A 288,358-nucleotide genomic window follows, 5' to 3' on the forward strand; every position below is an offset into this window, starting at 1 on the left:
TGAGTGGAGCTGCGAGGATTTATGGTGTGATGAGCATGTGAAGTCTGTATAGAATTTCCCCACAGGCACAGGAGTGGACATAGAGGAAAAAAATCTAGGCAGGTTCTAGACTCTTGATGCTCAAAGGATGGTCCTTGGACCATCAGCGCTGGCATCACCTGTAAGCTTATCAGAAATGCAGAATATCGGACCCTAAACCAGACCTACTAAATTGGAATCTGCTTTTCAACAAGATTACAAAAAATCTTGTTATGTGCATTAAAGTTTTGGAAGTATTTCCCGAGAAACATGCTAGGTTAAAACTCAGATTTGTAGAGTGGCACAGTGGCATAGCAGTAAAAACATGGGCACAGAAGCTAGCATGCCTACCTCCAAATTCTGTCTCCACTACCTACAGTCTGAACCAGACAACTTTCTTAACCTCTTGGAGACTCAGTTTTCTCATCTGTAAAATGGGAATGATAATAGCACCCTATCAGACAGTTGACTGAACTAACAATTGTAGAATGCTCAGACTGGCAATAGCTCTTAAGTGCCATGTGAGCGTTGTTTAAATGCATTTTTTTTTAAAAAGCTGTGTTTCCATACACAAAAATAAACTCCAAATGGATTAAAGACCTAGATATAAGACCAGACATTATAAAACTCTTAGAGGAAAATATAGGCCAAATACTCTCTGACATAAACGACAGCAACATCTCAGATCCACCTCTCAGAGTATTGACAACAAAACCAAAAATAAACAAATGGGACCTAATCAAACTTCAAAGTTTCTGCACAGCAAAGGAAACCCTAAACAAAACAAAAAGACAACCCACAGAATGGGAGAAAATCTTTGCAAGAATCGACTCAAAAGGAATTAATTTCCAAGATTTATAAACACCTTCTGCAGCTCCATACCAAAAAAACAAACGAGCCTATCAAAAAATGGGCAGAAGATCTAAACAGACAGTTCTCCAAAGAAGACATACAGATGGCCAAGAAGCACATGAAAAGATGTTCAACATCACTCATTATTAGAGAAATGCAAATCAAAACCACTCTGAGGTAATACCTTACACCAGCCAGAATGGCCATCATCCAAAAGTCTACAAACAATAAATGCTGGAGAGGGTGCGGAGAAAAAGGAACACTAGTACACTGTTGGTGGGATTGTAAATTGGTGCAACCACTGTGGAAAGCAGTATGGAGATTCCTCAGAAAACTAAACATAGAACTACCATTTGATCCAGCAATCCCACTCCTGGGCATCTACCCAGAGAAAACTATGACTGGCAAAGACACATGTACTCCAATGTTCATTGAAGCACTATTTACAATAGTCAAAACATGGAAACAACCTAAATGTCCATTGACAGAGGAGTGGATCCAGAAGATGTGGTACATATACACAATGGAATATTACTCAGCCATTAAAAGGAACAAAATACCAGCATTTTTTGCAACATGGATGGACCTAGAAACTATCATGCTAAATGAAGTCAGCCATACAATGAGACACCAACATCAAAAGCTTTCACTGACATGTAGAATCTGAAAAAAGGACAGACGGAACTTCTTTGCAGAACAGATGCTGACTCACAGACATTGAAAAACTTATGGTCTCTGGAGGAGACAGTTTGGGGGGTAGGGGAATGTGCTTGAGCTGTGGGATGGAAATCCTGTGAAATCAGATTGTTATGATCATTATATAACTATAGATGTGATAAATTCATTTGAGTAATAAAAAATAAAAATAAAACATTCACAGATTTTATTAAGCATTTAAAAAAAATAAAAAAGCTGTGTTACATAATCAGAAAGTTCTAGAACTTCTTTAAATAGTAAATTTATGGACTGATTACCAAGGCCTGCTTGACGAGTTTCTCCACACTCTCACTGCTACAGAGGTCCCTAAGTAATTGCAAGGGACTGGTTTCAGGACCCCTCGCAGACACCAAAGTCTCTGGATGCTCAAGTCCCTTCTAGAAATAGATAGTCAGCCCTCTGTACCCACCCGCTCTGTGCCTGTGGACACAGAGGGTTGACTCACTTCCTTACTCCCTCCTCTAGGCTGCCTCTGAGCCCTACCTTTCCTTCCACCCTGTGCTCACTGCTCTGCAACCTAGCTCTTTGTTTATTGCTTTGTCTTTGCCGCTAGACTCTGAGCCTGTGGAACAAGGACTGCATCCTAGTTTTTCTGGTATCCCAGCCTCCAGAGTCTGGCACAAGTAGCTAATCAACAAATGCTTTTTTTTTTTTTTCATTTAAAAAAGTTTTTTTGAAATATAGTTGATTTATGAAGTTTGTGATGATTTCTGCTATACAACAAAGTGATTCAGTTATACATGTACACACATTCATTCTTTTTCCAGAGTCTTTTCCCACACAGACTATCACATAATATCGGATAGAGCTCCCTGTGCTATGCAGCAGGTTCCTGTTGGCCAGTCATTCCACACACCACAGTGTGCATATGCTTTTAAAGTGAATGAATGGATGTTTGACTGATGACCTTTTCGCCATCTCTCTTCAAGGCCCAGATGTTTGTTTTTGCCTCATGCATTTTTCTCTTCCTGTCATTTTAACATCATCAATTGATATTTATGGAGAACCCATTATATGCAGCTGTATGTATTTCCTGGTTTATGAGATACATTTTTGCAGTATTTATATTATATTTGAAAGCAGTGCCTGATAGTCCTGATAATGCAAAACCCAGAAGGTTTTCTAGAACATGGTTAGTCCAAGGAAGACTTTTGGCTCTAAGCAAGTTTGGCTCCTATATCCTTCACGCATAGCAGCATGAGACTTCATCTAGTCTCAGCCCCTTAGACACACATTACAGCGTGTATTGTGCACCTGGCTATTTAGGCTTAATTAAGGCATATGACCCTACTGTGAATATTCAACAAAATACTAGCAAACCAAATCCAGCAAATATAAAAATGATTATATACCATGAGCAATTGGGGTTTATTCCAGGAGCACGAGGTTGCTTTAACATCAGAAAATCAACTAATGTGTCATATTAACAGTTATTGTATTCTATTAATAGTTATTCTAAGACAAAAACTACACATCATCTCAATAGTCTCAGAAAAAAATAACTGACAAAATCTTCCCCGCTTTCATGATAAAAACTCTCATAAGGAGTTCTCCTGTGGGGCAGTGGGTTAAGGACCTGGTGTTGTCACGACAGTGGTGTGGGTCTCTGCTGTGGCATAGGTTTGATCTCTGGCCCAGGAACTTCCACATGCCGTGGGCAGGGCCAAAAAAATCCCCACAAAACAAAACAACAAAAAAACCCTTGCCATAACACTCACCAAATTAGGAACAGAAGGAAACTTCCTCAAACTGATAAATATGCCAAAAACTGTAAATAAGATTGATACTAAATTATGCAAGACAATGCTTTACCCTTAAGATTGGGACTCAGGCAAAGATGTCCACTCTATCACTTCTATTTAAAGTCACACTGGAGGGCTTTGAGGCAGGGGGAATGGGAGTGATCTAATGGGTGTAAAGTTTCTTTTTGAGATGATAAGAATGTTCTCAACTTCGATGATGGTGATGGCTACACATCTAAAAACCACTGAACTGGAGTTCCCATTGTGGCTCAGCAATAACGAACCCAAATGGTATCCAAGAGGATGCGGGTTTGATCCTTGGCCTCCCTCAGTGGGCTAAGGATCCAGTGTTGCTGCGAGCCGTAGTGTAGGTTGCAGATGTGGCTTGGATCCTGCATTGCTGTGGCTGTGGTGTAGGCGGGCAGCTATAGCTCCTATTTGATCCCTAGCCTTAGAACTTCCATATACTGCGGGTGCAGCTCTAAAAAGAAAAAAAAAAATTGAACCGTACACCTTACCCAGGCAAACTTTATGTTATGTACATCATATTTCAATATAAGGGTTAAAAAGTCATTACACTACATAATGACATAGGATAAATATTACAATAACAGCTAACATTTTCCTAAGCACTGAATGTGTCCTGGGCAGTGTAGGAAGCCATTTAAATACATTATCTCCACAATCACAAAAGAGGTCAGTGTTGCTATTATATCTTACAGAGTTTTACAGATAGGGAAAGTGAGGCTTAGAAAGTTTAAGCAATCTGCCAGGGTTGCACAGCTGCAAGTGGCAGAGCTGGGGTTTGGTTCTAAATAGTATCAGACTCTGATGTACAGGGGGAGTAAAAGGAAAGAACCTTCAAAATTTTACTGTTATGGGACACATGCCCTGATCATTCAATATTTATGCCATTGCAATTCTGTGGACTCATAGGAACCGCTTGAAGTGGGGGACTAGCTTGGAAGAGGGGGCTCAGCTGAGCTATAAATGGTGCCAAAAGGGGCCTGAGCTGAAACTCAGACTCTGGCACCGGGGGCTCATGCATGCTTCCACTCACCCTACTGCAATGAGAACAACAGCCTACCCCAATAATCGTCAGTACATACGTGCACAAAAGTAGGACCCCTCTCTTCCTTTATCTTGGGGGGACAGCCCAGAGGTGGAGAGGTAGCATGACATCCTACTTCCCAGAAGTGACCTAGCCCCTGGAGAGTGAGCACCTGAGAAGAAGGGATGGGACTACAGCAGGTGAAAGGGACCATGGAACGAGGTTTTCCCTCAGGTTACTAAGAGATGGGAGACTCAGCGGGCACGAAATCACCCCATCCTCTGCCTTCTTCTTCCCCAGAGGCAAAGGGGATGTTTTTCACCCTCACATACACTCTCTGGCTTCCCTTTTGTGAGTTTTCAGTGTTTTCAGGGCTCTTAACATTTCTTTAAATGTGTTTAAAAATACTGAATTAGAAAGTGAAAATAGGTAGTACAGGGTGAGAAATCTGAGTCCCGCCCGCAAAGTTAAATGAGAACGAACCACCAAAGGAGCTAGGACTTAACTACTGGCCCCCAAGGGCCCTGAATCCACTTCTTTTGAAAATTCCTATTACTATATTCTAATTAAAACAGTAAGACAACTTGTTTTTTCCATAAATTTGATCCTCAGTTGCACTTACCTGTTGATTTCAGAGCCATTTCTCCATCATTTTCACTCTGGGAAAAGTCCAAATAAACTTCAGGATTTGAAAATAGCTATTTATGAGACATCTGAAAGAGAAAACAAAGTTCAAAGTTCAGATTAACTTTTTTTTTTTTTCTTGCTTTTTAGGGCCGCAGTTGTGGCACATGGAGGTTCCCTACAGCTGCCGGCCTCCGCCAAGCCACAGCAACCGCAGCTCCGAGCTGCATCTGTGACCTACACCACAGCTCACAGAAACACCACAGCTCATGGCAACACTGGATCCTTAACCCACTGAGCGAGGCCTGGGATTGAACCCGAAACCTCATGGTTCCTAGTCAGATTCATTTCCACCTCACCATGATGGGAACTCCCAGATTAACTTTTAAATAAATCTAAGAAATAGGTGCATGGAGTCTTGAACATATCTTTTGTAAGAGGTAGGGAGTCGCAGACACGAATGACATAAAACTGTGACTGTGCAGAAAATCACCTCTACCAGGTACTGAGGACTGGCTCTCTGTTAGGTGACGTAGAGCAGGCTCATGGGGAAGCCAAGGAATCTTGAGCTCAGGGTCCTTCACTTTCATGGGATCCCTTGCAGGGCCCCTGAAAGGGCTCTAGCAATTTTATGCTCTTAACTTTACATTCTTTTGAGGAGAGTAATTTTTTTTTTTTAAACTGAGAGCTGGTTCTTTTATTTATTTTTATTTTTGTCTCTTCTAGGGCTGCTCCCATGGCATATGGAGGTTCCCAGTCTAGGTGTCTAATCGGAGCTGTTGCTGCTGGCCCACACCACAGCCACAGCAACGCCAGATCCGAGCCACGTCTGTAACCTACACCACAGCTCATGGCAAAGCTGGATCCTTAACCCACTGAGCGAGGCCAGGGATTGAACCTGCAACCCCACGGTTCCTAGTCAGATTCGTTAATCACTGAGCCATGACGGGAATTCCATTTTTTAATTAATTTTTTTTTTTTTTAGCTTCTTTTAGGGCCACACCTGCATCACACAGAAGTTCCCAGGCTACGGGTCAAATCGGAACTGTAGCTGCTGGCCTACACCATGGCCATAGCAACACCAGATCCAAGCTGCATCTGCAGTCTACATCACAACTCATGGCAACACCAGATCCCTAAACCAATGAGCAAGGCCAGGGATTGAACCCGAGTCGTCATGGATACTCCGTTTTTTAACTTTTAAATTGAAGCATAGTTGATTTACAATGTTGCATTAATTTCTGCTGTAAAGTGATTCAGTTATGCATAAGTATACATTCTTTTTTATATTCTTTTCCATTGTGGTTCATCACAGGATACTGAATATAGTTCCCTGTGCAATACGGTAGGACCTTGTTGTTTATCCATCCTACATATACTAGTTTATATCTGCTAATCCCAAACTCCTAATCTGTACCTCCCCCACTCCTTCTTCCTTGGCAACCACAGTCTATTCTTGGCAACACAGTCTGTAAGTGTGTTTTCATTTAATATATAGGTTCATTTGTGCCATGTTTTAGATTCCACATATGCATGTTATCATGTGGTATTTGTCTTTTTCTCACTTGATTCACTTACTATTATAATCTCTAAGTGCAGGCATGTTCCTGCAAATGGTATTATTCCATTCTTTTTTATGGCCAAGTAGTATTCCATTGTATACACATCCCACATCTTCTTTATCCATTCATTTATTGATGGATATATATGTTGCTTTCATGTCCTGGCCACTGTGAATAGTACTGTTATGAACATAGAGGAATCTCTTTGAATTATAGATTTTTTCTGGACATGCCCAGGAGTGGGATTGCTGGATTGTATGGCAACTCTATATTTAGTTTTTTGAGGACTTCCATGCCATTTTCCATAGTGGTTGCACCAACTTGAGGAGAGTAATTTTACTGAAGTATAACATTACATAAGGAAGAGTGGACAATTGTGCCTCGTTCTTCCTGAAGAGCAGGCCCCACTCTCAGATTGTGTAAGTTTCAGCCTTAAGACACCTGCATCAGCCTCTGCTTGACCTTGTTTCTAGAAAGAGGTCCTTTCCCTCTTCCTCTTTCTCATCCCAATTGTGGAAGCAGGTTTTGCTACCTAAAGCCTTCCTGAGCTCTCAGTGGTTTTTGGCATCCTGTTTGCACATTGGTAAAGACATAAATGACATGACAGTGGTTTCCTCAGGCTGGGATAATGTACTCAAATTCTCAACATTAAATTTAAAAGGTGTTAATAAAATTTCTAGCATTTGAATTTTAAAATAAAAGGTACAGGAGAGAGGAAACTTGGCTGGAGTATCATTTGCATGTCATACTGTGTGCTAGAATCCTATTTCAGGAGTGTTGAATCATAATTTTCAGAAAGATAAAATCTCAAAGACAAAATACTTGTCAAATATTTTATTTAACTCAATTCAAATCCAGTTAAAATGAGACTTTGACTTACAGAGATTTATGTTCTCTGCCAGACAAACTTCACTGGCATTGCCATGAACAGGAATCATTTGCATTGCTGTGGGCAAACAACCTTTGCATTGTTATCGATTTCCTCTAACTTTAATTCTGTCCCTGCAGATTTATAAAATAGCCTTGTCAATCAAAGGCAATCAAAATTGCTTGCCCCAGGATTTCCTGCTGTGGTGCAGTGGAACTGAATTTGACTAGTAACTCTGAGGTTGAGGGTTCGATCCCTGGCCTCGCTCAGCGGGTTGGGGATCTGGTGTTGCCATGAGCTGTGGTGTAGGTGGGAGATACGGCTCGGATCCCACGTTGCTGTGGCTGTGGTGTAGGCTGGCAGCTGTAGCTCCCACTTGACCCCTGGCCTGAGAATCTCCATATGACACTGGTGGAAAAACAAGACAAAACAAAACAAAAACCCCCAAAAGTGCTCATGGAATTAGATCAGCCCAGAAGGTCTGGTCACAATGCCCCAAGCTCCACTGAAATGACACCAGAAATCACTTTGGCCCATTTCCAGTACTTGGACCATCTCTCCCACATGAGAGCTATTATCAAAGAGGAGGATGCTTAGCAGAGGGCAACCATGAAAGCAGAAGCTCTTTTTGGGGGGGTAGGGGGCGCTGCGTCTGTGGCATGAGGTAGTTCCTGGAATCAAACTCATGTCACAGCAGCGACCCGAGCCACAGCAGTGAGAGAGCAGAAGCTGCTGAAATCATCTACTATGTGGACAAATGATGGCACAGGAGATATTTTCAGCCTGGCAAACAAAAAGACACACTGTCGACAGTGATTCAAGTTATGAAATACTGAAGAACTGTCATGAAGCCAAGGGTTACCCTTATTCTGTGTCATTCTGGAGGATGGAAGGAGGGTAAAGGAAAAACAAACCAAAAGGAAGTTACCTCGGAGCACATCTCACTTTAGTATATGAAAGACCTGTTCAGAAATGAAAGCGCTGATTTGTGGATTCCCTGCCATTGGCAATGTTCAAGCAGAGTTTATATAATTTTCCATGGGATTTTGTGGAGGGGATCATTACATTTTTAAGACGTTTGGTCTAGGGTAGTGGTGTGCTATGGAAATATAATGCAGCTTATGTATAACTGTAAATTTTCTTACAGGTGGGTTAAAATTTTTTAAAAAACTGATTAGATTGATTTTAACAACATACTTTGTTTAACCTGGTATTTCCAGGTCATCATGACTTCACCATGTAATTAGTATACAAATATTCATGAAATCTTTTGTGGTGTTTCTTTTTTTGCACTATATCTGAAAATCATTGTGAATTTTATACTTACTGGCACATCTCATTTTGGATTAGCCATATTTCAAATGCTTAATGGCAACCTGCAATTATCTTATTTGACAGCATTAGGTCTAAAACCACTGGTTCTCAAACTTTAGCCTGGAGGACTTGTTAGAACATGATGGCTGGTTCACCCATTGAGTTTCTTTCTTTTTTTAATATCTTTTTTAAAAATTAGAGAATAGTTGATTTATAGCACTTTGGCAATTTCTGCTATACAGCAAAGTGACCCAGTTTTATATATATATATATATATATATACACACATATATACACATTCTTTTTCTCATATTATCCTCCATCATAGTCTATCCCCAGAGACTGGATATAGTTCCAGTTCCCTGTGCTGTATAGTAAGACCTCATTGCTTATTCATTCTAAATGTAATAGTTTGCATGACTGGGTGAGTGTGGAGTCCAGAAATGTGCATTTCTAACAATTTCTTAGGAGAAGCTGATACTGGACCACACTTTAAAAATCACTGGTTTAACCAAACCTAAGATCTTTACACATAAGGTGAAAAATGGTTCTCTTGACAATGGATTGGGATTTTCAGTATTTGTCATATATTTTTGTGAGATGATGGTGTTTGTTCAGTGAAGTTCATACTTTCAGGGTTGACTCTAAATGATTCTTCCTTTCTCAGGCTTTGTTAACGTTTCCTCTGTTACATCATTACCTCATTCCTGAGCACTTAGTTTTTTATTCTCATTTGTCTTTCAACAGACATTTATAGATTTCACTGAGAATATGTAAACATTAACATAAGAATAAGTGGAAAGTGGAGTTTCAGATTCTTGTATTCTTATAAAAGGAATTCAGTGATGGGACACGATTTCTCACTGTGTTAGACCCCAGAGGCCTAAAGAGCCCTGTTTTTCTTTTGTAACACACCCATGGGCTATAGAACCTAAGCATTTAACTAAACCTTTCTTGAAACTATAGATTTTTAAAGCTATATCATACATTTTCAAAACATTAATTATATAACATGTGGTTCTTATAATTTTTTCCTAAAATTACATCTTTTAATCTCCAAGAGGAGTATTCTTAATTTTATTATTCCAGAAAATGGCAACCACATTTATATCTAATTCATTGATACCACATCATTTCTCAACTGGAATGTATCCAGACATCTCCTTGGGAACTTCAGCAAGAGTTTTACCCATTGGTGCTTATCCAAGGGCTTACCCATCCCTATCCATAAGGAGTTCCTTTTTCAACTTATGCTATCAAAACCCACATTTCTTGCACAAGCTTTTTGGCTTGGCCCCTTAAAAGTTATTAGTTACTAATACCAAAGCAGTTTATGAAAAGGATAAAAAATAAAGGGAGTTGCATTTCAGTGTATGTGAAAAGGAGACAAGTCTGGGTACTCTTGGTAGCCAAGAAGACAAAAGTTTCTTCTCAGTAGATACAAATAAACACAGACCTTTATAGAGAAACAAAAGTTTCTTTTCCTTTAGGACATTCTGGAACATAACAGGGCCATGTTCTCACCGTCATCACAAATACACAAGGTTTCCATCAACTCCAAATATAAATGTGCTTGGATGTGTTCGCTGGTCAGGAACACCAGGTCCCCATCAGGCTTCTGTTTTAGAGGGAAACTCATCCAAGCTGGGGCAATTCCCAAGAAGGACAAAAATCAGTGATTTTAAAAGGCAGAGTGTAGAGACGTTCTAAACATAAATTAAATTTTTATGAAGCTTTCCATAAAAGGGAACTGATTCAGATGTATAGCGGCTCAGAGACAGCATGTCAGAATGGGACTTTGACCTTCAAAGTATGTAGCGTATGAAACAATATGCTTCAGTTATTTTTGCCGGGAAATGTTTCAAATCATTCTCTGTAGACCCAGGATTTTTATTTAGAGTCAAATTATGGAGTTCTAAAACATTTGTTCTCAGTTATTTTTAAAATGATTAAAATCTGGTCATGTGAATTAGTCAACAAGTATTTATTTTGACTACCTGCCTCTTACTAGATCTTGAGAATTCCAAGAGGAATAAAGTGTAGCCACTGTCTTTTGAGAGCTTATACCCACATGCTAGAGAAAGAAATATAAGCAATGACTACAGGGCAAATGCTTCAAAAAGAGTATCTGCGGAATTCCCATTGTGGTTCAGTGGTAATGAACCTGGCTAGTAAACAAGAGGATTCAGGTTAGATTTTTTGCTCAGTGAGTTAAGGATCCGGCATCGCCATGAGCTGTGGTGTAGGTCACAGACACGGCTCAGATCTGGCATTGCTGTGGCTGTGATGCAGGCCGACAGCTGCCGCTCCAATTTGACCCCTAGCTTGGGAACTTCCATATGCTGTGGCTGCAGACCTAAAAAGCAAAAACAAAAGCAAAGGAAAAAGAAGAACATCTGCTTTTGCAAAATGTGGGAGATGAGGAAGGCTACATAGGGAGAAAGAGCTTGAGCAGAGTTTTATAGATGGAGAGGGGCTATGGAGGACCAAGGAGGGGAATGGAAATATGAGCAAGAGTGTTTTCCATTTTGGGTGGACGAAACAGCACGTTCAATATGAAATACATGGTGTATCTGGGGGCTGGGAAGCATCTGTTGTTCTAGGAATTATGGAAGAGGTCACCTCTACCCATCTGAGACAGATTCTGTGTGGAGCACATGCACGGGAGTTATAAGAGCACAGAACAGTCAAGATAGAGAGTCTAGAGGGGGGATGGCTAATAGGCAATGCAGGAGTCAGGGAGAGAAACAGCGAGGTCTAATTAGCTAACATCCTGATGCTATGTTGTACACATCAGTAGGGTTCTAATACATTTTGAAGGTCAAATGCCTTCCTGAAAAACAGATTTTAGCTTGTCAGCAATTGGTCAGCAGGTATTTGCTGGTTGTCCAACGTGGTTTCTTGAGTCACAACACTCTAGAAGTAACAGAAGCCATACCAACTTTAAGCTAGCAGACACGTGCATCTCCCAATTTCACTGCTTATTGTTTCTGACATGTTGGGAAAGTTACCTAAATTCTCAGAGCCTCAGTTTCCTTATCTGTCCAATAGTGATAAAACTTACATCACAGAGTTGTCATGAGGATTAAATGAGTAAATAAATCAAATAGTATTTGATTCATACTTGGTGCCCAAACCATCACTGCCCGTGACCTGACTCCTTCCCCTGCTTTGGTGTGAAGTGTGGTTTTCTCATGTCTGCTTGTAGGCTTAACAGTGATTGGATTTATTTAAATAACATGTGGAATTTTTGGCATCTTTGGGAAAACTGGAGCTACTTGTGGGCTGGTTTAGTTGAGGCTGGCTCCAGCCCAGTCATGCTTAGCCTTGTTATATATTGATATTACTTGGTGGAGCTTCTAAAAATGATGATTCTTGGTACCTCCATACTGTTCTCCATAGTGGCTGTACCAGCTTACATTCCCACCACCAGTGCAGGAGGGTTCCCTTTTCTCCACACCCTCTCCAGCACTTGTTATTTGTGGACTTATTAATGATGGCCATTCTTACTGGTGTGAGGTGATATCTCATGGTTGTTTTGATTTGCATTTCTCTAATAATCAGGGATGTTGAGCATTTTTAATCATGTGCTTGTTGGCCATCTGTATATCTTCCTTGGAGAAATGTCTATTTAGGTCTTTTGCCCATTCTTCCATTGGGTTGTTGGCTTTTTTGCTGTTGAGTTGTGTGAGTTGCTTGTATCTTCTAGAGATTAAGCCCTTGTCAGTTGCACTGAGAGCTATGTCTAGATACTTACTGTGCAGCACGACAATGGGAGAAAAAATTATGTATACATGTTTGTGTAACTGGGTCCCCATGCTGTACAGTGGAAAAAAAAAATGATTCTTGGTTCTCACCCTCTCTCACAGCTTAGAACCAATGCTGTTAATTCATTTAGAAGAATTCTTATGAAGATCCACCAAATTTGGACCCACCGTCTTACTTTTTCATGCAGAATATAGTCACTACTCTCAGACACTCCAAATTGAGGCTCAGAAAGGTGCACCTTCACAATGCATGTTTAGTCTGCAGAATCATGTCGCTACTTTAGAAGTGCATGTATGTCAGCATATGACTGTTCCCAATACCTTTCACTTATGTCCAGGTTATTTTCTTTTCTCTATCACAAAATGAGCCGAGATTTTTTTTTTCCTGGTAGAAATAATCTGCTAAGATTATTTAATTTCATTTACTTGGGACAGCTTTAAGAATTGGTCTACATTAGAAGACTTCTTTATAGTAGGACAAGACTCTGCTCTGTCAAACAAGAGGTTGTTAGAAAAACAGATGGTGAAAGTGCTAGTCATTACTGGCAGTGTTTGGATTTTTCATTGTGATCTAGGAAAAGCGGAATAATTCTACCAGTTGTGAGGGAGCTCCCACGCAGCTACTATCAAGAGAATCCAAGAAAGTGTGTTGTCATAGAGAAACTTGGAAACCCAGAGAACATCAATTAGAAGAGAAAAGAGAACCTGGCCAGAGTCCCAGGTTGGGAATCCTGAACTGAAGGGAAATGCCCAAAGACTCCATGGAGAGTGGAAAGAATGTCAAGCATCAAAAAGAGACCCAAGACTTGGTTCTGGTCTTGTCTTTCCATCAACTAAGGACGTAAACTTGGGGGAAGCACATGACCTCTCAGAATGCTGCCTTCAAAATTAAGGGAACTTCAAGACCTCTGCTGTCAGGAAAAGGAGTGAAAGGCATTTGAATTGGGCAAAATAGATTCTTGGGTGTTCTTTCGGTGGGAATCTGAGTGTTGTCCAAGGGACTCCCCCGAGGAGAGTGATTATTTGGGGCTATAAGCCTTTGATCATCTTTGATTTTGCAACTCTGTAGAGATAGGAAGGGCACCTTAAAGGCATTAGTTTATAAATTCATTGAGCTGCCACTGTAGGCTGGGAACCTACTAGATCCTAGCAATGCAAAGATAGATGAGATAAGTTTCCAGTAGTTTCTAACCTAGAAGAGACACATACACTCACTGATACTACATCTTCTTTTCCCTGGGCCCCTACCATCTCCCCCATCCTCAAGTTCAGGAATAGAAAATGGGTCAAAGAAGGAACATTATGTAAAAAGGTATGATGGGCATGAAAAGAATCTTCAGTATTTTGTAGTTAAATATATAAATATATAAATGTGTGTATGTTTGGGTTCATTATAGAGATTGAATTTAACAGGGTAGATGTTAAGATTTGGTCGGCTTTTTAAGGGCCTTGTAGTCCACCCTAAGGGAAGTGGATTTTATATACTGTACGGGGCAGGAAGTCCGTAGGGATTTTAAAACAGGAAAAAGAGAGGATATTACCTTCTGATACGTAATAGAGGAGAAAGAAGGGAGACACAGTTATCGAGGGGGAAGCAGACAGATTTTTGAACAATGCAGTAGCTGTGAGGCTGACAAGGAAGGCAGGGGTTGAGAGACGTGTTTTGAAATGGAGTGAACAGGACTGAATTAGAGGAATAATGGAGTTTGTGAGAAGGAAAGTACTGCAGATTGATTCTAAGCTTTCTACCTGGAATTAATGGTGGCTTCCCTGGTTGCAATAAGGAACAAAAGAAAAGTGAGGTGTGAGAGCAGTTAGGGTGAGTTGGAAATGAATTTAGTTTCAGACGTGGTTTGGGAAGCAACTTAACAATCATGACTGTGAAGCTAATTTACATTTGTGTCATTATTTACAATTTTCTAGAACCTTCACATGCATTAACTTTGGTCTTAAATTGTGAGTTGATATTGTTAGAGTATAATACTTTTGCCTTTCACTCAGAAGAGAATGCTGCTTTTGTCAACATCATTAATATATGAACGTGAATGAAGCAAGGTGTTTGTGCTTCTTTCTACACTGAACACACACAAAGTTGCCCTTATATAAAATGGTTTAGTATCTGCACATAACCTACACACATTCTACTTCAAACCTTCTCCTGCATACTTCAAACCATCTCTAAATTACTTGCAATACTTAATACAATGCAAATGCTATCTAAATAGTTATTGGTGCATGGCAAATACCAGTTTTGCTTGTTGGAACTTTCTGGAATTTTTTTTTTTGCCCAGGAGTATTTTTTGATCTGTAGTAGGTTGACTGTATTGACAGGATGCCTGAAAGAACCTTGGGATTGGGTGTTTGTTTGTGTTCTTCTTCTTCTTCTCCTTTTTTTTTTTTTCTTTTTAGAGTCATGCCCATGGCATATGGAGGTTTCCAGGCTAGGGGTCAAATCAGAGCTGTAGCTGCCAGCCTACACCATAGCCATAGCAACAAGGAAACCAAATTTTGTCTGCAATCTACACCACAGCTCACAGCAACGCCAGATCCTTAACCCACTGAGCAAGGCCAGGGGTTGAACTGGGTCCTCATGGATAGTAGTTAGATTCGTTTACACTGAGTCATGATGGGAACTGCTGGTGTTTCCTTGAGGGTGGTGACTTAGGCTTTCGAAAGTGCACAAGAAGGAGGAGAGAAAGTGTGCCAAAAGCACATCTCAAACCATCTTCTTGCCTTCCTCCCACGATCTGAGCTTCTCTTGTGAACTTGTAACATCACCTGCTATCTGTGAGATCACTGGTTAAAGAGGCTCATGGATAACTAGTCCAGAAAACATGTGGGGTCTGAAACCAAACTTTCTTGAAGTCAAATACTTAGAGCCACTTGCTCTTTAGCAGAATATTCTATTTTTAACTGTGTCTCAAAGGGATATGGTCAAGTTCATGAGTATGCAATACATTTGAAATCCTTACATGATGGGCTGTTCCATATTGGTTCATGTACTTCGAACAATCTCACAAATGTGCAAATCATAAACACAGTTGCTGAATATGAATACAGTAATAATAATAACAGCAACACGCATAACATTCAAACTAAAGATGTCAATAATCAAATTATCTCAGAGATAAAGTGACCTAAAAAAATATCCAGGTCACATGCGTCAAATGTCAGTTTCTTATATTTATAACAATTACATTATTTGCGTGCTTATTCATGGCAGGTAGAGTCAGTTTTGCTATAATGTGATACGTACGTTCCTAAAAAACACTGTGCAATGCAAAATTGGCAAGAATAGCACAGGGCTTCTGGGAAAAAAATGGGATTAAGGCCACAATGCCCAAACCCTTCATCAGTGACACATTTAAAAAAACCCAAAGGAACCGAATAAAATGGCAGCAGTTTTTTAACACATGTTCAAAGGTTAAGAAATGCATAAATGCTAAAATAAGTGTGGCATTTTAACACGGAAAAGACCTGATGTTTGCCTGTGGAAGTGTTTGCAGCTTGTGACTTATTGCGAAAAGGTGGAAGGAGAATCACCTGAAATCTGATGGAGAGTTGAACCGTTAGATGTAGCTGCGATGTGGGAGGTGTGCGCCTGTGTGCGCATGTGCACTCCCTCCATGACTCAGTTCAACGGAATGCAGTTTTTTTCTGCTTCCATCTCGTGTTTTTCACAGAAAACTGTGGCCTGAGCAAACAGGGAAGTCTTGGTGTGCTCAAAGTGTTCCTTGATATATCAATTGCATCGGAACAAATTTGCATTTTCACAACAAGCATTCTAGTAGAACTGACTGTTCTAGTTCAAATGCCTTATCTATATGAACTTAGGTAATCTCACTCCTTTTGGTTTGGTACTATTGTTTTCCTCATTTTTTAAAAGTTTCATTGAAGTATAGTTGATTTACAGTGTTGGGGTCATTTCAACTGTACAACAAAGTGATTTAGTTATACACAGACACGCATCCATCCTCTTTCAGATTCTTTTCCGTATAGGTGGTTTGGTACTATTACTGTCCTCATTTTACTGATGAGGAAATGGAGGCAAAGAAAGCTTAAATGACTTGATTAAGATCAATACTAATTAAGCAACAAAGCCATTCCACTGTACCACCTGCCAACGTAGCACATTATGCAAGAGATAATAATCCATTTTATAAGATGAGTTTCCATCAGACATTTGAAGTGGACCACTTGTAATAATTCTTAATATCCAGTAATTATTGTGTCTCATTTAAATCTCTCATGCTGTCACTGTAGGCTATTTTTGTTACCTCCTTTGTCAAGGTCAGGAATATCAAGCTACTATGCTGTGTGTTTCTGCTCCTTAAATAATTAAGGCCCAGCTGGAACTAGTGCAGTCGGTCTTGTTTAGTGCCTAGTGTGTACCCAGCACCACGCCAGCCTCTCTCTTCCATCACTGAAAATTATGCTAAAAGTGATAGTCAGTGAAGCCTAATCAATGGGGTTCCCATCAGAGTAAGCATGCTGTGCTCCACTGGCAGTAGGAATGATTATTGCTTTGTGTGTTTCATTAGTGTCCCTGGTTCCTCCTCATTACACAACTCTTTATAAAATAGAAATATTTAATATAAAACATCTTGAAGGCTTTCTGTTTGTGAGGAGCAGCATGTGAGATGGTTAAGGAGCACTTAATTCATAGCCCATTCAGAGCTGGTTGCAGATATAAATGGATGACTCACTAATGACACTTTGAATGGGATCTGGTACAAGAGTGGCTACAACCTTATACTCTCAGGTGAGAGGTGGAAAGAGGTACGAAAGAGGCGGTTGGCTCTGGAACTGGTTAGATCTGGTTAATTCCTGCACTTGTTAGCTGTGTGAGTATAGGGAAAAGCACTTCATTCTCTGAGTTTCAGTTTCTTCATCTTGAAAAAATACCTTTTGTCATTTCATTATGAATGAATGGGTGAAATCACATGATTCACATAGTATATAATAGGTCATGAGCCCATCGGTAGCCAATGAGAGAGGACCCTGCAGTCCATCAAGAGACATCAAATCCTGGGATATCAGTCAGAGCAGGACAAGCCTGAGGTTGAAGCAGGGGCTAAGCCCAGCAGAAGGACAGAGAGGGGAGGGGTCAGAGGAACAACAGGGATGAATGCATAGCTGCAGGACAGGGCTGATTTAGGAGCCAATCTCTTAAACATGGGATTCCAGCCACAGATTCCCTTGTCTACACCTAGGCAGAATCTTAAAGTTATACACTGAATGCACAACACAAAGAGTGAACCCTATCGGGATTGGCCTATGCACACTGAGGTGTATGGAATGATTGGCCAAGGGAACCTGCTATACAGCACAGAGAACTCTACCCGATATTCTGTGATCATCTATGTGGGAAAAGAATCTGAAAGAGAATGGATGTGTGTACATATATAACTGAATCGTTCTGTTGTACAGCAGAAACTATCACAACCTTGTAAATCACCTATACTTCAACAAAAAAAAAATTTTTTTTTTTTTGGTCTTTTCATTAGCATTTCTAGGGCCGCTTCTTCGGCATATGGAGGTTCCCAAGCTAGGGGTCTAATTGGAGCTGTAGCCACCGGCCTACACCAGAGCCACAGCAACTCGGGATCCGAGCTGCATCTGCAACCTACACCACAGCTCACGGCAATGCCAGATCCTTAACCCACTGAGCAAGGCCAGGGATTGAACCCGAAACCTCATAGTTCCTAGTCGGATTCGTTAACCACTGAGCCATGTCGGGAACTTCAACAAAATTTTTAAAAACGAAAAAAAGAGTGAAGCCTAATGTAAGCTACGGACTTTAGTTAATAATATCATATCGTTATTATTGGCTCATCAATGGGAACAAATGTACCACATGAATGTAAGATGCTAATAACAGGGGAAACTGGGCTGAAGTAAGGGGTAGGTGGCAACTGTCTGTACTTTCTGCTTAATTGTTTTAGAAAGAAAAATCTCTCAGAAAATAAAGTCTATCCATTTAAAAAAGTTTTAGTTTAGTTTTGTATGGCTCTTTCCCCAAATTTCCTTTCTTAGCTTCCTTGACCCTTTATTTATTTATTTATTTTTTGTCTTTTGTCCTTTTAGGGCCACACCTGTGGCATATGGAGGTACCTAGGCTAGGGGTTGAATCAGAGCTGTAGCCTCCAGCCTACACCACAGCCATGGCAACATGGGATTTGAGCCACGTCTTCAACCTACACCACAGCTCATGGCAATACCAGATCCTTAACCCCCTGAGCGAGGCCAGGGATCGCACCCGAAACCTCATGGTTCCTAGTTGGACTCATTTCTGCTGCACCACGAAGGGAATTCCAACCCTTGCATTTTTGACCCTCCTGACCCACCTGCCAAGATGGTCCAACATACCTCCCAGTTGGCCCAGAGGCTGGAGTGTGCATTTAAATTGCTTCCTGGTTCTCAGCTGTTCTATGACCCACATTCTCCTGGTTGTGGAGACAGAGTGCATTGGCTGAGCTCACCAACTCTGCAGACAGTCAGTTTGGCAGTTCTGAGCACAGATTCTAGAGAGACACACACCTCAGGTCACTGCCCACCTCTGTCTGTGGTCACAGACAAGCCTGAGTGCTCCTTTTTTCATCTGAATGTGAGATGATATTACTGAAGCTCCTATGAGACTTAAAGGAAACAATCTATGGGGAATGCTTGGCATCGTATCTGCTACACAGTAGCTGCTTGTTTCAGTTATTTATGCTGCATAATAAACCACCCCAAAGCTTAGTGACCTAAACGACAATTTATGATTTCTCACAATTCTGTGCATCAGGAAAGAAGGCAGGACTCAGATGGACAATTTCTCTGCTCCATGTGCTGTCAGCTGAGGACACTCACCTGGGTGGCTATGCTGGGCTGGAAGGTCTCACTCATCTGTGCCTCTGGGCTCTTTAACGTGTTGTCACGAGGCTAGCTGGGCTTCCTCATAGAAATGGCAGGCTCAGCGGAATAGAATTTCTCACATGATGATGACTGGTTCCTAAGAGCAAAGGAAGAATTGGCCAGCCTTCTTAGAGGCTAACCCCAAACTGGCCCAGGGTCACTCGATCACAGTCTACTGGACAAAGCAAGTCCTCCCAGTCAGCCCTGATTCAAGGGAAGGGGGAACAGCCTTCCCTCTCATGTACCTACAGGCGGGCAGGAATTCTAGCAGCCATATTCGGAGACAAGTGCATGCTCACATATTATTTTCCTGTGAACTGGCTTGCTGTTTTGCACAACAGGCATAGTTGCATCTCCTACAGCCAACAGCATGCTGTAAGGCAGAGTGCGGCCTCCTGGTGGCTGTGGAAACTGAAGTGTGACCAGTGGCCAACAGGCTACTCTAACTTGGCCTTGGCATTGTCCTTTAATATCAGGAGAGCTCAACATATTTTCAGCATTGAAATTGCGTAATTTCAGCAGAAACTGGTACAACATTGTAAATCAACTATACGTTAATAAAAAATCAACTAAACTAACAGTATGTACTCCTCTATCATTTACTCTGAATCTTATTTCATGAGATTATTTAGACACTTCAAAAAAAATCACGAAAACAGAGACATGTTATTTAAAGGTGTCATTTTTCACCTTGACAAACACTACAGAAAACCTTCTGTCAACCTCACAGTCAAAGAAAAGAAACTTGATCAGAAAGGGAACTCGAGCTGGCTTCTCTATTTGAGTTTTGGCTCTTTGTTTTTCCTTTTCACTGGAATGTCTTTCTTACCCTACTTCCTCCTTTCTTCTGTGAGCAAAAGAACACTCCTTTACCTTTTAAGATGCAGCTCACATGTCACTTCCTTTAGGAAGCCCCTCTCAACATACCTGCCACCAAGTAAACTTGAACAATTCCTGTTCATGGCCCCACTGCACACTGAAAGTGTCCCCTTAGTGATCATAACTTTATGGCACTAATATATTGATAAAGGCGAGTCAGGCAGCAAAGGGGGGCTGATTTCCTAAGTCCTACCATGACGGGGTAGAGAGGGGAATAAGGTGAAAGTCTTGCCTTCCAGGAGCTCAGTGTCTATCAGAGGAGGTCGTGAAACACACACTTCTTCTTTTTTTTTTTTTTTTTTTGTCTTTTTGCCATTTCTTGGGCCGCTCCTGCGGCATATGGAGGTTCCCAGGCTAGGGGTCTAATTGGAGCGGAGCTGCCAGCCTACACCAGAGCCACAGCAACATGGGATCCGAGCCGCGTCTACGACCCACACCACAGCTCATGGCAACGCCGGATTGTTAACCCACTGAGCAAGGCCAGAGATCGAACCCGCAACCTCATGGTTCCTAGTCGGATTTGTTAACCACTGCGCCACGATGGGAACTCCGAAACACATACTTCTAACACCATCTTCACTTCAGGGCTAGAGATGTGCACAGGTTCATTATGAAGACACTGTGACCACTTGAGGAGGGAGTTTTATTTCGCAGACTATTACAATGGCTTCCTGAAGAAGGTTCTGCTTTGCTATAAAAATAGATTTTACAGTGTGGTGTAGGGCATGATTGGCCAACAGGGACCTGCTGTATAGTATAGGGAACTCTGCCAATAATCTCTGATAAACTATAAGGGAAAACAATCTGAAAAAGAATAGCTATCTATATATATGTCTGCTGAATCACTTTGCTATACAGCAGAAATGATCGCAACATTGCAAATCAACTCTACTTCAATAAGACTTAAATAGATTTTGGAGCCATCAATGTAAGGATCTTGGACATCTCAAATTCAGCCTCTTTCATTCTGGTGTGGAAGGAGGCATTGGGACCCGGGTATAACTGGTGTGATCCCAGAGGAGTGAAGAGAGCTATGGCCAGGTCTGCTAGAGGAGATGGCGGTGTCCTACTGACAAGGGCCTTCACACTGTGTGGTGAGGTTGCGAGGATTCCAGTCAAGGCCAGGGCTTCTAAGAAGTTTGCAAGGGAGAGATGAGGGCACTGCTTTATTTATTTTTCCTTCATTTTTTAAAGCTTTATTGAAATGTAGTTGATTTGCAATGTTGTGACAATTTCTGCTGTACAACGAAGTGATTCAGTTAGACATATACACATATCCATTCTTTTTCAGATTCTTTTCCCATATAGGTCATCACAGAACATTGGGTAGAGTTCCCTGTGCTGCACAGCAGGTCCCAACTGACCACCTATTCCATATATAATAGTGTGCACATGCCAATCATAAGGGCACGGTTTTAGGCTAATTTCCTCATAGACCAGAGGGATATTTTTACTCGGAATAAAAAGTCAGATGCAAAAAAGTATTTGAGCAAATGAAGATTACCCTTGAACTGAACTTTACTTGATGGACTACTGTAACAGTCAGCTTTTGCTAGGTTATGCTGCTATAACAAACATCCCTGAAATCTCGGCATCTCATCAAACAAAGGTTTATTTCTCACTGACATTACATGTTGACTTCAAGGTAGCTGTGGCTCTGATCTGTGGACATTCTTCATTCCAGGATCCAGAATGACTAAAGCAGTGGTGCCTTTCTTGGACTGGGTCATTTTTTGGGCGTGGAAGGACAAATACGGGGGTAGAACCACACAAATTCCTAAAGCTTCTATCAGGAAGTGGTGTGGGCATTTCTACTCATGTTTACTTGGTCAAAGCAGAGAGGTACAACCTCACAGAGAGGGGCAGCAAATGATAAGAACAATAACACAACCTACCACAGCCACACGGAACACTAGGACTAAAAGCTGATGGTTCGGAAGACAAGAGACCAAGAAGAGGTCAAGCAGAGTAGGTTGATGTACACAACTTGAAGCAGGTAAAGTATGAGATTAACCAGTTGAAGAAAGAAATATGAAAGAAAGAGCCAGAACTTCTTGCCTTAAAAATAAATCTTGAAACTTTCAGAGATCAAAATGTGTGTAATGAGGAACAATCTGATGTCTTTACTGACAAAACAAAAATCAGACCAACAAAGAAGAGAACCCCGAAGCACACATTTTTTTTTTTGAGTAACATGGGTGGGTTTGGCAGGTCACAGAAGGCACTTAGAGGAGAAAATGGATCTGCAATGGCACTTCCACGATTCAGCTCCTGAGGGCAATGCTATTTCCTCACTCATTGCCTGCCAAAATTTCTACTCATCTTTTTGGGTTTGCCTCAAATGGCATCTTTTCACAGAAACCTTCCTCAATCATCCCCATGTGTATCAATCACATCTTCCTTAGATGTGATGATACTTGTATCTCTATTTAACATATTGCCCTTCTTATAGTTAATTGTTTCTCCCCCCCACCCCAACAGAACTGTGAATTCCTTGAGGGCATTCCATTTTGGGGTCTCCCATGGAACCTAGGGTAGAGCAGTGCCCACAAATGCCCACAATTCACATTCACAATGCTGATGTTCAGAAATTGATGATCTGGTTAGAAGCCACGTGGCATGCACACGTTAGTTCCATCCTTGAGGTGTTCCCAGCCCCTCAGGTGCACACAAGAAGGAGGTAATGATTGTCCATCACAGCTCTAGGGCCCAAACTCACCAATACAGTAAGAAAGCCTTGGGAAAGTATGCAAAGAGAGAGAAAAGCCTGAGAGGAGGGAGTTGTGTAAACATGGGGTGCTGTGAAGAAACCTTAGTATCTGGTTCCTGTGCTGTCTAGATTAGTTTGTTCCTTTTAGGTATTTCTCTTTCTCTTTCCTCAGTGTTAAATTATAAATAGTTATATAGGTCTTAGTTTTCATAAATTGTTCTAGGATGTGGTTTGACCTCAGTTATGCAAACACTAAAAGCGTGCAATAGGAAGTTAATTTAAGGAATCAAATATGATCTTAGGTTGAAATGTATTAAAATTATACAGAGGGATCTGTGGAGTACTTATGTGCATAATACAGAGCGTGAATATTTTTAGATTCTCCAATATTAGATTTAGGTGGGCTTGTTCTATTTTGTAAATCAAAGAATTGGCCTGTATCTTTGATCTGTGTGTTTAGGTTTTCTGGTGACAGCTACCTGATAATAACTAGAAATAGAAATTCCATCTTTAGTGATAATACAGTACAGGGATCTGAGAAGAGAAGGTCTTAAGGTGCTGTTAATTAGCAGAAATCTGAAGCACACAGTCTCAAAGCAATTAAGGCTGTTAATTGAATATTTAGATGCACAGTAGAATGGCTCGTATGTCGCTGGGCAGGGAATCCTAGGCTTGCAGATTGCAGTTACACTACACACCGGATGTTGAAAAATTAAAAAAAAAAACGAATGTGGGTAAACATATGTTTGTCTAGCAGTTAACTGCATTTATTAATGGGGATACATTGTGGGCTATGGGCAAAATTGTATATTAGCTGCAAAATTCAATATTAATGATTCAACCTTTCAGCCTGTCTGTTGCAAATGCAACACAGCATTTACTCGTGGAAAACTGAGCTTTTCCATGTGATTTTGCTGTCCTCCGGTTTGGGAAACATCTCTATAATTCAGGCGATCCTCTAAATGAAATTGGTGGTCACAAAGTGCTTGCAATTTACCATCTCTGCAGGTTTGCGGGCAGAGGGTCATGGGTATTGCTGATGAGCTCAGGGTCCCAAAGTGATTTTGTTATCAAGATCCCTCCTGCATTTGATTAATGGGAGAACATATTTCTAAAAAGAAACTTGATTAAATATTTCAGGACTCTCGGAATTCCCCTTGTGGCTCAGCAAAAACCAATCTGACTAGCATCCATGAGGATCCAGGTTCGATCCCCTGCCTCCCTCAGTGGGTTAAAGGATCCAGCTTTGCCGTGAGCTGTGGTGCAGGTCACAGACGTGGCTCATATCTGGCATTGCTGTGGCTGTGGTGTACGCAGGCGGCTACAGCTCCAATTCAGCCCTTAGCCCAGGAACCTCTGCATGCCTTGGGTGTGGCCCCAAAAAGCAAAAAAAAAAAAAAAAAAAGGTCTTTTTTAGAACTCTGGTGGAAAGTCGTTAAAATCTGGGCAGTGCTTATTATTTTTAAAGGCTATACCTTGAGGGGGCACCTCTGCTTCTGTCAATCCCAGGTTTACAGAGGCGCAGAGGAGGGAGGGTGTCCACTAAAGAACACCAAAGGACAGTGAGTGAAGAAGGAATTTAGTTTCCCTCAAACTGTGGCTTAGTCCTCTGAACGGTGGACTTTCTGGTCTCTGTGTTAAGGGGAAATAGAAATTACAAGGATGCCCGAAATCCTCAAAGCTAAAACTGACCAATAGTTTTGCCTATTTTGCTAAACATTCCAGAAAGTGGCAGAATTGAGTTTCCCCTCCCCCTTTCAGTCCCTATTAATTTGGGGGGAGAAATTCATAATAGCTTGTGAAGTGGCTTTTGAAAAAAAATGGGGGGGGCTGAGCAGGCAGTAAAAGCGAGGGGCTCGGAACCTAAAAACCTGCTCAGTGAGCAGCTCCATCCTTATGTGAGGAATGAAACGTTCGTAAGGATGCTATCATTTAGGAACCTGCTATTCGAACTGCTAACATTCTGATGCGTGTACAGAGCTCATTAAAAACAAGTCTTAAGGTCCAAATCTGAGCTTATTATACACATACACCTTGTAAAAGTGTGGGTTAACCTGCCTAGGGTTATTGGCTAGAGCTTTTAAAAGACCTTGGATCAAGAGGTTAAAGTCATTAACACGGGACCGAGAAGCATAGTGAAGAGGGAACGCTTTGGATCAGCAAAGTTCCTGTTTGTGATGCAATGTGTGCGTTTCACTATTTACTCGATTTCACCAGGCGACTGGGAGCTGTGTACACAGCAAGCTGCTCCCGCAGCAGCACCCCCGATTTAAAAACCAAACACCCTTTCTTTATTGCCTTTCACTCTTGCCTTCCATTTTCTTTTAAAATGAAAACATTTTCCTAAATTACTTTTCCAGATTAAAACATTTTTTTTTCTTAAACGTTTTTAGGAACTATAAGTTTCCTGGAAAATATTCCATATTCCTTTCTACTGTCCTCTAAGGTTGAGTGAAAAAGTAAAATGTTCAATAATGAAGACGAGGAGAGGGAAATTTTGTTATGTACGAGGTGTCCCAAACCTCTCTTTTATCCGGGGCAAAATAATTTCTCTCCTCCCCGACCCCCTCCTTTCTTTGCGGTTGTTTCTGGAGTAAGGACGACAATAAATAAGGGGAGGAAACCCCTGGCCTAGCCCCTGAGCACAGGGGTTCTGAGGGCAGACCCGGGGCTTCTAGAAGGAAGGCACGGCGGGCGAGTGTGAGAGGGTGGGGAGGCGACCTGGCGTTAAAGGCAGTGGGGTGTGCGTGTGTGTGTATGTGTGTGTGTGTGTGCTAAAGGCAGTGGGTGGGTGGGTATGTCTGTGTGGTGTGGGGGGGTTCGCCCTGGCGCCCCGGGCTTTTTCCTGCCGCCCGCAGGGCCCCGGGCCGGAGCGCAGGGGGCGGTCCCTCCCGTGCCAGCCACGCCCCGGCCGGGTTTATAACTCGCCTGCTCCCGCTCCGGGCGCCGCGGCTTCTCTCCGAACTGCAGGGTCTCGGGCCGTGTTCCCAGCGCCGAGGCTCGCCGATTCCCGCCTCACGCCGCCCGCGCTTGCCCGCGCGCTCCCACCCACGCCGCCCTTGACCGAACGCGCCCCCACTCGTTCCCGCGCGCATACCCTCGCCCGCGCGCCCCCCACGCGCCCCTACTCGCGCTCCGGGAGCGCTCGCCCTGCAAAGGCGCGGGCACCGAGGGCGAGAGCGCCGAGGGGACCCACGGCCTCCCCATGGCTGACCTGAGCTTCATCGAAGATTCCGTCGCCTTCCCGGAGAAGGAGGAGGATGAGGAGGAGGAGGAAGAGGAGGGTGTGGAGTGGGGCTACGAGGAAGGTAACCGGCCGCGCGTCCGGAGGCTGGTCCCGCGGGATCCTGGCGGCGCTGGCGCGTCCCCCTTCCCACGTGGGTCCTCGAGGTTTTCCCACGGCCCTGGCCCGTTTCGGGGCAGCGGGCGCTGTGCCCGCCGCCTGCGTTCGCGCCGCGGAGCCTGGCCTTTCTGCCAGGCAGCGGTTGGCACCTGCCGCCGTCCGGAGGGCGAGCCTGAAGGCTGCGGCGGTGACATTTCTGTCCGGGGAGTAGCCGAGAAAAGCAGCATTACTTTGTGCTCAACATCTTGAGAGTACGGCGTTAGTGAAACTCTTAAGTTTTTTGCTTTGCCGACGCTTCGGTGGAAAGTATTTTGGCCACTGCTCTTTCGAGGATGCTAACACAGCTCAACTCTCTATGAACAAATACTAAGTTTCAAGCTGAATCAATGGGCCTGGCGAGAAGGGGGCTGGCCTTTTAATAAAATGTTTAGTTTCCTGAATGTATCCCTGGAGATGTAGGGCTTCTAATAGAGCTGACTACTGGTGCTAATGTTGGCTACATATGCTGAGACAAACGTAGTTTATAACTTTAAATAGAAAAATAAGGGAAGAGTATTAGGACTATCGCATGATATATGGGTATGTGTATCTATGCATATGCCCACTTCAAAATACTGTTTGCATTTCTGATAAGAAGTGTTTATTCCCTAGCATCAGATTTATGGTTTTTGGTTCTCACCAAGTATGCTGAGAGTTACAGGAATTTCCCACACTGCACATAATTAAACTAATGAACAGAAGAAATTTTTGTGGTATAATTTTTTTCCCTAACCACTGAAAGATGATCTAAATTTCCTGGAGCCATAAATTAGCACATCTATGTGGACGAATAGAACAGTTAGTCCAGGACTTTGCATGTGGTGTTTGATAACATCATATCGTTTAAAATATGAAGGCAAAAATTCACACACATTATTATTACAGCATTTAATCTGTAAAGAGACAGTAGTTATAACCTTAATAATGGGAAGGATCATAAACCTTGTTTAAATTAGTTTTTCCATGTTAAATTTTGCTGTAACTTATTTTTTAAAAATCGGTTCTAAATTTGCTTCATTTTGTCCTCAGGTGTTGAGTGGGGGTTGGTGTTTCCTGATGCTAATGGGGAGTATCAGTCTCCCATTAACTTGAACTCAAGAGAAGCTAGATACGACCCTTCCCTGCTGGATGTCCGCCTCTCCCCAAATTATGTAGTCTGCCGAGACTGTGAGGTCACCAACGATGGACATACCATTCAGGTTATCCTGAAGTCAAAATCAGGTATCCTAGATGTTTTTGCTTGCTCCTTAAACTAGAAATCATTGCTAAGCTCTTTAGCTTGTATGACCTTAAAGGTAGAACTAACCTAGCTCTGTTATCAGGATATCTTTATATATTATAAAATGCATTTTTTTTTTTATCTTTTTAGGGCTGCACCTTCAGCATATGGAGGTTCCCAGACTAGGGGTTGAATCAGAGCTGTAGCCGTAGGCTTATGTCACAGCCATAGCAACATGGGATCTGAGCCGTGTCTTCGACCTACACTGCAGCTCACAGCAAGGCTGGATCCTTAACCCACTGAGTGAGGCCAGGGATTGAACCTGCATCCTAATGGATATTAGTCAGATTTGTTTCCGATGAGCCACGACAGGCACTCCATACAGTGCATTTTGAAGGAATTATTTCCTGAAACATTTTTGGGGGGCCACACCCTCAGCATGCGGAAGTTCCCAGGCCAAGGGTCAAACCCACACCACAGCAGAAACCCAAGCCACAGCACCGATAATGCAGGATCCTTAACCTACTAGGTCACCAGGGAACTCATTTAAAAATATTTTATTTTTCTTGAGAAATTTTTGAAAGGATGAAAGGATGGAATTAGGAAGGTGTCAGTTTCGTTGTTCCATGTAATATGATGTTAATTGGAATAACCTTAGTTGGTCAAATCCCAACTCTATGGAATTTGAGAAAAAGTGTATGTAGGTATACAGATCTGTATTTTGTCCTAAATTGATTAGCTTAAATCATTTAGATAATTATAATTCTCTATTTTACTGCTTTGTAAAACAAAAGATTAGGATTTATTAACATGATCTGGCATTCAAGATAGACTTTTCAAATTAATTTATTTTATTAATATGACAAGACTTTTAACTAATAGCAGTGAACAGCGTCCTCTAAACTCAGCAAGAGGTTTAAATGGCAAACAAGGCTCTCACTTCTATTTATTTTTTAGTTCACTTCCTCCCCTCTGAATCTTTTGAGATAGATCTGAAATTTTTTTAAGAAAAGCTTTTGGGTAATTGCCAAGGATACTGGTTTTTGGCTTAAATGTAGAGGAGAAGAGAGCAGAATATTTTTAACTTAGCATTAATATCTTGCTTTCCACAGTAAATAATAACTTCGTTTCCTTCTTGGGAGGAATATAAAATTAAGGGAACGTTGAAATACTAGGAAGCGTTTAAACAGAGACCAACTATACTCACCTCAATTCTGAATCAATAAATTTGATATTTCAAGCCATAAAATCTTTAGATTTATTATTACGTCGGGCAGGTATTGATTTCCAACTATGGATTTTTTGATGACTATTCCTGGCTTTGCTTTAGAATTTCTGAAGCATTCATAGATTCACGTACACTTCCCTCCAGCTCTGAGTTTAATCAAGGGATGGACACCTCACCAAAACAGACTCTAGATGTTATATGGATGAAGCCAAAGGGACAGCTTTTGATGTACATTTGAGCTTAAAATCAGAATTTTTTCTTGGGGGGATGGTTATCTATGATGGAACATTAGTATATGGTAAAATTATTGCATGCTGACTGTCCTGACATAAAAAAATATTTTAAGGTAATATTGGTGTTACAATGTAAGGTACATTAATCTGTTGACATGCCTTTGTGCTTCTGGAAGTAAAACGTTTATATATCTGTGCAACTAACGGTTTCACGTCAATCCCCATGGTGATTGAGTGTTGGTTTGCATACAAATGGTTGAGATGGTTCTTGAGGATTCACTTTAGGGAGAACCTAGTCCTTTGTAGGATCCGTGTGACATGGTGAGTGTTATAAAATATCACCAGAGCTCAGAGGAATAATCAGGTCCAAATGCTGTCCATTAAGACAGTGGTTGTCCCTTCCTTGTTGAAGGTCAGATTTACATAATCACATTGAGTTTAACATTTTCTTCTGGTACCTTCTCAAACATTCACCATTTTCCTTGTCCCCCTATGGCACACCGAACAGAGATGATCAAGCAATGTTTCGCCTCTCTAACCACAGGCTCCATGCCTGACAGCCAAGGAAGAGAGCTTTCTGCCTTTCTGTCTGGGCCTAACTTGATGCACAGGCTCCAGACCCCTCACTCCCGCCTCCTCGGAGACCTTGCTCCTGGCGATATCTGACTCCTTTCCACCACTCTAATTATTTTGTCATTGTTTCGTCCTCTTCAATATTTCTCCAAACTTAAAAAAAAAAAAAAAGGAACCAAAACCAAACAAACAAAAAAAACAACAACCCATGTCTGGACCAGTTTATTTATGTATTTTCTAGCCTATGTAAGTTTTTCAAAGGATTGCTCTGCAAGCCCTGAACACCCTGTTATGCATTCATTTAGTTCAAACTTTATCTTTATCACAATAGAATTTAACTGTAATTTAAAGAGCAGATTAGTACCATATTTCTCTCTGCCCCTGGGTATACCCACCCCTCCTCATCTCAAGTTGTTTGCCCTGGTAACGACCACTTTCAACTCTGAGCTGTTTCTCCTGCTGTCACTCTCACAGGTTTTATTAGCACCTTTATACTGTCCTGCTTTGATAGTTAGGGTATCTATGAACTCCCTACAATGGAAGACGAGGATTGCTTAATACCCTTCCCCATCAGGGGTCCCCCCCCTTGCATTGTCCCTGTATACTTAAATTACAATTGATATTTAAATTAGCTCAGAGTTTTTATTATTATGACTCTGTAACTATGCTTCCAACTGAGACTATATTCTGTTTCCTTTATTGAATAACGTGAGGTCCCCCCCTCCCCCGGAGTTAGTGTATTTTTGTTTGTTTGGTGTTTTGTTTATCTGTCATGGTTTCGTTTCCAAGCTCTTTGAGGTAGGCAGGCAGAACTTCTCCAGGACATTCAGAAGTCCTTCCTTTCCCTCTGCAGACCCCTCTGGGCTGGGCTCTCATTGCCTGCACCTGCCTGGGCCTCAGGTCTAGGAAGTCCCTCAGCTTTCTTTGTGTCCGGTTCTGTGTTTCCTGGATGCTATGACATTCTCTTTTGAGGTTTTCCCCTCATTTCAGGGAGTTTTTGGTGTAGTCCCTCCTCTCGTTCATCTTCCAGTAACTTGCTGAAAAGAAGGGCTTGTGAGAGTAAATGTTTGGCTGCCTTGTGTGTCTCTGTGTTGTGTATGTGGTGGACCCTTTCAATTGGGATAATTGTCTTTTATTTCTTAGAAATTTTCTCACATTGTTGCATTGATAACTTTTCTGTTTTATTCCGTTTTTTTCCCCCTTTTTCTATAATTCCTCTTTTTCAAGTCTTTTTCTTCCACTTTCTGGTCGATTTCCTCAATTTATCTCTTTCTATTAAACTTTTAATCTCTGTTCTTATATTTTTTAATTTCTAAAACATTGTGTTTATTCTATGAGTTAAAAATTAAAAAAAAAAAATGCAGCCACCCGTATTTCTTTCATGAACATGGGATCTTTCTCCATTCTTTCCTGTATTGCTTTTTCTCTGTTCCCGATGTGCCTCTTTTATTCTGGGATCCTTCGCCTTGATTTGGTTCCTCTCTTTTGTGTTCTTCTCTAACATCCAGCCGTCTGGAGTTCTTGCTGTGGCACACTGGGTTAGGAAAGAGACTGCAGCGCTGCAGAGGCAAGGGTTCGATCCCTGGCCTGGGAACTTCTATATGTCCCAGGTGTGACCCCCCCAAAAAAAAGTGTCCAGTGATCTTTGGCTCTTTGTTCCTATTTAGGAATGGGTCTAAAAATCAGATTAGAGGATCTATGCATGGGCAGGGATTGCGGTCTGGGGGACGTCTCAGCCGGGTAATTAGGTAGGACCAGGCTGTGTTGCCCGAGGAGCCTTTGTAGGTTCATGGGTTTCTCTGGGGGAAGCGGTGTGTGTGATGGTCTCACCTGTTGACCGCAGGTGAGAGTGTAACCAGTGGTACATCTGTTACAGGTGATGAACCCACATTGACACGCATCATCGCCTAAAGTCCATAGTTTACACTAGGCTTCACACTCGGTGTTTTACATTCCATGGGCTTGAACAAATGTTTAAGGACATGCGTCTGCCATTGTAATATCACGCACAATGGTTTCACACCCCTAAAAGAGCTCTCTGCTCCTTCTCTTCATCCTTCCCTCTCCCCAACCCTTGGCCATCAGTAATCTTTATGCTGTCTCCATAGTTTTGCATTTTTCATAATGTCCTACAGTGGGAATCATACATTTTATCGTCTTGCACTTGCTTCTTTCACAGCGTAATAATGAACTTACGTTTCCTTGGATGCTCTTTCTTTAAAGAACAAAAAACATACAAACAAAAAACCATAGGGAGTTCCCATTGTGGTGTAGTGGAAACAAATCAGACTAGTATCCGTGAGGATGTGGGTTTGATCTCTAGCCTTGCTCAGTGGGTTAAGGATCCAGCGTTGCCATGAGTTGTGGTGTAGGTTGCAGACGTGGCTTGGATCCCACGTTGCTGTGGGGTGCGCATGTGTAGGCCGGCAGCTGTACCTCCGATTCAACTTCTAGCTTGGGAACTTCCTTATGGTGTGGGTGCGGCTCTAAAAAGCCAAAAACAAAAAAACAAAAAAAAATCATAGAATAAGCACAATTAAAATTTTTTTCTTTGTTTATATTAAAAAATAATACTGAATTTCTAAGAGCTACAACAGTTGTCTAATTTAAATGCTTCCACTTATTAAATTAAAGCTTTTAACATAATCATATACAGTTCCTACATATAATAACCCCTTCGTGGGTTTTAAATTTGAGGCATTTCATGAACACAGGCCCTTCTCCCCTCGGCCCCCTGCTGGAAGTTCCCAAACCAAGGTCATGACCTTCTCAATTCATGATCAAACAGCCACTTTAAAATTCTTAAAATACTTTAACTCTGCTGTGTTGGCAGTGGAATTTTTGGACACTCTCTCTCCTGCTGATCTCTATGACATGCCACCTCTTGATGTTTCTTTTTAATTTTGACTGCCGTTTCTCTGCCAGTTCTTCATTCCCTGTTAGCCTTAAGTGATGGGCTTTCTCCTCCACCCTCTTTTCTTCCTGTGATGCAGTCACTGTAGAAGAGTCCACTCATGCAAACTGTGTGCTACTGTGTTCAGTGTTCTGACTTGCAATAAGGCAGTAAATGGATTTAGGAAAGGGGCTGAACTATAGGTCCCCTGAGTGGGACAGGCTCCCATCTCAGATCCTCTGGCAGGTGGCTGGGCGGCCTCAACTTCAACAGCTCAGGAAGGGAAATTCATTCCTCCCGGAGGAAATCTATTCTGCTTTTGAATAATTCCCCACTTCCAGAAGTTCTGTGATGACCCTCATCGTTTGTATTTTGGGATTCTGGACCTACACAGAACAAATATAATTGTACCTTCACAGGGCATTCTTTAAAACATTGACTACCATCATCATACTGTGAAGTTGCCATCTTTCCTTGCAGACATAGTTCGTTCCTTCAACTATTCTTTATGTGATAACCTTCCATTCATTAATACATATTTATGGATCATTTACTACAGGAATTACAGATTTACTTGTCTGTGAGAGCCAGGCGAGTACTAAAAATGAGGGCAACCGGGAGACCCAAACTTGAATTTCTATATGATTATATTTATTATTAACTAACTTTGGGAGACTCAAAATACCTGGACAGTTGCCTTCATCTGCTTCTCCCAGTTTCCCTGGCCTCTTCTCCCTCCTGTTGATGTTACTGCTACCCTCCCAACCTGATGATATTTGTTCTTTAATGCAAAAGAAAGCTGTAGGTTAAAAGCTAAGGACTGTTTGAAAAATATTGATGGTTGCTTTTAAGACTTAAAATGTTAAGAACTAATTCATACAGTATGAATATATCTGAGATTCCTTAAAAGTTAAACTTTAGGTTATAAAATCTTTAAACCTATTGAGAATGAACTTTGGGGGATGGATCAGGGACCATTGGCATTGGTGTCCCTAATGTTGGAATTGTGGCTCCTGGTCTCACTGCCTTTGCCTGGCTGTGTCAGGGCTTTCTCAGCAATTGGGCTTGCCCTCTGCTGGCCCACTATCCATGCAGACCTAGGAGTAACATTTTTTTTTTTTGTCTTTTTGCTATTTCTTTGGGCCACTCCCGCGGCATATGGAGGTTCCCAGGCTAGGGGTCGAATCGGAGCTGTAGCCACCAGCCTACGCCAGAGCCACAGCAACGCGGGATCCGAGCCGCATCTGCAACCTACGCCACAGCTCATGGCAACGCCGGATCCTTAACCCACTGAGCAAGGGCAGGGAACGAACCCGCAACCTCGTGGTTCCTAGTCGGATTCGTTAACCACTGCGCCACGACGGGAACTCCAGGAGTAACATTTTAAAATGCTAAAGTATTAATCCCCCGCTTAAAAGCTAAATGATGATTTGCCCCACGATAAACTCCAGCCCCTCGGCATGAGCTGCCATCCCTCCTAATGTTCACATCTTGAGGTCCTGCCATTGGCAACTGGGTGCCTCTGACTTTTCTCCTGGGGCACCATCAGGCTGTTTCACATCCCTGAGCCTTTCCCAGCCCCTTCTCTCTGCTAGGAGTGGACATTCTTGCTTCTTCTCTTGGCTTACTCTTCAAGACTCTGCTTAGCTCCCATCTTTTCTGGAAAGTCTTCCTTGCCCGTCTGCCTGGCTTCCTTCCTTCCTTCCTTCATTCTTTCTTTCGCTGCACCTGTGGCACATGGAGGTTCCCAGACCAGGGGTCAAATGAGAGCTGCAGCTGTCAGCCTACAACACAGCCACAGCAACGCCAGAGCTGAGCAACATTTGTGACCTACACCGCAGCTTCAAGCAACACAAGATCCTTAAACCACTGAATGAAGCCAGGGATAAACCCACATTCTCATGGATACTCGTTGGGTTCTTAACCAGCTGAGCTACAAGGGGACCTCTTTCCTTGCCTTTCTGAAGCCCCTTGGTTTGGGCTTGGCTATTACATTAAGTTCTTTGAGCACTGAGAATGGCTTGCCAGTGCCAAGCCCATAGCCTTCTTTTATATACTCAGTGGTCAGCACAGGGCTGGGCGTGGACTTTATCTCACAACGAGTGTGTTGAACACAAAGGAGATGAGGGGGAATAAGCCTTTGAACTATCTGGCAAATCTCTTTTCAGCAAAGGATCACAGAAGCTTAGATGGACTGAGGTAAGTAAATCTATGTCATATCTTGATGGGATTCTCAAATTTTGCAGAAGCTTCTGAAAGGAGCTCTCTTATGCCTATGAGCATTAAGGCCACGCTTGTTAAGACAAAAAAACAAGAAAGAAAACGGAGGTAGCAATGGCATCAGTGTACACTGTGTCCTTCTAACGAGTTCGTTATGCTAAGGAAACGCGGCATATCATCAGTGAGTTTCATGTTGTTTCACTGTTTTTTTTTCATTTTTGAAAGTTTTATTGACCTATAGTTGATTTACAGTGTTGTGATATTTCTGCTGTACTACAAAGTGATGCAGTTATACATGTGTGTTTCGTCATGATTTTATTGGACACAATGATACCACAAAAAATAAACCTGCCACATAGTGACAAAATAGCACTCAGCAAGAGTTGCTATTCATAAATGTAGAAAAAAGTGTTCCCCTTTTGGTGTGACCAGTTTTCCCATAAAAAGTAAACGGTCAAAAGGGAGAATAATGTCTAGAGAGGATGTTGCCAAATGGGTAAAACAGAGCTGCTGTTTATTTGTTGTCTGTAAACACAATCATTCTTGGGGGATGAGTGGGTAATGCTGCTACCTGGCACCTCATAAAATTCTGAATTCAGGAATTTGTCATTTTTTTATGGCTTTGCACAGCCTTGCAATTTCAGTGTGGTTTAACTTTGGATTATTCATCTGCAGCAACAGTGAAAGGTACCAAAGTCAATTCCTGGCTGAAAGCTGCCCTTTTGTCACCTCTCCTTGGGGACCAGGGCTGTGCATAGTGCTTCCCTTCTTTGTGTTCATCTTCAGCCCAGTGGAATGTAAGGCCCTGAGGATCTGGCTTCATTATAATTTTCTGGAACATAATAACCATGGAAGAACCAGAGATCACAGCAACAATCTGATCTTCATGAATGTATGAATTTACTTTCATCCCAAGAGAACATAAAATCCAGGGGGCTGGTGATAAGTCTGTTTTGTCAACATCAGTGTATCTTAAGCACTTAATATGGTACCTGCTACAATGTAGATGATCAAAAAATATTGGTCGAAATATTTTTCAAGGGAACCGCTGTGGGCCTGGAACGTCTCCCCAATAAGACACATGTCTGTGCACTTTGAATTTCCAGAGCATTTAAAAATATCAGCTCTAGGAGTTCCTGTTGTGGTGCAGCAGAAACAATTTTATTTTTTAAAAAATTACAGTTGATTTACAATGTTCTGTCACTTTCTGCTGTTCTTTATGAATTATAGTTTGGTCCAAATATATGCCCAGGAGTGGGATTGCTGGATCATGTGGTAGTTCTGTATTTAGTTTTCTGAGGAACCTCCATACTGTTTTCCAAAGTAGTTGTACCAACTTATATTCCCAACCAACAGTGTAGGAGGGTTCCTGGGAAGGATTTTTTTAATGCTCTGTCCCATCTCGTATATGCTTCATTCCACAATACTCCCCTTTCTTTTTCCTCAGCTGTGTGGAGCTAAGCCTTGTCCAAGGCAATTTTCTGCTTTCTTTTAACATTAGCATGTTAGAGACACCCTAGCTCCCACCCTGGAAGCCTCAGGTCGGCTTGTAGATGCACAGGGTGAGGGGTCTTCTCACTCCTGATGGTGCAGGCAGGGATGCAGTGTGAGGCCTTTCCCACTGACTCTTTTTGGTTGCGGGGGCACACTGGGTGGACCCCATGCTTCCTTCCCAGTTTTTCTTAAGACTGCCATTGGACGGCCAAGGGAAGGGAAAGCATTTTGAGGTTATTTAGAAGCTGTTGCCCCCCTGGTTGAGAAAAAAACACTTTGGACCTTCTTCAAGGCACAGTATGATGGTTATTGAAGAAGAAGCAGTGAGCTTGCATGGCGGTTCTGGAGACCAGTGACCCCTTTTTATCCACATATTTCTTTCTTTTTTTTTTTTTGAATTGTTCTGGCAAACAGAATGAGATTGTAAAACTCAGCTGAGGGAGTGCAGTTTAAAAATCTAGGTTTAGGAGTTTCTATTGTGGCTCAGCGGGTTAAGAATCTGACTAGTATCCATGAGGATGCAGGTTTGATCCCTGGCCTCGCTCAGTGGGTTAAGGATCCGGTGTTGCTGTGAGCTGTGGAGTAGGTAACAGATGTGGCTTAGATCTGGTGTTGCTGTGGCTGTGGTGTAGGCTGGCTGCTGTAGCTCCGAATAGACCCTTTGCCTGGGAACCTCCATATGCCATGGGTGTGGCCTTAAAAATGCCAAAAAAAAGGAAAAGAAAAAATTCTTCTCCATGATGGTTTATCATAGCATAGTAAACCTAGTTCCCTGTTTTTGCAGGGACCTGTCTTTGCTCTTCTTTCTGATTTATGCCATCTGGCTGCAGGATAGAAACCTTGATGGAAGCAACTTTATTTATTCATTTATTTTTTGCTTTTTAGGGCCACACCCTCGGCACATGGAAGTTCCCAGGCTAGGGGTCCAATCAAAGGTGCCTGCCGGCCTACACCACAGCCATAGCAACGCAAGATCCAAGCCATGTCTGCGACCTACACCACAGCTCACGCCAGATGCCTGACCCACTGAGCAAGGCCAGGGATTGAACCTGCATCCTCATGGATACTAGTCAGATTCGTTTCCACCGAGCCACCACAGGAACTCCCAGCTTTATATTCTTTTGGGGACACGTTATTAGGTGAAGAACCAGAGAAGGAAGGAAATATGGCTGTACCAGGTCCCCTTGTCCTCCTTGAGTTCAGAGGGAGGAGGGGCAGCAGAGCCATTCATCACTGTGATACTCAGGTTGGCCACTGTTGCTTCCTTTACACCGACAACCGGCGTGTGAACACTGACTTCTTTCAGAAAGACCACGTCTGGGGTAGGGGATGACTTTTCTCAGCTCCTTCACTGAAAATAACCAATAATTCTTTCCTGACACCATTTAGAATGAACCTTTTTTTTTTTTTCAAATAGGAAAAGTGCCAAGAACTTTGATTTGTGTCAAAATTGGCCTTTTGTAATACATTTTATTTCAAGTTTTTCCATATGCTATCAGGGAGTGTTTAATGAATGGAAGTTTTTTCTTGTTTCAAGACAAGATGTATTTTTCATAATCCTTCATAGTGCCCTTATTTGGGACAAAGGTCTGGGTTATATCCAGAAATGAGACATAGAGACAGGGACTCATCAACTAAACGTACTCTTTTAAGTATTGTTAATATTCCATCACAATTTCATTTCATTTGTGTTGATGTGACACAGGATGATAGATTGCTTTTTTGTTTTAAATATGTGATTTCATTGTTGAAAAATCCTGTTGGCTTAATAATCATTCTCTTTGTAGATAACTTGGTTAGCTGACACCTGTTCTCTGAATTGAAAGCCTGCTCATATAAATGGATTATTTGAAAACAAGGCTTAATTTATTGATAGGTCTGCAGTGAATTATTGGCCAGTCTGAGACTCAGACCATTATTCTAGTCCCTGATCAATGCTAAACTTAAGTCTCAGAGAGTATGGTTATTGTATGTGTTTCCTCTGTCTATGCGTATGCCTAAAATACACGGAAAGTTAACAAATACATATCATTCCTAAGTATTCCCGAGTTTTTGAACTTCTGTGATATCAAGATGACAATATAAATTCATCTCAAAGTTGAGACACACTTCTCATCTTGGCTATATGAACTTAATCTATGGAGCTCATGAGACCTTTTTGGCAAAAAATGTCCTCACTGTTTATAATGCTGTGTTGATGAATGTGTTTGAGGTGTAATTAGATACATTTTATTTTCTTTTTTTCCAGTTCTTTCAGGAGGTCCACTGCCTCAAGGACATGAATTTGAACTGTACGAAGTTAGATTTCATTGGGGAAGAGAAAACCAGCGTGGTTCTGAGCACACAGTAAATTTCAAAGCTTTCCCCATGGAGGTAAGAAGAACAAATCAGCTTATAAAACTCTTGTTGTTCATGTACAAAGCATTCAGTGATTTACTGAAGATGGTTTAGTTTTGTGTGTGTGTGTGTGGGGGGGTTATAAGCAATTTTTTTTATGCAGAAAATATTCTTTATGAAACTAATGGACAAAGACACAGAAACAATTTAACACTTGATTCAAAATGTATTACATTAAATATGACATTTACCCTATATTTTATGTTTATCATACAAAGAAGAAATTATGAAAGCATACATAGAATATTTGCAGAGTTATAGAGATATAAAGGTCATAAAATCACTAGTAAACTAATGTAGCCATTAATATGCTGATACACCTTTATTTCAGTACTCACACATTTGTTAATAAAGTTGAAAAATTGAATTTATGTTATGTGTATTAAGTTTCTATTTTCATTATCCCAAAATATTCTTCAAAGATCACCATTTAAATAACTGCATAAGATACTGTTACCAGAATGTGTCATAATGTATTTATCCATTCTCTTTCTTTTTGACCATATTTGTTATTTACAACTATTATAACTCAAATGACAAGAAATGAAAATGGTTCAGTTTAAAAGTAGCTCTTGAATTTTATCAATTTATGTAAAATAAAAAAGTGCTCAATGAAATGTAAGCTTGGGCGGCAAATGAAGCTTTCCATCAGCCTCACTGGGCTTGGAGAGTGCCCTTGTGCAGTTGGTTATACAGGTAAAATACGCTAGTGTTTCTTCCTGGTGTTATTACTGTTGTAAACGTTCTGCTGCTTCTGCAAATTCTGTAGGTCACTTTTGTAGATGCTCTGATGGTAAGCTGAAAACAAATGACTTTTGGAGAAACTTCAACAGTAATTAAAAGTCTAGTTTAGCTCTGATTTAAAATTGGTCGGTGGGGAGTTTCTGTTGTTGTGCAGCGGAAACGAACCTGACTAGTGTCCATGAGGATGTGGGTTCGATCTGTGGCCTCACTCAGTGGGTTGGGGATACGGCGTTGCCTTGAGCTATGGTGTAGGTCACAGATGTGGCTCAGATCCTGTGTTGCTGTGGCTGTGGTGTAGGCCGGCAGCTGTAGCTCTGATTCAACCCCTAGCCTGGGAACTTCATATGCTATGGGTGTGGCCCTAAAAAGCCAAAAAAAAAAAAAATTTTTGATAGATAGGTTTTATTCACCCCAAGCAATTGGAGAAAGAGAAAGTTAGAAATTTTTAGAGGCAGTCTTTTGTCTGAAGAATTTCCTCACTGCTTAGTCAGCTCCTACTCTTTCTTCCATGTCTAGTTGAAAGATCATTTCTTCCATGGGACTTTTTCTGAGTTCCTTCCTAAGCAGATCTAATTTCTCCCTCTTCTGTGCTCCCAGTGTCCTTGACAGGTTGCTGCTGTGGCGTTGAGCTCACAGCTTGTGAATCTTCATTGATTGTGGGTTCCTGTTATGAGGTGTTAATGACCCCGCAGTTCATGTGTGGAAACCTGCATCCTGTGATATTATTAGGAGGTGGGGCCTTTGGGAGGTGATTGGGGTTAGATGAGATTATGAGGCTGCCGCCCCTGTGAATGGGATTAGTGTCCTCATAAGGGTCCCACAGAAGCAGAGCAGAGCCCGGGAGCTTGCTTCTCCCTGCTCTCTGCCATGTGAGGACATGAGAGACCATCACATAAGAGCCAGGAAGTGGGTCTCTGTCAGACACCAGATCTTGGACTTCCCAGCCTCCAGAACTATGAGAAATACGTTCTATTGTTTAAGGCCCTGGTCTATGGTTATTTGTTATAGTGGCGCCATCTAAGAAGATATCAGCTCCTGAAGAAAAAGTATCCTTCTCACTTTCCTGTTACTCCCAACATGGGGTGTGATGTGGGTACTTCAGAGACAGTCCATGCTGGTGAAATTGATGGAATGTCTCTGTTGGTCCAGGCCTTATTCATATTTATTTCTCTAAGGACCCGCAGTTCTCTCGGGAATATAGCTCATCAATGGCAGGTAACAGTCTATTTGGGGGGCTGCCGAAATGCCAGTCTTCCTTCTCTGTCATTTCCAACTGCACATATTTAAGTATGAAATTGCTCCTGATGAGGTACTGCATCTAGACCTGCCTTATAAAGACTGGAAATCACTATTGTTGAATTAATTAATTAATTTTTAAAATTTAAAGTACAGTTGATTTATGGTGTTGTGCCAGTTCTCTACAGCAAAGTAGCAAAGTGACTCAGTTATACATACATATGTATAACACATTCTTTTGTACTTTTATTTTTATCTTAAAGATTTTATTTTATTTTTATTCTTTTCCATCATGGTCTATCCCAGGAAATTGGATATGGTACCCTGTGCTACGCAGTAGGATACTACTATTTAATTTATATAAATTTGTAATATCTACCTTAAAGAATGAAGCCAGAGAAAGTATTTCTCAATGTTACTTTAATAATAATTTGAACATTTCTTTTGAAAGCTCAAAATGGCCTTTCATTAAAAAACTCAAGTCTTAAAATAGAAATATTACTTTGATTTTACTTTTTTATTTTTTATTTATTTTTTCTTTTTTAGGGTCGCACTCGTGGCATATGGAGGTTCCCAGGCTAGGGGTCTAATCAGAGCTGTTGCTGCTGGCCTAAGCCACAGCCATAGCAACGCCAGATCCAAGTCACATCTGTGACTTATACCACAGCTCACAGCAATGCCGCATCCTTAACCCACTGAGCAAGGCCAGGGATCGAACCTGAAACCTCATGGTTCCTGGCGGATTCATTTCTGATGCACCATGATGGGAACTCCTATTTTTTTATTTTTAAAATTTTTAAAAAAATGGAAATATTGTTAAATGTTTTCAGGATGGAAGGGGAAGAAAACCCAGTTGCAGTATGATGACCAGTATATGTGGTGTGAGATAGGACAGTGAGAGAAGACAGCTTCTTTAAAGGCTTGATGGGCAGCGTCGAGTCTTCCAGTGTTACCTTCCCAGGTGCTTTTTTTCTCAGTGCCTACAGACACGTTCTCACTTCCAGTGCCTTCCAGCAACTCTGCCCTGTTTCTGTGTCAGCTCTGGCTGTGGCCTTGTCCTTCCCAGTGTGAGCAGGAAGAGGTCACACCAGAACAGGTCAAAGAGGAGAGAGGGCACACAATGATCCCAAATAATTAAGCCTGCTGGGAAGTAGAGAGCAGAGGAAGGACAGAAACACACTGGGCTGTCAGGGCCTCAGCTCTGCCCTCTTCCTTGGGTGTGAAAAGCTTTTTCCGTCTCAACCAACCTTCAAATGCATACTCTTGTAATCCAAAATTTAGGAAGAGATGGGAGTGGTTGGTTGAGCAGCAACTTCCAGATGGGGACTCTGTGGCTTTTCTTGTGACATAGAATGTACAGCCTGGGGCAAGTTGAATCATTTCAGGTGAGTGTATGATTCACTCTGCAGTGGAGTAGAATTTCCAGGCCAAATGTTCAAACTGGTCCTGCTACTTGTTTTTTGTTGAAGTTTTAACTGCTCTGGTCCATTAAGCCCAGCCTCATGGATTATGTTGAGTGGAGATTAAATTCTGGTCATGAGGCTTTGTTTCTGCAGAAATATATTTATATCTAGGAAGATGGGATTACTGATGATAATTGTCCCCAAACAGGTGATGAATAACATTTAAATTCTTTGTTATCCCAGATTACCTCTGATCCAGTGCTAGAGAAACTACTTGTGTCAGTCCTCAGACGTTTAGTGCTGGATCCTAGTGAGTGAATAAATGATGTGGGTTAGTGGAAGAAGGAGGTATCTGCTGGCCAGTGCGTTTTGTTTTGTTTTAACAGAGGCTGTGAATAGTGTGCTGGGTTTTTAGGGGGAGAGAGCTCATCTGGTGTGGTGAAAAAAAGGAGAGAGAAACTTCACTAGAACGTTTCAGGAGGGAATAGGATGGCTAATGCGGAGATAGGTAGATAACTTGTCGCCATTCCCATGTCCTAAACTGCCATCAGCGTCCACTCGGAACACAAGGACATGGCCAATGAGACAGTGGAGAGTGAGGGGACTGCATACTGTCATGGGTACATGATTTAATAAATAATTTTTTAGGACCCTTGCAGCAGCATAGATGGACCTAGAGATTATCAGTGCCAGTAAGTATTGCTAGTGGAGTAAGTCAAAGACAAATATATGATATCACTTATATATGAAATCTTAAAAAAAAATGATACAAGTGAACTTATATACAAAACAGAATAGACCCATGGACATAGACAACAAACTCATGGTTACCAAAGAAGACGGTGAGGGGATAAATTAGGAGTTTGAGATTAACAGATTCATACTACTGTATAGAAAATAGATAACCGGAAGTTCCCATTGTGGCTCAATGGTAACGAACCCAACTAGTATCTATGAGGATGTGGGTTCAATCCCCAGCCTCACTCAGTGGGTTAAGGATCCAGTGTTGCCATGAGCTGTGGTGTAGGTCACAGACATGGCACAGATCCCCCATTACTGTGGCTGTGGTATAGGCCTGCAGCTGCAGCTCCAATTCAGCTCTAGCCTGGGAACTTCCATATGCTGCAGGTGTGGCCCTAAAAAGCAAAAAGATAACCAAAAAGGACCTACTGCATAGCACAGGAAACTATATTCAATATTTTTAATAACCTATAATAGGAAAGACTCTGAAAAAAATATATGAATCACTTTGCTGTCCAACTGAAATTAACATAACAATGTAAATCAACTATAGTTCAATGAAAAGATTAGCTTTAATCTTTAAGCTTTAATCTAAATGACATATTTATACATATTTCCTTTTTTTTGGACTTCACTTAAACTTAAATAGATGGTTTATTAAACAAACACTGTAAACAAGTATTTACCATGTCTGTTACATATAATGCAGAAATGACTTTTAACAGCTATTCATCAAGCTCCCCCCTTCTAAAAATTATAAATACAGGTATAAAACAATCCTGTTTTATATATATTTTTAATATTCTTAGTAGTCAGAACCCATATTACTTCAAAAATTAACACAGTTTCGTGACATTAAACAATTTAAACTGCAGCTCTGTGCTCAACAAGATGGCTAAAGTACGTCATTTCTACTTTCCTTGCTTGAGATTTGTGGTTTTCAGAAACATACATGCTTGCACGGCTACCTGACATCTCTCCCCATGCTTTTCACCTTGTAAATCTGAATTCTATTATGAATACTCCCAGGATCTGCTTAAATGATGGCACCTTAACAAGAGAAGAAGCAAATTGTGCTGCATTTTTCTTCCTATTACCTGAAAGCATAATGGGTTTGTATATATTAACTATATTCCTGCAAATGTCTGGGTAACGTCTACCAGCTGGAATTCTTTACTTAATGTGTGGATACTTTGCATTGCGATGTTTAATCAAGACAGCGAATATAAGCAGAAGGTTGTTGATTTAAGACAAGTATGGGATTCAGTCACATTAACTCCTCTGAGTTTGCCCTTCTGGTGGCTGCAGAAGCTTCATATTTTCTTTGGAGGGTCATTAGACCTCTTAGCTCTTGAAGTACAACTTCAGTGCTGTATGAATTTTGTGATTTTACCCACAGTGGGGTCCTTTGTGCATCTGCCATCTCACTGGAATTAGTTATTCCATTCATACTAATTTTTTATAAATCTGATTAATGGAGCAACCTCCAGGCATGTAGGTTCAAAATCAGCTTGTGGGCTGTGTATTCTGTTTTCATCGTTTTGTTTGTGAAAACTGTCATCATCTTTGCTGCTTCAAGGTAGCCTAACTCTGTATAAGTCCTGCTAAATTATGATTAACCTTTACACATGAATCGCTGCTTTCATACTTCCATAGGACACTATGTCCCAGGCATTTAGATTTTATGCCAGAGCAGTAAAATTTATTGATTTAGTTATTATTATTGTTATTTTTTTGCAGTGCACTCTTGGCATATGGAGGTTCCCAGGCTAGGGGTCGAATTGGAGCTACAGCTGTTGCCCTACACCACAGCCACAGCAACTCAGGATCCGAGCTGTGTCTGTGACCTACACCACAACTCACGGCAATGCCAGATCCTTAACCCACTGAGCGAGGCCAGGGATTGAACCCACAACCTCATGGTTCCTAGTCGGATTCCTTTCCACCGTGCCACAATGGGAATTCCAAGGAGCAGTAAAATTTAAAAGGAAACAACTAGAGGATGGGGAGACCAACAGCATGGCCAAGTTTTACCTTTTTCAGCTAACATTACTCTCTGCTGTCTCCATCATTTTGGAAAGAGAGGATCTTTAATAGCTTGATGCGGGAAGGCCATGGTTTCAGAATAAACACAGGCCTGTACATTGAATAGAGTCAGCTTTTAAAAAAATCCCTATGTTCTTTCTGTTTTTCTCATTTCGCTTCCAGTGGATGATAGTTGTGTCAGGATGGGCACCGATTTTGCCCACAGCCCACCAGGATATCCTGGACGGCAGGTTTGACTTTCTTGCCCTTTGGGCCCGAAAGTTTACAATTTGAGAGTGAATTATCAGGACAGAGGCAGAGCATATTGTAGAGCAGACTCTTATCTTGATGTTGTATTTAAAAATCATTTCTTGCTCTGTGTACTCTGAACGGGCTCAGTGATAACTGAGCCACATACCAGCTGTTCATGGAAAGCTGATTGCATTAGGTGAAGTTCTGTCTTGTAGACAAGGAGTCTCAAATTGTGTAGAGTCCAGATCTTAGGGGCAAAGTAGGCCAACAAAACATCATGAAGAGTGAATCTCATAATAAAGGGCCCATCCTGAATGTTATACCCTGTCCACCCACCAGTGTCCCAGGTCTCCAGATATCCTACATTCTTCTTTTCTTTCTTTCCTTTTTTAAAAAAAGTATAGTTGATTTACAATATTGTGCCAATTTCTGCTGTACAGCAAAGTGACCCAGTCATACCTATATATACATTCTTTTTCTCATAATATCTTCCATCATGTTCTATCCCAAGAGATTGGACATAGTTCTCTGTGCTATACAGCAGGACCCCATTGCCCATCCATTCAAAATGTAATAGTTTGCATTTATTAATCCCAAACTCCCAGTCCATCCCACTCTCTCCCCCTTCCCCTCCACTTTGGCAACCACAAGTCTGTTCTCCATGTCTGTGTGTCTGTTTCTGTTCTGTAGATAGGTTCATTTATGCCATATTTTAGATTCCACATATATATGATATCATACGGTATTTGTCTTTCTGACTTCACTTATTATGAGAATCTCTGGTTGCATCCATGTTGCTGTAAATGGCATTATTTCATTCTTTTTTATGGCTGATTAGTATTCCATTGTGTATATGTACCACATCTTCTTAATCCGTTCATCTGTTGGTGGACATTTAGGTTGTTCCTATGTCTTGGCTATTGTGAATAGTGCTGCCATGAACACAAGGGTGCATGTGTCTTTCTGAATCTTCTTTTCTTTTTAGGCAGATACTAATGTCTACCATTTAAGTGTTCTTTTAGTGAAAAAGACCTGGCCTTTTGGGTGGCTGCTCCCAAGACGTTTGCATACTCATTTGACAGCAAGATGTTTATTTTTATTCATTTGTTTTACTACTCTGAGGAGACACCAGAACAAGGATGCCTGGCTAATAGTGAAATGATCTTTTCAAGTTATTTCCACGGGCATCCTAGGTTGAACTTCAAGTTTGTGACCCTCTTCCAAAATAGAGGCTTCCATTGACTTTCCAAGACTTCAGTCACTTGGAACATGAGGATTGGATACATAAGGGGGTATAATTAAATACTTTATTTTTTAAAAGGAACTTTAGAGAGCACCCAAACAAGTTATATCAAACTAACTCCCCACACTCCTGTCTAACCTAGGAGAAATCTGAAGCTCCAAAACGTTAAGGGTCACAGAGGACCTTGTAGGAAAGCATAATGTGTGGCCAGGGTGAAGGAGTAGTGCTTTGGTTAACTAAATATTCCAATTAAGAGTTATCCTTGACTGTTGGTCTTTTCTCTAGTGGTTTAGATTGAAAGAGAGAAACCCAGGCCTTGCCTTCTCTGGGACCTCTGCTGGCAGGAACTTTTCTGTCTGCTTGCACCCAACCCACTGCTAGTCCCACCCCGATCAGAGGTGGTGTGTTTCAACCTCGCTTGAGGGGGGGGGTTTGGTGCAGCTGTGCCATCATGCGTGCCCTGGCCTCGGAGGCTGTGTAGACAGAACTCAGTGGCTTTGTGATGGTGCCAGGGTGTGGGGTCTTGGAGGTGGAACTTTGCTGACCCCTGAGACCTGGGGTGGGCGTAATGGACCATCTCATTCCCCTTAATGCCCCCCCAACCCCCATGCCTCACTCTGCTGAGATGCTCACCAAGATCTGGAGAGGAAGCAACTAGTTCAGGGTCCCACACCTAGGAAATGACAGAGGACACGCAAGACCTGTGAACTGGCTTCTGCTCCCAGGAATGATCTTTTTCTTCCCCCCACCTTCCAGAGCCAGTTCTTACCAGGAAAAGCAACTTGAGGTCCTAGAGATTATCATATTAAGCAAAATAAATCAGAAAGACAAATATCATGTGAAATCACTTATCTGTGGAATCTAAAATATGACACGAATTTATTTATTTCTCTTTTTGTTTTTTAGGGCTATACCCGTGTCATATGGAAATTTCCAGGCTAGGGGTTGAATCAGAGCTACAGCTGCCAGCCTACACAACAACAACACAGAATCCGAGCTGCATCTTTGACCTATACCACAGCTTATGGCAATACTGGATACTTAACTTACTGAGTGAGGCCAAGGATTGAACCCGCATCCTCATGGATCCTAGTTGGGTTCGTTAACCGCTGGGCCACGAAGGGAACTCCCACAGATGAACTGATTTATAAAACAGAAACAGACTCACAGACATAGAAAACAAACCTGTGGTTACCAAAGGGGAAAGGAGGAGGAGGGATAAATTAGGAGTTTGGGATTAACAGATACACACTACTGTATATAAGATAGATAACCAGCAAGGACCTACTGTATAGCACAGGCAGCTATACTCAATATCTTGCAATAACCTGTATTGGGAAAGGATCTGGAAAAGAATAAATATATACATATAACTGAATCACTTTGCGGTCCACTGGAAACTAACACAACATTGTACATTAGCTATACTTCAATAAAAAAAGTAACTCGTTTGAGATTTTATTTGCAATAGTATTTAATACTGTGGATTGAGGATGCTTTATGGGAAAAAAAAGAGAATCTTGCCATGAAGAGAAGTTGAGGATGACACACTAGAGGAAACAATTTGAGTTGGTTCAGCTTCTCTGGGAAGTTCTATCATTTTGACCAGAAAAAGGACACTACTTATAATGATTCTTATCTATAATGATCCCAGAATCTTCCATTAGACTAGCAGATTGAGCCTGAGGAATAAGCAGGTTGAAGGAATGAGAGCCTGGTGTAATGGCCTCTTCAGTGGTCCTAGTTTCGGGAATGCCCTCTGACACCTGGGTTAAGAAAAATAAAGACAAATTTGATGTTTCCTGAATCCTAATGAACACTTGCCTTTTTATTCCGTAAAAATCATGGCTTCTGCTTTGATTCAGCATGTTTATTTTTTTTTTTTTCATTTATTAAAATGTATTTAGCGCAGAAACCTCTGGGTTTACTGAGTAGAAAATAAATTAGTGTTGAGCAAACAAATGTTCTTTTAGTGGGACTGCATGATGTGGCAATCTGCTGTTTCCTCTTAGAAATAGAATTGTATGAGGCTGACTTGACCTTTAAATAGTCACTTTGAACCTGCCTTCAGTTTTATCTTTGTATATATCTTATAGATCATTCATTGTCATTGTCTGAAGATGTGTGAGTGTTCTTTTTGGCAAACCGACGGAAAGAAGCGATTATAGTGTAGCTGATTTTTACTATGTATGTAGGCAAATTTGTGCAAAATGAAAAATTAGTTTCTAAAAATGAATATGATATATAATTAATTTATGGATGGTTATAGACTTGCATGTAGAAAATATTTTAAATTGAGTTCCAACAGATCTAAATCCTACAGTAAAATACATCTTCTCTTAATAGGCCTTCCAATAAACAATAGACTCAGGTATAAATCCGTAGTTCATAACCAAGTGGTCGTCTTTAACTCATTTCCATCCATTCTTCCATTTGTCCATCTGTCTCTTCATCCATCTGTTCATCCATCTAATCAACAAGTATTTCTTGGGAACCAAACTGTTCAGGCCCTGGGCTAAGTGATGGTGCTAGCAGTGAGGGTGCTAGACTACTCATGGGGATTTTATTACATGGGAGTGGGGTGTGTTTGAATGCAGTGTATGTAATTTCTCTCCTCCCCCATTTTTTTCTAAACTGATGAGTGTTTCTCTGCCACTGAAAAGGGCCTCATCTCCTCTATTCTGTCTGTATTGTATGCAAACTCCAGCTATTAGAAGCTATTGGGGATAGATTTAGGAAACATTTATTAGAAAGCAGATATGCTCTTTGAGATGTAAATGACTGTTCCCCAGTTGAAATGCTTATCAGCTGTGCCAGGTACAGCCCTGTTCCAGGTGACCCTAGGCTAGAGGAACTAGGATCACAGCTCCCGGGTCAGGGAGAGGCAGAGGAGTGTTTTCATGGTGGGGAAGCGTTGGGAAAGGTCTGGGTTCTGGGAAGCAGCTGGGAACAGGGCACCTGTGCTGCAGCCTGGATTAACGGTGGGCTCACGTGGGAGGGAGTCAGGATGGGGTAGTAGGAGTTTGGGCTTGGAAGTCAGAAAACCAGGACTGAAACCCAAGCTCGGCAACCTTGGGCAAGCCAGTAAACCTCTGCGAACCCGCACTTCCTATCTATAAATGGGGCTATAAACTAGGAGGCTGGCAGGCAACTGTGAGTGTGTCTGTCCTCTGTTAGGAGGAGATGGGGGAGGTCAACAGGGTGATTGTGGCTGTGATGATGCAAATCTTGGGAAAATATCCTGAGGGGGAAACCAAAAGCTTTTGCTGGTTCCTACAAATAAGAAATGCAGAGAAGAAGAACGGAGGAAAAAGTTCGAAGTCTTTTTTTCTCTTTAAAACCCCTACTCTCCTTTCGTTGAATACATTATTCAATACGTTGTCTATAACATTGTCTATAAGTTTAGTCAGTATGACATTTCCTGGCCATTTTTCCTGACACGTTTCTATGATTGCTATGTGTACGCCGTAGACTTTATATTGTCAGCTTATTTTGTAGTGACAGTCAAGTAAATATTCCCTGCGTCAGATAGTTGAGTAACAGTATGATTAACACTTCTAATTGAATAGAAGGATATTAAAGAGATTTTTAACTTCATAAGACCTTTTAACCAATATGAAAACTATATACAGTTTGGTTGTTTTTGCTTTTTATTTTTTGGATTTAAGAGTGATAGGATAAGATGGCACAGTGGAGCTAGTAAGAGAGTTTTGCCCTAGCCAGTGCTTTGCTGTTCTTGAACACATTTTTTTTTTCTCTTAACTTCAACAAAAAAATCACTGTGAAATCCTAGAACAGTGTGGAATTCCCATGAATCCTATGGGAAATTGGACTTTTTAGTGTTGTGGTTCCCTAGGGGGCAGCCTGATGGGTGAGGTAGATTATTACATGGGGAGGGCTGACACTGACAGCACTAACAGCCTAAACCCCTAGCCAAAACCCAAGTTGGGACTCCAACTCCCGGTTTTTGAATTAGAATCACTCACCCAGTGTCTGGACTTACTGAGGTGCAGGTTCTCTGGTGCAGAAGGAATTAAGCGAGAGACAAGGTGATAGGCAAGACACAGATTTAAGAGAGGATGCTTACAAGCGGGCAGGCAAGGACGCTCTGCCCTGAGGATGAGGTGGGCTGCACTTTTATCACCTAAGGGGAGTGGGGCTGGGAAACGACTGCCTCTTCCTTTTTGTGAGTAGTAGCTCCTCCTTGGTATCCAGTATTCAAATCAGCGGAAGGGTGGGCCTTAAACTCGTGCCCTTGGTCTGAACCTGAATGCAGGTCTCACCCCATCTCCCACTCAGTGACCTGAGGCAAATCTCCACTAGTCAGGCAAGCCTGCCTCGTTCTCAGGGCTTTTCCTGAGTGATCTCCCAAAGTTCGCTAGGTTTCCGTGTCTTCTATGGTCCCTTATTAGGACCTCCTACAACTACCTGTGCCTCCTCCATCCCGATCAGGGCCACGTTCTGATTCTGCTTCCCTGTGGTATTTGCTGTCGGACTTGGGTGTGGTTGTTTCACCTCAATTCCGTAACTGGTAAATAAGGATAATGCACTTGCTCCCACCCTTAGGAACTTATGGAGAAGCTGTAAAAATGGTATAATATTGGAAACACCATTCACTGAGAACAGTGGTAGGAAGTACCGCTACAGATTACAAAATCGGGTATTCACTTAAAGTGGTTTCTAGAAGCATTTTAAGGGCATAATTAGTTGTGGTAGTTGCAGATGTTTAACTTGGGACATTACAGTGTTTTTTTTTTTTTTTAAGAAACCTTGAAATTAGTAGAAAAAAGAAATCTAGACTTTAAACTGTTGAATATAAACATTAAGTATAAAAGGAAGGTATTTGGAATTGTAAGACCTGACAAATGAAAGGTGGACTTAAGAAAAATCAATTAATGTTTTCACTGGAGGACCTTAGGGCAAGTACCTTCTCTAAACACAGCGTAACAAGTCACTTAGAGCTCTGCATGAGAGAGTTTATTCAGTGGAGCCAATTTATTTGGCTTCAGAGTTAATGTAGCTCCTCTGACTATTTCTTGGTGGGTCTATGCCTCGGGGACATCTCCAGGGAGATCCCAGAAAGAGATGGCTTCTCCCCAGCCTGAGCTCAGAACACAGAGGAGAGAGGCAACTTTAGAGTCATCAGATAGTGGAGAAGAAAGCATCGCCTCTGCCGTGGTTAAAAGACGTTGGCGTCACAGCTTAGTGTGAGGAAGAAAGGGTCACCAGCTCAGGTACAGGCAGTGGGGAGGTGGGGGCAGGGTGAGGGGGAGAGGGATGAGGAGGTGGGGGTGGGGTGAGATGTTCCAGGTCTGGTTTATTAGCCTGCTGTCTTAGGGTAGCTCAAATTTCAAAAGAGGGATAAGGAAAAAGAAGGAGTTGGTAGAAGGAGTGGAGAGGAAGGCCACATTTGTTTGGGGGAAGATCCCTCTTTATGGGAACACGGAACAGGGAAGAGGCGTTTCCAGTTCCTAAGACTAACTCTTCAGAATTCTCCCACGTCCCCTTTGGAGCTCTGTGGCTCAGCGCGTTAGCAAGAGCCCAGCGGCATCTGGGACTCAGTGAAGGAAACCCTGTTTCCTTTCACTGCAGGTTTGTTCATTTTAACCGTCTGGGACCACATCCCCTTTTGCCTGCAGCTCCATTGACCCTGAGATAGTCGCACTGTTTCACTTTACAGGAGGAGTTGGGGGCTTGGAGGGAGCAAGGATTCTGGAGCATGTGGAGCATTTATTTAGTTTTTTCTAATTTATTTGGGTGGGTTTGGGTCCAATTCACCATCTTTGCTTGGCCCAGTTGTTTAAACCACATGTAAAACGAAGGGCAGTTTATGGATGTTTCGCTTATCAAAACTTGTGATCCGGGTCCAGGGATTAAATCATTAATCCTGTTCCGGATTGTATGGCACTGGAAATATTTTACAACAGTTTTTAAACACACAGGTCACTTATCCACCTTGTTACGGAAGAACAAATATTACAGATTTTTATCAGTGGGCATTGTTCTTAACTTATCAGCCCTGACATGCTTTAACTGTGTTCCCAGCCTTGCTGTTTTGTAACTGATCTAGAGCTTGAGCATATTCAGGAGCTTGACTGCAGTCAGTGGCTTGGGTTATAGTGGGGTAAAGGCTCTAGTGACGTCTGCTACCTTCTCTCAGCTGAGCTGGGTGGACTGCTTTGTCTCTTGAGAAAGTATAAAGAAAGGTATTACTAATTTTTGAGTCTGTGAGGCGAGATGGTGACGTGACCTATGGCATTCAGTCAGCAAGCATTGGTTAAATGTCTGTATTTAGGGCCAAGCTCTGTCAGAAATATAAAAGGTAAGAAAACAGCGTTTTTGTTTTGGTTTTTGGTTTTTTTTTAAGGGCTGCCCTCACAGCATATGGAAGTTCCCAGGCTAGGGGTCGAATCAGAGCTGCAGCTGCCGGCCTAAACCACAGCCACAGCAACGGGGGATATGAGCTGTGTCTTTGACCTACACCACAGCTCATGGCAACACCAGATTCTTAACCCACTGAGTGAGGACAGGGATCAAACCTGCAACCTCATGGATACTAGTTGGGCTCCTTACGGCTGAGCCATAACGGGAACTCCCAGCGTTTGTTGTTAATGAGTCTGTCGCCTGGAAGAGGTAGAATAGATAGAAGAGTTAGATAGGTAGATAGATAAAAAGGTGGATAGATAGAAAGAGGTGAAAAGATAACAGTGTACGATTCCATGACAGTGGAAAACAATTCACGACACCTGTAAGAAGCACCTGCTATGTGTTCATTGCTGTGGTTAGTGCTGATGTAGGATAATGAATAAGAAATAATCAAGGTCTAGAAGAAGTTCACATTCCCAACAGAATGTGGCCTATTAAAGATGACTGTTATATGTGAAAATAGCTTTGAGGGGTGAAATATAAACGGGGACACACATTGTGGAATAACGGATGTTTGCTGAGCTGGGAAAAATCTTGGATGGGGTGGATGTTGGGGTTGGACTTTGATGACTGGGTAGGTGTTTGCTGGATAAAATTGATGGCAGATGGGAAGAGAAGAAGTGGATGTGGAAGATGTAGGAGAGGAGCTGGGGACAGAGCTTGAGTGATTAGAAAGGCCAGTGTGATGGCAAGAAATGGAACTTGAGTAATGGAAAGAGTGATGGACATTTAATAGGAAAAAAGGGAGTCAGAAAGTGAAGGACCATGGTGGGAGAAGCTAATTAATTTGGATTAGTAAATGATATTGGTGGAGTTCTCTGGTGGCTCAGTGGGTTAAGGATCTATCATTGTCACTGCTGTGGCTTTGGTTACTGCTGTGGCATGGATTTGATCCCTGGCCTGAGAACTTCCACATGCCATAGGTGTGGCCAAAAAAACTCCCACAGATATTGTTTTAACAAGTACTGCTTTACCTGTTATTGTCTATAGTGCTTTTCATCCCAGCCCACTTTTTTTTCCTTTTTTTTTTTGGCTGCTCCTATGGCATGTGGAAGTTCCAGGGGCCAGGAATGGAACCCACACTGCAGCAGTAACCAGAGCCACAGCAGTGACAATGCTGGATCCTTAACCAACTGAGCTACCAGGGAACTCCCAGCACACTTTCAAATCAGATAAAGGATAATAATAATCGTGGTCACAGTTCTTTGCAAAGTTATAAAGATGTCTTTGCTATAGGAGGCGGAGGAGAAAAATGTTTGAAGCTGTACTAAACCCGTAATTTGAGTCTTAATTACAGCTAATATTTCTTTCTTCAATAAGGGAAGAGTGAATTACATGAAAGATTGCTGGATTTTAATTTTTATTTATTGTTAATTGGAATTGATTTGTGTTCTCAAGGGAAAAATTTTCAGCTCTGGAATGTTTCATTTCTGAGATCTCTTTAGGCTAATGGTCTGACTTTATTGATCTTCACAGGGTAATATGTATTTCTGCCTGGGTTTCCTAGGCAACACCCAGCAGAACTGCTGCATTTTGGTGGTTTTGAGGGGCTCTTTTTCTCTCAATGTCTGTGCTCCTTGGAATTGCTACACAGTTTGGTTGTCAGTGGATCTTCCTGGAGTCTTTCTCAGGGAGTCACCCTTCCCTGGTGTTATTTTTCAACACAGATGTGCATAGCTTGTCAGTGCACCTAAAGGCTCTCTTAAGTTTCTGTATTTTGAAAATTAAAGAGGAGGGGGTTCCCATTGTGGCGCAGTGGTTAACGAATCGGACTAGGAACCATGAGATTGTGGGTTTGATCCCTGGCCTTGCTCAGTGGGTTAAAGATCCAGTGTTGCCGTGATCTGTGGTGTAGGTCGCAGACACGGCTCAGATCCTGAGTTACTGTGGCTCTGGTATAGGCCGGTGGCTATGGCTCTGATTAGACCCCTAGCCTGGGAACCTCCATATGCCTAGGGAGCGGCCCAAGAAATGTTAAAAAGACAAAAAAATAAAAAAAATTTAAAAAAGTAAAAATTAAAGAGGAGTTCCCTGTTGTGCTCAGCTGGTTAAGAACCCTACATAGTGTCTGTGAGGATGCGGCTTCGATCCCTGGCCTCACTCAGTAGGTTAAGGATCCAGCATCACCACAAGCTTTGGCGTAGGTTGCAGATGCAGCTTGGATCCGGCGTTGCTGTGTCTGTGGTGTGGGCCTGCAGCTGCAGCTTTGATTCAACCCCTTGCCTGGGAACTTCCATATGCCGCAGGTGTTGACTGTGAAGTGATAAATAAATAGATAAATAAAATTGAAGTAGCAGAAATAGAAAAGACGTTGACTGTGAAAGTGGCAACAAATGAAGATGCATCAGATTACATGGATATTTGTATTTGCCGATATCTCAGTTTTAATGGAGACTTCATTTTGAATTTTGTGTGAAGACCGGGTTTGTGCAAAAGCAGCACAGGATTTTATTTCATATCATGAGAACGTGTCATATTGGCATTACTGACACAGGTAAGCTGAAAGCCTCTGGAGAACTGGACTCTTTGTTCTTGATTCTAGTTAAATTTAAGCCCTTTTTGTAGGAAGAATTATCCTTGGTTGTTTGAGTCTAGTGTCAGAAACGTGCAGGTAACCTCTCTTATTGAATAAATATTGAGTCCTGTGGGTTAAAGCGTTGAGAGAACGGAGTGGCTCTGCCTTTCTCTCCCTGACCTTCTTTTCTAGGGCTTGGGAAGGTAGTAGGTGCAAAATTGGGCTGAGCATCCGCGACCATCTTTTTTTGGAATAATATTCAGTAAGCATGTACATAGTATGATGCTTGTCAGAAAAGAATGGAGGTTTTTACTGGGAGGCTTGGGATCTCTGGATGTTATTAAATGACATGAGGATGCCAGGAGGAAGAGGGAATTGGAGGGGAGATGTCAAGGTCAGCAGATTGGTTGAGATTTTTATGTAATTCAACTGAACAATAAATTCTAGGGATTTTCACGTTTGGAAGTTGGTTTTGGCTTCCAATCGAATTTCAGTTCCTGGCATGTAGGGCGCCTTAAATATCAACAAGCGAGTGAAAGAGTAGGTGGGAAAGTTCAAGGCATGATACCAGGTGCTGGGGGTATAAATAGGACAGAGATATCCTTCTCCCCACTGGGGGCTTTGACCTTGCCCCCCTCTGTGTCTGGAATGTTCTCTCCCCGCCCCCCCATAGTCACATGGCTGCTCTTTGAGCACCTTTGGAGTCTCTATTCAGATGTCGCATAATCACTGAGGCTAAACCTGCTTGCTGTCCACGTCCTCCTCTAATTTGTTTTTCTCTATAGCATTTGACAGTAAATAATAATAAATATATGCAGCTTCTACACCTATGCTCTGTGTACATAAACATATACATTATTTTAGCTGGAATTTAAGGGATCTGGAAATTAAGTAGCTAGAGATGAATTCAGAAGGACAGGTTGAGGACAAAGAGCAGAGGCTCTTGACTGTGAGGTTGCCATCGAGATGCTTTTCCTTGGGCAGATGTATCACATTTATGGGGTTTATCACTCAGAGCAGTGGGGAGCACTGGTATGCACTTCACAGATATGAATTTTTCGTTCATTCACCAAATATTTACGGAGCACCTACTATGTATGTTTTAGGCAGCTTTAGGTCTTGGGGACCTACCAATGACAAAATGTAAAATTACTTCCCTTCTAGTGAAATGTAATCAGAAGAGGTGATTCCCTATAGGAAATAGTTTTAAAATCCAGGTGAGATGTTCCGGTGACGTCAACTGGTTTGATGGCCTTGACAAGAAAAAGACGGGCGTGTTAGGATGTGGGGAGAGATGCTTCAGAGCTTTGTTGGGAGGTCAGGAGAGAAACGGGGGCTGTGATTTGTCTAAGATGTGAACCTCAGTCACTGGCAGGACAGTGGAGCTCTTAAAGAAAAACTCTAGAAAGGCGCTCTGTGTTGGTGGCAAGCAGTGGTGTATCTGTTGCTGTGTTTTGGATTTGACAGTTGCTCTTCATTTAAGTGGAAACACCCAGGAAGAAGCTGGAAATGCAGATCTGTAACTCAGAAGGGAGGTCACAGCCCAGGATTCATTACAGCAGTTGATATTATTTACTTATGTATCCATTTAAATCTGGCTCTAGGTAATCGAGTTAATGTAAGAATACATGGGATCTTTATCCAGTGTCATGGGAACCATCTGCAATTTTAATTTGGTGTCCTGTTACTGCCACTTATTGGTAGCACAGGAAAATGTAATATTCCTGAGGAAGCCTAATCACTTCACCACAGGGAAATTATATCCCTGATCCTAGGGAGTGGCTATTTTACACCCTTAGTTTACATATTCTGATTGTAGCTACAATAATAGCATATGTTGTCCTTATCCACATTAATAATTAATCCACTTTTGAAACTTACTCTACTACTCACCTTAGTAATAAACAAATAAAATTGACTGCTTATTATTAAGAAATATTAATGTGAATGTAAGAGCTTTAGGATTAGATTTCTACTTCAAAAATCACCTTAGCTGGTGATAAGTTTTATGCGCGTTGATAATTGGCTTCCATTCTTTGTGTTTTTATTTTTCAAGGTGTTAAAAAATGATAAAATAGAAAATGCCTCAGGATATTTCTCTGAAAATCTCTATATCAGAGCAAAAAGCTCAATCCATTTCTGTCTCCTCTTCGATATAACTTACTTTCAACAGCTATTACATTTTGTCTACCGAAGCCCACATTTGGATTGTAATGAAAATTTTCTTTTATTTATGACATTATTTAGGCTATGCATACATAGAAAATATTTGATGTAAGTGAGGAAAGGCACTCTCAGCAGCCCACTTTCCTTTCCTAGGAGTGCCTTGGTTTCAGGCGAGCCATGGAAGACACAACTAAGAAATAGTAGGATGGAGTTCCTGTCATGGCACAGTGGAAACGAATCCAACTAGGAACCATGAGGTCACGGGTTCTATCCCTGGCCTTGCTCAGTGGGTTAAGGATCTGGTGTTGCTGTGAGTTATGGTGTAGGTCACAGACTCGGCTTGGATCTGGCGTTGCTGTGGCTGTGGTGTAGGCCGGCAGCTGTAGCTCCAATTTGACCCCTAGCCTGGGAACCTTCATATGCCGTGGGTGTGACCCTAAAAAAAAGACAAAAGACAAAAGACAAAAAAACCCCCAAAAAACCCTCTCCCAAAACGGAGCGTTTTCCTACCACATTTCAAGAAGTCCCAAAGGGCAGGTCCAGGGCTCCAGGGTTGGTCCAGCTGCTCAACCATGTTTCCAAAGGCCAGTTTCCTAAGCCATTTCGGCATTTTGACTTTTTTTTTCTCTGTGATTTTTTTTCATGATTGCAAAACACCTCGAAACATCAGAGCCTCATGAATTAATGCCTAAAGGTTGTAAGAGGAGAAAAAACTTTATTCGCTTGCATGTGATGGGCTAGAACTTCAAGAAGTTACCCATTTAAAGTGTACAAGCCAATGGCTTTTTTGATTTATAGCATTTTGCAACCATCATCATATTCTAATTTTAGGACGCTTGTGTCGCCTCAAAGAAACAATCACTCCTCATCTCCTCTCCCCTAGGCAACCCCTCATCTGCTTTCTGTCTCTATAGATTTTCCTGTTTTGGACATTTCATATCAGTGGAATCATGCAATATGTGCTCTGTTGTGACTGCCTTCTTTCCCTGAACATAGTTTTTAAAGTTCATTTATCCATGTCGTAACCTGTATAAGTACTTCATTACTTCCCTTTATTTCTGGAGAATTTTCCATTGTATGGATGTACCACGTTTGTTTATCTGTTTGTCAGTTGATGGATATTTGATTTATTTCCACTCTTTGGCTATTATGAAAATGTGGCTATGAACATTTGTATGTAAGTTTTTGTGTGGACATACGTTTTCATTTCTCTTGGGGCATATGTACGTAGGTGTGGAATTGCTGGGTCATATGGAGCCCTTTGTTTACCATTTTGGGAATTGCTAATTTGTTTTCCAGTGTGGCTGCACCATTTTTCAATCCTACTGGCAGTGTATGAGGTTTCCAGTTTTCCATATCCTGGCCAACGCTTGTTTGCCTTTTTGATCGTAGCCATTCTAGTGGGTTTGAAGTGGTCTCTCATTGTGGTTTTGATTTGCGTTTCCCTGGTGATTAATCATGTTGCACATCTTTTTATGTGCTCATTAGCCATACACATAGCCTTTGTTCATTTAAAAAATTAGGGTTATGTGTCTTATTATCGAATTGTATGAACCCATCATAGAAAAGGAGTTCACACGATTCAATAATAAGACACTTTCTTCATATTGTTGGTTGATGTTCCAAAGTTTTTGATTTGGATGAAGTCTAATTTATCAGTTTTCTTCTCTTATTGGCTGTGTTTTCCCTACCATTTCTATTACGGTAAAATTCTTTCCTTTCTCTTTTTTTTTTTTTTTTTTTTGGGGGCTGCACCCACAGCATATGGAAGTTCCCAGGCTGGGGGTCGAATCAGAGCTGCAGCTGCTGGCCTGCACCACAGCCACAGCACCTCAGGATCCGAGCTGTGTCTGCAACCCACACCACAGCTCATGGCAATGCCGGATCCTTAAGCCACTGAGTGAGGCTGGGGATTGAATCCATGTCCTCATGGATACTAGTTGGGTTTGTTACCGCTGAGCCATGAGGGAAACTCCCAAAATAATTTTTATAGCCAAATAACATATCTGCAGAAAAGTAACCAAATCACAGTTGTACAGTTTGTTGCATTTTCACAAAATGAAGAAACCTTTGAAGCCAGCATGCAGATTAATAAACAGAACGTGGAGTTCCCGTCGTGGCCCAGTGGTTAACGAATCCGACTAGGAACCATGAGGTTGCGAGTTCAGTCCCTGCGCTTGCTCAGAGGGTTGATGATCGGGCGTTGCCGTGAGCTGTGGTGTAGGTTGCAGACGTGGCTCGGATCCCGCGTTGCTGTGGCTCTGGCGTAGGCCAGTGGCTACAGCTCCGATTCGACCCCTAGCCTGGGAACCTCCATATGCCGCGGGGGTGGCCCAAGAAATAGCAAAAAACAAACAAACAAACAAAAACAAACAAACAAAAAAGACAAAAAAAAATAAACAGAACGTAACCACTATCCTATCTGGCTCCTCTAAGGTTAACTGTGATCTTGACTTCTAACACCATGGATAAATTTTACCTGTTTTGGGATTTTATATGAATTGAGTCATACAGTGTATGTTATTTTGTGTCCGACTCTTTTTCTTGAGCATTGTGTTTAGAGATTCATCTACATGGTGCTGTGTACTTTACGTTTGGTTATTTTCCTATTTAGCATTTTCCATAATGTGCTTTCCTAATGTTGATAGACATTTGGGTAGCATTCAGATCTGATCTGTTAAAAATGTAAAAAAAAAAAAAAGAAAAAAGAAAAAAGATCTGATCTGTTAGAACAGAGCTTCTCTGAATATCCTAGCGTTTTGGTGAACATATACTTAGGAGCGTAGCCTGGGTTATAGGATGGGTCTAGTTCAGTTCTAGCAGATACTGTCAGGTAGTTATTAACCCTAGTGGTTGCAGTAATCCATGCTCTTACTCTTTTTTGAGCCTCTTTTTAGGAACTAGCAAACCTCCCGGAAGTCTTCCTCACCCCCGCCTCCAGCAGAAGTCCCCTCAAGGGTCATTGGCCAGAATGTCTGTGGTTTGCAGGTTCCTGAAACATCTTTTCAAGGCAAAGGAGGAGGCTGTAATGTCTTAGCTTGGGCAGGATCCTCCCCTTGGGGCTGAGGAGGGGTCCAGCCTTCCCACAAGTGTCTGGCCTCCTGCTGTGTAAATGCCATTGGGTTTCTGCTTGCCTGGAGGAAAGGGGAGGGGAGTGAATGAGATGCTGATGTCAGCTGGGTCTTCTGAGAGAAGGAACAACCAGTTGAACCTGTTAGTTGCCTATTTGAAAAAGTGGCCTTTTGCGCCACAAGACATCACTTCTGGAATTATTCTGAAAAAGAATCTACCAGGCCTTTTAGTTTCAGGGTAGCTAGATAGAGTAAGTGCTAATTATTTTCTACAGTGATTATATTTTTCTCCCTTTAATTTGTGTTTTTATACTATTACGTTTTCAGTAGGCTGCCCTTATCCACTGAATGTCCGCCTTTGTACATTCCTGCTGGTCCTTCTGTGTAGACTCGTCACAACGCCTGACTGAAAATGGGCTGTAAAGTGCTCACGTAAAAAGTTTTCCCATTTTCCCAGAGAAACATGGTTTTATTGAGCATTTTATTGCTGTTAAAGGCTTAATAGGAAGTTAATTAAGATATCTAATACTGTATATTATATGAAAGCAAAGATAATAAAACAACTGTATACCTCTAGAATAATTTTATTTCAATTATTTTATTTCTTCTTTTTTTCAAGTTTTATTGGAGTATAGTTGACAGAATATTGTATTAGTTTCAGGTGTACAGCAAATTATATTAACTCTAACTTTGAAAATTGGTTTTGAAATGTCTTTTTTTTCTTCTTCTTAGGGCTACTCCTGTGGCATATGGAAGTTCCCAGGCTAGGGGTCGAATCGAAGGTACATCTAGGGCCTACACCACAGCTGTGGCAACGCAAGATCCGAGCCAGATCTGTGATCCTTGATGCAGCTTGCAGCAGTGCTGGATCCTTAACCCACTGGGTTAGGCCAGGGATTGAACCTGCCTCCTCATGGAGACTGTATCAGGTTCTTAACCTGCTGGGCCACAATGGGAACTCCCTCTATAATAATTTTATTTATTTATTTATTATTATTTAGCCTTTTTGCCTTTTCTAGGGCCGCACCCGCAGCATATGGGGGTTCCCAGGCTAGGGGTTGAGTCGGAGCTCTAGCCGCCAGCCTACACCAGAGCCACAGCAACTTGGGATCTGAGCTGTGTCTGTGACCTACACCACAGCTCGTGGCAACGCCGGATCCTTAACCCACTGAGCAAGGCCAGGGATCAAACCCGAAACCTCATGGTTCCTAGTCGGATTCGTTAATCACTGAGCCACGACGGGAACTCCCTATAATAATTTTAGATAGCAAATTATCTTCATGTTATGATGGTGTAGAGCAAGAAAGGCTCATACTTTTCTAAGGGGTCTATCTCAACGAGTGCATATGCACGTTAAGAATAGGGTTTTGTTCATTCATATATTTCATTTCTCTAAAACACATGCTATCTGTAATAAAAGCTGTTGGAAAACAACAACTTTGCTTCTGTTGTTTGACTTTACATGGGATTTTGGAGAGCAGTTAGGATGGCCAAGATGATAAAGGCTTTGAGTAGTGGAGTGTATGTCCTGGTGACACAATGGTAATTCTCAGACCAGGGAATCAGGACTCTGTAAATCAGAGACTTGGGCTGGTCCTGGAGAGGCGGACCTAGGGGCAGGCAGGGGCAGAAACTAAGTCCTCATTTCCTAATCGGTCTTCCCTTACCTGCCCTCGGAAGGTTGAAAGCACTTCAGCATTGATGATTATACAGTTTCGATTATGTTCAATGTGTAATTATCGTGCTATAGAAATGCTTTTTCATCTGTGTCAGTAGGAGCTGTACAGAATTGCAGTGCCTCGCCACATAAACGGAGGTGAAGTTTCCGATCCGAATTGTACTTTTTCTGGTTCACACCCATTGATGTCTTTCCTGTTCCTAGTTGACCTTTTTTTTTTTTACCCGTTCTGTTTTTGTATGAGTTCCACCTCAATGGAAATTGCTACTTTCCTTTATCACGGCATTGCAAAGAAACTTGGATTCCGTGTTTTAAGTCATTAGTAAGCTGAAATCCAGTTTTCTAGAATGTCCTTGAAAAAGATTTGATTCAGATTTGGTTCCCCATAGCGCTGCTCCCGAGTCTGACACAGGAAAGTCTAACACAGAGCTCTGGGAAGCACGGTCCCCTTCAATGAGCATTGAGAAGTGATGTGGCTTATGGCGAGTTGGCTAAAGAATGGTTCTTTGTACAACTGTCTTGAGCAACAAGTGAGTTGGATTAATTTGTTATGATTTTAAAGTAAATAATAAAACTTAGGTAAATAAGGAAGCACCTGGTGGGAAGAGCATGGATGTCGAACGTTACAGAGCTTTTGGCCTGTAAGGTTAAGGCAGGCTTCCTCTGTCCTCATCTAGTTGTAAGTGGGACTACTCCATTCCACGGGGAAAGGTGTTAGGGAAATTCTGTTACATATGTCTCCATGCGTATGTTGAGTTTAAAAACAAAATGCACAGCGTGAAAGTTGAGAGTTAAGTTTTACTTGGGGCAAAATTAGGATGTAAGCCTGGAACCCAGACAGCGTCTCAGATAACCCTGAGAAACTGCTCTGAGGAGGCGAGGGGGAAAGCTAGGATATATGTGTTTTTGCAGCGGTGGGAAGGTAGTAGAAACAAAAGATTTACAGAGAACCAGTTTTATAGATAAAGATTTATGGAAAACCCATTTTTCTGGGAAGATGTAAAGGTCTGGGCTTATTGGAATCCCTGGGCCAGTCTCCTCTGTTTCTTTCCTGAGTTCCCACAGGGCTCAGTGGCCCACCCTTGGGAGTGGCTGTTTTCACAGATGACCGTGACATCTATGGTTTTGGCCACTTAACTGCAGCCCAGGAGGCAGTATTTCAGAGCGACCTGAAATACAGCCCCAAAGAGGAAAGGGGGACCGTCAAGATACAAGTCCTGAAGGGGAAGACAGAGGGGACTGCAGTCAGGCACTCATTTTACAAAGTTTGCTGCTGGTCTTATGAAGGTTGCTGCTAATCACAGACATCAGTCATCCTTGATGGATTTTAGTGTTTTTTTCCTAGATATGAGGAGATGCAAGTGTTGGGCTCATAAAATCTTCTCCTAAAAATATCTATCTGAAGACCTGTTCTTCCAGTTTTCCCAGTGCATGGAGTGCCTCACTCCTGGTCTCCACCCTGAGCTCTGCTCCGGGGTGCCTCGGGTCGGCAGTTGCAGTGGCTCATGCTTTACTCCATGGAGAGGCTGATGGCAAGGGCCAGACTTCAGTTCACCTATACATTTATTTGGGTAGCCTGTCAGAGTTCGCTCTTCTCACAATAATTCGAAGATGCAGGGTGTTTATATTGCTGGAAAATTTTATGTCCCTCACATTATCTCATAGCCATGGAGTGAATGCAGGATTCCTTTTATGCAATCCTCAGGGAATTGTGGGGACAGCGTTAATGCATATGAAAAAGCCATCTAGGTGCCAGGCATATGCCATGTCTTATTTAATCATTAAAACTTCCCTTAGAGGTAGATGTTATGTCTGTTTTTCAGCTGAATAATCAGGTCAAGAGGCATTAAATAAGATGCCCAAGGTTACATTGGTAGTGGCTGAGACCGGGACCAACTACCATTGTTTTCCCCCTGTAGTGTGTGCCTCTCATATTTCTAATAAAGTGGTCTTGAGTTTTGCTTTAGATCATTGCCATTCAAAAAGCGAAAGCTTCTGAGTGTGTTGTGTTCACAGACAAATACCTTTTCAGGTACCTTGAGGATTAAAATGGGTTTTCTTGGACATTTGCAGATAAATGCACTTTATTATACATTGTAATATTTTGAATATGTAATTGGAGTCAAAAAATATTATTCCTGAAAATTAGGTTACTAGGCAGTGTCCTAGGTCTATAAAGTTGGAGGATGAAAACTGACAGTGCTATTTCACAGAGAAATGAAATAGTGTTGAATTTTAAATCCAATTAAAATTGCTTTATATGCTTTCTTACCACTAAAAAGAACTTATTACTATAGTTTTTATTACCAGCTTACCAGAAACAGTTAATACATAATAAACCAAAATTTCCACACTTTTAAGGATTATAGAAAGACATTTTCTTTTAGCGCATATTGTGTGTTAAGGAGTTTGGACTGTACTCTGTGGACAGTAAGACGCCTTGGAGGAACTTTCCCAGGAGGACGACAAGATATAACTGTAAGATGGATTTTTCAATGAATTTGAGAAGCCAGCTTTGGAGGCATGGACCTAGTTCAGAGCCCTGGGCCATAATTCCAGTGGATGATGGATAGCTAAACTAAGGAATTGCTCATGGGAATAAGCCAAGTGAATGGACTGGGAAGAGAGTAAGGAGGTTGCAAACATCAGGATGTAGTTCTTGGTTATTTGTAAGGGAAGAGGAGGATGGAAGAGGCTTCTGGATGGAGTCCATTAACAGAGCTAGGAGCAAAGAGAGACAGAGTCTGAGGGTGGTGGAGGGACTTCAGTTGTGAAATGCTAGCTAGGAAATAATTCCGGAAAGAGCTTAGTAAAAAGATCTAGACTCGGGACAGGGATTTTGGTCCAAGATGCTGACTCTGGAACCATGGACATCTAGGAGACCATTGCAGACAATGGAGTGGATACAGTCACCCAGCAAGAATATGCTCAGTGAGACTAGAAGAGGTGAGCGGATGGAGCCCCAAGAGAAGCAGCACTCGGGGTGTCAGGGGAGGAGGCCCATGGAGGAGCCTGGGATGAAATGGGTATCAAAGGAGAGGGAACCTGCAGAGTGTGATGCTCAGAACCCATGGGAGGGGGCGATTTGAGAAGAAAAGGTGGGAGGGTGTCCCCAGATGCTGAGAGCAGTCATGTCAGCCCAAGCCAGAGGTAAGTTAGAGGAAGGTTCTGGTGACCTTGGGGAGAGCAGTTTCACCAAAGTGATCTGATGAGCATTGCATTTCAGTGGATTGTGGAGGAAAGGGGCAGGGAGGAGGTGGTGATGGGGGCTATAGAGACTTTTTTTTTAATTAGGTCTTGTCTGTTCTTCTCTCTCAAGCTGCTTTAGATGTAAAGTTAGCTTGTTTATTTGGGCTTTTTCTTGTTTCCTGAGGTGGGCTTGTATTGCTATAAACTTTCCTCTTAGAACGGCTTTTGCTGCATCCCATAGGTTTTGGAGTGTTGTATCTTTGTTGTCATTTGCTGCTAGGTATTTTTTAATTTCCTCTTTGATTTCTTCAGTGATCCATTGGTTGTTTAGTAGCATGTTATTGAGTCTCCACGTGTTTGTGTTTTTTGTAGTTTTTTCCTTGTTGTTGATTTCTAGGCGTATAGCATTGTGGTCAGAAAAGACGCTTGATATGATTTCAGTTTTCTTAAAGTTACTGAGGTTGGATTTGTAGCCCAGGATGTGATCAATTTTAGAGAATGTTCCATGTGCACTTGAGAAGAATGTATGTTCTGTTGCTTTTGGATGAAATGTCCAATAAATATTTATTAAGTCCATCTGGTTTAATGCTTCATTCAGGGCCTGTGTTTTCTTATTGATTTTCTGTCTTGTTGATCTGTCCATTGCTGTAAGTGGGGTGTTAAAGTCCCCCACTATGACTGTGTTATTGTCAATTTCTCCTTTTAAGGTTGTTAGCAGTTGCCTTACATATGGTGGTGAACCTGTGTTGGGTGCGTAGATATTTAAAATTGTTATATCATCTTCTTGGATTGATCCTTTGATCATTATATAATGTCCTTCTTTGTCCCTTAAAATATTCTTCATTTTAAAGTCTATTTTGTCTGATACGAGTATTGCTACTCCAGCTTTCTTTTGATCCCCATTTGCATGAAATATTTTCTTCCATCCTCTCACTTTCAATTTGTATGTGTCCCTAGAAGTGAAGTGGGTCTCTTGAAGACAGCATATATATGGGTCTTGTTTTTGTATACATTTAGCCAGTCTATGTCTTTTGGCTGGGGCATTTAGTCCATTCACATTTAAGGTAATTATTGATATGTATGTTCTTATTGCCATTTTATTAATTACTTTGGATTTGTTTTTGCTGCTCTCTTTTCCTTTCCTTCTTCTCTTGTTCTTTTCTGCCTATAGAAGTTCCTTTAGTATTTGTTGTAAGGCTGGTTTAGCATTGCTGAATTCTCTTAGCTTTTACGTATCTGTGAAGGTTTTGATTTCTCCTTCAAATCTGAACGAGAGCCTTGCTGGGTAGAGTAATCTTGGTTGGAGGTTTTTTCCTTTCATCACGTTGAGTATATCATGCCACTCCCTTCTGGCCTGCAGAGTTTCTGTTGAAAAATCTGCCCATAACCTTATTGGGGTTCCTTGTATGTTACTTGTTTCTTTTCCCTAGCTGCTTTCAAGATTTTCTCTTTGTCTTTAATTTTGGTCAGTTTGATTAGTGTGTGTCTCGGGGTGTTCCTCCTTGGGTTTATTTTATATGGTACTCGTTGTGCTTCCTGGATTTTAGTGAGTGATTCCTTCCCCATGTTAGGGAAGTTTTCGGCTATTATCTCTTGGAATATTTTTTCTGTCTCCTTCTCTCTCTCTTATCCTTCTGGCACCCCTATAATACGGATGTTGGTGCGTTTCACGTTGTCCCAGAGTTCTCTTCATTTGTTTTCAATCTTTTTTCTCTTTTCTGTTCTGCATCCGTAATTTCCACTAATCTGTCCTCCACCTCGCTTATTCGTTCTTCTGCCTCCTGTATTCTGCTGTTAGCTGCTTCTAGTGAGTTTTTTATTTCAGTTATTGTATTTTGCATCTCTTCTTGTTTAAGTTTTATATCTTGTATCTCTTTGGTCAGTGTTTCCTGTAAGTTATCCATCTTTGCCTCCAGTTTATTTCCAATGTCTTGCATCATCTTCAGCATCAACAGTCTAAAGTCTTTTTCCTGGAGGCTGAGAATCTCCTTATGGCTTAGCTGTTTTTCTGGGGTGTTTCCTTTCTCCCTCATCTGAGTTATAGTCCTCTGTCTTTTAATTTTTATAGGTTTTTGGTGTGGTGACCTTTTTACAGATAATAGAGTTGTAGCCTCTCTTACTTCTGATGTCTGCCCCCCTGTGGCTGAAGTCAGTATCTATAGAGACGTTTTTGAAGAAGTCAGCTGTGAAGAGAAAGTACTAGGAAGGGATGTGAGGTCAAGGAAGTGGGTTTTTTTTTTTTTAAGATGAGAAAAATCTGCACTTATTTAAATGATGACAAGAAGGAGCTAATAGAGAGGGAGGCATTCGGCCAAAGCACATCCCACGTTCTCTTGGAGAGATGGGAAGAAGGGAGCAGAGGCAGATGTTGACCCAACCATCACTTTGGGAGGAAGGAGGGGAGGGAGGAGAGAGGGCGGCCGGATGTCCTGGTGGGAAGCAGAGACAGTTCCTTTCTGATGGTTTTATTTGCATTTCCAGGTGGAGACTTTGGTGTTTGAATATTAACGAAGTTCATGAGGGGCTGCCAACTGGTGGCCTTTGTGGCAGGATTTAGGGCTGGATCTCACCGGCACCATATTTTTTAAATTGGAGAATTTAAGCACATTTTGGCAGGGCTCCGATTTCCCGTTGTCACAGCTCCTCCCTCCCCACTTTGTCCCATCTTTCCCTCATTTATCAGCCTCCTTCCTGGAGGTGTTTGAACTAGTGACTGACTTGGGTGATCTGGCTTTCTGTAACGGAAAGCATTTATTAATGATAACTATTATTTATAGTTACTGTTAAACCTTAAGAAAATAAATAGCCAAGTTCAGGAAGCATAATGAGAAAGTAGCCAAATGGAAGGTAGATGAGCACACCTTCGTTTTCAAAGACTGAGCTGTTTAAATACAACCCTGCCAATCTTTCCCTTGGCACCTGCTTCTCTCCTCTGATTGGCTCCACCCAGCCCTTACCTGGTACTGACCAGCAGCTTTCCAGATAAGATCTCTTGTCCTTGTGATGGCTTTACACGTAGGTGGTCTGATCTCTCTTTTCCAGCTGAGACTCCGAGGGTAATTTTCCCAGGAGCTCGTGGCAAGAGAGAGAGCGTTCAAGTTCATTCACACTTGGGTGTGTACTTGGCACTGAGTACTGTTGGTGTTTGGCACGTCCTGGCTGGATTCTAGCCATTTCTTGGGCAGTAAATTCTCCGTTCCTCTTCTCCAGTTTTTCTTGTCTCCACAGAGAATGTTGTTTGCCCCTCCTCCACACGTCTGTGAACAGTCATGCTGTGAGTTCTGCCCTGATTAGTCTTTTACCTTCCCTCTTTGCAGGAGAGAGCTGACATTGAGATGATGGAGCCAGACCACCTGGACCAGGTACTGGCTCTGTCACTTGTCAGCAGTGCAACCCTGGGCAGTCTAGTTCCCTCTCTGTGCCTCTGTTCCCTTCTCATGAAGATGCAATGTTGGAGGCAGTTATAGCATATACCGTCATAAAGATGCTAGGGAGGGCTGGGCGAGGTGACGTTTGTAAGGAAGAGTGCCTGGCAGGGCAGGTAACACCAGCATTCATTATATACGTACACATACCCAAAGCATCCTCTGTCACTTGGGCAATGTGAACCCTTTCCTCTCATCTTTTTCTTGTGTTGAACTATCCACTTTATGTTTTTATTTCTTTACACTCTGGATTCTTTTATAAAACTGCTTGAGGTCTTTGTATTTCCAGTGTTGAAAGCAGTGCCTGCTAAAACCTTAGACATTATCGATGCTCAGTCAATGTTTTGATACATGTCGTAATTATTTTGGAACTCTCTTGTCAAATGTGGTTCTCATTTAGGGGCAGAGGGGATGGAATAACAGATGCAATCTCTAGATGACTTACACTGTCTAAAACCAAAGCCCTTGGGCAGTCTCGTTACTGTCATTATTTTATAAAATGACAAATGAAATATAGAGAATTTAAGTTACAGTAACTTAATTGCAGCCGTAAACCATAATTCAGATTTTCTTTTTCAGAAAACAAGACAGAAGCTATTTCTTGGAAAACCAAGAAGCCAGTGTTGATGAATCAGTTATAATTGTTTCTGAACCACCATTAAATTAAAGTATTTAAGAATGGTGTATTTTTTCCTGTGAGTCCTATGAGTGCTGCAGCGAGATTGTCCATCCTTCCATTGTGAGTTTCTTAAAGGAAGCATCATTTTTTTGGGAAAAGAGTCCTAATTGCATGATGATGCCCCTTTCCTAAGAGGACAGTGAAATCACAGTGTGGAAATCAGCATTTAAAGAGAAAATCATTCTGCTTTGTGTAAATCTTTTCATAAATTACATAGGACTAGTGACTTTTTTTTTTTTTTGGTCTTTTATTGCTATTTCTTGGGCCTCTCCTGCGGCATATGGAGGTTCCCAGGCTAGGGGTCGAATTGGAGATGTAGCTGCCAGCCTAAGCCAGAGCCACAGCAACGCGGGACCCGAGCCGCGTCTGCAACCTACACCACAGCTCACGGCAACGCCGGATCATTAACCCACTGAGCAAGGGCAGGGTCCGAACCCGCAACCTCATGATTCCTAGTCGGATTCGTTAACCACTGCGCCACGACGGGAACTCCCATTAGTGATTTTTTGAATTGAGGGTTTTGAACCCTAAGAATATATACACACCTTTTGATATTAATGTAGTCAGAGATAAAGTTGCTCTGAAATGATCCAACACTGTCTCCTGTTTCTCTTTTCCACTGTAAGAAAGTGCGTAATGAAGTTTAGGCACATGTAACAAGTAGGTGACAGTTAGAGATAGAATTTCAAATAATTTATTTTCCTTTCCATGCTTTACAGCCCTTTGTCACTATTATATCTGTCTACACCTTGAATGTCCTTCTCCGAAGAATAGCGGCATAATGTATTGACAGTGACACCGCACAGTGCAGCAGCACCTGGAAATCATATACACTAAATCTCAATTTATCTGCAGATGGATGGCTGCTCCGTATAATTAGGCGCGGATCTGGAGCAAGAGGGTGCTTCCTTTATTTTCCAGTTCTTCAAAGCTTCCGTTTTGTTACCCAGACTTTTCCCTTCCAGTCTCCTTTTTGTTGTAAAAATTCCAATACTTATCATCTTCCTTTCAGCCCTCAGTCTCATAAGCATGGTTGAGACATTAAATTTTCTCCCCCCTCCTCTTCTCATTTCTTGGCCTGCGTGCTGAACGAGAATGGATATTTTGGGTGTGGTAGGGCACGGGTGAGGTGAGCATCTCGGCTTCTGAAACTCAAAACCTAGTGGGAGACCTGCTATACCTCGCCACGCTTGAATTCCTTTGGGACCCAGGAAAGCAATGAAGCGAAGTCAGCACACAGAAACCAGGACCCGCTCTTGGCGACTCCTCCCATGTGACCTCTCGCTGCATGGTGGCTGAGCTCAGAGGAAGGGTCTTGAGGACTAGAGTTGGCAGAAGAATCGTCTTCAGGTTCCATCACATCTGATGTCATAGGTATATTGGATATTTATAATGTTTCAAAGTTTATGGCAGCCCGTGATTTTTTTTTCAGGTTTTAATTTTGCTCATTAAAACAGTAGATTAAAAGAACACTACACGTGAAGGGTGAATTTGGCTTAAGCTCAGGAATACTGATTTTTCTTATTAAAAATAATCTCTCAGCACTCCCTTCAGCGACTTTTGATTCCTGTTTGCTGCGTCTCGCTGCCCAGCATTTTGGATGAGCTGGCCCTGCCCTGCTCCACTTGTTCATCCTGATGCCTTCCATTCTGCCCTGGTCCTTTCATTGCACTGCACCTGCCTCCTCAGTCATCTTAAAGAAATCAATCCAGAGTCTCTTTCTGGCCTTGTTTTCTTTCTTTTTCTTTTGATAGCTATTGTAGCTTTGTCGGGGTAGAGCCTTGGCATCACTGACTACATGTCCTTCTAGAAAGCCTTTTCTCTTTTGTCCTAACAGGACTTTGGGGTTTTCTGGGTTCCTCCTGCATGTCTGATAGCCCCTGTTTCTCATCTCACCCTTTACCAAAGTGCAGTCCTCGCCCTTCCTTTGATCTCTTTTGAGACTTGTTCCCCAGGTCAGCTGACCTTAGAAAGCCTTTGCTCTGGGTATCTGGGGATGTCTGCGATCTGCTTCTCAAGGCAGTTCTGGTTCTGCATCTCTTCCTGATGGGAACCAGTTAGACCGTAACGATGTAACCTTCCCTGGACCCATGCTGCTCTTGGTTGGTGGTTTAGGGTGGAAACCCCAGTGATCCCTTCCCTTCATGTCTGTTGGTTCAAGTTATCTGTGTCTCCATCACCAGCCTGTCTGCCTTTCAGATGCCTGTCAAGGCCTAGGAGAGTCAGTAGAATCTGAGTTAAGTGGCAGGACCGTGGGGAACAGCATTCCCAGTAAGGGCAACAGAGACAGAATGGGGAGGGTTTGTGAGGGGTCAGGGGTCACACTTGATGTGAGTGTTTGGGGGATAGTTAGGATGGGGAAAGATGGGGTTGGATAAATTTAATAATCTGTAAAGGAAGTTAGAGATTTTAAACAGCAAAATGGGAGTGGTGTTAGGGCTTGGTTGAGTTTTTTTTTTTTTTTTTTTTTGTCTTTTTGCCTAGAAAATAGGGCCGCTCCTGCGGCATATAGAGATTCCCAGGCCAGGGATCCAATTGGAGCTGTAGCTGCCGGCCTACACCAGAGCCACAGCAATGCAGGATCTGAGCTGCATCTGCAACCTACACCACAGCTCACGGCAACATGGGATCCTTAAACCACTGAGCAAGACCAGGGATCAAACCTGCAACCGCATGGTTCCTAGTCGGATTCGTTGACCATTGCGCCACGATAGGAACTCCAAGATTTTTTGTTTTTTTGTTTTTTTGTTTTTTGTCTTTTTGCCTTTTATCTAGGGCCGCTCCTGCGGCACATGGAGGTTCCCAGGCTAGGGGTTGAATTGAAGCTGTAGCCGCCGGCCTAGGCCAGAGCCACAGCAACTCAGGATCCGAGCCCTGTCTGCAACCTACACCACAGCTCACGGCAATGCCGTATCCTTAACCCATCGATCAAGGCCAGGGATTGAACCCGCAACCTCGTGGTTGCTAGTCAGATTCGTTAACCACTGAGCCACGATGGGAACTCCTGGTTGAGCTTTGATATGGAAATGATTAGGGTCAGGAAAGCCTTGGCGAGTTAGAGATAAAGGGGTGGGGGTGGGGCCAAGCCTTCAAGCCTGGGGGCTCGAGGGCCCCATGGAGAAAACAGTGAGAGGGTGCCTTGAAAGGGAGTGGATGTCAATTTTGGGAGTACTCAGCTTGAGGTGACATAAAGCCATTTCAAAGGAAATGTCCATTAAGCATTTGAAGATAGGGGCACAGACAGTGTGAGTGCAGGGCTGGGGAGAGAAACGTGTGAGCCATAATTGCCTTTTCAGTTTTTACTGCTTTTTCCATTCCTCGTGATTCATTCTTTTGTGCTTTAATGCTGTCGGGTTATTTATGTTAATAATAAACCTCATTTATCTTGAAGATAGCTTTCAGTTGGCCTGCCACCAAATCTTCAAACTTATTTTTCTCAGTGACAAATAAATGATTATAAGGCTACGGCTTGTCACAGTTTTATAACTTTGGACAAATTTATCTATTGCTGTGAGTTAAGTACATTAAGATAAACGTGTCACAGGTACTAATGGCATTGCGCCATAATCAATGGCAGGTCATGTGACTTTGTGAGCCCTTTAGCAAAAGCTCAAAGATTTTCTGTACAACTGTAAAAGGATGCTTTACAGTTGTTTATCCTAGGGTCAGTTTTTTTTTTTGTTTGTTTTGTTTTTTAAGTAAGGAGTGAGGGGTGAGGGTCATGATGCTGATTGAGTAGTAATGGAACTTGGCTTTTTTATTCCTTTGTATGTCATGTGCATTGTTCACACATGAGGCCAGGAGCCGGGAGGCCTTGGTGGTTGGGGAGGGTGGGGTGGGGGAGGTACAGTAAGAGGTGAGGAAAAGCTCAGCTTTAGCTGTGATAGAAAGCCACAGTTTCTACTCTGACATCCTACGTTGCGAGGAGGACACGACCTTTTGCTTCTTTTTCGTCTTCTTTGTTTTCCTTCTCTTTCTTGGCTGCCCTATGGCCCATGTTGTTCCTGGGCCAGGGATCAGATCCAAGCTGCAGTTGTGACCTAAGCTGAAGCTACTGCTATGCTGGGTCTTTAACCCACTGTACTGGGCCAGGGATGGAACCTGCGTCCCAGAGCTGCAGAGACACCGCTGATCCCGTTGCACCACAGCAGGAACTCCACCTTTTGCTTCTTGAGGACGAGTCACTGAAGGGCGTGGGGCAGATGCCCCTTATTTGGGTTGAGGAAGAGTCCTTGTCCCCCTGTTTTTCAGCTGCTGTTATTGGCAGTCTTGGTAGCAGTCTGGGTTCCAGTTGCCAAGAGGCAGCCCTCTGCCACCTGCTGTCCTGTGTGTTTACAGCAAAGAAGGTCCAGGCCCCAGAAGGCCTTCGTGAGGCCGAGTCCTGCCTGTGGTCAGCAGAGGAGTGAGGTGACCGAGTGGAGAGGGACCCTCTGAGTCTAGGCAGCAGACCGTCTAACCATGACTCCATCTAACCTGTATCTTCCTTAGAAACGAGCGGCGTTGATGATCTTGGGCTTCCCTGTCCGTGGCCAGCACCCTGCTTCTCTGCCTCTGTAGGTTACGTATAGCCAATGCTAGGGATGGGAAATGTGATAGGAACAGAGCAGTCAAGAGCACAGGGGGGGACAGAGAAAGGCGTGAAGAAGCCGAGCTTTAAGATGGAGCTCTCCGTGCGTTACAGGGAGATGGATGTTCTGAGAGGCGGTGGCTTGTGAAGTTCGCAGCTCTGAGGAGTTGAAACAAACATCTAGGGCTTGTGCCTCCCAGCTCAGAGGTCTTTTATGAGAGCAGTGGCTCTAAGAAGTTAGCACTAGAACTGCAAAAAGGCAATGGTCCTGCCTCTCCATTTTGCCCTCCGCTGCTGACCAGAGCCACCCCAGGGCGCGTCTACACTCTCTTTAAAACGAGTCTTCCAAGGTCGTCTCAATGGATAACCATCTGTGTGGACCTTTCCTAAGCTTCCTTTGGACCCATGGGCTGCGTCATCATTTTCTAAACCATATCCTCAGTATCACATGCCTTTCCATTCGCATCCATCTGACCCCAAATTATGGAGCACATATCCTCAGTGTGTGGAAATTTATTCATAAATTAACTCATGCGCTCATGTTATCCTATATAATTTATTTTGTAGAAAATAAATATGGCGCCTTCCATGCTACACACAGGAAACTTGAAATAAAAAGGCATTGGGTAAAAGTAAATATAAGCAGAAGTTCTATTATCTTCTTTCTGTGGATTATTTTGTCCCCCTTCCCCTTTGCCAGAGGAGCCGCATTTAGTCTTAGAAGAATAAATTTCAGGCATTGTCCTGTAGTTTTTAGAGTGCTTTGTCTTCATTTCTGTTGCTTCTAGTCTTGTCCAGATTTAAAGCTCCATTCATCGCCACTCTTTCTTTCTTGTCACACACATTCTGGAGAAACAGAGTATATACATTCCGGGAGAGAGAGGAGTTAAGGTTTATTTTAAGGACCTGGCTTATGTGATTGTAGGAACTGGAAAAGCTGAAGTCTGCAGGGTAGGTCAAAGGCTGGAAGGGCAGGTAGAATTTTTCTGTTTTGTTCTGGAAGTAGAATTCCTTCTCCTTCAACTGTTTGGACGAGGCCCACCCACCTTATGGAGGGTAGTCTGTTCTGCTCAGTTGACTGATTTAAATGCTGTCACAGCTAAAAAAAATAACTTCATGGCAACATCTTGACTGGTGGTTGGCCCACAGCTGGGTGCCATTGCCTAGTCATGTTGACACGCAGAATTAAGCATCCTACATCCTTATCATAATTTTCCATTGGAGCTTTTGTGGTAGCCACCTAGCTCATCTTCCCGCCTCCCATGCCACACACTTCCATCCATCCCCCTACTGCTGAAAGGACCTTTGAAGGAAAGGCGTCGGTGTGGGGGAGTTTGATTGATTGTAAGCACTGTAAGTAATAAATATATTCACTGCAATAATATATTGCTTTAGCATGTCCCCAGGCACAGTTATGGTAAAATTTAACCTCTGTGCTATCTGAACCCCTCTCACTTTCCAGCCCCATGTCTCCTGTCACTGCCAGTCTTAGGTACCCATAGTTACTCCCAACGTACCCTCAGTTCTTCACGGCCACTGAGGATTTTCCTATCTCTGTGGCTTTGCTTCATGAAACAGCACCAATGCTCATATAAGGCAGAATGTTCAATGAGAGGAATAAAGAAGAGGTTGTGGGAGATGGTAAGTGGATGTGAATCCTTCAAGCTTTTCATATCTGGAAAAACATCATTAAGCTGGGGAGAGAGGACGGAAGGGTAGATGGTGTGACGGGCTGAACTGTGTCTCCCTCAGCCCCCACTTCATATGTTGAAGTCTTAGCTCCTAATACAGCAGAATGTGCTTGGGTTTGGGGATAGGATTTTTACCAAGGGGATTTGGGCTAAAATGACTTGACTAGGGCAGGCCCTTGTCCCATAGGACTGGCGTCCTTTATAAGAAGAGGAAATTAGAATGCAGACATGTGCAGGGGGACAACCACGTGAGGACACAGGGAGAAGGGGGGCATCTACAAGCCAAGGAGAGGGGCTTTGGAAGAAACCACCCCCTGACCCTGTGATTTCAGACTTCACATCTCCAGAGCTTTGAGAAAATCGGTTTCTGTGGTTGAAACCCCCTTGTCTGCAGCACTTGGTTACGGCGGCAGGTGAATACCGGGGAAGTGAGGCAGGGCTCAGGAAACACAGGGTGATTTAAAGCCAAGAGGCAGCAAAAACATAGAGTGTGTTACAGGCTGCGGATTGAGCATCAGAGTCTGTACTACTGGGTTACAGCTAGTTTCCAGAACGTGTTGGAAATTTGCCTGGTACTTGAATTAACCATCCTTGAGGAGTGTGGAAAGGGGATCCCTGATGATGTTTTGTTTGGTCTTAGCAGAGAAAGCACCTCCAAGAGAGGGGGGTTTCTCAGTGGGTACTGGGCCAGGGCTTTGCTTTTAAAGTTTTGGGTCCTTGCACACCGTGAGGGGAAAATCTCTTTTGTTCCTGTACTGCCACCAAGTCTCACGTGGTTATTTAAGACCCAGATGATAGAATGAACAACAGGTGGTGGAGATGCTCTTGCTACTTTCGTTTTGTGTGGTTGTGCTAGTCACACAAGGGTCACGGTGATCCTCTGTTACCCTTTGTAGCCTGGGTTGGTGGAAGTGCCAGCATTTCCCTTAATTTTCTTTTCTTTAAAAAAAAAATAGTTTGTAGGAGTTCCCTTGTGGCTCAGTAGATTAAGGATCTGGCATTGCCACTGCTGTGGCTTGAGAACTTCCACATGCCATGAGTGTGGTGAAAAACAAAACAAAACAAAAGGTTGTATTTTTGAGAACAGTTTTAGCTTTACAGGAAAATTACATAAGTAAGACAGAAAATTTGCATCTAACCCACACTGAATTTCCCGTTATTAACACCTTATGTTAGTAGGGTACATTTGTTCTAATTAGTGGACTCATCTCAATATGCCAAATCCCTACTTTTTTCAGTTTCCTTAGTTTTCGTCTAATGTCCTTTTTCTGTTCCAAGATCTCACCTATGACACCATGTTAAGTTTTCATGTTTCCCAGGCCCCCCTTGGCTGTGACATTTTCTCAGGCTTTCTTTGTTTTTGATGACCTTGAGAGTTTTGAGAAGTATCGGTCAGGAATTTTGTAGACTCTTCCTCTACTGAGGTTTGTCTGATGTTTTCTTCATGGTTAGATGGGATTAGGATGAGGAAGACCACATGGATAAAAGGTCATTTTCATCACATCTTGTCCAGGGTGCTTACATCGACTTGTCTTGATGACTGTCGACTTTGGACTTGATCACCTGGCTCAGGCTGTGTTGCCCATATTTTTCCACAGGGAGGTTCTCTTCTATACTGTACTTTTTGGAACAAAATCACCATGTGTGGCACACTCTTAGGTGTGGGGACCCTCAAGTTTTTAAACAAAAAAACATGTTAAGTAGTTTTTAGAGAGTAGGTGTGAGTGATGGTGTTGCTGAAGTATGGGAAGTGGCAAAAACAAAACCCCCCAAAAGAAAACCATAATTTGAAAATATACATGCACCCCAATGTTAATAGCTGCACTGTTTACAATAGCCAAGACATGGAAGAAGCCTAAATACCCATCAACAGAGAAATGTATAAAGAAGGTGTGGTCTGTATATGCAATGGAATATTACTCAGCCACAAAAAAGAAAGAAAGAATGCCATTTGCAGTAACATGGATGGGCCTAGAAACTATCATACTGAGAGAAGTTAGTTGGAAAGTGAAAGCCAAATATATGATATCACCTATATGTGGAATCTTAAAAAAAAAAAAAGGATGAAAAGGATACAAATGAACGTATTTGCAGAATAAAAACAGACACAGACTTTGAAAAACGTATGGTTACCAAAGGGTGGGGAGGTGGGGAGGATGGACTGTGGGTTTGGGATTGGCATCGGCACAGTGGGGTATATGGAATGATGGGCCAACAGGGACTTGCTGTATAGCGCAGAGAACTCTACCCAGTATACTGTGATCATCTGTATGGGAAAAGAATCTGAGAGAGAATGGATGTGTGTACATGTATAACTGAATCACTTTGTCGTACAACAGAAATGATCACAACATTTTAAATTAACTGTAATTCAATAAAACTTAAAAAAGAATCTAGATAACAAATAGACATACAGATAATGCAATAAAAATAAGCATCATAGGAGGGGGAAAAAAAAAAAACACCCAATACCCAGCCCCTAAACATGCTTATTTGTTTTGTTTCAGAAAAAAATACTCCATACTGTCACAAGAGAAGTAAGAAAAATGTTGATTTGAACTTTGTAATTTGTCAAATAAAAATAGTTTTCAACCTTGGGCTTTTTTTGTTGATTTAATTAAGACAGTCAGTTCTTATCTGTACCACCGTAGGCTTATCTGTACCACTGGGACGCCAAAGCTATTGTTGCAGCCAGAAAAGGAAAGATTAAATTGGTGTGTCTTTCATTATTAATTGAAGGTTATAGAACATTGCTTTCTTGAAAGGCACTCCCTTGACAGGTACACTTACTGGGCAATCAGAGTCCCTGTGGGCTTTTCATAGCTTGACCTGTCCTGAGCTACTGTTTCTAGTATGGGCAGACCGCCTCATTACTTCCCTCTAGTGGTCAGCTTTAAAATCTTGAATCCTAGTGGGACAAATTCAGCAGTAGAAACTTGCAATTCAGGGCAATCCTCATGCTAACTTTCCTTAATATTTTAATACGGATGCTAAAGTGACATGGTGATTGAATTTTAGTGTGTCTTTTTTTTTGGAGTAGAACTAATTTTTAAATGAGACAGTGTTTTAAGGCAGTAAGTAATAACTTGATTAAAAGCAAAAGTGATGAAGATCAGGATTCCAGGTAGAAGGTTTACCTAGCTACTGAAATACAAAAAACCTCCATGGCTATTTGATTTTAACCAGGGAACTGAATTTGGCTTCTTGCAAGTGTTTTATCAGCACTATAGGAGCAGGTGCATATTCTAGATAAACTTGAAAACTACAGAGCTTTATGGGGCTAAGAGTGAGAGAGTCCTTTAGAGCACTGCTTGTCACCCCTTCACTAATATAAATTTTATCTCCGGTGCAGGAAATGGCCTTCTTTCAGAGGTCTACAACAGCATTCATTATTTTACCATGCTTTAAAAAGATGCAGTGCTTTTTATGTATGCTATCTCTGCATAGTCTGAGAGAGTTGCAGTAATTTACAGAACTTGAGACTGGCTTTGTATTAGTCTTGATGGAAATACTGGCACAGTCCTTGAGTGTGAGGGTACTAATCCTTTGAATGAGTTTCTTGTGTTGGTGTCCAGACCGGAGTTTTGTTTCATTGAGAACCAGAGGGGATGGCTTTAAAGGAAAGGCAACTAAAGCAATGTGGAATCTGCGAGTCCTCTTAGAGGTCCCTGACTAGGACTAAAGCAGAAGCTGAGGGGCAACAATCCACTAAGCCTTGCTTCTGTACAGAAATAAGAAGGAAGGAATTTGTACAGAGAACGGGTATTAAATCAGTCATCTGCTTGTGTCCATTTGTGATATTCTTGTTGCTTATGCTACCGTGTATAGACATGGTCAAGGAGAAGTTGATACATCTTTGTTTTCCTGGAGAGAAGTACTTTAAGTAATGAGGTGACCTGTCTACTGTTGTTCTCCCAGCTCCACCTGATCCACTGGAACTCCACCTTGTTTGGCAGTATTGATGAGGCTGTGGGGAAGCCCCATGGAATCGCCATCATTGCTTTGTTCGTTCAGGTAAATGGTCTCCTGCTGTGACTGTTAGATTGTTAAATATTTCTAATTCATTTTGCAGAGATGCTTATTTCTAATTCATTTTGCAGAAAAGTTTTTTTTTTTTTGTTCTCTCTCCCTTTTACTACTGAGAGGTGACACTAAACACATTTACAGAGAACACTGATATTTTAAAAATAGAAGACTTGATCTCTGCAGGGGTAGAAAATGGTTTATTGGCTTATTAGAAATTTTCTTCAGTGTAGCATTCAGGGTCTTTGGAGAAATGAGTTAGAAAATGCCTCCTGAAGGCAGAGTTCATTTTATTAATGAAAAAGAATTTCAGAAAATGTATTTGGACCCTGCCTTACTACAAAAATCTCAGAAAAATCAATACTATAATCATGTTGTAGATTCTTCTAGCTATTTGTTATTAATAATTTTCACCCTAAGATGATTTGAAGTGTCATATAGGGAACACTGAGAAAATAAGACTGGCAAAGATAAAGTCTGTATAAAGTTTGGATTTGAGCTCTTTGGTGGGCAAAGAATATTTATAAATTTAGTGAACCATACAAAAGGGGACCATATGCTTTCAAAGGTCAACTTTTAACTTAGTTCCTAAGGTGAATCTTTTAAGTTTTGTCTTAGCAGCTACTTGATGCTTGTTCTGAGACAGAAACACTGGACATTTTAGGCTTCCCTCTCCCGCCTCTTACAGAAGAGAAACCATGGGTCAGAGAGTCCAAGTCATTGTTTACAGTCACACAGGGATGTAATGTCACCAGTCAGGACCAGAAGCCATGGCCCACTCTGTGGTTCTAGCCTACCTTTGGATAGCCTGGTGGCCCTTAAACATTTAATTTTCCAGAGAGAGTTGAGGAAGAGGTGCTTCAAATCCTGTTTTTTGGGTGGCATGTATTTCAGTAGTATTAACTACAACAATTTCCCGTTATAAATACGTCTAAGGTATTTCTCTGTTGATGTTTAAAAGTAGAGTTCCAGTTTTAGCCTTTTAATATTTTGAAATCCATGTCTTTAAAGGATGACACATGTCATAGAATTTGAAAGCAAACCATTGCATTTTAAACCAAATCTTCTCAGTGTTTATTTCATGGCTTTTTTTCACAGGCAGGGCCCTATATTCTTTCTCTCTCTATATATTTTTAGCCTCACCCACAGCATATGGAAATTCCAGGGCCAGGGATTGAACGTGAACCACAGCAGTGACGATACCAATTCTTAACCTGCTCAACCACCACAGAACTCCTCCTTCTGTTTCACAAGTGCACTATGTAATAGAGTGGAATCACAAAATATTGATGAAAAAACATTTGAGTTATACTGTAAATACATTTTTATAATCGTTAGTATGCTAAAATAATAACCATCAAAGTCCACTTTTTGTAACCTTAAAAAGTTAACAGGGCATCCAAATTTGACAACACAAGGCAGTAGAAGTAGAAGGCAATGTCTCGTTATTTTAAAAAAAGAATAAAAATAAGAATACAATACAAGGTAGAATGCAAATAACCAAATAGTCATGTATTGAAGAGAAGGGAACATGTTAGTTTCATCTTTGGAACTGACACTCAATAAATACTTGTGAAAAGAGTGATATGCGGTAACCTGATGTTTTCACAGACTGCTTCTTAGCCTCTAACAGGTGACTTGCAGTGAGGGAGCCCTGGGTTGGAAGCCAGGCCTCCTGGGTCAACATCACTGTTTCCTGGAACAAGCTCATTACTGGAGGCCAGCAAATGAGAGCTTGAGAGCTTGCAGACTGGTTCTGACTTTCCAGTAGAAGGAAGGTGCAGGTTACTGATGTGAAAATGCCTTTCTCAGGAGAGAGTAGAGTTACAGAAACTATGAGAACAGAGTTCATAGAGGAGGGAAGGCTGATCAGGCGTGCCGGGCAGGGCAGAGGGTCTTGCACTTGGGCCAGAGGGCCGGGCACATTGGAGCGAGGGAGTCTGAGAGGTGAGGATGGACTTCCCTTTCGAGAAGCTTGACTGAAAGACAGGTGGGGTAAGAGCTAGTGGAGGTATACACAGCGAGCTTCAGCGTGTTTCATTTTGAGATCTAGATGGTGCTGTATTTTCATCCTGAACAAAAAGAGCTAGTGCAGATGTTGCTTAAAAATATCAACAAGATCTGCAGCAACATGGATGGAACTAGAGATTCTCACACTAAATGAAGTAAATCAGAAAGAAAGACAGATACCATATGATATCATTTATATGGGGAATCTAAAATATGGCACAGATGAACCTATCTACAGACTGAAAAAAAACTAACAGACGTGGGCAACAGACTTGTGGTTGCCAAGGGGGAGAGAGAAGGGGGAGGGGGCAGGATAGACTGGGAGTTTGGGGTTAATAGATGCAAACTGTTGCATTAAGAATGGATACACGATGAGGTCCTGCTGTATAACACAGGGAACTATGTCCAATCACTTGTGATGAAACATGATTGAAAGATAATATGAGAAGGAGCGTGTGTATAAATGTAAAAAAGAAGAAATATAGGCAAGAAAGGGGATAAATGATCTAGAAAGGTCCCAAAAGAGGAGGATGGGTGCGGATGAGAGTTTGTGTGGATGGACTAACCTTAGACAGGAGAGGTCCCACCCTTTCTCTGAAATGGGGACCCAGGAGGAAAGGGTGGGCACAAATGGCACAAATTTGTAGGTGAAGAAAGCCAGGAAATTCGGAGAGTTCAGGCCTGATGACCTTTATTATCTCTGAGACATGCAGAACAAAATTATTTATAGAGCAAAGGAAACGTGGGTGTGGGGCTGGGTTTGAAATAGCACCGGAGGGAAGGACCGTGGACCTGGCCGTCAGTGCGGGGACCCGCTGGACATTGGCCATCACGGATGGTACAACAGATCGTGGGCTATTCTCTGTCCGGCGAGAGGCGTAGAGAGTTCTAGCAACTTGTGGCATGACTCCGTGGCAGAGCAGGTGATTTAGGAGAACAGAGGGGTCAAAGAATGGAGAGGCATTGACGAGATGTCATTTGGGGCAGGCAGGAAGGGAAAGAGACAAGCCAGGAGCAGCCGGAGAGGCTGGGTTTCTGGTGATCAGCAAGTGGGAAGAGGGAAAAGAGGAGCAAGCTGGATGGAAGGGCAGTTACGGGTGGGGCAGGGGGTGGCCTTTGGAGATGGAGTTTTCAGAGTGAGAGTAAATCCAGGGTGTGTCCTCAGGATTGGGTTGCGGAGGTGGGGCGGAGCTGAGGGGCAAGGACAGGCCAGGGAGACCGAGGAGTGAGAGCTAGGCAGGGGGGGCAGGTCACGCACGTGGATCTTGAAGTTCTTCGGCATGACAGTAGCAGGACTTGAACATTGGGAATGACTGGAAGGTCAGAAAGTGACAAGTAGAGCAGGAGAGCCCCAGGGGAGGGCGTCCACTCAGAGGAGGGTGGCCTTGTGCTGGGGCGCAGATTGCCCCTCAAGGTGGCCTTGAGCAGACCCAAGCGGTTCACAGAGACCAGGAGGCGGTGGGAGAGCTTCTCAGAGCTGTGGAGTCGTCCTCTTCCGAAGGGCATGGTGCGAAATGAGGGAAGATTGGAGTTAGGAGCGGGGAGATGCAGGGCTGTGCAGCCCTGAGCTTCCAGGAGAGGTGGCTGACCATGTGGCTGGCATTTGGGGCAGTGGTGAAAGATGGCCAGGGAGAGATGGAAGAGGTTACCTGGCTCCTGGCTGACTCTTGGCCCCAGGTTTCATTGTCACCAGGATGGCTGTAGGCTTTTAGGGGCTGGGGTGTGCAGAGTATCATCTGTAGTTTCTTGTTGGTGGCTGTAACCTCTTCATACACAAATTTGACCGAGAAGGAAAGGAAAGAAACTGAGCGATAAATAGCTGGAGTGGGTTGCAAACTATAAAGTTCTTCCCATATTGCACCTTTATAGCTAGAAGGAGCCAGTGATAGTTATTGAGTGATAGTTTATGTAAAACCTGTATTTGAAGCCATGTAGCATTTTGACTAAGAGGGATACAGGCGCTATTCACTGGATTATGATCCACCATGCTTTGTTCCAAGGTTTTTCTTCGATCAAGTCTTTTTCTTCAACTTTGTCACTTTTATCCACCCCACTGTGAATGTGAGGAAGCTGAAGAACATGGAGGTTAGGTAAACCGGCTTAAGGCTAAAAAGTGAGTCAGGGTCAGAACCCAACATCCAAGGCGAGCGACTTTGCTCCTGGACCACTGCATCCTTTGGCCTTTGACTGCGTCCAGATGTGGAGTTATGCTCTGACCAGAGATGCCTTAGGTGTGAACAGACCCCACCTGTGGGTGGAGGCATCCAGGTGCTACAACATGGTCAAACCAATACAACAGAGGGGTCCGTTTCCCCTGACGATCCGGTGAAAACGTCGGCCTGCAGGTCCAGGCTTTTGCACTCAGGAGTGTGTTTCCCTAAGATATATATGTTTTTAAACTTCAGGTAATTCATTTTCTGTTCTTTGAGCCTGTCTCAGGAATGGCAGACACTTGGCAAATGAAGTCTTGATTACTTTGAACCTATTGGCTTGTCTTAGGTTATGTAAGTTTCTTGCCACACCTCTTCCCTCTGATGCCCTTTCACATCTGCCTTTTCACCTTGCACAATTCCCAGTTGGCTCACGTGGAAAGAAACAGGGAACGTGAACACAGGGACAGCTTTTCTAGCTCCTTGTAGGTCATGCTCCAAAAATTTATGTGGGAGAGAAAAAAAATACAGTGATGGTTCATCTGAGGTTATAAATTGTCTCTGCTGTGACTGCTCTGCCTGCCATGATCACGGCCTAATTGCTGAAACTTGGCTGCAAGGTGGAACTCTGATTGTACTTAGAATTTTTAAAATTAGAGTCAATATTCTTTTTAAAGTCTCGAATTCCTTGGAACGTTTTATACACTAAAAATATGTAATGATAGATAATGCTTTAAAATAGGGAAAGTTACAAATGGCATATTCTTTATTTATTTAAGAATAAAAAGCTGGTTATAGAACTATGTCCAGTGGTAATCAAGAACATGTCCTGGGTGGAGTTCCTGTTGTGGCTCAGTGGTTAATGAACCCGACTAGTACCCATGAGGACATGGGTTCGATCCCTGACCTTGCCCAATGGGTTAAGGATCCGGCGTTGCCTTGAACTGTGGTGTAGGCCCCCAGAATGGCTCAGATCCCCTGTTGCTGTGGCTGTGGCATAGACTGGCAGCTGTAGCTCTGATTCGAACCCTAGCTTGGGTACCTCTGTATGCTATGGGTGTGGCCCTAAAAAGCAGAAAAAAAAAAAAAAAGGGGATGGGGAGGGTCCTGAGTTTGATGACTTTAACTATGAAATCACATGCTCATTTTTCTGAGTTAAATTTTTTCAGTGTGGTATTTCCAGATCATCTTTATGGCGATGACCTAGAAATACCAAAGGCAGAAATGGAAGGCTTTGGGCATGTGGTCAGTAAATTTAATTCAGAAATAGCCTCAAAATGTTTATATGGCAGTATTATATGAGTTGATATGTATATAGCACAGTGCTTGAAATCTCTGCCTGGCCAGGTGAATTTAGAATGGATTCTTGGAAATGTCCAGGAACATAGCTAGTACTTCCTTGTGCTGACTTCGGTTACAACTTTAGATGGTCTCTAATAGATGTTGACCTGGCAAGAGGACATTCAGGTGAACTTGAACTTCACTTCTGTTGGTTATTTTAAGCAAGAGCTACATATTTAAAAGCTTTATGGCTATGATTTATGCTTTATACCTTTCAGATAGGAAAAGAACACGTAGGCCTGAAGGCTGTGACTGAAATCCTCCAAGATATTCAATATAAGGTAAGTCATTATTTAAAAGAAAGTAAAAATGCTGGTTGTGTAAGAGGTTTCCAAGGTTTCTAGTCTGTCCTCAGGCTGGAAGATTCTGTAAAAGGACTCACAGACCAGCCATTAATCTTCTGCTTATGGATACAGATCAAAAGTCAGCATAGTAAGAGTTCCCACTGGAGCACCGTGGGTTAAGAATCCAACTGCAGTGGTGCAGGTTGCTGTATAGGCACGGGTTCGATCCCCATCCTGGCACAGTGGATTAAAGTATCTGGTGTTTCTGTAGCTGCAGCTCAGGTTCAGTCCCTGGCCTGGGAACTTCCATGTGCCACAGAGGCAGCCATAAAAAAAAAACACACACACACACACACACCTCAGCACAGTGGAAAGGTGGAGGGGGGCACACTTCCAGAGAAACTGGGCACAAGCTTCCAGGCCCTGTTCCCTGTGAGTTGCGTGGGGACCCAGCTGATTCTTCCTCGGTGTCCATGGATTTTACTATGGGTCAGTCATGCCAGCTGCCAGCAGGTAGTGCCTGAGTGACCAACCTTGGCTACTCTGTCTCTAGCCCTCCAGCCTCATCCTCAACAAAACCAGGCTTTCACCATAAATCACATCGTGGGGACGAATTTCTCTGGTCCAAGTGGTACAGTCTGGCCCAAGGCCTCAGGCCTGCAGAACCACCCTAATTAGGCAGCATAGCCCAAGGGCTCAGAGATTACCTCACAGGAGTCAGCCTGGGGCCAGGCTTCAAGACAGGCCTTCTTTGGGTGGTTGTGCAAGGTTTGAGCCCAGGCCTGCTGAGTTAACCCTTTCTGCCCATTGGTTAAAGGAAAGAAGTGTAAATGAAACAAAAATCGGGGTGACTGCCCTTCAAATTTTTTTATGTAGAAAGAAAGACAGGTACACATAAACCATAAGATAATATGTCCCAGGGAAGGTGCCCTAGATTGATTTGACCCCATGGTGACTGGGCGTAGCATTGCTGGGGAACCACTGCTGGTGCTATGTACACAGTGCAGTGCCCAGCACCAGGCCTGCTCATCCTGAGCCAGCAGCATCTGAGTGGCCTTGCGGGGGAAGCTCACTGTGAGGCTGCTGGAGAATCCAGCACAGGAACACAAAGAGCCCAGGCCTGTCCTAACATCCGTTGGGGAACCACGTCCTACCAGCTCTCCACTCTCTGGCTCAAGCTCACTCTCTAGAACCAAGCAAGCCTCTCTACAGAAGATGTCCTGAGCGGGCTCCGAGTGGATCTGGCTCCCCAGGGAAAGCACAGACTGAGCGAAGACTGGTCAAAAGGGGACAAATCTTTGTTGACATTTGTCTAATAGAAATGGGTGGAGAAATTTTCCCTTATTGCTTCAGCTAATGGGACAGGTGTCTTTATGGAATATGGGAGGATGAGGGAGGCGGGTAAACTGGGTTCTTAAATGTGTCCAGCAGTGCCTAGGAGTTGGAAGAGACTAAGAGGTTGGGCATTAACCCTCCCATTATGTCTGCGTTAATAGAGTCATAAGAGGCATCTGGCTGCCTGTCAGGCCTGACTCTTTAAATGGGACTGTTTAAAATAGTGATCAGTAGGAGTTCCCATTGTAGCTCAACAGGTTAAGAACCCAACTAGTATCCACGAGGATGCAGGTTCGATCCCTGGCCCCTCTCATGGGTTAAAGATCTGGCATTGCTGCAAGCTGTCACAAATGCAGCTTGGATCTAGAGTGGCTGTGGCTGTGGCTGTGGCTGATTCAGCCCCTAGCCTGGGAACTTCCATATGCTGCAGGTGGTGCCCTAAAAAGAAAGAAAGAAAAATTAGTGATCAGAAAGGTGAATTGGTGAATGATGGCACAAATATTTTTTGAAATTTAAATCTCGTTCTGATAAATGTGTATGGAAATTCGACCTTTTCATTTGACTGGCAGTTCTTCCCTGGAGCAGGAGAGCATCTAGGATGGATCTTAGAGCTGAGTTACCACATCCAAATGGGGCACAATGAGAACTCGGAGGCAGCTTGTCATACAAGCAGGTTGGGAACAGAGATCACAGAACCAGGAGGAAAGTCATCTCAAAAGACTTCCTGAACGAGGGCCCGCGTCTCTGGTCTGGAGGTGCCAGGAGCAGGAAAGGTAGCTGACTTGGGACAGATGGACACTGGACAGTTTGAAGTTTCACACTGGGGATTCTAGGGAAAATTGAGAGGTGGTCATAAAGACAGTGCTACAGACTGAGAGCAGGAGTATCTTACTGGAACCAGCGGCCCCTGATGCTCCAGTGAGACGACACATGGACACATTCTCAAATCTATGGGGTCTGCTGGTGCCAGTCAGGAAAGACTGCAGCCTGGATTTTTAGTGCTAATGACTTTTTTTTTGTTCTAAAACTTAGAGATTTTATGTTAACGTGGGGGCACATTGTTTTCTTTTTCAGGGGAAGTCCAAAACAATACCCTGCTTTAATCCTAACACTTTATTACCAGGTAAGCGTTCATCTGGCTGCGTAAGATGAATTTGAACTGTGAAGATGACTGCTTTGTTACCCTCAGGATATATACAGCTATATCTTATTAGCTAATAAAGTGTCTCTACTATTGATATTCTCTGTATCTGGCACCAATTTCAGATTGCTCTAAACCTGGCAGTAAACCTTTTGAGATAATAAATACTTTGCCACTAGCTCCATTGTGTTGTGTTTGTATTTTCAAAAGTGTTTCCTTTGTACTTTCATTTGTGCAAGTGATGACCTCTGTGTAAAGCACGAGTATAATAACTTAACCTTGATGTGCATCTAAGATTGGCCAGCGAAGTTCTTATTAATCTCTGGCATGAAGTAAACTTTATATCTAATTTTAAAAGATAACCTCTTTGCAGTCATGCTCTTTAGCTCTTATTCTAAATATTTAGGTATGTCCGAACAGGTAAGAGGTATGTACAAAATACTCAGAGTATAATTTTTAGATAGAGGTTGTTTTGGATAAAATTATGATCTTCACACTTCTCTGCTTAAATTATGTGAAAACTGTTAGCGTTCCAAACGAAACCAAATGCATTATATCTTCTCCTTTTTACATTTAATTGCTCTACAATGAACCAGTTTTTGCCATATGTTGACTATTTGCCCATCATGTTTAATCACAAATTCCTCTCACGGAGAGCTAAAAGGTTTCATAAGAGTGATTTCTTTTATTCTATTATAATATGATTTTAATGTTTCGCTGTTGAGGAAGAATATAGAGGTAGTTAGACCAGAATGGTTTTACACGTAGATTCTTTTTTTTTTGTCTCTTGTTTTTATTTAAAAAATTAGACATAGGATTTAGCATTCTTAAAAGACCCAAAGGCTTTAATTATCACACCCAGGAAGAATTTACACAAACTCTCACTTTAAATTCCAGAAGTTACAGATTATTGAGTTGTTGTTCTTGTTGCATTTTACAGGGATATTTATTTTAACTCAACTTTTTCAAAGATCATTTAAATACACAGACTCTGAAACCAGACTGCTTTGGTTAGCCCAGTGGTCTTGGGCATATAACATAACCCTCTGTGAGTCAGTTTCCCCATCAGAGAAATGGGGCTAATAAAAGGACCGATCTCACTAATTAATGTAAAATGTTTAGAAGAGCATTTCACATGTAGTAAACATTCAGTAAATATTAGGTACAATCAGTCAGGTAAATCCTCCAATAAGGTTAAAAAAACCCCCAAAACTGTGGATATACTTCTCCTCAAGTGAGCAAACTTGATATATAAAATATACATCAAATGTGTATATATATCACATAGTATATCAAGTTTATGTATATTCCGTTTGTATAGTCATAGTTAAACATGTATATAATTCATTGATAGAAATCACTGTAAATAATAGAGCATTAACCATGTTTTCTACTGATTATTTTCTCCGTATGATCAGTTTAAAAATACATATGCGAGGCTCTAGTTTAAAAATTGCATCAGCCTGTTATTTGGACAGTTTGTAATTTTGAGAATTGTTGGAATCTTCAAAATTTTTCTCAATTACCTTGCCTTCCCATGACATCCCCTGTGGTTGGTTTGCACAGATCCTCTGCTGCGGGATTACTGGGTTTATGAAGGCTCCCTCACTATCCCGCCTTGCAGTGAAGGTGTGACCTGGATATTATTCCGATACCCTTTGACGATATCCCAGCTACAGGTGAGTGCAGTGTGTTCTTCCAGAGGAAGGTCAAAATGTCATTTCTGGGAAGGGGCAGCATCTTCTTATGCTCAGGCTCCCTTTGGGTCAGTTAGAGCAGTCACACCTTTTCAGATGAAAGTCCAGTGCCTTGAACCAGTGAAAGCAATTTGAAAGGTCAAGGATGAACAAAACCCAGTAAATAGCCAATAATACCCAATCTGTGGTGTTAGAAGTCAGTTTTTATAGAGTAAATAGAAGTCACTGAAATAGTCAGACTTCTGATTCATCTAGTTTTTCCTTTATATGGATTTTCCCAGGCATTGGAGAGGAGAATTGGAGGTAAAGTGAGAATGCCAGTTATTTCTGCAAGCCACACTCAAGCTTTGTAATAGTTCTTCCTTGGTTTACATAGGAAGGTTCTGTATGCAGAGGGTGAGGGAGAATTTCTGGAATGCCCTGGAAAGTTCTGGATTTGCCTTACATGTGGGCCTGTAGCCAGCAGGAAGGGGTGTGAAAGAACTCAAGGGGGATTTTTTTTTTTCTTTTCCCTTATGGTTTATTACTAGATATTGAATATAGTTCCCTGTGCTATGCAGTAGGACCTTGTTTATCCTTCTATATGTAACAGTTTGTATCTGCTAGTTCCAAACTTCCAATCCAACCCTCTTGTGCCCTCCCCACTCCAAAAAAAAAAGTCCCACAAGTCTATTCTCTATGTCTGTGAGTCTGCAGGTGGTGCACAATCTTAGATTCCCAAGGCACTGAGTTTTAATGTACAATATGTTTTATGATGCTGGAGATACATTTCCTGGCCTTTAAGTGTCATTGACTCTGTTAATACACAGTATTTACTGGATATAATAACAATCTATGTCGTAGTCCTATTTTTTTTTTTTTTTAATCCTTGACGTGGGCTAATGTTAACATGTGAAATCACTCCTTTGAGACTGAGCTGGTAATTTATTATTTCATGCATTGATTCATTTGGTGATTACTTGACATTTAGTATGTATAAGATTCCATAGTAGGCATTGATGGTGGAGAACAAATAAGACGTAGCCCTGACCTCCTAGAATTCACCATGCGGGGGGGAAGGCAATAGGTTCACATTTAAAACCCAATAATTTCATGAGGACAGTGCCTTGGTATGGCATGCGCAGCCTGGGATCACATAGGAAAGGCACCTGGATGAGATTCAGCCATCTGGTGGACCTTTCCCAACCAGGCAAAGGGATGTGGCATGGGCGTTTGTGGGCATTGCCAGCAAGGGGATAAATGTCTGCAGAGGCAGGAGGCAAGAGAAAGCACAGTGCCTTTGGGGATGCCCACTGCCAGTGTAAACAGCAGTGACATGAGACGAAGCTGGAGAAGGGTGGCACGGGTCTGACCTGCAGCAAAGGGCTTTGGTGCTGTGCTGGGGAGGGTGACAGCAAGGAGCCACTGGAATGTAGTGAGAAAGAAAGAAGCGTGACCAAAACGGTGCAGAGATGTGCTAAGATTGTGGCAGAGGCATGAGAGGAAGGTAATGGCTTTGGAAATAACAAAGAAGTAGAATCAGTAGAATTTGGTGACTGATGACCTAGAGGGGAACCTCGGGGAGGGAGGACCCACACATTGCCCCTGGGATTTTGTCTTGGGTCACTGGTGAATGTAAGATGCTGCTCTTCATCATAACACGGAATAAAGAAGGAAGAACAGGCTTTATGGAGAAGGCTGTGAGTTGATGGTTATAAATGTTGAGAGTTTGAGATGCCTTAGAGACATTCAAGAAAGGGGTCTAAGATACAGGTGGTAGCTGAAGAGCAGGTCCTACAGGAAGAGATAAGTGATGTAGAGAACCGGGCCGGGGCAGCTGGGGACAGGTGTGAGTAGGAAGAGATGTCCCCAGGGAGTGGCTTGGGGAGAGGGGGAGGGGGAGGAGTCAGGAGGTCCGTGTGATGTCTGGAAGCGAAGGGAGTTGTGGGCTTCAAGGAGGGAGCAGAGTGAAGAGTGCCAGATTCTGCACACACGGAGGCAAGGACTGAAAGCTGTTGGTTGGCATCGGCCACAAGGAGAGGTGTCACCCTGGCAGACGAAGTGGACACAGCACACAGGGCCTATAGTCACCTTTCTTCAGCTGTTTAGGGGTAATTTTTAAAAACGGATCAGATCTTTTAGCGAGAAATAAAAATTTTTCTCTATAACCACAATAAATGTATATTTATTGCAAGTCAGTTAGAATTAACCTTGCTGAGTCACCGGAGAGAAAATTCTCAATTACACTTAGAAGTCCACTAAAGATCCCCTTGCTAGCACAGTATTGGGAGTATTAACGTTGGACTCTATTGTGGATGTTAGCGGATAGCCTGTAAATGTGAGCTAGGAGGTTTTACTTCCAAGTTGACCAGTATGTTATGTTCAAATCAAGAGACAAATCATCATGCCTTTCAATCCTGTGTGCTTCAAGGGGAACGTTGCTTTGCATTGTCCCTCCAAGTAAGGCCAGTGACAAAGTCTAACCCTGACTCACTCGGTCATGCTCCTCAATGATTGGGAAGTAAGCCATGTCTTCCTCAAGGGGAGCCAGAGGAATGTGTACTGGAAGGAGGAATCCCAACTTCTCTTGAAAACAGATGACTTTCCAGTTAGCTGTTACTTTTCAAGGAAAAAGATGTAGGTGCTATTGGTCCAGAGGACAGGAATATGAAATGGACACACATACACACACATTAAAATGCAACTTAGAGTGATTTAGAAAACAATTTAATTTTAGGAGGATATAAATCATTATGTCCTGACTGGAATGTTTCAGTGTTGCTGCTCATCTAATTTCAGAGAAAGCAGAGCAAAACATAGGTCCAGAGAAGGCAGTAAGAACAAGAGGGACCAAAAGCAGAGGATGTACTACCAGAATCAAAAACCAAGAAAAAGTGAGGAGCCTTATTTTATTGCGCTTTTAAAGGAGCAGAGAAACATAGAGACAGAGGCAGAAAGAGAGAGAGGATTGATACAGAAACATAGAGACAGAGGCAGAGAGAGAGGATTGATACAGAACATAAGGGAAGAGCAAGTGGCAGGTGGAGTCGCTACAAAACTGATCATGGTGAGAAATGGCAAACGGAGAAAGTATCCTCTTCTAGGGGCAACATATGTAATTAAGCTGCCCTGTATTATTATGGAAACAATTGGTATCGTGAAATGCATCATCTGTCACAGGATAATAACGTCTGCACTTACAGCTTAATTAAGGAGAAAGTGTCCATCATAATGCTTTCCTACCAAATGCACAGCAGCGCCGGTCAAGGAGGAATCTTCGGCTGAAGCCTGGTGTTGACAGCCAAGCGTCTCGTGGGGCATTTGCATCTCCCCAAACGCTAGGAATTCTGGCGTCTGGGAGGAGGAGCCCCTGATAGGTTGACTTTTTCATGTTGTTCTCGGTACCACAGCATGTGCTATAGGGGAAAAAGCCCACACACCATGGGATGGATTTGGATGAGTGTTGTTCAAAACATTTTACAAAGAGAGCTGTAACCATTAAATTGGTGAAATATAAAACAATGGTCTAAGCATTAGGAAGCTGAAGTAAAAAGCATTTTTTTACACACACGCATATATGCACACACAGAGAAATGATTGATCGGTAAGCTTTACTCTCCTTTTCCTGCTTTTTTTTTCCTCTCCCCTCTTTTTTTTTTTTTTTTGCAGTTTCCTCTTACGCATCTGTTTCTAGTTCTTAACTTACCTACTTCTCAAATTAGATGTGTCTATCTTTGTTGATTCTCTTTCAAGTAACACTAGTGAAACGAAGGAATATGGATGTTTGTCTTGGTTTTCGCCGTGTGGATATACGCCTGTTAGAACTTGGAAAACCCAGTTTTAGTTTGGTCTCCATCCAGTCTGGCCTCCACTGCATCCTTCCCCATATTCCGGACTTCCTCTGGACTGGAAAGTGGACTCTTCCTGCCCCGGCAGCCCAGTTCCAGGCATGGCGTGTGTGTGGCCGGTGGGGCTGGGAGCCCGTCTGGTCCTGGGCAGCTGAGGGGGCCTGACCACATCCAGGACTGGACAGCAGGCTTTCTTTCTGCTCCACGTGGGCTCTGAGTGGCCGTCAACTCTGAAGACCACGATGCTGCAGGACCCCAGCACGGTCATGTCTGAAAATGAGTCCAAGGGATTTGTAGCATGTGTTGTGCATTTTCTTCTGTCTCCATGCTTCTCAAGTTTGAGTGTGCCACAGCACCCTCTCCTGGAGGGCGTGTTAACACATGGACTGCGGGGCCCCACCCTAGAGTCTCGGATTCCGTGGGTCTGGGTCCTTGTTCCAGGAAACTCACTTTGAGAACCACTGTTGCCCATCCACCTGCATTTACCTCCCTGTCCAATTGGGGTGAGGACTCTCACACCAGAATGCTGACCTTCTTAAGGCTGGTGGGATGGGCGGCACTAGACCAGCCCTGTCTAATGGATACATGATGTGAGCCTTCTTTGTGAGATGGAACTGTCTGGTAGCCACAGTAGAAAAGGCAGAATAAGCAGGTGGAATTTCTTCGGCAGTCTATTTTAACCCAGTGAATCGAAAATACCATTTTAACATGTAATCAATATAAAAGTTCATGGGTGAGACTCCTCACATTCTGTTCTCCTACGAAGTCTGACTTTCAGTGGTGAATTAATTCAGTATTTCCATACATCTCAGTTCAGACCAGCCTCATTTCAAAATGCCTGTGGCCACACGGGGCTGGCTGGTGGCTACTATATTGGGCAGTGTAACTCGAGGGTTTTTCTCTCTCTCCTGGAAGACACTCCCTGTTCCTTTCTTAACAGTGTGTTCTTTGGGAGTTCCCTGGTAGCTCAGCAGGTTCAGGATCTGGCATTGTCATAGCTGTGGCTCGAATCACTGCTCTGCCACGTGAACTTTTGCATGCTGGCCTGGGAACTTTTGCATGCTGTAGGTGCAGCCAGAAAAAAAAAAAAAAAAAAAAAGGAAGAAAGAAAGAAAGAAAATGCATTGTTCTTAAGGGTCTCGTAAAAAGATTTTTGTGTATTTCTTCTGTGTCTTGCATGATATCAAGCACTTGCCGTGAGGTCACAGGCTCCATTGTCTCTTGTCCTGGAGTTAGTTTCCTTCTCTGTGGCTCCTGTAACCATCCTAATGATGGGAAGACAGCGACAGAGACCAGGGCTGGGAATTGGGGAAAGAGGAAAGTTTACATCATTCTTCTTGGGGAAAGAATGTTCTTTTCTCTAAGACCTTGCTCCAAAAAAAAAAAAAAATTAGATCTAATTAAGGGGTGATCATTGACAGAATGAGGCTTTGGTTTAGGAATGGGAGGTCAGGAAGAGAGCAATGCTGTTAGAAAGAAAGATAATGCGATAGGAGAAAATGAAACAAAAATAGCAAGGCTGCAGTCCATGAAAAGTGGAGAGATGTACGCATGTACATACAATCCCCTTAATATATACACATGTATAGACTGTTTTAAGTGCAGTTTGCCTTCTTCCTTCATTGCTACCATGAGGAATTATATTCCTTTGATTCATGTACAATCATTGGCTGGTGATAAAAGAAGATGAGGACTCCAAACTTTCATGTGTTATTTTGCTCTTTCAACATGAGAACACATGAGATGCAAGTCAAAATAAGTCTATAAGTGGATGTGCATGGGACCTCAGGAACTGCTAAAAAAAAATGAGTGCTGAACCTCAGACCCTGGAACTTAGCCCTTTATTTATTTATTTATTTTTGTATTCAATAAGTTTTATTTTCCCACTGTACAGCAAGGGGGTCAGGTTATCCTTACATGTATACATTACAATTACATTTTTCCCCCAGCCTTTCTTCTGTTGCAACATGATTATCTAGACAAAGTTCTCAATGCTATTCAGCAGGAACTTAGCCCTTTAAAGGCAGTCATGAAGAAAGCCATTTGAATGCTGAACTTTGGACAGTCTGGTTCTTGTATCAGTGAGAGCTGGAATCAACGTCTTAGAGCAGCTGGAGCGCCGTCCGGGTTCGGGGAACAGTGGCTGCTTAGTTCTGCTACCTTCACAAGAGGAGGATTTGTCTCGGAAGAGTGGGGTCTCTGTCCTCCCATCTCTCTTTTAAATTGGCTGAAAACAAATACCGTGTGTAAGTAGAGTAGCATTAAAAGTCGATGAAACCATACGTCCTCCCGTCTGTGATAATGATAGTCTCTATGGCCCTGACATTTGAATTTGGCTGAGGACTTTTATCCCGGAATATTATTCTGTTCATTTCTCATCATCTCTCGTTTCAGCGTGGGCCAGCGAGGGGCACGCTTGAAACCATTTGAAGTGACTAAAGGGTTCAGGGGGGGTGACTTCAGAAAAATTGGCATTTCTGAGAGATGTGTTTTTCCCTCGATCTCTGTTGATGTTTGAAGTCTTCAAAGCATTGCTCTGATCAGAGAAAAACATTTCTTGTGAAATAGTTCTCTCCAAGAAGGCAGTGATTTGAGACTGGCTGGCTGTTGATTCAGATCTTCTCTTTGAGAAGCAGTTGTTTTCACAGAATGTGCTTTAGGCTGAGGCCTGGGGCTTGAAAGATTTATCTTCAGTTCAGAATACGTAAATATAAAGTTAACCTAGCTTTAAAATAAGCTTCAAAGTCAATAAAAAAAAGTAGAAGTGTTTCTTGAACTATGTTGAGGCTGTGAAGTTTCTAGTCCCCAGTGCTGATCAGCGACCCTGTCTGTGATTTATAGATCCTGGCTGTAAACTGCAGCTCTTACATATGATTTCATGTTATGGGAATAGGAGGAGAGGGGACCTTTTGTTTTCTCAGTGAACTGTTTTATTATTTTCAGTCTACTTTTTGCATATAAAATTGTAGCTGGATAATTATCTCAAAGTGCTGAAGGTTTGAGTTCAAAAGAAGTTGTATGATTATTTATTTATTTATTTATTTTGTCTTTTTTGCCATTTCTTGGGCCGCTGCCGCGGCATATGGAGGTTCCCAGGCTAGGGGTCTAATAGGAGCTGTACGCCACCAGCCTACGCCAGAGCCACAGCAACGCGGGATCCAGGCTGAGTCTGCAACCTACACCACAGCTCACGGCAACGCCAGATCGTTAACCCACTGAGTAAGGCCAGGGATCGAACCCGTAACCTCATGGTTCCTAGTCGGATTCGTTAACCACTGCTCCACGACGGGAACTCCTGTATGATTATTTATTGAGCATCTCCCAAGTACTTGGCATGAAGCGGAGTGATTTTCATGAATGATCTCATTTGCTTCTTACACCAGCTCTGAGAAGACTCTCATCCTCATCTCCATTATACACAGGTGGAAACTGAGCTGAAAAAGGTGGAGTGGTTTGGTGGTTTGGGTCTTAGGACAAGAATCAGCCTCTGGATGCAGTCTTACGGCCTTTACCTTCATCGTCTTGTTTTTGAAAAAGCATAGACTCCTCTAACAAAGCAGCCTCCTTCCAGTCCTGTCTGAGGGAAAATCAAGAAAAATGCATCCCACGGATAATCACAGGGAATTCTCATGGAGCCTTGACTCCAGATGTTTTCCTGATGCAACAAACAAACCATAGGTGCAGCCCCTCTTCCCCACTCTGAGACCCTAAGAAGCCCCCTTGAAAAGCCGCTGTGTAGATCAAACAGCTAATGGTTTATCTGACTGGTGCTTCTTTATAATCACAGCATATAGATGTTATTTAAAAACAAAACAACAAAACAGGAAAATTCTAGTTGGATCAGACTTAGCTCGTTTAGGGAAATCAAGCCATCTTTGAAGGTATGGAAAAACAAGACGCTAGAGGTCAGATTCTAACCCGGGTTCTACTCTAATGAGCTATTTAATTTTCCCCCAGCTCTGTTTCCTGACATGTATATGAGTGGATTGAATTAGAATCTTATGAGATTTGGAGTCAGGGAACCTCTTCTTAGGGAAATGCACAGATAAGTGTTTACACATCATTCAGGAGTTCCATGAGGCCTCTAAAGTCTAGGGGTTTCTAGACATTTATTAGAACTTCTGAATTGGTCAATCTTCTGTGTTTTTCTCATCTCCTGATTGGACAAAGTCTATGGCTGTGCTGTATGAACCTTTGTAGAGAGAAGCCTCTGATTTACAGATGAGAACTTTTGGTTGATGCTGTTCACATCACATTTGCTCAACAGCCTGGGATATATGATAGTCAAATCCACTGATTTGACTAGAATTTCTGAAGTGGGATGGGATGAGAGCAGGTGGACTTGGAATTGTCAGACTTAGATACTCTGGAAGCTTTCTTAACCCACCTGGCCTCAGTTTCTCCTTTTGTGTAAGAAATGAAGACTGTCTGTGTCATGTGATTTCATGTGGCATTTAAATGAAATAACAGACTGTGATTTAACAGATAAATCAACTGCTGGATGGGAACGAGCCTGCCGAATGCACATCTCCTGTTTGCTCTTTGATTAAATACTTTCCAGAGGGACATGCAGGGAGGCTGTGGCTTCTTAGGAGGTACAGACCTGGCAAGTCAGAGGAACGGCAGTGAGGCTCATGGGAAGCGTCCCTCGGGACTGTGGAACCCCTGTGTCTGTGATGGGAAACTGGGATCTGGGGAGGCCATGTGAGAAAGGGAGATGAACTTGAAAATCAGTGCTGGAGATCCTGTTGTGGCTCAGTGGTTAGCAAACCCAACTAGCATCCATGAGGACCCACGTTTGATCCCTGGCCTGGCTCAGTGGGTCAAGAATCTGGCGTTGCAGTGAGCTGTGGTGTAGGTTGCTGCCGTGGCTCGGATCCCGCATTGCTGTGGCTGTAGTGTAGGCCGGCGGCTACAGCTCTGATTGGACCCCTAGCCTGGGAACCTCCATATGCTACAGGTGCAGCCCTAAAAAGACAAAAAGACTGTAAAAAAAGAGAAGAAAATCAGTGTTGCTAAGGGAGGGAAATGGGCTTGGACTTCTGGAAAATCAGAGATGTTCTTCGTACGTGTGCCAGCAAAGTCTTTTGATGAAAAAAACTCCATCTAATAAACTGAACATCTAATCCATGTAAACATAGAGTAACATCAGAATTTGTTAATTAAAGTTCTACTTAGGAAGCATTTTAGAACCGTTCTTCATTTGTTCACTCTTCCTTGTTATGTTATAGTCAGGTATAAAAGCCTTTTGAGGAGCCGTATGTCATTTTTGCCTGAGCACATCAGACAGGTTTTGATGGCTTGGGTTGTCTGGAGACCTTCACATCTTTGCTGCTGTTGTCATCCCAACTCTTGCAGAATTTTGTCTAATGTCTTAGGTCTGGAAGAATTAAGTCCGTTTTCCCCTTTTTGAAGTTTAATTTTAATTTTCTCTTTTAAAATTCTTGTAATATAGGAGTTCCCGTTGTGGCTCAGCAGGTTAGGAACCTGACTGGTATCCATAAGGATGTAGTTTTGATCCATGGCCTTGCTCAGTGGGTTAAGGATCCGGTGTTGCCGCAAGCTGTGGCATAGGTCACAGATGAGGTTTGGGTCTGGCATTGCTATGGCTGTGGCATAGGCTGGCAGCTGTAGCTCTGATTCGATCCCTAGCATGGGAATTTCCATATGCTATAGGTGTGGCCCTAAAAAGAAAAAAAAAATTCTTGTTACGTGTGCATATTTTAAGTCACTTGGGAAACCCCAGTCTTGTTCATGCCTTACTAATAAATGACTAATTTATTTTGTTTGCTTGCATTTTCAGATTGAAGAATTTCGAAGGCTGAGAACACACGTGAAGGGGGCAGAGCTTGTGGAAGGCTGTGATGGGATTTTGGGAGACAACTTTAGACCCACTCAGCCACTCAGCGACAGAGTCATTAGAGCTGCATTTCAATAGCCAACGACAGTGGACCCGGTGTGTCTCCATCCGGGTATGTGTGGATTAAGTAAGGAAAATGAGGCACATGACTAAGCTTGTCACACCAAAGCCACACTGATGATCCTAATAACTTAGCAATATGAGGACCACACTTCATTATTTTATTTTATTTTATTTTATTTTATTTTATCTTATTTTATTTTATTTTATTTTATTTTATTTTATTCTTGTTTGAAGGCTTCACACGAGACATATGGAGGTTCCCAGGCGAGGGGTCAAATCGGAGCTGTAGCTGCCAGCCTTTGCCACAGCTACAGCAACGCGGGATCCGAGCCCAGTCTGCAACCTGCACCACAGCTCACGGCAATGCCAGATCCTTAACCCACCCAGTGAGGCCAGGGGTCGAACCTGCATCCTCATGGATCCAAGTTGGGTTCATTAACCGCTGAGCCACGAAGGGAGCCCCCACACTTCATTTTGATTTTGGGCACACTCTCAAGCCCCATGGATTATAAGTCAGGTGGTTTGTAAAAAGTCCATGCCGGGTTGGAAAAAAAAAAAAAATCTGCAATCCTTATGTTTTCCCAGCAGAGTGGCCTTTCATTCCAAGTTTTGCTTTAATACCAGCTTTCATAAGGGAAGGTGCCCCAGGCAGGGAAACAGTAACAGTCGGGTCCCTCTTTGGTACTGTATATGTTGTCGCCTCCTTGAAACTGCAGCTGTTGCTTCCTGAGGACTGAGGAGGAGGAAGGAAGGGGCTTCAAAGCCGCACTGCTGTATCTGTCCTTTTTTTTTTTTTTTTTTTTTTAAGTTTTGTTTAAGTATTGTTGATTTCCAAGCTTGTGATAATTTCTGCTGTGCGATGAAGTGATTTGGTCATGCACGTACACGCATCCATTCTCTTGCAGACTCTTTTCCTGCACAGATTATCACAGAGTGTTGGGCAGTTCCCTGTGCTGTCCTGCAGGACAGAGCTTTGGCTGGTTAGTGGACCAAAGGACATAGGAGCTCTCATCCCTGCAGGTACTGCAGAGGAAGGAGGAGTCACAGAGGAAAAGGAACGTCTGGCCTCAAGGAGCTCACGGTCTCCTGAGCCAGACAGCTGACGTGGGCATTTTAAAGTGTGGTCACTTTGCCCGCATGTTTCCCTATCAGTTTTCCTTGCCCCTCGGTTATTCCTGCACTCATGCACCCAGGACTTCAGCGGATCTGTCTCCCTCCTTCCGGGAATGCACTCTGCTCCCCGAGCCCCTCACCCTTTCTTTTGCCTGTTGACGTCTTAGCTGCCCTACAGGCTCGACTCACCCACTGCCCCCAGCATGAATTCTGTGCTTGTCCCTTAAACTGTACCTTTCGTTTTACGTTTTTCTTCCCTTTAGCTGTTTGTGTATTTCTTATTTTCTCTGTTGGATTTAAAGCTTCTGAAGGGTTGAGACATGTTGCTGACTCCATCATGACACCTAACACTTGGAGTCTTGGATGTCTTCAGCAAAATTAGAAATTCCTTAGAACTTAAGGCATGTCCCCATCAGCCAGCCATCCTCCAATCGTTCATTCATTCTCAGTTTCTGCATTAGCCGGTACAGTTCCTCTCTCCCTTCTTCTCACTTTGGAGATGATAAGGGCCAGGCAAAGTCACCTTTGGTAGGAACGAGAAGGAGCTTTGAATCACTCATATAAGGTAACAATGGAGAAAATCCCAGCATGCTTTTAAGCTGAGCCTTATAAAGGATAAGCTAAAGAATTAAAGTAATGTGCAGTCAGAAGTAATTACTGTGCACCTGCTGTGTGTTTGGTTCTGCAGATACAGACATGGGGCGACCAGAAGTGGGCTCTGCCCTCCTAAAAGCCAGAGCCTGACAATGAAAAACAGCACTTCAAAAATAAACACAAACTGTAATAAAGTCCCTGAGTGAAAAGAACAAAAAAAAATGGAGTGAAGGAGATTTTAGATAGAAAGAACGGCTTTTTTTTTTTTTTTTGGTGTTTTGTCTTTTTAGGGCCGCACCCACAGCATATGGAGGTTCCCAGGCTAGGAGTCCAGTTGGAGCTGTAGCCTAGCCTACACCACAGACACAGCAACGCCGGATCTGAGCCTTGTCTGCGATCTACACCACAGCTCATGGCAACGCTGGATCCTTAATCCACTGAGCGAGGCCAGGGGTCGAACCTACGTCCTCATGGATACTTGCTGGGTTCGTTAACTATTGAGCCACGACAGGAACTCCAGAGAGAATATCTTTTGCACAGACCCTAAGGGGCCTGTGGAGGTGGTAAGAATTTGATGCATTGAGGTACCTGCAAGAAGCCCTGTGAGTCTGGGGTATGGAGATGAAAGGGGAAAGCTGGGCAGGGCCCATGTCTTAGGGGGACCTTGTCAGCCACACTGAGACATCTTTGTTTCATTGTCAATGTGTTGAGACCCTCAGGGTTCTCAGTGGGGGTGGCCTGACCCATGTATCTTCTCAGTAGATCGTAGTGGCTGGAGAATGAATGGATTGGATTATTATGGGCCAGGCTACCCACAAGTCCTCTGGGTAGCCAAGGTGGAAACTGGGATGTGAGCAGTGCAAATGGAGAGAAGTTAGCATATGTGAAAGAGTCTGTGGACGTGATAGCTAGTGATAAACTGGATGAAGGTGGAGGGAGGTGGAAATATCACAGAAACCTTCTGGGGTTTGGGGCTTTGGAAATGGCGTGGCTAGAGCGCCACTGAGTGACCCAGGAAAGGAGGAGGCGGGCGGCTCTGTCTGAGATGGAGAGAGAGAGGGGCATGAGAGAGGCTTGTCATTTGCCGTAGGGAGCTGTGATGAAGGAAGCTGGAGTGTGGAGATGAGAAAAGAGCTCTGAACAGAATGTGTGGGTCGTGGGCATAGACAATGTAATGTTCTAATGCTGCGTAGGGATACCTTGAGGCTCCGTAATGTCTTATGTGATGCTTGATGACAAATTAGCCAAAGCACCAAGAAGTGAGGTCATTTGCTCAATGGAATAGCAGAACTGGAGGTGGGACCCAGACAGTCTGCCTGGCAGAGCCCTTTGTCATAGGCACAGTGGGACAGAGGTCGGGAGCATCCCCTTGCTGGCGATCAGGAAGGTAGGACAATGAGGGATGCGGCCGCAGCAGGTGGAAGCCGAGTGTGAAGGCAGGAGGTGGGGTTACCTCGTGATAGCTGCTCTCGCCAGGCACGGCGGGGAGGGGAGCACGGGGCTGTGGCAACAGAGGGGATGGGATTGAAGGTTTTCTTTTTTCAGTTGAGATGTAATTGACATATAATATTGTGTAAGTTTAAAGATGTATGTGTGTTGATTTGAGCCACTGTTACATTACAGTATGGTTCCCACCCTAGCATTGACTAACACTTCCACCATGACACATATATATCATTTCGTTTTTGTGGGTTTTTTTTGGTATGTGTTGAGAATGAGAATTTCTTTTAAAACGCAAGAAGTACTAGAACATTTCAGTCTGTCAGGGTGAATGAGCTAGTGGATGGCAGGGGCTGAAGATGCTGTTTCTCGGAGGGACTGATCCTGGCATCGAAGCTTCTGAAAAGCTGCACAGCGATGGGATCCTAAGCCCACGTGGAGACTGACTTCTGTCACAAGATTCGACACTTTCTGTCCTACAGTAGGAAGGAAGGAGGTGGTGGTTTATAGACTGCGCTCCATGACTCCCTTTACTCTTTAAGGAAGAGTGGGGTAGAGGTTGAAAGAGGTGAGGGCAGAGGGGAAGGTGGGCGTTGGAGCCCTGAGGGTGGAGCGTCAGATGGCAGCAGGACCCGCAAGGAGGGCAGGCGGTGAGGTGCAGAGAGGTTTGGTGAACACGGATGCATGGATTTCATGTGGGTTTGGTCTACTCTCTATAACACCAGTAACTATAATTGATAGTTTTTATAAAACAAGATTATTGGCTTGAAGTTTTGATCCATGTCTGACCCTGCACCAGAGTTGCCTTTCTCTAAATATCTAGATAACCACACCCACACACACTTAGATGTTTATGAGAAGGTTACATATATTTCAGGTACTTCGTATTCATTATATGATAGGAACATAAAGTGTAATTTTCGAAGTTTTCAATTAATTACAGTTTAGGCATTTCAAGAAAGAGGATGGATTTATGTCCTTGTCTTGGTAGCTGAGATTACTTAAAGGGGGTCATTTCCCCCCAAATTCCTAAGATTGGTGCAGAAATTCTTTCAAAAGCGACTTCAATTCTGACTTTATCCTTTTATGAATACATTTTTGATCCTTTTATCTTGAAATGTGTAATACAAATCTAGTCATACTTCTACATAAAAATTATATTGGGAAATCAGACTTATGGATGTGTGCTTTTTATTTGATATTTAATAATGCCCTAAGGCAGGTAATTCAAATTTTTATTAAAGTGAAATGATTTGACGGTCAGACTTTGAATTTAATGCATGAATGTTTCATTTAAGCTCTTGGAACTGAAAAGAAAAAAAAACTTTTTTCTGATAGTTCTCTAAAAAATGTTCAAAATAATTCAGATTTATTTTAGCTATGTTTTACTAAAATAACTTTAGTTTTTGGACTTAAAATGACATTTTTTTGCATGACATGTCTAGACATCTGGAGGGCTTTGATAACCAAGACTTATTATTCCCATGAATAATCTGTGACTTTTAATATTACCATTTAAGAAGTATGAGCTGTGCTTTTGTACTTGTTTAAAGAGTTAGCATATACCTCACTCAGGTGCAGGGCTGGCTCAGATTTCTGGGAGCCCATTTACCTCTTGACTTTCTGTATGATGTTAGGAGAACCAATCTTAGGAATAGCAAAGCAAAACTAAGACCAGGCGTTACATCCAGTTTCCTCGCTGCCCTTGGTATCATGACATTGGTACTAGTCTTCCAATGGAACGATTATTTGCCCGTTTGTTTCATTAAATATTATCCAATTAAAAAACTATTCTGATTGTTCAGAGACTTGCCTGTTTTCCCTGTGACTCAAATACTATTAAACCGCTCACGTGTGTACAATGACTATAATTCATTATAGTTATTTATTTTCTATAAGAACCAATGCCATAGAGCTCTTTGAATAATCCCCTTTTGACCTCTTAAAAGGGGAAAATATAAGTGTACCCCAAGTAGACTAGAAAAAAAAAAGAAAAAAGAAGGGTTATTAAACGAGTGTCTCTGAATGTCAAGATTGCCCTCAGTTTTGGGCAAAGACCCTTTCTGGGTCTTTGAAGTCATGGACTGTAATGGACTCCTTCTTGTGTATACTTTTGCAATTAATAATGTTGCCTTAGCTTTAATAATGCGTAGCTAGCCTCAGATTCGTACCAGTTTTCTTTTATAACCTAACAGAGTTGTAGGTGAGGAAAGGCTCAGGCATTACAGAAAAGGAGAGGCTGTGCAGGAAAGGGGTAATGTCAGCTGTGAATGACCAAGTAGGTAAAAGCTATAATCCTCCCAGGATAAATGGAAAGCTCAGAGCCACATTTTTCAGTCAATAGAGCTTGGACTCTCCTCAGTCTAATAATTTAATATGATGCACAGCATTAGGGTGGGAAATGAAAGCTCGATGGATATAGCTGTTTTCTATTTACTGTATCATATAGAATTTCCTGAAAGTGGAATGGATTTCTTAAAGGATTTCAAAATGATTTAAGGAAAAGGGCAAAGTACCAAGGGTGCTCAACCCATCTCTTATGTTGTGGTTGTGTAATATAAAAATTATTATTAACCTAAGAATGAAAACTATCAAAGCTGTATAGACATTTCTTCAATTACTAAAGAAGGAAGAAAATCCCTGCTTCCATATCTTTTTTCTTTTTTATGTATTAGAAATCTTAATCATTTAATGAATAAAAAGTCCTGAATGATCCCCCCTCCATGAATTCAAACAAAATTATGTTTGGGAGGAAGAGAACATTTTCCAGTCATGGGCCAGCTTGTATGTTGAACATTAATATATTATGATATCTTAAATAGAATAGATTTCAGGATTTTGAACTTCACATATTTTCCAAAAGAATATCACTGAGACCAGGTTATCTCATCTAAACATGTTGTATTATGTCTTTTTCCTCATGGATGCCCATTTTTGACAATTTCCTCAAATCAATTTTTGAATTTTATTTTTCCAGCTTGGGATTTATTAAGAAAATATTATTCATAAAGAAGGATCCCTTTCAGTCCCTCTTCATTTACTGCTGGTCCTTTTTAGGTTCTCTTTTCCATGATGAGGTTCACAGAGTCTTAGGGAAACACGGATGGCAGAACTAAGGAGCTGTGACAGCCCAGTGCCAAGGGACCTTCCCGGAGGCGATTTGCTGTTGGAGTCGTCATGGCTCCGCCTGGGGGGTCTGCTCCCTTTTGTAGGTGAATCATCTGCACCCACAGCCTCCCTTACCACCCAGTGCAGGAGACCCTCTCATTTAAATGCCCACATCAGGTCCCTCTATGAAGTTGTAGCATTGGGTGCCTGTTTGCATGACTTTGCTTTTGGGTGTGTCCGAGTCATCTCAGACTCTGTGTAGAAAAGACTGAATTTATGATCTTCCTTCACAGACTTGACTGTGACTCCCAGTTTTCTTAGAAATTCAAGTCATATTGGACATTCCTCCCCCTCCTCTCCCCTCGCATTTCCAGTTTAGCATCCAGGTTTGCAGATGGGCCTGCAGAGAGCTCCCATATCCATCTCTGCATCTCCAGCTCGGCCATCCCAGCCCATAAAGTCAGCATCAGCTCTCACCTGGGTAGTTGCAGGAACATCCCGCCTCTCTTCTACTTAGGATTGTAGAAGAAAGATTCATAAAAGTAAAAGACATGGATGACACAGAGCCCTCAAACGTATGTGACAACTCTGATTGCTTGGTGTGAGCTGCGAGAGTGTTGAGAAGGATTCTGCATCCACAGCTGAGTCCAGTGGCAGGAGTGACATGACTCATTGGGGAACCTCTGTCACTGGGGCCGGGGGTGGTATTTAGCCTCTTACTCCCATCTACCGTGGAGGGTTGGATTATTGGTATCTGATTTAAAATGTCTCCACCATGAAGGTGCTGAGTCTTTTGCAAATGGGCTTTGGAAAATGTACCTGCATTAGATCTACTACTAGTAGGTAGCTGGATGATAGCAGTTATTAAGGAAATATGGAAACCTGGTGAAAAGACCAGATTCTCCAGTCTACCTTGTTTTTAATATTTTCATTTGTTATAGTTAAGGTCCTGATGATTATATAGCAAATAACTTTCATAGGGCAAAACCTAGGAACTCTGAAATCTCAGCATAGGAATGAAATGGCATAAGTGTGACAGAAGGGTTATGGCATGATAGTGTGGAGGAACTTAGCTGCTCCAGACCCTCTGTCAGGGATGGAAGCCATCTCTCGAAGAAGGGACAGGGGTTCGTTAAAGAAGCAACCATGTAAAGGAAAGGTAGATACTGACATCTCCCTCCCCCTCACCCCCCCAGACAAAGATGAGAAACAGTGTATTTTAAAATATTTAAAAAATATGCCATACTGAAAAATTGTCCCTTTAACTATATACACCTTGGAGATATATATTTTTTTGTCTTTTTAGGGCTGCACTGGCAGCATTTGAAAGTTTTCAGGCTAGGGGTCGAACCGGAGCTTCAGCCGCCAGCCTACACCACAGCAATAGCAACGTGGGATCTGAGTCGCATCTGTGACCTACACCATAGCTCATGGCAACACCAGAGCATTAACTCACTGAGCCGGGTCAGAGATCAAACCCGCGCCCTCATGGATACTAGTTGAGTTCATTTCCACTGAGCTGCAATGGAAACTCCATGTCCTGCAGGTATTTTTATGTTAGCATCCAAAGCTAAAACCGTCTAGATGGTGCCCAATATCTTGGACAGAATCCAAAATGTTTGTTGGCTAATATGAAGATTTCTCTGATAAAAAAATTTGCCACCGTGTAACACCATTCTTAAGATAAATTCATTGTTAAAACAATAAAACAACACTGGTTTTGGAGGGGTCTGTTTTCTACAGTGCTTCCTTAAACTCCTGCAGAATTTCTGAATTTGAGTGATCAGTAGCTCACAGGGGTCTTGAGGGCTTGTCTGCAAAGACCTCTTAGAAGCACAGAGTTGAAGTGGATCTCAAAATTCTACTTAATTGAGTCTTCTGCTGAAAAGGTCTCAACTGAAATATTACATATGGTTGCTCCTCCTATCTAGAAACAAACAAGCCAAGAAACAAGTTTTAGGAGATAATTACTTCAGAGGTTTCTTTTTTTTTACTCTTGCATAATGCAAAAGGAAAAAAAAATCTTGTGAAATACTCTCCCAGTAAAATATTAGCTAAATTGGAACACCATTTTGGTGGTGATATTTTTTATGGTTTGCTATAAATGAATATTTTTGATTAATGGAATCAGTTGTATTCCAAGTATTCCAAGATTTATGGCTTTCTTGTGTTTGCAGCATGTGAGAGTTCCCATAACCTTGATGGTACAAACTCATGTAATTTCTCACAGAAATGAATGTTCATGTTGATTTTAGTATGGGTACAACCAACGATTCTCTAACGGCATCTTTTCTTTAAAGAATGATTATATTTAGTGGGTCCCAGCAATGAAATCACTGTAATGAGGAATAAAAGATTGTAAATAAGAATAACAATGTTATTAATCATCTAAATTAGTCATTTATGGCACATTTCTGTACCTGAAATATTTCCATAGGAAATAGTGCTAAAATTCACATTTACTTATAATTAGACATAATACAAACCTTCTCTCATTATAACAGTTGCCCAAATCCCAATTCAACTTCATTTCATTGACTTTGATTTCTGGACTGAAAGCATTAAGCTTGAAACCAGTGAAAAATGTTCATTCAATTAAGAAGTAATTAGATTCTCAATCACCCTTACCACACACTAGGGATGAGGGAAGAAGGGAGAAAAATGTGACTCATTGTAGTGTGTAAAACAGTTTTGTTAATTAGTTTAGTGCTAATTGAGATTGAGAAAGTGTCAAAGTATCATAACATAGGTTTGCTTCTGAATTATTTTATTTTGTCTTTTTAGGGCCACACTCTCGGCACATGGAGGTTCCCAGCCTAGGGGTCGAATCAGAGCTGTAGCCACCAGCCTACACCACAGCCACAGCAACGTGGGATCCGAGCTGCGTCCATGACCTACACCACAGCTCATGGCCACTGAGCAAGGCCAGGAATCGAACCTTCATCCTCATGGACACTGGTCGGATTCATTTCCGCTGAGCCACAATGGGAACTCCTGCTTCTGAATAACTTCGAAAGCTAAGTGTGATGTTTGCTGGTACTTTGATGCAGAGCCATGTAGGAAACACCAAGCACTGTCATGTGTCCTAAAGTTTTGGTTAAAGTTTCTGTGTTTATTCTAGCGACACATCCTAGAGAGTGATGAAGGGGAAAGAACTAATGCTTTTTAAAGCATCAGGCACTGTGCTCTATTTTAGCTCATTTACTCCTCACAATAGTCCCGTGAGGCATGTGTTTTTATTTTCATTTTAGAGATAAAGCAACTGAGGCCGAGAGGGTTTGAGTTTCTTGCTCAAGGTCGCAGCCAATGCAATGCAAAGCAAGGATTCAAACCCAGATAGGTTTAATTGCAAACCCTGAGCTCTTTTCACTATATCACATTACAGATAACAAAGGGCAGACAATTCTGAAGTCTTTGTAAATCTTTGCCTCCTTATCTCTTTAGATAAGATCCTGGCAGTGAGATACCTTGGGAAAAGGCCGGTGTGTTTTCACTTTTGGTAACACATTGCTAATATCCCCCGAAGGGTTATGCTAATTTATGCTTGCACCGTGGATCGAAGGTATTTTTGCCCTTTTGAAAATTAATCACTCTGTAAACTTTCCACCTCTTTCTCATCTCCTTTTAACTTCTCACATGCCTCACATTCTTGAAATGCGTTCATCTCCATTTACCTACTGAAATTGCTATGGAAAGAGTCACCTTTGATTTCTTTTCATTCTTTGTTCCTCTGTCTTTAAATATAATACATGTTCATGGCAGAAAAGTCAAACAATACAGAACGAAATGAATAAGCAGTGGGGTTTCCCTGGTGGCTCAGTGGATAAGGATCTGATGTCACTTCTGTGGCTTGGATTCGATCCCTGGCCTGGGAACTTCTGCATGCCTCAGACAGAACATAAGGCAGCAAGCATCTCAAACCCTTGTCTCAGTGACAGCATCACCAGCACTGGGGTGAACATAGAGCCCCCTTCACCCCATAGCACAGTGAGGGATGGCTCACCACTAATTAGCTGTGTGACCTTGACAAAGTTACTGATATCTCTGAGTCTCTGTTTTCATCACTTAAAAGAAAACCGTAATAGTACCTACCTCATGGGGTGATTGTGACGATACAATGAGATAGTGCAATTAAAGTTCTTAACATATTTTGGTCTACAGTGTAAGTATTTAGTAAATGTTAACCTTTATCATTATTTTTGTTCTTTGGATCTCTTTATGCGTGTATCTCATAAGCATATGCACACAAAATAGATATTTTTCTATCTGCTTATCTGATATATCTTTTCATGTCTTTCAGGAGATATATGTCAGACTTTTTCATGATTGTACATAAGTTGCTTCTAATTATGTACCAAAATTTATTGAGCTGTTCTTATTGTCCATTTTAGATCATTTGCAGTACTTTGCTATAATCAACAGTACTGTGGTTAACATATGCATCTCTTTCTTTAAAGACATCTCAGTAATGAGATTACTGGGTCAGACAGTTTTAATTATAAACTGTGTGTATGCAAATTGTTCTCCCTAAGAGCTGTATTACTTTACATTCCCACTGACCATATGTCCAACCACACATTCTTCTTCACCTTCACTGATATTATTTTCAAACTTTTATCCTCACCAGTCTGATTAAAAATGACTCTGTTATTGTATTAAGTCTTTCTGTGAATGTTTGGTTTTATCCCTGAATTTCCATTTCTGTTCCACTAGTCCCTCTATTCATGAGCACTGGCCGCCACGCTTGTGGCATTGGTGTAAGTTTCATTGTTTGGTAGGACAAGATCCCTCACTAATCTCTTATGCAGAATTTCCTGTTTTCACATGTTTAATTCTTCCAGCTTGAATAAGCTAAGTTATATGATTGTTTTATCAGAAGGACTGAAATAAAGAATGAAAGAGAAGGTGAAAAAAAAAAGAATGAGAGAAAGAGGAAAAGAAAAAGAAAAAAAAAGAATCCTGCTAGAATTTTTCATGTGGATTGCATTGAATATGTAGAATAATTTAAGGAGAATTGATAGTATTACAATATTGAATCTTTCTATCAAGGAACAATGCATGGATCTGTGTTTATTGTTAAAGTTTTAAAAAATATATTTCTTAGATGTTGTATCATTCTTTCCTCTGACTAAATTTGCTACTGAATGTACATTTGGGCTCTGGAGTCAGCCTGGGGTGTGGCTTCATGGGGAATTTCCTTCTACTCGCTGCTCCACAGTTTGGGCAAATTTTTGATATTCTTTCAGCATCAATTTCCTCGTCTGTGAAATGGTAATACTTAGACATACCTCCTAGATATGTGAGGATTAAGTGAAATATGGTAAAATGCATAGCACGGTGCTGAGCAGGGGGTTAGCATTCAATAAATGGAAGCTGTTATTACTAGAATTGGTTTTGCTATCATCAATTTTGATTAGTGTCATTTTTATTATTTTTTTATTGGTTACTGTTTTTTTCATGGAAAAAAATAATTGCTTGAGTTTATCTTGGCTTTTTTAACTATCCTTCTAAGGTAGTTTCCGATAACATTTTAGTTGATTGGGTTTTTTCTAAGTAGACTCTGAATACATCAGTAAATAGTGACAATTTTATCTTCTCCCTTCTAATTTTAATACTTCTTATTTTCTTGGGCCTTCTAGAATTCCCAGAATAATGTTATATAATTAGCAGTGATATCTGGTATCCCTTTCTTATTTCTGATACGCCCGGCTTTTGATTTCCAAATCCTGCAGCATCTTTCCCATCTTCCATCCTTTAAATATCAAAAGCACTTGACACTCTCGACCTCTTCCTTTTCCTTTCTCCCATTTCTCTTGATTTTCCTTCCTTCTGAACTGATCCTGGTATTAGTGGGCATGTTGAAAAAGAAGGTGCCTATTTGTGCCTTGGTTGCAATGGAAGGACATTTATTTTTAACCTTCTTTTCTGTGTATGGCGGTATTCTAGGGCCTGCGTGCAAATATAAACAGTATCAGGGTAGAGCCCCCTGAAGGAGCTTACAGCCTAGTGTGGAGAGTGAATCAGGTAACACAGGTAACTGCAGGTGCAAGCGGCGTGGGGACACTGGCCCAGAGTGTTGTCCCAGCAGACCAGAGGAAGAGAGCATTCTGATGTCTAGCATCATGCTGTTTCTTTAAAGACTCTCCTTTTGGAGATTTTACATGGAATTATCTTACTTAAAAGGGGACATGAGCAGTGGGTTATCAATTTGCTGAGCCAAACTCCCTGGAGCTGAGGGCAGCCTGGTGATCTGCAGAGGCCTCTGAGCAGGACACGAGTGCATGTGTGCTGCTTTATTTTTGATAGCTTTTCAGAAAATTCTCCAATGGTGATTTGACTTGCACTCATTCCTCAGGGTCTCTTCATAGAAGATAATTTAAGATTCAGAAACAGTCACATGAAAGATAGCATCTGTTATAATTATATTGAAATAGCTGATGATTTAGAAGACTTCTCAGGATTATGGCCATACTTCAGGGTCTCATTAGGAACAGTGATCATTGTATAATGGAAAATTTCCTTTTATAGTTAAGCTTTCTTATTATTTATATATAGATAAGTGGGTATTTGGAGGAAGTCCCAAAGGGGAGAAAGTCAACCTGATTACTTTTTTATAGTCAAAGTGTCATTTCTTTAGATGGTTTTACCAGGGAAATTTGTACTCTGGTTACCAAGGAGTAGAGTTATTGTAACAAGTTTAGAAAATATATGAATGCATGAAAAGGGACTTTTGTATCAAATCACGGTAATCCATTAAGCAAAAAAGGCATTTAATTTTGTGTCCACCACGAAGTGCATTAAAATAACAGGAAAGAGGATTTTTTTTTGAAGTGTGAAAACCTACAAGAATAGAGAAAACCAGACGGCAACAACAGTATTTTGGAAGCTGGAAGCAGATGGTTGTGGTGATGGGCTTAGCAGATATGAGGAGCAAGGCTGTTTACGTGACAGAATCTCTCAAAGCCCCAGGAGTTGATGGCAACAGACACCTCTGGATATTGGAGGAAAAGGAGACTAACCGTGTCTGTTGTTAAGAGCTGTTTCCGAAGCAGTTACATCTCCAGATCCCTTCCCAATTTGTGGTGGATCCCTGGATGTCCCTGTCTTAGGGGACATAGGCAAGACTGAGGATCAGGATACCTCACTGAAAACAGGGTGGTTAAGTAACTTCCTTCCCCACTCGGCCGTCAGTACACGCGCAGAAAGACCTCTACCCAGTGGAAGCTGCTGCAAGCTGTCCTTCACCAAAATGGAGTAAGCCAGAAAACAGATGTAGGATCCAGGAAGCAGGAGACCTGACAATGGCAAAAGGCAAAGGAGATCCCCAGAATGACGGTGAAGTGAGGCTGCTGCCGTAGAGGGTGTGAGTCCTGGGGAGAGCAGATGAGAAGGTTCTAGAAGAGCTTCCTCCAGGAGGATGAAATCTATAGCCTGAGTTGATAGACTGAGGAGAGTCAGGCAATTGTAGGCTTTTCTCAAGGGCTGGAAGCATCTTTCTGGAGAAACTGAATAAGCCAAGGAACACTCCAATGAATCAGCCCAGACAGCTCATCCTATAGAGGGCAGGACAGATAAGCCTCCCTGTGTGCTCGGAGCTTGCACTCTGGTTTTCTTGTAATGGTTCTTCCATTTCAGATACGAGCAGTTAAGGATATTTGAAGAAGCCCTGTAACATGTCAGAGCCCAAAACAAAGAGAAAGTGGTAAGCGATAAGACATAAATACTTAGGAAAAGAAAAACTTCCAAAAAGTAATCATTCATATCTTCAGAGAGGTAAGAAAAGAACTTACAACCATTGAATAGGAATCAGATGCTATTAGGAAAAGGAATATTTTTAAAACAAACAAACAAGAGCTTTTGGAAATTAGAGACACGATAGCAGAAATGAAAAAGCTTACAACATAATCAGAAGTCAGAATTGAAGAAATGCCCTAGAGCAAAACACAGGAGAGAAGAAAATTGGAGGATCCATCTAGTAGGTCCATTATCCAAATAATAGGAAACCTGGAGAGAGAGCAGAGAAAATTTAGGAGAGGACCAGCAACAAAATCATTCAAGATGTTTCTCAGAACTCATGGACATACATTTATACGTTGGAAGGACCCACTGAGTTTCCAGTGCAGTAGATCAAAATGCATCCACACTAAGGCACTATTGTTGTGAAATTTCTGAGCCATGAGGCAGAAGATACAGGGAGGAAAAAAAAAAATCAGAATCAAAGAGCTTGGAGTTTAATTGTCAGACTTCTCAACAGCAATACTGGAAACTAAAAGTCGGGGAAGCATGACCTTCAGAATTCTGAGGGAAACTCACAGTCTGCCTACAATTCGTAACCCAGTCAGACTTTCAGTAGTCATGTTCAGATATCCAGGTCATTGAAGATGTATTTCCCAGGAAACAACTGAAAGATGGAGTTCGCCACAATGGAGCAAGCCAAGAAAACAGGTATGAGATCAGGAGACAGGAGATTGGACAAAGGCGAAAGGCAGAGGAGATCCTCAGAATGATGGTGCAGTGAGGCTGCTGCCACAGAGGGTGTGAGCCCAGTGAGAAAGTTCTAGGGGAGCTTCCTCCAGGAAGACGAAGTCGATAGACTGCCTGATGTGCCTTACGTTCACAGGAGGAGAGTCAGACAATTGTAGGTAGTTTTGGATTGAGTACATAGAGGACCAGGGTGGACAAAAACTCAATTATTCACTGCAGAGGAAACAAAAAGTTGTATGGGGAAGGAAATTTAATGATGTATTCATACACATGGTTCAGTTCTGAATACTATTTGTATCATCACAATGGGAGAACCTGAATATGAATATTGATCCAACCCAAATGGGGAAGATGGAGTGAAGGGAAGGGTTTCCAGTGTATGGGTGGTGTGTGTGTGTGTGTGTGTGTAGGGCAGTGGGGGCTGACTGGAGGAAAGACAGTCAAATCGTCCTTCCCTATAGGGAAAGACTACAGACAATGCTGAAAAAGAAAACTGAAAAGGAGTAAAAACAATCACACCAACTAGCTCCATGGTATTAATAAGATAATTAGCCAAGAAAATAGAGGAGGAGAAAATTGTTGGCATATGGGACTGACAGCTTTCCTAACAAACCCTACACTATGGGCATGTATAATATTGATACAAATAGAAAAGTTAGAAATAGAGCAATTGCTCCTGTCCTTTTGTTATACTTTCAAATGTATGTATACACACAAGTGTGTGCACACGTGTACATACATGTGCATACATACATGCATCTTCTTGGGGTGTTTGCTTTGGGCCAGATGTTGTGCTGGGCCTTGAGAACACAGTGCAGATGAGATCCAGTTTGATTCCGTCCCAAGAAAGCTTTCTCTGAAATACTGAAAAGTAAATGCCAAACACATGCTATAGAAAATAATAGATCAATTTTTAGTTAGTGAGATGTTTGTAAAATCAACTGAAATTGTTACTAGTAGCTCAGCTAAGTGCCCGGGAGGGCCCATTATCACATTATATCTGTTGTCATATTTCATTTCACCCAATCCCTGCAAAGTATGTGTTGTCTTCTGAGGCTCAGAAGGATCGAGTGGATTGCCTAAAACCTTACTGTGCTGGTAGCAGGGCTGGGATTTGAACTTGAGTCTTGCTTATTCCACATCCACACCCCATACTGTGATCAACTGAAACCTTTTCCCAGGTAGACTGGTATCTCGCAGTGAACAAGATCCAGCATCCATCTCTGGTGGGGTCTAATAGATACCCTCAGAGTGCCTTGGCTTTGAGAGAGTGACATTTTCGTTGCTTGAAAAAGAGGAGGAAAACTCAATAAGCATAGGGCATTCTCTTCAGTTTTTCTTATGAGGGAGATCTTGTAGAGTGAGTACCTAAATTCACCAGCAGAGTCCACACTCAGGTAAAGTAGAATTCATCCCAAGTTTCTGGAGAACCATCTAAATCAAGCCCTTAGAGCTTCGGAAATGAGTGAGACACCCATGGGCATGCACTCACATTGTGCTGTGGATGTGTGTTCAGTGTTAAAATGCTTGGGTAAGCCCTGATCTTGTGTCACCACAGTGTCTGCATATTTCCTTACTTATCTTGTCTAATTGATGTTTTGGCCCATAGTAGATTAATTTTTAGAGTAGTGGATACATTCTTAAAACGAAACTGAATAACTTTGATGAGCTTGGAATCTCTGCTCTCTAGACCAGCCTTTCCCAAATGTCTCTGTAGAGCCTTCGTCCATCAAGATGTTTGTTAAATCAAGAGGTTACCCTTGAGTTCCCTGGTGGTTCAGTGGGTTAAGGATCTGACATTGTCATTGCTGTGGCTCCGGTTACTGCTGTGGCATGGGTTCTGTCCCTGGCCTGGGAACTTCCACATGCCGCAGGTCTCGCCAAAAAAAAAAAAAAAAAAAGACTTTCCCCATAAATTTGGAGAATCCTGAAATATTACTCTCCTTTTGGAGATTTACACTGTATATTCACATATTAGAAACTCTGAGATGGTTTTGTATGAAAGAAGCATATTTTACTCAATAGAGTAAAACCAGAGTTTCTACAACCTTTTTGAATATAGATGCATTTTTTTCCACCCAACTTCTAGTGTTGTTGGAACACATTTTAGGAAATGAGGGACTCCGGGTTATTTTCCTTTTGCAAAAAATTCATACCTGCTGACTTTTAGGCTCCTTTATAAAGCTCTAAAATGCTGAGTCTTTTTTGATCATCAGTCAGTTTCATGTCAGTCATTTTGACTTATAATTTGTTGAGTTTTAGCTATTAAATACATACATAAGCAGTGTCCTATTTTACCTTTTTTCCTTTTTGTTTTGTGTAATCTTTATTTTTTAAAATTTTATTTTGTATTGGAGTATAATTGATTCACAATGTTGAGTTAATTTCAGGTGCACAGCAGAGTGATTCAGATATACATATAAATGCATTCATTTTTTTCAGATGCTTTTCCATATAGATTATTACAGAATATCGAATAGAGTTCCCTGTGCTATTCAGTAGCTCCTTGTTGATTATTTATTTTAGATAAAGTAGTGTGTACTGTTTGACCCTTGAAATCATATCTGTGAGGCGTAATCTTAAAGATTTGGTCATGACTCACTATCTTATTCGAAATTTAATTTGGAAATATATGCCACCAGATTGCTAATGTTTTCTAATAAATTGTTTCAGAAATTATATATATATTTATATGAATATATGGGTGTACATATGTGGACACATATAGCCCATTACATAAGCGTATCTGTACACACACCGTGTATTAACAATTTTAAAGTATTCCATTATATAATAGTTTATTAAAGGAAATTTTTTTTTTTTGTCTTTTTGCCTTTTCTAGGGCCGCTCCCGTGGCATATAGAGGTTCCCAGGCTAGGGGTCACATCGGAGCTGTAGCTGACGGCCTACGCCACAGCCATAGCAACGCAGGATCCGAGCTGTGTCTGCAACCTACACCACAGCTCACGGCAACGCCAGATCCTTAACCCACTGAGCAAGGCCAGTGATCGAACCTGCAATCTCATGGTTCCTAGTCGGATTCGTTAACCACTGCACCACGACGGGAACTCCAGGAAGGAGACTATTTACTTTTTTCCACTTTCTTGCTGCAGTGAATATCCTTGTGCATAAAATGTTTGTGTGATTAGGTGATTATATCTCTATTGTAAGTTTTGAAAAGTTTAATTCTGGGTCAAAGGTATATGCATTGTGAATTTTAATAGATTTTATTTTTTGCCCAAAAGATTGGACTAGTTTACATTTAGCAGCTGTGTGAAAGTGTCAGTTTCCCCCCTCCCATCTCTGGCAATGTGAGTAAATATATGAACTAAAATCTTAGCTAATGTCATTTTCCTAAAGGGGAAGACTGTTTATTCGTTACCTCAAAAAGTACAATTGTTTTTATGTGTTATTCTATATTTATTTTTATATATTTATTTAATAGAATTGCTTGGAGACAAGGAAGAAGTGTTTGTGCCATTACTACACAGAAAATTAATGACAATAGCTAAAAGCTCTATTTTTATTTATTATTATGCATGACATGTACATTTTTTTTGTTTAGATAACAGGTCCAGCATTCATTTATTTATTTTGGTTGAAAATATGTATTTCTATGAAATTTTGCATAATAGATTCTGCATAGAAATAAAGTTATTGTAGACGTCATGGAAAAATGGTAGCGATGACAACCTTGAGCACGAAGATATTTTTGCAATTTCCGCCTTTTCTCAGGAAATGTCTAGTTTTTGCTGTCTCCTGTTAGACTGTATAAGACTTTTCAGTTGGCTGTGGAGGAATGTCAGGAACATAATTGATTCATTCTTTTTGCCTAAAGGAGGAAGACAATGGTCCTCTAGTGCCCTTGGATGAGAAACAGAGACTTTGACCTGCAGCTTCAGTTTATCCTCAAAGCCTGCATTGTTTGTCTTCATCTAATCCAACTTTGATGGACATCTGTGACAGCTGCCTGTACACATGCTCTAATGAAATATTAGAAATGGCTGTACCTTCAAAAGAAACCCCGTATTATATATCCACATCACCACTGCTAGTCTTCATATTTTTGCACATACTGTTTATTGCTTATGTGTAGAAGAAATGAAACTAGTTTTCGGAGTTATTATTAATATGAATATATATCATGTATTAATACTGAGACAGGAAAAATACATTGCCAGCCTTAGCACTCCTTCATTTCCTGTCTCCAACAGAAAATTCACTCATTCGGAGAATAATGCAATTCTTGATAATAAAATGCAAGTTCTGATCAAGAACAGCATACAGCTTCAAAATGGAATGTGAAGGATTAGTGAAAATCCTCTCCCATGTTACTTTTCAGCCCTCACCATGATTAATGTCCGGGTGATTTGTTATGATTTGTGAGTTAATGCGCAAACCTAATAATCACTGTATATATTAATTTCTTAGCTAAAGGTTTTAATTGAATCTAGGATTCTAATCATATTTATTTGACGTATTAGAAGCCATGGTTTCTAGGACTTTGAGAAAGGTATAATAAATATATAGAGTAAAAAAGTGGACACTTTATTTTTATTTTATAGCTTTATTTTCCATGGTAGAAGCATATATTTAATAGTACTCCATAATAATTTAGTGTTGTACATTTTGTAAGACTTTAAAGTATTTTATTCTATAGGTTTCACTTCAATGTATTGAATGTTTCTTTCTAAGGTGACTAACAATATCCTTATTTTAATTTTAAGTGCTGCTGGCAAATTAAGCATATGCTTAGATGCAGTTAGATGTGACCAAATGAGATAATTTACATAAAGCAGTAGAGTGCCTGGCAGAAAACAAGTACTTAATAAAGATTATTTGTGGTTATAATTATTGGCATAAAACTAATGACTTCAATGACATAGACTTATTTTGGAGGGATTTTATGATGCCAAGTATCTAAGTTAGACATAGCGATTATACAGATGGAATAAGTGTATTCGTTGAAAGGTTTAGATGGGGTGAGTAGAGGTTGTAATAATGAAAGCATTAAATACAAATAAAAATCACACCAAGCATCTCTGCAAATGGAAGCAAGGAAAGTTCATGGTGGAGCCTTGGGCAGGGAGCGAGAGGACCAGAGCCGCCCCAGGAGGGAAGCAGGGGCCGATGAAGGGTCTGGATCCCACGTCGCCATGGACCACATTAGGGCAGATCAAGCAGTGCCTCTGAGCCACAGAGGCAGCCCCGGATTCTTTGTTTTGTAGTTTCTTGCACACAGAAATGAAGAAATGGCAAAGCACGGCTGCAAAAAACTTGGCGTATTTGAACACGTGTTGTATAGACTAAAACGGATACCACATGCTTGCCAAACATTGGCTGTGGGTGTAGCTTCTTTTGTAGTTCACATCAAAAGGCAAAATCTGAAGCCTTTCTTGAGTGAGAGGCCAGCTGGGCTGCGGGCACTCCTCTGGTAGAACCTGCTTTGAGGCCCTGGGACTAAACAGTATACAGGCCCCCAGCTTCTCAGCTCCTCAGCTGGGGACTGTTCTTGGACTTGACTTTAGATGCTTCTTACAGACTCCCATCATTGTCCTTGAGAAATACAAAATAAACATAACAACAAAAGCTAATTCAAATGACTTCCAGGGTAATATCTAATATTTCCCCTCCAAAAAAATATTTTTTTAAGTGAAGCAATCAAACTTAACTGTATATTTTCCAGTCAAAAGACCGAAAAGAATTACTTGATTTGGCTTGTGGTGTCCATCAGTGAGATTGCCTGGAAGCCTCTATTCTTTAATGTGGGAAATCCCTTCATTCCACTGCTAGGTGCCTCAGACTCAGACTATTAATGCTGGTTATAGTGATGCTTTCATAGGAATGAGTTGAAAGAGTTAGTCAGTCAACAAAAGTGCACATGGCTGATCTTAGATCTATTTTGATGGTGGCATGGCAAGGAAAATTAGAAGGATCTGGAAATTGGGGAAGGCACCTCCCAAAGCAAAGTGTAGTTAACTGGGGATAAGGGACAAATTGCACAGAGCTTGAAATTTAATGTAGGGTGGATTTTGTTTACCTAATAGGAAAAAAGGCAAAACCAAGGTTCTTTTTTTTTTTTTTTTTTTCCCCCACATAGTATATACATACATAAGCACTTCTGATTCTTGGTAATTAATGTGGTTGATGGTATGTAAAGTGACATTGATCTCACAGGCTTGTTAGTTAATTTGAGTCATTTTGTTGGTCAGTCTAACTAAAAGACTCTGATTTTGTTGATCCTTTTAATGAACCAACATATGATTCTGTTAGTTTTCTCTACTACTTTCAGATAATCTTTATTATCTCCTTCTGCTTGCTGTGTGTTTATTTAGTGCATTTTTCCAGTATTGTATCTTAAGGTGGGAATTTAGGTTATTGGTTTGAGATCTTTTGAAATAAAGGCATTTATAGTTATACATTTTCCTCTAAGCATTGCATCCTGTAAGTTTTGTTTGTTATGTTTTTGCTTTCTTTCATCTCAAAATATTTTCTAGTTTGCCTTGTGATTTCTTCTTTGACCCAGTGGTGTCTTAGGAGAGTTTCCACGTATTTATAAATTCCAAAATTTCTGTTGCTTTATAAACATACTTAGTGTGATTTGAATTCTTTTAACTTTATTGAGGCATGTTTTATAGCCTAGCATATGGTTTATTCTGGGGAATGTTTTTCATGTGTATGTAAGAAGAATGTGTATTTTGCTGTTGTTAGTAAATATTCTATAGATATCTGTTAGGTCTAGTTGCTCATCTGCCTATTTTTATCTATTATTGAAAGCAGGATTTTGGAGTCTCTAGCTATTGTTGTTGAATTATCTATTTCTTGCTTCTGTTTTGTCATTTTTTATTCTTGATGTATCTTAGGGCTCTGTTGTTAGGTATATATATGTTTATAATTTTTATACTTTTCTGATGGGGCTATCCTTTTATCATTGTAAAATGTCTTTATCTCTAGAAGCATTTTTGATTTATAAAACACTTTGTGAGGTATTAGTATACCACTCTAGCTTTCTTATGGTTGCTGTTTGTGTGATGTTATCTTTTTTCCATCCTTTTACTTTCAGCCTATTTGATCTTTAAAGCTGAAGTAGACAGCTTACAGTTGGATCTTGTTTTTCCATTCAGTCTGACAGTCTCTCTACCTTTCGACTGAATTGTTTAACCCATTTATATTTAATGTTATTGTTGATATAGCTGAGTTTCTGTTTGCCTTTCTACTTTTTGTCTTCTACCTGTGTCATATTTTTTCTGTGTCCTTTCTTCATTGTCTTCTTTTGCACTAATTGGATGTTTTCCAGTACACTGTTTCTCTTTTTTTCTTTTATTATTCTCCAGTGTTCTATTTCAGTTGCTTTAATGATTTTTTTAAAAACTTTCTTTGAAGTTTATTTTCTTAGTGATTGCTTGTGGCTTACATATACATGTTCACTTTTTAGAATCTACTTCAAACTTATATTAACTTGATTACAGTGAGATATTAGACATGGTGCCCCTCTATTTCTCTATTCCTCTTTTCTCTTTTTGTGCTATTACTATTCTACATATTGCACCTATATACACTTCAAATTCAACAATATATTAGTATAATTATTATTTTATTTAATGGTGTATCTATTAAAGAAAGAGAATATATATACTTATTTATTTTTATTTTATTTTATTTTATTTTTTTCTTTTTGTGTTTTCCTGAGCTGCTCCCGTGGCATATGGAGGTTCCCAGGCTAGGGGTCTAATCAGAGCTGTAGCTGCTGGCCTATGCCAGAGCCACAGCAATGTGAGATCTGAGCCACATCTGCAACCCACACCACAGCTCATGGCAACGCCGGATCTTTAACCCACTGAGCAAGGCCAGGGATTGAATCCGCAACCTCATGGTTCCTAGTCAGATTCATTAACCACTGCACCACGACGGGAACTCCAGATATGCTTATTTATTTTTATAGAATTTTTTATACTAATCTCATTCCCATTTCTGTTTCTTTTAATTTGGTCCTTTGGATTCAAATTACCATCTTGTGTCGCTTTCTTGCTCTAATATTGCTTTTTTTCTCACCTACTTCCTTCATGTTGTTATTGTCAAAGATATTTCATTTTTATATGTTCTAAGTCAAGTAGTACAATTATATAATATTGTTTTATATAATTACTTTTTTAAATAAGAAGGAAGGAATGTACATTTTTATTGTCCTTTACAATTACATAATTACTGTTATCAGTGTTCTTTGTTTTTTGGTGTGGATTCAAATTATTCAGGTCACTTGTCTGAAGAATTTCTTGTAAGGGAAATCTGCTGGCAACAAATTCTTTTAGTTTTTATTATGTAAGAGTGTCTCCATTTTACCTTTACTTGTGAAAGCTAATTTTACCGAATGTAAGACTCTTGGGTGACATTTTAAATTTTTTTCTTTTAGCACTCTGAATATGATACTGCTTTCTGGCCGCCACTGTTTCTTGTGAGATGCCAGCTATTCAATGTAATGGGATTCCCTTCAATGTGACACATCATTTTTCTGTTGCTGCTTTCCAAATTTTATCTCCCCTCCTCCCATTCCCCCATTTTCCCACCCCCACCCAGTATTCTTACTGTGATGTGTCTGGGTGTGGATCTCTTTGTGTAATCCTCCTTAGATTTATTGTGCTTCTTAGATACGTAGATTAATATTTTTCATCAAATTTGGGATTTGTTGGTCATTATTTTAACAAATATTTTCTACCTTTGTCTTTTTCTTCTCTTTATTTGGCACTCGCAGTATATGAACATTGTCCCCTACTTCTCTGAACCTTTGTTCACCCCCTCCCCACCACTTCCTCCCCTGTGGGCTTGTTTTTGCTGTTGTTTGCTTGTTTATTTGTTTTGTGACTTGGCTGGACTGTTCTTATCACATATGTTGCTCCATGCAGTGTGGAGCCCGTGATGTGGCTCCTCAGAGAACTGCAGCTCTGGACATGTGCACAGTCATCCTGGGATGACAGTGATTTAATAGGACTCTCTTTGAATGTCTCTGTCCTTGATCTCTCTGCTTGGCTGTTTGCCTCCATTGCTATCACACCTAGCTGTTAGGTTCACTAATTCCTAGCTGAGTATTCTCTTTGACAATGCCCTGGGGCATAAATGGCCCTACATCTGGTTCAACTAAGTTTGGAGCCCTTTTTCAGCAGTAGTTTTGAGGCCAGATTTGAGGTTTATTCTGATCCTAGGAGGGTTCTTTTTGGTTGTCTCCCTAGTTCTCTCTGATAAACTAGCTGGTGGTTTAACTTGTTACCCTCACACAGCTAACAATCTCCTCCTAATTCGTTGCCAACAAAATCTCCATTGTTTCCAATAACATCCTTAAGCTTGAACTTCCCCACACCCAGTTATGAATAAAGTCAGTTCTTTTGGAGAGAGCTTTGGTGTTCTTTGTTCTTGTCCACTGCTTCTCACCATAGGCAGCATCTTTGAGTCATAGCTCTGGAGCTTATGAGTGGGGCAGTAACTAGTGGAGTGACATTCTTTCTGGTGGAGTGACAGTCCTGCTTTGCAAACAGGGTTCTAGGTAGGAGCCTCTGGTCTTTGTGGTTTGCCTCTCCCAGCATGAATCTTCCACTCTATAAATAAGCCAAGGCCCTGATATTGTCAGCCTGCTGAACCTAGTGTGTTGAACTTCTGTTCTGAGTGAGGCTGGGTGAAAGAAGGGGGCTTATGAGCTCTTAGAATGTAGCCTCTGCCAACCTTTTAAGTATCTCTTGATGAGGAATTGAGGGAAAAGAGAGCCCATCTTCCAGGCCATACCTGCTTAGAGTAAATATGTAATTATGCTTAGCTGGAGTGAATGGGTTCATGGCTCAAATTCCAAATAATCTTACAGAGACTTAGGAGATTTTTCTTGACTACATTTTTCTCCACTTGCTGTATGTCCTTGGGAAAATTTCTTGACACTTTAATTTTTTTTCTTCTTTTTTATTCTATCCGGTAGGGTTGTTTTGCTGGGAAGCCAGTCTGTGGAGCCCCTCATGTGGGCATTCTGGGTGTAGTTCTCTGTCGTCTAAGATGACACATTACTCAAAATATCAGGCTATCAGTTTCCTTTTGCAATTTTCACTTGGGTGAGCATATTTTTCAAAACTGTGTGTCAAATACCATCATTGTGATTGAGGGTAGACTCATGCTTTTGGTTAAAACTCATAGTTTCTTAAAATGAAAATGAAGTTCATGTAACAATGACAGATACTAACTTACTGAGTTCATTACTCTGAAATTTTCTCCATTTTATTTTCCTATTTAATTAGTTAAAAGGCATTAATTAGTATGTGCTGGTTAATGGAAAAGGCATTAATTAGTTTGTGAGGTCAAGTCTGACCTCTACAAACTGAACCTCAAGATGGCATGTGCATGAATAGATGCCCAATAAACCTCATTTTCCTTAGAATCTGCCCACCTCTACTGAAACATATTAACATAGCAAATACTGTTATGATAAAAGCAAGCTGTATTTCATTTAACACAATATTATCTTAGGTATAAGGTACTATGTAAGAGATGAGGCATTGTACACTGATGATACCATGCAGCTCCTAAGGAAATGCTCACAGAAACATTTGCTCCTTTTTTTTTTTTCTATATTCTTTTCCTTTGTTTAGAGTTGTTTCCTGGGCTGCTTCTGTATGAAATTCCCAGCTGGCACTCACCGAGGTAGTGAGGTAGTGGCATGTGACCCTTCAGATGTAATTTTTTTTTTAAAGGAAGATGAAAACAACACAGGAGGAAGGATTTGTATTGGAAATTTTGTGTTGTATCAGATTTGGGTTACATTTTAATAAAGTATGCTAGAAGTTTTATACCTCAGGTTGTACAGGAATGCCCATTTGGAAATGACTCTATTGAGTTTTAAGAAACTTTTCAATTTCTGGAGTTGCTGTTGTGGTGCAGCGGAAAAGAATCTGACAAAGAACCATGAGGTGGCAGGTTTGATCCCCGGCCTCGCTCAGTGGGTGAAGGATCCTGCGTTGCCATGAGCTCTGATGTAGGTCAAAGATGGGGCTTGGATCCCATGTTGCTGTGGCTGTGGTGTTGGCCACCAGCTGTAGGCTCAGATTTGACCCCTAGCCTGGGAACCTCCATATACTGCAGGTGAGGCCCTAAAAAGCAAAAAAAAAAAAAAAAAAAAAAGCAAAAAAAAAGAAACTTTTCAATTTCTGAAACTGCAATGAATTTGCATAAACTACTGACTTGTAGTGCTTTTACAGCCCCATCACCCAATGGAAAAACTGTAGTTTTAGTGAGTCAGTAAGAAACTTTAGAAATTTCTTAGAGCTACTCCAAAGACCTAAATGATGCATGTTTTACTCCCTTTGGGACCTGATTCATTTCCAGAATAACTCCGCTGCACAATTCCCTTGATAAACTTTAATTGCTTTCAAATTACTTTGGAATTCAGTCAACCTGAATAGGAATTTTCTTGTGAAATTATATTAGTATCTGGCCCAAATGTATTTTTTAAAAATTGCATACTAAAGTCTATACATTATGTGAAAAACGTTTTATCTTTTGTAAAGATGCCTCTTTATGGCATAAAGGAAATCTATAGTGTTGTTATAGCACAAGACTGGGATGAAAATTAACTCCTTGAAATTCCAGTCATATTACATAAATTTCCTAAAAAATGCTGTTTTGAGCAAATCTCACTTGATTGGAATAATCTTGATACAACAAAACCTTTGTAACATACAGGATTTCTTTGCCTTTTTTCCCCCTACTTATCTTTAGAACTTATCTTCATGTGACATAGTTCCAAATATTCCATAAATCTGTTGGGGATCCTATTAAAAAACAATTCACATGCAGGTCTAGTGAAGTCTCTTGTGAAGATTTTGCAGAAAGGGCACAGCCTCTGCTCTTGAGCTCAGTAGTTACAATGGCCAAGATCAGCCTTCATACCTAATCAGAAACAGTGAAGCAGTTTGGGAAAAACAGGGAGCAGGTTAAGGAAAACCTGTAATTCTACAGATTTTTATTTTCTAAGTCCACAGAAAAGAAATGCGACTGCCGTTCTTCTGGTGGGTAAATTGATCTTCCCAGGAAGAGGAATTAATGCTTCTAGAGCACCAAGGAGGTGATTTTCTCATTTATGTAAGTGTGAGATGGGTCCTAAGTGGTAGTCTGTTGTGCAAGATAAGTAACAGGTGAGCAGTTCACTGCAAGGAGCGGTGCATTTCACACAGTCCTCAGGGCCATTATTACACTTAGTCCTTGCCTGAAACTATGTGTTTGAAAACATTCCATGGACATTGATTACACCTGTTATGTCTTGATACGGTTCTGACGCTTGGGCTCCCACCTTGCATTTCTCGGTTCTCAAAACTCCCCTGAGAAGATCTGAGTGTCCGCTGTTGTTAACTTCTACGTCTTTGGCGAGAGAACATATATTTTCAATACTATCCTTGGAGGCCTTTTCTTCCTGCTGAATTACTGACAGTTGGTCTGTACAGTGTTTTATCATCTGTGTTAACTGTACTTTAATCATCATAACCACTATATTGTGGGAGTTTTGCCCTGCAGTGCATGCTCTACTTTCCTACATGCAACCCAGTGTCAGTTTGGCTGCACAGCAGGTGAGCAGACCCAAGCTCAGTTGGGCAGCACACTCATCCCCATTCTGGTCGGAGAGAGTCACTTTCTGCTTGGAATCTGAGTGGAATAATCTTCCACATTCCCTCATAACACACCAGACATCTGAGGCACTAATGTGAAATCTGGGTTTCATGGGGATTTATTTTTTAATCAGTTCATCAAACTCAGTTTTGTATGTGCTAGATTATGACTAGGCTAAGAATTCCCAGCTTTTCTTAACTTGAATAGAATATTTACTTTTCACGAGCCACTTAGATAAGAGAGTTGAAAACGCAATGAAAGTAAGTGGAATTGCTGGAGCCTGGAGAAGTTCCTGTGTCCACTAACAATCAACACCCATTGCTCCTGCTTCCTGTAGAGTCAGCTTTTGGACCTGATCTTGGGTCCATTCACTGCCCACATTAATGGGGCATCTTTGAGGGCCAGATGGACAAGTGAAAGTAAGCCCCTCAATTGCCTGTCTACATTGATAGATCCAACTTCGTCCTAATAGCAGAACATCCAAGGCAGACAGATGCAATGCATGGACCCTTTGCTCCATCTTGGTGTCTGCAAAGACCTCTTAAACCTGCACAGAGGTTGATTTTCACTTGCTCCTCAGTTACCAACCAAATAGATGACACTAGCAGAACTTTGCAAAGTTTCTGCCTGAAAACATTCTAGCAAGAGAATCTGAAGTCGGTAAAATAGGTGGTCATTAGATTTGTATGAAGCATAAGTGATGGAATTTGATCTAGGTCTAGTACAAAGTACAAAATTATAAATGTTTTAACTGGATTTTAGCTGAGGCTCTAAAAAATGAGCAACTACTGAAGTATTAAATCACAGAGGTAGGAAATGGGCAGGGCTTTTCTCAGCAGCACCCTCACTATGGAATTAAGGGACAAGGAGACTTGAGGATCCCTGGGACTGAAACTGTCATTAATTACACACAGGACATCAGTTTGTGGGAGGTAATCCAGAATATAAGTGTGACTTAATAGTAGGCCCTTTAATTCTGTTCCCCTATGTTCCTAATTAATCCCATCCTGTTGGGCCGCTACTTTATTTCGTTCCTTTATAAATTTATGTCACGAAGCCCCAATTTATGGTAACACCATTGATGTTTTCTCAGTATACACAGTCCATTTATTTTCATGCTCACTCTTTAGTCAGAGCCAGTGAAATTTATGTAGCAATATATTATATGCCTTTCAACTTCCATCCATCAGATGTATTTAAGAAATGTCCCCATCCATTATTATAAAACTATTCCTGAAGCAAAGTATTTTCATAGATGCATCTAATTGATGCATTGTCTTTTTTGTGTGTTATGTAGAGATTTCTAGAGAACAGTCCCACGGACAGGGGTCTCTCTGATGGGGGGATGTTACTGCTCACTGAGATGCCTTCTGGAATGATGGCCTGGGTTACTTTGAAGCAGACAATAGAATAAAATGAGGCTTATGAGCTGTTAGGGTCGGAAAAGCCCATTATAATGATTTTGCTTAATGCTTGTCATACAGTCTGTAGTTGTCTTTAAAACAGTGCCTTCCTAATGCAGATTCCATGCTTGGAGAGTGGGTATCCGTAACCATAAATGTAAGGGCTCGTGGACAGTAGGAAGGGTACAGGGAGGACGGCTATGGATGGCACCGGAAAAGTCGGCAAAGTCAAGGGCAGTGATTGAGCTCCCTGACTTATCTCTTTCTTTTTTATTGCTATAAATTAAACATGGTTGCTAATGTCTGCCATTTCTCCCTTGGCAGCGAGGAGGACAGGGTACAAGTCTGTCATTTGTTTATTCAACAAATACTTACTGAGTTCTGACTGTGTGTCAGTTACCGTGCTGGTGCTAAGAAAACTCAATTCTGGGCCAGAGTACACTTAATTATAATTCAGAGCATCTTCTAAAAGCCATAGGAATAGCACAGGTTCTACAAAGAAAAAAAGGGCATCCTGAGGTGGACAGGGCGTGTTCGTGGAGAAAGTGATGTGGGGGTGAAAGTTGGGGAAGCAATTGAGAAGCACTTCCGATGTGTTTGCCAGCAGGAGAAAAGGTGTGAGGAGTGAAGCAGGTGACCTGATACAGAGTTGGTGCACGAAGCATTTTAGCTGCAGCAAAGTCTATGCAAGAAGGGAGTTCCTATTGTGGCTCAGTGGGTTATGTACCTGACTAGTATCCATGAAGACACAGGTTCAATCCCTGGCCTTGCTCAGTGGGTTAAGGATCTGGCGTTGCCGTGAGTTGTGGTGTAGGTCACAGATGCAGCTCAGATCCTGAGTTGCTGTGATTGTGGTGTGGGCTGGTGGCTGCAGGTCTGGTTTGACCCCTAGCCTGGGAACCTCCACATGGTCCATGTGCTGCAGGTGCAGCCCTAAAAAGCAAAAAAAAAAAAAAAAAAAATTCTATACAAGACAGTGGAGAGAGGTCATGATAACAGGTAGGATAAAGGAACCAGACTGACTCCTGGGAGAGCTGGATGATGAGATTTGGCCTTTATTTATAGGCGATAACAGATCCATGATGCAAGTTAATTACTGGGCACTTGAGTAGCAGCTGCTGGAATGGACCCTGGAGATATTGGAGGATAAATAATGCACAACAGCTTCCCTCAACTAGAGGCAGAAACAAGGCCCAGGAGAGTTTGGAACATGAGACTGAAGTCTTCTGCAGATGAGCCCCAGGTGCTATTCAGGGTAGACCTGTATGAGAGACCCTGGCAGTTGGCAAGCCTGTCACCCAGAGGTCTGGGCAGGTGGGGAGAACTCAGAGCCAAGAAGCAGAATGGGGATGCAGTCGAGATGGGAGAGGTGCCTGTTTTACCTGCTGGCTTGAGAGCCGATGTCTAATGCTGCCTCCTTCCCTGCATCACAGGCTCTTCTGTTCACCTAGCAAACAGGTGCATCCAGATGTGCCTCTCCTTTCTGGGGAGAGGCATTTGCCAGTTTTTTACATTACTCCTCAGACTCCCGGAAATATCAATATAGCTTCCCCTCCCCCGTCTCTCTCAATGTCTCTCTGGGAAGTTGTCCTTAAATGAACTGTGTTGTGCTCATGTCTGATGCTCCCAGGTAGCGGTGAAGCATCTCAAAGGTAAGGATGGTGTTTTCAACCTCTTTGACAGGTCCCCCCAGCATATCTTGTCCCCAGACACCCTTGTTGCTTGACAGATTTCCCAGTGAGACAGGAGATTCTGAACTTACTGCCAGACACACACAAACCTCAGTAACAACTAAATACAAATTTACTCACCTCTTCAGGAATGTAAAATAGACCTGTGTGTGTGTGTGTGTGTGTGTGTGTGTGTGTGTGACTTTTCCCCCTATCTTTTCTCAGCTCTCGTTGTATCCATGATTTCATGGTAAAAATATCTGCAACCTGGAAAACAACTAGTAACTTCTTGCTTTTCAATGTTATCCTAAGGTCATAGCATCTTTTTCTTTAGAACTTGCTGACAACACAGTTGTTGGGGGTCATACACTCAGGATGGGAGTGTCCCCTTGATAAAAACTAACAGACGTGTGGTTGTCCTAGCAGCTTCTGACCCTGTTTCTATTTTGTGAGTGTTTTCTAAGAGGGTGCATGGGTCAACTGTGACACACCCAGGGCTATCATCTCCTCTCAGCATCCTGGACCCCCGCCCATTTCCATTTTCTCCAGGCCCTGCAGCCTTGTCTACGCGGCCTAAGACACATCTGTAAGGACTTTGGAGCTGGGCATCTACAAGGCAGTGTTGGGCATCTGAAGGCTGGGCAGTCCTTTGCCTGTGCCTGGAGAGTTGGGGGAATGGCTGGGGGGGACGTCCCCAGGCTGAAGGGTGTTCCAGCTCAGAAGACTCAGAGCAGACCCAGGGGAAGGGTAAACCCACCTTGGGCTCTGGCCAGGCCCTTTCCTTACCTTTTCACTGTCACTATATTCTAACATTCTTTTATTTGTTTTCCAGCAGCCCTCCTTTTGAATAGTTGTATTCCTTTAATAAGTTGATTTATTCTATCCACTTTATGTCAATGAATAATATTTAATTTAAGATAGCGCACTTTCATTTTAACGAGGATTTGTCTTCAGAATTAATTTCTAGTCTTTTCTTTTTGAAAATTAATTAATTTTAATTTTTAAAATTATTATTGGGGTATTGATTTACAGTGTTGGGTTATCTTCAGGTATATGGCAAAATGATTCAGTTATATATGTACATATATCCATTCTTTTTTCAGATTCTTTTCCCATATAGGTTATTACAGAATATTGAGTAGATTTCCCTGTACTATACAGAACATCCTTGTTGGTTATCTTTTTTTTTTCTTTCAGTTTTGCAAGTTTTATTGAACTGTAGTTGATTTACAGTGTTGTGATAATTTCTGCTGTACAACAAAGTCATTCTTCTCTTCATATCTTTAACAGCTCACAAACGTTACTTGAAAAGAGTAGTTTACACGATTTATTAGCTCTTTCAAAAACATCCAATATCTCTTCCTCTTGCATACTTATTTTACCTAAAAGGTTAGAAAGCTATACTTTTTCTTATTCAGACATATACACAAGAAAAACCCGTGTCCTTCTGTTCACATGGTACCTACAGGATAAAAAATACCAGGATTAGTGTGTTGTTTTGAAGCCCACATATTTCAGTGCATTTTTCTTCAGCCTTTGCAACTACAAAAGCAATACGATTATTTCTCTTTTACCTTAAACCTACCAGAGAAAAGGAGAGCCCTAAGAAGTTTTTCAATTAGCTGAGTCTTTCTTTCTCCAGTGGTAACAAGCGTGTGGCCTGGAAGCTTCTTCCTTAGTGCTGGACTGATGAAGCATGCCTGGCACATTGCATTGCTTGCAGTGACATATTTTTCTGCACCAATGTTCTGCAATGACTGTGGATGAATAAACTTGTCTTAAAAGGACAGCCTACTGTGATTCGTAATCCCACTCCTGCAACAGTAGGCAGAGCTGCATAAGACAAAAAGGCTTTGCCCAGCTTCGTGTGAATCACCACTCAAGCATTTAAAAACAGAGTCTGCTCCTTCAGCGCAAAGCACTCCCGTTAATGTTAATGAAAGTCACACATTTTACCTCAAAGCCAGAAAGGATGCCTCAATTTTTCCCCAGGAATCCTAGACTATAAAGAACGGAGTTATCTGTAACTTCTTTTCTTTTCATAGTGGTGCAGAATGGAATAATGGCGCATAGGCAGAAGCTAGCAACATTTAAAGTGAAGCTCTTCATTTGTTGACACTAGAAAAATACCTTGGTGTCGGAGCATAAATGCAAATGCCTCCCTCTGTGCATAGTACTTTCGGGTTTCTCTCTCTCTTTTTCACTTTGAAGGGAAAATAAAAATCATTTTGATTTTTAAAAGATAAAACGGATTTTTAAAAACACTTAACAGACACCAACCACTCATTTTCCCATTAATTCAAATCAAGTGTTCTTATTGATAGAAGCTGAGAAAAAGAGGAGATAAAACACAATAGATGAAAGACACAGATAGAAACAGCAGCAGCATAAAGGTCCTATTCTTCAGCTCTTAAGGGAGAGTATTCTGTCCTTCTTATTAAGCTGAACTACCTCTGATGTTGGAGGGCTGAGTGCATCGAATATGCTTCATTATCAAAGTATTATCGAGATCAATTAGCGAAGCCTTACAACCCAGAGTAGTAAAAAGCACTCGTCAGAAGAGCAGTATCATGTAGCATTGTCCCTCTAAGAATTACCATTTTATGTTTCAGCTTTCTATGTCAGCCACATGATGAATCTCTTTACTTGGAGAATTTTGGAGATGTTCAGTAATTTGCTCAAAAACTAGGAGGTTGCCAGAGTAGTGGAGAGAGGCTTAGAACACAGACTCAAGTTTATTTAGTTGGTAAATACTTAGCATGCTACATGCCTTCATGCGCTCAGCCTTATGGAGGCTTTGGGGTTTTGTGTACAAGCCTTAGTTTTTCTAAGCTCGTGGCCGTCCGCTACATTTGGTCTGCTCAGCCATTTTCTTCAGGAATGGCCACTCTCCCACCTAACAAGGTTGCCACGATCTTTATCATGTGACTCAGACCAGGCAGTCCAAACCCTCAGCCCTAAGCACCACTGTGATTAGTGTGGGTGGACCCATGGCCCGAACCGAGTCAATTGGTGTAGTTAGTGTGTAGCTTTCCAGTTCATCTCAATGCCTGTGTATCAACTACATAATACTGCTTTTGCATGTTTTATTCGTTCATTTATTCACATACGTATCTTTTTGTCTTGCTTTTTTCTCACCCAACATTTTGTTGTTACTGTCTCCCCATGTAGAGTATCCTCTTTTACGGCTGCATTTTATTTATTCATTCCCAACTAGGTGGCCATTGGCATTGCTTCCACCCAAAGATGTCATAAATATTCCTCTCTGTATCCATATGAGAACTTGTCTAACATACAGCATTTAAACATTTGGTAGTATAGGGAAGATTATGATACAGTGTGAAAATCTTCGAATTCTTCCGGTGGTAGTTTCATAGATGCTAACATTCGCTTTGCGTCTTCCACATTGATAGTATCTTTTTTTGCCAAGTTTTCAAAATTCCTTTCTCCATCTTTCCCCTTGATGACCCCCACCCTTTCACACATCCCGTGCCCTTCCTGAAAGTCCTACTGGCAAGCCAGCATCCCAATCTAATTAATGCTTTACCTGGTGTAGTTGCTCAGAGGGTGTACAGACACATTGCTTTCCTATGGCACTTGCCTCAGAAATAGCAAAAATAAATCTGATGGAAGAAATCACAGAGAAAAATCTATTCTTTATAATGCCAGCTATCAGGCTGATATGAATGACTCAGATTCAGCAAGTGACAAGTAATGTATTGTCATTTTTAAAACAGAAATTGCTAATCTTTAACCCTTGACCACCCAGATCATTGCAGATAAGATTTTCTTGGTTCTCCCTAAATGAGGGCAGCAGGCATCCTCCTCAATACAATGTATTCTCATCACGGAATATTTTTTTTTGTCTTTTTTTTGCTATTTCTTGGGCCGTTCCCCTGGCATATGGAGGGTCCCAGGCTAGGGGTCGAATCGGAGCTGTAGCCACCGGCCTACGCCAGAGCTACAGCAACATGGGATCTGAGCCGCGTCTGCAACCTACACCACAGCTCACAGCAACGCCGGATCGTTAACCCACTGAGCAAGGGCAGGGACTGAACCCGCAACCTCATGGTTCCTAGTCGGATTCGTTAACCACTGCGCCACGATGGGAACTCCATCATCACGGAATATTTTTTAATGGGAGCCAGGTATTTAAGCAAATATTTGAAGGAGTGAAAGAGTATAATAGAGTCAGTGACAGGTGATGAGGAGAGAAAAAAACCTTAGAGGCCAGCAGTTTTTGTCCTAGGATTTGATGGGATTAAAAAGTCCCAGACACAAACAGCAAAATATTGTGTTTTTGCATAGGAAGAACATTTACATTTCGCTACTCTGTTTAGATGTGTTTGGGGAGGAGAAAACAGGCTTGGAGGGAGGCCACTCGACTCTTACCAGTTTCAAGATGGTATCTGAGGGCGTGTCAGCTGTTCCACGCTCAGTGCTTTCTCCCTTGTATGATTATGAGGATCAGAGCTCAGACAATGAAGCCTTGGTCTCAGAAAATAGTCCACTTCTGGGATCAGTCCTTGAGGTCACTGCAATGTTGCAATGAACAGGGGCACTCTGTGTAGACAGTGTAATGGTTTGTAAGGAGTTTGAACTTGTAGCCAGACTTGCAGTGGCCTCTTATTAGCTTTATGACCATGAGCAAGTGTCTTTCCATCCTGCCAGTAAAATAAGCTGGTGTTATACACATTTTCAACCCTTCTGCTTCACCATTGTTAAATATCAGTTTCCTTTCTTCCCCTCTCTCTTCCCCTTGGACCTCCAACAAGTAGCAAATAGGCTCGTTTCAGAGTTTCAGACATGAAAATGAGTTCTATTTAGAAAAGCAAATGTTGAGAGTTCCCATTGTGATGCAGTGGAAATGAATCCGACTAGGAACCATGAGGTCTAGGAACCATGAGGTCGCAGGTTCGATCCCTGGCCTCGATCAGTGGGTTAAGGATCCAGCATTGCCGTGAGCAGTGGTGTAGGTTGCTGACGTGGCTTGGATCTCATGTTGCTGTGGTTGTGCCGTAGGCTGGCAGCTGTAGCTCTGATTCTACCCTTGGCTTGGGAACCTCCATTGCCATGGGTACAGCCCTGAAAAAAAAGAAGAAAAGCAAATGTTGGATGAATGAATGAAAAGCCTCGGGAGAGTTCAAAAGAAATTCAGATGTAACCGTTCCAAAGAATACATTAACAGAGTACTGCTAATATCTCTTTTAGAGATGCTTTGCTAGATGGAAAAATAACTTGTGATTATTATGATAATCCTGCAAATACACACCTGTTGGTGTATGCTGTTTGATAAGGTCTAAATGTAGATTTCATTAGTACTATTAATTACTAAGAAAGCATGAAGTAGTAACTATTGCAGGACTTCCACTTCTTCCCATGAAGAATTAAATACTTTGGAAGCTGCTTTTCCATAAAACCTAAAAAAACCCTGGACTTTAAGCCCAAGGGAAGGAACACAATGGACTGAGCCCTACAACGGCCCCAGTTTACTGCTTAGAGGCAATTTCCAGGCTGGCGCACAAGGCTGGAGGATACACATGGAGCAGGTGGCTTGCTGACTTGAGGCAGAGATTGTAGTTTGCGGAGGCTGCAGCAGTCACACTTTGCGGGCCGAGCACTAGACAGAGGGGGCAGTGCAAACAGAGAGCTCTGGAGACCTGCAGGGGGTTCCCTCTGAGTCTTTAACCAAATACTGATGTGCAAATGCAGGTGGTGAATCTTCATAAGCCAAGAAAAGAGCCACCAGAAAGCAGTAGATCAAAGGATTCCCAGAGCTCACACAGGACTAGGGAGAGTTCAAGTTTCATGAAGAGATCTGGTATGACGTGGGGTATAAGCGAAATTCTCAAAGGGGTCACCCTGTCATCTCAGGACTAAATTAGCCCTAGAGTTGTCTGCTCTGGGATCACTCTAATAAAGATTACTTCAAGCCTTGAAGCGGTCAAAATGTTGTGCAAGTAAAAGTGCAAGAGGGACCAAATACTTAAAAGAAGACAGCAAAATCCAACACTCTGATGTAAATCACACGGTGGCTAACCTATACAAGAATTTTATAAAATATCTAAAAAAAAATCATTCTGCTTGAGAATAAGCAGGAAACTGTGCCCGGTACCTGGGGGAAATCTTCAGTATGAAAACCAAAGATGACAGAGATGAAGGAATTAGGAGGCAAGAATCTTAACATTTATAAATCTTAAATATGCTCAAGGATATAGAAGAAAACATGAAAAAGATGAGGAAAGAAATGGTCGACATGATAAAGAACCAGATGTAACTTTGAGAGGTGAAACAATTCAATTTGCACACATATGAACAGGCTGAATGAGATTAACATCAAATTGGACATGGCAGAATATCAGTGAACTTGAAGACAAAGCAAAAGTGATCCGACATGGAGTGAGAGAGAAAACGACTGAAAAAAGCAAACACAATCTCTGTGACCTATAACCCAATATTAAGCAGTTTAATATATGTTTAATTAGAGTCTGTGCAGAAGAGGAGAGAGGGTGGGTGAGACAGAAAGAATATTTCAGGGTCTAGGAAAATCAACAAACCCTAAGAGGAATAAAAATAAAGCCACAGTCAGTTAAGGCCCAATTAGAAGAGAGAAACTTCAGGGGTCATTTGGACGGGCTAAGTTGAAGCTTTATCAACTGTAATGGGATGGGGGTAATGGATGTTTGGCTAGTAAGTAAAGAGAACTGGAAAGAACCCAGGAATAACAGCTATAATGCACAGTTGGAACCCCTAGGGCTGAGGTGGAGCCTTCAAGGCTCAGACCCTGTGGGACTGAGATCCAGAGTTCATTGCAGAAGGCCCAGCTTTGGCTCACTGATGGCAGAGAAATCACCATGGTGTCATGCTGTGGAGCTTGCTGTAAATACACCCTCTGGAATTGCTAAAGTTCCCCACTCTAGGGTGCTGGGGAAAGCTGTTGGCAGGGGAGGTGTTTCACTGAAGGCACTTTGCTACAAAACCACCTGAGGGGGGGTACCAGGTGAACCTGCTGGCCCTGAAGTGCTGCTGGCTACACATGCTGCAGGATCTTGCCAAGCCAGAACCAGTTACGATCTCAGCTGCTCTAGGTTCTTTGAGGGGAGAGACCCAAATGTTGTTTCCTGAATGATCCGAACTCTCAATCATTCTGCCTATTGTTTAGTGTCTAAAGCACTTGTACTATTGGGCATGGAAGTGCCAAGAAGCATCCCTGAGGATCCCCTGGCTCTCACGCAGTCTTCCTTGCCTCAGTTGCATAGCAGCAACCCAATTTCCCTTTGCTGATTGGGAGCAATCACTCCAGTCGGTAGACTAACACCACTTTAACCTACTGGTTCAGTGGCATAAGGCACCACAGATGGCCAGGTAGAAGTTTTAGTGGCTCAATTGCTGTGTCCCTTTGGAAGCATCTGCCTCTTGGGAATCATTGCCAGAATTCTATACCCAGAAAAATATTTGTCAAAAATGGAGGCAAAATAAAGACTTTTTCAGACCAAGAAAAGCTGAAAGTATTCTGTTTCTTTGTATGTGTCATTTAAAGACATCTACCCTTTGTTTATTCACTGGCATCTTTTAAAAATTGTATATTTGGTCTCTTTTTAAAAATTATTAAAGTATAGTTGATTTACAATGTTATGCCAATTTCTGCTGTACAGCAAAGTGATTCAGTCATGTGTATTTATTTCTTATTTCTTGTAGTCGTACCATGATAAATTACTATGTGATTTTCCTGCTTGATATTTGTTAGGTTTCACAAATAGGTGGATTGTTTCATTTCTGAAAAATCATCATCTCTTCATCATTTCTGGAAAATATTTAGTCATTATTTCTTCAAATATTGCTTTTTTTTTTTTTTCCAGCTGTGCCTGCAGCCTGTGGAATTTCCCAGGCCAGGTATTTGACCAGAGCCACAGCAGTGACAATGCTGGATCCTTAACATATTGTGTAATAGGAAAACTCCCAAATATTGCTTCTGCTTCATTCTTTTTGATCTTTCATTCTGGGTCTCCAATTAGGCATATGCTAGACCTTCTTACTATATGTGCTATGTCTCCTACACTTAAAACATTTTAAATCTTTTTGTTACTCCCTATTTCATTCAGCTAATTCCTTCTAATCCATCCTCTGTTTCACTAACCCTTCACCCGAGTATAGTCTGATAAACTCTTCCATTGAGTTCTCAGTTTCTATTGCTGCATTTTCCAATTATAAACTTTGTACTTGGTTTTTCTCCAAACCATCTGTGTCAAATAGTTGCTGTTTTGCTGCTGATAATTTTGTTTGACTTAGAATAATAATCATTGTTTCATAGTCTGCTGTCTGATAATTCTACTATCTAGAGTTCCTGTAGGTCTGTTTCAGTTTTATGTTTTTTCTGTTGATTCCTGTTCATAAGGTCTTGTTTTTTCAGATGTGTAATTTTCTTTGCCATTCTTGGACACCTGAAATTATAGGAATGATTCGAATTTCCAGATGATATGAACTTCTCTTGAATATCTTTAGGGTCTCTATAAATCATAAAATTTTGTGGTATCTATCTACAAAATTTGTGAGCCACAAATCAGTGAGATTCCATTGCGTTGTTGACAAATGTATGTGTATCTCTACCTTAATTTATCCATTCATATCATTAAATTTGGGAAATCTCACTTGATCTAATAGCTAATTCTGGACCAGGTGTTTATGTTCCTTATTTTTGCATGTTTCATTAGAACTGATTTGATTGATGTTCTACTTTCCCTTTTAAGCTTCTTCTTATATCCTGTGAATATTAAAAAATTCCATATATAACATTCTGAGTCATATGACTTTTAGAGTCTTAACTGATGAATAAATGTATTTATATTGCTTAAATTTAAAAATAATGTTTTTTTAAAAAATAAATTTCTATACATAGTTTCTTTTTGTTCCTACTACATTAAGATATGAGATACAAATAATGGTACAGTCACATTACTTTTGCACATGAACAGCCATACGAATAGTACCCTGTAATTTGTCCTGATTAAAATGATGACTTCTTACAGAATGTATGAGATTTTGATCACAGTAATAGTCTCCTGGAGACTATATCCAGTAGCTACCTGCCTGATATTACAGAATGCTGTAGAAAGAAGAAAGAAGTTTTGAAAGTTACTTTGACATAATTTAAGTTTATTAATTATTGAGCATGGAACTCATTCTTCTCTAGGAGCTGCCAGTAATTGTGCCTCCTTGAATTCAATATTCATTCCAACAAAAAGCTAAAACCAAATTGCAGCAAGTTATAAAAATTCTTTTTCCCTTCTCAATCTCATTTCTTTCCAGACTATTATCTTATTTTATTTTAACTCTTTCTTCAGCTTTATTGCATCTAACCATATCTTATGGTTATCTCTCTGACTATAACATTGTTCCTTTGGGGAAAATGAGACTTTGCATTATACTATTTTTTCAAATGCTTCTAGGATTAGAAATACGAATAAGTAGTGCATATATCAGCTTACCTAAAATTTATTTCTTTTGTAACACAAAAATAAAATATTGGTCTATTTATAACTGGGTCATAGGATATGTATTCCTTTTTCCACAGGGGACAAAATCACACCCAGACTTTAGATATAAGAGCAGAATATGTAGACATGAGGGAATGAACATTATTTGAATCTATTACTTTCTTTCCTGCCCATAGCTCTTTTTTTTTCATCACATTACCCTCTCCTCATAGAGATTCTGTATTGAAACAAAACAAAACAAAAATGAGATAAGATGCAGAGATGAATTTTTCCTTCATTCATATATAAGAAACCTCTGCATTTTGGTCTACTCTGGGAAGAAAGTAATTTAGCTTTTCTTTGACTTGTATTTTCTTCTTTGTTGAGTAGAATAGTAATTTCTCAGTTCAAATTTTTTTTTTCAGCCTTTTTTGGTAGGGGAGGTGGGGAAGCAGAGATAACTATATCCTTTTTCAGTATCATCCTCAAAAATTCAAATACCTTTTCGTCTTCTGCAGCGTTTGCTCTTAAGATCACTTTAATATTTTTGTTATTTCAAAACAAGGATCTCTGCCAAGTTCAGAGGGTACAAAAAGGAAGGCAGAGGAAAAGAGCAAGGTAGCTATCCAAACCATCTTGGGCTGATTGTGTATATTTCATTGGACTTCTTAAGCCTTTAACTCCAGAAAGTTCCATGAATGTTGAGATGGAGCCAGACTGTAGCCTTGGGTCAGGAGACCACATGCCAGGCTGGGTCCCTAAGCCTCAGCTGCACAGGAGACTCAGCTCCTGGGCTTTGTGATCCTCATGATGGATTTAACAACTAAAAAACTTGAAATGCTTTGACCACTTTAACCAAACAATTTTAAAACGAAATTAGATACAAAATACTTTTCAAAAGGCCTGATTTTATTATGGTGTCTGTATCCATTAACAGAAAATACAAAATAGTATTTTTTAAAGAACCAAATTCCTTTTCTCTGTGGAAAGAATAAAATTAGTCTTTTTTCTTCTCACCTGATTAACATCCCTGCTTTCTACCTATCGTCTATACAAGTCAGTGTGTATCCATCATACTTGTACTGAATATGCATCTTCAAATGTTCAGTTCCATCCTGTTCCCTTAGTTCTTTCGTAAATACAACATTGATTTCACATTTAGTGTTAAGACTTTTGTTTTTAATTTTTACCTTTATAGAGTCCATTGTTAATATCATCATAATGCTTTTGGTACTTAAATCTGGACAAAATGTCCCTCCTTTCCGTTGTGTTAAAGAATGATTAACAGGCAGGGGGTATGCAGGCTTCAATTCTTCCTTAGCTTAAGAACTCCATTAACCAATCTTGGTCCAAGTCACCACAGCATACGTGCAGAAATCCATCCATAGTCCATTCACTGCCCTGGCATATTTGCCACCTTTTCCTCTTTGCCAACCTGATCTTAGAACTAGCGAGGGAACACTGCTGTTTGAATTGTGAGCTGTAGGTGAGAACAGAAGTGCTAGCTAGGTCAATCCAGCATTTGGAAGTTCCTGGGCCAGGAATCAAACCCACACTGATACAGAGACAATGACGGATCCTTAACCCACTGTGCCATGGTAGGAAGTCCTGCTGACACAGAAAATTTAAATGACATCAAGAGCATTTGGTGGCTTCTAGAGGTTTTAATGCAATTCAGGATATTTCTGTTTCTAGGTTACTTCTGAATATTACTGATAGAGTACTTTAATTTTTTATTTTAAAATAATTTTTAACCACACAAGTCAAAAAAAAAAAAAAAAAGAAGTAGGGCTAGAGTCAGTAATGTGTTGGAGCTGCATTGTATGGGCTTAGTTGTTAAAATATTAGGGTTTTGCAAGTCATGAACTTGTCCTTGGTGAATGTATTCACTCAGGAGCCAGCAGATACAGCAATGGGAGAGCTGGTTGCTGAATCAGTAGCAGCACAGCCCTGGCTAGAGTGCTCTTGGGCAAGCATCCTTAACACAAGTTGCATTTCCGCACTACCGAGATGTACCCACTGCTGTCAACTGAGTATGCAACTTCCAGATTACTTTCTATGTGTTTACATATTTTGGGGTTCCTAGATAAAACACAGTTTTGTTAGCCTTTTTCCTATTTATTTATTTATTTTTTTTCTTTTTAGGGCAACACCCATGGCATATGGAAGTTCCCGGGCTAGGGGTCAAATCGGAGCTGCAGTTGCCAGCCTCTGCCACAGCCACAGCAACACCAGATCTGAGCCGTGTCTGTGATCTACACTGCACCCCATGGCAACGCCACATCCTTAACCCACTGAGCAAAGCCAGGGACCAAACCTGCATCCTCATGAATACTAGTTGGGTTCTTAACCCACTGAGCCACAACGGGAGCTCCTCATATTTATTTTTTAAAGTATGACGACCAATTTAACTCTTGTATAGCTTGCCTTTTTCCCCTCAGCAAAGTCTTGGTCTCCATTTTTTGATACTATATCATGTATCATATATGTAGTACATGTCCTACTATATGTAGAAAGTGTCCTAGCTCATGGGTATGCTATCATCTTGTGTAACGCATTTAAAAATTGCTCTATTTATTTATTTATTTTATTTTATTTTATTTTGTCTTTTTGCCGTTTCTGGGCCGCTCCTGCGACATATGGAAGTTCCCAGGCTAGGGGTCCAATCAGAGCTGCAGCCACCGGCCTACGCCAGAGCCACAGCAACGCGGGATCCGAGCCGCGTCTGCAACCTACACTACAGCTCATGGCAATGCCAGATCCTTAACCCACTGAGCCAGGCCAGGGATCGAACCTGCAATCTCATGGTTCCTAGTCGGATTCGTTAACCACTGCGCCATGACGGGAACTCCCACAATTGCTCTATTTATGAGTATGTGTTTAGTTTTAAATTTTTTACCACCACACTGTGACAACAGATGTCCTTCTACCATGTCTAGGATAAATAATGACATCTGGAATTTCTAGGTTTAAGGGTCTAAGCACTTGTAATTTTAATATAAACTGTCAATTTTTTCCCCAAAGAGGCTGTAATAATTCACAGCTCAGCCAGCCGTACATGGCTGTGCAGTTTCTCTAATTTTGACATAGATTTTGTCAATTTACATTTCCCAATCTACTGGATGAAAAAGGGTCATTTTAATCTGTGTTTCCTTAATCTCTATTTATGTTTAGCATAATTTCATATTTACTAGATATTTGTATTTGTTTCCAGGGAAATTACCTGTTCTGGTGCTTTTTTTCTTTTCTATTTTTTTTGTCTTTTTTTCTAATCAGTTTGTAGACCACGTTCTGGATACTAGTAATTTTTCTATGATTATGTTACAGTTATTTTCTCCTATTGTCCTTTAGTACTATCGTCTTTTTCAACTTTGATTTTTAAATTTAATTTAATTTAAAAAAATTTAAAAATTTTTATTTATTAAAAAATTTTGTTGTATTTAATTTACAATGTTCTGCCAATTTCTGCTGCACAGCAAAGTGACCCAGTTAATCTTTTCATTTTAAATTATTGTTCAATTTACAGAAATGTTCCCAGGGTTGTACAGAGTGTATCCCCTCTTGTTAACCCTTCAAGTTACTGTAGTACATTTGTCACAACTATGAACGAACTAGTGTGGATACATTATTATTAACTAAAGTCTCCACTTAGTTCACATTTCATGAATTTTTCCCAGTGCCCTTTTTCTGCTCCACCTTTCCGTTCAGGATACCAGGTCACATTTGTTGTCAAGTATCCTCTGGATTATGACGTGTTCTCAGACTTCCTTTTTTTGTTTTTTGTTTTAAAATGGCCTTGACAGTTTTAAGGAGCACTGGTCGTGTATTTTGTAGAATGTCTCTCCATTTTACAAAATAGAGTTTTGTCTGATGTTTTTTCATGGTTTGGCTGGAATTGTGGTTTGGGACAGACCACAGAGGGGAAGGGTCATCTCCCCATGTCATGCAAGGGTCCAGGCTCTCCTTCTCATTTACCCCTGATGGTGCTGACCTTCATCTCCTGGAGAGGGGAGGGTCTGAAGTAGGAAGTACTGGTGAATCACAGACGTGCAATCGTACACCTGCTTTCTACTTTTTTTTGTTTCCTGTAGAAATTGAATATTGCCTTAATAAGAGCTAATTGGCACAAAAAGAGAATTCAGAATATAGATAATTGAGTTTATTGAATAATCCCAAGTAACTGCATGTTAAATATTTATAAAGTTTGTTGTTTTTATGAGGTCATGTATGAAAGAGAGATTTTGCCCAGGAGATGACACTGGTTAACTCTTCTCTAAAGCTATTTGGTTAAAAGGGATGGTGTCCTATATTTTGGTTTTTAATAGTAAACAATATGACAGGAAGTAAACAGAATAAAGAATAGCACAGCACAGATTGCATTTATAATAGTATAAATTTGCAATTACATCTAATGACCAACATTAAGTACAGTGTATTAAATTATTCAAATTGCTCTTCAGTATAAATTATGCCATTGATTAGATTTACGGTGGTAGCTGTGAGATGTAAACTAAATATTGTGACATTCTTTAATTGAAATAAATGCTTGTACTTCAATTAATGGCAATTTTTTAGGTCATTAACTCTAGAAATTTGCTTTTATAGTCTATTCAGAATTCTATCAGCAAATGAATTGAGACATAGGCAGCATGGGTTTATTAAGAACAAATCAATGTCCTATTAACTGGATAACAGGTTTTTTTGGAGATAATGATAAGGTAGCACCTAAAAGTTGCAAGGTGAAGAAGTAAGAATGTCTGTGTCTGGCTCTTCTAAATCTTCTTTCCAAATAATGGTCTGTGGCCAAAAGGTATCTAGACTTTATGCTGTGTGAGTTTTGCTCTCCTAGTGTTGAACTTATCTGAGAACTCTTCATTAGTCCTATAAGATGCAGCCGCATGTTCAGACCAGGCAAAGTTAGCTTGGTTGTGCGAAAGTGTCATGGGTGTTGTCAGGAGGGTGGGGTCTTTATAAAGCACCCTACAAAACTTGACCTAACCCTTGTCATTTCACTTTAGCAGTGTTAAAGGAGTAAAGTATTTGAAGGACCTTAAACAAAGTATCAATGTCTAAATGATATTTCTCTAAGTGGGGGCCGAGGACCCATATCAAAATCACCTTGAGGACGCATTAAAATGCAGACCTGTGGAATCAGATGCTTGGGGGTTGGAGAGGCATCTGCATGTTTACTATCTCTTTAGGTAGCTTTATGCAAGCTGAAGCCCGTGGTCCACTGCTATGAAGGGTATTGTTTTATTTATAAAATGTGCTGTAGAATAAGAATGAATCTGTAAAGTTCTCAAGTAGAAAGTGTTCCTACCGAATAAAATGTCCACAACAAGCAGTTGTGTGTTTCTGAGGATATCACATTCCATGTCGCTTGTCTGCTCCTTATTCTTTTAACCCTTTGTGTAACTGACTGTGTCACATTCCATCGTGCTGTTACCGTTTCTCTATAGCACTGGGTTGTCACCTCCTTGAGGACAGGAGGCACATATCTCATCTCTCCATCCTTAGAGCACCTATTCAATGGAAGCCGTTAGAATATCTGATGATCTGAATTGGGAAACAATTAGCTAATTCGATTGAGATAAAGTATTTCTCTGGCTGAACATTTGCATCACTCTCAGACCCATTGACACATTATGATAAATGATGCTGTAAACAGCAGCCACAGTTTCTGCCCATGAGAAAGTAATACAATCCTGATTATTGTATTCCTTCTCCTGATTATTTCCTAACATTTTCCAAGCTTATTCCAGGGCAAACCTCTTCCATCACTTTGCTTTACATGTATATGACAGTTTCTCCCCAGCCTTGAGGGACGTTTCCAGGCACACGCAGTAATGTTTTTTGGGCATATGGAAACCAATGTTTGGATAAAATATATAGTGACTCATAAACATATGTATGGTTTTTTAGGTAATAATAATAATAAATCAGTAAAACATATTAAAGATGCTTAATGCGTTACCTTGTAGTAATAGGTCTCTAGGTGGTGATTTCTATTTTCCATCTCTTACGTGTGAGAAAACGATGAGATCTCCTTTCCTATATCCCTTCAGTGAACTCAAAATGCTTTTCCCGGAGCTCCTGTTGTGGCCCAGTGGAAACGAATCTGACTATTATCCATGAGGATGTGGGTTCTATCCTTGCCTTTGCTCAGTGGGTTGGGGATCTAGAGTTGCTGTAAGCTGTGGTGAAGGCTGGCAGCTGTAGCTCCAATTTGACCCCTAGTCTGGGAACTTCCATATGCCCCTTTTCCTGCTTCTTGGTTTTGGGGACAGAGCTAGGGCTGGGGTTGGGGAAGCAAGACTGAAGAGATACTTGGTTGTCTTTTTTTCTGACTTCATCAACCCAGGCCACACATCTGTGTACTGAATGGCAAGATTAGGTAGCACCCTTTGATAAGTCCCCTGCTTTCTGGAGATGTCATCACACAGGGAATTATTACTTCGTAAATTTAGTACGCTTTAGCCATTGGCATTGAAGCCGAGCTTTCCACAAATGCAGCTTTGTGCAATCCTGTATGGCCAGGGCAGGTCATGGTAGGAAGTGTGTTCAAACCCGATCCTTCCTACACAGATGCTGTCTAGCTTTAGAGTCCCGTTCTTGGTCTCAGCATCTGGTACGTCAGGCGCGTCCTTCCTCTCTGGATCGCTGTATGTGGTCAGCTCTAGGCTTCACTTTGGCGTGGACCCTGACTCTGGTGAACTGGGATCCTTTCCAAGAGCCCCACCTTTCTTGGTCTCTTGGCTGAGACCACACGTCTTCTTACTTGAATTATGCATCACCCTGGTGATTCAGCCAGGACACCACCATGAGCGGCTGTAAACTTGACTGCAGTCTTTGTCAATCAAGAGTGATGTCATCTCTGTCCTTTTGCCTGACACCCTGAATTGTGAAGCAAGCCTTGGTTAGAAATTTTATTCACTTCCTTCTTAGAGGACTTTTGCCGTGTTAGGATCAAAGACAAAATTGAAAAATTTTGCAACTACTACAAACAGGCAAAACATTTCAAGTGTACACCCAAAGGATTTGAAGTGGAGTTAATAGCCCACAGTGATCCAAATCCAAAACCACTTGAAGGGGAAGGTCATGGGCTAAGTCTGGTGACCACGATTGGTGTGGGGGGCAGTTGCTATCATTTCTGGTCACCCAGCACACATTACCACTCTCTCTGCTGGATTTCTCCTTGGAAATGCTTCTCCCTTTCCATGGCTAGTCTGGGTAGGATGGTAAATTCAGGTGTTTGCCCTTTTATAAGCAAAGCTGGGGACAGGGATCTCTGTATCTCCCTCCTCCCATCCTGTTATCACCATCCTGTACTGGCAGAGGTGAAACCATGGAAACTACAGAGCTACCTTTTCTTTGCTTTTCCAAGCTGCATCCTTCGGTCTGCCCTCTAGACATGGGAGCTCTCCTGGATTTTTCTGATAAACTACCTCTTGCTCCATCTAGCTGAGTTTGGCTTGGCTTTCATTGCTTGAAACTGAAGAATCCCCCTCCTCCCCCCATCCCATGACAAGGGTAAGTGTTAGGAGTGTGTTGTCCAGGAAGTTCTGTTGGGTGTCTCTTTCACTCCAAATAGGACAAAGGCTACATCCATCTTGGAGTTGCCACTGTGGTGCAGTGGGTTAAGAATTTGAGTGGAGTGGCTCAGGTTGCTGCTGAGGTGCAAGTGTGATCCCTCACCAGCGCAGTGGGTTAAAGGATTTGGTGTTGTTGCAGCTGCAGTTTGCATTCACTCCCTAGCACAGGAACTTCCATATGCTGTGGATGTGGTCCTTAAAAGGAAAAAAAAAAGGATACACCCGTCTTTGATATTTCGGTATTCGTATTTTCGATGTATGATTGCCTTAAGTTTAATGCTCTGGTCCGTGAATCAAGAAAACATGTTCCGTTCACCTTTTGCCATCCTAGAGAATTTAAAAGGGAACATTTACAAAGCAGTTCTTGTGCATGTGGACCTCTCTGGGAGCCAGGGGGTCTATGAAATGTCAGCACCGTGACATTCAACAGACAGCCATGTGCCACATTCTTTAAACTTTACATTAATCAAAATCATTAAGGAAATTAGCCACACCAGCCAGTCTCATTAGTTTTAATCCATTCTCTGATGTGTGATAAAACACAGAGAACACGTGCCTGTGTCAGGAGGCATGATGTTCTCGGTCACTTTCATCATTGGTTGAGATGAATGCTGATTCTCACCTAGTTCACAGGTTTTGATTGCCAATAAGCTTAATTAATTCATAATTGACACCTTAGCCCTTCCTTTCCCAGAAAGACTGTCACTGTTTACTGATTTCTATAATTTGCTCTTGGAAAAGAAAAAAAAACCCCAGCCCAGTCTCTGCTTTGAAGCAAAGCAGTGAAGACCACAACCATCAGGTGAGGAAATGTCCCTTCGAAACTTCTGAATCTCAAACTGTCCTGTTGGTCAGCTTAGAGTTTAGTTTTCGTGATCAAGAAACCCAAACAGGAGTTCCCACTGTGGCTCAGTGGAAACGAATCTGACTAGCATCCATGAGGACGCAGGTTTGATCCCTGGCCTCGATCAGTGGGATAATAATCTGGCGTTGCCCTGAGATGCCATGTAGGTCGCAGACTCAGCTTGGATCTGGCATTGCTGTGGCTGTGGCGTAGGCTGGCAGCTATAGCTCTGATTGGACCCCTAGCCTGGGAACCTCCATATGCTGTGGGTACGGTCCTAAAAAGAAAAAAAAAAAAAAGAAAACAAAACCAAAATCCAAAAACCAAGCAGTGCGTTTTGTTTCTCTTTATGAAACAGGTTTTCATCTTTACTTATACAGGTTTATTTTTTTCCCAGCTTCCTTAAGGTGTAATTGACAACTAAAATGGCTTCTATATTTAAAATGTGCAATGTGATGATTCGATATGTGTACCCACCATGCAATGATTACCACAATGAAGTTAATCTTAGTACCATCTTGTTCATGTGTCTGCGTGGGGAGGACCCGTAAGACCTACTCGTTAGGAAATTTCAAGTAGACAATACCATGTTATTAACTACGGTCACTGTGCTGTTATGTTAGATTCCCAGAACATATTCATTTTTTAAAAAATTTTATTTTTAGGGCCACAGTCATGACAAATGGAAGTTCCTGGGCTAGGGGTCCCATCCAAGCTGCATCTGTGACCTACACTGCAGCCACGGCAATGCCGGATCCTTAACCTACTGAGCGAGGCCAGGGATTGAACGCGTATCCTCGTGGATACTAGTCAGGTCCGTAGCCCTCTGAGCCACAGTGGGAACTCCCGAACTTATTCATCCTATAACTGAAAATTTCTGCCCTTTGACCAATGTCTGCCCATTTCCCCTCCCTCAGGCCCTGGCAACCACCATTCTACACTCTGCTTCCATGGTTTTGACTGTTTTTTTGGTGTGTATGTGGGGAAGAATTTTTAATATTCATCCTTGTGGAAGGATAGTTCTTTTATCTTTGTGGAAATGTGCACCTGAGACTTTCTAAAAACAGGCTGGTGAGATCTCATTGCTTTTCGCTTTCAGATTTACACCTGTGATAGAAAAAGTGGAAACAAGTCCTGTGACGAGATGAGGCCACCCCATGTAAGAGCTCCCACAGCTGAGGGACTGACATCAGGGGCCAAGTAGCCGAGCTGTCTGGGTGGCAGCAGATTCCTCTGTCGTTAAGTACGTGTCCAGGGATGTGTTGATGCCGTGGGATGAGGCTGGATGGTGACGCTTTCCTTGTGTTGAAGCTGATGATTCCCGCTCTCACCACCAGAGGATGTTCTAGGCACGTTTTTGTCAGAGCAACTCTGTTGACTCGAATAGCCTGTCCTTCCCACAGAGGTAGCCTGGCTCTGAGGCGATGGAAGATCTCAATGTCAACAGCGGCTCGTAAAATGGAAAAGAACATGGTATTGGCTCAGTGTTTAGAGAAGTCTGAGGCGTCTAGCCTAACTGTTCTTGAATTATTACTATGATAGTGACAAGCAAAGATAGTTCTGAAAAACCTGTCAGGTTGAGTCCTTTGCTGCGTGGTTAATAGAGAAAATAGCCAGGCTACCCATGTTACATTTCTTTTTGAGTTTTGGCCAATCAGCCATTGTAGTTATTATAGATTAAAAACAATTCTTGTAGTGAGACTAGGACAGGGAGAGACAGGGCAGAGAATAGAGATAGTTTTAGGGGAATTTTTTTTTTTTTAATTAAAAAACTTTTTTTTTTTGGCTACACCCATGGTATATGAAAGTTCCTGGGCCAGGGATTGAACCTGCATTACAGCAGTGATCTGAGTCACAGTGGTGGCTGTGATAATGTCAAGTCCTTAACCACTAGACCACCCGGGAAATCCTTTAGGGGAGTTTTAGTGCAGTGTTCTTTAGATAGGGAAGAGGAAGGATGGGGAAATATGCCTGGAGTCACCCCACCAAATAAGCTACAGAATACTGTCAAAAAAAATAGCAAGAGCACCTGTTGTAGATAAGAGCTTTAAAAACTGATACAGCAAAGCCTGCTATCAAATGTCAGATGTCAAAAACCGCTTAGAGGTTGAATCTTGTGTCAGCTCAGAAGGAGACCCAGTTGAACTGGAAAGCAACCTGTCTCCCATCAGTTTACCTCATTATGTAAATTATATCCTTTTTTGCATGCTGCAAGAACTCTTGAGAATATGTGATTTGTATTAAAATGGGTAAATGTAATATGTTATTAGAGATAAATCATTTGTGTGCGTGTGCGTGTGTGTGTCTGTGTGTGTGTGTGTGTGCTCGCATACACCGAAGAGCACAAAACATGTTTTTCAAGTTTAAGGACATGAGTTTTAATATAATACATATTTTAAAGGAAATTCTCTGCTTTTAATGAAAAAAGGTGTTTGTATGTATGTAAGTAAGAATGCTTGACATGAGATCCACCATCTTGACAGATTTTTTTTTTGTCTTTTTTGCCATTTCTTGGGCTGCTCCAGCGACATATAGAGGTTCCCAGGCTAGGGGTCCAATCGGAGCTGTAGCCCCCGGCCTACACCACAGTCACAGCAACGCGGGATCTGAGCCACGTCTGTAACCTACACCACAGCTCATGGCAACGCCGGATCCTTAATCCACTGAGCAAGACCAGGGATCGAACCCACAACCTCATGGCTCCTAGTCGGATTTGTTAACCACTGAGCCACGACGGGAACTCCTTGACAGATTTTTAAGTACACAATACAGTGTTGCCTGCAGGCTCAGGGCTGTACCTCAGACCTTTAGAACTTATTAATGGAAAACAAACTTATCTTGAAAAACAGCGTTTATGCTTACTGATCACATCGATCAGCAGCTTCCCAGATCTCATCTCCTCAGACCCTGGCAACCATCATTCTTCTCTCTGCTCCTCTGATTTTGGCTACTTTAGGTCCCTCTGATACATAGAATTATATGGAATTTGTCCTTCTGTGTTTACTCACTTTTTTCACTTAGCCTCATGTCCTTCGGATTCATCCATGTTGTCACCCACAGCAAGATTTCCTTTTTTTTTTTTTAAGGCTGAAGAGTATTCCATTGTATGTATGCCCCACATTTTCTTTGTCCCTTCATCCAAGGATGAACCTTTAGGTTATTTACACATGTTGGCTATTGTGAACAGAGCTGTGATGTGTTTATTACTACACGGCTTTGATTTATTTTTATAAGACTCTCATAGTGAAATAATGAAATGATTTGTATAAATTTTCCTGATGGCTGTAATTCTTATAGCAGAGAGATTGGGCACCTGGACCTCTCTAGGCATGGAATCTGGCAGGCAGGTGGACTTGGGTGTGAGTCAAGGTCAGGGCTGCAGTCCCCTGGGACTTGAAGGGAATCACAGACAGCTTCTTCCTGGAAACACTGGGGGCAGTGTCTCCATCTAGTGTCAGGAGTTCCACCGACACACTTGTTAACTCCTCCTCATCTGTTTATTTATTTTTTAATTTAATTTTATTTTTATTAGAATATAGTTGATTTACAGTGTTGTGTCAATTTCTGCTGTACAGCATTGTGATGCAGTAATATATATATATTCTTTTTCTCATATGCTCTTCCAACATGTTCTATCCCAAGAGACTAGTTAAGAGTCCCCTGTGCTGTACAGCAGGACCTCATGGCTTATCCATTCTAAATGTAATTATTTGCATCTACCAGCCCAAACTCTCTGTCCCACTTCATCTCCCCCTCCCACTTGGCAACCCCAAGTCTGTTCTCTATGTCTGTGAGTCTGCTTCTGTTCTGTGGATAAGTTCGCTTGTGCCATATTTTAGATTCCACATATAAGTGACATCATATGGTATTTGTCCTTCTCTTTATGACTTACTTCACTCAGTATGAGAATCTCTAGATGCATCCCTGTTGCTGCAAATGGCATTATTTTGTTCTTTTCTATGGCTGAGTAGTGAACACAGGCCATCTAGACAACGTGGGGTCGTGCAAATAAAAGGAATTAACAAATGTAACGGGAGTAGCCAATGCCTGGCCCATGACAGGCATTGTATAAATACCAACTATTATTATTTATTTCTGTCTCTTGCCAGCCACAGCTGTACTGCAAAAAGCCCTCATTCAGTGCTAAACTCCACTGAGTTTGAAAGGAAAGCAGAAACGCTTCTCTTCAGAAAGTTTGAAGGATCCCCTGAATTAATTGGAAAGAAAGTCCCAGGAGAGGCCCTTCTGGGCTCCACTCTAGAGCACATCTCACCTGAGTTGCTGATGGTATCATTTAATTGTTACTACCATGCTGATTCGGGGTCGGCCGATTTTTATCAAAGGAATATTAACACCCCTTTATCAAAGGTGACATTAACGGCAGTACATCTTGGCTCATGGGGCTAGTGAGGGCACCCAAGGCAATAAAATAGGCTGGGCTGGCATAGCCTAGACGGTGCTGGTTTCAGGAAAACTTGTACCAAATGACAGAGCTCTTGACAGGAACGAAAGAAGGAGTCCAATGGAAAAGAGAGATGAAAAAAAAACCCTTTCCCTCTGCCCAGTATGAGTCTGCCAACCAACCATTGCTTATGCAGTGCCAATATTTACTATTATCGAACAACTCAGTTTTCTAAAGAAAAGCTTTAAAAGTCATCCGGGGAAAATATCTGAGCTTTGTCACCACTTATCAGAATCAAATGCATTTATCAAGGCTTTCACTTCACATTCCTCTTCAATTCGTTTCCTAAAATTATGCCAGTTATATAAAAGTCACTATCGACAAGAACTGCTAGGTTTTACCAGAACTCTATGTGAAGGTCAAGTTTCCAATAAAAATGCTACGATAAAAAGAATTTGGGTCTCAAATTAAGGACAGACCTTCCTTTGCTCAAGTGTATTTTGGTAGGAAGTCAAATTTAAAACCTAATTTCTTTTCTTTTTTCTTTCTTTCTTTCTTTTCTTTTTTTTTCTTTTTTCTTTTTTTTTTTTGTCTTTTGCATTTTCTTGAGCCACTCCCGCGGCATATGGAGGTTCCCAGGCTAGAGGTCTAATCAGAACTACAGCCGCCCGCCTACGCCAGAGCCACAGCAACTTGGGATCCAAGCCGTGCCTGCCACCTACACCACAGCTCACGGCAATGCTGGATCGCTAACCCACTGAGCAAGGCCAGGGATTGAACCCGAAACCTTATGGTTCCTAGTTGGATTCGTTAACCACTGCGCCATGATGGGAACTCCCTAGAACTTAATTTCTTAACATAAACACATAAAACTTGAAAGGAATTTGGTACCCGACTTCTTGATTGATGAGTGAATTGATACAACAAGGAACTTCAGTTTGCCTTCTCCTTACTTCAGCATTTCTCTGAAACTTACTCTATTGTCTCTTCATTCGCATTTCCAAGCGAAGGTATTCTTTGACCAGACTCATGTTCTTATTTCTACTGCCTTCTCTTTTCTCGAATGGGTTATTCTCTCTCTTCTGTGTCCACAGTTTTTCACACTCCACTGGCTTCTTTCCCTCAGCCATCAATTATTTTCAGCCTTGCCATCCTAATGTCCCAGAATGCCTTCCATTGATGCTACGACATCCTACTTTTCTCCTTGTGGTCAGCCTCCAACATGTGGGAAAAGTAATCAACATGAACCTATGCTTTAGAACTGCAGAGCCCGAGGTCCTGAAACTGGCGAGACAGTCTCAACCTCAAGAAGCCTACCATCCAGCGGGGTGAGCCAGACCTGTAAGTGCACCAGGACACTGAGACCTGTCAGAGTGCGCTCTCTGAAAGGACTCATTGTATTCCTGGAGTCTGGAAAGCTTACTCAGGAGAGGTGAGATTGGAATGTCTGCTGAAAGATGATGAGCTGGTTTTAGCCAGTCGAATAGCGGTGGTGCCAAGGAGGACCTTCCACACAGAAGTACAAAGGAGATGTAAGTTGGAAAGCATATGAAGCAACAAGTGTGTAGAGAAAACCACGTGTGATTCTGTGTCACTGGAGTGTCATATCCAAGGGATGGTGCTTGGCAAGAAATAAGGTTGAGAGACATGACTGACAGAACCTTTTTTCCAAGCATCTCATGGATCTTCAAGAGGTTTCCAATCTCAGCAATTACCTTTACATTTTCCCATCTGGGGACATATTGCCTAGGCAGATTTTATATAAGATGGGCTTTTTGCTAAATCCCTTTCGCCCGCATATGCTGTACCTTTGGATACTGGACTCTTTATGTGACAATCTGCTAATCAGGAAGTGTTCATGTGTGAATAGTTTCCAGATCGGGTTGTCTGATGCTCACTAGCATCATTCTTTCTGACTTGGTAATGGGACTGCAGGGTACATGGCAATCCATGAGAGACCCGTGTCCCAGTCTGTTTTGCAGGCTGGCGTGTGCTGTGGGACTAAGTTCTGCGCTGTGGGTATAAGCAGGAGTGAGGTCACCACATCTCCTGTTCATCTCTCTGAAAACGGATGTGTGTGCACAGCTCTGGCCCTTCCCACTGGTTGGACAGGAAGACCTGGAGCAGCTGTTCTGCACCAGAGATCGAAGCTGCTTATTAAATGTGGCAGGGACACCCCACCAGCTCTGAAACACTCCTCCCTGGTCTGTTACATGAGAGGGAAATGAACTTCAGCTTATGCCAGGGTTGGATCTGTTTTATAGCTGGATAGCCTATTTCATAACTAATATCATCATAAAATGCGATACTGAGTTTTGAAGCACTGACTTAATATAAATGACTTAGGAATGTTCGGGAAAGAGTGTCTCAATTGAGAGCAATTGTCCCCATGTTGGGCCTCCCAGATACTTAGGCATGTTGACAGGACAGGTCTACTCGGGCAAATGGGGTCCTGTAACATGCCTCAAATTACATCTCAAAAATAGCAAACCCAATCTGAGAGGCTTCTTACAGAATAATGCATGTATACTTCAAAAACATCACAGGCAAGAAACACAAAACAAGGCTCAGGAACTATTTCAGATGAAAGGAAATGAGACAAGTAAGTGCAATGTGTGGTCATGGACCAGGAAATAAGACATGTAGGGGCCACTATTGGAGCAATTGCTAAAATTTGAGCATGGTTGGCCCATTGAATAATCAGTTCGAAAAATATTGATCTTGATAACTGTTGTAGTTATATAGGAAAATATCCTTGTTCTTAGAAAACAAAGACTGAAGATTTAAGTTTAAAGCTTTGTGATACCTGCAGCTTATTCAAATTGTTCAGAAACCCCCCCCCCCCCCATGTATATGTATACAAACACACGTGAATATTACAGGAAAGGAGAAAGAGAGACACTCATAGACTAAATACCTCAGTAATTTCTTCTCGGTTCACCCATTAAGTCCTGAAAGATTGTTCTATTTCTTAGTGGATACTGGGTCACACCTTATCTAATTTTTTCCGAACTCTGGTTAGAAATTCATTCATTCATTCAACAAGCATTTTAAGCAAGTGTCAGCCACTGAGTTAAGTACTGAAATGACACAAATTTCCCTTCAAGTCCCTGTAGTCAAGAGGAGAAAAGAGGGAGGCAGGATTAGTTGAGAACCTCGGTCAGACAGGAATTCATTCATGTTGTGTCTTGCCATCTCCTTTTCATTTTCTCGCATTTCCTCATAAGATATGTAAGCTAAGGAAAGACATCTATAAATATTGTTTACAAAAGTAGTGTATGGAAATCACATTCCCAACTACAATTAAAATAAGTATTCAGTGCACATGGGGGAGATGTGGGTTAAAGGGTAAAAACTTCCAGTTAGAAGATAAATAAATTCTAGGGATCTAACACATAGCATAGTGAATATAGTTAACAGTGCTGTATTCTATTCTTAATTGTTGCTAAGAAAATAGATCTTAAATGTTCTCACCGTAAGAGGAATGGTAAGTATGTGATGTGATGGAGATGTTGGTTAAGGCTACAGAGGTAGTCATATTGCAACAGATAAGTGTATGAAATCGGCACTTGGTACGTCTTAAAAGTACACAATGTTATATGTCTATTATATCTCAATAAAGCTGGGGGAAAGTTAAATGTGTATAGTAACTTTATGATAACACAAATAAATGCAAACTTGCTTTTACATTCAAATACCATGTTAGCAGCTCAGAGTGGGATTTTGGTAAACTCATTTTGGTAAACTCATCCCTCTTTCCTCTATAGCTTCATGGAAAAGAGGTTAATATAAAACAATTCTTAATAAAGTACTAATGTGCTAATAGCTGATAATCATCCCATTTCTTCTAACACAGTTCTCCTGGGTAATAATATCTGTGCAGGAGAACATGGCTCAGGCTTGAAACCTCTCTTCTGAATCCAGGGTAACTGGGTCTGAGAAATTGGCTGACATCAGTGAGGCAGGAATGAAAGGTGGGCTGAGAGCATGGGCTTCTCCTCCTGGGAAACAGAACCCAGTAAAAAGCCCATGTTTTGGCCAATAACAACTTCTTTTCATTTGTGGGCAGGAGGGCCAGAAAAGGATATTGGGATGAGGGCAAAAGTTCTCTTTTTAACATTCCACATTGTCTTTATTAAAGATTTGTTGGGTGGGTATAAGATTTTTGTAAGTGGAAACCACATCTTAGCATGTGTTTGTATTGTCTTTACGTATAGAGTATAGTACTGTCTGCTGATTGATTGACTTAATTGCTTTATGCTTTAGTGACATGTTTTAAAAGCCTTTTTGAGATCTCCAGGTGCCTTCAGGACATGATTAAAAACATCAATTTCCATTGTACTGTACATGTACACAAGTCTTGGTTAATAGATATTTCCAAATAAGTAGCTTCTACAGGACTACAGCATGGACTATTAATAGTTTTACAGTATTTGTGTCATTATGGAACAATAGTACTCAATAGCAGAAAGCTATTGAATTAATTACCCCCAGTAAAGTACAGAGCTAGCTGCTTTTGAACAATTTAAATGGGAGGTTTATACTTCAGGACTGAGCAAAAAGAAAATTATACCTGTGGGAGGACAACTTTCTGGAGATTGTGTATAATACAATTAATTATTTTCTCTCTGGAGAAATCTCATCAACCATTAACTTTATAATTACGTACTTACCTGTTCCAAAGATCACACATTTACCAAGAGGCATCCAGAAGATATTTTGAAGGTATTATGTCCATCTGTTAGCCTAAAATTCTACCTATTCATGATTACTAAGTAAGTTTTTATGGATATAAATAGAAATACTCAACAAACACTTATTGAATGGATTCATTGTCCTACCTTGAAGAACTGGCTTAAAAAGCAAGTTTCCACAAATATCTGAGCCTATTAATTCTCTCAACAGCTTTCTAGTTGACCTCAGGGTTAGTCCATTAATCTCAGTGATGAAAATTGTTGAGAATCAGATTGGACCACACGGACCAAGAATTTCCAATAAATTCTACTCTTGGTCAAAACATTTTCTAGTAGAGTAATATTGTCTTCTGTTCCCCAGTTAACAAAAGGACATCCTGGACATATTGATAAGTTAGAAAACCCAGTGAGCACATCCAGGTTCAGTGCTAAGAACAGAGTGACGATTAGAGTATGGTGGCCTTGCAAAGCTGGTGAATGATGGACAGACCGACAATGGGTTTATTCCTAACTCTAGTTAGAAATTAATTTCCTCCTTCATTTATTGGTTTACATAGACAAATTTGTTGCTATTTAGTTAACATTCACCATGATAACTAAGAAGGATAGAACAGTGATGAGTCTATTTTCTAGAAATACATCTAAAGTAAGGCAAATTTTCATTAAATTGTAATTGACTAACTGTAGTTTCTGGAGTGGTGTTTCTTGAGTTGTTGGTGCTCTTTCCTAAGGTCTAATTCTCTTCTAAGAACATTTTTATATTGTGTTTGTAATATGAAGATCCTTAAAATAGAACCAAAAATACTGTAAGGATGCTTTGGATCCTGGAGGTGACCACTTTATGATCAAGCATTGCCCTGTACTTTCAAGGTCTATGATTACATTTACATTTGAGACAATACCAACATTTTCACACTGGTATCCTTGACCCTCTGGGCATCCAAAGATATATACTCCTAGAGCCAAGATATCTGAATTTGAAAAGCATTACTCTAGGATAGGACACCTGCAAAGAACTCCATGATCCTCTTAGATTAGAGAAACACTATCCACTCCCTACTCTGGCAGGGAAAGGATTAATTAAAAGAAACTTAAACTTTTGATACCATCAATGCTGTGATATGCCTCTATTGAGATTAGATGTATGAAAACGGCTGTAAATATTGTGGAATGAGGTAATCATATCTGCCACAGAAATCCTGGAACGCTGTGTCATCAGTTCAGTCACTAGGGATTCTATACATGCCCCCAAATAACTTTGCCAGTGGGTCTATCATCTGAGTCCTAAAGAAGCTTTTCATTTTAGATCCTATACTAGGTAAATTTTGAAAAATAAATATTAAAAAAAACGGCTTGGATGATCTCAAATGAATTTTTTCTCTAGCATATTTCTTTTAGATTTTTTTTTTACCCTCATGATATTTAATCTGTATGGTTTTGATAATCTGTATGGTTCTGATTTATTTACTCCTGACTCATCAAAATCTGTTTTTTTTAAGTGTTCTTTGATGTCTAAGGAACTTCTAAAAAACATGTGTAAACAATATTTAAGCCTGGAAGTCATGTTCCCAACACAAAAAACTATGTGAATGAGCCTGTTTGAATGGCCATAAACATTGCTCTGATAATCTGCTGCAAGTTCCTTGTAATAATCACCTTTGTGACTGACTTGCTCCTTGGATAGAGGCAAACTTGAGTAGAAAAGCAAAAAGCCTGGGTCTTACATCAGTTAAATGACGTGCACAAGATTAAATGGAAGCAGCAGAACCCAGACCCTCTTATCCCGGAACAATGCCTTAATCAGAGGGTAGTCTCTCTTTCTCCTCTCTGTGTACATTTCAAATTTAATTTCCTCAACTGAGTTCTACATCTCCATGAATCCCTGGTACTCAAGCCTTACTTGGATGAATAATAATAATAATTATGATGATGATCTACAATATTTATAAAACCCTCTACAGTTTATGTAGTGGATCCACGTGTTTTCTCTCTTTTTGGATCCTCTGAGCTGAGCAGAGAAGATGTTATTATCAGCAAGATCACCCAGTGGAGAAGAGTTTCAGCATAAAGGAAGAAATCATTATTTTTGCATGTGAGAAAAACAATGTCACCCTGGTTTTAAATGTCACCCCAATTTTGAAAATAGCCTCTGGCTTCTCCGTGAAATCCCTGGACCGAATGGTAGAAGACAAGTAACACTGCTCTGCATGAATAAACCATGAAATATATTTGACAATAAAATTTTCAATTAATGTGGAAATATTTGCTCTGAATCTTGGCTCTTGAGGATTTAAGCCTCGGCCAAATATTAAAAATATGTTTTATTTCATTGCACAAAGTACACCGCAGATGCTTAGACGCCTGAGAAGCTGATAACTGCCATTTCTGAACACCCTGGATAGGATTAGGCTGATGGATGGACTGTGTTGGGAGAGTTGGATTTGCTGGGACACTTCCTTGCCTTTACACTCATGGCTGTGGCTCTCTTAGGGATCTGGGGTTTTACCGGGACTGACTTTGAGATGGTGGTTTTCCTGGGTCTCTTGACCCTTTGCAGAATCCTTTTCAATTCATGTGTCTTCAAAACCAGACTCTGGGCCTCAAGCCCGGCTCCTCTGCTCTCAGACCAGAATGCCCTGTGGGGATGGTTTGCAGTGTGTCCTCGCTCAGCAAGCCAAGTGGACTCCCTCCCCCCAGCCTGCTTATGCTGAGAGCCAGCCAGAGAGATAGGTATTCATCCCACCATCCATAACCTGTGTCCCTGTATCATGTGCTTGGTGGCATGTGATAAAAACATGGCACAGAGTAGCCAGAGTAGAAAACAAAACGGAAGTCTTTAATTCTTATTATTTTAATATGCCTCTGCACTAGATTTTTCCCTCTCTCTTTTTTGGCCTCAAGCATGTGGCATGTGGAAGTTCCCTGGCCAGGGATCAAACCAATGCCCGCGGTTGGCTTGCACCAGATCCTTAACCCGTTGCACCACAAGGGAGCCTCCTCTTATGTCTTGTACTTATTGTTTCTAGGTTCATGCAGCTTTCAAATTCCCACACCAGGGAGTTCTCACTGTGGCACTGTGGGTTAGGAATCGGACTGCAGTGGCTTGGGTCGTGGATTTGATTCCCGGCCTGGTGCCGTGGGTTAAGGGATCCAGGATCGCTGCAGATGTGATGTAGGGTGGACTCAATCCCTGACCTGGGAACTTCCATATACTGTGGGTGCAGCCCTCAAAAATTTTTTTCCACATTGGGAGTTGTTGCTAGGAATTGGTATCTCTGGCGCCTCATCGTTTTGACTCAGGAGGTAGAATCCTTGTTGGCCATTCATGGCATGTTCCATCTTCCCATGGACAGTCTGCAGCCTTCCTTCACCCTGAGGTGCTCTCGCTGCTTGCCCTTGCTTTTTGGTGTTATGGTAGGTTCCTGTTTCCTGTGTGTCTGCTGTCTTGGATGCTAAAAGGAAGTTGTGTGAGGCATTTGGGGGAGGGTGTTAATTAGTCTGCATTCTAATCTGGGAGTTCCATAGTGGCAGAAGCGATGCTGTGCGGTCGTGGACCCAGCCCTTCGAAGATCTAGAAACTTCTGCTTTTGTGTTTCGGGACCCCCTTCCTGCCACGCTGCAAGGAAGCTCAGACTCTCCTGCTGGAGAGAGAGATCACTGGAAGAGGCTCTGGAGGAGCCCCCCACCTTCTTGGGCCTTTTAGGCCATAACTAACTCCTGCCTCCATCACATGGAGCAGAAGAAACACAGGCTGCCTGCAGAATCTTGTTTAATTATCATTCCTCTTTTTAAGACATTACGTTTTGGGGAGTTTTGTGACTCAGCAATTGATGGCTGAAACACGCAGGTAGTCTGCATGTTCTTCATTGAGAGACCATAAAATGCTAAGAAACTGTAGAATTTTCTCATATCCCTAATGTTATCTTCATCCCATTGTATATCTATCAGATTTAATTTTATTCTGTTTCTGACAGTCTTCTTCCCATATCTGTGCTTATTTTCGAACATATAAATCCCCAACTTTTTCAGTCCAGAATGATTTTGTTTCATGTCTGCTTGAGTTAGTGTGACCTCTGGGGGGAAATTTCTACTCTGAGAGCATGAGGACAATTACATTGCTTATGGATTCTAGCCATGCAGTGTTTCTAGAGGTATATTCAAAACAATGCATCAGGGCATTTATTGGGAATAAAATTGGTAGGATCTAATGATGGTCTCTTTAAAACATTTATTTGGTAAAATTTGGGGGCAATATGATGGCAGAATAATTGCTAAGTCACTATAAAGTCACTGCTCTATTTAATGTGTGCAATTTTGCACAAGCCAAGCGGAACTAATCAAAATATTGAAGGTAGGTTCTTGCTGCTAATACTTCCCCAACACTTACCAGGAGAATGGTTTATAAGGCCAGAAGAACAACTTTACATGTCATGAGTGAAGTGCAGTTTTTAAAATAATAAACTGTGGTTGAATTCAACAATAATTCTTTCTAAACAGAACTATTAGTGATATTTTCAGCTATTGAGTTCTTACTGCACCTGCTGCTTGGTCCATCTGGGTTAACAGAGGCATAGGCTTAAGCAACCCCATTATTTTCTAACCCGCTTTGGGTACATTTAGCTGTTTTCCACAGCAGCATCTCTCTAGGTGTATTTCAGAGGCTCTGTGTGAGGGGTGGTCTCACTTCCTCAGACACCCCCTCCCTGTATGCCTCTCCCCCACACGGTGCGGGGGAGGCTGGGAGAGGTGACCTCCAGGATTCTTCATTGTCTGTGATCCTACTGTTGGCCTTCCTCCCAGATGCTCAGTGGTTGCCAGCCTCACCCTTGATCTCTAAAGGTGTTGAATCAGATTCTCCCTCTCAGGTTGCCCTTTATTCCAGAATATCGTTGGCCTTTCCACCAGGATTCAGGGCTTGTCTTCTCTCCTTCAGAACGTGCTTCCTGGATGGTGGGTTGTCCTCCAAACTAGTAACCCGATAGAGATCACATGTTAACACAAATAAGGATCCCTAAGGATGGGATTTTTAGGCCACTGGAAACAGTATTTTTAGACAAAAGTCTACTTTTATTCTTCTAAATTAACACCAAACTCTTGGTGGTTTTGTACAGTAGAGCTTCCATAGTTTACAGACGGACTGATCCGGAGCAGTGGGAATGTCATTAGCTCTGAGTCTGTGGAACACAGCAGTGAGCCCAGAAGTAAGAGAAAAAGTTGAACAACAATGAGAAAATCTGTCAAAATCACCTTGTTCTTTTTTCGGTACCAAAGAATCGCCTTCAGAACCAGGGATGTGGGTTCAGGTACAATAATTACGGAGTAGAGTAGTGCCTCTCAGGCCAAAATAAAAGCAGAGGCCAGCAGACCAGAGACCGGGTGGCAGGTGGGGTAGGCACTCGAGGTTGCAGGCTCAATGACTACAATGTTATTTGAATTTTGCAGGGAGGGCGTAGCCATATTCAGAGCAATGACCCCACCTTCTCAAAAGAGATGAGGTTGTATTCCAGTGCGCTTTATTTATGAAGGTAGCACATGTAATAAAATTTTTAAAAAGCTTAATTGTGATGGGGTTAACACACAAAAATTTTGCTGCTGAAAAAAGGTAAAACTTGAGTTATTTGGGAAAGTTACTTCTTTAGAACAGATCTCTTGGTAAGAATGCTGGGTGTGCACATGCACCGGACATGCGCATATCAGTCTATATTCAAACACGAAGACGCAATGGCAGGATCTTGGGTGTTTCATTTGGATCAGATCCATTTATCTTTCTGTTAATGGATCTTGGGGATTATACTACCTTGACTTCCAATTCACAAAGTTGCTCCTCATTCTGTCACTTCTTGCTGCCACCTGTTTGTGCTGTGGGAGTTCCTTTACCCTGGCCTTCCTGCCCCAGTCCCACATGAAGGCCACCTGGCTGCGTCTTCAGCCACTGTCTCCCTGGAGGTGAAAGGCACCATCAGTTCGTGTCAAGATGGTTTGATTCTATGGGATGCGATGGGCATTAGGACCGAGGAGTCGCCAGCAAGCCTGCCTGGGTGAGGGAGGCGGAGGGGCCAGTATCAGGAAGATGTGGTGGAGAAAGCCAGCCAGTGAGAGTCAGAGATGAAGAAACTGGGTTAAGGCTTCAAGTAATTTAACTAAACATTGGTATTTTTATTTTATGGCTTTATTTCCCTTTTCAGAAATAATTAACCTTCAGCATCATTAATATTGTATAAGTTAAAGGTTGGATCAAGAGGTTAGAGGGTAGGTGAGGAATATTATGTTCATGTTCTTACAGTTTTTTCCAACTACTGATATGGGTATGCACATTTAATAATGAACTCTAGGGAAAATCGCTATGATAATCTTAAATAAGAGAGTCATTATACAGAAATTATTGTGTATTTTTCTACAAATAATCATCCTGATTTGAAATAGGCTAATCAGCAGAATTTAGTGATATATTTGTTCTTTGTATTATAGCTCTGAGACACACTTAGAGAAGAAAAATTACATATTTTAATAGAGCCTGAATTTTTGGAAAATGTTGCCCTTCACATACCAGGGGAATGGGGGAGGGAGTTGGACCAGCTGTGCTGTGAGCCCTGTGCCCTCAGATTTATTCACTGGTCCTTTCTGAACACTGCCAGCTTAAGCTCGGTTTAGAATCCATCCATTTCTTAATCCCAAGAAAAGGCAATTTTGTTCAAAACCTTGAGGTCTATTGACTTCAGTGTTGAAAGGAAACTCGTACCAAAAGCTGCACTTTACTGAAACATTTCCTTAAACCCCAGATTGCAAAACAACCTAAGGCTGAGAAAAAGACTGTACAATCTGGGACCTTTAAAAAAATTGTGCTATTTTGTTTCCAAATAAAGAACAAATTGGATTTTGAGTTTCTTAGGCTAACAGGTATTATGTTATGCTAAAACATTATAGTTACCAACATTAGCGTCCATGAAGAATATGTAATAATTTCCAGTGTATTCCTAGACATTCTTCTCTAATCCTTGCCCCATGGCTGCTGGTTAGACATGTGAAATTTTTATACTCATATATTGGATGGAACAGTTGTTTTCATGACCACACCCCCCTACCTCTTAGATAGTGAATAAAACTAAACCCAGTCAACAGTTGCATAAAGTTATGTGATAAGCCTCTGCTTTCAGGTTATCTGTGGGAACCTCAATTAACAGAAATCCTTTTGAAAGAAACTTGGTGGGAGAAACACGATACTTGTTGGATATCTAGGTTGGTTTCAATTTTGTTTATGCAACACATTTGTATGAAACGAAAGCCTTTTGTTAAATTACGTTCATTTTGTCTTTAACATTTTTCTTCACATTGAACCATTTTCAGACACTATAATCTGTTCGTCTTTATATTATTTTCTGCATCTTAATGGCTCTTAATCTTTATCATGTTAGTACATATGGTTTTTTTGTGTATATGTGCTTTTTAGGGTCTCACCCAAGGCATATGGAGGTTCCCAGGCTAGGGGTCTAATCGGAGGTGCAGCCGCCAGCCTACACCAGAGCCACAGCAACACAGGATCCGAGCCACGTCTGCGACCTACACCACAGCTCATGGCAACGCCAGATCCATAACCCACTGAGCGAGGCCAGGTATTGAACCCGCAACCTCATGATTCCTAGTCGGATTCATCAACCACTGTGCCACGACGGGAACTCCCCATATGGTTGTTTTAATAGTTTTAGATGTTTGTGCATGTTCAACTTTAATTTTTACATTACATAGGGTTTCTCTGGACTTTCTACCTATTTCAGATAGGATTCTATATTCGAGGAAACAAAATAGGAAGTCTCACATAGCTGGCTGAAAGAAGACAGAAGCTGACCTGACCTCTCCCTTTTCATAAAAGATATTCTCAGGCAGCTCTTGAAGGCTGGCAGAGTAACCCACTGCCTTCTAGGCCCAGGGTCCAGTCTTTCTGATGCATGTCCTAAAATCTGCTCTCCACCTTCCCTGTCAACTCGTGATTCAAGATGGCTGCTGTAGCTCCAGCTGGGAAAAAAATAAAATTAGGGAGTTCAACATCCTCTTATGCTGAAGACTAACCCGAATGACCGAGGATACCTTCCGGATGAAAGCTCCACACCAACATCTCTCATGATAACTATAATTTTGTTTTGTTTTTTTGGGGGGGTCTTTTCTGGGGCCGCACCCTTGGCACATGGAGGTTCCCAGGCTAGGGGTCTAATCGGAGCTGGAGCCACCGGCCTACATTACAGCTCATGGAAATGCCAGATCTGAGCCGCATCTGTGACCTACATCACAGCTCACGGCAATGCCAGATCCTTAACCCACTGAGCAAGGCCAGGGACTGAACCTGCAACCTCATGGTTCCCAGTTGGATTCGTTAACCACAGAGCCACGATGGGAACTCCTATAATTTTGTTTTTATTAGTAACATCTTTGAGCCGTTGTTGTAGCAAAATTTTCTCTCTTTTTTCCTTTTTTTTGGGGCTATATCTGTGGCCTATGGAAGTTCCCAGGCTAGGGGCTGAATTGGAGCTGCAACTGCTGGCTTATACCACAGCCACAGCAATGCCAGGTCTGAGCTGCATCTTCGACCTATACCACAGCTCATGGCAACGTCAGATCCTTAACCATTGATTGAGGCCAGGGATCAAACCCGCATCCTCATGGATACTAGTTGGGTTCTTAACCCCCTGAGCCACAATAGGAACTTTCTTTTAGACCCATCTAAAATCCATACATTTTGGAAAAATAAATAACACTCTCTGGAGTGGGCTAACATTTTTTGCTGATAAGGTTATCAAATGAAATCAAATGAAATCAAATACCATTAGAAAATAGACCCATAAAGTAGAATTTTATGTTGTGTTACATGATGTGTTTTATATTTAATATTAATAGGCTATGAGAGCATACTTGCAATATATTTTTTAAAATTTTTATTAAGGAGTTCCTATTGTGGCTCAGCGAGTTAGGAACCTGACATTGTCTCTGAGAGGATGTGGGTTTAATCCCTGGTCTCGCTCAGTGGCTTAAGGATCTGGTGTTGCCACAAACTGTAGGGTGGGTGACAGATGTGGCTCCAATCCAGTGTTGCCGTGGTTGTGGTGTAGGCCCCAACTGTGGCTCCAATTTAACCTCCTGGCCCAGGAACTTCCATATGCCGCAGGTGCAGCCATAATTTTTTTTTTTTATTAAAAGCTCTTTATATAGCATTGAAACATTACCTTGAACTACTATGGGGAAAACAAGATATCCTACGAGCCCTAAAGTGGCTAAAATTACACTTGGAAATAAATTCAAGTCCACAATATTTGAGGAGTGATGAAACAAATGTATGTATAACATGGTGTGGAGGCAGCTAAAAGTGGCCTTGGGTTGTCTAAGAAGCTTCCCTGAAGGAAGGGGCATTTCATAAGAAACCTAGAATTTCATAAGAAATTCCATCGCCGGATGAAAAAATGGGGTGGCAGTGAAGCTGAAAGGAATAACAGATAGATGGTGAGAAAAGCTAGTGTTTTAGGACGGGGGAAGGGGATGAATGATGACCAAACTGAACAGTAAGAGGAGAGCATTGAGACATCGGGCTGGACAGCATCCTGATAGGAGAGCCTTTCTGGCATTTCTGTGAGGGGTTAAAATGTTACCCTGAAAGAACACCCCTGAAGAGAGAAACAAGGTTACCGTCATGGCGGTTATTCATAGGAGACTGTTGTTGTTCCATCATCCACAAATAGTTCTTACATTTCTGTTAAATCCCTGGAGTTTTCCTTGGTCCTGGATGTGCAGCAGAGACAGATGTTGACCTTGTCCCTTCTCACGGGGTTACCGGCAACCCCAGGAAACTAACATGAAACCCTGAATCACACAATGCTTTGACCTGTAAGTCGGCACCCTGGAAAACAGTGGGGTTTTGTGTGTCTGTGGAGCATAGAAAGAACAGTATGGCTGAGATGGGGCTAAGAGAAGTGATATGGGACTGAGAGTGTGAGATCAAATGGACTCAGGAAGAAATGGCCAAGCCTTGGGGCATAACCTGCAGGCTGTGTGGGCTGAGGACTGTGGTTCATCATCTGAAGAGCGAAGGGACATGTCTCTGAGGGTTAAAGCAGAGCTTGACTAGATTTACCTTATGAAAAGTCCCCTTGGGGGCTGAGGGGTGGATGGGAAGAGAGGATGCCGAGGTTGAGCTGTCTTTCACATGCTGGACGATGTCGTGGTTATCAGTCACTTTGGGCCATTTTGTCATTAGTCGAGGGAGTCGTTATCTATACTCTTTAGCCAGTCTAGGTTATGACCAAAAGCGTGACTTCAGGAAATGGCTGTAGTATGTGGCAAGAACAAAGCAAGGCTAAATGGCTTAAGAAGAATAGATTTAGCTACATGGCTCTTATTAGTAGCATGTTCTGTTCAACTGAGCTAACCACCTATAATGACATATACATATAATGGCATATACCTATAATGACATATTCCATATATATAATACAATTATACACATATAATCAGCCAACAGGAGTGTGCAATCATAACTTTAGAAATTAAAGCAGACTCTGTAGGCATTCCTTTGTGGCAGAGTAGGTAAAGGATCCAGCATTGTCACTGCAGCAGCTCAGGTCGCTGCTGTGGCACTAGGAACTTCTACATCCCGTGGGTGGAGTCAAAAAAAAAATAGACTATATAATTAGATGTGGCTAGGGTATGAGTGCCTCCTGCAGAGGCCCTCTAGATACCACATACAAAAAGAAATTCGGGGAGTTTCCACAGCGGTGCAGTGGGTTAAGAATTCAGCTGCGGTGGGTTCAATCCTGGCCTGGTGCCATGGGTTGAAGGATCTCACTTTGCCGGCTGTGGTGTAGGTCGCACCTGTGGCTCGGATTTGGTCCGTGGCCTGGGAACTTCCATGTGCCATGGGTGCGGCCGTAAAATTACAAAAAAAGAAAAAAGAAAGGAAAGAAATTTGTCTCATTTTACCATTTTTGAGTTCCTTTCAAAGCAAGAGGATCTCATTTTTAACTTTATTTTCCTTTAGGTACAGATATGCGAGTATAAAATCTTAAATTATACCTCTCTTGCCTTGTACATTAGAGAAGATTCCCCACAGATAAGACCAAATTCTATCCTAAAGAATGGTGTGCAATTCATCCTGACATTCTTGTTTAGCGCCGCTGTCTTTCTTCTTGCTTTTATCTGTTAAGAGCGTATGTGTCATAATATCTTAAACCCCAGTTGGATCCCTGTCAACAGAAGTAACTCTTTTGAACTAACCAGAATTTCTCAGAATTGCAAACGATTTAGAAATATGAGCTTTATCCTCCATGTGCTGTGGCTGGGTTTATGCTCATCAAATACCTCAGACTTCGCAGTGTGATCAGGCTGAATAAATACATCCCAAACTGAGTATGTGCAAAATTATTCAAATATATGAATATGTATATATGTAGATCTATAAATTCAGCAGGGTTAAACTGTGAACACAACTCTAGGAATCTTCACAAATGAACACATGTCAAAGAGATGTGTCTTATTTTCTTGAATGTGCTATATTTTCGAGTTATGTATTTTATATGAACTTTCTATTCTATAATTAATTTAATGACTTTTTGCAATTAAAAAAAATCCAGCTGGCTCTTTCATTCACTCAAGCAAACTTTTATCAAGGGTCTGTTATGGACAGGAGCTATGCTATTATTCTAGTGAAAGCATAATTATTCAAATATTACTTATCTAATTTTAAGATTAAACAGGCCTTTTATTCCTCCTCTTTGCCTCTCTGCTTGCTTTTTGAACATGTAATTGTTCATTGTTCTTTAGCATCTCTGCCAGTTGATGGACAGGAGAAATAAAATGAAACAGAAATCAGATCAAGTCATTCTGCTACTTGTCTGCAAATGTCGCAGGAAAGGGCATTGTGGCTGGCTTTTTGTTTTGTTTTGTTCTCTCCTCGAGAGTTTTTTGATAAGTTTGCTCTCCGAGTGCCTAAATGCTTGAGCAGCATTTGGATTTCTACCCTCCTTTCCCTCCATTGTCTACTAGTTTGACTATAATTGAGACTTGCCTAAAAGTCAGTCGAAGAAAGAATGGCCTGAAAACCATGACCATGACCATGTTCTTGCACAAACGAGCAAAGACAATAATGTCACGACAGGTTCTGTTCTGTTTTTTCACTGGAACCCATCCTCTCAAAACTGTTGTTCCATGATTTTCTCCTTATACACCCCCTTTCATTCCTCATAATTAAAACAACTTAGCAATTTTCATGCCGCAGCTTCATGCGATCTAATGGATGCCAGCCACCTTGTTATTTGGTTGTCTGGAAGTTGGGTTGTCTGCAAACAGGAAGACTTCCCTCTGAAGTCTTCTGAGTGATTTATAAAATTGCTAAATAAAATTATTCTAATCAAGGTTTCTCTGTACCAAAAAAGTTATTCTTTTTACCTGTTTCTCACTTAAGCAAAGCATTCCCCATAATCCTATGTGAACTGATTTGAATCTGAAAAATTGACTTTCTGCAGAGTCTTTTCTAGCTACTTGAAAATCTAAATAAGTTATGAGAATAAATGATCCCTTTTCTATACTTAATGGACAGACATGATTTTCCTTTATTTAAAGATACTATGTTGCCTTTTCCGCAATAGGCCATGATTGCATCACCATCATCATCAACTGTGTCGTTTCTTTGGCATTTTATACTTTTCAAAGGATTTTAACATATATTATCTCATTATGTGCTCCATCGTCCTACTTTTCAGTTTCCACTAGCCAGACATGAGAATGCAGTAAAGGTATGCTGTCGAATGAATGAATGGGTGAGCACATGAATGATTATCACAGTGTTACATCCACAATAATCCAGAGTCTCACTTGGTTTGTGTCATCTTCCATAGGATCTGTCTAGGACTGGCATACTTTCTAGAACTTCATCATACTTGGGATTTTAATCTGATGCTAAGGAAGTTGTGAAAGAGTCATGAGGGAGGCATATATGTCTTCTGGAGTTTTGTTTTAAAAGCAAGATTTAGACAGCTAGAACAGTAGTAACACGCGAGTGAGAGTTGAAAAACTGTCCTGCTCATGTCGACCTTCAATTATGCCTTTCATCTTGCTATGGAGGGAGTTAACAACATTTGCTAATTATCTACTAGCTTCCAAGTGACTATAATAAATGCTTTCCTACGCTATTGTATTTGATCTGGCTACACATTATTTTTCTCTTGCTGCTACTGTGAGTAATACTGCTTTCAGTTATCTCCTGTTCACTTATAGAAAGAATTTCTTTGCTGCTTCTCCCAAAGGTGTGCATTCTCCCTTGGGTGCTTATCAGTCTATCACAAAGGAGACCTGAATGTGTGTTGTTTTCCTTGTTGGTTAGCATCTTGGTTGGGTGAGTTGCTTCCCATCTGGGTTGGCTCTTGCTCCAGCATCCCTTTAGTGATGGGCTAGGGTTCACTATTCCAGCCTTGAGGTTCCCCCTTCATACTCTATAAAGTTGCTCTCATTTGTTGCTCCCTGCTCTGTGAAACTCAAACAAAAAGCCTGAGAAGTCACCGTCTGGGCTGAAGCGGCACTTGCTATGAGCCGTACAACTCATCAGCTATTTCCTGGTTCCCAGGAAGCTACTTCCAGAGGCAGAAAAGAACAAACAAACAAACAAACAATGGTCCATTTACCTAATGGACCTTCACCCTAGTGGATGGGAATGAGAACAGCAATTGCAAGTTTTCTCTGAGTGCATCTTTTTCCTTCTGATTGGTTGCTTTCACAGCAATAGTTGTACAGATGGCTCTATAGTAATACCCTGCTTCCATCAAGTAGCAGAGTGAGTGGCTCTTGGTTTCCCGGTGCCAACTTTGCTGTTCTTGCTGTTAAGATTTATGCTTTGCAACCTAATAGAAAGAATACCAAAGAATAAGTAACCCCCCCTAGAAAAAAAACAAACTTTGCAATTAAAAAAGAGAAGGTCCCTTAATCTCAGGGTAAAGGAACGACTTAGTACCTCTTAGTTGCTGACATTTCTAAGGGCAAGGTATGTCAAAGACTTTCTGGAGTATTTAGTGCTTTGAAAAATTTAACTCAATTGTCATAAATTGCACATGATGACATCTGTGACATCAGGAGAGCTCCTGGAGACTTAACACTACAGTTTCTCAAATGTTGTCATCGGAAATGTTGGTTTCAATATTGTTAGCCAGTATATTCTGATATACTGTGGATTATAAAAAGTGTTAAAGAGGAGCTGTATTTGGAATGCTGACCTGCTAACATTGTCAATAAGTTTTTTTCCTTAGAAATTTCTCTTCAATATGGGAGGAAAAAAAACAGCTTGAGAATAAGTTAGAAATAAAGCTGTGAAAAAGTAAAGCCAATTCCATCTCCTGATACAGAGATTTTTAAGTATTCCTGTATAAATAAAGCCCTAGGGTTAGGAAACTGCACTTAAAACTGGTATCCATTTCTTTTCTTCCCAAGTGCCTAAAATTGGGACTAGTCAACAAATATTAAATATTTTTAGTTGAAAATAAGATCACCAACATTTATCAAGGATCTGACCTTAGGTATTTCTACTTGAAGTTTCTTCTGCTTCTCCTTGAATTTATGGCTGCCAATTTAGGACAGAACATTTTCTTAACAGTAGAATTCAATTTTATCACCATGTAATCTGGTTTACCTAAAGCTATTTTTTGGTATGTCTTTATTGTATGTATTTATATGCTATATTTTTATTCCTATCCTCATTTGTTCTTGATGTTTGTACATTTAGCTTGCTAGGAAATAATCCTATGCCTGTCCCCTTCATTTTTCTATGTGTACAATTTAGAAAGCAATTCACAAGGTTTCACTTATACTGTCTATATAAGACACCATTTTACTTTCTACAGATATAATTTTCAGAATGAATTCTTTATGTTCAATTACCAAGAAAATAGTTTCTCTTGGCATATTTTGATTTCATATAAATGTATGTCTGTATGAATGTGTATATAGGTGTATATATATTATATTCTTCCACTTGGTTTAATTTTAAAAACTTTCCAAAGATATGGTAATTTTAAATAATTCTTACTTTGCTCTCAAAAGAGTTAGAAGTGTATCTAATATAGGCATCCTTACAACTTGATACTACAGATTTCTTTTTCTACAACCCATTCTTGTGATTCTTATGTTGAGTACCTGTGTTACGGTGATATCCTGAGAGTGACCAGGGCTCTCAGGTGTGTTTATAGAGATGCCTGAGATCTCTATTTGACTACCATTGTGTTCTCTGCTGTTAGCCGGTGATGCCTTGGACCTTCAAACCATTTCTAGGGAAGCCTAGTAAAATGGCACGTTTTAAAAAACCCCTGTGAAGACTCTCCCCTCTAAGTAACAATGATAGAGTACTTGCAAATTGCTTTCTCCAGAAGGACTGCAAAGCTTGGCCATTGTTTGAGGACATAATGGTAGTGTCATCAATTTGCCTTTTTCATAAATTCGTCTGGATAGAAAAGTCTGGGTAGAAAGGTATTTTTTCCTTGCACTAGATAGAACCTGACCACAGTCAATTAAACACCTAGAAAAGCTCTGGAGCATGTTCTCTGCTGGGGGTTTGAGGAGCAAATACGGCAATCATCTTGGAGAAGAGAGATGGCTGCTGGAGCCTGGGAGGCTCTTATAGCCCAAGACTTAAATACAATGCTCAGATTTTTAACCACTGTGGCTGAGAACAACTACAAGCTGAGATAACTGCTCTTATTTTCAATGTTCCTGTTTCTTTTCTTTTCTTTTTTTTCTTTTTTCTTTTCTGTCTTTTCTAGGGCTGCACCTGCAGCATATGGAGGTTCCCATCAGGGGTCTAATCAGAGCTATAGCTTCTGGCCTACGCCAGAGCCACAGCAAGGTGGCATCTGAGCTGCGTCTGAGACCTACACCATAGCGCGTGGCAACACCGGATCCTTAACTCACTGAGTAAGGCCAGGGATCGAACTGGCAACCTCATGGTTTCTAGTCGGATTCATTAACCACTGAGCTATGATGGGAACTCCCAATGTTCCTGTTTCTACAGTTGACTCTTTGGCTGGCGTTACATAGATTAGATGCTCTCAGATGTCCCCCCAAAGCTGTAAAGTGAATACATTTATGCAGTGAACCTCATGGATGTAATTATGGGCCCACAAGAAGGAGAGAGTAAGGTGCTGGCATATAATAGGGCTATATTTTGCCGGGTGGATTTTGGCATTTCTTTGGATCAGATCACATGGATGGCAGCAATTCTGCTACTACAGAGCTGGCCCCAGACGAAACGAATTCCATGGGGAGAAAATGATTGTAGTTTCTTTCAAACAGCCCAGTGTGTGAAGTGAATTAACACTCTCAGGTCCCTTGAAATTTGCCTTGACTTAATTTTTAAAACACTTTATTCCGATTGGTAATTACATGTTCACATTGCTCTTTAAGCCTAATCAACACTTGATCTGCCATGAAAAACATGTTTTGCCTATCTAGGGAATATCTCTTTCCAGTAAATTGATATTTTTATTCTACTAAACAGTCTTTAAAACTTTTTTATATAAAAAAGTTTCTTTGGTATTGACCCAAACATAGTCTCTTCATGTTTCATTATAGCAATGACTTTGAATTCCACTTCCTCTAGGGAAAAGTTTGGCTCCTTAGTTTCTATAATGTTTTTCTGGTTCTTGGTGTCTACACTATTTCAAATCCAATTTGTTTCAATATTGATAACTTTATTGTCATGATAAAGTAGGTGAGTTTTGCCAAAGTCAATTCCATGAGTCTCTATGTCTAACCTTCTGGTTTTCTCAATGGTAATAGACCTTGATTTTCCTGTAGTCCCTATTCTCAACTGATTTCTTTTCTTTTTTTTGTCTTTTTGCCATTTCTTGGGCTGTTCCTGCGGAATATGGAGGTTCCCAGGCTAGGGGTCTAACCGGAGCTGTAGCCACCGGCCTACGCCAGAGCCACAGCAGCACAGGATCCAAGCCGCGTCTGCGACCTACACCACAGCTCACGGCAACGCCGGATCCTTAACCCACTGAGCAAGGGCAGGGATTGAACCCGCAACCTCATGGTTCCTAGTCGGATTCGTTAACCACTGCACCACAACGGGAATTCCTCAACTGCTTTCTGATTCAGATTTGGTGATAGGCTCCACACAGTGTAAAACTACCTTATTGCTTTTTCTTCCCTCTCCACAGTTAGGATATTTTTGTTCTTGTTCAATTTGTGTGTAAATGTGTGTGTGTGTGTGTGTGAGAGAGAGAGAGAGAGAGAGAGAGAGAGAGAGAAGTTATGCCATTTCAATGATCAAGTAACTGGCTTCCTTATACTTTTCTTGACATTGTTTTTGTCATTCAGAATGGAATGTCTTTTTTTCTTTTCACACTTTTCATTAACTTGGTCATTTTATATTTCTTTCTTTTCTCTTTTCTTTCCTTTTTGCTTTTTAGGGCTTAACCCATGGCATATGGAGGTTCCCAGGCTAGGGGTAGAATCAGAGGTACAGCTGCCAGTTTGCACCATAGTCACAGCAACACAGGATCTGAGCCATATCTGCGTCCTACACCACAGCTCATGGCAACACTGGATCCTTGGCCCACTGAGCGAGGCCAGGGATCGAATCCACATAGTCATGGATACTATTCAGGTTCATTTCCACTGCACCACAATGGAAACTCAAAGTTGGTCATTTTATATTTCTAAGCATCTCATGTTTCAGTTGGTAATCATGGCTTTGCCATGTATTTCCCACATTTAAAGCAATAAGAAAACTTTACTTGGAAATAAGGGGATTCTGTTGTAGCTCAATCAGCATTTGAAAGGAGATGGACCTTTCCACAGAAAAGAAAATCATGGATATGGAGAACAGACTTGTAGTTGCCAAGGGGGAGGGGGAGGGAGTGTGATGGACTGGGAATTTGGGGTTAATAGATATAAACTATTGCCTTTGGAAATGGATAAGCAATGAGATCCTGCTGTAGAACATCTAGTCACTTATGATGGAGCATGATAATGTGAGAAAAAGGAATGTATATGTGTGTGTGACTGGGTCACCTTGCTGTACAGTAGAAAATTGACAGAACACTGTAAACCAGCTCTAATGGAAAAAATAAAAATCATTAGGTAAAAAAAGAAAGGACATGGAGCTGGTATATAGTTTTTCATCTTTTTTCTTTTTTTCGTCTTTTTAGCATATTGAGGTCCCAAGGCTAGGGGTTATTTCGGAGCTGTAGCCACTGGCCTACACCATAGCCACAGCAATGCAGGATCTGAGCTGCATCTGTGACCTACACCACAGCTCACTGCAACACTGGATCTTTAACCCACTGAGTGAGGCCAGGAATCGAACCTGCGTCCCCATGGATGGTAGCCAAATTAGTTTCCACTGAGCTGCAACAGGAACTTCACAACTGATACATTTAAAAACCAGCAGTTGAAGATCTTCACAGGAACTCTATTGATGGCTATGCCTCAGCCTCTGATGAAACTTTTCCTGGTACTTCAATGGGAACATAATTTAGAGGATTGCAGGAAATTTGCAGGGAAAGTTTAACAAGAGAGAATACATAGTACATGATGGGACTCTGAAAGGTAGCCTGTGGGGGTGACATGAATTGTTTTGTCACCCGGCAAGCTTCCCTGTCCCTCCTCCCTCTTCTAAGGTCTGAGGCAACAGCATCATCCTGTCTTCCAGGAAGTGCTCCTTTACACATCCCAACTGTGGTGCCTGAGTGGCGTGGTCACTTTATTATTGACTCCAGTTTGGCCGCAGATGATGGAGATCCGGGAGTGGGTTTTCAAACCACCCCAATCAGAATCCTCCCCTGGAAGTTTTGCACATGTGAACAGGAGAAAGATAGAGTCCCTAGATGGTGGCAAAGCTGGAAGATAGATACAGAAGATACAGAAGCAGCTGGTGGCCGTATTTCCAATATATGGAAGAACAGGCCATAAAGAATAACATTCCCAGATGGAGAGACACACAAACATGAGATGGAGAGCCTTGGAGGGTACCCATCCCTCTTTCCAGTGGTACCTAAGGTCTGCCTACACTTTGACTTTTTAAATGTTACATGTCTGCCAATAAATTCCTCTTTTACTCAAGCTGGTTTCATTGGGTTTCTGCCACTTTCAAGCAACAATCTTGACTCATTAATCCTGAAAAATGTAAGCCAGTGAGAAGTGCTATTTAGGGACCACAAAAAAGCAAGTTGTTTCTGTTAAACCAAAGCTCACTTTACTTAAAAAAAAAAAAATTGGTCCACCTGTTTGAGTGGAGTGCTTCTCTGTGAAGATTAAATACACAGTAAGAGTGTATTAAATCCTGATCAGTGTCTGCATGAATCTGCTGTGTAGGCTCTAGAAAACAATATTGCCTTTAAAAATCTGCCACATATGTGAGATAAATATTTTATTCATTTCAGCTTTCTCTCTTCCCCCTCCTGCCACATGGAACTTTTCAATTGGTATGAAACTCGAAGAAGAGTTATGTGCCAGGCAATCTCAAGAATTCCTGTGCCACCAGTATGTTCCCCTAATAAGCATTCACATTATACCCTCGTGGAGTTCGTGCTACACAAGGCAGAGGAGAGGCAGGCTGTGTCTTTTCTGTGGGGGCACTCCTAGAGTGTACGTAGCTCTTTACTAATCAGAGAAGGGTATATTTATAATTTAAGAATTTTTAAAATTTAATTTAAAGATAACCACCTGAAACATTTTTTCAGCCACTTGCCAGTAAACACTGGATCTGAGTCCAAGTGTGTGGGCTTCATTCATCCATCTTTCATATGACATGTATACCCAGGGGCCCGCCTACTCCTAGGACAAGGATACTCCTCCCAAGGTTCAAGATCCGATGCTTAAGAAACACCTTCAAAGGTGGAGTCCTTGCAAGAAGTGGTGGTTAATTTAGAATGTTGTTCGGTCCAGTTATCCTACCCCACCTTGACTTTGGGCTGTACTTCCCAGGTAGCTGTGCCAGAGAAGAATGAGTCCTGACCTAGATATCTGGAGAGAACCAGGGCTTTTCCATTTATGGATTCTGGAACCTTACCTCGATTAATTAATCTCTGAGCTCTTTGATTCATTGGTATGAAGAAATAATACCAACCTCACAAAAATGTATTAATTTGTTGGTTCAGTTCACGAATATTTATTGAGTGACTATTATCTGCAAGGCACTCTTTTGGGAGCCAGCAGTGAACAAAACAAACCAAAATCTTCAGTTGCCTCAAGCTTATTGTCTGATGATAGAGACAGATCGTAATGGGTAGAATATATACTATGTAAGAGATTGATAAGCGCTAAGAAAATACAGTAGAGGAAAGGACTAGGAAGTACATAGGAGTGCTTTAAATTTGCAGGGAAGACCTCGCTGATGTTATATTTGGGCAAAGACCCAGGAAAAAGAGAAGGGCTGAACCATGCAGAAATCTGGGGTAAGAGCTTTCCAAGTAGAGGGAACCATATGTGCCAAGATTCTAAGATGGAATCATGCAAGGTGTGTGGGACAAATAAGAAGGACATCACTGTAGTTGGAGTGGAGTGAGGTGGGGGAAAGATTCTGGAGACCCTTCTAGGTCTACGAGGGCTGTAAGGACTTTGGCTTTCACTTTGAATGAGATAGGAGATTGCTGGTGGGTTTTGCAAAAGTTTCCTTGAAAGCACCTAGATCAGTTCTGGCACATGGCAGATGTTCAAGCAATGTTGCTGATTGACTCAAGATTTGGTCTGATCTTATCCATCTGCTTCTCCTTTCAGCAGGAGCACAGAGGGTTGGGGGACCTTTGCCGCCTTGTGTTGTGCCCTTTACACAATGCAAGAAATGCCCCTGGACTTCTCAGGCATTCTTGTGGCAGCTTGCTGCTCCTCCTTCACTGTCTTTTCTTTACAAGGCTGGAGGGGATGGTCAGAACGGGCTTTGTCTCTGCAATGCAGTAGATTAATGTTCTTACCAATAACCCATTAGTAATGGTACATTTTGTAGGTGCAGATCTGATAGTCATATTTCCTCTCTTATCAACATGGATAGGAGTTCATTAAACATATTTACCTCTTAGTTTTAGAAGCATTAGGGAAGTTAATTATACAGGGTTTAAGACAGCATAAAAATAGAAAAACAAAGTGAGTTGATCATAGTGGCAGAGTCACACCTGCTGGGTTTCCCACACGACCTTCATCCTGAGATACGACTGCAGTGGGAGGGAAGTTGGCCCTTAATGTTGAAAGAGAGGTTTCCACTCCCTCTGTGTTCACAGATGTTCCTAACTAGCTCTGCACATCTCTGAGAAAATCAGAAAATCAGAAGATTAAGGTTAAAGATATATGCAAATGGCACTTGGTATTCAAAACAATAATTAAAAAAAAAAAAAACTCCCTTGATACAGTGAGCAAACAAAAAAGGCGGCTGCAAAATAAAATGTGACTTTTGTGTTCTTCCTTGTATTTGTCTTATGAGGGCATTTAACCAATACTTGCTAGTTCTGGGTCTTGCTGGTTGAGGACTGTTGAAGCTTCTAAACAGGAACTGAATTTAGTCTTTTCCTTAGCAACCTGTCCATCAATACAATATTTCTTTTTCTTTTTTTTTTTGTCTTTTTTGTTGTTGTTGTTGTTGCTATTTCTTGGGCCGCTCCTGCGGCATATGGAGGTTCCCAGGTTAGGGGTCCAATCGGAGCTGTAGCCACCGGCCTACGCCAGAGCCACAGCAACGCAGAATCCGAGCCGCGTCTGCAACCTACACCACAGCTCACGGCAACGCCGGATCGTTAACCCACTGAGCAAGGGCAGGGACCGAACCCGCAACCTCATGGTTCCTAGTCGGATTTGTTAACCACTGCGCCATGATGGGAACTCCTCTTTTTTTTTTTTTTTTTTTTTTTAAAGCACACTTATTTTTATCTCACTATCTTCCTCACCTGCAAAATAATAAGACCTATTGACTTTTTGGTCATAACTGCATTGCTAAATTTTTCAAAGTATAGAGTATATTTAAAATGAAGAATCTCCAATTCAGCTGAAGAGGATGAATTTCACAGCTATAACCAATCATTTTATGATATGACTTATAGTCATGGTGACAATTATATTCATCAAATGTGTTTGCAACAAATGGGAGTAAACATCCCTGAAGACATAGCTTACTTTTTTCAAAAGAGACACATTGATTAGTAATGTCTATGAAACATCGTATCGAATAGCTAATGCATCTATGATTTTTACATTTTCAAGGTAGCTTTGAGAATGAGATTTGTTGAAATAGACTGATAAAGGAGAAAATTGAAGTAAATAAGATTAAGGAGCAGGGCAGAGACGAGCTTTATATTTTTCTAGACCAGATAATTATGATCTGACTCAGTTTAAATTGGACTCCAGGAGAACTGGTCCTGTAAGAGTTGCCTGGGCAAGGCTAATTTGTGTTCAATGAATTTTAGATATTTTCCAATTTCCCTTACTTTCTTAAAACCCAGACTAATTGGAAGGAAATATAATTCAGCATATTGTACGAACATTTCTTTTGATGAGTTGAAGTTGGCAGGAATGTATTTGTCTACTGAAATATGTTATTGTGTTTGCCAGCACCCCTCCCTGCCTTTGAGCAAAGCACTCACCCTCTCCTTAGGAAAACGTCCTCCCCAAATTCTTTACCATGAGATTTACAGGACCTTTTGCACAGTGACTGGGTGAAGAGTAGGTAGGTTGGGACAGTGGTGGTACTTAATCCCACAGCTTCAGGCACTGGTTTGGGAATGGGCATATATGACCCATATCAGTCTTTCCCCATTAACAAAAATTTGGTGCTTATAAAAGAACAGCAATCCTTCTTGGAGGCCAGGAGTTGTAGGAAGCCATGAGCCCATGTGGAAGAGGTAGGCCTGCATAGGAGATAATGAATTACCAGAAGGGAGGAAAAGCAGAGTGAGTTCTGAACTTGAACTAGCTCCTGGTTCCAGTTGGCTTGGCCATTCAACTTTGGAGTTAGAGCTGGCACTATTTTTTCTTTCTTTCTTTCTTTTTTGGCTGAGATTAGGAAAGACCAAAACCAAGAATCTGGATCTTTGACAAAAGATGCATTGTATCTCTGAATTGCACAGAGGCCAGCCAGTATTTTTCATCCTCATTTAGAATTCTTGGCATACCCAAAGATAAATTTATCTCTTGGTTTGAGTTCCATACTTAAATTGCTTACTTGTGTTTATTAAAGATGCTTTGTACTACCTTATCTATGTTTGTCTTTCATTCAGAGGCAACTAATATGCTGCATATATAGCAGACATTTTAGGCAGAAGCTGAAATCACCAACAGGCTGTGTGGAAGAAAGCCAAAAATACGACCTTTAAATTTTTTTACTGTGCATTTTTACATTGTTAGTTCTCATTCTTTTTTTGTTTTTGGGGTTTTTTTTTTTTTTTTTTTTTTGGTCTTTTTAGGGCCACATCTGTTGCATGTGGATGTTCCCAGGCCTAGGGATGGAATCAGCTGCCGGCCTACAACACAGCCACAGCAATGTGGGATCCGAGCCATGTCTGCGATCTACACCACAGCTCATGGCAACACCAGATCCTTAACCCACTGAGCAAGGCCAGGGCTCAAACCTGAGTCCTCATGAATACCAGTTAGGTTCGTTACCACTGAGCCACAACAGGAAGTCCCTCTAGTTCTTGTTCTATGTAGTTCTCTTTTTATAAAGAGAATACCTGCTGTGATAACCATAAGGATTTAGTCTTATATCTGATACTTTTATTGTGTTCATATATCTGTTGCCATGTAGAAACATAAAATATGTATTATATACACATAAACACACCTGCACTAAAACCCATAATGATGCAATTTACCATTACTGAAACTAAGTAATTCTCAACTTATCATGAGCTCTTTGGTAAATGCAAGCTCACTGGCACATTTTTAAAAGTCAGTTTAGATGATTTTTACAGCAAAAAGTCCATCTTGTGCTGGTTTTTATGCTGCCCATTTATGAAAACAATTACTATCTGTGGGCTGCCCAGAGTCTGCTGAAGCATCTCGCAATCATCAATGTTCATATGTAGACAGACATATTGCTGTCTTTGCCATCAGCAGATACAGCATTTTCATACCATACAGAAAGTAATGGTGCCTGACATTTCTGGGTTGAAAGCCATTCTTTGTTTCTTGCACTAATGGAAATAGATTTTGTGGCCTTCTTGTTTACTTCAAGATTATATGTAAATGTGTCTACACACATAGGCAGGTTTCTTTTTATTATCTCGCGGAAGTTGGGAAATAACAGTGAAGGGAGGAAATTGCCAGACAAAGCAAAGATGATTTTAAAAATAGTTTAAATTCTTTGTATCAAAGATAGAATTGAGATACCAGCAGTATGATTGGCTTTTTCTTTTTTTTTTTTTTTTTTTTTTGGTAGATGGTGAATTTGTATGACATTTCCATAAAAACTAAAGAATAGAATACTCCTGAATAGAGATGTTCAAACAGCTGAAATCCACCTCTCCCCTGGTATCATTTCATATTTAGGTGTCATTTTGTCCTTGAGGACAGAATGAAAAATCCCATTACCTCGATTCTGAAGAAAAGGGTCCTCAGAATGTCAGATGGGGCAGGACTAACATCCAGAAATTTCACAAAGGCCTCTCGTATCACCTGTATTTTGGCCAGTTCCTATTTTCTTTTTTTCTTTTCTAGGGCTGCTTCCCGCGGCATATGGAGGTTCCCAGGCTAGGGGTCCAATCGGAGCTGTAGCTGTCTGCTTACACCACAGCCACAGCCACAGCAATGCGGGATCCAAGCTGTGTCTGCGATCTACACCACAGCTCACAGCAACGTGGGATCCTTAACCCACTGCGTGAGGCCAGGGATCGAACCCGCAACCTCATGGTTCCTAGTCGGATTCGTTAACCACTGGGCCACGACAGGAACTCCTGACCAGCTCCTATTTTCCAGTGAAGCGCTGGAGTGTTACACAAGGTGATTTACCATTTTTGTTTCCTGAAGTTTTTGACAGGGTGGGGAATCGGTTGCTACAGAAAGAATTAGCAGCTGAATATCGTACGACTGTGGATTGAGGTCGGTGGTGCTTATATCTTGGAAGAGAAAAGTGCCTTTTTGTTCTTAACTATAATGGGGACTATCTTCTCCAATACTGTAAACTCAGAAGGCTGACTGGCTGTGCTGGAGACACCGTACGGCAGCTGCTGAAAGGCAGTGGGAGCAAGTGGGTGAAGGAACCAGTGAGACTCTTTTTTTGTCTTTTTAGGGCCACACCTGCAGCACATGGAAGTGCCCAGGCTAGGGGTCAAATGAGGGTGACAGCTGCCGGCCTACGCCACAGTCACAGCAATGCCAGATCCAAGCTGCATCTGCCACCTACACCACAGCTCACGGCAACGCCAGATCCTTACCCCACAGAGCGAGGCCAGGGATTGAACTTGCATCCTCACAGATACTAGTCGGATTTATTTCCTCTTCGCCACAACAGGAACTCCCCCAATGAGACTTTTCAAAAAGAACTTTTACTGAAACTTTCTTTATCAAAAGCCTTAGTTTGTATTTGTAGAAGAGATTTTTATATTTATTGTCAAGGCCACTTCATAACAATACAAATATTTTAGTTTTCTTAAATGAACATATGTTTGTGTAGAAAACTTAGACTAGGTATAAAAGTAAATTTAAGAAAAAATTGCTACATATTACCTCATCATCCAGAAATAATGACTACAATAAAATAGTGACTATATTTACTTTCTGTCATTTTTCTATGCAAAGGCATCTTAAAAAAAATCTTGATAGTATAAATTATGGTGTTCTTTCCTTTTTTTTGATTTTTAAATAGGAAGTTATGTAATAAACATTTCTCCTAATTAACTGTTATTGAAAAAGATTTTTTTAAAAGATAGCCACATCCAGGCATATGGAAGTTCCAAGCCAGGGACTGAATCAAAGCTGCAACTGTTACCTATACTGTAGCTGCAGCAACGTTGGCTCTTGAACGCACTGTGTGGTTGTGGGGGTTGAACTTGCACCCCCCACAGAGATCTGACCTGCTGCAGTCAGATTCTTAAGCCATTGTGCCGCAGCAGGAACTCTGACAAAGATTTTTAATTGTTACATGATATTTTATCCTATGAATGGACAGAACTTAACTTTGTTGTTTTGGGACACTTACATAGTTTATAATTATTTGATGTATAAAATGATGCTTCAGTTTATATTTTAGTAGCATTTTGGCAATACCTAATGGAGTTGTAGCATGTACTGCAGTCCTGCAATGTAATTTTACATATGTGCTTGAGAGAAATGCTTGCCGGTGTGTTGTAGAAGGGGGCTTGTACATCACTGTGTTGCTTGTAACGGCTAAGTGTTCTGTCCATAGGGTGTTCTGTAATTCATTGGGGTGTATTTATGCCTAGATGGCACACTGGGTACAGCATACAATAGGGGAGTACCGTGAGTGTAAGTTGAACAAACCAGATGTGCAGGGAGTCAGAGTGCATGTGTCCCCCAAGCTTCTGGTTAGGATTAAAAAAAAAAAAAAAAAAAGGTAACATGGGGTCATACTATATCATTTATGAAAAATTGAAAACACAAGTTTATTACGTATTGCTTATGGATAACCCAGCAGCATACTTACCCACATTTCAGAACTCATGCTAGAGATGAAATATCCATATTTTATTTTAAGCCAGTCCTCCCATTAGTATATAAGATCTTAGTCCTTTCCCTCCTCCAGTAATTCTCCCCTCTCTCCAATGTAGCATCATTTTTTTCCTGCTCTTCTGGACCACTTCCATCATTAAAAATAAAAAAAATCTCTTTATCCTACTCCCCCACTGCTAGCTAACTTTTGTTTTTCTATAGATTTTTCTGCGCACTTGCTTATGATACAATTTTTTAAAGGTGTTCTTGGCATCCTCACTAGTGTTTTATTTAATAATTTTCAGTGATATTTATAAGTGAGATTGTTCTCTAGTTTTGTATGTATATACTATCTTTATCAGGTTTAGGTTTATGAGTTATCCTTATTTCTTATGCAGCATTTAGAAATTTTCCTTCTTTTTTTATTCCTTGGACAATTTAGGGAGCACTGGGGTCATCTGATCTTTGAAGAATTAAATAGTAGAATTCCATTTGACCACCTTGGCCTGACAACGTTTTGTAGGGGAGTGAGGGGAGTCCTTTGATGATGTTATTTTTTTCTGGGAAAAAAATTTTCTGATCATGCCTTCCCTCTACTGATGTAATTTTTCCGGAATTTCTTTTAATGAGAAAAAAGGGCCTTTCATTCTACTGGCAGAGATAGAAGGTTGGGATGAGCTTACATACTGAAAATCGTTCACACCGAAGATAATTGTTAAATCAATGAAGAATGATAATTGACTGCCATCCAAAGCTTTCTAATATGATTGAGAGAAGCACTCTTGGGGCAAAGTGGTTAGTTAGTAAATAAGAGATCGAACACGGGATGGCAAAATTTGATTTTTTTAGGGCAAGTGAGAGAAGGGGAAATCACCAGTGAGTAAAAGAGTGAAGAAAGGGGAAACTGAAGAAAAGAAATGGACTAATGGAGAATGTCACCATTTTTTAAAAAATTATTTTTTAGGGCCATACCTGCAGCGTATGGAGGTTCCCAGGCTAGGGGTTGAAAGGAGCTGTAGCCTCCAGCCTATGCCAGAGCCACAGCAACGCCAGATATGAGCTGCATCTTCTACCTACAACACAGCTCACAGCAGTGCTGGATCCTCAACCCACTGAGCGAGGCCAGGGATCGAACCTGCATCCTCACTGATGCTAGTCAGATTCATTTCTGCTGAGCCACGATGGGAACTCTGTCACCATTTTTTTTTGGTTGACTCAAATCCACATAACCCCAAAGACAAACAGAAGCTAAAAAAGGAGTTCCTGCACCTCAGGAAGTGCAAGAGTTTGGCCTAATCGAACTTATGGAGATAGGTATCATCTTAACTTGAATTTACTTGAGAAACTGTGCAATTAACTCTCAGTGAATTGTTGGTGGATAATTTTGTGCATTCTTCCTTTGCCATCAAATAGCACTTTAATCGTCTTATTTCATGCACACACACACAGACACTACATGATGCATGGAAATGTAGGTCACTTGAGTACTAATTGGAGGATTGAGTAAGAGTAACAAAAACCAGTTAATCTTTGTTATGCCTTATTGGTCCATGTTCTAAGCTCTTTGCATGCACCAACTCATTGACTCCTCACACTAACCCTATTAGATAGATGCTGTTATATAATACTAATATAATGATGATGATGATTTTACAGACAAGGAAACCCCCGAGGCACAGAGCTACTCGGGGACCCACCTAGAGTGACATAAAAGGAAGTAGAGCAGAGTCTGTTTCAAATGGGTGACTACTTTAGCCATGTGCTGCTAAGTGATAGAGAGTTAATATTAGGTGCTTTCTGCCTTCAAGGAACTTGAACATGGCGATGAAGACAGCACTGTCTGCACGTGGCAGTGCCACAAGCGGTGGAATGGTGCCGTGGGGTGGGGGGATGGCTCTTAATCATTGGCTTAGCATCGACTGCAACCAGCAGAGAGAATGTGGGCCAAGTTCTCAGTCCTTTGGAACTTCAGTTATCCATTTGAAAAATGGGATAATGATGAAAGTACCTTCGTAGATTTATAAAGACGATCAAGTAAGATAAACCATCTCAAACCCCAAACAGTAGGTCCGTCCCGCTGGAACCACCTCATAAATGTCAGCTACGGTGTCTCTTCCAGAGCTTAGTGAGCTGGACAGCCTGTGCTCTGAAAACTCACATCTAGGGATCAGCAAAATCAGCAAAAAACTCGGCAGAAGCTAACTTGGGGCCATGACTTGCACAGAGGGTGATGGGGGCTCTCGGGAGAGAGTCTGGTCGGGGGGACTACACCGTCTTCATGGGGAATGGTATTTAAGAGACCTTTGCTGGTGCTCCCCAGGTCCAGGTACTAATCTTTTTGGAACGTGAAAATAGGATGAGCCACTGTACAGAGGCCGTGGTTATTTTCCCTCTGACAAAGAAAGAGGCAAAGATGCATTACTAATAAAAATGTGACTGTTTTACTTTTTTTGGGGAAAAGTTTGTGATTCCATGCCTTAGGCTTGGTGCACGCTGGCTGACGGCACAGTGGCAGCTGAGCAAGTGTCAAGACCTGGATTGCTCCACTATTGAGGAGAGATGGATAGAAAGCATGGAGGCTTTGAGGGGCGCCCCCTCCACCCTCCCGGGACTCTCAGATAATGAGCTGGTGGTAATGACCTTCTGGCCTCCCCTGGTCTTGTGGCGAGGAGATGAAAAGCCTATTACATTGAGTTTGTCCCAAGAATCTCAGTTCACAAAGATGGGAGACTGGTTACATGATTGTGGACTCTGGGCCCAGATGGTCTGGGTTTAATTTCCAGTGTGGATGTTTATAGCAGTGGAATCAAGAAGTTAAAACCTATAGACCTGGTTTCCTCCTCTGTGAAGTAAGAATAGTAATAAAACTTACAAGTAACATGTTGTATTTAATAAGTTAATACATATAAAGCACTTACTGTGTCTGGCATAGAGTATGAGCTATGCAAATGTTAGTACTGAATATTAAAGTCAGCAGCTAAGGGTTTGGCTTTCATCATGATCAAGAAGATGAAGAAATACTGAGTTCCTGTTGTGGCTCCGTGGGTTAAGATCCCTATTTGTATCCATGAGGATGCAGGTTTGATCTGTGGCCTTGCTCAGTGGGTTGAAGATCTGGCATTGCGGTGAGCTGTGGTGTAGTCACAGATGGAGCTCAGATCTGGCATTGCTGTGGCTGCGGTGTAGGCAGGCAGCTGTAGCTCTGATTTGACACCTGGCCTGGGAACTTCCATATGCCATAAAAAGAAAAAAAAAAAGATAAAGGAAGGTGCTTGTGGGACCAACCCTGAGTGTTGCTGTAATGGGACAGGTATGATTGGGGTAAGTACTGAGAGGACTTGGTGTCTGGGTTTTTCTCCAGTGTCCTGCATCCCACCAGCCTTGCCTGGGAGACCTCAGTAGAGGCCGGTGCCTGGTGTGTAGGGTGGTGAGGATGTCAGGAGAAATGCTTGGATGGATGTAAAGAGGCAGCTCAGCCTTTCAAAACCAAGAGGGACCTTCCTAGCCTTGGTGATGGTTCTCCTTGGGAGTAAAAGGCCAGCACATCCCTGTTTTGACTGGCTCTACAGGAGGGATGTCCTCTTTGGTGCCAATTCCCCCAGAAGCCAAGAGAGAAGCTCTTGTTTCTTGGTTTCCATCCCTTGGAAGAAACTTATCTATGTGGTTAATCACCCAGGAGTGGGTGTTGAGGAATGTGAGCAGCGGGGTGTTTAGAAGAGCTGAATGGCCGCGTGTCTTCTCTTTATGGGAAAGACCCATGAGGATGAGTTCCCAGGGGACCCAGCATCTCTCCAACTGCCAGCACTCCTGACCTTGGGCTCCATTCATGGTCATGGAAGTTACCATTTTCTTCGACCACTTCTAATCCTTGAGCCATGAGTATTACAAATCTGGACTTCACTTCGAGGGTGATAGATACTACAGAGATTTGGAAGTAACTGTTTTGAAGACAACCAGTTAGGACAAGATGGAGTGGATTTGGACGGCATCTCCCACTTGTGAGATACAGGGAGGCAATAGTGAAAAAGGCCCTTTCAATGTTAAAGCCAAATGCAATATGGCATCATCTTTGTCTGGTCCATGTCAAATATATTTTCTATTTTGGTTTGAGTTTGCTTCCTGACACATTTGCCTGTTGTACAAGGAGGTCCAAGGTTTTGGTATCTTTGCAGTCTTGATGTCTTGATTTTCCTTACCTGCCCAAAGCACGGAAGGATCCACACATCTCGGGGTGTGGGCTGCTCTCTTGAGTCCAGTGAGATTTGACATTAAAATTATGTTAAAAGATATTGACCACATGTTCCAGATCCTCTACTGTCTCTTTTCCCTTGTCTGCTGCTGAGATCCAGTGGAGGACGCCAAGGCCAAAGGGAAGGAGTCTGCCTTCTACATCCTATTTCTTTAAATAAAGTTTTATTACCACACAGCTCAAATAAATAAATAAATAAATAAATAAATAACAACATCCCATGTTTAACAAAAAATTTTTGTTACAAATATTTACAACATTTACTGAATTTGTGGTTGAGCTCTAATAGTTTTGTGGAAGCATCTTTAGTATTTTCTATTTCATTTTAAGAAAAGAAGAGTTGAAGGGCCTGTGTTATTTAAACAAGGAGACAGGGCTGTAGCTCCCCTGGATTCCTGTGAGGAGCCCAGAACTTTCATCCAAGACATTCGCTATTTACACCATTTTGCAAATGAGAGAACTCACAGTGGTGAAGACTCTTGTCTGCCCATCAAAAGCTAAGTCACCACCTAGAGCCTTGATCATGTGGCCTGTGTCCTGGGAAGGCTTCCCTGAGCCCAACCCCTGACCCGCTGGTCACCATCGCCCTCCTCTGTGCACCTGTGTTTGCCCAGCTCTGAAAAGCCACTGACAAACTGTCTGATTCTCCATCCAGCTCTGGGTTCTTGGTGAGCATCTCCTGAAGGAGTGAATTCAGTTTCATTTTGGTTTGAGCGAGGAGGAAATTCAAGGAGTGAACCTGTGGCTTCATAAGGTCCCTTCTGGCATAACCCGGAAGACAGGGGAAGGAAGGCACTTGGCAATGGAGGCCTTCCTGTTCTCACTAGAGGAAGAGATAGAATGGGATGGCAGGGGAGAAAAAGGTGTTTCCAGAAAAGTTTTAAAAATTCCTTTTGTTCTTTGTATCACAGTGGCTTTCATAGACCTAAATCTTCACCCACCGCAGGCCAGGACTGTGGAAGGTGCTGGAAGTACATTGAGGAACAAGATGGTCAAGACCCCTGACCATACACAGTGGTCCTTTGTCCCACCTTGTTCTCTTATAATCTGGTCTCATTTAAGGCATAGTTCTCCAGATTTAAGTAAAGCAAAGTGGGACATGACGGAGCCTTTCACTGGGTTCTTGGAACCTGCAGCCGTCTTGGTGTCATCCGGCTGATGGGTCAACTCTTGTGAATGTATCATGTCATCAGGTATGGGAATTGCTGTGGTTTGATAGATGTTAATTCATCCACATGTTTCTCCTCTACACTAGAAGCAGAATAAAAAATAATTACTTCGTCTCTGGAAACCATCAGAGCTTTAGGATGAACGGGAATGTTGCCATAATTGCAGAATGCGCGCTTCCATTATCCAGCAGCTATTTGTTTGTGGCGTGGCATCCTGAGCTTTCGTTCTTTGGAGATTCAGGGTGTTCTTGAGCAATTAGGACTCATTGTGTTTATGATACCTCTTCACTCACTTTTTTTTCAAAACAGATGTGTGCATGAATGAGGCTGGATTTAGTTTCCTTCTCTTCCCAGGTGAGCTTAAAAATCTGAAGGCAGGGAGAGGTTGGGGGACCCCAACATCCCATAGCTCGTCCCACCTCCCTGTCTTTGTTTCTAACTAAATGCTTTTTCTGTAGAGAGTACATGACTACAGCAGTGCAGGCGCTGCTCGTTGGGAACCCCAGAGAAAGAATCATGCTGGAGATTTCAGTGCATTTGGACCATCATGTGCTGCTTTCTTGATAATGGCCCCTTGGCATTGAAATGAAAAGCAAACATATCATTAAGAAGGCACTCCATAAAAACTGCCTGACATATATCTTCAGCTTCATTAGTTTAGATTAATGACTGGCTTGATATACATGACAATAGGTGAAGCAAAGCTTTGTTTATTTATTGACAATTAAGTGTGGTGGTGACATGCATAAACAGGCTTCCCTCTGATTAGTTCCATGTTTTAAAGTAACTTTGTGTTATAAAACTTGTTAACTACAGTATCATTTTATTGAGCTCTGCTGGGTGAGTGATGTGGTCTTTATTGAAAGGCATCAATATTGCAGCCATTCCTGGCAGTCACTGGAGCATTGTGCTCGAAGATTGGAGTTGATATTTCATTGTACAAATTCAGGGACCCAGAAAATGTCCAGTCATTGAGCCTCTGCCCCGTGAGGACAATGTTCTATTCATGGAAGCTGGGTGCAAGGTCACAGACTGAAACTTGAAGGAAGGATAAGATTCAAATTCGTTGCAGGGTTTTTGCCAAGGACCTCCCTGAAATTCAGTGTTTGGAAGGCATGGAGCTCTTTCCAGGTATCCTCCTACGATAATACTTCATAACGAGATGCAAAGAAGTCTATAAATAAATCTAGCCTGTTCTGATTAGGAAGCTGCTCTAGGACTAAGTAAGCTTATCTTTTAAGAAGATGCTGATATGACATCTGGAATGACATTGCTTCCAATGACATATGTGAGCTTCCCCAAAACACTTCTGTAGTAGATGTACCGTTTGGGGGAGAGAAATGAGAAAAGGGGGAGAAGGGCAATGTGGCGTACAATTTGTCTGCATGCTACTGTCACTGAAACATTTGTTTGGTGGTTTGCCTTTCCATGAAGTCCAGAGTTGGAGGCTGTCAGGATAATCAGTCCTTCCCATCACAGACACCCCGTGGTTCTCCTTAATAGCTCCCTTTTATGTGCCATCAGTCCTCAAAAATATATTTAGAAAAGACTTACTTAGAAGGAGGCATAAAATAAAATCCATGTTACGGTTGAGTATTACAAATGATTTCTAGACTCCATTCTGTGCCATCGGGCTCTCTGTAGAATTTTCATATAAAGTAAAAAATAAACTCTCAGTCAGCTTGAAAGAGAACTCATCTGACCAAAGAAACCAGCTTATTCTACAGAGCCACTCACAACATGGCATGAAGGCAGCTTTCCCTGAATGTTACAGTCCAGGAAAGCATCTTTGCATTCCTTAGGAAATATTGGGCAAAGATGCACACCTAGTTCTTTCCTATGGAACTGAGGAAAGTTTGAATGCAAAGGAAAGGGTGAGGTTAAACCAAGCATTGTCTGATTTTACCTGCAGCCCCCGAGAAGCTCACACCTAGACCTTGTCCTTAAGATGACTTTGCAACTGTTTTGTTCATAAGTTGTGTTAATATTTCATTGTGTGATATGCAGAACTCAATTCCGAGAGAAAGAGGAGTAACTAAACTCTGGTTCTTTTCTTTTTTTTTCTTTTTGTTCCTTGTCTTTTTAGGGCCACACCCGAGGCATATGGAGTTTCCCAGGCTAGGGGTCGAGTTGGAGCTGTAGCTGCCCGCTTACATCACAGCCATAGCAATGCTGGATCCTTAACCCACTGAGTGAGGCCAGGGATTGAACCTGCAACCTCATGGTTCTCAGTCGGGTTCGTTTCTGCTGCACCACGACGGGAAGTCCCTAAACTCTTGTTCTTGAATTACCCTTTTCCTTTGTATTTAATAACCCATTCCTTCCTTCCTCACTGAGCATCCTCTCTCACAGCCCCTGCAATCTGTATTACAACCTCATCAACAGTCGCTTTAGCCTGGGAAGTGAGAGCTGGGGTGTCCTGCCCTGCAAATAGGATCTTCAGATAGATATCGAATTACTTACTATGTTTACACCTGAAACTAATATAACATTGGAAGTCAACTATAGTTCAAAACAAAAACAAACAAAACTTGCCTTGCCTTGCCTTTCCTTTTCCTTCTTTTCTCTTTTCCTTTTTTTTTTCTTTTTTTCTTTTTAGGGCCTCATCTGCAACATATGGAAGACCCTAGGGGTTGAATCAGAGCTGCAACTGCTGGCCTACACCACAGCCACAGCAACACCAGATTTGAGCTCATGGCAATGCTGGATCCTTAACCCACTGATCGGGGCCAGAGATCTAACTCACATCCTCATGGATACTAGTTGGGTTCTTGTTTGCTGAGTCACAATGGGAGCTCCCTTGCACTCCATCTTCTACGGCAAGTTGCCCTTGTGGATCATGCTACCCATCCCCTCCAACACGCCAGAGAAGCAAGAAAACTTTGAGGTCTTGGCGTGGGTAATTCTTGCAGGGGCCGTGGATGAACACGAGCCCCAGGGTTAAAAAGTAACCTTCTCCTGTACCCTGGCTGCTGACTCCCTCCCTTCTTCTTCTTGGGTGTAAAGACTTGAAAGGCCTGCTAACTGCAGCAATGTGGTGAGTTTTGGGTTTTCCCAGGCACCTCACTGCCGATCATTTCCATGTTCAGTCTCCCATAAAAAGTTGAAATTCTCACATTATAATCACCATCATCAGCTGGCAATGAAGAGCACCTGGGCAACTAGCCACCTGTTCTTTCCCATGGTAGGTCCCGTATTTATTCTTCAAATGACCCTTTTACAGTAAAAAAAAAAAAAATGTCCGTTTGTATTTGGAATGAGAAAATGTTGAGTTTTCATAACCTAGGAAGATGAGCACCATTGCTGTAACATTTTTGTGGGTTCATTTATGTACCTACACCTTGAAACTTTTTCATTTTTGTGATTTTGGGAACACGTTCGGAAGTTCTGTTTTGATATCATATCACTATCTTTTATGAAGAAATAGCCATCATTGTAGACTTATCTATGGTTTATTTTTATGAACCAGGTTTTGATAATTGCGATCTGTTAGACTGCAATATGTATCTGAAATAATATAAGGAAATTGGTTGCATGTTTATCAGAGAATGGTGCAATTATGTAAAAAAGATTAGTTGATAAGATTTTGTATTAGACCAATAATATAAGGAGAGCTTTCATAAACCAAGGTCCTTACCAAACCACAAAATTAAATGCAAAAACATTGCAACTTCGAGATAATAGGCAATTTTTTTTTTTTCCAAAACAAGCACATGAACATTTAGACTTTCCTAATGCCAGATTAAACTGAAGCTTTGTTTTTTTTTTCCCCCAGTGGGGACCTTTGTTTATCTGTCCATGTTTCACAAACTGTGTTTTTAGGCTTGATTTACCTATTAGAAGGAGATATACACACTTTAAATAGGGGCTCCTAAAGCACTAATTTTTGTCCCTAAAACACTTTGCTTATTTTATTTTGCTCTCCTTTTTTTTTGTTCCCAAGACTCAGCTTTCCTCTCAAAATTGCACCCTCTCTTCTCTGTGGTGGTGTCTGAGGATTAGATCCCAATGATCATTTACAAATGGAAGAGATTAACACAGAAATGCATTGTACCTGTGGTTTGACGAGTAAAAACAAATCACAAACTAAGAAAAAATAGCAGTATTATCCCACGGGAAAGAGTCTTGTGTATCGATCTATTATTTCCCAGCTTGAAATGTGCCACCATTGTAGCTCCACTAGATTACGAGTCTTTTTATCCCTTCCCCTGGTTGATTCAACTTGAGTGCTTCTGACATTTGCAAAGTTCCTCACATATTCTGCTGAGCAGCAGGGGAAGCCTTGCTAATGAAGAAATAACAAGCTGCAGATTTGAATAAATATTTAGCCCAATGAAAGGAGTATACAGTTAAATTTTTTTTTTTTTAATGCTGACAACTGAGGAAACTCACTAACATGCTTTGCTTGTGTTAGCTAAAAATGGGTTCTTGTGGAGTTTTTTTCACTGAACCACAGGGCACTTTCATTTCCTGATTCTATTATAAACTAAGTGGCCACCTGAACCTGCCAATGAACTTGTTCTATTGTGTTTTTCTATTTTTAATCCTGAAAGAGTAAACACATTTCTCATCAGATGTGTTACAGAATCCTGTACATTGGAGAGATTTATGAAGGTGCCATGGGGTTATTACAGGACCATTCATTTATAAATAAGTGTCCCTTCTGAAAGGAAACAATAAATGATAGCAGCATTTTCATCATTCCACAAATCTATATTATAAAAGGGTGCGGCTATTTTTTTAAAAAAATATTTGCTACAGTGGCATGGAAACAATTTGGATTTTATGCCTGTTTAGGCTGTGTTTTCAGTCACAATATATGATTAAGTTCTGGCCGCATAACCAAGGTGATGTTTTATGTTACTCGCAGAGAAAAAGCAGAATGTTCCTTCCAAATTCAAGGGTTAATTGTAAGAGCTCTGTGGGCTTTTGGTTTAGCTCTTCAAGGAAATGTTGCTGGTGGACCTGAGCACCCAGTGGAAACTCCTAAATTTCTCCACAGTGTCCTGATCTGTTCAGTGGCCCCTGGGAGAGAGATTCTCATTTTTTTCTTTTTAAAGAGATGAATCTATGTATGCTTTTAGAGAACTCTAAGCCCACATGATTTAATGTCCCGAGCTGAGAACATTTGAAGCTCTCTTCCAAAAAACACTTCAAATACCAAAATCTTTAAGACCCATCTTTAAACACAAATATTAAGGGTGAAGATGAGGATGAATCAAGTGCTTTTGCGCATAAAATGCCCAATTAAATGTCTTATTATGTTACTTATTAAATGTATGTTTTCAGAGTTCCCATTTGGCTCAGCGGGTTAAGAATCCAGATAGTATCCATGAAGATGTGGGTTTCGATCCCTGGCCTTGCTCAGTGGGCTAAGGATCCAGCATTGCCAGGAGCTGTGGTATAGGTCACAGATGCAGCTGGGATCTTGCATTGCTATGGCTATAGGCCAGCACCTGCAGCTCTAACTGGACCCCTAGCCTGGGAACTTCCATATGCCACAGGTTTGGTCCTAAAAAAGCAAAAACAAAATAAAACAAAAAGCAAAAAAATAAGTTTAAATGTCTGTTTCCATGTGTGATATAATGCCCAAAATCATAACAGCTAAGTTTGGAGGTGAACTTAGAATTCATGTAGTCTAGGAATCCCAAGAGATACCTAAACACCCTCTAAAATATCCCAGAAAAGAAATAACCCCGGGCACAAGGGACAGACTTCTCTTCTCAGAGAAGTCTACACAGTCTTTGCACAGCCATTGTTGGAAAGTTCCTCTTTATACTGAGCTGAAATTTACCTCTTCTTACTTACACCAAGGTCTCCGTTCTGTCGTGGATGAAACAGGTAACCTTTGCACACAATTCCTACTCATACTGGACAGTAACAGTGATGTTCCTCTTTTATTTACCAAGTATCCTTTAGTCCCTCTAGATCAGGGTTTTTCACTCACTTTACTTGTGTGAGATTTATGGGGGGAGAGTAAAATGGAGGTAGTTTCTCCAGAATATTAGTTTCAGTAGATCCGTGTTAGAGTCCAGAAATCTACCTACTCAGCAAATGTAAGTACTGTTATTATTCATGATTTACAAATGAGGAAACTGAGGCAGAGAGAGTGGGCAGTTTGATCAGGGGCTCATTGTTCATAAGTGGCAGAGCTAGGACTTGAACTTGAGAACTTAACCACTGGCTTTCACTGTCATCAGTGTAAGAGGAGGTGTAAGAGAGCAGCACACAGTCTAGGATCCTAGATTATAGAATAAGAACTGTAGACTTAATCAGCCAGATAGTTCTGAATAGTGATACTATAGTAATAATTATTCTTCAACAGTCTGAGTATTTGTGTCTACCACGGTGCTTCCTAAGGCAGTGTTTACCAAGCTTTCTTAGAACACAAATTCTACAGGATTTTAGTGATTTTGCTAAAGATAAGAATAAAAACAAACCAAAAAGGAGAGATTTAATCCTTAAAAAAATTAGTGGAATAGTAAGTTTAAAAAATTAAGCTGGTTTCTTAACTGTAGCACTTAGAGGCTTTAATTTGTTAATATCTATTTTTACACTCAAAGCATGATATATTCTATGGAGTTTTCAAACTTATTTAACAAATGGAGGTTTCTTTCTTTCTTTCTTTTCTTCTCTCTCTTTTTACAGTTGCACCTGCTGTAACCCCAGCTGAGGGGTTGAATTGGAACTGCAGTTAAGGCACATGCCACAGCCATAGCAATGCCAGATCTGAGCTGCATATGCAACCTACACCACAGTTTGTGGCAACGCCAGATCCTTAACCCACTGAGTGAGGCTGGGGATTCAACCTCCATTCTCATGGAGACCACATTGAGTTCTTTAACCCACTGGGCCACAGTGGGAACTCTTCTTCCTTTCTTTTTATTGCTTTTTTTTTTTTTGTCTTTTCTAGGGCCGCATCCACAGCATATGGAGGTTCCCAGGCTAGGGGTCGAATCGCAGCTGTAGCCACTGGCCTATGCCAGAGCCACAGCCACAGCAGTGCAAGATCCGAGCCGCGTCTGTGACCCACACCACAGCCCAGAGCAACACCAGATCCTTAACCCACTGAGCAAGTGGGTTAAGGATCTGGTTCCTAGTTGGATTTGCTAACCACTGAGCCACGACGGGAATTCCTTCCTTTCTTTTTAAAAGGAAGAGCTCCTGAGGGGAGTGTCTTAGAAAATTCTTTAAGGAATCCCTACTAAGGTATATGTTGGACATTTGAACATAGATCAACTAGACCATCTAGTCACCTAGGTATTCAGCCCTCCATCTCCTATAAGAGTTAATTTCCCAGGAGCATGGAAGTAGGCATTGCTTTCGATTTTTTGAAAAGTTACTTTACGTGAAAGAGAACATAGCCTTAGAAGCCTTTGCAGTAGTGTAGTCTGAAAGTATCTTGGAGCAGGAGAACTGCAGAAGCTGGTGGTGTTATCCAGATGTAAACGAGATCAAGGGCAGTCAATTCAGATCTCAAGGCATTGCAGGCCTTCTAGCACATGGATATTAGGCCGTGATAGTAGAGGGAATAGTGCATTCGAGACATATGTGAGATTACCATGGGAAAGAGTCAAGATTTGCTATTGGGAGTGAAGGAAAGAAGACCTTAGGAGGAATTTAGGTTCTCAAGGCTGTAGGGAAAAAAAAAAAGTACACACACACACACACACACATACACACACACATATATATTGCTTTCCAGGGCTGCACCTGTGGCATATGGAAGTTCCCAGGCTAGGGGTCAAATCAGAGCTACAGTTGCCGGCCTACGCCACAGCCACAGCAATGCTGGATCCTTAACCCACTGATCGAGGCCTGGGATCAAACCCGAATCCTCATGGATACTAGTTGGATTAGTTTCCGCTGAGCCACAATGCGAACTCCTGGGAAAAAATATTAATGTTGATAGAAATAGGATAGTTTGGCAAGTTATACCAGTTCCCGGGGTGGGGTGAAGAAGAAAGGGAACAAAGAATAAAAGTTTGTTAAGTACTTGCCATGTGCTCAACATTACTCCCCTTTATCAAAATTGATAAGGTTTGGGGGAAATCATTATATAAACCACATTTCACTGCTTGAAAGAAGTTGGCAGAGTCTTGAGTTCTACACGGCTTGCTCTTGATTCCATGGCTTCTTGGCTGGCTCTGAGAGCCCCCTGGCATTTCTCAGAGCACATCAGGAACATTACCCATTAATTCCGACCCAGTATGTTGAGTTTCAGGTGATGGCAGACTCTTCAACTGTGAGATGTTTTGCTGTAAGTTGTGAGTTCAAGAATTGGGTGCCCACAGTAGTTAATGTGATTCCAACTGTAGAGCCGCTGACTGCAGTAAACAGAAACATTCAGTAAATTCTCATATAAACACATTCTTGAAAGAGCCTTGTATAGCAGTGCTTTGAGAACTGTCATTTTAATATTGACGCATGGGATGTTTAATATTTAAAGAGACAAAGCTCTTCTATATATGATATGATTAATGGTTGAATATTTCTTCATCCTCATCTAATGAATCACTTAATTCCAGGCTTAATGTAATGAAGAATATTTTGCCATGGGAAGAAGAACAGTCATCAGAGAAAAACTGCCCTCCCCTCATGAAAACTGAATTTTGAGTGTTCAGTCTATAAGCGTCATATAAAAAAAATGCCATCTATAAAATTCACATATTCTGTTTCTCACACTTTGTATAGGTCATCTAAATGCCCCAAAGAAAACATAAACTCTTACAGAAGAGTTTCAGTAAGTGCCTCTTCTGCATTTTCTTTTTTTAAAAAATTTTTAAATGATTTTTATTTTTTCCTTTCCGCAGTTTATTTCTAATTCACTGAAAAGTCAGGAAGAATGGCAGTGTATATCAGTTACATTTGTGGAGTGTATAAGCTTTATATCTATATGAATTTAATAGACTGTCTTAGAAGATGCAAGGCCTTGCTGTTTAGTTTAATTGTGATGCTGGGGAGCAAACTGAGAATTGATGATGCAGAGCATCCTTAGGTTCAGTCATTGGCAGATGTTAACTAAACTATAAAAGCATCATTTGGCTATGGCAACCTGTTAGCTAGGGGGATTATCAGATTAAAAATGGAAGTGTACTCATTACCGAATCAACATTATGTGTCAACAGTGCTTTCTGGGTCATGCATAATAAATATGAATACTATCAAGGATGAAAAAATTGTTGGCTTTATGCAACATGGAATGTTGAGAAAAAGTTTTGACTTTCATACTTAATCCTGTTCATAATCCTTGCTAGTGAAAATAATGTTATATCAGTGCTTTTCCACTCATTTAAGAGGCAATGTTGCTGTAATTCAACGGAACTGAGTCAGATCTTAAAATAGAGATGTTTGTAGAACAGAGAGAAATAATTTATCAGCCTTAATGGAAATATCCCATGAGACTCTCCAGCTCCCCTTGTTTCAGATTTGTGTCCATAAAACAACCTCTGCTTTTATAATTTTTTTTTTCTTGGTGGTGGTGGGGAATTTACCTACAAGGATTGGGCTTGCAAATAGCCTCCATTGGAAAGCCAGGTAGGTCTGTTTGTAAATGATTGAATTTATATCTGGTTGATGATGTTGTCTTTTGCAAGTTTACTTAGCCCTAGTGTTCTCTTTCAGCTTATCAATAATGGGTGTCCTCGAAGGTTGAGTGTGGGGCTCTGCAATCCTAAGGCCAGAGCCTGGAATTACACCCTTCGATCAAGGAGTAAAGCATGGTGGGAAGCAGCCAGATGGTCTATCTTTCTGACATTTTAAAAATCTCATCAGCACCATTTGTCATATCTATGATTTACTGAAAAATGAAGAGATGGATTTGTGACATTTCTCATGCAAATCAGAATTGGGGAGTTTTTTGATTCTTTGTGCTGGCTGAGCTCTGAGTCCTTTTCTGGATCTATGGCCAACTGTCTCATTGCTGGCCTTGTCCCATGGTTTGCATCCATACATAGTCCACCTCACGGTGACCATGGGCTTGGCCCTCTGACTTGTTTTGGCCAGTAGAACATTAGCAAGGAAATATACACAGAGCCTTTACAAACAATTGAACCATGAGTCTTTCCCACTTGAAAAGCTCTCTTTTGGAAGCCAGTTGCCATGCGTAGGGAAGCTTGTGCTAGAATCACGTAGTGACAAATCAGCCAAGTTTATAGAGGCCCTGGAGGGGGAGAAGCGATCTTGAAAATTCCAGCCCCAGGAGTTCCATCATGGAGCAGAGGAAACGAATCCGACTAGGAATCATGAGGTTGCAGGTTCCATCCCTGGCCCCGCTCAGTGGGTTAAGGAGCCGGCATTGCCGTGAGCTGTGGTGTAGGTTGCAGACACGGCTCAGATCTGATGTTGCTGTGGCTGTGGTGTAGGCTCCAACTCGACCCCTAGCCTGGGAACCTATATATGTTGTGGGTGTGGCCTTAAAAAGCAAAAAAAAAAACGAAAAAAAGAAAAAGAAAATTCCAGCCCCAGCCAAGGCCCCAGCTCAAGTGTTCCGTGAGTGACCTTGGCTCCATCCCCTGAAGCAGAAGATAAAGCCAGTTGAGTTCAGTTAATTCCAAGACTCATCATAAATAATAAAACAGTATCCCTTTAAGCCAGTAAATTTTGTTGAGTTGGTTTGTTGCACAGCAGTAGACAAACACAACAGGGTTCTATTACCATAGCTATAAATCCCTTTATCAAGTATATCAGTACTGAGTATTTGAAGGAAATGCTGTCCAATTTCAGAGAATGTCTCAGGGAGTGGTACTTATCCAAAGTCCCTTCAGCCCATTTTCCACCCCCCCAACCCCACTTTCCATACATGAATGGTATTAAGCTGCCACCTGGTGGCAAAGACTAATTGTTCTGGGCGTTTCCTGTGAAATTGTTAACATATGAAATGTGCACATAAGCCCAGAGAACTCCAGGGAACCAAAACTAAGAACGAAACAAGCTTTGTGAGGTGAAAGTGGTGATGCTGACCCATGCGCGTGCGGAGGATAGGGTTCTAGAGGCCAGCTACTCTTGGCTCTTTGTCACCCTTGAGTTGTTGGGGACTCTGGGCAGATGGGAAGCTGGTTACCTGTCATCTCATCCTTCTTACCCGACCAGGCAGGAGAGCACGTGATACTCAGAGGTGAAACTTTAACTCGTGCTTCTTCCTTCATCTTAGGGGGGGTGAGTTTGTGAAATGTTTCTCCGTTGTCTCAGAGATTTGCTAAAGCCTTTTGATGTGGGCAGAGGCAGCTGTGAGTGGGGTGGAGCGTGGGTGGGCAGCGGAAAAATGAGAGTTTTCAGGTGCTGATTTCATTTGATGCTATGGTGCCTGCTTTGCCGTCATCAACGGGAACCTGCACTTTCAGGAAGCAAAGCAGGAAGGCTGTTGCTAATGACTCAGCAGGCAAAGCCACCTGGCCTCGCCTTTTCACTGCCCTGGTCTCTACACCCTTGTAGCTGAGGTTGTTCAGATTTGGGCCTAGGGTTTTGCCATGGGGAAGAACTTTTCTCTTCCAAGACAGATTAAGGGGCCAACTCAGATACTTCGGAGGCTCGAGATATATACTGCATAAAAGCCACAGATTTCTTTTTAGAATTAATTTTCCATCAAGGAAAAATAAATAATTGTATTTCCATTTTCTATTTACCATGAAGATACATCAACACAACACCTCCTGTAATAAGTAGTGGGTGTTTATTTGTGCTCATGCTAAGTCTAGAAAGGAAGAAAAACTTCCAAGTAAGATGATTTTTTTTTTCTGAAGTTAGGATGTTGAAGAAGAGATAGTGCTTATCTTTTCAAGTTGAAGTAAATTTCTCTTAATATAATATATATTACAATAATAGCATCTAGTTAAGATTTCATTATGACATTTCCATTCACTATAATACACAATCCTTGCCATGTTTTTATAAAACATTCCTTGGTATATGAGATATTCACATTAACTACAATTGCTGAAATGACTGATGTTTAAGTCTAGCGACAGTTTCTATCATTATTAAACTTCATTATAAAATAAAGTACGTGGGTGGAATTGCGGCTTGATGCTTTTGTAATGTGCTCTCTACCTTTTCAATGTACTTTTCAGTTCCATCAATTGAATCATTTCATCTTATAGATGCAAAGATGAAGGAAAAGAACAAAAACATGGCCATTAATGCAAGCAGTGCAAATGTGCATAGTTAATGGAAATCATTTTGACATTTTGTGTTTGATTCCATGGTGTACCTACTCAAACAATTTCAATGGCATATTAGAACAAAATGCTACATTGTGCTCTTCTCTAAGAATGCAAGTAATAGACTTCAAAAATTACCTTTTCACCGAAAGTATTATCTGCTGGAAATGAAGAAATGTTTTACATTACAAGAGGCTAATAGCAGCAAGAGGGGACGATGGGCTGGCCTGATAACCCAGGCGGGGTTGGGGGGGGACTTGACTCTTTACTCTCCAAAATGCATTTTTTTTTTTCATTTTATAAAAGCACAACCACCCTATTCCTCTTCGAATTCCCAGGTTCTAATATGTTTACATTCTGTCCGCGTTGTCGTTACTAATCCAAGGGAAGGCTTAGGCTAGTTAGGATGGAGTCCAGATCTGTGTTTATGACGGGACCAAAATGTAAGGCATAATGACTGCTGTTGAATAGGTTCATTTTAGTTCTGGGAGAGAGGCTCGCTTTATAAAAATAAGTAGAGGGTTTAAAAAATTCTGAACACAGGAAAAATAGCTACTTGGTCCCCATTGTCTGCACTAAAAGGCATGGCCTTTGTTGGGGAACAAATATAGGTCCCCATGGATTCTACTAAAGATGTGGTCCATTAGGGGTATTTTGACGTAGGACCAGAAAGAGGATGCTTACTCATTTGAGGAAGTAGCCCCGGTTGTGGGGGGGGTACGCACAGTCTGTATCCCTCATGAAAGTACTTTCACATAGAAATAGCTTATGTGGTTCCCATCACAGCTCTGTGAAGCAACCATTGTTTCCTTCATTTTTCTCACCTGCAAACTGAAACCCAGAGGGGGGACGTGATTTGCCCAAGTTCACAAGCTAATAAGAGACATAACTGGGAAATGAACCTGCCTCTTGAATCTGAGAAAAACGTGGAGGTGGGGAGGAAAAAAAAAAGAAAAAAGAAATCACTGCTCCAAGGCCACTGAAAGAAGGCTTTTTGTTGGGGCTCGGTGCGTTTTTACTCTGTGTGTTGACACTGATTTGAGGGTGGAAGTAAAGCTGGTCGAAGAAACATCAGTGATAACCCCTGAAGATGGTTTTGTTTCAGCAGCATGAATAGTGTAAACTCATAGGTGGTATGTGATTTGATATCTGATGGTAGGTTCTGGCAGAAAGGAATCTCAAGCTCTGGTTTCCTGTACCTGATTCCTCTGTGTTAACTGCACCGATGTGATAACACACACCACCCCCCAAGGGCAAAAGCTCTGTGAATCTCTGCCCTTTGGTCATTTGATGGGAAAGGGGCGGGCAGAAATCATGTCAGAGGTACAGGGAAACCCAAAGACCTTCTTCTGTGAAAGAGAAAAGGACAATATGCTTTGAAGAGAAAAGGCAAAGGGGAGAACGCCCAATGCAACATCCTCTCCACTAACTTCTATTCGATTTTTTTTTCTTTCTTTCTTGCAGCACACCTTGCAATCCAAATTTCTAGCTCTTGGTCCACAGCACTTACCAAATGGACACCAACAATTCAGAATGTCTCACTGTCCTGTTGCTTGAGATGAGACCCTCTATGGAAATTCACTCTCCTGCTTGTTTAGGAGCTATAGGCCAGTTGGAAGTTATGAAGAGGAAAATAAGAGGCCTGAATACTAAAAAAAAAATAAAAAATAAAAATCCATTTCTGTGTTACCTGAGAGAAGAAAAATGATAAATGTCTATAAACACACAAGATATCCAAAAATTTGTATATGAAAATAAATAGTAGTCAATTCATTAGTTGTACTTTTTTTTTTTTTGGCCGGTTTTGGCCAAATCGGAGCTGTAGCCGCCAGCCTACGCCACAGTCACAGCCACGCTAGATCAGAGCCTCATCTGTGACCTATACCGCAGGCTGGGACAACACTGGATCCTCAACTGAGCAAGGCTGGGGATCGAACCCACATCCTCATGGATACTAATTGGGTTCTCAACCCACTGAGCCACGGTGGCAACTCTGGTTGTACTGGTTTTAAATGTAAAGCAATGAGGTTAGAGTGTTAGCTTACTTGAAATTCAAAATCTTATTGCCCTGGCCAATTCCTAGAAGAACTTAAACAATTGTGTGTATGAGTATGTTGACGAACAAGAGGTATAGCATGAGTCTTTTTCCTTTGCAGGGAAAACTTGCTTTTAGAGCAATCATCAAGCCACTTCATGTTGGAAGAGATGACACAATAAGAAGCATTACTGTATTCATGATACACCAACAGCAAGAGCTCTTTCTTAAAATCTCCATCTTGGATTAAATATATCAACAACAAGTGTATTTCTCCTGGTTTAGAAGGTATAGTGATATTCCCGAGTTGTAACTTGTCCCTGCAGATCTTGTTTTTAACTCGGATATTCTTGCAATCTTGAAGTAAAGTTCATAGCTCCGGAGAGGGCAGGCTCTGGTTTCTCCGTGAAGAAGAGATTGCCACCTTCTCTGGTTGAAGAATTTCTTATTTCCATGTGAATGCATTTGCCATAAGCTGAAGAGCTGGTGCTCTTGGGCACATGGGGGACTCCCCATCGGTCAATTGTATAAGTGAATTGTTGCAGAAGGAAAGTGTTGTGTGGTCTGGGCACTAAGCCAAGGCGGTGCAGCGATGCTGCTTGGGGATGGCAAATATGGCAACTTACACATCATCAGGAAAGTTGTGAAGCTGCATACTTCACATTAGCGTGGCTACATCGCGGAAGAGATGGAGGATCTGTGCTTCTGGTGGCCTTGAGTACGTTAATAGCAGGCTAGGAGGCACAGACCAACTTTGGACACTCATATTTCATTAACATTGGGGTTGGGGGCTTTCAGGACACACAGAGGCTTTCCTCTTATTGGCTTCTGGTCAGAAAAATGCTAAGATGGACTGATGGGCTTTCTCAGACTAGTAGACTCTGGGTAGAGAACATCATTGATCCTTTTACAAAGTGTGAACTGTAGAAACATAGAAGGCTGATCTGCTCTTCCATTTATACACTGATGGTAGGGGATTGTTGGCAACAGGTCTTTGGCATGATTTTGACTTGATGGGCACTGCCCACCTGGATAAATACAAGGTTTACAGAAGCTCTCTTTATGAGTAATTCAGGTGCTGAAGCTGCAAAAGGCATGCCTGGACATCAGGTGCTCCAGGTGTAGGGAACAAATTTTGCCGATTACCTGGGGGCCGCATATTACCTGTCTCATGCAGGTAGACAGGTGGATAAGCAGACACAAGTGCCCTATTTAAGCTCATGCTTCTTTGTGACAATAATAATTCTTGTTATAATTGTTATTCAATAAAACTATGCACATATTTTTGTTTTTACATAAAGATATGTCTACAAATAATGTGAGCTATGATGTACTTACAACTTACATTTGTACCTTTACCTATTAGGGAGCTAAAGTGTCACTTAAAATGAGAAACAAGGAGTTCCCATGATGGTGTAATGGGCTCGGCAGTGTCTTGGGAGTGCTGGGATGCAGATTCCATCCCAGGCCTGGCACAGTAGGTTAAGTATCCCACAGCTACAGCTTAGATCTTGACTGTGGCCAGAATCTGATCCTGGCCTGGGAACTCCACATGCCTTGGGGGAGGAGGTGCAAAAAAAAAAAAAAAAGAGAAACACAATTTTTCTTGGGAAACTTGAATAAATATACTCTAGAAAAAACTGCCATCGAATTTCAGAGATGATTTCTATCTAAAACCACATAGTTTTCATCCAATGATACTTTAAAATATGAGCTATGTTACTGAGACCACTAAGCCGTGTCTTAACGTCTAGGCACATGCGTTGGCAACTGCATACAATGAAGAGAAAACCTGTAAAAAGAATGATCACCTGATATGCGAGTGGAGAGACAATGGTGCCAGGTGGTGCGTTGGTGCATAGTAATGAGAAGAGTGTGTACAAGCACGGCAATCAATACCAAAGAAAAATCAACACATATTCAACATCATCCTTACAGTGTTAAGCTGATTATCCACTTCAAGTAATTGAGGCTGTAAGATGAATGTGTTCAGTAGTTTTTATTTTTTCTCCTTTAGAAGGCAGAACTAGGTACAAAGGTTAACTGGTATCTTGTGTAGCTCATTATTCCCTCTCTTAGTCATAGATTTCCAAGGAGAGAGGAACCTTCTCCAATGACTAATGCCTACGCAGTTTCTGTCATCATTAAATACGCTATCCATGTAAAAGAATGTGAAGAGTAATTTATGCTTTTTCAATTGCACACACACACACATGAATGCATATATATGAGCCTGAAACATTGACATGCTTATATTTATATGCACAAAACCACACCATTTACATCACTTGAAGCCTGCAGGTGCATGATACTTCAAACAGCCTTTTAGAACAGACTCATGTGTACATCTCCGCCTTTAAAGAGGACACAGGTCTTGATGGACAGAAGGAGATGCGCAGACCACTTGCTGAGCTAAACACTGGGCTTGGATAAGCCCACGATGAGCTTCTCCAGGTCTCTGTGAGGATTAGAGAACACAGGCTCCCCTTCAACCCTTGAAAAGAACACAGTCATTTTTCTCAGTAAATCATTTTGTGACCTTATCACTCTAGCTCATCATCGTGAAAGTTCGAAATCTCTAATCTGTTAGTTTACAGATTTCATTGTTTCTCACTCTGGGGAAGGGCACTTCATGAGAAAATACCATCATAATATGATTGTTATTGTCTCAGCTTCCTGTTCACAAAACCTGAAGTTCTCAGTTCCTTTAACGACCTTTAGAAAATCCCTTGGAATCACTTCTTTGAGATTTTAATGGGAATCTTCTCTAAGCCGACATACCTATCTTAAGTTTCCATACCTTAGGACTCAGCCCCCTTTTAAGGACCATTTTAAGTTGTACCTCCTTAAAAGACCATTACCTGAACAAATACCAATTTCTGATGCTTTTGAACTTCTCATAATACGTCTTCTTTAACACAAGTTAAGCAAAACATGCCAGTTAAAAGTGTAGCTCTGTAGTCAACAGACCTGAGTCTGAATCCTGGTTTTGCCATTCTCTTCAGATAAGTTGTATAATAGGTCTTAGCTTCATTTCTTCCCTTAATAGATCAGAAAAACCATGTCATGTCTTTCATGTAGGGAAGTTGTATTAAATGATCAAATGCAGGTGACGCATTCCAGCCATTTTTATACATAAGCGTTCCGTAAAAATTTCCTTTCGTTATTCCTATACACACATTGCACTTCTGTATTGCATAGGTTTCCTCATGTTTATATGCTTCATACTGTGGGTGTCCTGAAGCAGGACCCCAAATGTGAATGCTATGGGGTCAGATATAACCAGGCTTATTTAGAGGAAAATGGGACCAGCACCTCAAGCATCCTTTTTTCTTTCTTCCTTCTTCTTTTTTTTTTGCTTTGTAGGTCCGCACCCTGGCATGTGGAGTTTCCCAGCTACAGATCAAACTGGAGCTACAGCTGCTGACCACAACCATAGGCACAGCAACTTGAGATCTGAGCCACGTCTGTGACCCCACCACAGCTCATGGCAACACTGGATCCTTAACCCACTGAGCGAGGCTAGGGATCCAACCACATCCTCATGGTGACTAATTGGATTCGTTTCCACTGTACCACAACGGGAACTCCACAAGCATCTATTTTTATGATCATTCTAGGAGATTCAAGGGAAGGAACATACCTATGGGTGGTCGAAAGTCCAGGAGGCAAACTTGGTCAAAGAGGCGATTTTAAGGATAGCTTTTCTCAAAGGATACTTCGGTCCAGATCCACAAGAATTTTACTCTGGCTCTGGGAAGATCGCTTTTAAAAGTTATAGGGGGGTGTCAAGAAAATCTCTGAAATATACTGAAGACAAACGTCAAGCTGGTTTTGTGCCTTCGGCTGCTGTCTGTAATGTTAAACTGGGCTGAGAATATTTTTCTATTTAGGGCAATGAGGATTGAAGCATTCATGGCACACATGACGCGAAGAGGACTTTGTATGACACAGAGTGAGCCATGGATCACAGCCAGCTCTGAGATCCTGGGCTCCTGGTGCTGGGCTACACTTCCCATGCTGTGGTACCAGCAAACGCTAGAGAAGTGAAAGAAACGCACAAGGCTACCACTGCACAAGAGTGAGAAGCATACTACATGCTATTCAGAAGACTGGATTTTTTGGAACTTTTTTCCCCCCTTTTTGGCTGCACCTGCACGTGGAAGTTCCTAGGCCAGGGATCACATTTGCTCCACAGCTGCAGCCCGAGCTACAGCAGTGAAAATGCTGGGTTCTTAACCCACTGCATCACAAGAGAACTCCTTCTGGCACATTTTTATACCATTGCAGAACCTGAAGACTTCCTTAATTGGTTAGATGAGTTTAAGGCCAGATGGGATTGCCAAGTTCTGCCAAAGAAAGTTCATCTGGAAAAGGACTGTTGTTGTGATGCAATTGTATGGCCTGAGTTTATGAGGCTCGAAGCAAAATAGATTAAACATTTTCCTCCCATCCAGATTGCAAATCCCTTGAGGGCAGAGGCTTACCCATCTGTATTAGTCTGCTCAGCCTGCCAAATGGAATGCCACAGATTGAGTGGCTTAAAAATGGAGAATCACTTTCTCGCTTTGGAAGTCCAAGTTCAATGTCCTGGCAGGGTTTGTTTCTGGTGAGTGAGTTCTCCTTGGTTTGCAGGTGCCCGTCTTCTCGCTGGTGCCTTTCTGCTGGGTGGATGCAGGCACTCCTGCTGCCTTTTCCTCTTCTTATAAGGTCACCGGTCTTAGTGGATTAGGGCCCCACCTTCAGGACCTTATTTAATGTTAATTACCTCCTTAAAGAGCCTATATCCAGATACAAACGGGTTGGGGTCAGAGTTTCAACATGTGAATTTTTGAGGGGACGCATTTAGTCCACAATATTGTTGTTATTTTTTTAAGCACAGGTTCACTGCTTGGGATACGTTTTCATTAAGAAACCTGGGTCGTGATATCAGACCATCTGGGGAAAAGAATTGGGGGCTGAACTTTGAAAATATGAAGATTAGGAGTTCCCATCGTGGCTCAGTGGAAAGGAATCTGTCTAGCATCCATGAGGACACAGGTTCGATCCCTGACCTTGCTCAGTGAGTTAAGGATCTGGCTTTGCCATAAGTTGTGGTGTAGGTCACAGACGCGGCTTAGATCCTGAGTGGCTGTGGCTGTGGTGTAGAACGGCAGCTGTAGTTCCATTTAGACCCCTAGCCTGGCAACTTCCATATGCCGTGGGTGTGGCCCTAAAGAGAAAAAAGATAAAAAAAAAAGTATGAAGATTAAATTGATGGAAAATAATACAGGACCTAGCATAGTACAAATCCATTAGTTCTTACCTAAAAAGCTACCCTTATTCAGCCATGCTTGAAGGAACTTTCACAAGAAGTTTATGAAGCCCCTGGAAGATGAAATACTGGGATTATTGTAGTCTTTAACTGAGCGATTGAGAAAAGTGTAGGAAGGAACAAAATTAAGATCTATGTGACTGATGACAAAGATTACGAGGACCTGCAGACCTCAGAAGATCCAGAAGGATTTTGTTGGGCCTGTGGTTCTAATACTCAGTAAATCATACATCAGCTATAGGACAACAAAAACAAAAAATTCCAAAAAAGGCTCAGAAATAGCTAGTGTGAAATATAAATAGGTGCCCATTCCTTTTTTTTTTTTTTTTGGCTTTTTTTAGGCCAAACCTGTGGCATATGAAGGTTCCCAGGCTAGGGGTCAAATCAGAGCTATAGCTGAGGCCTATGCTGCAGCCACAGCAACACCAGATCGAAGCCACATCCATGACCTACATTGGAGTTTGTGGCAATGCCTGTGAGTGAAGCCTGGGATGGAACTCGCATCACTGTGGAGACTATGTTGGTCCCTAACCTGCTGAGTGGCAGTGGGAACTCCAGTACCCATTTTTTTTGAGACAGTTTGTTACATACCAGAAATATTAATTCTACTTGGTGAATATATTTTAAGGAAATAATTCTAAAATGGAAACACTAGTAGATACCATTTCTTTAATATTTATCATCTGGTTTATTGAAGTCAGGGTATAACTATATTAAGAATGATCATGCAATCTTTAAAAATGATGATCATACAATATTTTCACTAATGTACAAAGTGTTTATGCCATCATACCAAGGTAGGTGGTCCAGAATTAGATATGTATATCTCGTATTTTATTATATATGTAATATTTATGTAAATATATTTGAATATATATTAATTTATATGAAAACTTATAAATAAATATATATGAATATATATAATTTATATCTAAACTTATAAATAAATATATATTAATTTATATGTAAACTTATAAATATATATTTTTACAGAGCTGTTACATGTATACCTATAAATAGCATATATAAACAGCTATATTATATAGGTGAGAAAAGCTGGAGGAATATATGCTAAAATTTAAGAATGAGTATCTTTAGGTAGTAAGACAATGAGAATTTTTTTTTCATTTTTTTAAAGTTTTATTGAAGTATAGTCGATTTATAATATTATGATAATTTCTGCTGTTCAAAGTGGTTCAGTGGATGTGCACACATCCATTCTCTTTCAGATTCTTTTCCCTCATGGATGATCACAGAATATTGGGTGGAATTCTCTGTGCTACATAGCAAGTCCCCATTGGCCAAGAGAATTTTTTAAAAATTTATTTTTGTTCTTTCTCTATATTGTGAATAATGAGTGTGCATTAAATGTATAATAAAATGAAATGCCATTATTTATACTTCAAAAAACACATACTGCTAAATTACCCTATCAAATAGTTGTATGAATTTTATTCCTGCCAACCACATGTGAAAGAGCCTGTTTCCTGCACTTGCAGCTTTGGGATCCTATTTACCCATTTTTGCCTTCCTTCTCCAATAGCAAACTGGGCAGTACCTACCGTGTTATTGTATGAATGAGTGAATGCCCCAAGATATTTTCTGCTGTCACCATCTTCCTCTCCATTCCTATTGTCCCTACTTCTACTCCTGGCCCAGATTTTTGCAATGGCCCCTGCCGAATACCTTCACAATTTGTTTCCTTTCCTCCTCCTCTCAGGATTTGCATTGTTTCTTGATTAAGAAACTGAAACCAGTCAAATCTCAGTTTTTTAATTAAAAGCAATTAAAAATTGAAAAAGTTGCATTGTGCTTGAAAGACATTAAGCAGCAGCAAGAAGAGTGAAAAGATGTGACTTACTTCCCTCTGAGACCAAGCCCCCCAGCACCAGGTGGATACACCTCTGCATAAGCTGTTAAAGATGGCAAATAAAAGGGAAAGAAAGGAAACGATTTCCATGCCTATGGAACAGGAAAGAAGTTGAAGATAAAGAAGAGATAATCTCCCAAAAAAGAAATAAAGTAAATCAAGATTAAAAATGGTGCTTTCTCCCCTTCCTCATAGAATACACTCTTGGTTCTTTATCCTGCTACAGTGTGGCACAGATGCCATGGTATTGGGACACTGTGAGACAGGAGACAAGAACATGAACAGTGAGCTGAATTTTGTCCTGCTTCATCTAAAATTGGTCTTTATTAAAGTGATAAGGAGGGTGTGATTGCTACAGGTGAGTGTCTTTCCAGAATTCAAACCAAGACAACTTCTCTCTAACAAAACTGCCGTAAACTAAATCACCGCTACAGAAAATAATGTTGCTTCTCCTGTTTTAAAATAATTTTATAATCCATTTCACTGAAATCAGAAGCATGCTAGATTAAGAATTGATTATAAACAGTTAACAAATATTAGAAACTTAAATTTTCTAAAAATTTAGCCCCTCCACCCCCACCCCACCCCATGTTCCATAGCATCTGAGACTAGGAATGACTTCAGAGTTTGCTTTGGAGACGCTGGTGTGGTTGCCATGACAACAAAACTTTAGGGCATTGTTGCTTCCATGGAACCACAAAGTGACAGATGGCCCATTATGAAACTGCACATATTTGGAGATGAAAAGAAAATACATCACTCTGAAGCCCTTCATTATGCTGTTGCAAAAGTGTTGGGATCTGATAACTGGGTGGGGTGAGATTAGGCAACCAGAAGGAAGGGTTAAAATAAATCTTTATCCCTCCTGAAACCAGGTCAACTGACTTGAAGCTTGCTTCCAGATCATTGCCTCTCCCCACCCATAGAGAGAATTCTATCCCATCACCTGTTTCTCTGGTACCTTGCAGTTTACGTTTGAAACTTCTTCTGCTATGGCTACAGTTAGAAGGCTAAAGACAAGAGGGTAAAATTCTTACATAAGTACAAATGGATTTCCTCACCTGTCTCTTTGGATGGTTTTGATAGTGTGCTGGATGATGCAGATGAGTGACAGTCTAAAAAGACAGGATATTTTTCCTTGTAGGTCTGTCCAAGATGTAACATATCAAAATTATAGGTCAAATTGAATAATATCAAACTTCAAACACATGATGCAAAGTTCTGAGGTAAGTTTTGCAAACAAGCATTGCAAATTCAGGAGATAAGTTTGGGAGAAACAGTTGTGAAAGGTTTAGTAATTTTGGCTAAACTGGTAAGCTCAGTGTGGATTAACGCTGTGATGTTTCTGCCAAATTCTACTGTTTGTTCCCCAAATCTTGATATCCAGAGAAGGAAAGTGTGATCATCTTTTGTGATGTGGTAATCATTTTCCAGGACGTCTGCAGAAGTATACCTATCTATCTACCTATTACCTATCTGTCTATTTATCCATAGATCCCTGCTATCTATGTATAAATAACTGAAAACCCCTGCGAATGAGTGAACCTTAAGTCATGCCACAGGCCATGTGTGACTCAGCTAGACAAATTTTGTCTGGTTTCAAACATACGAAGGATAATAACGTAGAAGAGAAATCTCTGTGATCCAAGGGGACCTTCCAGAAGAAATGTACCAGTTCAATATTTTGAAAACTTTCTGAAAGCCAAGCTTTCTCAAAATAGCATGTTGCCTTTGAAGGTAGTTCATTCCTTTTTATTAGAAGTTATCAAGAGTCTTTGGGCGTTCTTGTCATGGCTCAGTGGTTAATGAACCCGATTATCCATGAGGACATGGGTTCATCCCTGGCCTTGCTCAGTGGGTTAAGAATCTGGCGTTGCCATGAGCTGTGGTGTAGGTTGCAGATGTGGCTCATATCCGGTGTTGCTGTGGCTGTGGTGTAGGCTGGCGGCTATAGCTCTGTTTCGACCCCTAGCCTGGGAACTTCCATATGCCTTGGATACAGCCCTAACAAAACAAAACAAAACAAAACAAAACAAAAAAAGAATCTGTGTTTGGCCTCAGAGCAGGTGCATTGTCAGGAGGACTTACTTATCAGATGGGAACCTTGGCTGGATGACTACAAGGCCTCTTCCAGCTTTGAGATCCACTACTCTATGGCTGGATTCCTGAGCTGGTCCTATAATGCTCATCAAACGCCTAGGCCATGAAAGTCCTGGATTCTTCAGGCCCAGACACTTCATGCAGGGTGCACATATCATTCACAAAATTGGATATTGCGGTTGAGAATGAGTGAATTTAAGAACAAGGCCCCACCATGACTAGATTTCTTCTTTTTGATGGCGACTTGGTATATCTTTAACCTTGGCCTCTAAGGATATAAAGTCAATACATTAACTCCAATGACACTGCCTCTTTTCCAAGATTTCTATTTAATTAATAGAAACATAAGGCTTGTCCAAATGAGGAAATGGGGCCATTCCACCTTTCTAAAGAATTCCTGCAGTCAATCAAAACATACTATGTTGAAGAACACTTTCTCATATTTTCACAGCGTTAACATTTATTGAGAAATAGTTTTGCTGGTTAGAATTTTTGTTGAATGCCATAAAATATTATTAAAAAATCTTTAATCTTGGGAGATAGCTGTATGTGGTATTGCTAACGCACACACACAAATGTGTAAGTCCTATTCATTTTTCACGTGTTGGCATGTTGTAAAATTCTGTTTTCTTTTCATTCCTAGATGTTGTAAATAAACTGGATCTGTACAGTAGGTTTTTGTCAGACTCCCAGAAAGACAATTTTATTTTATAGCACATCCTAGAGTGACAGCCAGAAACTGTTCTGCACCACCTCAGTACAAACAAAATTAGCTTTTCACAATATTTTTGCAGATGTTAAAGGTCATTAATAGAATGAAACCAGATGACTAAAGCAATACATTTGGAATGATTGGGTTTTATTTTTCTCCCTAGCTTAAAGACACAGAGTCCTATTTTCTTTCCTCCTTGGCTGCATTTCAATCTTTTTTTCTGTTACTTAACAGTTTCCAAAATCATAAAAGTGAAAGTGGTAGGATATGTATTTCTTGGCTTATGCCACCTTCCTTGTTTGACAGAGTTGGAATTTTATGAGGATGAAAATAGTATTAACTGTTCAAAAAACCCACACTGTTTAACAATTGCCCAAGGTTTCTATTTTTACTGAGGTTATCTTTTTGTTATGAATTATCTGAAATCCTCTTTCCAATTAAAACGAGCAGAAGAGAGATCATTAACTGGAAGGAATGCTACCAGTTTTCTCTTTCAGAAAAGAAAGGAGAAAAAGCTCTTTTTTAAAGCACAGTCGCGTGTTGACGGAAGGATGCTGTGCTTTGTCGGGACAGAGTGGGATGCTGCCCACACCCTTTTACTTGAAGCACCTGGTCCACAAGTGAAGAAGCTGAAGTTAAAACCTGTGAGCGGATGCGTTTATGTTTGGAATATTTACTCTGAAAGTACAGTTTGAAATTAGTATACTTTCCAGAATGATTCTGCCTTTATTATTCAGTAGAGGATGATTTGGAAAATCATTTTCATCATGTAAGTTAAAAAAAAAAAAAAGCTTCACTCCATTTTCCCATGAAAAAGAAGCAGCAACAAAATCTGGTCGTGGTTCTGCAGATTTATTTGTGACTATGTGGCGCATGTTGAAGGAGTTGGTATGTTGTCCTCCTATCGTGACAGAACAGCCATTCCTGCCCTCAAAACAGCAAAACACAGGTGTTCCCATCGTGGCGCAGTGGTTAATGAATCTGACTAGGAACCGTGAGGTTGCGGGTTCGATCCCTGGCCTTGCTCGGTGGGTTAAGGATCCGGCGCTGCTGTGAGCTGTGGGGTTGCAGACGAGGCTTGGATCCCATGTTGCTGTGGCTGTGGTGTAGGCCGTCAGCTACAGCTCTGATTAGACCCCTAGCCTGGGAGTTCCATATGCCGCGGAAGTGGCCTTAGAAAAAGCAGAAAGACAAAAAACAAACAAACAAAAAACAGCAAACCACATAGGAGGCTTAACTTTTCCGCAGAAGAAAGTACCTGAGAAAAAGAGCGGAACTAGGGTTCAAACACGAGTGGATGGATTGGATCATTTTGGGCAGCAACACTTCTTCCATTCGACCAGAGAGAAAGCAGAAAAAGGTGTGGTGAGGTGGGAATATGAGGGCAGATGCTCAGAGTCCCAGCACTGGACCTATTTTCTCTTGACTCTCTCCCAGGACAAAGGGTTCTTCGACAGTAAAAAAATTAGTTATGATGCAGATAGTTAAAAAAGTAATACTGGGGAGTTCCTCTTGTGGCACAGTGGAAACAAATCCGACTAGTATCCATGAGGATGTGGGTTTGATCCTTGGCCTCACTCAGTGGGCCGGGATCTGGGGTTTCCGTGAGCTGTGGGGTGGGTTGCAGACACGGCTCAGATCCTGTGTTGCTGTGGCTGTGGTGTAGGTTGGTGGCTGTAGCTCCCATTTGACCCCTAGCCTGGGAACCTCCACATGACCCGGGTGTGGCCCCCTGCCCCTCCACCCCCCAAAAGTGGTATTGTTTGTGTCAAAGAAAAATAACATCCTCCCTCCTCCCTACTAGGGCTTTCAGGGTGGTGATTGAAGTAAACCTTGAAAGGAAAATACATTTCTAGGGAATAGAGCTGGGCTGCCTATCTCTCCTTTTCTATCTGATGTTTGTCTGGCAGATTCTAAGCATCGGAGAGTCTGGTGTTGAATTTTGTGAACATTTAAAAATATATTTGGATTCCCACTCTTTTTCTGATGGTAATATTAAAAACGCATTAAATATAAAGCTAAATTTTGCTTTATCTGCTACTTCTCTATCTTTTTGGGGGAACCTATAATTATGAATGTGATGTGTGCTTTTAACATCCATTTTAATATATTTATATACAAATATATAAAATAGAAAGTAGTAGTTTGGTATATGTGTTTCAAAAATATGCATTCATTTTATTTTCTTAATATTTATCTACAAATAGATGAACTCATCCAAAATACCTTTGACCTTTACCATGATAATATGTAAAGAAATTTCTTTTTAATTATTTGAACATTTTCATCGTTAATTCGTTCTTGAGGTTTTAAATGTGTTTGGCATGAAATAAAGATCTACTTTTGTAATATTTCAGAGGAAAACCAATTGTCCCATTTATTGGAAAAATGATCCTTACTTATTTTAATGCTATGCTATGCCAAGTTCACATACACACCGGGGAACTGTCTTTGAGCTCCATAGTTCATTGTCTTCACCAGTACCTACTCTTTTTATTATTACTCTAGCTCTGTAATATACTTTAATTCCTAGTACCCTTCTTTATACATTTCAAAACCGTATTGGATTTTTCTCATGCCTTTATTCTTCCTTACAAGTTTTAGATTTCATATTTCAAGGGCCATAAAGTCTTGGCATTTTGATTGGAAATGAAGTGAATTAATAGACTAAAATGGGGGAAATTCAACGTTTTCCAGATAAGTGGCCATGTCTACCCAAATATTTTTCTATTTGGTTAATTCCTTTTATGTTCATGAATAACATTTTATAATTTTTCCATATAGGTTTTGCCTATATATGTGTTCCAAATGTTGCTTCTTGGAAATCAGGGAAGGCTTCCCCACGGAAGTAATGACTGAGATGTCATCCAACAAAAGAGAAGTAGTTAAAGGGGCGAAGGAAGGAATACAAGAAGTGCTTCTGGAAGAGATTAAAGCATGTGCAACATCTCTGCGGAGAGAAAGTGTCACGTGCTGAGAAACTTCTGGAAGGCAGGGCGGCTTCCTGTGAGGCAACCAGGGAGAGAAAGAGCGCCTTGTTGAGCACATGTAAAAGTCTGGTCTCTATCTTACCCGCAACGTATAGGACCTGCATTGTTTTAGTCATGGACATGAGTTAAGGATATGTAACATAATCTTTTGGAAAGATTCCTTGGGCTACGATATAGAAGAATGTCTCTGTGTGTGGTGGGGAAGATTAGATGACAAACCGGCTACTGCAGTGGTGGAGACACACATCCTGGTAAGATAGACCAGGTGTTGGTGGTGGAAATGCGCAAAGAATGTGTATCCGTGCTTGGAGATGGAATGGAGGATGGAGAAATGTGAAAAGAATAGGTATCCATGCGTTGGCCAGGGGTCGACTGACTTCCACCTGGTCAATGGCAGTGGTATCAGATAGACTGTTAAATGGGGTTGAGAGATGGGGATTCTAGTGTCGGGTGTACTGCTATCTCACTAAGAAAGATGTGGATGCTACCCAGGTTGTCTGAGCTTCAGAGTTCTCAGAGGTGATGATGTATGTAAGCTCTTGGAGGGGAGGGCCCACATCTGCCTTGCACACTGATGCATTCTTGTGCCCTCTATGGAATCAGGAATCGATTGGAGGTGGACTATGTTAAAACTGCATGCAATTTTACATCTGAAAGATGTGGCATGGACCAATACAGATAAGTTTTACTACTTCAGCATTAGCAATAATACTAAATGTATCAATTGTTTGTCAGTTATATCTGTCTCTGCAATATAACAAGTAATGTCCCACACAAAGTGACATTTTTGGTGTTATTGAACATTGATTTTATATGAGTTCTCTTTACACTGACCTCTGGGTATGTGAGGACAAATCACAGTTCTACAAACTGTGGTTTCTGCATGGCTGTGTTTAACTCTGAACATCACATGATCCAATGAAGTGAATTTGGATGCCGTCTTGAATATCTAGGCACAATACAAGTTAAATAGATACCCCACCCCCACCCTGTGTACTAATTAGCACTTCTTTATCCAGGTGTAAGTTGATGCCAGATGCAGTTTGTTCAAAAATTGTGTTACCCAGTAAAGGGTACTTTTTTTTTCTTTTTTTTTTTAGGGGTGCAGCCATGGCATATGGAGGTTCCCAGGCTAGGGGTCTAATCAGAGCTGTTGCCGCCGGCCTACACAACAGCCACAGCAACTCGGGATCCGAGCCACGTCTGTGACCTACACCACAGCTTATGGTAACACCAGATCCTTAACCCACTGAGCAAGGCAAGGGATCGAACCCACAACCTCATGGTTCCTAGTTGGATTCCTTTCCACTGCGCCACAATGGGAACTCCTAAAGGGTACTTTTAAAGTAAATTAAAAATAAAAAGACTTTAGATATGTGTTTGGAATGTGTCAAGTGCAGAATTTTTGACGTGATGTGTCTAACGTCACATACAGAATTACTGAAATATTAAATGTCAGAGTTCCTGTTTTGGCTCAGTGGGTTAAGAACCTGACATAGTGTCCATGAGGATTCGGGTTCAATCCCTGGCCTTGTTCAGTGGGTCAAGGATCCAGCATTGCTGCAAGCTGTGGTATAGTTGCAGATGCAGCTTAGTTCTGTGATGGCTGTGGTGTAGGCTTACAGCTGCAGCTCCAATTTGACTCCTAGTCTGGGAACTTCCATAGGTCACAGGTACGGCTGTAAAAGAAAAAAGAAAAAAAGAGAAAAAAAGAAATGTTAAATGTCAAATAGTGAATAAACTTGTGCATAACTCATTTCCCCCTCACTTTGTAATTGGAACTATCACTATTCTTCCTCATTTTAGGATTAGATGAATGGCTTCCATTTCCCCAAATACCTTAGAAAAGCATGATGAAATCACCCAGGATATAATGCTCTAGAAAATGAGGCTGACAAACAGGGGAATCATGTCCTCATCTGGCAGAGCCCTCTTCCCAATTATCCCAGGTTTTTTTCCTGAGGTTCACTAAATTTTCAACTTGCCCGGCTATTAACATGGAATTGACATTTTACGTTTGCTTCTTCCTTCATCCAGGTTGGACATTATCACCTTCAAATCACCTCTGAGATGTGACTTCTGCTCAGTCCCATCACCACCTTGCTCAAGTGGCAGTATATACTTCTAAAACCACAACAAAAGCTGATAATTACTGCCACAGGCTTCGCCCCTCCTCTTCCTTTGGCTCCATGTCACAGAGAAGAAATTGCAGCATAGAAGGCATTCTTGTAGTAATTGGCTAACTAGGATTCAAGCCCACACTGTCTGCCCAGACCGATACCCTTACCAAATGCCTCTCTTCCCTTCTCAGCCGTCTTGCATCCTACTCTTTTTTACCCCGATCCTTCATGATACCTTGTAATGTTGCCTGTCCCATTCAATCCAAACTCCTAGCTATATTCATGTAGAGCCCTGTTCCACATGATCAACATTTATCTCCTCCATGTCCCCAGTGTGCAGCCTCTATTCCACTGAGTCTAAACTGCCTGGAGCCTGCCTACCCCATTCTTCCATAACGTGCATCTGTCAGATCTCTGCCTCTTTGTCCTGCAAACATCCTTCTGCTCATCTAAGTTTTGTTTCATGTGAGTGCTGTTCAAATGACATAGATTTGCTTGCCTATTTAAAAAAATACCTTCTACTTCTTTCATCAGCTCATTGATCTGTTGAGTTTCCAGCGATGCTTCACTGTTTGGGTCTTACCTCACCTATTAAAGGTTCACAGAATACTAAACTTAGCTTTTTACTTTTTATACATAAAGAAACTAAGTCCCAGAGTTTCCTGGTAGCCTAGCAGTTAAGGATTTGGCATTGTCACAGCTGTGGCAGGGTTCCAATTCCTGGCCCGGGAACTTCTGCATGCTGTGGGCATGGACCAAAAATAAATGAATAAATAAATAAATAAAGGTGATACTTGGTGGTTTTTTTTTTTTCCTTTTGTCTTTTTAGGGCCACACCTGTGGCAGATGGAGATTCCCAGGCTAGGGGTCCAGTCGGAGCTGTAGCTGCTGGCCTTTGCTCCAGCCACAGCAACTCGGGATCTGAGCTCCATCTGCCGCCTACACCTCAGCTCAAGGCAACGCCGGATCCTTAACCCACTGATCAGGGCCAGGGATTGAACCTGAGTTGTCCTCATGGATACTAGTTGGGTTCCATAGCCACTGAGCCGTGATGAACTCATGGAACTCCAAAGATGATACTTAAAAAAAAAAGAAAAAGAAACCAAGTAGCGAGGAATCCAGCATGATTAGCGAGATAGGACACATGGTGCCAATATGGGACTTCAAAGGAAAGACACTGCTTGTTTTGGATGGATGGAGCTTGGTTCGCCTGTGGGCTACCTAAACAGTGACCTCCAGTGGTCCCTGGCTGTACAGATCTGAAACTCATGACAGATGTGCAGGTAAGACACAACGCTTTGGAGTCCACCACTGTAGAACTGGCTGTCGAAGCCAGGAGAATGGTTATACAGGCCCAGGGAATACTTAGAGGTAGAGAAGGGCTAAGAATTGGCCCCTAGGGATCACTGACAGGCTTCTGGGGAAGTTAGAGGGCAGAGGAGGGGACTGAGAAGGCAGGTAGTCAGGGAGGTAGAAGCGGGAGAGAGAGTTGCTGTACTATAGCCAGGAGCCCATGGAGTGCATTCTCAGAGATCTCTGAAGGTCAGGTAGAAGGCTGCTCAGTGCCCATATGCCATCCCATACCCCTGGCCTTGATTTCATGCATATTCCCTTGAATATATATTTTCAAGAATGTATATTCATTCCCATTGCTATTCAGCCATGGTAGCCAAGCCTGCATGGTTTTAATAAGCCTTGGCCATATTTTTTCAGTTGTGGAGGTACAGATGAAATCCATGTCAACGTCTTGTTCCATCTCCAAAGGGTAAATTGTGTAACAATGTGAAATTTGCTTTAAACATTACAAGTGAAAGGAGTATGTGATTTAAAATGCCATGCTTTCGAGGTATCATATAAGCAAAATTCCTATAGTCAATCATCCAAAGCAAACTGTTATTTAGGAACTATTTGAAAAGAGGTAAGGTAAGAATATATTATTTTAGGAATAAGAGAAAAATGATGGTATATCAAAAATTACTTTTTCCTATCATACTAGATTTGGGGACATATTTAGTGTTATTTACTTTAAAGAATCATAAGTTAGAACCCAAGAATATCTCAGGAAGGCAATGACTATTGTTGAAAACATATCTCATTTAAATTTTTCTGAAACTACTTCAATTTCTTTCAAACTTATTGCAGGATTGGCTTAAAACCAAACCAAAATATTTGTAATATTCCAAAAGTTTAAATTGTTGCTTTAGAAAGTTGCAAAAAAATAAGTTTACAATTGACTGAAATTTTTTGTTACATACCACACACATACATACAAATATACCCATAATATTATCATGTAAATATAAAAACAGTGGAAGAAACATAAGGGAATTAAAATTTGTATATAATGCTAGGTTACCTTGAAATGCATGAATATTGAGAGGCTTAAAATGTTAGACGTTATTGTCTGGAAAGGATATCAAAGGTTATACTCATTATGCAAAAATGAAAAACAGGCCCGAGGGAAGCCCAAATTTAGAAAATAGCAATAATAACAATAATATAACAATGAAAATAAATACTTCCTTTGAGTGATTACTGTGTGCCAGATAGTGAGCTAAGTGTGTTAAAGGTTGCTCTTAATCTGTCCTTACAGGTAAGATTGTTCTTCCTGGTATTCAGTATACAGATGAAAAAAACAGGCACAGAGAGATGAGATACTTTCCAAGCCCCAGTTTAATAAGGCAAGTATACATTTCATGACTTCCTTTTTCGATATGTGAAATTCAGAATAAATAATTACTATGATTCAAAACAATTCAAGAAAGTAGGAAAATGCATCTTTGTTTTCAGTCTGTGCTGCCTTATCCCCCAACACTGCCCCTCACTGGCCCTTGGACCATCCCCACATGGTGGTAACATATGGACCATTTACAGTTTATGTGACCTGTTCTTAGGGCATCCACCTTGGGAAGCTCAGTCTTTCAATCCATCATGTACTGAGCATGCAGGCGTCACAGTAGACGCCATCCAGGAAGAGCACCGTCTTAAAGATCAGAGGAGCACAAATCAAAGCCCAGGGTGTGGGGAGGATGTAAGGGCGGAGAAAGCTCTTGAACAAAGGCTCTAAGATGGGAGAACCAGGGGTAGGTGTGGGCATGAGGTTTCTTAAGCAACTGGGGTACAGAGAACTTCTTTGTAAGGTAGCAATTCAAATTCTCCACCTTCCACCGAGAAAAAGACAAATTTTGCTTTCCCTTTCCCTGCCCACACATCTTGTTGTGGCATCACGACAAATTCATGATATCAAGAATCCAATATTTTGGTTTACCTGCAATCATAAGATACTCTTATCCAGTTAATATTAATTTATTAAATTTATTTGATTTCATGAAATCATTTGAAAAGAACAAAACCTTTTTACTTTTTATTTTTCTTGGAATGCAGCAGAGCCTCATAGCATGAAAGGAAAGCGACCATAGCATCACATGGGTCTGGGTTTAAATACTGACCATGTGACCGTGTCACCTGCTGGTAGTTATTTATGTGGACAAGTTCCTTAAGGTCTTTGAACTTTAGTAATTTCATTTAGCAAATGAATTTGTAATGTGTCGTGGTGAGAATTGAGTGAAGTAATACGTGTAAATGTCTTTGGCAAATAGTGTCTAAATGTTTGTTGAATCAGTGAATTAAAGGAGTTGAACTGAAACAAGATTAGAGGCCATGCCAAGTAAAATGGAGACTTAGGTAGAGGGGCAGTGGTAAGGCAGACCACAACCAGGCATGATTAGTAACATGCTTAGAGCTTCACAGAAGAGAAGTCCCGGCTCTGGCAAATGCCCAATGTCTTGTAGTTGCAAAAGTCCCAGCTGTCCCATCACGCTTAATTTAGTCACAGATCAGGTGCCATCACGTTTTCGCCTCTTCCCAGCTGCTTTTGCTGTGGACTGGGACAAGTGATAGCTGGTGTGTGCAGATCCCCAGCGGACAAGCTCTGAAGCATGGAGGGTGCTTCATGAGTTGCTTGATCTAAGCTTAAGCTAATGAGGATGTTTAGCACAGTCCTTAGCAATTTGTCAACGCCTTGGCGTTCTAGAGCCATTTCCTAGGGCACTGAGTAAATATTTACACGTTAGAGACAAAACAGGCTTCTCATTAAGGATACTGTGATATGTTTTCTGTGTGCATTATCCTGCTATTTTAGAAATGAAGGCGCTTTTCTTCTCAGTTGGCGACTTAGTAGATAGTTATAGGATATTTTTACAAGAGTTTTCAAGGCTTCCTATCAGAGATTTTCATGGGTCTTCTGGATGTCTCTGGTGGGAAAGTCTTTTGCAAATCTACCAACCCAAGCCCTTAAATATGCATGTTAATTGCACAGAAAGGATTTCCAAGATGACAAAACATGAAAGAAAACAGAGAGGAAGTGAAATGAAAATAGGACATTCTGTTCTTGTCACTGTCTATTCTGAGTTAATGACGTGACTACATAACCATGACCCCATAGATGGATTGGTGTTTTATAACAATTCATTTGTTTAAAAGAGTATGGGTTGAACCCTGCTTTCTTAGTTTTGACAAATGTACTCTGGTTATGTAAGATGTTATCATTAGGGGAAGCTGGGTGAAGGGAATACGGGAACTTTCTGTACTCTCTTTGTAACTTCTCAGTGAATCTAAATTTATTCCAGAAGCTTTAAAAAGCTTAAGAGAACATTAAAAATCATTACAGATACAGCAGTTAAAATGAGAGATCTAGTGTTAACTTTGTCTGCTATAGCTTTATATAAACTTATAAAATGCAAAATAAGAGAAAGTATTCACTGAAACCCTATTCTAGGCCCTTGAATTGCATCAATAAACCAGACAAATAATCCTGCCCTCATAGTACTCATATTAGTGTTGATTACTGTGTTCTGACCCTAAAGAGTAAGAAGAGAAAAGAAGGAAAGAAGGAAGTAAAAGAAGAAAGAAAGAAAAGAGAAGTCAGAGTGTGGTTAAGTGGTACGAGATGGAAAAAAAGACAGAGGTAGGTCATAGTGATCAAGCGTGTGTGGTGGGGAGGAGCAGGGCGTGGGTTACAGCTTCACACAGGGTGGACCTCATTGAGATGGTGATGTTCTAGCCAAGGCCTGCAGGAGGTGCTGTGTCTGTGGTGCCTGGGGGACATGCATTCCTGGAAGAGGAAGAGCCAGCCGAAAGCTAAGGGAGAGATCAGCAAGGCGGCTGAAACTGGGGGAGGCAAAGGCGGAATGGGAACCGATGGGGTTTTCAGTCCATTGTGATTATGTTCTTTTCAGTGCATTTTAGCTCACCGTAAATACTTTAGGCTCTGGTGGAAGGAAGGTGAAAGAACATTTACCAGACGCCTACTGTGTCCCTCTTAACCCATAAAGTGGGACCAACTACTCTCCATTTATAAGTGAAGAAGTTGATGCTCAGAGAGGTTAAGTAGCTTCCCCCAGGTCACACAGCCAACAAACAGCAGAGCCAAGGTTCAGACCTTACCTCTTAGCACAGAGGACATGATCCATCCACGTGGACTTCTTTGCCGTGTCGCCACCCCCGAGTCATGCAGATCAAATATGAAGCTTTTTGTTTCTTCAGTTTCTTAGTTATTGCCACTGATTATGGAATATTGAGGAATACTAGCATACAATTGCATTAACTTTTCTTTATTTTCAAGAATTTACTGAATTTGAGGTGTCCATATGGATAAATGTGAAATTCGGTTTCCCAATTGTTAGCTGATTCTAGACAGCAGAATTATTTTATTGACTAGTTGTGTTAAAACTTTGGGCTTTATTCTATGCTCTTTACTGTACATTGCAACATAAGACAGAATCAAGAGTAAATCCTGCGAAATTGGATCGTGATGATTATTATACAACTACAGATGTGATAAATTCATTTGAGTAATAAAAAAAAGAGTAATTGCTATTTCTTAAATTATCTTCAGTTTTATGTAAGAATGAGTTTGTGTTTATCCTCTAAAGGAAAAACACTGCTCAAGCCTCAATACAACCCAAGAGTGTTCTGGATATAAGACAAATCTTCTAGGTTAGATCTGATTTTACTTTATAGGGGAATACTTTGTCTGAGAGGGAGATTTAGTCTTATATGAAGAGAATCCACAGGACCTCATACCACACTTATTCCAAAAAATTGAACATTTTAGTTGCAGAATAGGAAAACATAGTTAAATTTGACAATGACTGTGCGGGACAAAGCAGTCTGACCATATAAAGAGAAAATAACAGTATCAACAGTAAAACCAATACATAAAAATGAATTAATCATTAAGCCATTGGGAGACTATAAGACAATAATATTGTCCTTTGCATAAGGTCAAAAAGAAAAGGTTTCAGAGAAATTTAGACATGACCCAAATTAAATTAATAACGTGAAAATTTCAGAAGGGCAGGGATTGGCTTAGGTAAGATTAAAAAAAAAATCATCTTTGCAGATGGTTTCACTTTTTCATATAAGCAGTTTTTTTTTTTTTTTCTGGTAAAGTTGTGTCTACCTTTACAAAAGATTACTGTTGGAAATACCCAGAATAAATATTATTAGCTCAGCAATTTTAATGACAGTTTCAGATTTGTGGTTTGATAAGGTGGAAGATTCTGTGCTTCTGTCTTGCAGGTATCATTATTAGTGGCAGCAAGTGGAGACCTTGTTCTGCAAAATGCTAGCATATCACGTGGAATCTGTCTTGTTGATTGGAGAAAATCATTCTGGGGTTGAGTTGCCTTCTCCCCCTTTCCCTCACCCCCATTTTTTTGCGGAATTGTCACTTCACTTTGCTGATTTGGACACAGTCCTGTTGTTCTGCCTACTCAGTTGGTCCAACCATGAGTCTGCTCTGTGAGCTTCTGGTCCTTTTCTGTTGTTTGTCTTCCCATCTCTCAGTACATGATGATAACATGACAAAAGGAGGCCCCGTTCCAGTCTTCTTTCCAAGTGCTACTGCTTAGAGTGATGGAATGAGCTCATTCCAGGCATCACACTTTTACAACAGGACCAAAAGTTTTAGAAGATATGCACATGACACTGCAAAAAAGTTAAAGACTCCAAACTGAAAGGAGCTGTTTATACATAGATGGTTTAATCCACACCCCCCACCCCATCCTTCCAGCGCCTGGGGGACAGGAAAGGGCTGGAGCCTTGTCTCCAGGAACATTAAGTCCTTGAGCTTCTCCAGGACTGAGGGTTGTCTTTCTGTCCTCCTATGTGGGAAAAGAGCCTTAGTTCTGATGAAGCAGCATTACGAGACAGTTGATCCAAAGGTTAGACTATTTTAGCATTTCTCGGCAGGATTGACCAAACTTGATGAGTCAGCTGGTCGTCAGCTGGGCTGTTGCTGGTTTAGCATTATTTAGAAATATCTTTAGCCACGTGTCATCTGTTTCTGATAACTTGAGCTAAGGTGGCTTACTGAAACTCACACGGGAACGTGGACTCTGCTAAGGACCGCGATTCTGAATATGTGCGCAGAAATGCAGTACAACGGCAAATTCCCAGCAGGTTCAGAGGCTCTCCTTCCACAGCTCACTTCAGAGTAGATGTTACTGAGGAGAGTGGAGGTATACTTAACATTTTGTTTTGGTGAAAGCAATGCCATCAATGGTCTTATGTTTTGTTTCTAAGTAAATATCATCAAGGCTCACATTTTACTTCTTGCGCTAACTCTCCTATTCCGAGCTTCTGAAGTTCTGCACGTCATTATAATATTTTCTGAATCCAGTTCAGAAAGTGGTTATTGCTGATTGTTTTTGGAAAAGTCTACCTACATTAGCAAAATGATGGCTACATTAGCAAAAATACTGCAGTATTTAAAGATGGGTGATCGTCATGTCACAATTGTTCCTCTGAAAGTCACAATTGATGACTCTGAATTCAAGCACATGTATTTTGAAAAAGAAGAACTTTTTCTTCTTAACTATATCATGATTCACTGTTTAAAAAATGTTTGTATTAAAGTATAGCTGATTTACCATATTTCTTCAATTTCTGTTGTACAGCAAAGGGACCCAATCACACACAGTTACAATTTCGTTTTGTTGTGTACGAGAAAAATGTTAGAAAAACACAGTACTTCTTGGAGTTCCCGTCGTGGTGCAGTGGTTAACGAATCCGAGTCAGAACCATGAGGTTGCAGGTTCGATCCCTGGCCTTGCTCAGTGGGTTAACGACCCGGTGTTGCCGTGAGCTGTGGTGTAGGTTTCAGACGCGGCTCTGATCCCACATTGCTGTGACTCTGGAGTAGGCCGGTGGCTACAGCTCCAATTCGACCCCTGGCCTGGGAATCTCCATATGCCGAGGGAGCGGCCCAAGAAATGGCAAAAAGACAAAAAAAAAAAAAGAAAAAGAAAAATATGGTACTTCTTTCTTTTTTATACACAGCAATAGATATTTGTAGTCTAGGTTAGAGAACTTTCTCAATGATTCTCTAAAGTTTCCCCTTCTTTGTAGAACATAAATCATGTAGTCACAGACTTTCCAAGTAAGTGCATCTCTAGATCCGTAGTGTGATGCAAGTGAGGACCGGAAATTAATCATTCACCCTCGAATTTGAGAGTGGACTCACTTTGTACAGGATAACCCATTCCCAATTTCTTCGGGAAAAGAGGGCTATAAATAAGCCAAATGGGAGACAATATACTTTGCTGAAAGAACTCAGGCTTTGTAGCCAGATTGACCATGTTTCGAGTCCCTGTTCTGCCATTTGTCAGTAGTTTTGAGAATATTGTTTCACCCCTTCAAGCTTCCATTTCCTTCCCTGTGAAACAATGATGATAACAATTAAGACTGTGGGCAGCAAGAGGTGGTGTACACAGAGTGCCTGGTATCGAGCTTGGTAGATGCTATACATGCACGAATGGTAACTGGCTTGAAAGGAGGAATGACGCAGGTGGAATCCTAACTTAGTCATCCACCAGCCGGGTAATCGTGGGAAAGTGAATTCATTCTTCTGAGCCTCAGTTTGCTGATCCACTAATTTTATAATGCTATCTATGTGTCTGGATTGCCGCCTATATAATGCCTAGAATATGATTAATTCATGCTAACATATGGCAATTTTTACCAAAATGATGATCATTATTCACCTTTTCTGACACTCCTCTTGTCTCTGCCCCCTGACCGAGGCACCTCTGAAACGCGGACAGCCACCTAGGTGTTCCATGTTTCTGCTTCAGGTGTGGTCTGGCTCCCAGGCAGATCATCAGGGTAGAGCTCTTAGCTTTTCTCTCATGTGCTCAGGGAGTCTGTTTGTTTCCTGAATTGTGGAGGCCGATTGCATTCTGCGAGATTTTGGCAGCATCCTTCTGTAATTTTACGTTGCGTTGCTTCAACAGGGATTGCTTTGTTGACACACTTTGGCCATATGGGGACGATTTCAGATGGGGCTGTTGACAGTCATGTTTACATTGCTGTTTGTGTCTTTTCCCCCTAGTTCTGAAACAATTCAGGCCTTGGAGAGTCTGTCCACACTGCAATAAGCATCTTTTTCTTTGTATCTCTGCCTACCCCTTCCCCAACTCTTTCTTCTTCACACCCAGCTTGCTCCTTACATGTACATGTAGGCAAATTGCTGAGGTGTGTATCAGAACGGGTGATGATGAGTGCATTTCAGAATCTTCTGTCTTAAGGGAAACACTTTACTAAGTTTCCACTGGTGTAACAGAAAAACACAAAAAGCCAAGAGAGAAAAATAGGCTAATAAGATGAGTCAAAAGGGGGAAATTTTCTCAAGTTATAAAGGAGTATTGTAAATACGAAGACAGGGGAATGGTATGAGTGTTTTCATGGGTTTTGGGGTAAGTCAGACTAAAAAAACTTAATAAAATTATAATAAACACAGAACTATTACATGTTTAGACAGATTGCAAATCCTTACTATAAATATATCTTCTGGTTGAGAACTGGAAATTTTGATCAAATTTTGCAAAGGGAGGGAGAGAAAAAAATTCTCTGGGTGATTTTTAACCTGTAAAGAAATTTTGGCAACATGCTAAATTTGGTGGACAATGTTTGGATGTCCTCTTAGTAAGGAATTTGCAGAAAATGGACTAGATTCTTAGGAAAAAAGAAAACAAAAAGGAAAGAATGATCAAATTTGGCTATATTTAACAGCTTCCATGCCATGAAAAATTCTTATTCTAATCACAGAAGTGGGAGGCGGGAGTGAAATAAATTTAAAGGATGATTCCATTAATGTGAAGTACCAGGAGTTCCCACTGTGGCATAGTGGGTTAAGGATCTAGTGTTGTTGCAGCTGTAGTATGGGTCACAGCTGCAGCTCCGAATGGATCTCTGGCCTGGGATCTTCCATATGCCATGGGTGCAGCTGAAAAAGAAAAAAAATGAAGTACTAAACCCAGTAAAACTAAGAGTTATTACAATCAGATCCGTGATTGCCTGGGGCAGGAAGTAGGGGAGATTAACTGGAAAGTGCATGAGAGAATTTTCTGGAGTGATGGATACCTATACACATTGACTGGATTGGTGGCTGTACGGAAGAGTACATTTGTCAAAACTCATGGAACTCTACCTTTAAGGTATGAGTTTTTTATTACATATTAATTATACCTCAATAAAGTTGACTGAAAAATTGAATTTGTACTCAGACATAGAAAAGAACATAAATATTAATTAGGAAACCTACTGAGAGAGGCAATTATCACAAATATAAAATATGAGTTTGAATAGATACTAAACTCTCAGAAATTAGAACACATGATCCCATGATACATCATCTTTTGTCAGGGGTTGATTAAAACGAGCTTTATATGAAAGAAAACTGTATACTTATTTCTTGCAGTTATCATTCAATTGACTATTGGGTCTGAGTCAAAATATTGGGAGTCCAGATTCCTAAGGATTTCTTTACTGGCTTTGGCCACCCAATGACAGAGTATTTGGGTAAAGAGAAAAAGAATCCAGACTTCATTTAGATGTGAACAAACATCCAAAGACTCTTGGTCTTATACTTTTTTTCCTCAGTGAAATATTTATCTTGGTACGGAATTATAAACTGGTGAAGGTTGCAATTTTTTCTGCAGTCTGATTTTTCTCTTTAAGTAGAGAGGTTCTGTGCAGGAACAGGTTAAAGCAAACAGAGCTTTATGAACTTGGGGCTTTGTATTTGGTGATAGTACTGCCCCACTGAAACAAGGGCTGCCATTGAACTCTGTAGCTGCCCTACCATCAAGGTGGAAGCGAGGCACAGTTGGGAACCAGCCTCTGGGGAAAACAGAAATTCACCTGGAGTAAGCTACTGCATTAGCAGGGGCTGTCATACATGGGAGGTACTTACTCCAAAATATTTAAAATTTAGAAGATATTCATTTCCTTCAACAGTCTATTTTTTTTTTTCATTTCTATCGTATTCTAACCCAAGAGACCAGACACTGTTCCCTGTGCTGTACAGAAGGAAAATGAAAAAAAAAAAAAAAAAAAAAGAACGTGGGTGGTTCTGTACAGCAGAAATTGAAGGAATGTTGTAAGTCAACTATACTCTGATAAAAGAACTTTTAAAAATGGTCTCTTTTATTTCCTATTTGAAACACCATAGGATGTTACAACGAGCTGAGGTTCCTAATGCCCTGAATTTCTTTATGAGTCAGAACTTTATTAGACACATTATTATAGTGTACAAGGCTAATTTATTTCCCTACATAAGTGACAATAAAATGGGAGTTCCTCACAAGCATTTCTTATCCTGATGAATCGTTTACTTATCAAAAGGTTGCCATGAATTCCTTGGTGATCATGGGATTCTACACAGGGAATTTATTAAAATTTATCCACATTAGAAAAAGCTTTACATATTAATCTAAGGCAGCCATAATATTCAATATAATTTGGGGATCTAATTTGGCTTCATTTGTTCTGCTTCAGGTAATGCCAACTTAATGATCCGTTGATGTAATTGCAGAATAATAGTAAAAAACGCCTAACAATTTTGAGATTCAGGGTGTTCCAAAACATTTCGCATGGAAATCTAATATATCACAGGGTGATCTGAGGGGGAAAAATTTATGTCAAAAAAAGTTTGGGAAACATTTTACAGTGTTACTCTTTTATTGGGTCCGTTTAGCAAATGAAAGCCTGACTTAATTAATTCAGGTTTCTGTAATAGAATACCATAGACTGAATGGCTTCTCAGCAACACACATTTATTTCTCATGGTTCTGGAGGCTGAGACATCTAAGATCAAGGTGCTGGCAGGTTCTGTATCTGGTGAGAACCCATCTCCTAACTCATGGATGGCAGTTTTCTCACGTGTCCCCACATGGCAGAAGGGTAGGAAACTCTCTGGGGTCTTTTTTATTTTTGCTTTTTTGCTTTTTTGTCTTTTTGCCATTTCCCAGGCTAGGGGTCGAATCGGAGCTGTAGCCGCCAGCCTACGCCAGAGCCACAGCAATGTGGGATCTGAGCCACGTCTGCAACCTACACCACAGCTCAAGGCAACGCCGGATCCTTAACCCACTGATCAAGGCCAGGGATCGAACCTGCAACCTCATGGTTTCTAGTCGGATTCGTTAACCACTGAGCCATGAGGGGAACTCCTCTGGGGTCTTTTAAAATAAGGGCACTAATTTCACTCATGAGGGCTCTACCTTCATGGCTTAATCACTTTCTCAAAGGCCCTACTTCCTAACACCCACACTGGGGATTAGGGTTCAACATGTTAATCTTTCGAGGGACACAGGTATTTGATCGACAGTGTATCACTCCTGGTACTGCCAATTCACATCCTTCTCATGTGCAGAATCCTTCATCCCATCCCAATATCTCCCAAAGTCTTAGCTCATTCTTGCATCATTTTTCAAGTCCAAAATCCCATGTAAATATCATCTATATCAGATATGAGTGAGACTCAAGGTACAATTCATTCTGAGGCAAATTTCTCTCCAGCTGTGCACTTGTGAAATCAAAGATATCCTGTGCTTCCAGAATACAATGGGACAGGGGTGGGACAGCATGCTGATTCCAAAAAGAAGAAATAGGAAGAAGTAAGGATTAACAGGTTCCTTGACATCACTGCATGAAGACATTTTATTTATCAGACGCCTCCCCTTCCCACGAAGGAACCACCTCTGCTTGGTTGAGTGTCATAGCCAACAAGCTTAGAACAGGTACATATTTTGCTGAGAGGAAGATGGAAGGATGGGTGAATAAATAGATTGATGGCATTAGAGGACAACAGCTTGAGTTGCTTGGATCTTTCATTGAGTATTTGAAATCACTTGTGAAATCAAAGATATCCTGTGCTTCCAGAATACAATGGGACAGGGGTGGGACAGCATGCTGATTCCAAAAAGAAGAAATAGGAAGAAGTAAGGATTAACAGGTTCCAAGAAGTCCAAGACCTCATGGGGCAAATTCCACTAGGTCTTAAGGCTGGAGAAAAACCCTCTTTGGTTCAGTATTCTGCCTTCTAGGCCCACAGGGGTGGTGACATCACCCCCGTGGTTCAGCAGAACTGCCCTGCTGTGCTTTCTGCCTTGGTTAGATTTCAGCATATGAATTTTGCGGGGGACACAAACATTTGTCAGCCAATAACAAAGTCTAGGGAAAGAGTACAATGAAGAACCGTAATGAATTTCATTTACCCCAGCATTTCTCAATTATCTGTGACACCTTCTGGTGTCTCAAGGAGCAGTGGTCTTCAGAAAAACACAGTTTGAGACATGCTGATTTTTTTTTTTAAATTAAGTATCTCCTTCATTTCTCAAAGCAACCCAGTGAAGTACTCACAGAGCCTAAATTTCTTTCCAAAGCAAAACTAGTAAGTAATGGAAGAAAGATCAAATACTCAATGAAAGATCCAAGCAACTCAAGCTGTTGTCCTCTAATGCCATCAATCTATTTATTCACCCATCCTTCCATCTTCCTCTCAGCAAAATATGTACCTGTTCTAAGCTTGTTGGCTATGACACTCAACCAAGCAGAGGTGGTTCCTTCGTGGGAAGGGGAGGCGTCTGATAAATAAAATGTCTTCATGCAGTGATGTCTAACACTGGAACTCCAGTGGTGGGTGTGACAGGGAAGGGACTCTGGCATGGGACTGGATGGGGCTATTTCAAATGGGATAATAATAATGGTCCTCTCTGTGAATGTAAAACCTGCTTTGAGACCTAAAGATGAAGAAGAAGTTCTTTCCACTGAGCCATATATATTCTGTTTTTGTCTCTTCGTCTTTTTAGGGCTGCACTCGCAGTATGTGAAGGTTCCCAGGCCAGGGGTCCAATTGGAGCTGTAGCCACCGGCCTACGCCACAGCCACAGCAACACCAAATCTGAGCAGTGTCTGCAACCTACACCACAGCCACAGCAATGTGGGATCTAAGCTGCTTCTGCAACCTACACCGCATCTCATGGCAACACTGGATCCTTAACCCACTGAGCAAGGCCAGGGATTGAACCAGCAACCTCATGGTTCCTAGTTATTCATCTCTGCTGCACCATGACAGGAACTCCCTGAGCCATATTTTTAATTTATCTGAGGACCCTGAGATGATACAGCAGATGATTAAGAGCATAAGTCTAGAGGGAGATGTGTTGCCTTGGTATAGATCATAGTTCTTACTGATTGGGTAGCCTTGTGTGGGAACTTAACAATGCTGTGCCTAGGTTTCTGATCTGTAAAATGGTATTATTAATACTACCTATCTCAGAAGGCATTGTTAGGGGTTAGATGAGTTAGCCCATGTTAAGAACTTAATACACTACTTGACACATAGTATACACCCGACAAATGCTAGTTGTGTCATTACTGTTATTTTCTTGTGAATTTTGGTATTTGCATCCTCCTAGACACCTGGGGTGAGCCTGGCTGGTGAGCTGGCTATTGGGACTGCATGGGGTTATAAGGTCTATGGAGTCTGGGAAAATCAAGCAAGGTGTAATTCTCCCTTTATAACTATGAAGGTTATAATCCTGAGAAATCCCAAGACACGATCATATGGGAGCCCTTACTGGCTTTTGAGCCCAACGTGAGCATCAGTGTGCTGTGCAGACTCCTTAAGCTGATGTGTGAGTAGCATTGGCCAGCCAGCTCATGGTTGGGCTAAGCAGGTTGGGCGTGGGGCTCCTAGTCACACTGGTTGTGATTGGTACCTCCAGGACTGAAGAAGGCCAGCCATCAAAAGGAGACATGAGCTCCTGAAGCCTCCCCAAGGACCTAGGGCCCCATGATTTAGGGATGCTCATAACCCCTTTGTGGCATAGGCTGGAAATCTCTGGTCAATTCTCTGGAGCTAATTAGTATCCTGGGATATTGTGGATGAAGCTTCCTCTTGTGGGACCCAAAAGACTTGGCAGGAAGGACCTTGAAGCCCAGGAATGTCATGACATTGGTGCTCAAGTTCAGCAAGCGAACCTGTCTCCCCCTAAATAGTCTCTTATGCCCATAGACTGACTCTGGAAAGATTCTTTAAGAAGGAAGATGAGCAAACTCAGCTCAAATCAGCTCCAAACCTAGTGTGCCTCCTCCCTGCCCCCTTACCAGTCATTGTCCCCTTTCCTGCTGCCCCCATTTGAACCTGTTCCCCTCAATGCTCCACATTTTGCCACTTAAAAGTAGTAAACCCCACCATCTGACTTGATGGTTTCTGAAGAAAGACTTGATGGGCCAGGGAAAAGAGTCCCATCAGTTATCAGTACAAATCCTGTTCCTCCACAGCTTGCTGTGCTGAGCAAGAAAGTTGAGACTTAGCAACGAGATCTTTATTTTTTCCTGCAGAGAGAAATGTAAAACTCAACATGTCTATAGATTTTTCAGAATATTATTCTCCTGAATTCAGGTGGTTAACTAAATTTAATCATCTAGTGAAAATAAAGGAATCGCTACACTGCAGATTATAACGTTTGTAAGATGCTGACCAGTGAATTTGCCATATGTTTCTTCATTCAGTCCTGCCACCCAAATATTGGTCAGCTTTTCTGTTTGTTTGTTTGTTTTTTTCACTTAGAGCCGCACCCAAGGCATATGGAAGTTCCCAGGCTAGGGGTCAAATAGGAGCTGCAGCTGCTGGCCTGCACCACAGCCACAGCAATGTTGGATCCTTAACCCACTGAGCAAGGCCAGGGATCAGACCCGAGTCCTCTTGGATACTAGTCAGGTTCATTACCACTGAGCCACAACAGGAACTCACATTGATCAGCTTTGGATTTATATACTGGAGCCATACGATAATTCATATATTCAAATATTTGTTTATTCATTCATTCAACAAATATGAACTGAAAGCCAATTATGTCCCCCACACTGGTAGATGATGGATGATAAAAGGATGAGAAATTTATCTTTCTCTCCCTTTGAAGAATTTCTACTTGGTGATACAAATACATAAACTTGTCAGTTAGGACACATTACAAAAGTCACAAAGGTAAAGAGACGAGCAGAGGTCTGTTGGGGATACAGAAGGTGAGTGGCTGAGTCTGCCTGGGAGACTGAGAAGCTATTTGAATAGGCAGATTCAAAGGTTTCTGAGACAGAGAGGAAGGGATTAGAAATGGAAAGAGGACCTTCTATGCAGGAGGAACTAAGTCGGAGCTGTAGGTATTGGGAAGGTGGTGGCACATTTAGTGTATGTAGAGCTAGGATGTGTTTTGGAGGGCAGGAGATGAGCTCCAGGGTACAGAACAGGGCAAGGCTGGAATGAGTCTGTGATGTCAGGGAAGAAAATTTACCTTCTGCTCATTGGCAGCAGAATGTGCCAGAGTCCTGCTTTGTTTTCTCTAGGACTTTGTTGAGAGGAATTATGGCAATGAGACCAGATAGACTTCTTTCAAGATTCTCATCAAGAAATAATGAGCTCCCCCAAGGGTTGACCGGAGAAGGAGTGGATGGACCTGAGAGACATGGAGGAAGCAGAATACATAGAATTTGGAAAGCAAGAAAGAGAAGAGTTGAAGATGTCAAAGTTTTTAGTGTGAAAGTTTACTTATTAAGAAAGTAATCATGGGAGTTCCCGTCGTGGCTCAGTGGAAATGAATCTGACTAGGAACCATGAGATTGTGGGTTCGATCCTTGGCCTCGCTCAGTGGGTTAAGGATCCAGCGTTGCTGTGAGCTGTGGGTAGGTCATAGATGTCGCTCGGATCTGCTGTTGCTGTGGTTGTGGCATAGGCCAGCAGCTGTAGCTCCAATTAGACCCCTAGCCTGAAAAACCTCCATATGCTATAAGTGAGCCCTAAAAAGCAAAAAAACAAAAGAAAATAATCATGATGGAGGATTTGTTCTAAGTCAGGTAGAGGGCTAGATTCAGTGGATCCTGGAGTTTCCAGTCCTGGGCCATGGGTTTACTTACACAGGAAATGACAGTCTGGCATGCTGTGTGCTCTGTGCTATGTTAGGGGTTAATACAGATTGCCAGGGACACTTCGGCTGTTGCTATTGTGTAACAAGCCACCCCAAATGTACTGGTGTGAAAATAACCATTTTCCTGTGTTCACTGACTCTCTGAGTCAGGGATTCAGAAAGGTAACATGGGGGATGTTTGGTCTCTTCTCTGAGCTATCGGGAGCCTCAGCTGGGAAGATGTGACGATGTGAAGGAAGATGCCCCATGGCTATGGGCTGGATTTATATGAAGGCTCATTCATGCACATGCCTGGCCTCTTGGGCTGGAGGACTCAGAGGCTACATGTGGGTGTCAACTCTGTGGGTCTTGACCTACTTCAGAGGGGTTGGACTTCTTCCCAGGAGGCTCAAAGCCTCAAGCACAAGACTTTAGATGAGCATGTGACATTGACTTTTCTGGCCTGGACTTGAAAGTCATCCATCATCATGCTGCCACTCTATATTTGTTACCAAAGAGTCCTAAGCCCACCTAGATTCTAGGGCAGGAGACATAGACTCCAACTCTCATTGAGAAAATGGTCCAAATTGCATTGTAGAAAAGCAGATGGCATGGAAGCTATTGTGGCCATCCTTGGAAAATGAGATCTGCCAGAGACATCCAACTGAATTTCAGGATTAGGCTTTATGGAGGAAATTATTTTTAAGTGTGCAGGCAGAGGTGGCAGTGCACACAAAGATCTTCAAGGAAGAAAGGGAACACTCTGCATCCCATAAATCTGAGCATACAGTTGAACTATAGTGGGCAAGAGAACACAGCCTGGACAAACTGGGAGCTTGACCCTTCTAACCTTTGGAGAAAAACCTTAGACCTTGTCCAAAGGGTGGAGGGAATTTTTGGAGAGTTTTAAGCAGACATGTGTTGGGGGACATTTCACACTTGGGATTTAGATAGATACTTCTTTCTGTTGGGTCTGGCATGATGAGCCAGAGTTTGCTAAAGAGAGTGGGATGACAGAACAGGATGGACAGTCCAGAGCTGAGAATGGATGGGAATGTGGCAAGATTAGAGGCAGAGTTCTCAGGGACCAGGTGTTTACGGTGATTTGTCTAAGATAGAATATTGCCTAAACTAGAAATATGGCAGAGAGTTGGAAAAGAAATCGACAGATTTAAGAAATATTCAGAGGCTACAATAGATTGGACCTAACGATTGCTTATATGTGTGGGATGAAGGAGAAATAGGAACTGGGAATTCACCTTTTTTTAAGATAGAAAATACAGGAGGGGAAGCAGGTTGGAATAGAAAGAAAGAACTCCTTTTCATCATAATATTTTAAATCATTACTTTAGTGCCCTATTGTGTGTAACACTATGTGAATTTTATGTCCTTTTTTTTTAAAAAAAAGTCTACCTCTATTGCAGAAATAGGTGTACAGTAAGTATTTACTCTCTACAGTACTAGTAAATAAGTAAGAAAATCATCTTTTGAAATAACACACATTTCCACATGCAATTAGTAGAATTTATGTGGAGTCATTTACTTCTGATTTGTCCGTCTTTGCCCATTTAAGTAAGATGTAACTTCAGAAATAACTTTACAGAATCTGAAAATCATATTTGGTCTCCCAAGTATGTTAGTGTTGGGCTTGAGCTACCTGGAGAAAATTGCACTGAAAAACATATTATAGTATAGGGACAGCTGGAGGTCACAATGGAAGCTTTGGCCTGTGGTTTTAAAAATCAGAAATTTCATCCAACTACATGTAAGGTTCTAGAGACTTCAAATTGTAATTCCTACAAACTCAAATCCACTACAATCTAATTTATTTGCACTTGCACTTCCAAAAGGAAATACAGTTCTTGGTTATGAAAATACAATTTCTTCCCTAATGGGCTGCCCTTTCTTTGTGAGCATGCTTGCTTTTATTATTCCTAAAGGACAAATGCAGTCAAGCTATAGAGCAACAGCGGCACACTGATTTCAGCAGAGTAAAGAGAGGCTTGTTTCCTCATTACCTGTAGTTTATAGGCAAGGGACTCACTTTCAAACAAAATAAGGAAATACTTTAAATGAGAACATTGCATAAATTTTATCTAAATGGAAAGAAAGCCTGTACATATATAAAAGTAATTTCTATGATTTTCATATGAGTATATATTGTATTATATATATGCTCACAAACACATAGCCTCATCAAGCTATTCATTAAATAAGTGCTTATTAAGTATCTACTGGTTGTAAAGTAACATTTTAGTGGCTGAGTTTATAGCAGTTAACACAGAAGGTGTAAATCCCTACACTGGAGCATTATGCATTTCATTGTTTGGAAGATATTGTTCAGGCACAAGATGTGTCTCAATGAAAACAAATGAACTTGTCTAAGTAATTGCCATCTTGAATGTTCTCTTTTCTGTCTTCCATGGGTTGCTGAAACTTAAAGGCATATCAGAACCACCTGAGTTGTATATCAAAGTGTAGATTCATAGCCCTCACATCCAGAATTCCTAAATCACTGTATCTCAGTTGAGGTTAAGATCTCTGAGTTTTAAAAATGCACAGATTAGGATGCAAATGGTCTTCAAACCATACTTTGGGAAATTCTGCTCTATGAGAATACTTCCATTTGTTGTGTCTTCCACAAATTCTTTATCTTATGGTCATTGCTAATACCCTGTCACACCAGTGAAACCCTTCATGTCCTAGCATTTGAGTGATTGCAAGTATATGGTGTTCTTAAGAACAATCCGATTTTATTTATAGAAATGAGAAATTTTAATTGGAATATTTCCAACTACAGTTTGTTGTTACCAACCATGTGATTAACATGATTTTGTAATTCGTTAATAGCTTATACACATACGTGTACATTTGATTATGCTTATTTTCCCTTGTTAAAAAAAAATCACTGTTTATATTTGCAAATATCTGTCATGTATGCCCAAGGGAGGATTTTTAATAAATGTAAATAGTCATACATGTGATTTATGATTTATGTGCACCTTTTTCTAGAAGTGCATATTTTAAAAAATCTGAGTTTTATGTTATGCACTAAGCCCCACTTTTATTCTGGTTCCAGTTAACTAAGAATTGGGCATATGCTAAAACTCCTTCATTTCTCTCTTACTGGACTCTTCTCCTCTTGGGTCCTCCTTAAAATTGCTGCTGAATTTTTACTCCCATACAGATACTCATAACACTGTCTTCTTAATGATGTGTGGTGTCTCTATGTTGCCCAGACTTTCATCAGCTTAACAGTGGAGCCAATAGTGTGTCTCTTCCTTCTTCTAGTCTGTCCCCATGTATCTTATTTTTCAGCCAGGAGGAATTTTTTTTTCTGAATGTTTTATGCTCAAGGTTTGAGCATAGACTTTTGCTTTCATTTAAAATGCACTTTCTTATCTCTTTTGAAGAATACCAGTCTTATTAAAATATAATTTACATACCTTATATTTACCTGCTTAAAGTATAAAGTGCAAAGGCCACCACAAGCTAATTTGAGAACAATATCATCCCCTTGTCAAGAAACTCGTACCTACTCACAGTCACCAATCCTAGATGACCGCAGGTCTATTTTCTGTTTCTATAGATCTGCCTATTCTGGACAACTCATATAAGTGGCATCAATAAATATGTGGTCTTTTGTGACTGGCTTCTCCAATTTAGCATACGATTTTTGTGATTCATCCAAGTTGTATCACTCACTTCATTCCTTTTTGTGTTGGAATGACATTCCATTGTATGTATATAATACAATTTCATTTATCCATGGGTTATCTAATGAACATTTGGGTTGTTTCCGATTTCTGGCTATTTTGAATAATGCTCTTATAAATATTCATGTATCCCTTGCCTTTCTTATCTGGTTATATCACAACCATCTTTCAAGATGGACCTCAAACGACAGCTCCTTTCTGAACTCCTTCCTGCTCTTTCATAAAGCCATGGTACCTTCCCCCATTTTCCTTCCCATTATGCTCTTTCTTGTTTGCACTTCCCTGGGTTTTTAACATTCCTGTCCCCCTTTCACCTGGGAACATTGCAAGGGCATGGGCAACATCTCACCAGTTTTCATCTCTGTTTTATTTTTTAATTAATTAATTATTATTATTATTATTATTTTTGCTTTTTAGGGCCTCACCTACAGCATATGGGGGAGGTTCCCAGGCTAGGGATGGAATCAGAGCTACAGCTGCTGGCCTACACCACAGCCACAGCAATGCCAGATCCTTAACCCACTGAGCCAGGCCAGGGATCAAACCTGCAACCTCATGGTTCCTAGTCGGGTTCATTTCTGCTGAGCCACTATGGGAACTCCCATATCTGCCTTAGTGACTAGTATAGTCAATCTCTGTCAACAGTCAGACAAGCAAGGAAGAAAGGAAGGAAAGAAGAGTCTTAAAATAATAACCTTTTGTTTATAACTGGATCACAGTGCAGTATTTTCTGGGATTCTTGATGTCAACAGGCAAGCGAATTGTTGGGAGAGTGAGAAAAGGGGCTTTTTAAGTCAGAAATAAGCTCGTTATATTGGTAGTACAAAGGTAAGAGACTCGAATAGTTTGATCATATTTTCAAATTTTATCAGGATTAAAGCTGCAAAACCAATGACACCAGTGAGTCAGAAAATTAAATATACACAGGCAGTAAATATACAACTTCTTTTTCAGTGATAATAACAGCACCACTAAATTTGTGTTTTGAAAAAGACACATTTTCTTCATTAAATATTTCTTCATCTTATAGTATTTATAACACAGTTGGGAAATTACTTGTAATATTTGAAATATGTAGCATATATATAAGATAACATGTAGAATATAGACAAGATTTGGCAAGAATATGTAGAAGGGAAAGTTTTTTCTTTAATCCTAAGAAGAGAAAATCTACATTAAAATGGAGAAACATATGAGTGTCTTTCAAAGTGAACAATCTCAGGTCCATAAACGTGAGCTGTAGAGAAGAGTGGATCTGAGATGTTGGAATCTGTGCTGTTAGGTTGGAAAAGCTCAGTGGGGCCCTTGCTCAGTGGGGTTAGGGGGCTGGAAGGAAGCCCTGTCTTGTTCTTGGTCACCCCTTATTGAGCTATTAATTAGCTTTTAAGGTTGCCAAGGGAGAACCCTGTTGGAAGTGAAATGGAAATGACTGACAGTTTTTAGGATGGATCTGAATTTTTCACTCTTTATGCCCCCAAGAGTAATAGTAGGGATAATTTCAAACAAGAAAGACACAACAAAAACAAAGTTGACTTGCTCTCTCATTTTCCCTTGGGCAAATCCTGACTGCTCCATTCTCTCTGCTCTTGCTTTTGCTCAAGTGCCCGGTTACAGCCTTGGGCTTAGTGAATAATGAAGTAGAGTACTCTTGGCAATAATTAATGCCAATGGGTGGAAAGATAACAGGTGACATCAATACCAATAATAAGATCTACCAATTATTAGAACCTATCTTGGGGCTAGATACTCTGCTAAAGGATTTGTATCTGAAACCCTGCGTAATAATTATTACATTGTTCTAATGAGATACAAATTTGTACCCCTATATTTTAGATAGAGATTCTGAAAGATTAAGCCCATTGTCTTTCATTCTTTTATTCATTCCATCTACTGTTTCAATGACTACTGATCTCCATTCCATAAGAGGTACTTGCTTGAGCATTCAGTTTGTTCATTCCCAAAGCTACCACTTCCTTGTATGCTCCGGATCTATCTCTGTACCTTCTTGGAAGCTTTGCTCCATCATTTATTTTGTCTACATGTGGCATCAAGCCTTTTTTTAAATCTGCTTTTCCCCATCATGTTAAAAATCCCAAACCATCACAAAACTGTTTTTTAAAATTGCATTTGTCCCTCTACCTACTTGATCTTTCTCCTTCTATTTTAAGGCAAACTTCTTAAAATAATGTACAGTGATTTCCAACTCATGACAGATTCACGCATCCATCCAATGCATTCTTTTCCCACTAATCAACAGAAACTCTTCTAAGAAAAGTCATTATTAAATTTCCAATTGTGAAGTAACATATCTTGTCCTATGCCTATCTTACATGAGTGCTCTGCGATATTTGACTGTGTGGACTATTCTCTTTGAGTTTCCCCTCCTCTGACTTCCATGCTTCTCTTATCCTCTAGCATCTCATTCTAATCTCCTTGGATGACTTATCTTCTTGACCTGATCCTGAAATACTATAAAATTATTCTTTTCCTTGTTTTATCAGTGATACTATGACATCTAGTCCCCTAAAAAGGAAAACTGGAATCAGTCAAAGCCCCTCCATTCTTCAGTCTTCTCCCCGACTTTACTTGCTCACCTGATCCTCTTACCACTTGGAACATAGCTTCTTGTCTTCATCCCTACTCGTTACTGCTTTAGTTTACTCATCTCTCCTTGTTCTTGATTACTGCAATAAACTCCTGAGTGTTCTTCCTGCTTTCATTCTTTTTTCCTCTGTAGTTTATCTTTTACAGAGCATTAACAGAGGTATATCAAATGTAAATCAATGCGTGGCATTGCAATATTAAATTCTGTTGATGGGTTTCCATAGGCTAGGTCCATAGCGTGTTGAGCTTGCCAAACAAGGCATTCATAATCTGATCCATGTCTTTCTTTCTAGTTTTATCTATTATTCACTCCCACATGCCAGCCTCACCCAAGAAAACTGGATGTGCATGCTATTTGCCATTAAATGTCCTTAATATGTAAGGACATGCATTTTTTTCTTAGCATATGCATTTTTTCTTTTTTTCCTTGAGTCTATTGTTCTCTTCATCTTTTACAAGTTCTTTTGGATTTCTGACAGATGGACCTGATTTCTCTTCTAATCTGAGCTAGATTATTTCTCTCTTCTTTGATCCCATGGTCCATGGATTATTCTTTTAAAAAATTTTTAAAGTGATACTTATAACACTTCACTTTCAGAAATAGTGTTAATTTGTTGAGAAGCTTTTATCTTTGTCCCTGGCTTACAGTAGAGATTCAATCAATGTATATGGTGTTATCAAATGAATGAATGAATGCCTCTGAGTCTGTTTTTTAATACTCCAGTGGAATCACCTTAGGTTTCCTGTAAATATTATAGCAGAAGGCTCTTTTCTTCCCCCTAAATATCCAGGAGGAATTAGAACATTTCATATACTTTATACTTTATATTGTTTTCATAGAGGGCATCGATTTCTCCTTGATTTTATCAATAATAATGTTACCTATACCACTCTATTTCTGATCAAATAGACCCTCCATGACAGAAAGCTTAGGTAAAGATTTTGAGAAAATCAGCCCCAGGAAAATTCTCATTATTTGGTAGATTAAAGATTGTAGTAAAGTAAGTCCAGTTTTTGAGATGCCCTCAGCCTGACTGAGGTCTAAGACTTCTGAGGCTGTAGGATGCTTGTTTGTTTCTTGTCATTTATATCCAAATATCTAGGGAATGGGAGAAAATATTTTTATAAAATAGCTTGTCTTTATGTGTGAATGTTAGTAATCATGTAGGTAAACACTTTAGACTTAGAGTCTTGATAAAATCTAACATTCTGTAGGTAAGAGAAATGATGTTTACAAACGTGCTAAGCATGCATCATACTGGCATAATCAGTGAGAACATCACGGATGAGGCTGGCACATTACATTAGAATCACAGGCTTTCCTTTCTTCATACAGAGAAGAATGATTGATACTTTCTCTGTACTCATCATCTAATTTTTTTATTCTCACTTATTTAATAGTCCATAGAGTATGTAGTGTTCTACTATTTTTTTCCCTTTTCTCCCTCCAATTTTCAACTTGATAGTCTCTACCTCTTACCCTTGATAATCTGGAGCAATATTTTCTGGGGAAAATAAAAAAATGCTAAAAAAATGGGTCTTTTTATTTCTCTGAACATGTTCATACTTCATTCATTCCAATCTCTTAAAAATCAATATCAGTTTTATTTTTCTCATTTTTGGCTTTGAGAAAAAATACTTACTTCCTCATAATCTTCCAGTGGATTTTGTCATCCTTGGATTTATTCACAAAGCATGAAAAAGAGCTTTAAGTTTTCATATTTATTAATCTATCTAACAAGTATTTATTGAGGACCTATACTGTATCCAACACTTGGAATGCACTGACAAACAAAATGAACATGGTGAATTGCTGCCCTGTGACTTTACATTTTAATAAGGGAGGCATATAATATTAATATTTAGCAAACATGACAAATAAACGTGAATCGTTTGGTATTGTAAAGATAATAAGTTATATATAAGTAAAAGAAAATTAAGGAAATCAGGAATGTGAGGTGGAAAGAAGCAGTTTACAATCTGAAATCGAAGGCTTAGAGTAAGTGTCATTGAGAGGATTAAATATGGGCGAAGACTGAAGCAGGTGAGGGAAATAATCTCGATCTGAAAATGTGCATTCCTGAAGGAGAGAAGAAGTTCAATGGTTCCGGAATGCTGATGTGTTGGCAGGTGTGAGCAACAGCAAGAAGCCACTGCAGATAAGGAAGAGCCGGGGAGGGAGAGCATCCGGAGCAGAAGACAGAGAAGTAACAGGAAGCAGATCATGAGGATCCAGGACTTTGGCTTTTATTCTGAGTGAGAGGGAAAGTCATTGAAAGGCTTTAGACAAGCCCATAGTAAAATCTCTTAGACAGCTTAAATTATCACCCCAGAGGCCATTTTTGATTAGTTTGAGGAGGATTAAGTAGTGTCAGGGAGAACTTTGAGTCCACTGAAGTAGTCCAGGTGGAAAACGATGGCAGCTCAGAACAGGAGGGCAGATGTGGATGGAGTGAGAATTTATTAGGCTCTAGATGATCTTTTAAAGGTGAGCCTGATTGCATTTCCTGATGGATTGAATGCAGAGTTTCAGAGAAAGAGAGGAACCAAAGATGACTCTAAGATTTTGTTCTGAGTATCTGGAGGGATAGAGTTCCACTGAGATTGGAAAGATTCAGTGTAGGAGGATGGGAGAAAAATAAAAATTTGTCAAATGTTTAGGTTTGGAAATGCTGAATTTAAGATGTCAAAATCCAAGTGCTGACAACAAGTAGGTGGTTTGATTGATGAACTGAGTTCAGAAGACAGATTTGGGCTGGAGATTTCAATTTTAGAGTGGCTGTCAACATATAAAGGGTATTTGAAGCCGTGAGACTGGATGAGGTCCTAGAGAGAGTGTGGACATGCAGGCTAGAGAACTAAGACTCAGTCCGAATAATAAGTGATCTAGAAAAAGAGGAAGACATAGAAAAAGAAACTAAAAAGGGAACCCCAGTGTGAGGGGGGAAGAAAACCAGAGTGGAGCTCCCTGGAAACCAACAGAAGAGAGAAGGTAAGTTGCATGTAAATCAATGAAACTGGAACACACCCTCACACCATGAGCAAAATGAACTCAAAATAGCTTATAGACAAACATAAGACACTGTAAAACTCCTAGAAGAGAACATAGGCAAAACATCCTCTGACATCAACCATACAAATGTTTTCTTAGGTCAGTCTCTCAAGACAACAGAAATAAAAGTAAAAATAAACCAGTGGGACCTAATCACACGGGCAAGCTTTTTCACAGCAAAGGAAACCATAAAAAAAAAAAAGACAACCTATGTAATGGGAGAAAATAGTTTAAAACAATTCAACTGACAATGGCTTAATCTCTAAAATACATAAACAACTTATATGACTCAATAGCAAAAATCCAACAACCCAATTGAAAAATGGGTAAAAGACCTGAATAGACATTTCTCCAAAGAATATATACAGGTGGCCAATAAGCATATGAAAAAATGCTCAGCGTGACTGATTACTAGAGAAATGCGAATCAAAACTACTCTGAGATACCACTTCAGAATGGCCATCATTAATAAGTCCACAAGTAACAAATGCTGGAGAGGGTGTGGAGAAAAAGGAAACACTCCTACACTGTTGGTGGGGACGTAAATTGGTACAACCACTATGGAAAAACAGTATGGAGGTACTTCAGAAAACTAAATATAGAACTACCATATGACCCAGCAATCCCACTCTTGGGTATATACCTGGACAAAACTTTCTTTGTAAAAGACATATGCATGCATATGTTCATTGTAGTACTATTCACAATAGTCAAGACATAGAAACAATCTAAATGTACATCAACAGATGAATGCATTAAGAAGATATGGTATATATACACAATGGAATACTACTCAGCTATAAAAAAGTACAAAATAATGCCATTTGCAACAACACAGAGGGAACTATAGGCTCATACTAAGTGAAGTGAGAAAGACAAATACCATATGATATCACTTATATCTGAAATCTAATATATTGCACAAATGAAGCTTTCCACAAAAAAGAAACTCATGGACTTGGAGAACAGATTTGTGGTTGCCATAGGGGAGGGGGGGGGAGTGAGATGGTCTGGGAGTCTGGGGTGAATAGATGCAAACTATTGCATTTGGAATGGATAAGCAATGAGATCCTGCTGTATAGCACTGGGAACTATATCTAGTCACTTGTGATGGAGCATGATGGAGAATAATGTAAGAAAAATAATGTGTATATATATATATATATATGTATGCATGTATATGTATGACTGGGTCACTTTGCTGTACAGTAGAAAATTGACAGAACACTGTAAACCAACTATAATTGAAAAAATAAAAATCACTAAAAATAAAAAGAAGAGAGAATGTCAAAGAGAGAGGAATTAGTTCCATCCAGTCTTGCAGGTGGGCCAAACAAGATAAGGATGAAGGTCATTGGAAGGTCAATAAGGAGGTCATTAGTGACCTTGACAAGAGAAAATTTTCATGGAGTGGTAAGGGAAAAGTCTGATTGGAAGAGTTTTTCAGAACATGAAAGGGAAGGAATTAGATGTAACAAGTATAGACAGCTTACCTCCAGCATTGTTCTGCAAAGGGTAGTTGTAAAAATAGTGTGTTAGCTGGTGCATGAAAAAGTGTGCACAATGTATTCTTTTTTGGCTGTACCAGTGGCATATGGAAGTTCCTGGACCAGGGATCAAATCTGAACCACAGCTGCAGCAACTCAGATTTTTAACCCACTGTTCCGGGGACAGGGATTGAATCTGCACTTCCACAGAGACACCCCCAGATCCTTAACCCACTGCGCCCAAGAGGGAACTCCAGCAATGCATTTTTGATAAAGAAACAAAGGACTTCTATTTGAATGCTGTTGATGAAAATGATTCATTAAAGAAGAAAACATTAATGTTTTGGGAGAGACAGTAGAGAAAGCTTAAATTGATGTTTTAGAGTAGGGATGAGATCTGGGGCACAGGCAGGGGGCTGGCCTGATCAATAGCGTTAGGGGAGCAGACAGCATATAAGCATAGTTGTTAATTAGTGGATTGTTGTGGTGAGGAGTCAGGAAATTCTCTTCTAATTGCTTTACATTTTTAAAAAGTGTTCTTCAGAATAATCCACATAAGCGTATACTAAGTATCAATGTACAGCTCAATGAGTTATCACTATAAGAAGACTGTGTGGCCATCATCTTGGTCAAATAATAAAAAATTGTATACACCCCCAACCCCTCTTACATGTTCCTTCATAATCCTTATGCACTTTCTCCGTGAGAGTAAACCCTATCCTGAATTACAGCACTATGGTTTAGTTTTGAACTTTAAAAGCTAGTATGCAATGTTTTGCATTCGTGTCAACACCATGTCAAATTCATCTACTTTGATGCACATTATGGTAGTACATTTATTTTTATTTCTATAGAATATTCCGTTAGGTGATTTGATTTTCCATTCTACTGTTAATAATTTTGAGCTTTTAGCTTGCTTTGGACACTATGGTACATATGGGGGAGGTATTTTTGTTAAATATACATCAAGAGGTGCACATGTTTGTTTCAAGAGCTAACGCCAATCATGATCATTTCTTTGTATCCTTCCCACTTCCCCTGCAGCGTATGAGTGCTCCCATCGTCCCAAATTCTCTCCAACACTTGCAATTGTTTTCTGTTAAATTTCAGCATTTCTAGTTGGTGTGGATTTTATTTCACATTTCCCTAGAAACTACTAAAGTGGAAGACCTTTTCATGTGTCTTTTGGCTATTTGGTTACATTTTTCTGTAAAGTATCTATTTAAGCTTCTTGCTCATTTTATTTCCTATATCCGTAAGGGATCTTCATATATTCTAGCTATGACTCCTTAGCTGGTTATATATATTGCAACTATATTTTCACATTTTGTTTGCCTCTTTATTAATGGTACTTTTGAGAAGCTGAGGTTCTTATTTTAAATAAATCCCATTTGTCAAATTTGCCTTTATGCTTAGTGCTTTCTCTATACTATAAGAAAACATTCTCTATGGTTGATTAAAAGATATTATCTTCTAGAAGTTGTATTGATGGTTTCTCACACTGAGATTTATGACTGACCTGGAATTTAGTATGGTGTGAGATCAGGTCAAAATTAATGTATTTTTTTTCCATAAGGAAATCTAATTTTCTCAGCACTATTTACTAAAAAGACTATTCCTTTTCCACATCAGTAAAGTGCCACATTAATCTTAAAATGAGTATCTATATATGATGGAGTAGGTCTCTTGATCTATATTCCATTTTATTAGTCTATGCGTTTCCTTTTTCATCAATACCGTATTGTCTGATTAATGTTGCACACACGTGTATTTTCTTAACACACATATGTTAAATACAGCTATACTTTTATTATGTTTTAGAGGCAATATCCATTCACATCTTTACACATGTTTATCATTTTTATTGCTTGTCATTCCTTCATGGATTTCTGAGCTCCCATCTGGTTTCATTTCCCTTCTGTCTGAAAAACATTCTTTAGGATTTCTTTTACTGCAAGTCTGCCAGAGCTAAATTTTCTCAATTTGCCTTTGTCAGAAAATATCTTTGTTATAACTTCACTTTTGAGGAATGTGTTCTTTAGGTGTAGCATTCTGTGTTGGCAGTTATTTCCTTTCTGTCTTTTGAAGATAGAAACCCTGTATCTTCTGTTGTTTCTGTTCAAAAAGTCTCCTGCAGTCTATTCTGGTTCCCTCAGATTAATCTCTTCTTTCCCATGCTGCAGGTTTAAGATTTTATTTTAGTTTTCGGTTTTCAACCTTTTAGAATGATGTTCCTTTTTAAAAAATGTACACTGCTTGTGGTTCACAGTGCTTCTTAAATCTGTGTTTCATAATGTCCATCCATTTTTGAAAGTTTTCAACCATAATTTTGTCAAATATTACTTCTGCCCTATTTTGCCTTCCTTCTGGGACTTTAATTACATGTATATTAGGTAGCTTCTTTCTTTTTTCTTTTTTTTCCTCTCTATTTTTGTTTTCCATGCATATATTTCCTACTCGTTTTGCTCAGAATATTTTCTTCTTCCTGAACTCTAGTTCAATGCTATTCTTTTGAGGTTTGTTTAATCTGATGGTAAAGTCATCTTTGGATTCTTTTTAAAAAATGGTTGACTTACAATGTTGTGTTAGTTTCAGGTGTATAGCAAAGTGATTCAGTTTTATATATATATATATATATGTAATTTTATGTTTGTGTATATATATATGCATATATATATATATATAACTTTTTTCAGATTCTTTTCTGTTATAGGCTCTTGCAAGATATTAAATATAGTTCCCTGTGCTATCCAGTAGGTCCTTGTTCTTTATCTATTATATATATATATAATAGTGTGTATCCATTAATCCCAAACTCCTAGTATAACCCTCCTCTGTCTCTATTGGGTTCTTAATTTTCATCCTTATATTATTCAGGTCTAAAATTACCGTGTTTTATTTTACAGTTTTCAGTATTCTTTTGAAATTTTCAATCTTATCTTTTATCTTATTAAGTATATATATTTTTATTTTTGTATTTAATGATTTTTATTTTTTTCCATTAGCGCTGGTTTACAGTGTTCTGTCAATTTTCTACTGTACAGCAAGGTGACCCAGTCACACATACACATATACATTCCTTTTTCTCACATTATCATGCTCCAGCATAAGTGACTAGATATAGTTCCCAGTGCTATACAGCAGGATCTCATTGCTTATCCACAATTATTTTAATGCCTCAAGCCTGATAACATTGTTCTGTGGGTATTTTGTGTATCTATTTTCTTTTTCTTTGTAGGTATTGTATCTTTCATGAACACGTTTTGATTAAATGCGGGACAGTGTATGTTAAAATATTTTTTTAAGTATTGCGGAGAATATTGTCCTGCAGGGAGGATGTATTCTTATTGTCTGGCAGATATCTAGAGGTGCTAGCAGTCTGAACCAGTCTCAGGGACGGAAATAATTTAAACCTTATCCATTTCAGGGTTTGCTTTATTCTTATGATATGCCTGGTTTTATTAACCCAAACAAAGTATGTGTAGTTTACCAGGGTCCCTCCTTCTGGCCTGGACACTTCCCAACGTCTGTCCTCCTAGCCCAGAAAGGATGTTGAAGGTGCTGTTCATTTTCTCGGCACCTCACATGCCTCGTCCTGAGTTGGTGGATGTCCTTGGGGTAAATGGGAGGCTCAGGTATCTGTGTTTCCTCCTTCTCCTGGATCATATGCCACAATACTCCCTTATCCTATCAGTTTTATCTTTCCTTCAAAAATCTTTCAGGCAGATTTTTTTCTAGGTTCCATGGTTTGTTTTTAATGGGAGAATTGTCAAGACCCCTTCAACCTGAAATGAAATTACTTATTCCTTGATTTTTTTTTTTTCAGTTAGGTAGGAAGGGCATGGATTATTTTATCTATCTTGGTGGTTTTGTGACACACATCCAACAAACACTGTGGTGAACAAGGGAATTGAATATCTATGCCAGGGAGTGATTAAGATGATTGGCTAGGGAATTTACTTCAAGGATGGAGGGAACAACGACGATCATGGAGGTGAGAGACCTTGAATAGTGATGGGATCAGTGGGTTGAAGTCCCAATGGGATAGAAAAATTCTGGTGTGGGAGTAATAAAATAAATGAGCTGGAAAGAGGTGCAGGTCAGGGATTCACAGAATTCAGGCTGCAGAGAGGTTGCCGGTATTGATGATGATGAGGTCTGAGGCAGTCCTTAAGAGGAAGCCTGGGATGAGGTGGAGGTCAAATTCAAGAAGTAGAGTTCAAAGACAGAGAGCTAGAGTTTTCAAAGGATTAGGTTTGTGCATACTGAACTGGTCAAAAATTAAGATAGAGGTAAATCTGGAGTGTCAGTGGGCCATGGAAGTGAGAAGAAGAAATGAGAAGAGAAATGAGAAGAAGGAACCTGGGTGTGGGTAGGTAACAGAAACAACACGTAGTGGGCGATATAATCTTGTGGGACCTTAATCAGGCAGAATGATCTGGGAGCATCAGTGAGGTCGAGCTGGACAGCTGCTGAAGGGGGGCATCAGAATGCAGGAGAAAGAAGGACTCTTCGGAGAAGAGTGTGAGGATATGCAGTATTTTTGTGATGAACCATAAATTCCAGAAGACAATACAAGTTTACCTATGACTACAATTGAATAGTCCTTGTTAGGAACAAGTGGGAAAATGTATAGGAGAGTACCAAGCATAGAGTCTTGTCTACATTATGGATAAATGTTAGAGTATCTTTTTTTTTTTTTTTTCCTTAAGGCTGCACATGTGTGGCATATGGAAGTTCCGGGCTAGGGTTCAAATTGGAGCTATAGCTGCAGGCCTAACACTGCAATGCTGGATCTGAGCTGCCGCTTGTGGTAACACCAGATCTTTAATCCACTGAGTGAGGGCAGGGATCAAATCCTCATCCTCATGGACTCTATATTGGGTTCTTAGCTGGCTGATCCTCAATGCGAACTCCTAGCGGACCTTCACTCTAGTAAAATATAGTTTAGGACAGGTCTGAAATGTGTCTAGGGAGGAGAGTTTTGGCAACTTATTTAGACTTCTTAGTAATAAGCACTAATTAAATATGCCCTCTTTCTCCATACGCATACACTGTGTATAAAACTGCACAAAAGCATAAATTAAAATGCCTTTGGCAGCAAATAACAAAAATACAGCTAAATGGCTTAATTTATTATTTATTAACTCAAACAACAAAAGGTCTTATGGTAGAATGACTTCATGTTTTATTAATGAAGGGGTCAATGATATCATCAAGGTCACAGCTTCATGTTTTCTACTTTTTTTCTCTTTTGCCATCTCCGGCATTTGGGATTGTTTTCTGATGCTGGCTCTCTTCACTAACCCGGGATAGCTGATCAATGGCAGCCACCATAGTCAGGCAATCTAGAGACACATGAAGGAATGTTTCCTTCTGTGTGTGATTTTTGACAGTGAAGAGAACTTTTCACAATACCTCCTTCTCAATGCTCACTGTTCAGAATGTCACCCTGTGTCCACACTTACACCAATTACTGCCAAGGTGATGAGGGCATCATGACTGGCTCAGACTGACTTGGATCCATCCTCTGAGGCTGCTGCCTCCTTTGCTGAAGGACACAGACACGTGTTGAATGAAATCAGGACTTTGTTAGCAAAGAAAAATGGTCAAGGGCTCCTGAAGTGAAAAAGGGTGTATTTCACTTTTCTCCCTTTCCTCTTTCAAATAGCTGTTTCTAATATTACTTGTCACAATTATAATTACCTCTTGACCCCAGACTTGCTGTCATCTGTTACCCTTATGTGCAAATATATGCAGAGATAATAGAAAAACAGGCATGGAATGTATTAATTCTCTACTGCTGCATATCAAATTACCATAAATGTAACTTCTTAAAATAGCGCATATTTATTATCTCATGGTTTCCATGGGCCATGAGTCCAGGCAAGCTAGATCTTGCCCGGGGTCCAGCTCAGGGTCTCACAAGGCGGTGATGAGAGGTTGGCCGCATTGAGGTTCACATCCAGAACTCAGGGTCCTCTTTAAAGTTGATTCAGTTTGTTGGCAGAATTCAGTTCCTGTGGGCATAGCAATGAGGTGCCTGCTCTCTTGCTGGCTGTCAGCTAGGGTTAGCTCCCAGATCTTAGAGGCTGCTGCAGTTCCTTGCCAGTGACCCCAGGGAGTTCTCTATGGAGGTTTGCTTTTTTCCAGGTCATCACGAAGGCTTCTGACCTCTCTCTGCAGGCTTGACAAGGGTGTCTTATGTACTTTAATGTAATCAATGGCGTGACCATCCCTTCACCGTTTGCCTTACAACATAACTAATCTAGAGAGGAACGATCCTAATATATACACGGCTTCCCACCCCACTCAAGGGGAGGTGATTATATGAAAAGTGTTCCCAGGAAGTGGGAATCTTCGTGGCCATTTTGGAATTCTGCCTGCCAAGAGACAGGTGTGTTTTGTGATTATAATTCTATTAGTCTTCAAGCCCACGATGGTTTACTCATTCAAAAGGGGAGTCTTGCTGTACAGTAGAAATTGACGGAACATTGCAAACCAACTGTAATAGAAAAAATAAAAATCATTAAAAAAAAAGAAAAAAAGGGGAGTCTTTCTCGCTTCTGCATTCAGTACATAAACTTCTACGTGTCCTAGTATAATAAACACCATTCCAAGAGCAGAGAAACAAAGGGATTTCCTATATCAGATTTCCAGTAATAGCTAATAGTCCAAATTGAACTGAGACTGCAGAAAAGAAAAAGCCTTTGGATGTGCAATGCAATGCAGTTGTTAGTATTGCATTTTGCCTACTTGCTTTTTAAAAATTCTAACTCTTCCCCTCAAAGTACATTTCTGTTTGTACATATCCCTTTCCTTCTCCTGTCCTGCTGTGACCTGTCTCTCCTCCTTTTGCCAGGCATTTGAGATTTTCTCAGTTGGACAACTTGAGGGCTTGACTTGAAGGCAGTTTTTCTGGAGCATGGATCTGGAACAAGGTCAAGATGGTTCTGGGTGGAGAGGTTTTCTAAGCAGGATAAATAAGGAAAAGTGTCATGCAAACCTCAGGAGCTCATTGTTTAATACCTTTAATTCAGTGTTTAAAACATGTTATGAATGTAACAGGTCACTATGACGTGAGGACCTGATTCGGATCCTGATTCAAACGAAACAACCATCAACACAATTAGAGACAAACTGGGCTATTTGAATATATCCCAGGTATTAGATGCTATTAGGAATTACGATTGCTCTGTTAGGCTTGATAACAACAGTGAGGACTGTAAGAAAATGTTTATAATTTTTAGAAGTATATAGAGGTAAAATAATGGCATCACTCTAATAATTCCGAGAGAAAGAAGGAAAAGGGGAGGAAGGGAAGGAGGAACGGGGAGGAAGGGAAAGAGGGAGGGGGAAAGCGAGACAGAGAGCAGTAGATGAAGTAAAGGTGGCAAATTCTTGGTAATTATTGAATCTCATGATAAGTATATATGAAAATTCATCAACTTGTTCTGTTTTTCATAGGTTTTAAATGGTTCAAAATGACATTTAAAAACGAGATTTACCGAGTTGCTGTTAAAATCTAATGTGTTTAGGCACTGACTTCTCCGTCTGAGTGCCTTTGCAAAAACTGAAGGAATAATGTAGTAGGATGCTTATTTTTCTTCCATATTTTTAATAAGAAGAGACCTCAACAATGGAATGTTCAGTGTACTTAAAATAGACACCTTCCAGATTAATTTTAAAGTTACCTTCTCCTAACATTTTAAAAGTCAAATTTGAATTGTTATTACATCCACAGTCTTGGCATTAGACTTGAATCAAAATTTATTTTCCTTCCCTTCAGTCCTTTCAGAATATTTTTTTGATTTCATTTGGCAAGGTATCTGAAGGTTTGCCTTTATTTATTCATAAATCCCTAGGTTCTGCCTGCACATTTGGCAGTAATATCTTTATGACAGTAGTTTCTGAGTAGACCCTGTCCTTCCATATCTTGGAATCATTCCGAAAGACCCAGACATAAAGGGCATTGTAGAGTCAATCCAAGTAAACAGACTGAGGTGGGTAGATGAGCTAAAACATAATAGAAAAATGCATCTGTGTTGCCTCCTGCTCTGGTATGAACAGGCTCACAATTTGTCTTTACAGTAACTCCACCCTTTCATTTCATCAATGGGTTACCACAGCCCCATTTCTCTGTTTTGTTTTGCCAGCATCTCTGCTCTCTATGGTGGACTATTACTTCACCTTGATCAGTGTATGACTGCATGACTTCCTGTCCTAAAAGTTATTAGTAAGGCTGTTCTACTTGTTTTTATGCAGTAGAGTTGATGGACTTTTGTTAGCAGTTGAAATGGTGTCTTCTCCACATCCATATGTTGAAGTCCTGCCCTAATGCTTTAAAATGGGACTTTATTTGGCAGTAGGGTCATTGCAGATATCACTAGTTAAAATAAGGGTCATTAGGGTGGGCTCTAATGCAATATGACTGGTGTCCTTATTGAAAGAACATCATCTGAAGAGAAAGAGACAAAGTGATCCATAAGCCAAGAAGAGAGACTTCAGAAGGACCTACCCCCAGGACACTTTGATCTTGGACTTCTGGCTTCTTGAGCTGTAAGACACTAAATCTCTGCTATTTAAGCCACTCAGTCTGTGATGTTCTGTTATGGCAACCTTTCAAAACTAATACAAACTCCAGACAAAGATTAGATTGTTTTTCACTTGTATTGCCATGTTAAGTCTTTATTCTTTGCCTCCATGCTTTAAGCACTTTTAAAATCTACATCAGTACAATATCTGTTGTGGAGTCCCCTGGTGGTCTAGAGGTTAAAGTATCCAGCATTGTTACTGCTGTGGCTTGGGTCACTGTTTTAGAACATGTTCGATCCCTGGCCTGGGACCTTCTTCATGCCACAAGCATGGCCAAAAAAAGAAAAAAAAAATCTGCTGGGGGGTACGTCTACAAAGCACTAAGAGAAATGAAATATCCATTGCTTTTGACTGATACGTAATAATTTCCAACCCAGGACACAGGAATTCCTAGTAGCTCCCTGCACTGGCTCTCCTTATCGGCCATTTCTGCTTTGGCAGTTTCTACCCTTTGTGATCCCGCTTGGTTTCTTTTCTTTCTTTTTTCCTTCCTTCCTCCCTTCCTCCCTCCTTCCCTCCCCCCTCCTTCCCTCCCTTCCTTCCTTTCTTTATTTCTTCTTCTTCTTCTTTTTTTTTTCTAATGTGGGGAGAAGAGGGTGTATTGAGGAGTACATAATATTTTTATTTGAACTAGTGTTTTTATGTTATACAATTACTTTTTGGGATTACACTGTATCCCTAAAGTCTAGTGGGAGAGAATAAAAATAGGAAAGACTTCACTAGACGAAAAAGAAATCATGGGAAGTTTCCTGTTACTCGAGTCTTGTTTCCATTACACATTACATGAATGACCCTGGGCAAGTCCCCAAATGCTTCCGAATTTCAGTTTACTCATATGTAAAATAGATACAACCAATCATAAGAATCTTTAAGGGATAAAGTAAGATAGTCAATAAGCATTAAGTTTTGAACATATAAAGCACTATGGGAATGTAAGACATTAAAAAATAAAATCATTAGGTCTATGAAGGCAGAGTCTCTATCTTAGTATAAACACTTCCTAGCATATTGCCTTGTATATGGAGAAAATTCATGACTGTGAAACTAAAATAATTGCTAAAAATTGTTACAGGTTAAAAGAATCTAATAATTCATCCTTCCTCCAGAATTCAACTGAAATCAAACACACAATAGTGTTCCATTGCAGGTGGCGACAGATTGTGTTTTTTTAAGTCCTTCCAATACATCTATCTCATCCCATATGCTCTTATAATGTGGGCTGACCTTCCTTCCACATGGATGATGGATCTGTGTTCCCTTCCCTTGTGACTGTCTGTTCAACAGTGGATAATGGAAGTGATGCTGTGTGTCTGTTGAGCCTAGGTAATAAAAGGATACAACTTCTTCCCTCCTCTCCGTGTGTGTGTGTGTGTGTGTGTGTGTGTGTGTGTGTGTGTGTGTATCTCTATCTCAGGACACATGCCTTTTGAAGGCAACCACCATGTTACAAAAAGCCCAGGTCACGAGGACAGACATGGAAGATGCTCCAGGCAACAGCCCTGCTAAAGTCTCCTCTTGCATCAACCACAGGATGCACAAGTGAAGGAGCGTTGACTTGATTGGAGCCACGTTCTTCAAGTTCCAACCGAACTTGGCAGAATTTGTTGTGCCCTGGCAAGCTTTCTGATTCACAGAAACTGTGAAAGATTACAAATGACATTTTTTTTGGAGGGAGGAGGTAGGCGATTTGTTATGCAGCAATAGATACCCAATACATTGGTAAAACTAGGTGAGACAATGGAGAACCTCTTTATTGCACCCCGAACTAAGAAAGTTACCCTCTGAGTTCAGGGTGATGAAGCTACAGAAGGGCTGTGAATCACTTGACCTTCACTATGAAGAAGAAGGGAATCGGGGGTTATGCTTTGTTAGAAGGGAAAAAGAGAGGGGAAATATCCTTGTTTCCATGGGGTGACATTGTCCCACTTATTCTACCCCAGAGAGGAGTGAGTGTAGAAGCAAAAAGAAAGGCAGGAAGCGCTGATTTCTAGGCATGTGAATTGCTATAGAAATATCAAAATGGGATCAATAGGGAACGGGTATCATTAAAAAACTGGAGGGAGTTCCCGTCATGGCGCAGTGGTTAACAAATCTGACTAGGAAACATGAGGTTGCGGGTTCGGTCCCTGCCCTTGCTCAGTGAGTTAACGATCCGGCATTGCCGTGAGCTGTGGTGTAGGTTGCAGATGCGGTTCGGATCCCACGTTGCTGTGGCTCTGGTGTAGGCCGGTGGCTACAGCTCCGATTCAACCCCTAGCCTGGGAACCTCCATATGCCGCGGGAGTGGTCCAAGAAAAATGGCAAAAAAAAGACAAAAAATAAAAAATAAAAAAAATAAAAAACTGGAAAAGGTGAAATGGACAGTTATTTTGAACTCTTACTTAGTAGCCATTTTTAAAAATAGAAAGGTCAACGTGTGTGTGTTTAATATTTCTAGCACACACTAACCCACTCCTCAGTTATAACTTTTACTTCTTTTGCTTGACCTACTTCGTGTTCAACATCACTATGGTTATGAAAATGAGGGACATGATTAGCATCAGTAGTGGTCACTGGACCACTGAGAATACATGCAGTGGTTTCAAAGGAAGAAATTGGGGACAGAACTAATAATACTGAAATACTGAAAGGTGGAATCTGGTTCTGAGTAATGAGGATGTGGTTTCTAAAATCATCTGATCTGCCTCACCAGAGCTGATACAAAGTTCTTCATGGAAAAAATAAGCATGAAAGCACCCCGTGGCTCTTTTTAATCTGGTGCTATTTTAAATTTGAATGACAGCATTACTTCTTGCTCTTTCCTTTTAATTGACTTCCTTGGAGATTTAATCCATAACACGTCCCTCTTTGTTTGAGCCCTCCAAAAAGAACATTTATTTTTCCCCCAGGGTCTATGCTACTAAACTGTCAATGTTTTTCACGACTTCCTCATAGGAGGATGATATTTTGTCCTGGTTTCCAATGCCCCTGTAGGTTTTTACTCAAGGCTTCTGTACTTAGGGTTCATCATCTCTTGTAAAAAACATATCGAGATATTCAAAATCTGTTGTGAAATTGGATGGATGTCCAATTTAGAAATTTGCTAAGGCTCTGTGATTTACTTTCTGGATTTGTTCAACTGGTAAGTCTCCCATTAAACAATTCAGAGATGAAATATCTTACAAACCTCACACGATTTATTTCTTCCATAAACCAAAGAGCATGCGAGGCTGATGCTTGGTAGTCTTGAATTAAATCAAAGAGGGATATCAACCCCTTTAGCACTCCAAAGAGCACTGGGCTGTCTAACCCTGATCTTCTCTCAGCACAAATATGTCCTCTTTCATGTAACCTAGTCCAAGCCTGTCTCTGTCAAAACACGTGCTGGCCATTTCAAAATACAGAGATACGACTTATTTGCTGAAGAGTGCTCTAAAAGATTACTGACAAATTATAAGCAATCTCTGATGCCTGTACATGTTTCAGGTGGATCATTGAAATTGACCTTGAGACAACCTTCAGCAATCTGGGTATTTGTCTCTCATATATTTCCCTGATGGGTATGAATATTACTTGCATTAAAATGATGGATGTGGGCAATTTCATACTAATTGCCACAGGAAAAAAAGTCTTAATACCTTTGGATGGGTAGCACTGACCAAAGAGAGGGGGACTATAGTTCAGCTAAATATTTTTCCTGGAAATTTCTGGGTAAACAAGGTTTGAATTGATGGCCTTGGAATAGTTGAGAAAAACGTGTCATTGGCAATTGTCCTAGAATTACGAAAAGTGCAAGAAAATGATGAAGTCACCTATTCAACTAAAGTAATCTCCAGGCACGAGAAAGAAAATAGGACATTTATTCCGTCTCACACTTTTCTTGGATCTGCTGCTGAGGAACTGAATCTCAGCAGGTTCTAAAAACAACTAGATTTGTGCTTATTCTTACTTATTTCTAGTTGAATTTCTCTTATAACAGACATAAGCATTTATCACTTTATACATTCTCCTCATACAATCTCTATGCTTAAAATTAATTAAAGAGACTTCCAAAAATATTTTACAAACTCAGTTCTGACTACTTCAGTGTGCTTCAAAGATGGAAATACTTGGCATACTTTAAAGCTCTTTTAGTTTTGTGTATGTGTGTGTGTGTGTGTTAACTTAGTGAACGTTCTTTTTACTATGTTTGAAAGAAACTTGGCAAAAGTAATTTTATTCTAAAAAAGTATATGTATCCTATGTTTAATTAGTTATGTTACATTAGACAAACCTAACAAGAGCAAGTTGTTATTTGTTCATCCAAGCGGAATATTTACAATTTCAGAGTCTGGGGTGAGGGTGATTATGAGGTGAAAGTCATATGATTATGGGTGCAGTTCAAGATGTTATAGAATGGAAAGGAATTAAATACTGAGTCTACCATTATCCCTGAAGATGACAGGTGGACAGTTTTATTTTTCTATTCAACTCTGTATGTACACAGGCAGGAAATAAATTTACCCTGTAAAAATATTATGAAGGACAGGCTTCAGAGATGATTAATTAAGGGCATAAGTACTGGTTTTATAGCTCAAGATCATTATGAAGCTGCAAAGAATAGTTCTGGTAGAGCATTTTTCAACAAAATATTAATTGAGACAAGTGTGTTTCACTTTTAATAATCAAAGTCTTCATCTGCAAAGAAATGATATGTTTGGAACTCGCTGTTCTAGTGAACTTAATGTGTTTGAGCCATTCCTTAGTCTCATTATGTGGTGCTTGAGGCCTCCTTGGGTCCCATGTTCCTTCTCTTCAGAGTATCTTGTAGATTTGTGATGGAAAAGAATTCCCCTGTATTTCTGTTGTGCAGGATTGGCCACAATAGTAGTAGATCAGACCCAAATGAAAAGAAAAGAGCTCTCAATTTTTTTTTATAAACAATGGACTGACAACTGGGTAATTAGGTGTTTTTGTTTTTTTTGCTTTTTTTTGTCTTTTGTTGTTGTTGTTGATGTTGCTACTTCTTGGGCCGCTCCCGCGGCATGTGGAGGTTGCCAGGCTAGGGGTTGAATCGGAGCTGTAGCCACTGGCCTACGCCAGAGCCACAGCAACGCGGGATCCGAGCCGCGTCTGCAACCTACACCACAGCTCACGGCAACGCCGGATCGCTAACCCACTGAGCAAGGGCAGGGACCGAACCCTCAACCTCATGGTTCCTAGTCGGATTCGTTAACCACTGCTCCACGACGGGAACTCCTGTTTTTGGTTTTCTTAATGCTAAAATCAGATCAACCATGAAGGACATTCAATCCCTAAGTAGTTGCTAAGTAGGCACATAAAAAATGCGGCCCCACCCTCGGTTAGCAATCACAAAAATAGGCAAATAATGGCGCTTTAAAAATGCTTGAGTTAGAGAGAGTTGGATGGAAGAGTCTCCAAGGGTGAGCACAGGGCATTTTTGAACATCAGCAAGATTTGCCTCTAGTTCCGTGAAAAATTCTATTTTGCCCTCCACGAATTTCTACCCTAAATATACAGATGGGCCAAAAAAACGTTACTTTAATATCCTCTGTTTAGTTTTCATGAAAATTTCATTTCTGAAACTGAGTTTTTAGGTATCTCGTGACGAAGAGATTGCCTTATTCCCATTAGTTAGTTAATTTAAAGAAATGATCGAAGATACATGAGTTAGAGAAAGGGGTGACTTGAATTAAGATGTGGGCAATTTTAATCAAGACAAGCTATATTCAGTAAACTCTGTAAGATCAGTGAAGGGAAAAAATGTATTAAGTAAGGTTAATCAGTTTTGAAGAAATGTAGCTGGTAGATAATGTGCCCTGATTTTTTTCTCCGTGACAGGTGTAATAAGCACAATCACTGTTCATCTATATTTCACTGGGCATAAATGCAAATTTCACATTTTCACAGAAGAGAGAATTTTATTACATTATATTGATTTAGAAATAATTCATTAACCTCTACTCCTTCTTTTTCTTTACATATCAATCTGTCTCTATTCAAGGTTTTATCTTCATTTTTCAACAGGTTCCTGAGAAGTGTCTTATATTGCAAGCTATTAAAAGATTGTCTTTTATACATTCAGCTTTCCATTCTTGGCACAAAACTGGTACTTGTTTTCTCTACATTTTTGGATACTTTTGGGTGTTTAGGAATGCTTGTTATAGTTCTTTGAAGTTGAGGATTCTGATAGTCTCATACAATGTGAAATATTTGTTGTACTTTTATGGACCTCCATGAGTTTTTAGAAATCAGATAAGTTTATGAGTTGATTTTTTCCCTTCCTCTTCCAAAGTCAGGTGTGTGTACATTTTTTCTTTTTCTTTTTTCTTTTTTCTTTTTTTTTGCTTTGTATTTCCTCACCTGTGGCATATGGCGATTTCCAGGCTAAAGGTCAAATGGCAGCTGTAGCTGCTGGCCTATGTCACAGCCACAGCAATGCCATATCCAAGCCATGTCTGTAACCTACACTGCAACTCACAGCAACGCTGGATCCTTAACCCACTGAGTGAGGCCAGGGATCGAATCTACATCCTTATGGATACTAGTCGGGTTCTTAAATTGCTGAGCCACGACAGGAACTCCAGGTATATATAAATGTTGATGGCTGTAATGGACCTGAATCTGCAACATTAGCTCAATGACTGCCAATGGGGGAGAGGTGTTATGATCCATCCTCCCCTGCCTGCCCTGTCTTTTCCAGAACATTTGTTGATATCTGGGGACATTTTTGATTGTCATCAGTGCATGGATGGAGGTTATTACTGAGATCTAGGGATAAAGGCTAGAGATGTTCCTAAGCATCTTATAATGCACAACAAGTCCTACTCCACCCCAACAAAGAATTGTCTGGTCCAAACTGTTAAGAGTGCTTGAGGTCAAACAATCCTGTATTAGATGATTTACACAGAAGGCTGGAGTCTACTTTTCAGACGTGTGAAATCAGATACAGCTTAATTACTCTCTTTCTCTTTTCCATTAAAGTCGATATACCAAATAAACAATTTATATACCAAATAAACAACAAACAATAAACAATTTATATACCAAATAAACACTTTATATACCAAATAAAAAATCAGAGATGCACAAACATATTTAAGCTCAAGGATTCTCCCCAAAATTTGATTTATAATGGTAAAAAAAAGCTAGAAAACCACCTAAATATCCAACAATACAAATTTAGTATATTAATTATAGTTAATACATAATTGGAATATAACAGCATAGAAATTTTTATAGTAGGTGAGTATTGGAATAATATGGAAAGTGAGTGACACCTGCAGAGTGATGTACTATTAGAAAAAATGTACACCATTTGTTTATTCTCATGGGCAAAGGTTGAAAACAAATAATATAACTTAGTTACATCTGGGAGTATGGGTCAATTCTGTAGCTAAAGTGTACTTTTTAATTATAATAGGAAAGACATTTAAAAAGCATAGATGGCAAGTTCATGTGGCTGTTAGAGGACAAACCCTGGGGCTTGAACTTGTGCTCTTATGTGGCTGCCCAATTGCTGTCTGACTTTGGGCTTCAATTTTTTCATTTTAAAATGTAATGTTCCCTTTACGTGGGTGTTTTGAAGATTAAATGGCACTGTAAATGAATTGCTTGGTCAGATTTAGCTCTCTTCTTCCTTCCTCCAATGAGATAATTTATGGCTTTACTAAGAGGATTCTTGAAGGTGTTTCTTTTAATGTAACAGTGATTGTAACAGAGATTTCAGATCTCCGTTAGGCCCAGAAATGTAATTGCTAATTGATTTATGACTGAATTGGCCTGATGTCATATTCCCATCCCCACCACTACCCTGGCTCCCACTTTCCATTCGGTTTGATTTAATTCTATTCAGTTCATCAATTCAATTCAACTCCGTTCCGTTCCATTCAACTCATAACCCTTAATGGGAAACATAATATCATATTATTGATATGATAAATACAAATATGATAAATATAAATATGAAGAAACACCATCCTTCTTCATCACAGCCTCACAGCCTAGCAGACAAGGCTGATGGACATACATGAAACTAACATAAAGGGAAAAGGAGGTACAAACTGAAGTGAGCAGACAAGGAAGGAAAGGATGGGAACATTTTTGTCAAACTAAGGGCAAATATTTGGTGCAGCCTTTAAGAACAGGGGGAATTATTGGTGGGAAGGAGGATTTTCCATGTGTCCTCTTTGTGGACACATGGAAAATCTTTGTGACTTTGGAGGTGTAGAGTTCAGGCATCTTCAGGAATAGTAGAAAGTCTGATGTGTCTGGGATGCAGCGGGCAGTTCGAGAACAATGAGAATGAGGCTGAAAAAGATAGGGAAGATTATGGACCTACTTAATTATTGAATGAAGGAAAACAGGCTTTATTTTGTGTGCAAAGAGGAGTCACTGAAAGTTCTTAATGGGGAAGTAACATGAAAATAACTCTGATTAGTGAACTGAGCAAGTTTTAAAACCTAAATTTAAGACCTACTTTATCTGAAAGAAGGTTCATTTACCACCACTAGGCATCTTGAAGCAAGCCCGTGTTTGGTATTTTTGTAACTGATTAGAATTAAGGAATTTTAGACAAAACTATTTCCAGTAAGGACAGTATCTTATGCTCTGGTCCTGATAAATATTTATTGAAGGTATAATGGTAATGATTGAATCCTGGATAAAATTATTATTTCTGTCTCCAAAATGATCAGATAGAATTAATCTGAGAATTCATCTATCATACGGTCAAGAAATAAATTAGTGTCAATGCTTAAATTACTAATTCAAAATCTTCCAAGTGAAGACACATGATTTGGAGACATTTTTAAGTATATATTTCATGTGGCCAATCTGTAGGATTTATTTTGGGGAAGATTATGCTCCTGGCTTATAACGTTGTTAGTAAATTCATTTTCAGAGAGAAGAAAATTGTACTTTAAGAGTCTGAAAAATTAGTCCTTATCAATTCTAACTTCAGTGCTTATGTTATTAATTTTAAAGAATGGCCTGAGGAAGCAAATAAAGAGAGTTTGCTTATCTGAGGAAAAATATACTGGACCAGAGGACCTATCCACTTTCTTTTTAGATGAGTCTGTGGAATACGTTGGCCCGTTACCAAAATACATATCTTAAGAATTATACTTCTTTCTAAGCAGTGGTTTGCAGTCCATTTCCAAGTCTAAGGTGATTTAAATTACATGATTTCTCTGTGCATTTCAAATAAGGTTTTTAATATTTTAGTTTTAAGTAATAAAATGCCATTCAAGTGTGTAATTTATTACTAAATCCATTAATATTTATAGCCCAAAAATGATTTTCCTGAATGGTGGAAAAACCTTCAATATCAATTTTTACCTAGAAAAAAAAGTAACAGCAGTGAAGAACCCCATGACAGAAGTTTATTACATATATATATATATAAACCCAAAACATAAACTTCTCCATATAATCATTTTCTATAGGATCCTGCACTCTGAAATGCTAAGTTAAGTTTAATTGGTAGGTTAAGTATTGGAGATGTTTATAGGACTGTGTAGCACTCCTTCAATTCTGATTTTGGAAATGAACAATTCAAATTATGGAACATGCTATTCTACCTTTTAAAATAAGGTTTGTGATGTCTTCTGACATCAATCATTAATTGATTCATTCAATAAATATACCTTCAAACCTTTATATGTGCTGAGCACTGTCCTAGGTACTCAAAATGTAGCAGAGGAAAGGCAGATGCACAAGTTCCACATCCTTATGGAACTTACATTTCAATGGAGATCAGGAACTATTTCCTTTATTTTATTATATATTAATACATGGAAAGTACAACTCGTTTTTATGGGTACCATTCATTCTCTAAACTTTCGTTCTGATTCTACTGCGTGCCCAGAACTCTACTGCACCATGAAGACTCTGAAAAGAGGAACATCCGTACCAATGACACTGAAGAGCTGATGATCATTTCTTTATTTCTGTCTCCATTCTGGGATCTGACATCTCTCACTTGAATGACCTCAGTAACCATCTGGTCCTACCCCTGCTTTGGGTTGCTAACTCTCCCAAGCCAGGATGAAGTCAGGATGAAAGCTACTTTTAGATCCGTCTCCCTGAAGACCACATTTCCATTGTCACTTCCTGCTTGAGAATCTTTTTTTTTTTTTTTGTCTTTTTAGGGCCACAACCCTAGCATATGGAGATTCCCAGGCTAGGGGTCGAATTGGAGCTGCAGCTATTGGCCTACACCACAGCCATAGCAACGTGGGATCCAAGTCACATCTGTGACCTTCACCACAGCTCATGGCAACCTTGGATCCTTAATCCACTGAGCAAGGCCAGAGGTCGATCCTGTGTCCTCATGGATACTAGTCTGATTTGTTTCTTCTGAGCCATGACAGGAACTCTGAGAATCTTTAACATTCAATTATTTTGAATGAGATCAAAGCTTAACTCTAAAATTTGCATCAATCAGTGTCAATCATGGAAGCAGAGCCATTACATGTATTTTAGGTGAGGTATTCATTTTAGGAATAAAACCTAAGCAATTGTGCAATAAGCTGAGGAAGTGAAAGTCTGAAAGGTGAGTTAGAGCAAGCGAGGTCTCGGCAGCCCTCCTGAAGTCAGATGCATCTCTGCTGGAGTAGAGCCATGAGGGGAGGCTGGAGGATTCCACGGAAGGCTGTGCCTCTGGATCGGGTGGTGCACCTGAGGCCCCTGCTGGTTAGCAGAGCTGCCAGGTGGGGAGAAGAGCTGGGTGCAGAGTCGAGGAGAGTAAGCACTCACCCACTCCTCTCTGCCTCTCATCATCTCCAACTTTAATGTCCATCTGAGAGTAGTGACTATTGATTCATAACCACCTTCCTAATCTCATGCAAATTCTTTTTTGGTCAACTCTAGCTTGAAACTGCAGAAGATGGCAATTCTGTGAAGCATAGTTCCAGCCTTGTCAAGTTGATGTAATACTATTCGTTTCATCTCTTCTGATATCTGTGTCTTAATTGCCTTTTTTCTTCTCTCCAACTGGTTTCCTTACTTCATTTCATGGTCATCTGACTCATCCTACTATTGGGCTTTGCTAACCCTGATATATCTGGAGTACCTACTGACCTTCTCTGTGCCTATATGTATACTTACCCTCAATGCATTTTTTTTTTGGTCTTTTTGCCTTTTCTAGGGCTGTACCCATGGCATATGGAGATTCCCAGGCTAGGGGTCGAATCTGAGCTGTAACCACCGGCCTACGCCAGAGCCACAGCAATGTGGGATCCAAGCTGCGTCTGCAACCTACACCACAGCTCACGGCAACACCGGATCCTTAACCCACTGAGCAAGGCCAGGGGTCGTACCCACAACCTCATGGTTCCTAGTCGGATTCGTTAACTGCTGCACCACGACGGGAACTCCTTACCCCCAATTTAGATTACCCATCGAACACCAGAGAATAGAGGCTTTGACTTTGATAACTTTGGGATTTTAATAGCTCTTGTAAAAGTAATCTGTATTTGATTTCTACCACTTTTAAATGGCTGTAGAATTTTGAGGAGGGTATGAATAATGATGTGAAAATATAGATATTCCCAGAGAAAATATTCATTGATCTTGACAAAAGAAGTTCTGACCAACCAAAGTTGGGAGGGGGAGAATTGCACGGGCTTACAGAGGACCAGGTAATCTAAAAATGGGAGAAAAAAGTGAGTTTGGTAAAGGCATACTATTTTTTCCAATATGGTGTGTCTAGGCAGATACATAAGGAATAAATGAAAGAAATGTTCATTGTTTCCAAAAGAAAAGGATCAAGGTTTCAAGTCAGGTTTACCAGAACACTGGAAGGGTTGTGAGAAAAACAACGAGATGCAAATTCTAAAAATTTCACTTTTCAATATGAACTCACAGTGGTATCTTTAAAAACAAACAAGAATAATAAAGAAAGTGGCAGATGTCTCTGTATCGCTTGACTTTTGCTGGGATCTGTTCTATGTGCTTTCCATATGTTAATCAGTATTTTGTTTATACCCCAGAGGGACAGAGGTACTCTATTTTACCTCCATTTTACAAATAAGGAAAATGTGGCACAAAGAGTTTTAATGTTTTGGGCTATACTATTATAGTTAGTAAAACTTGGAGACTATGGACTCAGCTAATCCGGCCTTAGTCTGTGATTATTTTATTTTATTTTATTTTTTTAACGGAAATATTTAAAGTTCTAAAGATTCGATATTATCAATCTATCAGCTTAGAAAGTGGAAGAGAAATCCCTCTATTCTTTTATCTTTAAATCCTTAATCTTTATAAGTGTTTTTTTACTTGTCAGTTCATCAAACTAGAGCTGCAAAGAATGGATCATGGGCCAGCAGCATTGGTATAAACTGGAAGCTAGTTAGAAATGCAGAATCTGGAGTTCCCGTCGTGGCGCAGTGGTTAACGAATCCGACTAGGAACCATGAGGTTGCGGGTTCGGTCCCTGCCCCTGCTCAGTGGGTTAACGATCCAGCGTTGCTGTGAGCTGTGGTGTAGGTTGCAGATGCGGCTCGGATCCTGCGTTGCTGTGGCTCTGGCGTAGGCCGGTGGCTACAGCTCCGATTCAACCCCTAGCCTGGGAACCTCCATATGCCGCGGGAGCGGCCCAAGAAATAGCAACAGCAACAACAACTACAACAACAAAAGACAAAAAGACAAAAACAAAAAAAAAACAACAACAAAAAACAACAACAACAACAAAAAGAAATGCAGAATCTCATGTCTCATCTCCTACTGAATCAGAGTTTGCCTTTACCAGGATCCCTTGGTGATTTAAGTGCTCATCAAAGGTTGAGAAAAACTGCTTTAGGTTATCTTTTAGAGAAAAGGTCTTCACAAACCACACCCAATGTATTTTCATAGTATTCCCTCCAGCTATTTCCACTTTCTTCCAAGTTTATTATTCTAGCAGCCCATGAACGTCACACAGTACCTGGGAACTTTGAAAAAAAAGTACAGATTCTTGGATCTCACTCTAGATCTATTGAGTCAGGATTTCCTGGGAAAGAGCTGGGAATTGAAGTTCTTAAACATTTTCTTGAGTTGTTCAGAAGAGTTAAATTTAGATGCTAATGCTTCTATACCCTCTGCCTAGAGTGTAGAAGAAATAAATGATAAAGTTCCACGTGTTCACCAATCTCCAGACCAAAGATCACCTTCCCTCACATGCTTTGCTCGTCTTCAGGCAAAATTGATATTATTTCTCATCATATTAAATAAACTTCTGTTATTATACCTAGTACATCACATTAATCTATTTACATCTCTACTTCACATCTTGGGTAGAACTGTGACTAGGTGCTCCATAAATTTTATTGATTCAGGGAATATATGGGCGGACAAGTGTTAAGAGCATATATAGGCATCTCATAACCACAGTGATTTCTTACTATTAACCCTAATGACCATGACAGCCCCCCTTACCCTCTGCTCTCCCTCAGTAGTAGAGTTTTTATAGTCACATTCTTGAAGTTCCTTGTAGAGGAACCATCTGTGAATAATTTAATAGTTATAGTTAAAATGATGATGTTGGACCACCATTTTAACAACAAATGTTAAATACTTGTATAATTATGTATTAGAGAAAAATATATAGACATCAAATTATCCTCTCAAAAAAGTTTTCAGAAATAGCTCACAAATAGCTTCATGTCATAGCCAATGCATTGAGTTTGTTCTTAATTTAGTCACCAAAAAAGGTAATTAGGTTTACTTACTAATGCTCAAAGACCTTTTAATTTCCCTTTTCTTTAGAGCTCTAGGGATGGCTTGATTGTTCAAGGTAATGAAAAATATGTGTTGAAAATATTCTAAAGGAGGATTCCTTTAGGATCAGGAATGTATCGGACTACACTTCGACGTTTTAGTCTTCCTTTTTAAAACATGGACTCTTTATAGAATTCTGGATATTAGGAACTTCAAAGAGTGACTCATAGGGACTACTTTTTCTACTTCCCTCTCTAATTCTTTCTTTCTTCCTTCCTTCCTTTCTTTCTCTTCCTTTCTTCCTTCCTTTCTTCCTTTCTTCCTTCCTTCCTTCCTTCCTTCCTTCCTTCCTTCCTTCCTTCCTTCCTTCCTTCCTTCCTTCCTTCCTTCCTTCCTTCCAAACATGCATCCCAGTGCTCACAAGATGCTGCCAATCCCATTATGCACAGTGGGAACTCTAATTCTTTCTTTCTTTATTTATTTATTTTATTTATTTTTTTTTATTTTCCCACTGTACAGCAAGGAGGTCAGGTTATCCTTACATGTATACATTACAATTACATTTTTCCCCCAGCCTTTCTTCTGTTGCAAGAACTCTAATTCTTAAACTTAGACCTTCCCAACAGAATTTAGAAACTGGGTTTTCTGTAGGCGCAGGCAGTCTCCTGATTATTTAATTCGTAATTGCTCTAGCTATTTGGCATAACAAAATTAGCTATAGCAACTTGAAAATTAGGCCACATGGCCATGACATAACATCAATAAAATGAACAAAAATCTCCCTTTCCATGTAAAGTTCAGCTTCCTTGTTTGTAGAAAATGTTTTACTACAGGTTCATTAAAGAGACATTTTTATCGGTTGGAATCAGATGAAATATCCACTACCTTGCTTAGATTTTATTCTTCTTAAGATTTATCTTAACCTTAATTAACCCAGTTGTTCCAATTGTAAAACAAAGTTGTCGATTTTAGACAACATAATCAGAGGTGTAATTATAGGGGAAATAGGCATAATATATCCTCTTTCAAATACAATCAGAATAAATGTTTATTCTTCCTTAAGAACACATCTACTTATTGGATCCAAGATAAGGTCCCTCATTTAAGGCAAACCTTCCTAACCACTAAACGTAACAGAGTTTATGGACCCGAAACTCTATTACTCAGTGTAGGAGGAAAGTTTGTACAAAGATGACACTGAAAATTTAAAATAAAAATAAAATTAATAATACTTATTTCAGTAGAAGATCATATTAAGAAGTGCAGAAAACATGACAAATGTGGGGAAGTTAGAGAAGCTCCAGATATGAATATGATTTTGTAGGGCTAAATTAGAACCGATGGAATAAGGATCTAGTCCTTATTCCAGGAAATATTTTGAGAAAGAGAAATGCCACTCCATTTATATGCAGTCAAATCAATAGAGTTAAAAGGTATAAAAGTCACCACAATTGATGACTAGCTTTAATAAGTTTCCACCTAGTGAATGAACCAGTTGTTTGGATCAACCGAGCATCACTTGAAGGAGAGAGCTTATTTTTTAATTTTTTAATTTATTTTCTTTGTTTAAAAAATTAACTAATTTTTAAAATTTAGTATAATTGGCTTATAATAGTGTATTAGTCAGGTGTACCACATGGTGGATTTGATATTTTTCTACATTGCAAAATGATCACCATGGTAAATTTAGTTACCTTCTGTCACCATACAATAATTACAATATTATTGACTATATTCTTTATATTGTGCATTACGTCCCTGTGACTGATTTATTTTTTACCCAGAAATTTGTACCTCTCAGTACCCTTCACCTACCTTGCCCAACCTCCTAACCTCTGTCCTTCTGGCAACCATGATGTTGTTTTCAGTATCTGAGTCTCTTTCAGTTTTGTTATGTTTGCTCATTTGTTTTGTTTTTTAAGATTCCACATATAAATGAAAACATACAGCGTTTATCTTTTTCTCTCTTACTTACTTTACTTAGCATAAGTCCCTCTAGATCCACCCATGTTGCTATAAATGGCATTTTCATTCTTTTTATTATTGAATAATATTCCATTGCATGTATATACCATATCTTCTTTAGCAATGAACAATTAGGTTGTTTCCATAGCTTAGCTATTGTAAACAATGCTTCAGTGAACACAGGAGTGCATTTATCTTTTCAAATTGGTGTTTTTATTTTTTTCAGATAAATACCCCAAAGTGAAATTGCTAGGTCATGTGGTAGTTTTAGTTTTAATTTTTGAGGAAACTCCCTTCTGTTTTCTATAGTGACTACCCCAATTTACATTCCCACCAACACTGCACAAGGGTTCCCTTTTCTCCACATCCTTGTCAACACTTGTTATTTGTTGTCTTTGATCATAGCCTTTTTGATAGGTATGAGGTGATATCTCATTGTGGTTTTGACTTGCATATCCCAGATGGCTAGTGATGTTGAGTATTTTATCATATGTCAGATTGGCCATCTGCATATCCTCTTTGGAAAAATGTTTATTCAGATCCTCTGCCCATCTTTTATCTTTTTTAAAAAATATTGAATTGTGTAAGTGCTTTATATATTTGGGATATTAACTCCTTATCAGATTTATCATTTGCAAATGTTTCATTGATGCCTTCTTTTGCTGTGCAAAAGCCTTTTATTCTGATGTAGTCATCTTTGTTTATTTTCGCTTTCGTTTCCCTTGCCTGAGGAGACAGATCCTGAAAAACGTTGCTAAGACTGATGTCAAAGTGCGTACTGCCTATGTTTTCTTCTAGGAGTTTTATGGTTTTAAGTCTTTAAATCTTCATTCCACTTTTAGTTTATTTTTTGTATCCGGTGTAAGAAAAAGGTCTCGTTTCCTTATTTTACATGTAATTTAGTTTTCCCAACACTACTTACTCTTGCCTCCTTGTCATAAATTAACTGTCTATATAAGTGTGAGTTTATTTCTGGGCTCTCTATTCTGTTCCATTGATCTATGTGTCTTTTTTGTCCTAGCACCAGACTGTTTTGATTACTATAGACTTGTGGTACAGACAGAAATCAGGGAGCAGAGACAGCTTATTATTATTATTATTTTAGCAAGAATCATACATGTTTGATGAAGAATAAACTTTGCCTTGGGAGTTCCCATCATGGTGCAGTGGTTAACAATCCCATTAGGAACCCTGAGGTTGCGGGTTCGATCCCTGCCCTTGCTCAGTGGGTTAAGGATCTGGCGTTGCTGTGAGCTGTGGTGTAGGTCACAGATGCGGCTCAGATCTGGCATTGCTGTGGCTCTGGCATAGGCCGGCAGCTGTAGCTCTGATTAGACCCTTAGCCTGGGAACCTCCATGTGCTGTGAATGTGGCCCTAAAAAGCAAAAAAAAAAAAGTAATAATAATAATAAACTTTACCAATGGAATAATCTTCTTAGTAATTAACATCCTCATTTCTAATTCCTCACAATACCATTTAAAATTTGCTATTTAAAATTGTCGACTATGCTCTTCCCAGGTGATTATATTTAGTTCCATACTTCAAATACCACTTGTGATGAGTCTTAAGTCTATTACTTCTCAAGATTTCTCACCTGAGTTCTGGATTCCTCTATCCAAAAACTCTTGGGTGTCTGTAATTATATGTGCCATAATCATTGAACTCTCAACAAGCCCATAGCAGAAATAGTCTCATCTTTTCTTTATTATGAATGACATCATCCTTTTAGTTGTTCTATTAGGAATTCTGGGAGTCATTCCTAATCCCTCCTTGTCTCTTAATATCCCAAAGGGATCAATAGTCTAGTTATATAGATTTTACCTCTTACCTATTATATTGGTCCCATCTCATCCTTTTGGGCTCTGAGTGGATCAGATGAGGTCGGAGGGCCGATGTTTGCCCCCTATCACCTCACCTTGACTGCAGCAATGGTCTCATTTCATTGTTTTCTTCCCTCCAGTCTATTCTCTACACTGCCAATAATGTAACCTGTTGGTTTCACATATATCCATTTGTATTTCTCTTCTAAAAAGTCCAACTCTGGGAGCAACAGGATCAGATCTATCTGTTCTCCATGTTATGTCGTATCAGGATCTTCCAGATCTGACTTCTGTAATGACTCTCACTTTGGATCTTATAGGTCCATCTCATCACCCTTTGAGCTGTGCTAGTACTAACCTTTGTTTCTTGAACACATTCTACTCAACTGTGCCCCTGTACCAATGTTCATCTTCCCTTGGTGTATGGAATGCCCTCCTCTGCCTCCAAGTGGCCTTTTCCACTCATCCTTAGCAGGGCTTCTAATCTTGAATCCCCCATGACATTCCCAAGGAGAACATACTTACCTCTGAAATGCCGAATAGTGGAAAAAGAGCTCTCCTGGTTTAAAATCTACATTTCTTTAATTAATACAAATTTTAAACATGTTTGTTTATTGGAAATTTCTTTGCAGGCTTAAAAAAATGACTTGTCTGTTTTCCTGGTAGATTATGACCTTGTGGAGATGAGGAACTGTGTTTGCATTACCTTAAAGGTTGAAAGAACCATTAGAAATTTGCTCTAGTGACATCTGAGGGGTAATGAGAGTTTCTGAATGAGAAGAAAAAATTAAAAAAAGAAGGAAAAGTCTTCTGAAATTAAGTCTTAGTGCTACACTGAAACAAAATAATCAGTTTAATACAGTACATAGTGTAATGACAAATATGTAGTACTGAAAAGTATTTGTGGGATCAATTAATTTGTCTATATCAATATGTTAACACTAATAGGTTTCCAGCTACTTCAAATTTTTTCTTTTTAAATTTTCTTTATAATTCAGAATGTGTTTATCAGGATGACAGGAGCATTTCTACAGGGGAAAAAAAAAACTATTTTCAAATTTTTAGGCCCAGCCATGCCACAGATTGCTCCTGTTCTTGTTGAAACAGACAACAGTTTTCAAAGATGCCCATTGCCATCTTTATACTCCATGATGGATGCCTCTATGAATTTTTTGAAGATTAATCAAACCAATTAAATTTATAAACTTTATATTTGTTAATTTTTTAATTTTTGGTTAGAATATAGTTGATTTACAGTGTTGTGTCAATTTCTGCTATACAGCAGAATGTATACCCACTATGTATACATTCTTTTTTTCATACCATCTTTCATCATGTTCTACCCCAAGAGATTGGACATAGTTCCCTGTGCTGTACAGTAGGATCCCATTGCATATCTATTCCAAATGCAGTAGTTGGCATCTATCAACCCCCAAATCCCTATCCATCCCAGTTCCTCCTCCCCTCCCCCTGGCAAGCTTTTAAAGAGACAATAGCTTCATCTAGAAGTATCTTGGAATATCTCTGATAAATAGAAAATGTTCAAAGCAGCCAAAAGCAATATTTAACTCTTTAGTCAGAAGAAAATGTTATTAGCTAGAAAGCTAACACATATTCAATAAGTGTAGGAGTTTCTTGCAGCTAATGTGACAAATTGCCAATAACTCAGTGGCTGAAAACCACGCAAATGTATTAACTTACAGTCCTAGAGGTCAGAAGTCCAAAATAAGTCCCACTGGATTAAAATCTTCTGTCGGCTCTAGGGGAAAATCTGTTTCCTATCCTTTTTCATCTTCTAGAAACTACCTGCATTCCTTGGCTCATGGCTCTTTTTTCCACCTTTAAATCCAACAGCATGACATCTTCCATAATCACATCACTTTCTGTGACTCTGACACTCCTGCCTCCTTCTTATAGGGACACTTGTGATGATATTTGGCCCATTGAATAATCCAGGATAATCTCCAATTTCATAATCTCTAACTGAATCATATCTTCGTATTCTCTTTTTGCCATGTAAGGTTACATACTCACAGATTTGGGATTAGGATGTGGGCATCTGGGGAGGGCAGTAGTTTACTACAGGTGTTTTATGACCAGCCTATTTAGTAATAAAATCCTGAAAATGTTTACTGGCCAGTGAACCTAAGTGTTATGAATCAAATATTAAAGCCTATTTAAGAAAAGAAATGAACAAACCTTTATCATTCCCATTTGACTTCTGAGAGCCAAATTTGGAATTGTGGTATATGGCAAGCCAGAAAGGGTCAGAAATAGTAACGGAGAGATTTAGAGATGAGATTGTCAAAATAGAGGAGATACCTGAGCAGGAGTTTGAGAACTGGAGGAAGTTCAGGCAGTACAGAGGCTCTGATGAGACATGGTAAGAAATAATTTTGCATTAAGACTTTGCTTAGCAGGTAGATCCTTGGCAGCCTAATTGGTGTGAATTGGTACCATGAAATTTATATTTGAAAGATAGAGCTATGCAACTAGTTGGATAAAAAGAATAGATCCACATGAATCCTTCAAGTACTACTAGGTTGACCCCATCATACTGAGACCCTAGATGCTTCCTAGGTTTGAACTATTGGAATTCCAGGAGTTTGCAAACTTTGGAAACTGGAATTACATTTCTTTGGCCTCTCAGAGAGACTTTGCTTAATCAACACACATTCGTCTTGGCAAAGCTTCTCCTGTTCCTTTAAATAACGGAATGTGTATGTTTAGAGACTGTGGCTACTTACTTTGCCTTTTTTTGTGTGTGTTAGTAAGCTAGTATTAATTGCAGAAGGAGATGAACATTATAAGCATACTGATTTTTATTGCATAATCAATCATAGGATATGCCATCAAGGACAGCTTTGGTTTCAACTGGCAACAAGATGCATGTAAAAGGGGAGTCCCCTTGTGGTACAGAGGGTTAAGGATTTGGAGTTGTCATTGCAGAGTTTCAGGTCACTGCTTTGGTGCAGGTTCAATTCCTGACCAGGGAACTTTCATATGCTGTGGGCATGGCCAAAAAAAAAAGAAAAAAAAAAGAGTGTAAGAGGCCCTTTGTACAGCAAAAACACCAACTACTGGTCCTTTCCAACAAGTTCATCAACACTTGCTTGATTTACTTCTTATAAATTCCAAAGAGCCAATGTTGAAAAAGAATGAAAAAAGAATGAAAAATTATCCAATTAATTAGCAAGTAAAACATGTAAAGGCTCAAAGAATCTCCCAGTGCAATGTTCTAAATCATAACAGCTAACATCAATTATTTTTATGTGTAATCTTGAGCAAATATTTTCAAATGAAGGTCTTTTCTCTTATGGAACATTGGCATTTTATTGGGATGGGAGGATGAACATAGAAATTCCTTACCAGAACAGTTCTTCTTCTTCTTTTTTTTTTTTTTTTTTTTACTGTTTCATATATACTTAACCCTACATGATAAAATTATAGTATTATACAGTAATGAAATGGATTCCCACAAATGTATTTCAGTAATAAGTCCTAGAGATAAGGGCTTTTATGAATATGAGATGTAAACTGAATTTTCACTACACAGAATAAAATATAATGAAAACCCCTAGAAGTGGCATCTCTAATTTTTGGTTTCACAAGTTGGAACTGAGATGTTCATTGGGCTGGAATAAGAAAAGAAGCCCAGTGAAAGAAAGACACACATAGAGAGCAAGTACTTTGAAAATAGCCCCCAAATAATAAAATCATGGAATTTTAGAGAGGGAGGTGATCTTCAAAAGAGCATTTCATCTAAGCCCTTTATTTTCAGATGAGAAAACCAATATTTAACATCATACTACTGCTAATAGAATTTGCAGTGCGTGGAAGCAACATGTAAAATAGCAATATTTTACTTTAAAATGATCCCCGATGATTAGCAGCTAGGGCAAATAAAAAGAAGTGCTTATTAAATTCTAAGGAGGAGCGGAGAGGTTCAGAAAAAGAGAGGTCAGAGGGTCAAGCACAAACCTAGGCTATACCAATAAGATTTACATGGCTTTGGATGAGCTAGCTTTTTGAGCTGGGTTTCCTGGATTGCTTGCTGTGAGGTTTTGTGAAGCTTGGTGAATACGCTCAGCACTCATCCAATGGCCTAACCCAATTTCCTCGCTCAACTGTGACTGCGTTCGCCAAATGGTCTTCCTAAACCCACGTCAAATTCGTTCATGTTCTTCTATTTACCAATTTGATAGGTAGAAATGTCCCCTTTAGTTTACATTTTCCTGTTGATCAATGAGTTGATTGTTCTTTTTATATTCATTTGCTACTTTATTCTGTGGTTTTTATTTGATTTTATGGGGTGTTCACATCTTTTAACTTTTTTTTTTTTTTTCTGCTGGGTTACTGGCCTAATTAATTTGAAGTGTTTTTTAAACATACAAAGAATATTCATTTTTTATGTTAGGCACATTAAAAATGTGTTCTTACAGTCTGTGACTTTTTAAAAAACTTCCTTGATGGTGTTTTGGCTTCACGGATTTAAAAATTTCGAGATGCTCAGATTTGCCAGTGTAATACTCTACCATCACTGAATTGCATGTCTTATTCAGAAAGAGTTTCCACATCCCTAACAAAGCTATTATCTATATTTTCTACTATATTGTTATGAATTTTAACCCATGTTATTTTCTTTCACTTGATCTGGAACTTGGTTTTATTTTTCAAATGTTATGATGTAAGGCTGGAATCTTCTCGTGGGGTTTAAGACACTCATGTATTGGGGTTATACTGCTCTTTACTAGCCATGTCTTTGTTTTATCAGTGACTACAGTATGATGTATAGTTAAATCAGTCAGAAGTATGTGTTAGAGATAAGTGCAGCAACACTAACTTGGAAAAAGATATGACATCTCTGCTTTGAGACACTTGTTTGATGGAACTCACTTTTACTAAGAAGTGAAAAAAATATAGCTGTTTTGCTTTTCTAGTTGTTCCCAGAAAGCTAGGGAACATTATGATTTAGGGGCCATTCTTAGTCTGAATGTAGCTTAGAGTTCTTCAATATTTATACTCTCAATGTGTGGGATTTCCCCTAAGACAAAAATTGAGGTAGTTCTGAGTATAAGCATATAGATGTGTATAAATGTTTAAGCAGACACAAATTGTTTCTATGTAGCTTGTTGTATCTTCCAAGAAAAATCTGAAACATTCTGTAGTATTGCTACTAGAATGTTACTCCGTGAAACAAACAAATTCAGCTTCACAATTTCAGATACCGAGAGTTAGATATGAAATAATATCTATATGGAATCATAGTGAAAACATAGTTTAATCATATTGAAAACACAATTTTCAGGCTTTTAAATAATACTCTCTTTGTGAGATTGGGAACCTAGTCCCAATTGTCCAAATTTAGGATTTAAAAGCTAAAGAATTTGGAAGCACAAACAGTTTTATGCTTATGAAAAAGTTTAGAGTTGCAGGAGGGATTAACTTCTCTCTATCAGAAGCAGAAGGACTACTTGGAGAAGTGATTCTTATGGCCCAGAAAAATCATGGGGGATCCGAGCCCCACTGGCTGGTTCATGGAAAGCATCCAGTAAGTGCTTATTAAATATTAATGAATAACAGCTTCTCCACATTCTGGTGGTAGAGACCGTGGGAAGTATGAGCTTTTTTACACTTGATCTTAGCCAAAAGGCTGAGAAGCGATAGTATGAGCTTTTTTAAATGGTAAAACCAAAAACCAAAAGGGTAGGTTAATTAACTAATGGTTAAGGTAAATGATTGTTGACATTCAACACAAGTCTTCAGCTTCCAAGACTAGGGACACCCCAAAGCTTGAATCACATTTGTTTGCAATCACTGCTGTTCTGGCTCGTAGATTATAGATCTTTTGAAAGACTGTATTAGCTCCTGAAGATAATTTACATGTGCAGTTCACTTCTGCCTTGTCTGAAACAAGGATGAGGACGGCCTTGCTGTAACTCAAGGAGAATGGGGAGGGTGCGTGTACAGCAAAAGATCATTCTGGGACTTCTAAGATCTCTATCAAAAGGAGTCCTTTAAATTTTTTTTTTTTTTTTGCTTAAAAAGGGGATATTGACGTATCTTAAAACTAATATGACAGTACATTCCTTAATTTGTGCTAAGACTGATATGAATGTTGAATTGTTGGGTTTCTCCTCAGAAAGCTCCTAGACTAAGCAAATAGAGTACATTTTGGAGAAAGAGTGCATGAGTGTTATGCAAGAATAAGAGATGATTTTCTGTTTTACACAATGAAAGCATGTGCAAAATATCTACCCAGCTCATCTCATCCGCTCCATGTGCACTAACTAGAATTTTACATTTGTCTGAGAAGTAGATGGATGCTCCTTGTAACACTAATCACATTGTTTTGTCTTCTGGCTTCCTGACACCTATCTTTAGAATGGTGTGGGTGGATTAAAGCATACATTTCTGTTCTTCCAATAATGACGGTAACACTGATACCCTATGTCCGGTTATAAAGAATAACAAAGCCGTAGGAGCCGGTGTATCTATTCTTCTTTGTGACAAGGAGTGATTTATAGCAACATGCCATGCTAAGCATATGCTCTATCTAACAAGGGTGGTGATGACTTGAGTGAAACATGCTAGATGAAGCTCCAAGGAAGGTTTTGAAAACTTTATAGGATGATTTTTGTTTCTGCTTCTGTTTTACTCAATAGCATGTCTGCCATTGCCACACAATAAGGACTCTAAGACTCTAATGACTTTTGCTATTGCAATTTATCATTCAAAATACTGATCTGCTTGTTTTGTGATGTTTTCTTTTTTTTTTCTTTTTTCCTTTTTCTTTCCTTTTTGCTACCATGGTCTCTAGATTTTGATCTGTTTGTTTATTTTTGATTACAACTGCATATCCAAAGGGTTTATGGAGAAATTTTTTAAACACACAGTCTTGATTTTAAGGAAAAATTGGGCAAGGATAATTATTACAACAACAGCACAAGTGCAGTAATAACATTAAAAGGAATCCTTTATGGTATTTGTACAGGATGTGGATGTTTACAAAAAGGCCTTGAACTCCCATGATCTCATTTAAGCAGACTTAAATCCTACATTGTATTTTAAGTGGTCTTGTTCTAGTTGCTATCATCTCCAATTATTTTTTACTAATTGGGAAAATTGGAAACAAGTGTAAAAAAAAAAATTCAGAGCCACTTACAGCTCAAGTCACTATGTGACTATTTTTCTTTTCTTCCAAGTTACATGGATGGCGCTGTCAGATTGAGTGTTCACCAGATAAATGAATGGTTGGAGAATTACCATATGCTTTCTCCTCTGGGCGATGCACAGCACCCTGATGGAGATACCGCCAAGCTTCTGTTCAGCAGTGTCTCCCTTCAGCCTCCCCGCAGCTGCAGACCTAATACCAAAGCCAGCCGACAGCAAATATCCTTCTCTTTGTGAGCAAATGACTGTGGATGGTACAAACTTATTTGACAATAATGAAATTTGCTTCGAGTAAGGATAACACAGGAGAATAAAAAAAAACCTAATCAGAACATTGTTATTTTGACACATTTAGTTACCTTTTAGAAAGTGCCCTCCTAATTTGCAGTTTGACGGGATCTCAGCATCCAGTAGAAAGCTGGGGATTTTTCATCCCATTGACAGGAATCCATTAATAAAACAACAATCTTTTGTGTATAGTAATCTTTAATCTCATTTTGCCACACACTTCTCAGGAGCATTTCCACTCGTTTTACAGTATAATTTATGGCATTGAAACAACTCCTGCCCTGGAAAAGGTCATTCTGTCAAGGTTTACTTGTCTTTGAAGAAAAGTAATAGAGCATTATTTATGAACCAGAGAATGCACTTCACTACTTTAATCAATCAGGAAGATGCTTGCATTATTGTATCTTTTGCTGCTACTCACCCCCCCCCCAAAAAAAACCCCATAAGCAAAGGATATGCCAATCTTGCTTTCTCTTTTATGTTGCAAAAGGCCTCTTACCTTTTATGTCTCTTCTGCTTTTGTGTTTATGGCACTATGGAAATAACAAGCCTGATGATGTCTGATATCTGGGAACAATTTGTAAATTCTATGCAAGGGGTTGATCTGCTCTAAAGATCAGAGAACCTCTGGACAGATGAGCCAGCCCAGCCAATACGCTCATTATGGGAAATTCATCTGATAAAACAGAAGGGAATTCGCAGTTAAAAACCTTGTGGAGAAAGAAAAAGTTGAAGAGGTTTGAGACTGTCTTAGACAGTAATCAGCAAGACAAAAGCAATTATCATGTTTTTGTACAGAAGATCTCCAAACATAGCCACAGTTGGTCCCCATATGTTTCTAGAAACTACCACAAGCAGAAATTAGAACATGCTGTGTGGGGAAATGAATTGGTAGTTCATTAGAGAAAACAGTTATAGTTGGAATAAATGTCTCCAATAAGGATTTAATTTAAGTTAGAAAGGATATTGGGTGTGAATTAAATAACAATAGATACCAATGCCATCCTAATAAAGTTTAAAAAGGATGTTAAAAATATTTCTAATTACAAAATTGTTAAAATAAGTCCATCTGTTTCTGATAACCTATTTAAAAATACATGGGTATGACTTTAAGTATGCAAAAGTCAACTGACAATGATTTTTTAGAACTTAATGGGAAAAACTAAACATAGAACCAAAAAATGGCATACAAGTTTGAAATATTTTGATTAAATATCATATTAACCAAAGAACCAAATAGGGTATTGAGGCTATATAGTGATTTGCAAATAGGTTTAGAAGTTAAGATTGGGTCAAATAATCTTAAATTATTTGTTTATTTATTTACATCCACCACAAAGCTTTTGAGATGGCTTCTATTCAATTAAGACTAGCCACGTGAAAAGTAAAACAACTAATTCATCACAAAATTTAAAAATAACCCCTATCCCTCAAAATGATTATAAGACCAATTCCATTACCAAATGAGCAAACTGGGTTGTAAGTATTTAAAAATTGTTGTAGTGATTGGAAGTAATTGCCTTTAGATAGACATATCTATTTGAATTCTGGAGCAAGGGATAATGAAATAGGAATTTTCTCAAGGCTCAAGGGAGAAGGGACCTTGCAGTTGGCCCTAATGTATACGTGAGAGAGAGGAGGGGTGATGTGAAAAGGTGAAAGGTTTTCTTGAAGTATGGAACTGGTCATTTAAGATGGTACCCGTTTTACCTCTGAGTTATAAATTCTCTCAGCTTCCCTATAAAATACTTATGAAGGAATAAAGATAAAGGATAAACACATGACATTTCACAATGTTAAATATAAGGCTGACTTTATCCCACAGGGTGAAATGGAATTGCAATAGAGAAAGTATAAAGCCACACCTACAAGAGAGCATCTTGTTCACCGGAAAGAAATAAAGGATATACTATACTTCTTCCCAAAGTGAGACCTCTTCTCAAAGTAGGGATGTGCCACATCCCATCCCAAACTAGGACACTACCACAATTACTTTTCAACATCTGTCTACTGGCTTACCATCTTCTACTTGACTCTGCCGTGGACATCACTTTTCTCTGCTATCACCTCCATATATAAAAGATGCCTCTTTTTGTTTGTCAATTTGGATCTCATGACTCTCACCAGGGAAGAAAGATTGTGACAGTGATTCAGTTAGTATGATGGAGTCAGAGGGAGGTTGCAAGAGCCTTCTTCTATGTATGCAGGAGATCAAAAGTGCTATTGAATGCCATCTGTTCAGAGTGCAGAGAATGAGCAGGTGAGAGTCAGATTGGGTACCACCTCAACCCAGCAAATCAGTGTGGGGCATTGGTTTAGACTAGGGGCTCAAGAGCAGATTGTTGGGTTGATAGCAGGTCAACAGCTTATTTAATCCCAAAGACTCAGGTTCCCCATCAGGAAAATGGAGATGATAATAGGGACTTCCTCAGAGAATTATTAAACAATCCATGTATATTACTTAATTCTGTGTAGCACATAAGTGAACACTCAAACATATGATATTTTAATTTGAGAGTGAAAAATGATTGACCAGGGAAAACATATCTTTTAGGTAATTTAATACAGGGGAAGCCAGGGACACAATAGATAGAGAATGATTGTTTGATGCTGGGGAGAGAAACTCCTGTATTCCTGGGACAAGGTAGAATTTAGTGGTTCCTTCACTGGCCATACATAGCACTTTCCCTAGAATTCTTGTCTCAGGGAATGCCTGGGAAACTCACATATATCTCTAGTTGTCAAATGCTGCCTCTGGCTAGACTTCATTTAAAGATTTGTAAACAGAAGCAAACAACAACAACATGAAGCCTATTAAAAAGTAAGGCAAATTTTGGGATGAATTGAACATGATTTCTCAAAGCCAACAGCAAAATCTAGTGTATGCACTTTGACATGGCTCATAGTCATTTTTAATGAAAAAAAAAAAAGGTCTGCTAAGGAGAGCGGCATAGGCCAGTGGCTATAACTCCGATTAGACCCCTTGCCTGGGAACCCCCATGTGCCACAAGTGTGGCCCTAAAAAGCAAAAATATATATACATATATATCATTGTATAGATAATTATTTTAAATTAAATATTTTATAGAATTGTATCATATCCAGTTACAAAATTGAATGAAAATGTTAAAAAGTGTTAAAAGGGAAATATATAATACAAAAATGACTAAGTACACATAACTGCCTTCTCAAAATTTCAGATTTTATTAAATACTGAAATTTAGGGAATGAGTGAAAAAGAGCTATATTTGTAGGTTTACATAAAAGGAGTCAAAACATGAAATTTATCTCTATTACATTTTAAAATTGATAATTCCCAAATCCTGGAAAAAATACAAGTAAATGATTTTGTCCATGTATAGAAAACAGAAGATAAAGAAAACTTGGAGAATAGCATAAAAAATGAGAAAATATGATGCCCACATTGACTTCTTTGACAATAGAAATCTCCAAAGGTAGGGGTCTTATTGGTCTTCTTCTTTTTTTTTTTTGTGGGGTTGAGGGTGCTGCATCTGCAGCCTATGGAGGTTTCCAGACTAGGAGTCAAATCAGAGCTGTAGCTGCTGGCCTATGCCACAGCCACAGCAATGCTGGATCCCAGCCACGTCTGCAACCAGGTCCTTAACCCACTGAGCGAGGCCAGGGATTGAACCCGCATCCTCTTGAATGCTAGTCAGATTTGCTTCCACCAAGCCACGGTGGGAATTCCTTGTTGGTTTCATTTAGCAGTATTTACCAGAGGTGTGCCTGATATAATGGACATCTAGTTATTTGTTGCCTGAATGAAGACTGCACATATAATCTCTGAAATAAACATAAAAGTGATAACCTTATCTAGTAAAAGACAAAGTCTTTTAGAAATTTTACTTAAGAGCATCACACTTTTTTCTTGGCTTTGACAGAAAATGCATCAACACAGAAAAGTAGAGATATCAAAAAATCAAATAATAACGATGTTGGATTAATAAACTTTCATACTACGCAAAGAGGGCTATATCTTCTTTTCAAGTGAATATACCTTCAATATACAATTGAGGAATATACTCACAATTAGTATATTTAGTGAATATACTAAAAGCTACAATAATTAAAACAAATCATATAGGAATAGACAGATCAATGGACTATATATATATTTGGAAATGCAATATTAAGTTTATACTAAATTTATAATAACAAATTAATGAGGACTCAATGCATTAACATTATATAATCCTTTGTCAAATGGACTATTTGGAGAAGAAGTGAAGTTAGGTCTTTGACTTACAACTTAAAGACAATTAGATTTAAAAAAGAAACCAGAGACAAAGAAAAACTTAGAAGAAAGTATGCATGAATATTTACTCCCTGTCTAGGAAAGGACTTTATATGTCTTTAAAACAATGAAGAAATTATACCTAAAATACTGATAGAATTATCCTTTAATAATTCAAGGTGACCTGGGTACTATAAATCAATATGAAAATCTAACAAATGACAAATTGTGTATTGCATTTGTTGTATATATATTTTGTAATATATATATTTGTAATAGGCTATCTGTAATACTATATTTATATATTATATTACAAATATAATGTTTAAATCACATTTGCTTTTAATTACCTTAAATGTAAAAGTCTCTTATGGATTATTAAGATACATTTTAAATCCTGATTTTTTAAAAATAGATGAGTCATGGACAATTTACACAAGACATATAAATATGAAAAAAAGTTCAGCCTCACATGATCAAATTAACACAAATATAAAAATATACAGTATTTTTATTCATCAGATTAGAAAAAATTCTTTTAAAGTTTAATAATTGATGCTGATATGGTGCCATGAAACCAATGCTCTTAGCCATTGCTCTAGTAAAGCAAATGAATATATTTCTAGGAAGTGATTTGGCATCAGGTTTCAAAGGCCTTTAAGAAGTTCATGTTGGAGTTCCCGTCGTGGTGCGGTGGTTAACGAATCCGACTAGGAACGATGAGGGTGCGGGTTCAGTCCTTGCCCTTGCTCAGTGGGTTAACGATCCGGCGTTGCCGTGAGCTGTGGTGTAGGTTGCAGATGCGGTTCGGATCCCGCGTTGCTGTGGCTTTGGTGTAGGCCGGTGGCTACAGCTCCAATTGGACCCCTAGCCTGGGAACCTCCATATGCCGCGGGAGCGGCCCAAGAAATAGCAAAAAAAAAAAAAAAAAGTTCATGTTGCTTCAGTCACTCTACCTTAATTAAAGCTGCAGACAAATATTGATGAAGAATGTTCATCATGTAATTTTTAAGTCTGTATACATAATTTATATCTTCAGAAAAAGACATTTCTCTAAAACAGAAAAAAAGAGAAAAGAAAATGATTAAGAAACAATGGAGAATTGTATTAAATATAGAGTGGCTATTCCAGGTTGGGGAAAGAAACTTGTGTTTACCTGGGGTAGAAATGAGTTGACTAGCCCTAGGGTCAAGTTAATGTGATACATCACAAAAGAAATGTATTTTGATACATCTGTGTTCTAGGAAAGAAGTAGCCTTTCTCTCACAGATTCAAAGAAACTAAGTGGAACTGCAAGTCATATTTTATTAGTCATCAAGAGCATAACCCCAGCAATCAGTCTTTTGAAAACTGGAAACATGGTGAGTAAGTAGCAGGAGAACTGGTGAGCTAAGCTGTAAAAATCCTCAACAAAACAGTAGCAAACTGAATTTAATACTACATTCAAAGGATCATACACCCTGATCAAGTGGGATTTGTTCCAGGGATGCAAGGTGGCTCAACATATGCAAATCAATAAATGGGATATACCACATTAAAAATGAAAGGTAAAAATCACATATCCATCTAAGTAGATGAAAATATCATTTGACAGAAGCCAACATCCTTTATAATAAAACTCTTAAGGAGCTGGGATTATGCCTCGACATAATAAACCCACAGCTAATATTATACTCAATGGCAAAAATCTGAAAGTTTTCCCCCTAAGGTCAGAAACAAGATGAAGATGTCTGCTCTCACCATAGTACTGTAAGTCTTATCCAGAGCAGTTAGGCAAGAATAAGAAACAAAGGCCTCCAATTCAGAAAGGAAGAAGTAAAATTGTCTATATTCATGGATGTCTATATTTATATATATAAAATTCTAAAGACTCTACCAAAAAAAACCCCTGTTAGAAGTAATGAAGGAAATCAGCAAAGTTGCAGGGTACAAATCAATAAATGCAAATATACTAATACACTCATAGTAAGCTATTAGAAAGAGAAATTAATAAAAACAGTCCCATTTACAATTTAACCAAGGAAGTGAGAGGTCTATATTCTGAAAACTAGGATACACTGATGAAAGAAATCAAAGAAGACACAAAGAAATGGGAACAAATTTTGTGTTCATGGATCAAAAAAATTAATATTATTAAAATATCTGTAGTATCCAAAGTGATCTATAGATTCAGTGAAATTCCTATCAAAAATCTAATGACATCTTTCACAGAAATAGAAAAAAATACTAAAATTTGTATGGAATCATGAAAGATTCTGCATGGTCAAAGCAACTTTGAGAAAGAACAAAGCAGAAGGCATCACACTTCTGATTTCAAACTATAATACAGAGCTTTAGACTCAAAACAGTATGCTATTGGCATAAAAACAGTAATTTAGATAAAAAAAACATAGTATAGAACCCAGAAATAAACCCATGCATGTATGATCAATTAATTTACAACGAAAGAGCCAAGAATATGCAATGGAGAGAGGATAATCTCTTTAATAAATTGTACTGGGAAAACTGGATCGCTACATACAATAGAATGAAACTAGACCACTATCTTACACCATACACAAAATTTAACTCAAAACAGATTAAAGACTTCAACATAAGACCTGAAATTGTAAAACTCCCAGAAGAAAACACTGGAGGGTAATCTCTTTGAAATTGGTCTTCGAAATGATTTTTTGGATTTGACACCAAAAGCCAAGGCAACAAAAGCAAAATTAAACAAGTGGGACTACATAAAACTAAAAAGCTTCTGCAAAGCAAAGGAAACCTTCAACAAAAGGAAAAGTTAATCCATGGAATGGGAGAAAGTATTTGCAAATCACTTATCTGATAAGAGATTAAAATCTAAAATATATAAGGAAATCATATGATTCAATAACAAAAAAATTTAATAAAACCCACCACTACCAACTACAAAAGCAAATAACAATCAAAAAAATAGGCAGAAGAACTGAATTGACATTTTTTTTCCAAAGAAGATATACAAATGGCCAACAGGCATTGAAAAGGGGCTTAACATCTTTAACAGGGGGAATGAAAATCAAAACCACGATTTATCACATCACCTTTCTCTGTATAAAAAGAGAGATGAATGCTGGCAAGGACATGGAGAAAAGGCAACTCTTTTGCACCATTAGTGGGAATTTAAACTGATACAATCACTAGGGAAAACAGTATGGAGGTTCCTTAAGAAATAAAAAATAGGAGTTCCCACTGTGGCTCAGTGGTTAACAAATCCGACTCGGAACCATGAGGTTGCGGGTTCGATCCCTGGCCTTGCTCAGTGGGTTAACAATCCGGCGTTGCTGTGAGCTGTGGTGTAGGTTGCAGACGCGGCTTGGCTTGGATCCCACGTTGCTGTGGCTCTGGCGTAGGTCGGTGGCATAGGGGATCCGATTCAACCCCTAGCCTGGGAACCTCCATATGCCACGGGAGCGGCCCAAGAAAGGGCAAAAAGACAAAAAAAAAAAAAAAAAAGAAAGAAAGAAAGAAAAAATAGAACTGCCATATGATCCAGCAATCCCATTTCTGAGTATTTCTTCAAAGGAAAAAAAAAAATCACTGTCTTGCAGAGATATCTGTACTCTCATATTCATTGCACCATTATTCACAAGAGTCATCATATGGAGATAACCTAAATGTCTGTCAATGGATAAATGGATAAAGGAAATGTGGTAAGTATATTTAATAGAAAATTAATCAGCCATATTAAAGAAAAACATCCTAATACTTGCAACCATATGAATGAAAGTTGGGGGGCATTATGCTAAATGAGGTAAGTCAGATAAAGTCAAATATTGCATTGTATCATTTCCATGTGTGATCTAAAAAAAAAAAGTCAAACTTATAGAACCTGAGGTAGAATCGTGGTTGCCAGGAGCTGTGGAGTAGGGAATACAGGGTGAGGCTGGTTATAAGGTACCAGATTTCAGCTACCAGATATATAAGGTCTGAGGATCTACTGCATAATATGATCACTATAGTTGACAATACTGCATAGTTAAAAGTTGCTATGAGATTAGAACAAGTGTTTACACATACACAGAAAGCACATATATGAGGTGGTGAATGTATTAATTAACTCAATAGTGAGGCTTCTTTTCTTACATGTAGATAGAGATAGATAGACCTATCTAGGTAGATAGGTAGATAGATAGATAACTAGATAAAGTCATTACATTTCACATTTAAAATTTTATTTGTCAATTATATCTCCATAAAGCTGGGGCAGGGAAGGAGAAATCTTCCTATGCACTTATCTCACTTGGATATGCAGTTCTTAA

At 40.5% G+C, this 288,358-nt stretch overlaps 1 protein-coding gene and 1 long non-coding RNA gene across 4 annotated transcripts; both read left to right on the forward strand.

Moving 5' to 3' along the window:
* Positions 1-25,928: 25,928 nt before the first annotated feature.
* CA8 (carbonic anhydrase 8) lies at positions 25,929-149,534 on the forward strand. Of its 2 annotated transcripts, none has more exons than XM_047783872.1 (9): positions 25,929-26,309; positions 27,413-27,604; positions 38,492-38,616; positions 79,610-79,705; positions 85,434-85,496; positions 87,909-87,957; positions 89,542-89,654; positions 99,303-99,471; positions 148,873-149,534. In XM_047783872.1, the coding sequence occupies exons 1-8, from the start codon at positions 26,207-26,209 to the stop codon at positions 99,435-99,437; spliced, it is 876 nt and encodes a 291-aa protein (XP_047639828.1). In that variant the 5' UTR covers positions 25,929-26,206; the 3' UTR covers positions 99,438-99,471; positions 148,873-149,534. The 2 variants fall into 2 exon arrangements, with proteins under 2 accessions (XP_047639828.1, XP_047639827.1); XM_047783871.1 differs by lacking the exon at positions 148,873-149,534 and adding an exon at positions 118,000-119,030 and having other exon boundaries at positions 25,930-26,309.
* A 50,219-nt stretch (positions 149,535-199,753) lies between these two features.
* Positions 199,754-202,828, forward strand: LOC125128820 (uncharacterized). 2 transcript variants are annotated; one of them, XR_007135331.1, is made up of 2 exons: positions 199,754-200,054; positions 202,520-202,828. It is a non-coding gene; the product is annotated as an uncharacterized LOC125128820 (long non-coding RNA). The 2 variants fall into 2 exon arrangements; XR_007135330.1 differs by having other exon boundaries at positions 199,754-200,013.
* The last annotated feature ends 85,530 nt before the right edge of the window (positions 202,829-288,358 follow it).

This window comes from Phacochoerus africanus, chromosome 6 (assembly GCF_016906955.1).
Source record: "Phacochoerus africanus isolate WHEZ1 chromosome 6, ROS_Pafr_v1, whole genome shotgun sequence".
In the NCBI taxonomy this organism is placed as follows: domain Eukaryota; kingdom Metazoa; phylum Chordata; class Mammalia; order Artiodactyla; family Suidae; genus Phacochoerus; species Phacochoerus africanus.

Coding starts and splice junctions, on each gene's coding strand:
- CA8 (XM_047783872.1), top strand. CDS start 26,207: ATGGCTGACCTGAGCTTCATCGAAGATTCCGTCGCCTTCCCGGAGAAG. Junction 79,706..85,433: donor TCATTGCTTTGTTCGTTCAG/GTAAATGGTCTC, acceptor TATACCTTTCAG/ATAGGAAAAGAACACGTAGG. Junction 89,655..99,302: donor TGACGATATCCCAGCTACAG/GTGAGTGCAGTG, acceptor TTGCATTTTCAG/ATTGAAGAATTTCGAAGGCT.